This window comes from Panthera leo, chromosome A1 (assembly GCF_018350215.1).
Source record: "Panthera leo isolate Ple1 chromosome A1, P.leo_Ple1_pat1.1, whole genome shotgun sequence".
In the NCBI taxonomy this organism is placed as follows: Eukaryota; Metazoa; Chordata; class Mammalia; order Carnivora; family Felidae; genus Panthera; species Panthera leo.
Window position 1 is genome coordinate 36,214,420 of NC_056679.1, and position 288,358 is coordinate 36,502,777.

General features: G+C 37.7%; 1 protein-coding gene and 2 long non-coding RNA genes across 11 annotated transcripts; 2 read left to right on the forward strand and 1 right to left on the reverse strand.

The window, feature by feature from the left end:
- Positions 1-874: 874 nt before the first annotated feature.
- LOC122199139 lies at positions 875-6,842 on the reverse strand. The gene is made up of 3 exons (XR_006193364.1): positions 6,543-6,842; positions 6,158-6,260; positions 875-1,231 (listed from the first exon to the last, which is right to left on the reverse strand). It is a non-coding gene; the product is annotated as an uncharacterized LOC122199139 (long non-coding RNA).
- A 935-nt stretch (positions 6,843-7,777) lies between these two features.
- TDRD3 (tudor domain containing 3) lies at positions 7,778-166,618 on the forward strand. Of its 9 annotated transcripts, none has more exons than XM_042927466.1 (16): positions 7,778-7,849; positions 64,768-64,852; positions 70,128-70,193; positions 82,680-82,840; positions 87,276-87,417; positions 93,685-93,756; positions 96,337-96,486; positions 101,930-102,070; positions 104,842-104,998; positions 105,675-105,800; positions 125,236-126,086; positions 131,136-131,261; positions 142,117-142,202; positions 161,202-161,327; positions 164,266-164,305; positions 166,357-166,618. In XM_042927466.1, exons 1-15 carry the CDS (start codon positions 7,809-7,811, stop codon positions 164,279-164,281), a joined length of 2,346 nt encoding a protein of 781 aa, XP_042783400.1. In that variant the 5' UTR covers positions 7,778-7,808; the 3' UTR covers positions 164,282-164,305; positions 166,357-166,618. The 9 variants fall into 9 exon arrangements, with proteins under 9 accessions (XP_042783400.1, XP_042783392.1, XP_042783406.1 ...); XM_042927519.1 differs by lacking the exon at positions 164,266-164,305 and adding an exon at positions 60,731-60,856 and having other exon boundaries at positions 7,827-7,849; positions 70,132-70,193; XM_042927458.1 differs by lacking the exon at positions 164,266-164,305.
- An 88,125-nt stretch (positions 166,619-254,743) lies between these two features.
- LOC122199141 lies at positions 254,744-272,716 on the forward strand. Its single transcript, XR_006193376.1, has 4 exons — positions 254,744-255,205; positions 270,485-270,636; positions 271,499-271,725; positions 272,486-272,716. It is a non-coding gene; the product is annotated as an uncharacterized LOC122199141 (long non-coding RNA).
- The last annotated feature ends 15,642 nt before the right edge of the window (positions 272,717-288,358 follow it).

Genomic DNA, 288,358 nt, shown 5'->3' on the forward strand with positions numbered 1-288,358 from the left:
TCTTGAGGCACCATGGAGAGCCACTAGGGTTCCTTAGAAAATCCTTTGATAAGCCACTGAACCCATCTAACCACTTGGATTCCTTTTTGTAACATTCATCTAATGGAGACTTAGCACCTCCATCACCGGGGAACTCCCACTGTTCTGAGGTTGCCTGTTTTCCTTGTTGGACTGCCTCTAGGTTAAGATTTTTTTATTATATTAAGATGAAGTCTTCTCTATAGTCCTTAGAACTACCCTCTGAGACTGACAACAAGTCTAAATGTTCTTGTACATGTGTCTTTCAAATTTCTGAGGGTCACTATTACAGTCTGGTGGGGTTTTTTTGTTTGTTTTTTTGCCCTCCTCTCCTTTTTTTTTTCTTCCTTATTTTTTCTCATACTACTTATATTTTGATTATGTTGATGATATAACAGAACAGTATACTAAAATAAAAGTATATTAATGTTATTGTTATAAAGTATCATGTAATAAAAGTGTTGCAACTTGCCTTTTTGAGGTATTTAAAATGTAGCAATAAGTATAAGTAATAATATAAAACCATCCATATTCTTACTACTCAAGGAACAGTAACTAATAGATTGTCATAATTGCTCCTATTCTTTTTTTAAAGAAATAAACTTAACCAATGAAGAAAAAAATCCTCTTTGGCAACTACCCTTATACCCCACCAGTATTCTGAGTTTGTCGTATGTCCTCAAATCAGTTTTCATTCTTCTACATACATGTGTATGCATCTACACATCCAGACATAAATAAATCTGTGCTGTCCAGTATGTAGCCACTGATTTAAATTTATTAAAATAAAGTGTAAAAAATCAGTTTCACCATTGGCACTAGCCATATTCTTTTTTTTAATAAATAGTTCACAAAATGAACAAAAAGACTTTATTTTTTAAAAAGCAGATTAACACCAAAGTACTATGTAGTATCCATATCCATTGCAAAGATAATTACTGGAACTTTCAAAACATCATGAATAAGCCGAATCAATGGTTACAACTATAATTGTCAGCCAATATACCAATTTTTGTTCAAGGTCTAGTTTGATTCTACATAATGTTATTCATGTGCATTCCCTGTGCCTATTTAGTATCAAAATGGGGACTTTTGAAAGTCAAGCCCAGCTTATCTTGATTTTGAAGATGAAATACAAGCTAATCGAGAACTCTGGATTGCTGATTGAGTCATAGAAATCATGTCTTCTGATGTTCTGCAACAAACTGTATTTCTGAAAAATAAAATCAGAAATGAGATTCCTTTGAAACAGTCAGGTCTCCAAGCTTTCCAGCACCATGGACCAGGATGTGCTCAAACTGTGCTTTCCTTTGTCTTTCTAAACTCACCACTGGGAACCCAAAAGGGAGTCTCACTTTAACAGTTCCATTATAGAGATTTAAAAAATAATTTTTTTTAAAAATGCTTGTTTATTTCTGAGAGAGAGAGAGAGAGAGAGAGAGAGAGACAGAGAGACAGAGACAGAGTGTGAGCAGGGGAGGGGCAGAGAGAGAGAGGGAGACACAGAATCAGAAGCAGGCTCCGGGCTCTGAACTGTCAGCACGGAGCCAGCCGTGGGGCTTGAACCCACGAACTGTGAGATCATGACTTGAGCCAAAGTAGGACCCTTAACCGACTGAGCCACTCAGGCACCCCTCATTATAGGGACTTTTAAGAACCACACAGAACCCACACAGAGGCAGTGGATAAGATTATCCATTACTTTTTCTGTTAACAACAACAACAAAAAGAGAGCGCACTGGCAAATGGGAAAATGATAGCAGTCATATGGTCAAGAAAAATGGTTCTATAAATGTCTCCTTTCAAAATTATGTTCGAAGGTGTTTAAGACCAAAAGGGGGTTATAAAATGGTTAATTCAAACAATTCCTCTATAAGAAAAAGGCTCTTCATGTAAAGTGGCTGAGGATCTGGTAAAAAGAGCTGAGGGAAGGCAGATCCATGACAAGATCCAGCCCTACACTTGTATCCAGCATGCATTTATGACCTCATGCGTGTGTGTCTTGTGGGTGTGGATAGCTCCTCCTTGTACTTAAAAAGGAATGAAGAAATTAAAGTGAATTTGTGTGCTAATGAAAGCACACAGTTACAGACTCTGAGAGCCAAGCCCTTAGTTTATAAGGCAAGATTTCTATCATCGGAAGTGGGAACAGATGAACATGATGGCAGGCACTAAAAGCTGGGCCTGCTGTATTCGGGCCAGAGCAGTCTCAAAATTAAGGCAAACTGTGGCCTCTCAGCTTGAGACGGCCCCCAGAAAGGCCCACGGAGGCAAGAAAAGAAGCCGGCCAATGGCAAATTACTAGAAGATATTCAGACGGGGCAATGGTCACAGTTAGATGGGGTGACTTGGGGTCACGGTAGGTGGGAAACCCTTGAACCAACACTCAAGGTGACTGTCTTTGCATGTCCTGTGCACAACTCCAAGCAGCAATCTCTGGGCTTTTAGAGGTGTGTTACTTTTGCGATATTTTTGCCCCAAAAGAAGACATGAAGGTGAAGCCCTTAGAGCGATGAGGCCCCCAAGATGAAACCCCCATCCCTGGGGCTGGACTGGGTAAGAGTTGGAGAGCACTTCCTGCAGCACGTGGCTCCCTTCAGGTCTGGCAGCCTGCTACGTAAATGCTTTTAGTAGGTGCCTAGAAGAGCTTTGCAGTTGGGACAGTCATGGTCCACAAGTGCATCCAGACAAAAAGGGATGAAGCAGCAAGCAGCCAGCTATGCACCCCAGCAGGCACAGGCTCCCCAAACAGCTGGGTGAGGGCGCCGGCATGATAGGACAGCTGAGTCTTAATCATCTTGTTGCAGGAAGGACAACACATCTGGACTGGACGGTTGAAAAAGGAGGCCGGCTACTGCACTTAGTCTGCACAGCAGTTGCACTGGGGACAGGCAGTGTGGCTGGGTGTAGTAGCAGGAGAATTTATGCCCTTCCCATCCGGGCTCTTCACCAGCCCCATGGTCGGCACTGGCAGCGGGGCAGGAGGCACGGGGAAGTAACTGTTGCCGGCTGGCACCGAGAAAGACCGGGAGGGCTGCCTGGTAAGATTCTGGAACAGTCATTTTACTGCCACTGGCGCTGCCTGTCCACACTAGCCTTATTCCAAGTGCACATGTAGCCACATGTGGCGAATGGCTCCCATTCCCATATTGGACAGTGGAGATATAGAATATTTCCATCATTGTGGAGACCTCTGTTGGTATATATATTTTAGTATGTGCTTTTAAAATTTCACATAATGTAATACTGTTTATGTTTATAAAGTTGCTAAACTGCTTTGTTTTGTTTTTTAACCTGGTTTTATGTCGTTGAGATCTACCCAAATTTACATAGAGGTCTAGGGTATTCCTTTAAACTGGCATAGAGCATTTTATTTTATGAGCATACCACCTTTTTTTTTTTTTAACCCATTTATCCTCAATTGAACATTGGCGTTGTTTTCATTCTTCTATTTGAAAGCAATGTGTCAGCGAATATCTTTCTCTGGAATAAGTACGTAAAAGTGAAAATGTGCAACCATAAGGTATGCACATTTTTCAGTTTTGTTAGATATTGCCAAATCACTCTCCAAAGTGGTTGTATCAACTTTACTCTTATGAGGAGTGTATTAGGAATCATTTCCCTGTATCGTTGTCAACATTTGATATTCTTTACTAGTTTTGTTACTGGGTCAGATGAAAAGTGGAATTTTATTGATAGCCCATTGCTTTAATCACTATGTTGCACACCTGAAACTAATATTGTGGTTATTGATATGGTTAAACTTTTCACATATTTATTGATCACTTAGATTTTATTTTTGCATATTGCCTATTCATACACTTTGCACAGTTTTCTAATGGGATTTTTACCTGTTTCTTTTTATTGTTATTTTTAAAATCTTTTTTAAACCTTTTTCTTAATGACTTGCAGTACTTATATTCTTACTCTACATACATATCTGACTAATATATCTTAGTACATAGTGATCTACTTCATTTTTTGGTAAAGTCTACATGGTCCCTATTATAACTTATTTAAATATTCCCTCATTGTTGGACATTTTAGTTACCTTCAGGGTTTTGTTATTACAAATAATACTGGTACCTTATTGGCTCCCATAAGCATTAATCGTGCTCATTGAATATTTATGGTTCTCTACCTTCTGGCACCTGGTGATTGACTTTCTGTGTTGTCGTATGTCCAGTCCTGGCAGGGCATTAATTTCCAGTGTGAGGTTCTCCAGAGTCTTTTTTACCCTCTACTGCTTTGACCAGCAATGTTACTGGTTAATGCTCTTTCAAGATTCTGGAGTGAGGGGGCACCTGGTTGACTCAGCCGGTTGAGGTACTGACTTCGGCTCAAGTCATGATCTCATGGTTCTGTGGGTTTGAGCTCCGCACTGGGCTCTCTGCTGTCAGGGTGGAGCCTGCTTCCCCCCTTCTTCCTACATCTCCCTCAGTCACGCTGTATCTCTCAAAATGAAACGTTTTTTTAAAAAAGGAGTGTGGATGACCATGATGATCAGAGGCCTTCCTCCCCACCCTCCAAACACCCACTTTGGACAGAAATTTTTTTTCTTGTCTTTCTTTATAAAAATAAACACTTTGAATTAAAAGCCACTAACATTCTGTGGTTGTCTGTTGTCATGGCATGACTCCATTTGTCCTGATGGCCACACCCTATTGCTTGTATTTACTAGTTAAGAAACTTTAAAACAAATGGGGTTCATCTGCATGGTTTAGAATCACAGAATTCTAGAAGTTAATTTCTAGAGGTCAACTATTTTACTCTTCCTCTTAAAAATTCATCTCCTAAATCGTATCTCCTAGAATAATGCCTAATGGGGTAACAGCAAATTCCCTTTTCTTTAGTTTGTGGAATCCCAGTCCTTTTGTTTGTCTATTCATCAGTTCATGGACATTTTGGATTGTTTCCAAACATCATTGGCTATAATGAATGATGCTAATATGAACATCAAGTACAAGTTTTTGTGTGGACATTAGTTTTTATTTCTCTTGGATATATATATACCTAGGAGTAGAAATGCAGACTCATATGGAAACTCTATGTTTAACTTTTTTAAAAACTGACAGTTTCCAAAATAGTTGCACAATTTCACATTCCTACCAACCATGTATGAAGATTCCAATTTCTTCACATCCTCATCAACACTTGTTATCATCCATCTTTTCAAGTATAGCCATCCTAGTGGGTGTGAAGCATCTCAATTGTACTTTTTTCCCCTTAAAGTTTATTTATTTTTGAGAGAGAGAGAGAGCAGAGGAGGGGCAGAGAGAGAGGGAGAGAGACAATCCCAAGCAGGCTCTGTGATGTCAGCACAGAGCCCTACTAGGGGCTTGAACTCACGAGCAGTGAGATCATGACCCTTGCTGGAATCAAGAGTGGGATGTTTAACCAACTGAGCCACCCAGGTACCCCCTTTTCAAAAAAAAAAAAAAGTTTATTTATTTATTTAGAGAGATAAAGAGTGAGAGAGAGCACAGGGGAGGAGCAGAGAGGGGAGAGGGGGAATCCCAAGCAGGCTCCCCACTGTCAGTGCAGAGCCTGTTATACGGGGTTTAAACTTCATGAACTGTGAGATCATGACCAGATCCAAAATCAAGAGTTGGACACTTAATTGACTGAGCCACCCAGATACCCCCAGAATGATGTTTTTAAAGAAAAGTGGAATCCCCCCCCCCAATCATTATAGACTTTTGCTGTAATATTCATATGAAACCGAGCCAGGCAGTTGCTGTTTGTTATTTTTAGTGCCACTCTGAAAGCATGCATTTTACTTATTTTTTTTAATTCAATAAATTATTGTCATTGTTTTTGATGCTAATATTGTCCCAAATTTTTCTAGTGGTTATCCTCAACTCATTCTTTAAAATATGTCTTAAAGTAAGGGAATACAGTGTTTCGTGGAGCATATTATTAAAGTTATTGTAAGTGCTTTGCAATGGTAAATTCACTGTACCATGAAAACAAATGTATAAAGGACTCACAGTTAAGAAGTGAGTAATTCTGATACTAGGACAGCATATCATTTTCATAGTTAACAAGTTAAACTAATTGCAAAATGTAAATAATCGGTAAGAGTGGATTCTATTTAACAACCAATAAAAAATATTAGCAATTTGAGCCATCTATTTACCTTCAGAATGGTAAATCTTTTCCTGACTCCTGTATATGATGACTGGTGCTAATAAACTGAAATATACTTGTAGCCAAGTGTATGGCCTAAACACCGTATGCTACTGTAAATTGCAGAGAATAGGATGAAATTATTTCTGATTCTAAATACTTGGAAATATGTTTCATTAAAATTAGTTTCTAAGCAATGTGCTTGAAAACATATTTCGATAGCATTAGAGTTAAGAAAGGCATCGAGATTTTAAAACTATGAGTTGGGAAGCCCAGAGTATGTATCCCAATTAGAAGGAGAAAAATTTGTATTGAGTTTTAGCTCCGCCCACAGCAATTATTTCCTTCCTTCTGTAACTGTCAATTTCCTCCCCAGTCCCAGGAGCTTCTCTGACCAGTTCCGCAGTCTGTCTTTGTGATGATGGTTTCAAATGAGGCAGCCGCGATGATACGGCTTAAGTTCTCGGTTTCTCCCCGAGACTTGACAGTTGGGGCTGGAACCACACAGAAGCGTCTTTATCTCGAGTACTCACAGAGGTGGAAAACCAGAGAGGGCGGAGCAAACTTTTAGGGAGCGTCTCCCCTGCCCGCGGCCTCTTCCACCTGCTCCTCCCCGATTGGCTGTCGTAAGTCTCAGCCGTCCAATCGCGCTGGCGCGCCCAGCGCGCCGTTCCGCCACGCCGCCGCGCATGCTTACTCGGGGACCCGCCCCTGTGCTTCATCGCTCCTGAAAGCCGGAGAAGGACACCGGCGAAGCTGTGGGAGCCGGGCCTGGCTGTCTTCGTGCTAACGTCACAGGGCTGCGCTGGGACTTTGGACGGGTCCAGTGGCAGAGCGACAGAGAAAACAAACACACAACTGCCCGATTTACTCATGTCCCTTAAGTGGAGGTTTTCCTGGGTTGACCGCTTTCATTGTGGTACAATCTCTACAAACTGATTTGCCTGTGGGGACTCGAAAAAATGCGACTTCATTCTTTGCGTCGGGGCAGATGGAAAAGCGGGGTGAATGGACCGAGTACTTAAAAAAAAAAAGTAAACTTTTCTCTTGTGCAGGGTGACTGGGGTTACCATTCCTTTGAGTTTTACTACCCCGAAACTAAACACTTCCTCGCAACCGACCCATCCCTCAACCCTAGCATATCCTGGTTTCTGTGAAATGACCGCCTGTAGGCGCTAGAAATGCGGACGTTACTTTCTGCTCTAGAAAAAACGTCCCCATTAGTTTCCAAGGTGTACAACTCAGAAAAGTGACCCAAAACAAAAAATGATCAGCTTTCGGTGGAGAGGCAAAGTCTCGTGGTCCTTCTTCACAAATTGGCCAGCGAACTCCAGGCCCCAGACGGTCCGTAGCGGGGGGTGGCGGGGCGGGGCGGGGGGGGGGGTGGGGAACAAGGCCTCCGGCGGGCTGCAACTACCAAGCTCCACGCCAGGCCTGCCCCTGCGGCCGCTCGGAAAACGCGGCGAGTGGAACCCGCACGCGGAAGCGCCGGCCGCACTGAGCATGCCCAGTTGCAGAGCCGACCAGAGGAGTTTTTTTTTTTCTTTTCTTTTCTTTCGTTTTTTTTTTTTTTTTTTTTTTTTTTGGTCTCAAGTAGGAGGCCTACCCCCCCCACCCCCACCCCCAGCCCCCCACCCCCACCCCCGACCTAAGCAGCTACCATGTCTGAGGTCCCCGGCGCGGCGTTGTCCCAAGCGGGTTGGTAAGTGGCAAGTCCCGCCGGCCGCCCGGCCGCGGGCGCGGGCCGGGGCCCCGAGGAGGGTTGGGGTTGGGGGCGGTGGGTACGTGTCGGGGTAGGCGGAGGCCGCCGCCTGCCCCCGGCCTCTCTCCGGCCCTCCGGGCCGGCTCCGCCCCCGGCGCCACGCGGAGCCGAGCGAGTCCCCCAGCTCCCCTCGGGGCGGCGGCGGCGGCGGCGCGGCCTGGGCCCCGGGCGGCGGGCGGCGGGCCGGGGAGAGGCCGGGGGGCCGCTGGCAGAGCAGGCAGGGCGGCTGGCGGCCCAGGCCCGAGCGGATCCGCCCGATAGGACCTGCCGCGCCGTGCGCGCCGCTCCGGGCGGTGTTGCTGCGGCGGGACGAGGGGAGGCGAGGGCTGGAGAACCGTGTGCGGCGGAGAGGGGCGAGCGCGGCCGGAGCCCGCGGGCCCGCGGGCCCGCGGGAAGTTGAGGGTCGACCCAAGCAAAGCCTGTGCGGCTGCCTGGGCCGCCGCTTCTTTTCCGTAATTTCGGAGTAGTGTACGGACCGGTGTGAAGCTGCCCTCCGTGGCACACTCACAACTTCTGAAGCTAGGAATGACCTCATTGTCAACTCGTGTGGGTGCTCCGTAGAACTTTTCTTGAAGCGATGGCAGTGTTCTGATTTTTAAACACGTTTCACGTCAAGATTTTAACATCTGAGAGCAAGAAAAAATTATGCGAAATTAAGCCGTTTCTGAAACTGAGGTCATTGCAGTTGTTAACATTGTTTAATTTAGTAACGCTTTTCCAGGCCTTCATAGGCACAGAGAGGAGGGGTAGGAAGGATGAAAAAGATTTGCCCCTGCTCTCTGGCAGTTCACTATCTTAGGGAAAAGAGCAGAGAGGGAGGCATCCAAAGAACGAACACAAAAACGGAGACAGTGGCAAACTGTACAGAGGGGCAGGCAAATGTGCTATGGAATTGGAGGGGAAGGAGAGCTCACTAGGTTCCTAGAGAAGTGGGTTTTGAAAGTCGGCGAGGAAAGGGCTTTCTAGGCAGAGCCACTGGAGACGCAACACAGAAGTAGGGAAGCGCTTATTGGTTTGCAGAACTGACACTAGATCCTTGTGGTTCGTGGAAGTAGGAGGGTGTGCAGTGAGGCTTAAGACCCGAAAGGTTGGGCCAGATTTAACACCTGTATTTTGAAGAGAGGGGGCTCCTGGCTGTTCAAGTTAGAAGACTAGCACAGAACTGTTAAAAGTAACTTTACGTATCTAGAAAGTGGTGGAGCTGAAAGGTGAGCACAGGGGGCCTGGTCCTTCCCACTGTTAATGCCTTGTTCCTATAGTTTTTCCGTGAACACCATTAGCATAACAGACTGTGGAGTTAAAAGCTAACCTTACCCAGTTTTACTTTTGTTCTGGAATTTCTGCCTTCAGTTTCTTTACCTCAAAGGACGTATTGAAGATTCTTGGGTCACTCTTCGTTTTATTATTATTATTATTATTATTGTTATTATTATTAAAGTTTCTTTATTCAGAGAGAGAGCAAGCACGTAAGCACGGGAGGGGCAGAGAGAGAGAATCCCAAGCAGGCTCCAAGCTGTCCGCACAGGGCTGAATTTAGGGCCCAATCTCAGGAATCATGAGCTGAGGTGAAGTTGGATGCTTAATTGCCAGAGCCACTGAGGCGCCTCCTTGGATCACTCTTCTATTTCAGTTTTTTCCCATGCTTCGTTAGATTGAGCCTTAGTTCTTCAACCTAGTGATACAACTTCAGGTAGAAACTTGGTCTTTTACTTCTTTCCAACATGACCCCACCTCCTTTAGAAAGGCTAGTCTCATATTTTGGTTCCAAACACATACTAAATTGTTCTTTTTTGGTTTTGGACCCTAAACTCCTTAAGGGTGGGGAACTATAACTGATTTTTCTGTGTATTTTTGGTGCCAGGGAGCCACTACAGTGTAGGTTTTCAGTAAAGTCTCATACAATTGACCTTGGGATGCCCCTGCCAATTAGAATTCAGACCCTGCCAATCAGACTGCTAGCAGGGGTTTCCACCCAATCTTAGAGTGCCTCCCTTTGTTATAAAGCTAAAGGAATGTTATATTGTAACATTTGTTACTTTATATCACAAATTATCTGTTTAACATGTTTCTTTTTCCACCAGATTTCTGTTGCTTTTGTAAGGCAGTGACTAATGAAGGCAATAGTAAGCCATGGGTCTAATAAGGCTGTTTTTCTAGGAATTTTGGAGTTACATGTAATTCCTAATGGGTCTTGAATGGGTTAGATTTGTGCCAAACAAAAGGATCTCCTAGGCGTTCAGGTGGCCTGTATAGATCTTACATTTAAGTACAGACTTACTGTGTTAAAATACAGAATTTCAAATGTTTAGGCAGAGAAGAGTACTAGAAGGAGAATTGATGACCAAAGAGTACCTCTGACCAGTTCATTTCAGTTCTGATATTCTCAGTTTCCTCTAACTCTTGAGATTCTCTATTATTGTCACTGACAAAACCATTTTTCTTAGTACTTAATCTATTCACTTAATGACTTGTAGGACTTAAAAAGAAATAGATGCTAACCTAAACTATTAAATCCTTTCTATTATCTTCACCTAAAACAATAGGTTAGGGTAATATCTTATGCCAAAAAAGCTTAGGTTTCTAATCTATTATTCCAGTTTGTTATTTTCTGAGTATTTTTCCCCCTCCTAAGTCCTTAATCTTCATTAGAACCCCCACAAAATCAATATTTTAAAATATAACTCCAACAGTAGCCACCCTGGCAGACTTTACAATAATTTTTTTCTTTAGTGATGAGTAGCATAGAAAACATCAGGTTTTGCTGATTTGAACTTTAAAACTTTCAGGGACTTACACAGTATGGTGATTATGTTTAAATAATGCACTAAATAGTACATTGATCTTTTGTGGTACTTAGTTATGTGTGGAATAGACTTCAGTATGAGAGGAGATTTTACTTAATTTGTCTAGATAACAGATTTACTTAATACCTTTTTGGTTTTTCTCCTTGGAGAATCCCTTAAGGGGGATTTGTATATTTCTACTAACCATTTGAATCTTTAAAATTTTTATAGAAATGTGAATCTTTTGAAATTTTTATTTATTTTAAAGTTTATTTATTTTGAGAGAGCGAGCGGGCGTGGGAGAGAGTATCCCAAGTAGGCTCCACAGTGTCAGGAAGGAGCCCATTTTGGGGCTCCAACTCAGGAACCCAGGAGATCATGACCTGAACTGAAATCAAGAGTCAGATGCCCTACTGACTTTCAAAAGGTGCCCCAACCTTTTGAAACTTTAAAAAAATAGAAACATGTTAGAACACAATTAGTTGTGATTGTGTTTTTGAAAAGGTGGAGCGCCTGGGTAGCTCAGTCAGTTAAGCCTGGGTAGCTCAGTCAGTTAAGCGTTTGACTTTGGCTTCAGGTCATGATCTCATGGCCCCTGGGTTTGTGCTGACAGCTCAGAGCCTGGGGCCTGCTTCTGATTTTTGTGTCTCCCTCTCTCTCTGCCCCTCCCCTGCTTGTGCTGTCTCTATCTCTGTCTGTGTCTCTCTCAAAAATAAATAAACATTTAAAAAAATGAACGAAAAAAAAAGAGAAGGTATTTTCCATAGAATTAGTGATGGTATAGCTTAATGTCTTCAGGTGTGGATGAAGAAACTGAAGCACCATGGGAATCAAAAATTTCCTCAGTTACAAGTAGCAGAACCAAGAATAGAGCCCAAACGGGCGGAATAAAGATTCAAAACTCATTTCCATCAAGCCATGGTGACCACTTCTAATTTAAATTGTTGATAAAAAAAAATGATACATTTTAAAATAGAAAATTGGATTTAAGCATTTTATAGTGTGTAAATTTACTTTTTTCTTTGGGAAAGATAAAGTGCTTATGCTGAGGAATGGTGATTTTGGAAACAAAGAAACCTTTATCTTGCGGTGGCTCACCTAAGGGCTGATTAGGGTTATCTGAAAATCTGGTTAATTGTGTATTTTTCTAAGTCTGAGAATAAGGTCTGAAAAAGTAAGACACCATATTGTATGTCTTTGCCTTACTCGGCAGTTTGGAGTTGAAGACACCATAAGGTAGCATTAGAAATAGTGTGTTTCCATTTGTATTATGAACATAATTTCTGAGAAACTCCAGGTTTCTAACATAACAAGGCTTAACCAGGTTGTGCTCTGGGATTTTTGTTTTTGTGTTTTGGTGAGGAGGGCAGGGTTAGAGGGAAAATAAAAGGATGAACACAAAGGTCTTCTTACCTTGTTCGCCTTGAATTTCACCTTTCCTTTTGGATTCTCTCTCTTTGATGACTGTTGCTACGACCACACTGACCATCCTCTGGCCCAAGTGTATACTCCTCTCCCTTTCTTTCACCTTGAGACACCTAAGAAAGATGATAGCTTGTAACAGTCTTTATCAAAATTTAGTGCTGAAGAAGAACAACTTTGATATATATTTAGATGGATATAGTCCATCTACAAGTTCTGTCCATTTATTATTTAGGAAGCACAGTGGCAGTATGGGTACAAAGTGAATGCTGTCTTGTCTTGAAGGGGGCCTGCCCTATTCCACATGTTGCCTTGAGAATGATATTTCAAAGTGGTACTTCAGGACATTTTGCTGGAATTTGTAATTCCTGACTTTTAGCCTGGCCACAGAGGGAGAGCTACTTTTCCCATTCCATCACGTGGAAGCTTCCTTCCAAATACATTAATGGTCATGACCAAGAAAGTCAGATTCCTGTCCTGTAGTCCACCCTGCACCTTTCTTGTATGGTTTCTGTTTTCTGAGAGACACAACACTTCCTCAGGAGACTGCTGGTCATTGATCCCAGTCTTTAAATGAAAAGCAACCTGGGGCACCAGGTTCTGCAGTTGGTTCAGCGTCCTACTTCCGCTCGGGTCATGATCTCGTGGCTTGTGGGTCTGAGCCCCATGTCAGGCTCTGCGCTGACAGCTCGAAGCCCGGAGCCTGCCTCAGATTCTGTGTCTCCCTCTCTCTGCCCCTCCCCCGCTCACATCTGTCTCTCTCTCTCTCAAAAATAAACATAAAAAAATGAAAGAAAAAAAAAAAAGAAAAGCAACCTTTGCAGTACCATCAATATAACTATACCTTTATGTACTACACTGTTGGTAATAGACAATAAGAGTTTATACAAAGAGTATGTGAAATTTTGCTCCCTTATATTCCAACATAATTCTTAGGCATAAGTATATTTGTAAAGGATATTAGTAGTTCTTTATAAGGTTGTACATTAAGTGCAGGATATTTTATTATCTAAAATTATAATATATTCTATCATTACCACTTTGATATAAACATACTCTTGGTATACTCTTTTGGAAAGGATAAGAACCATGAACACACTTTTTAGCTGAAACAATAATAGATCATGTTCAAGAACATTAGAAGAAACCAGTTGATTTATATTTTGGTTTCAGGGGACTTATCAGAGACCTCCTATTTTGAAACATTTCCCATTTCTTTAATGAGCATTTGTAACTATCTCTTTGGTTTACCTTGTTTGTGAAATTATAGTTCAACAGTAATAAGCCTTGTTGACCTTCTGTCTCAAAATATGTTACACACTGCCTGGCAGCTTCTGATACTATAAAGTGCTAAAAAAAAATGACTGGATATTCTGTTAAACTGTGCAAGTTTTCAGGTTTCAAGGTGCTGTTTGCAGTGATTTTTTTTTTTTTTTTTTTTGGTGAATAACCTATAAATCTAGTTTCAACTGCCTGTAGACTTGACTGCCTCAAGCATAAAAGGGGTATAAAAAGAAACTTGCTACCTCAGCAAGTTGAAAATAATTTTCTCCTCTCACACAGCAGCATTTGCTAAATCAAGTAAAAATTACATAGTAACATTTCAAGAACCATAAAAATATAACTATATCAACTTTTTTGGTTTATGTTTTCTCCTTTTGACAAAAGAAGAATATTGGCATTTTGACTTACCATGTTGCAGTTAAGTCCCAACTATTTAGAAACTGTGATTTTTTGTAAGATGTAGGCTCTGGAAGTAGCTGAAGAAGACTTTGCCTCCAGATGGTCTTTAGAAGAAGTAGACTGCACTCCCAACAATGCAAAAATTTTTGTGTAAAAATTGAGAAACATTTTTATGAGGTCATAGAATGAAAACAAAGAAAAGCAGAGAAGAGGGGGCAAGAAATATGTGGTGATAACATAAAATGTTAACAAGGGTGTCAAATCAAGGATACTGAGAGCAGAAAGGAAGCACACTAGTGATATAGAGAAGGAGGAAAGAACCACATCATGCTCCAGGACTGGACAGAGCCTGCCTGTACCTTATTACTATAACCCCTATAGGTTTCACACCCTGACTTGATAGGTGTAAGTCTGTGTGCATGCATGAGCAGTTTTTATACTTATTACAGTTTCACAGCCTTTAAAGTGGAGACAGATAGCTACCCTCATCTTAGGATGGTGCTGCTGAAGATATGGTATCTTTACAACAATAAGTAAGCCTCTGCAATAATGCAGAGAAATATGTAACCCCATATAGTAATGTGTGTACTGAAATACACATAGTAAATGTTTATGCATCTTGTACACAAGGCACTGTTTGTTTTGGTGATGATATACTAGTTGGTCAGAATTTAAACATGTCATATACTGGTATTTTGCTTGAGAAGTCTGGGAAGCTTTCCAGAACTAGTGCTGTATAAGCAGGGCATGTTATATATGCCATCTCACATGGTGTCTAGTCTTTGTCTAGGGAAAAAACAAGGCAGATTCACTAACACATTCATTCAACAAATAATTATTAAACATCTTGCTGTGGCAGAGTCTTTAGTTCAATCAGATGTAGTCTTAAGGGGAGAAAGCCATTAATTACATATTCAAACATTGCATCTGTAAAGTACACAGAAACGAAAAGGGACATGGTTCTAGATGAGCTTATAGAAGGGAAATTTGGTGTCTTTGTGGTGGTCAGAGAATGCTTCCCTGAGATCTGGAGGATGAGTGGGAATTAAATAGACTAAGTAAGGGTAAAGCAGCATATGCAGAGTTTATAGGGCAGTAAGGAACATGGTGAGTACAAAGGTCTGAAGGACCAGGATGAGTGGAGGGCAAGACAGAGGTGGTATAGTGAGGCGGAACTGGGAGACACTTAGGGTCTGGGTCATGTAGCTCAGGCCTTGCTTTCATTCTGGAGGCAGTAGAAATCAGTTGGAAAGTTTTATCAGGGGTTGGGACGGTTGAAGTAGGGATGACATCATAGTTAGATGTTGAGAAATGCTTGCATTGAAGAAAATGGCTCGGAGCTTGGCTTGAGTAGAGTGGTAGAATGGTGGTGATGATTGCGATGGAGAACAGAGATTGATTTGATTGGTATTTGAGAGGTAAAATGGACAGAACTTTTAGATGGACTATATCCATCTAAATATACGCATCTATATATGGGAAAGAGAGAGAAGGAGGTGTCAAGGGGTTGATTTCTGGGTTTCTGGCTTGTATACCTAAACTGATTACAGTATGGCTAGATAGGGAGTCTTAGAAAAGGAGTACATTTTTGAGGGGTGGATCATGAATTGAAGTTGGACATTATTTGAGTACGAGGTGCCTTTGAGTCATCTAAAGTAAGATGTCAGTTAGATATTAGGAAATACTAATCTTGCACTAGGAAGAAGACTGGATTAGAGATATAAATATGGAGTCATTTGGGTATAGCTGATGACTGAAGTAGTGCATGGATGAGATCATCTAAGGCTGCACTGTCCAGTATGGTAGACATTAGCCACATGTGGTTACTGAATACTTGAAATATGTCTAACCCAAATTTGCATGTGATGTAAATGTAAAATACACACCAGGTTTGGAAGACTTAGTACCAAAAAAGGATATAAATATCTCTCATTCATTTTCATATTGTTTGCATATTGAAATAATGCCATCACTATATTGTGTTAAAATATGTTATTAAATTAATTGCACATGTTTCTCTTTACTTTTTAAAATGTGATTACCAGAAAATTTAAAATTACATATGTGGCTTGCATTACATTTCTATTAGCACCTATCAGTGATCTAAAAATCAAACTTTAAATAAGAAGAGGCTAGGTGAAAGCACTGAGGAATTTCAGCATTTAAAATTTTTTTAATGTATTTTTTATTTTTTTACATGCATTTATTTTTGAGAGACAGAGCATGAGCAGGGGAGGGGCAGAGAGAGAGGGAGACACAGAATCCGAAGCAGGCTCCAGGCTCCGAGCTGTCAGCACAGAGCCTGACGCGGGGGGCTCAAACCCACAAACCAGGAGATCATGACCTGAGCCAAAGACGCTCAACCGAGTAAGCCACTCAGGCACCTGGGAATTTCAGCATTTTAAAGGAGACTTAGCTTTTTAGGAGCTGCAGGGCAGGGCGGGGGAGCATTGGAATATGAAATCAGTGACTTTTCTGAAAAGAGAAAATGGATATGTCTTTAAGAGTTCTGTGATAAGGTTATTTGCTTAGGTCAGTATTGGATTACTGGATTGGATTATTAGAGACTCAGAGCAGTTTTTAAAAACATTTTTTAAAACTTCAGATATTTGAACGTTTCTTTTTTTAATTCCCCCCCCCCCCAAATCCCCTTAAAACTCCTCTAAATATAAAATGCTCATAAAATTCAGCTGCAACTTTTCAGAAGACAGTCAGTCTATAATGGATATTAAGTGAAGAAAGATATTAAGAAAAAAAATTTTTTATTCTATTAAATTCCTAGGCAGGACCTTGAGAAGTTTGAAAATTAATAAATTTTTAAAAATACAGAATATGAAACATTAAGCATAAATATTAATGGGGAAAAAACTTAAATAAATTAAGCCAACAGTTTATAATGGATTTAAGAATAATTCAGTTTAAGTTTTGTTTTGGAAGAGAAATAGGGATGTATTTAAGCTTAAGTGTCTGGAAAGTTGGTAGATGATCATGATAAAGTTAGTGAAATAATTTTTCCTTTTGCCATTAATATATTCTAATATTGTTAGATCAAAAGAAATAAGTAAATATTTGGTTTTTCCAAATAGTTAAAATAGTTTGATTGATGTCTTATTTCGTAAGCTCCTGTAGGACGAGGATGAAGTCATATCTCTGAGGTGTTCTGGCATTTAGCGGGGTGCAAGGTCCACAGTAGGCATGTACATGCTTGTGGAATGAATGTTCCACAAATTCCATTGTAATTTAGTCTCAGTATGTTTCATCATACTGTTTTTGTGTTCTCCAGGAATATAAAACTTTTTCAAGCCTTGCGTAGAGGAGAAAATTGTTACTTGTGAAATGAATGTTGTGAAATTTTAAAAACTAGTTTTATGAAAAAATGTAATTTTTACAGTAATGTAGGAAATAACCTGTTATACAAGCTTTCCCTATTTTTTAAAAATGTTTATTGTTTTAGGGGCGCCTGGGTGGCTCAGTCAATTGAACGTCTGACTTCAGCTCATGTCAGGATCTCACAGTCCACGGGTTTGAGCCCCACGTCGGGCTGTCAGTTCAGAGCCTGGACTCTGCTTCGGATTCTGTGTCTCCCTCTCACTGTGTTCCTCCCCCACTCACGCTCTCTCTCTATCAAAAAATGAATAAACCTTAAAAAAAAATTTTAAAAATGTTTATTCTTTTATTTTGAGAGAGAGAGAGAGCACGTGTGTGTGTGTGTGCAAGCACAGGAGCAGCAGAGGGGCAGAGAGAGGGAGAGAGAGAGAATCCCAAGCAGGCTCTGCACTGTCAGCTCAGAGCCCCCAAGCAGGGCTCAATCCCCCAAGCAGGGCTCAATCCCACAGACCAAGAGATCATGACCTGAGCCGAAATCAAGAGTCTGATGCTTAACCGACTGAGCCACTAGCACCCCAAAGCTTTCTCTATTTATTGATATTTGCTTCTAACTGAATACAAACATACACACTTACAGATATGTTGGTAACATTTCTTGCATGGGACAACCAACTGTTTTGGGAGGGGTTTGAAATGTTCTTTCTCAAACCAATGTTAATAGAAACTATTTTCAGAAGTTTGTTTTTAGTATAAATTTGTCCTAGGTCCTAATTATTTCTTTACACTTTTGATATTTTATGGGATACTACAAATTTTTACTTTTCCTTTTGATGTTTCATAATTGCTTGTTATGTCGGGGTCCCTGGTTAGAAAGGCATTAGGAGAGGAGGTTATCATTCATTCTGTGGCCTTTGATGAGGCAAAGAAGTGGACACTGGGACACTTCCCAGTTTATTAAGCTGGCATAAGGTTCCAGCCCACTGGATTTTACATGAGGACCCTGCCAAGCACAGGTTGCTCTTTTGTTAACTTTCAATTATGAACAACAGAAAAGGTCATCTATATGTTACTAGTTAGGGGAAGGCCTTCTTCTCAGTGGCCTTCCTCAGTTTACCAAACTCAGAATGGCACATACCATTGACCCTTTTTGCTTGCGCTGAGAGCCTAGGTTGGTATGCAGAGGCTTCTGTTCCTGGGAGTTTGCCATGATCTTTTGTCCAGGCTGCTTGCTGAATCTCTCAGTGTGTTTCACTCTACATTGTAACAGTGAGATTTCTCCAGGATTGTGTTAATTTGACTTCTTTCCTTAGTTATGCTTCTTGGTACAGGTTAGTACCCAGGCTCTGTCAGATTCCTCTTTGGACATTCTGAAGTTCTACAAGATCAGGATGTTGTTTTTCCTTATTTTGGTTGCTGCTGATAAATTTTTTGACCACTTTTTCTGGTTGTGGTTATGTGCTTTGTTTTTACTTTTTTTTCCTTTATTTAGTTAATTACACATTTGTCAGAAGTCTTTATAAGCATATGTTAATTAGGTGTTTCATTTCATTAAAAAATGAAACTATTTCATATACATATATTAAAAATATGATTGCTGCAACAATACCATGAAATTGTGTCTGTGTTTTACATCGTTACTGGTGCAAAATAACGATCCCAAATAATATTAACTTTGTCGGTAGACATATCTAGCTATTCTTTGTTATACAGAGACACCTGCCATTTTACTCAATAAATTTTCTACCAGTTATAAGGAAAAGATTTCTTTTGTAGGGATAATTCCCAATTGAAAGATGTCTTCATGTAATTAGATGTAGCTTCTTAACAATGAGAGGTTAACATTCAGATTTTGTTTTGACATCATGAAAAAGTTAGTCCAGTGTAATGGTGTAAATGTTAATGGGTACAGAGTAATAATATTTAAATGATACACGACAGAAATCATAGCATGCTTTCTAGAGTCGGATTGTCTTGAAAGGGCAGTAAGGCCTTGAACTTTTTTCCAATTTATACTTATGTGAATAAGCATTTATGTTGATATTATTTTAATTAAAATGTAAAACTGGCCTGAGGTATACCCTTCTTAATATTTACAAAACTGCTTTCTATTAGTTAGGTTGAAAGTTAGGCTGATATACAGAGACCCCACATTACAAAGGTCTAAAGAACATAGCCTTTTTTTTTTTTTTTTCCTCATCACAGAAAAACCCACAGTGTTGGGGAATCTGCTTTGTGCTGTCATTTATGGACCCAAGTTCTTTCCATCTAACTTTAGTTGTCCCCTAACTCCTGCTACTCGAAGTGTGGTCCTAAGACCAGCATCATTAGCATTACCTGATACCTTGTTAGCAATGTAGAGTCTCAGTCTCTACCACAGACCTACTGAATCAGCATCTGTATTTTAACAGGGTTCTCCTAGTGACTTTTTTGTACATTTGAGTTTGAGAAGCACTAGTTAGGTAGGGTACGTATTGTCATTGTTTTCATGCACATAGGGTAGCTGCGACATCAGGGTTTTAGTTAGCAGAAGGGAAAGGACAGCTGAGAGCCATAGAATGAGTTCCCTGATGGGAAAGGTGGCACACATCACTTCCTTGGTTTCCAAGAACTTAATCTCACCTACCTAAAAGGGATTCTGGGAAATGTGGCCTAGCTCAGTGATTCTCAAGCTGTCTTCCAATTTTTAAAATTTCCAGTTTTTCACACATCACTACCTTTGTGAAGTATAACATCTTGCAGCAATGTCAGATTGCTTTTAGAGTTTCTAAATGGTTTGCCTCAGTTTCTGTACTTATTCCATCATGAAGCAGTAACAAAGAGTTTGAAGATTGGTACTAATCAGTGGACCACACTTGAAGTAGTTCCCTTCTACCTGGACACATTTTGAATTTTTCACTTACTGATACTGTTCAAATTATGGTAAAGTTGTATGAATTTGGTATGAATGAATGAAGTGAAGCACTTTTTATTTTGTACTTTTGATTTGATTTAATTACTTGCTAATATTCTACTTTATTTTTTTTTTATTTTTAGTGATGATCTAATGTGTGGAAAGGACTTTGCGGTTTGCAAAGCCCTCTTTCTCTAATTATATATCATTCTATAATAATGAGTAGGTTGTATGTATGTATTATATTTGCTTATAAAAGGCGATTGCAAGCCTTCTTGGTTTAGTCATGTGGCTGATACCTAGTATGACACATTAAAGAGTGATCATGTTTGTTATGAGAAAGTACCTTTCCACTGCATTTTGTTAACTTTCTTATACTTTTGGTTATGAAGTAATATTAGTTTATAGTTGGTGTTATGAGACTTATCTGTATGGCTGTTATATTGGCTGACATTGCTTGACATGGTTTGAATTATTCCTGCCTAAACATGTTTTCATGAAAAATAAAATTGAATTGGACTGTTGGTGGTCTTTTAAAATGTTTTACTTTATCACAATAACTTTCATGTGTAAATTGAATTGTTTATCGTTACTGGTAATGCTATCCTGCCTTAAGCAAAAGTGTATTTAAAAGATGTATGATTATAGATTTCTATGTATCTAAGACATGTATTTTCAAAGTGGAAAAATAGGCTGTTTGACTGAATGTTTTGTTATATTCAGCTTGCTTTTTGCTGTTATGGCTTGCCTGGTATTGCCCTGCAGCACCATTTTTTTTTTTCTTTTTTGCCTAAGTACCCGCTATGAGTGAACTAAGAAATCAGCAGGATGTCAGCATTGTGAAAGAGGAATAGGCTTGCAAGCTTGAATTGATTTGTGTTTGAAACTGAGATTAGTAAACTACATGATTTAAATTTTTTTTAACTTTTATTTATTTTTGAGAGAGACAGAGACAGAGTGCGAGTTGGGGAGAACAGAGAGAGAGAGGGAGACACAGAATCCGAAGCAGGCTCCAGGCTCTGAGCTGTCAGCACAGGGCCTGGTGCAGGACTCAAACACACGAACTGTGAGATCCTGACCTGAGCCGAAGTCGGCTGCTTAGCCCACTGAGCCACCCAGGTGCCCCCGTAAATTACATGATTTTACATAGTTAATTCATATTAGAATTAGTAGTTAATTAGAATTATATCACAAAACTGGGTTGTCATGAGTGATTACTTTGAAAAGAGAGTGGTTGTGAAAACAAAACTCTGTATTCTTGATTTTCAGTTAAATTTATACCTACTTGTTTTTTTTGTATTAATTTTAAGTGTTAATTGAAGTATAGTTGGCACACAAATATACCTGATATGGCTTGTGTTAAAAGCATGGGCACTGAAGTCCAACTCTCTAGAACCAGGGTCAGTCCTGGTTCTGCCACTGATTAAATAACCTTGAGTACATTATTCAACTGCTTGCTCCCTCAGTTTATTCATCTCTTAAATGGTGCCAATTGTAGCACCTAATCCATAGTATACTTATGAGGATTAATGAGTTAATACACACAAAGTGTTTCAGAACACTGCTTGTCGTATGCCGAGTGCCCAATAAATACTTGCACTGTTTCTATTGCGTGTTAAGCCTGGACTCTCATAACTTACTGTAGCCAGTAAATAAATTCATGTAATTTGCACATGTATGGATTTCTGAAATTGTGTTACTTTTGAAAAAAATGTGTTCTTTATTTTAGAATATATAGTCTCTTAAAGGGTTACCTTGATAAAGACAAAATCCTTATATCTTACGGGTTTCAGTGTGGGTTTTGAATCTCATTATAAAGTATGTTTTAGCATTTGGTAGTCTTATAAATGTTGGTGCCTCAAATTAAAGATAAATAATACAGGTTGAATATTTCATATATTATTTTACTTGTACAGGAAGAATAGACATTTGAGAGAGAAAAACGTCAATATGCAATCTATTATTTTTGGATATGAATTTAGTTAAGTCTCAGAAGCTGAAGGCAGGTAATTTAACATTCTTATTGAAATGTTGCATTGTTATTAAGTATTTACCTTTTAGTGTTATAAATAAGGATTTTATTTAAGGAGCAATGGGATATCCTCCTTAAAAATTAAATGTTTGGAGCCAGTTATGTAATATGTAAATTTATGGAACAATATACCTTTAAAAAATTTTTTTTTTATGTTTTTATTTTATTTTTGAGACCGAGAGCATGAGCAGCGGAGGAGCAGAGAGAGAGGGAGACACAGAATCCGAAGCAGGTTCCAGGCTCTGATCTGTCAGCGCAGAGTCCGACGCGGGGCTTGAACTCACAGACTGTGATATCATGACCTGAGCCGAAGTCGGATGCTTAACCGACTGAGCCACCCAGGCGCCCCGGAACAATATACTTTTTTAAAGATTAAATACATTTTTAAAGTACATTTTAAATACATTTTGAGTCTGGCTTAAAAAGGTTTTTTTTGGGGGCGCCTGGGTGGCTCAGTCGGTTAAGCGTCCGACTTCAGCTCAGGTCACGATCTCGCGGTCCGTGAGTTCGAGCCCCGCGTCGGGCTCTGGGCTGACGGCTCAGAGCCTGGAGCCTGCTTCCAACTCTGTGTCTCCCTCTCTCTCTGCCCCTCCCCCGTTCATGCTCTGTCTCTCTCTGTCTCAAAAATAAATAAACGTTAATTAAAAAAAAAAGTTTTTTTAACGTTTATTTTTGAGAGACGGAGACAGAGCGTGAGTGGGGGAGGGGCAGAGAGAGAGAGAGAGGGAGACACAGAATCTGAAGCAGGATCCAGGTTCAGGGCTGTCAGCCCAGAGCCCGACGCGGGGTTCGAACTCAGGAACTGTGAGATCATGACCTGGGCTAAGTAGGACACTTAACTAACTGAGTCACCCAGGTGCCCTGAGTATGGTTTTTAAAGAAAAAGGATTATATAGCTCTATCCTAAGTACAGAGTTGGCAGACTGTGGCCCAATTAGACCTTATGCTTACTTTTGTAAATAAAGTTGTACTCATACACAGTTAGACCAGGCTTTTGTGCTGTGGACAGAGATGAGTAGTTGTGATAGAGATCCTATGGCCTGCAAAAATACCTACAATTTTTACTATCTAGCCCTTTACAGAATAAGTTTACTTAGCTTTACCCTAAGTAATTAGTGAGGTAGATTTATTAGTCCATTATTAGTTAGAAGAAGTTGGAATAAGTAGTACATGCTACTTATCCAGTATTTATCAAAAATAATTTTCTAAAACAACCACAATCCTTGTTTATATCCTTATTTGTAATGACTGGTATGAATGGAGCTGCCTCACAGATTAGTAAATCCTAACTATTTGATAGGAATGTGGTGGTACTTGTAGTGGGGCTTTCTATCAAATACAGAATTGTTAGGTGTTTTTGAAATGGTCTACTGATTTTAATAGAACTTTTCCATTATGTCCTAGAGCAGATAGAAATCCTTCATTGGTTTCAATTGAGAATTTCTGTCACACCTGGACAACTTTTGGATTTTATAGAAAACCTAGACTACAGATAGTTTTTATCAAATCAGTATACTGCTTAAGGAGAGGAAACAGTGGATGTGAAGTTGAAAAACTTGTTAAAACATATCAATCCTGTGTAAAATATAGAAGTCAGTCATTAACACATTGGGTAACCAGTCATACTTAAATTAACCTAATTTATTTGTAAGAAGCTGTTTTAGATTAGAAATGGAATTCATGACAAAAAAATTCATGCCTTGATAGGACAAAGATTGAAGATAAAGTTTTTAACAGTGTTCAGGGGATTAGGCACAAAGGGTCTAATAAGATCCAGTTTTTCAATATCCATTCTTATACTCATTCATATTTTTCCTTTTTTGGAATGTGTCCTCAAACTTGTAGAGTTGCCGGTCCCACCATGTGGAGATTCATATTCACTGGGATCTATACACGGTTTCCGTTTTTGACATTATTCTGATCATAGAAATTACATTGCTGTTTCATCAGAACTTTTACACTTCATCTAGCCACGTTGGTATCCTGGGGTATAACTAGCACAGTGATAACAAGCAAATGTGCCATTTAACAAATGTAACCAATAATAGGCAAATGCCATTACTGAGAAAACCAGGCCCTGAATTTTAGCTAAATTAAATAGACTACTGCAATCTTGGTGGCTCATCCACACACTTGAAAAATATCATAGTTTGGAAGAGTACATTAGTTTTTCTGTAAAAATCATGATTATTTTTACATATCATATTGTAAGATATGCAAATTGAATTGCTTTCTTTTCTCAAATGGCCAAGTTTTGTATGAATGACTTAATGGATTCCCTGTACCACCTTGGTGCAGAGATCTATTGAGAGTTTTAAATCAGGACCATGAAAAAATCAGATTTGCTGAGTTTACAAATATCACTCTGGCTTTTATTGCAAAGATGGGTTGAGGGATTAATATTCTGGCAGGGACAATTTAAAGAAAAACAATCTTTAGAGATAAACTTCATCAATGAATTTTTTCTTAAGGGAAGTTGAAGAAATGGAGAATTCTGGTTCTCTCTCAGTGCCCCTGACTTGTTTCTTTCCTCCCCAGCAATTTAAAAGTAAAATCAGCTAATACAACTTATTCTATTGGTGTTAGTGCTGACAGCTTTTTGATGTTTTTTGCTTTAGAGTACTTAAATTTGTTGGATGCCTCAAAACTAAGGTATTTATTGGTTTTAAACACTATATAAAAATATAATACATATTTTTGTAAATAATGTATACTTATATGAGATGTATGTTTATATTTATGTAAAAATGCTTTAGAAGATAGGTATTTTGAAGTGTAAAGATTTTTTTATTATTTAAAAATTTTTTTTAAATGTTTATGTATTTTTGAGAAAGAGAGAGATAAGAGAACACGAGTAGGAGAGGGGCAGAGAAAGAGGGAGACACAGAATCTGAAGCAGGCTCCAGGCTCTGAGCTGTCAGCACAGAGCCTGATGTGGGGCTCGAACTCACGAACCATGAGATCATGATCTAAGCCAAAGTCGGACGCTGAACTGACTGAGCCACCCAGGCACCCCTGAGGGGTAAGGATTTTTAAAGGAAGATCAGGAAGACCTCATAATGTATTTCTTAGATCTAGATTTCTGAAGAAGAGCAGGAATGTTATTTTTTTTTTTTTAACTAATGATGTTTTAGGAGCATATTAATGAAAAAGCAGTCAGATGGGAATACTTGCTCTCACTTTTCTCATGACTGAGCTGATACAGTCAACTATGGAGTCCCTTCTTATTTTAGTGCTGTTTCCAAGCCAGTAGGTGAAGCTATATTTAAAACATTCATTTAATAAGTAAATATTCATTAAGCAAGACATTTTTCTTCAAGATCTGCATTTCCTTTTTAAGAGACTATTTTATGTATTCCTTTTCTGGTATTTTTCTTTGTTTTGAAAGTCGCTTTAATGCTGAGCGCATGTATGACTGTGTTCATATGTAGAATTCTATCACCTACCCCTACCATTGCTTCTCCTTCCTGCTGTAGTCTGACATGTGCTTCTTCCACATTACTGAGATGCTTTTGTTGAAGTTACCAGTGACCTCCCAATGAGGTACATTTCAGGCCTTTCCTAACTGACCTCTTTGCTGCATTGGAGAGTATTGGTCAACCCACTCCTTGAAATTCACTGTTGTCTCCCTTAACACTGCAGAATTCTTGTTCTCTTTCTCCTTCTTGATTCTTCATTTGCTGTCTTTTTATGGTATTCTTATCCCACCCTTCCTTGCCTTTTCTTACTCTCCCTGTTGGTACTACCAAAGTTCGGTTTTTATTCTACATTCTCATTCTTCTTACTTTAACTGATGAATCTCATTTGATTTCATATTTAGACTAGTTTCTACATGCTGATGATTCCTAAATCTGCCTAAACCTGTATTTTAAAATGTGACACATTTTGAAATACACAATTTGTATTATCTTGCTGTACAATTTGAACTAAGTATCATAAAGGCACCTCAGACTTCAGTGTTTCTAACTGTGCTTCTCTTTCTCAGAAGAATGTTTCCAAATTCTCTTTCTATTCTGGCTTAGTCGGTGGTGCACTCATCTCACCAGTTACCTAAGAGTCTGTTTTACCATATTCTCTTATATTTAAATGATGAATCAGTCCTGCCTGTTTTACCTTTTGAGTATTTTTCCACTTTAGGCCTTCATTCTTGGGAGCACGTTAGTAGCTTCCTGATTGGTCTTCTTCCTCTCTCAAATCCATCTTTTTCAGGGCTGTTAGAATAAGTTATTTAAAATAGCTGTTTAACCTTTAGATTTCTCTTCACCTACAGGATGAAGTCTGTTTTCTTTACAAAGATTTGTGCAGCCTCTTGTTTCTCTCTGGCTTCCTTTCTTGCTCCTTCCTCTCCATAGTTTCCATTCTAACAACATCAACCTGCTCGTTGGTCTCTTATGTACATGGTATACTGGTTCCAATTATTGTGTCATGTCTCATCTTGCTGTTTCTGTCTTTAATGCTCCATTTAAGTTAGTTGATTCTTTCCTTTCATTTGATTTATTTTTTAAATGTTTATTTTGAGAGGGAGAGAGAGAGGCAGACAGAGAGAGGGAAGAGAGAGAATCCCAAGCAGGCTTTGCACTATCAGCACAGAGCCCCAGGTGGGACTCAGTCCCATGAACGCGTGAGATCATGACCTGATCAAGAGTTGATGCTCAACCAACTGAGCTACCCAGGCTACCTTGCCTTTCATTTTAAAACATAACCGTCATCTTTTATGGGAAGTCTCTAACAGGAATAAGGTGTCATTTCTCTGAGTTCCTATAATATTGTATCTCTAGCTAATTGTGCTATCTCTACAACTCAGCTAAGCTTCACTGAAACTGAATTTATTTCAGGTCAATGTCCATGTTCTTTTTATCTTTGAATTCCCAGGACTACAGACTCAAATGTTTACTGAATAAAGAAAGTGATGGGACTTTTCTTTTTTAATTGTAGCATACTTAACATACATTAAAATGTGTAGGCTGTGTTTAGTGGTGATTAAGTTTTGATAGTTGTGTGCACAGAATGTAATCACCATTCCAAACAAAATACAAAATGCCACTGTCACACAAGAAAGTGTTCTCCTGTTTTGTCTCTTCCACTGGCCTGTTCCCTCCTGGTCATCTTTTTCTGACATTTGTCACCATGAATTAATTTTCCTGTAATTAGACATCATAAAAATGGAATTATTTTTGTCTGACTTCTTAGAAGCCTAACATGTTTTTGAGTTTCATTCATGCCCTTGCCTGTGTCAGTTAGTTTATTCTTAATATTATATAGAATTTCATGTTTACATATGCCATAATTTGTGTAATTACTTTCCTGTTGATAGCCATTTTGGGTTGTTTTTCGTGTCTGGTTATTAGGAATAAGACTGTGAACATCTTGTACAAGTATTTTTGTGGGCGTATGTTTTCATTTCTTTTGGATAAATATCTAAGAGTAGAATTGGTGGATCCTAGGGCAGCTTTATGTTTATCTTTATAAGAAATAGGCACTTCATTTTCACAATGCAGGTGACATTTTCCATTCCAGCCAACAATGTGTGAGACATTTGGTTTCTCTACTCCCTCACCAAAATTCAGTGTTTTTAGTCCTTTTAATTTTAGCCATTCATACTTACATGACATGGCATCTCATTGTGGTTTTAATGTGCTTTTTCTTGATGACTAAAGATAGTAAGATATTGAACCCTTTTTCATGTGCTTATCATTTTATGAAGTACCTATCTGACTCTTTTGCCCATTTAAAAAAATTGGATGTTTGACTTTTAAATATTGATTTGTAGGAATTGTTTATATGTTATAGATAAAAGTCTTTTGACAGTTACATATGCTCTGAATGTCTTTTTCCATCTTTTATTGGTTTATTTCATTAATAGTATCTTTTGATACTAAGAGTGTTTGATTTTGGTAAAGATCAATTTTTTCATTTTTTTTTTCTTTCATGATTAGTGCATTTCATGTTCTCTTTAAAAATTGTTCCCCTACTTCAAGTTTGTGAAAATATTCTTTTATGATCGCTTTCAGAAGCTTTAGGCTTATATTTAGATATATGAACTAATTAATTTTGATGTATGGCGTGGGAAAAAGGCTGTTTTATTTATTTATTTTTTTGTACAAATATTCAGTTGTTTCAGTAACATGTGTTGAAAAGATTTTTCTTTCCCTGGATTGACTTGACATTTTGGTTGAAGATCTATTGACCATATCCTGTGGGCCTATATTTAGACACTATTCCATTTCATAGTTCCAGTTGACTTTCTCCATGCCCGTATCATACTGTCTTGATTAATACAACTTAATAGAAGAACTGATATCAATTAGTGCGAGTCCTCATGTTTTCTTCGGAGTAATTTGACTATCCTTGATTTTTTGCATTTACATTAAACAAATTTTTTTAATGTTCATTTATTTTTGAGAGACAGAGATAGAATGTGCATGAGGAAGGGGCAGAGTGAGAGGGAGACACAGAATTGGAGGCAGGTTCCAGGCTCCGAGCTGTCACCATGGAGCCTGATGTGGGGGCTCAAACTCACAAGCCATGAGATCATGACCTGAGCCAAAGTCGGATGCTTAACCAACTGAGCCACCCAGGCGCCCCTTTACATATAAATTTTAGAATCACCTTATGTATGTGTTGAACAAAACGCATTCAGACTTCTGATAGCTAGAAGATGGTAATAGTGTAGTAAACAACCTCTCCAAATCTCCTTAAACTATGTAAGTGATGAATCACAGGAATCTACCCCCAAAACCAAGAGCACACTGTATATACACTGTATGTTAGCTAACTTGACAATAAATTATATTAAAAAATTAATAAATAAATAATACATAAAAATTCAGATTTTACAATACACATTTTCTTTTTTTATATAGGTGTTTTTTTTTTTAATGTTTTTATTTATTTTTGAGACAGAGAGAGACAGAGCATGAGCAGGGGAGGGGCAGAGAGAGAGGGAGACCCAGAATCTGAAGCAGGCTCCGGGCTCTGAGCTGTCAGCACAGAGCCTGACATGGGGCTCGAACTCACGAACTGTGAGATCATGACCTGAGCCGAAGTCAGACACTTAACTGACTGAGCCACCCAGGCGCCCCAATACACATTTTCTTAAACTACAAAAAAAGCCCCCAGTCTCCTTAAACTATACAAATAACTGCACACATATAAAAATTCTGTGTAAAAACCACACTCTCAACGTTATGTAAAGGCAGAGAATGCTGAAACCATCAAACAGCTGAGGGTAAAAAGAAAACGTTAACAGAAATCAGCACCATGTTTCCACACACTACCACTCCAACCTTGTCTTGCTGTAGGGTTTGGTGATTCAAGGCAGACTTTGTAAAACTTTTAGAAAAGAAGAAGAGAGATGCAAATGAAATGGCTTGAGAGTGAATAGGAATGACTACCAGAAAGATGAAATCTACCCTAAATCTGAAAATACTAAAGTCACTTGATACACCAGAAGAGTATTTTAAAGTATGCATATCTTAAAGGTACCAGGTTCCAATTAAGGCCCCCAGGTGGGAGATTTAAGGAGATCGATACTGTAGAGTTTGCCAGGCATACGACTTAAAGAGTTTTAGATGCCATATATGCATGTGCTTTGGGGCTCTCTATTCCATTTCTTTGATCTAGGTGTCTGTTTTAATTACTACTGTTTTGTGGTATATCTTAAAATCTGGGATTGTGATACTTCCACCTTTGTTCTTTCTCAAGATTGCTGTGGCCATTTGAGGTCTTTTGTGGTGCCATACAAATTTTAGCATTATTTGTTCTAGTTCTGTGAAAAATGCTATTGGTGTTTTGGTAGGGATTGCATTAAATCTGTAGATTGCTTTGAGTTAGTATGGGCATTTTAACAATATTAGTTCTCCCAATCCATGAGCATGGAGTATCTTTGCATTTGTTTGTGTCATCTTCAGTTTCTTTCATCAGTGTTTAATAGTTTTTAGGGTACAGGTCTTTCACCACACTGGTGAAGTTTATTCCTAGTTACTTTATCCTTTTTGGTGCAGTTGTAAGTGGCATAGTCTTCTTAATTTCTCTTTCTGCTACTTCAGAAAGTGTATAGAAATGCAACAGATTTCTGTATATTGATTTTGTATGCTGCAATTTTCTGTATTTTTTAGTTCTCATAGGTTTTTTTTGGTGGCTTCTTTAGGGTTTTCTATGTATAGTATCATGTCATCTGTAAATAGTGAAAGTTTTACTTCTTCCTTACCAATTTGGATGCCTTTTATTTCTTTTTGTTGTCTGATTGCTGTGGCCAGAACTTCCAGTATTCTGTTGAATAGAAGTAGTGACAGTAGACATCCTTATCTTCTGATCTAAGGAAATGTTCTGTTTTCCCCCACTAAATATGATGTTGTGGCTTTTTCACAGATGGTCTTTATTATGTAGCGATATGTTTCCTTTAATCCCATTTTGTTGAGAGTTTTTATCATGGATGGATATTGAGTTCCATCAAATGCTTTCTGCATCTATTAAGATGATACTATTTTTATCCTTTGTTTTAGTTATTGTGATGTGTCACATTGACTGATATGCAAATATTGAACTACCCTTGCATCCCAGGAATAAATACCACTTGATCGTGGTGAATAACCTTTTTAATATATTGTTGTATGCAGTTTGCTGATATTATGTTGAGGATTTTTGCATCTATGTTAATCAGAGACATTGGCCTATAGTTCTCTCTCTTTTTTTAGTGTCTTTATCTAGTTTTGGTATCAGGGTAATGCTGGCCTTGTACAATAAATAAATAGTAGAATAGAAAAAGCCTTTCTTCCTCTTCTATTTTTTAGAATAGTTTGAGAAGAATAGGTATTAACTCTTCTTTAAATGTTTAGTAGAATTCACCTGTGAAGCCATCTGGTCTTTTCTTCAGAATTTTTTGATTACTGATTCAATTTCACTGCTAATAATTGGTCTTTTCAAATTTTCTGTTTCTTCCTGATTCAGTCTTGGAAGGTTATGTATTTCTAGGAATTTATCCAGTTCTACGTTTTCCATCTGCTGGTGTACAATTTTTTTACATTATTTTCTTACCATCTTTTTTATTTCTTTGGTCAGTGGTTGATTCTTTTTTATTTCTGATTCTGTTTACTTGAATCACCCCCCCTCCCCTTTTTTTATGAGTCTGGCTAAGTACTTACCAATTTTGTTTATCTTTTCACAGAACCAGCTTCTGGTTTCATTGGTGTGTTTTATTGTTCTTTTTTAAAGTCTCTATTTCATTTACTTCTGTTCTAATCCTCATTTTTTCCTTCCTTCTACTGGCTTTGAGCTTCGTTGTTCTTTTTCTAGTTCCTTTAGGTGTAAGGTTAGGGTGTTTATTTGAGATTTTTCTTGCTTCTTGAGGTAGGCCTGTATTGCTGTAAACTTCCCTCTTAGAACAGCTTTTGCTGCGTCCCAAAGTTTCGGACCGTTTTGTTTTCGTTTTCATGTACTTTTTGATTTCTTCTTTGATTCCTTGGTTGACCCATTCATTGTTTAGCAGCATGTTATTTGGCCTCCATGTATTTGTGTTCTTTCCAGATTTTTTTTCAGGTGGTTGATTTTTAGTTTCATACCAGTGTGGTCTGAAAAGATACATAATATTATTTCAGTCTTTTTGAATTTATTGAGACTTGTTTTGTGATCTAACATGTGACCTGCTTTGGAGAATGTTCTATGTATGCTTGAAGGTATCTTTTAAATATTAAAGTCATATAAAAATAATTTTCAATATATCATAACTTAGGGAATTCTGTACTTCTCATGCCTTTTTGAGAAGTCTAGAAGATGAGTTTCATTCAACCAAATGATGTTTGGGAAACTTCGTCAAAAGGTTTGATGGTGAGCCTCTTAAAACATATATAAATATATGCATAAGGTTAAAAGAAAGATGGGGATGAGGATGGAATACTAATGTAAAAATGTTGTATATTGTGACAACATAAATAATGAAACTAGAAAGCAGGAGGAGAGGGGAGAGGGAAAGAGGAAAATAGTCAGTGCGTGCCAAAAGCACCTGATAAGCCAGATTTTAAAAAGTTAAATGAGGAAACTGGACCCAAGTGAATTAAAAAAGATAACGTACAAAGGCACTACTAAAACAAGAATATAGAACTTTGTAAAAACAACAACAAAAAATTAACAAAGTTAGCAAATTATACATATCTTGTGGACAAAGAACCATGCTAAAAATATCAAAATACATGGTTTATAAAATATTGGGATAAAATGTCTCATATAACAAGACCCAACTATATTCTATTTATAAGAGGAATACTTTAAAATAAACTGATTCAGCTCTGTGCCTTCCCCGCTCATGCTCTCTGTCTCTCTCAAAATAAATAAACATTAAAAAATTAAAGTGATTCAGAGTGGTTAAAGGTAAAAAGGATGGACAAAAGTAGGATGGACAAAAGGACCAGATATATGGAACAATATGAGAACAGGGATAGTGATCTTGGCATCAGATATGGTAGAATTCGAGCCCAAAAGCATTAAATGTGACAAAGAAGGTTAATGGTAAAACCCATCCTGGACAATTAAAGTATTACACTTATGACTATTTATGCATCAAAGAACATAGCAACTACCTTTCTGAAACAAAACCCACAGGAGATGTAAGGACACAAAGATAGAAGCGTAGTGCACTGCACTGCTTTCGCTACTTAAGTAAATCAAGAGGACAAATAAGGAGGTAGAAGATCTAAATACTGTAATCAATGTGGTTGATCTTATGGGTGCATAGTAAATGCTACACCTTGATAATAGAGAATATACATTCCTATTGGGTACCTATGGCACATTAATCAAATTCATGATATATTAGATTACAAAGAAAGCCTTAGTAACTTCCATAAAGTAGAAGTATTACAACATTTTGATTACACTGTGATAAAACTAGAGTTTACTAACATAAGTAAAATAGTCTCTTCCATCTGGAAATTTAAAAAAAATAATCAAACAGTTCCTTGGTAAAAGGGAAAATACGATTAAAATCATGGAGTTAAACATAGCAGCAGTGAAGACACTGCATATCATAATTTATGCGATGCATTTAAAGCAATGATCAGAGAAAAATTCTTTGCACTAACCATTGTTATCAATAAAAATGAAAAAATAAAAGTAAATGAATTAAATTTTTAGTTTCAGAAAAAACTAGAGGAAGAACAACAAAGCAAGCCAAAAGAAAGCAGAAGGAAGAAAAATAATAAAGATAAAAAGCAAAAATTGATGAGGAAGAAAATAGAAAAACAATAACTCTAATAAATAAACCAAATTCCTGGTGTGTTTTTCTCTCTGGCTATATAGTAGCTTTTTAAAAATTACCAGCTTTATTGATCTCATAAAATTCACCCTTTTAAAGTGTACAATTCAGTAACTTTTAGCATATTCACAGTGTTGTGCAGTTGTCACCACTATCTAATTCTATAACGTTTTTATTACCCAAAAAGAAGGCTTATACCCATTAATCATTCCCTCCCCTCACCCCTTTATCTTCAAGCACCTGGCAACCCCTAATCTGCTTTCTGTCTTAATGGATTTGCCTATGGATATTTCATATAAATGGAATCATACAATATGTGGCATTACGTATTTGGTTTCTTTCATTTAGCATAATGTTTTTATGGTTTGCTCATGTTGTAGCATGTATCAGCCCTTCACTCCTTTTTATGACTGAACAGTATTCCACTTATGGAAATAACCACATTTTCTTTATATGCATTCATCACTTGATGAAAAGTCCTGTTGTTTTTGAAAAACTTAACAAAATAGGGAAATCATTACCTAACTTACTCAAGGGAAAACAGAAAATACAAATATATAAAATAAGAAATAACAAGGAGAATTAGCAATTGAAGCCAAATAATTAAAAATATCATGAGACCACACTGCCAATACTTTTGAAAATAATAGAATGTGAAATAACTAATTTTCTAGGGGAATACAAATGACTGATATTGACTCTACTGGAGTTAGAAAGCTTAAGCAAACCAATGACCATAGAAATAATAAAGTTATCAAGGAATAACTCCCAAAAGCGTTCAAGCTCAGATACTTTTCCTGGGGAATTCTACCAAATCTTCATATAATGTATAATCTAAATATTTTGTAAGTTATTTCAGAAAAAAAGAAAGGAAAACTTCCTGATTTCTTTTATAAAGGAAGTGTAACACTGAAACCTAAACCATATGGACAGTACAGTGAAGGAAAACTACAGACAAATACAACTCATTAATGTTGACACAATATTTCTAAACAAATAATGGCAAACATAATTCAGTACTACATTAAGAAAGAAATATATGAGCTTGATTGAATATTAAGAAATCTATTAGTATCATGGACCATATTAATAAATATAAGGAAAAAATCATATTATCTCCATTGATGCTGATTTTGAAAGCCTTTGAGAAAATTTAGCATCCATTCATGATAAAAACACTCAAGAAAATAGGAATGAAGTGATACTTTTTAAACTGGATACAATGCTATATCATTTAGTCTTAAAGCCCTTGTCTTACATAATGGAGAAACACAGAAAATCATTAACAAAGCAAGGATGCCCAGTACTCTTAACTATTCAACACTGTACCAGAGATATTAGTCAGGGTTTTAACCAAGATAAATCAGGATAAAGAAGTTATAAAACTGTCTCAGTCTGCAGATGATATGATATACCTGAAACCCCAGAGAATCAATGAAAAAACTAAATCCGACAATAAAATAATTTAGAGAAGTAGCAGGATGTAAAATTAACACACAAAAATCAATTTTTTCATACACATGAATAATAAACAGGGAACAAAATTGATAGCAGATGTTTACCATAGAAACAAAGAAGATTAAATATTTAGGAATAAATTTAACAAACGTGGAAAAGCCTGTATGAAGAAAAATTTAAAGCACTCATTAAAAATACAAAAGTAAAATTGGAAAGACATCTTTGTTCTTGGATAGAACAACTCAACATTATAAGGATGTCAGCTCTCCCTAAGTTACTTTATACATTGAATAAAATCACAATAGAAATATCAACAAGTTACTTTATAGAATTAGGCAAATTGATACTAAAATTTATAATAAAAAACATGAGAATATCCAGGAAACCACTTAAAAATGAAAAAAAAAACTATATATGAGTAGGGGGAATAGCCCTATCAAACATTAAATTATAAAGTCTGTATAATTATGGCAGTGTGGTATTGTTGCATGAATAGAAAAGCAGAAAGTCCTGAATTAGACTGAAGTACAAATGGAAACTTAGTATGTGGCAAAGGTCATGTCTCATTCTGGTTCCAATGAGGAGAGAGAAACCCACACAGTAATCTGAACAGAGACAATTTAGAATAAAAATTATGAAGTGTAACCGGATATTGGAAAAATGAGGCCGTATCTAGTAAGAAGCAAAGACAATTCCAAAGAATATAGGAATAACAGATATAAGGAGCAGCTATTACCCCTTACGAGGAAGAACTTCCTCTATCCTAAGGGGCTGAGATTCACACCACATTGAAGAAGACAGTAAATGGGAATGGAACTGCTCGTGGTCCTGCGCTGGAAGTCACTTCAGTAGCTTCTTAAAATTTACCTTTAAGATGTAAGGAAAAACTGTTCACAAGGGACAAATCTTCCTGGAGTCACTCCACTATGCAACCACCTGAGAGATGGTGTGCCCTGATGGTATTGGCCAGGCTGCCCTGTAGGAGCCTATTGTACAAGAACACTGGAATCACGAAGCAAAACCCTTTTATCCTGCAGTCCCCAGTGCTCTCTGCTACAAAGGTTAACATCATTCCAGCTGGCAAAGAAAAAATATGTAAAGGGCTCAGATTTATTTTCACAGTTCAAACAACATTTGGGGCTGAAAAACAGATTTCTGGCATAAGCAACATCTCAAGGCAGTACAATGAAGGCTCATTTTGAAAGTACTCGGACCACTTGGTAGCCATTCAAAGAAAGTAAAATTCCATCCGTGTCTTTATACCATACACAGAATAAACTCCACATTGATTACAGTCTACTTAAAACCATACATGTAGTAGAAGAAAATGTGGAAAGGGCAATTCATATACAAAAAGAGACAAAAATGGTTCTCAAACATATGAGAAATTGTTCATACTTACGGAGACCTGCAAATTAAAGTGACCCTGGGATATCCTAGAACACCCATAGGATGGCAAGTTTAAAAAAAAAAAAAAAATATGACATATTGTGTTGGCAAGGTTGTGATGAAACAGACACTCTCCTAGGATGCTGTTGTGAATGCAAATTGGTATAACTATGGCAGAGTGAAATCTGGCCCTGCTTCCTCTCTTCAACTGTCTTGAAGACTTGGAATGCCTTGGAGTGCTTTCCCCTACTTCTGAGAGCCTTAAGCCTCTGGTAGCTGACTAAGCATCTCAGGGGACTTCTCTCAATTCTTTTGCCCCACTTCCTGCTTTTAGTAGTTGAAAGTCTGGAGTGTTTAATTCATTACTTAATATAAATATTAATATGGCTTATTTTAGACTCCCATTTCATTGTTTTCTTATCTCCATTGATCTTTGTGTCTCTTTTTTCTACCTTTTTTTTTGGTATAGCATTTATTTAAAAAAAATTTTTTTTTAACATTTATTCATTTTTGAGAGACAGAGAGAGACATGTTGTGAGTGGGAGAGGGGCAGAGAGAGGGAGGCACAGAATTCAAAGCAGGCTCCAGGCTCTGAACTGTCAGCACAGAGCCTAATGTGGGGCTCGAACCCACAAACCATGAGATCATGACCTGACCCGAAGTCGGACGCTCAACCGACTGAGCCACTCAGGCGCCCCAGCATTTATTTTTTAGTATACTGTTTTGCCTCCTATATTGACCTTCATTATACCTTTTAGTGTCATTTTAAAAATGGCTGCTCTTCAAGAGATTTCAGTATGAATCTTTACGTTATCATAGTTTACCTTCAAATAATAATAACTTCATGAACACTGTAAGAATTTTATAGCAGTGTAATTTTGTTTATCCCAGCCTGCCCGTTGTTCTTCTGTTTTTTTTTCATGTATGTATCCTTCACAGTATTTTTATTATTTCACTTTAAACAATCTGTAGAGTTAAAGAAATTTACATATGTATGTAAAGGTATTTTAAAAGATTTTCTGTATTTACATACATATTTACCATTTCAGATGCTTTTAATTCTTTCCTGTGGTTTCATCTTGTATTATTTTGCTTATGACTAATAACTTCTATTAGTATTTCTTATATTTTGTCTCTGCTAGTGGTAAATTCTCTCAGCTGTTGCCTTTTTGAAAGATATTTTTTCTGGATATAGATTTATAGGTTGACTTTTTTCCTATTTCAGTACTTTTAAGATGTGGCTTTATTTTCTTCTGGAATGAATTGTTTCTGAAGACAAGTTAGTGGAAATTCTTACATTTTTCCTCAATACGTAATGTGTCTTTATTCTCTCACTGCTATTAAAATTTTTTTTTTTTTTTTACTGTTTTTCACTATCAGTTTGAATGTGATGTGCCTTGCTGTGGTTTTCTTTATATTTAGTCTGTGTGGGGTTTGTTGAGCTTTTTCATCTGTGGTTTGGTATCTTTGATCCATTTTAGAAATTATGTAGACACTATTTTTTTATATATTCTCCTTCATTTTCTCTTTTATTTCTTTTTAGAGCACTACTGACACTCCATATTATTAGCTTCTGTTATCTTGGATTTTCCATTCTGTTAACTCTTCACTTTTTTTTTTTTTAATAATTTAGCTACTTCCTTTTTATCTAATGTTCAATTTCACCAATCCTTTACTCTTTTATGTCTGCTCTAAAGCCTATTTATTGAATTTATTTCTGATCCTGTATTTTTCATTTTTAGCATTTCTTTTTTTTATTGTTTACATATCCTTTGAAATTCCTCATCTCTTCCTGCTTATTGTTCAGTTTTTCCATACCTTTTTATTTATAGTGCCTACCAGTTTTGACATTTGACTCACCTCTATTTTGTTTTTTTTTTTATTTCATCTTTAAAAATTTTTTTTTTAATTTATTTATTTTTGAGAGAGAGAGACAGAGTGTGAGCAGGGGAAGGGCAGAGAGAGGGAGACACAGAATCCAAGGCAGGCTGCAGGCTCGGAGCTGTCAGCACAGATCCTGACGCGGGGCTCGAACCCACAAACCGTGAGATAGTGACCTGAGCTGAAGTAGGACGTTTAACCGACTGAGTCACCCAGGTGCCCAAACTATTTTATCTTTTGATTGTTACAATCTATTTTTGCTTTATGGTATGCCATCTAATTTTTTATTGCATTGTTTTTGTATAAAACAGCTGTAGAGAATGAAACAAATAATACTCATTCCCATGCCCTTCTTCTAGATATGCAGTGAGGAGGGATGAGTTAATCAAATTTGTGGTTATTGTGGCTTTTTTTTTTTTTTTCTTCAGTTTTAATTTGTGGCAAATCACCATTGGTTCAGTTGCTTCTGAGGATAGGGTCACAACTTTCTCTTTGATAGGACCTGGGATCTGAACACTGGCAGATTCCAAGGATCTGCTCTTGCTTCACAGTTAAGCTGCCATCTTTAAAACTGTGGGAGATCTGTTTCTCTCCCTTTTGCTGCCTTATCAGACTCATGATTCACGTTCTGCTTGTTGTGCCTCTTTCAGCCCTGTTGCATGTTTCTTCTATTAAAGCCTGGAGTGCCTTGGAATGGTTTCTTTCAGCTTCTACCTTACTCCCTATAGTTGAAAACTTGGCGTACCTGGAGATTCAGGAGTGAGGAGAGGTGGGGGGAGATGAGAAGTTCTTTCTTCTCTCCTGCCCTGCCATAGTCATTTGTAGCTGAAAGCCTGATGTGTTCAGAGGTTACCTCTCCGATTTCCTGCTCTAGAATTATTCTTCTGTAGCTAGAAGTCCATTGTGCCTCCGACAGACTTCTCTCCCTCGTTCCCTTTCTCTCTCTCTCTGTCTCTTTTTTCTGGTCCCAGCTTTTGGCCTACAATACCCGAGCACTTGTGTGTGCTGGTGTGAGATGGCACAGATGGTTCTTGGGTGTCTAATCTGTGAGACCAGACTACATGTGGCTATAAAGTTTGTTACAAGTCTAGCTGATTTCTCCTTGCTCAAAGGGTTAAATTCCTTTTACTTCACCAGGGATGGAATCACTGTGGATCTCTTCTCTCCTGTGAAGGACTAGTCACTTTCTGGAGTTTAATCCCCAGAAGTTTCTTTGTGGCTTCAGTTCTCTAATGGGTTTAAAAACCTAGGAATTCGTTGTTTTACCAGTTTGTTTTGGTTGAACGGTTGAGAGTAATGGTCTCTTGCCACTTTGTGGAGCTGCTTCTCTTCTTGATATTTCTAATTTCATAAAACTTCCTCTCTTCATAGTGAGGAAAATGTGGAATTAATAACCAATGAATCATTCTTCTCTTGATTTTGGGTACCTTTATAACTTCATTCAGTATAACAAGTTTGGTACACTTGAGGTAGAATTTTGACTGTCTACTCTTAATTTAAAATAACAGAAGCTAGCTCGTTACCCTAGACTGTTACTGAGCAAAGAAAGGTTCCTTTGAGTGCACCTTGATGATCGTGACATGGAACTTCTGAATTGGAAACTACATGGCCTTGTAGCCCGGCTCCTTTATTTCCCCCACGGGAAAATATCGCTGTGTTCTAGCTGGCCATAATGAGGTTGCGTGTAATTCCTGGTAGCCTAGCTAGTATACTTTCATTTGTCTTTAGTGCAATGTTTTTATTCTTTACATTTCCACTTTGTAATCTTCAGTCTGCTCTGGCTATCCTTATTTTTCTTTTTTTCCCCCAGACATTAATTTGAATTTTAAAATGTTTACAAAGACAGATTATTTCTCTGGGGTTCTAATTATTTGTATTTGTTTCTCCTGTAACATAAATGGGATCATACATATAAATGGATTTAAAGTGTGTTACGGTGACATTAACTAAAACTCTTGATATTACTGTGTATGTAGTTCATTATTTAATTAAAATATAGATTAGTAGTCATGAATAATGCCTTTCTTTGAATTATTTTATGCAACAGAATATACTTCTTCATAAAAATTGGACTTGGATATTAATTTTTGAGATAGGGGATTCCAATACAAATAATTTCAGTTTATTTTAATTATAAAAATGAAAAGCTAACCATTTCAAATATGTAATAAACAGTTAGCAATGAATGACTACTTGTTGAATCAGAGAAAGATAAAAATATAAAATGCGGTCTTCCAGGAATAGGTGCCAGCACAAGTTTTGTTTGATATTTTTATGAATGACAGATAAATGGAGATAAAATAATATGGGGGGTTATTATGACAATTAAATGACATTATGTATCAAATAATTAGGTTGATATCTGGCATTTAAAGGTACAGTATTTGCTTGTCATTGTCATAATAATTGTTATTACCATCATATCATCATCATTTTTATCCCCGCCCCATCTTTGTTTTTTTCTGCCTGTTCTGACGATTACTATCATATTCTACACACACTTTCTTACTACTTTGCACTTAAACTTGTGTGATAGAATTTATTTATACTTTTTAGACTAGTCTACCTAAAGCAGAACTTTTAATCAGGACACTGCCTAATTCAAGAATATCTTTTCATTGCTCATATGGTCAAACCTTTCTTTTATTTAACTTATTATTACTCACTTAACTTACTCAAAATTTGTAGTAGGTTTTTTTAAATTAAATATTTGTTGAATAAATTGAATCAATGGTTCTATTATAGCATTTATAAGATTAGATTACAGTTAAAATTCAGTATATGAACGGTTGATGATACTGTTTTGTTTTTATTTATGTAAATAATATTTCTTATAAAAGATACTCATTGATTTTAAAAAAAATTAACGTTTATTTTTGAGAGAAAGAGAGCATGAGCGGGAGAGGGGCAGAGGGAGAGGGAGACACAGAATGTGAAGCAGGCTCCAGGCTCTGAGCTGTCAGCACAGAGCGCAACATGAGGATCGAACTCAACCAGTTGTAAGATCATGACTTGAGCTGAAGTCAAACGCCCAACTGACTGAGCCACCCAGGTGCCCCAGATACTCATTGATTTTTTTTTTAACTTTTTTTTAATGTTTGTTTATTTCTGAGACCGAGAGACAGAACATGAGTGGGGGAGGGACAGAGAGAGAGGGAGACACAGAATCCCAAGCAGGCTCCAGGCTCTGAGCTGTCAGCACAGAGCCCCACGCGGGGCTCGAACTCACAAACCGTGAGATCATGACCTGAGCTGAAGTCGGTTGCTCAACCGACTGAGCCACCCAGTCACCCCTATACTCATTGATTTTTATCAATTGCCTATGATTTCTATCAAAGTATTATATGCTTATAGCTAAAAAAAAACACCAAAGGATACTGAAGGACTTAACAATGAAAACTGTAGTTCCTGCTCCTCTGTCTCTCCCCTTCTCCCATCCTACTTTAATTCTTAAATATTTCTGATGGTTATTTTCCTCCTTGAGAATAATAAGCCTTTATCAAGCTGTTTTGACTTTATAAATTTTAAATTTATATTTTTCTTATATTTATCTGTTGATTCATGGGATAGATGAATATTTAGCCTGTCCTACTACTTGTCTACCCTCCCTAATAAATTTAATGTTATTTTTTAGAAGCCTATCGCTTGCCCCACTTCTTATCTGTATTTTTCCAGTGTCAAGATAGATGATATGTACATTTTGTCATGTAACCATAATTAAGTCTTCCATAGCTATTATACTGGCTGACACTGTGGCCACAATTAAATTCATAGTGTTTCTATTATTGTGACTGTAAATTTTCTTTACAGAAAATCATGTAAATAGCTCTGATATTTTCTTTCTTATATAGTTTTTTGTACTTCCTGGAGTTTCTATTTGCCATTATTACTTATTTACTTTTTTTTACATTGCTTGCTTTATCTATTTTTCGTTCTTTTAGATAGTGGTTCTCAATGGCAGTTTTCCCAACACCCCCACCCCCATGACATTTGGTAATGTCTGGAGACATTTTTGGTTGTCACAACTCAAGGAGTATCACTGGCATCTAGAGCCTAGGAATGCTGTTAAACATCCTACACTGCACAGGACAGCCCTCTACAACAAAGAATTACCCACCCCCAAGTGTTAATATGTAAGGTTGAGAAACGAAAATAATCACATGTGAGGAATGCCTTCTTCTCCTTGTTTTTCCCACCTTGGGCAGCTCCTTCTGAAGTGCTCCCTCCTTTTTCTAGTCTGAAGTGAATTTTTTTTTTTTTTTTTTTTTTTTTTTAGTTCTGCTGTGCATCTCTCTTTTGAGATTTCAACTTATCATTTTCTTGTATTGGGTTCACTTTCTGGCTCCATTTTCTTTCTTAGTTTTTTTCCATTTCTTTATTAGGCCATACCCTTATGTAATTTAATTTGCTATGAATGGATGGATAAAAGTAAATTTTCTTAGGCATTCCATGTCTGAAACTATATTTATTTTGCCCTCACACCTGAATGATATTTTGGATAGGTGTAGAACTATAAGTAGAAATCGTTTTCTTGAAGGCATTAATCACAAAAAGTCTGATGCCAGGCTCATTCACATTTCTTCTTCCTTTTTCCTTCTTCCTTTTTATTTGCTGACTGTAAGTTTGTTAGAATCCTCTTTTTATATCCCTGGTATCTTGAAAATTTACAATTAAGTACTTTCCCCCCTCCCCCATTTATTGTATTGGGAACTTTTTTACTAGGTTATTTCATTATTTATATCTTTAGCTTTGGGAAATTCTCTTATATTTTTTCCGTACCAGTTTCCTCAATACTCTTCTCTTTCTACAACCTTTATTTAGATATGTGTATGACCCTCTGGATTTTTTTCTTTAAGTTCTCTTTTTGGCAGTAAATAAAGCAATTTAAAAAAATTTAAAAATTTTCCTGATAAAGAAGGTGTCTCAGGTAGAAGTTCCCTTTGACTCATATCTTAGTCATATCTCCTTCTTTCCTTTTTCAGAAGCAACCGTACTATGATTTTGGCACATAATTCTTTTTTTAAAATTTTTTTGAATGCTTATTATTTATTTTTGAGAAAGAGAGAGAACATGAGTGCGAGTGGGGGACGAGCAGAGAGAGAGGGAAACACAGAATCCAAAACTGGCTCCAGGCTCTGAGCTGTCAGCACAGAGCCCAACGCGGGGCTCGGACCCATGAACTGCGAGATCATGACCTGAGCCGAAGTCAGACACTTAACCGATTGAGCCACCCAGGCGTCCCTGCATATATTCTTTAAGGTCATTAAAGAATACATTGACCTTTATGTGTACATAAATAATATGTAGGATTTCTTAGTGAATAATTTAAGAATTTATGTAGTTATTGTTTCACATCTTACTCTGTCCTCTGTCCATGCTGGTATACAAACATCTATTTGTAAGCTCCCCGAAGGCAAAGACTTTGTCTTGCTCATTGTGGAATCCCCAGCACCTAGAACAGTATCTGGCATATGGCTGGGCCTCAATACACATTTCTTAAGTGAGTCAATATAGTTTGTTTTTAATTGCTATGTAGTAGTAAACTGTGTGAATGTACTGCATATCATGGTTTTTTTATTCCTTCCCATACAGATTGACAATTTAGGTCATTTCTGATTTTCATGCTTCTTCTTATAAAAGTGTTGTGAAGCACCCTTATATGCTGCATCTCTTTGTACTTGTGTTTCAGATTTTTATCAAGATTGCTTACCTAGAGTGGGATGGTTGGGTTGTGGGAAATATATTTAAAATTTTTAACTTTTAAAATCATGGTTTTGAAACAAGTGCTCTCTCTCTATTTTTCCTTTTTTTGTTTGTTTTTTTTTGTTGTTGTTTTTTTTTTTCTTTGAGTGCTCTGCATCCTGGAGCTTTAGTTTTACATTATTCTTTCTTGGAAACTGTCAGCTTTTCAGAATGGTAATCTACAGCCCACCATCCAGTCATGCCTGACACTTGAAAGAGTTAACCTTTGACTTTAAGTTATGTTAGCTAATTATTTCTCCTTTTAAAAAAATAATTTTTCTCGAGGTACACTTTACAAAGCTTAAAATTAACTGTTTGAAAGTGAACAAGTCAGTAGTTCTTTTACTTTTTTCTCTTGTATTTTTTTGTTTTACTTCCTGAGAGACTTCCTAGACATTTTCCAAACTTGCTTTTGGGTTTTTAATTTTGATAAATATTTTAATTTCTAGGAATTCCCCTTTTTAAAATATTTTTTTATAACACTCTGCTCTTTTATGGAGTCTTCTTTTATGGATGCTTTAATATGTTTCATGGTGTTTTGTTCTTCTTTGATCTTTTGACTCTAAGGGAAGTAATCAGAGATCCTTTCGTCTTCTGAATTATTTCTGTTTCCTCTAGTGCCATTTTTTTCTGTTCGTAGTTCTTGGTCTCTGTTTCATGTTATAGACTTTTCCCATTTATCTTTGGTATGTGGTTATTAGTTCTTACTTTAAAATGAGCCAGGAGAAAAACTGTATACCTGGGAGGAACTCTTTCTGAAAGGCTTTGCTCTGGAGTGACAAAGTGGATTACTTAATAACTCAGTTTAGGACCTATAAATGCTAAAATGGGATGAACTTGTTTATTCCCTGGTACTCAGTGTCTGTACTTGCTATCTTAGTTCTTCCCAAAGAGACTCTGGCTTCTTTAAAGAAAAACCTTCTATTATATGTTTCTTTCCCTTTCCTTTCCTTTCCTTTCCTTTCCTTTCCTTTCCTTTCCTTTCCTTTCCTTTCCTTTCTTTTGTCTTGTCTTGTCTTGTCTTGTCTTGTCTTGTCTTTTTACTTGTTTGTTTGTTTGTTTTATATGGCAAACACCTGGCTGCCACAGTTCGAGTGTATGCCATCCAGTACGGACAGAGGGAGTAAGAAAATGTCAGCCAGTTTTCTCCTCTACCATTTCCCCCTTCCTCTTATTCTTCTGTTTATCTGCAGCTCAGACAACTCTTTTAACATCTGCTGCCCTCAAGGCATGTCCATTTGGCTGTCTGGCAGACACATCAGAGCCAACCTGCCCCAAACTGAATTCATCATCTTTCCCCCAAAACTGCTTCTCACTCTTAACTCTCACCATCCATCCTCACTTTCCTTATTTCCCCTGACTCACCAGCTACTACTATAGAATTTCATCTCTAAATGCCTCTTGCCTCTTTCTGGTTATCTATACCCTCCTTGTCACTGCCCTGTTCTACGCTATCTTCATCTCTGATTTGGATTGATGTAGTAGCTTCCTAGTCAGTGTCTCAGACTTTAATATTGTTCCCCCAGTCTGATTTTCTATTGTATGCAGTCAAAAACATTCCTAGCTGATCCACATGAGAGTTAGAAAAAGAAGAGGTCTGAGGAAAGTACCTTTTTTTTTTTTTTTTTTTTTGCAAAAGCAAGGCTTCTCACAATATTATCCTGAACGTGAAAATTCAAGTTTTGCTGTGGCATGATGAGGTCCTTTCAGAGAGATGGTGGAAGAACCAGAGGGAAAGGAGCAGCAGGCCTGGAAAGGTGGAACTATAGTTGTCGGAAGCTGAAGAAGGTATATTTTGGCTTTAGAAGTCTTTAATGACTCAGACCTAGATGGAACATTAAAGATGACCTCTTCTAATTCTCTTAGTTTATATGTGATTAACCTGAGGCACAGCAGTGTGGGTTCCTTATCTCAGGTCACACAGGTTTTGAACTTTGACATTTTTTTACTCTGGGTTTAGTGTGGGTACTCAGAGTATAAACTGGGGCCAGACTCCTGGGATTAGTATGCCAGCTCTATTTGTAAGCTATGTGTCCATGAGCAAGTTTCACCAAGCTCTTTGTATTTGAGGTTCCTTATCTGTAAAATGAATAATGCTAGTATATACCTCATAGAATTGTTGTGGGGCCTCAATAAGTTCATATACACAAAGCACTTAGAACGGTGTAAGCACATAACACATACTAAATAGTGTTAGCTGCTGTTAGATATTAATGTAAAGCATCCCGAGTTTCATTGGCCTAACTTATACACTGTGTTACTTAATATTTTCATTTTATAATACGAGAAAATAGCTATGGTGCTATAATATGTTCTCCATGTGTTACAAGGATTACAGTGTACTCCTGGTATTGGTGAAGGATATGGCCTGATTCCTTGTGAATACCACTGTAGAGTACTGAAAAGTTGCCCTCAGACGTGGATATGTGGTGGTTGGCAGAATTCTTCTGTGACTCATTCCTGTAAAGCAGCCATTCAGCAGATGTGCTTCAAATTTGTGACTGAGCAGAACTACACGTTACTATGTTGAGACTTTTAGGGTTACTTACAAATAGTGTTAAATCCTCATACTAATATGTTAATATAAAGTATGTTCTGGGGCACCTTGGTGGCTCAGTTGGTTAAGCGTCTGACTCTTGATCTCAGCTTAGGTCTTGGTTTCAGGGTCGTGAATTCATTGGGCTCTACGCTGGGCATGAAGTCTACTCAAAAAAAAAAAAAACATTCATGTGTGTGTGTGTGTGTGTGTGTGTGTGTGTGTGTGTGTGTGTGTATGGATGTTCTGAGGATGTTAAATGGCAAAGTTAGGTTCCCTCATCTAATTAATTCTGTATTTAAAAAAAATAGAAAAGCAAACAGGTTGTTGATTGCAGGACTTTTCAAATCGTTTACTATTTTAGGTTAGCTTCTCTTGTGACTTTCTTAAAAGGCAATATGGTAAATAGCCAGACTTATTTGGTCTTGAGATTGGTTGTTTTGGCAAATGGTGATCCACTGGATTTTGTAGAACAATAATCAATTGCCTTAGAATTGTATTAACATGGCTCAATTATAAGTGAGATCTTTTTTTTTTTAATTTTTTTTTTTTTTTTTACATTTATTTATTTTTGAGAGGCAGAGAGAGATAGACTGTGAGTGGGGAGGGACAGAGAAAGAAGGAGACACAGAATCCAAAGCAGGCTCCAGGCTCTGAGCAAGCTGTGAGCCCAGAGCCTGATGCAGGGCTTGAACCCATGAACCATGAGATCATGACCTGAGCTGAAGTCAGATGCCTAACCGACTGAACCACCCAGGTGCCCTGAGATCTTCTTTTATTAAGGTAGATGATGTAAGAAATTTCATCTTTGTCAAATAAGAAAACTGTGAGTTGAGAAAGGCATAAAATTAACAAATAATATCTTATTTACTTATCACAGACTTTATGATGCTGTATGCCAGTTTAACCTCACGATTGTGGAATGTATTACTGATGCTACAGTTTGCATATAGAACATACTTTTGACTACTATAATTTGCCTATCTTATCTTTTCTGCAAGATAGGCAGAAACTCTGATCTTTTTTGCACTCATGCAAGGTTTACCATTCACAGAAATGACTGATAATTAGTTGTGTTCTTTCTAATCTCAGTTGATGATACCACTTTCTCCTAAGAGCCTACGCTGATCTTTCCATGCAAACTTAACTTCCTCATTCATCTTACTCACACCAGGTACATTGGAACAGTTTTGTTTCTTTTTATTATAGCTTTTTGTTTTCATGTCTACCAGTTCACTGGACCATGGACTGTTCTTTTTTTTTTTTTTTTTGAGAGAGAGAGAAGGAGAAAATGAGTGGGGGAGAGGCAGAGAGAGAGAGAGAGAGAGAGAGAGAGAGAGAGAGAGAGAGAATCTCAAGCAGGCTCTGCGCTGTCAGTGCAGAAGAGCCCAATATGGGGCTGGAACTCACAAACTGTGAGATCATGACCTAAGCCAAAATCAAGAGTCAGATGCTTAACTGACTAAGCCACCCACGCTTCCCTGGACCATAGACTTATTCAAGATGGGTCTGAGCTTTTACCTTTGTATTATTTGTAGTGCCAAATAAGTCCCAAATAAAAATTTTGCTGAGGGAAGGAAAAAAATAATTCAGGAGACTGAATTAGCTCTAAAGAAACTTTAAAAAAGTTTTGTTAGTGTTTTTGGTCCTGTAAAAGTCCAAATTCTTGTAACCTAATTTCTGTAACCTGATTTACATGAGTGCTGTTACACACACTAGAAACTATATTTGTGTCTATATTCATTGGCAATGAAGTTTCAGGCTTTTTGACAGATAAAATAACAAGTTTTGAGTCTTTATTTAACATTACCTGCAGGATGAATGTACTGCCAAAATATGGGTTTCATATTTTCTAAATTAGGGAAGTTAAAAAAATAGATTCACAAAATACAATTTTGTCAATGTACAGTTTTTTGTATAGGCATGTTTTTAAAATAATACTTCCCCAAATACCCTTACCTGTTGCCAGTTTGACTTTTATTCATTTTAGGATTATTATTAACATGTGTTTAATAGAAATGTACATATTTAGTTATTTGTTACTATTATATGATTAAATATCATCTTTTTCATGTGCACATCTTTAAAGTGGGAAGCATGTTTTTACTGGAAAAGATGATGGCCTTGTCTTATAAATGTTCAGATTTTATAATCTGTAGTAGTTCCTGATTTTTATATGTCAGATATTATAAAAAATGCTTTACTGCCCTTTTAAAATTAAGAGTCATATCAAGGCTTTTTTCGTGATGAAATTAATGAAGATGTAACTATTACATGACACGTGCTGTTTCGGGACAATCCACACACATGAGAATGAATACATTGATATATAAGTATAAAATCATGAGTTTATCCTGAAACTTCTATTTCTAGTACAACACCAGAGGTTTATTTCTAGCCGTCTACCATCTATATTTGTATCTCCCTTCTCCAACAGTGAGAACCCTGACTTCCTAACATCATCAGTATATTTTCTCATTTGTTCAGAGTAGTTTTAGAGTTGCTACATCACTGGAAAAAGGAACCTACTAGAATTCAAGATTTGTTTAGAGTTTCTAATGTTTAATTTAAATGTTTAATTTCTTGTTTACTTGGTTAGTTTATTTTGGTGTGGTTACAGTATTAATTAACATATAGGTCATTTATTTCTGTTTGTATTTAATTTTAGGCTCATATCTTGCTAAGTTTTATATTTTGAATGTATTTATCATTATTTTCAATAACAAAAAAGCTGTGAGGCAGCTCTGGTTATTGTAAAGACTGGACTAAGGATTCAAAGGCTTTTGTTTTGCTAGTGTTGCTACTTTCTGTGTATCATTAATAAATTAGCAAACTTATCTGAAATTCTGGTTCCTCTCTTCTATGTCTTTCCTTTTTTATGTTTACTAAGATATTGTTTACATGCAATTAAACTTGCCAATTTTAAGAGTGCAGTTTGATGGAATTTTAATATATGCAGTTGTGTAAATGGATTTTTCACCTTTCAGCTCCTTTGTATTTGATACCCTCCCTCACCCCAACTCTGAGCACACTCTGATCTGCTTTCTGTCAATAATTTTGCTTTTTCTAAAATTTCATCTAAATGGAATCACACCGTGTAGTCTTTTGTATGTTGCCTTCTTTCACTTGAGATCATGTTTTTGAGATTCAGTCATGCCATTATGTGTATTTTTATTTTGTTTATTTTCATAGTGGTATAAGTATGTTACAATTTTAATAAAGTCCATTCATCAGTTGATGGACTTTTGGGATCCTATAGTTTTTGCTGTTATAAATAATGATGCTTTAAACAGTCACGTACACACTTTTGTGTACTATCATTTCCCTTTTGCATTATTTTTATAGTGGTTTTCCTAAGGAGTATAGTATATGATATCCTTAACTTTTCATACTGCATTTATTGTTAATAATGTACTACTTTATGTAAAATCTAGACATGTTGCAGCATCTGTCTTATAATTCACTTAACTTTTTCCACTGTGCTTATCGTGCTGTTAATTCCATTTTATTTCACAAATAGTTTTCCATTCTAGAACTTTAACTTGATTCTTTAATTGTTTCTGTCTCTGCTGAAACATCATCTCTCTGCATTGAAAGCATTTTTTCTTAATTGAGAATAGTTATAACATTTATTTTAATGTTCTTATATTTTAGTTCCAACATTTGGTTCATCTTGGGATCAAATTTGATAAATTTTATTTTTTTCTAGAGAATGTGTTTTATTTTTTCGTTCCTTGGTTCTTTGTATGTTGGGTAATTTTGGATTGTTTTCTGGGTATTATGGGTTGTTAAGTGGTGGAGATTTTGGTTCCGTTGCTTTTTACTGATGATATGGTTTCCTAAGTTGTAGATGGCATTTTTTTTTTTTTTTTTTTTTTGGCTGGGCATGAACTGAAGACTCTTCATATGTGCAGCAATTCCATTTGTCGTTCAAATCTTTTGTCTTGAGCTGGTTTGCCATGAGTCTTTTCTGCACATTGGTTGTTCAGAGGTTGTCAGAGAGGTGGGTAGACAGAGCCTACAGATCCCCTCTCTGGGTTTGTCTCTTGCCTGATTCCCCCACACCCTTCAGTGCTCCTGGTTTCCTTACTTCCTTTTTCTGTTCCCCAGAGCAGAAAGATTGTTGATATGTCCTTGTGCACACTTGCTTCTGGACTGCCAATGAACTGCACTCTGACCTGGGCTTAAAGCACCAAAGACCATAAGGTGCTTGTAGCTCCCTGTCTTCCACATCCAAGTGAGCATGCATTTCCCAGTATTTTCTGCTCACTTTGTAGTAGCTTTAGTTGATTTTTGTATTTTTTTTTTCAGCTTTTTCTTGCAGGGGGCTGAGGGTGTCATACTGCCAATAGGTTCTTACTCCATCATACCTAGAACTGGTACTTTAGAGATCATATATTGATCCCTGTCTTTTTTTTCTTTTTAAGTTCATTTTGTGAGATAGCGCTTGAGCAGGGGAGGGGCAGAGAGAGATGAGAGAGAGAGACAGAGAGAGAGACAGAGAGAGAGAGAGAAAGAGAGAGAGAGTCCTAAGCAGGCTCCACACTGTCAGCACCGAGCCCGATGCATGACCTGGGCCAAAATCAAGAGTTGGACGCTTAACCGACTGAGCCACAGATGCCCCTGATTCCTGTCTTTTTAAATGGCACTAACAGCACACACAAGCGCGCGCGCACGCGCACACACACACACACACACACACACCCCTAATAGGTATGGAAATCCCAGGAGTCAAATATGTCAACTTGAACTCAAGAGTCTGAGAGAGCATAGGGAGGGATCATGTCATTTATCTAAATTCTTATTCAGTCATTGAAAGTGCCTTGTTAATTGTAAAGCTCTCTGGGGATATTTGTTCATCAAGTAAGATTTCTTAAAATTAGAAATTATTTATAAATAATCATTTTTATTGAAACATTTAAGTATTTCCAAAAGCACAATCATAATTTTAGAGCTTAAAGTTCTTTTCTTCTGTTCTAATACATATGACACAGCAGCACCACTTTTAGAAATATCTTGAGTAAAATATTAATATTTGTCCTCTGTTGCATGTCTACAAAGATACTCAAGGAAGTGTTGTGGTTTTTTTTAATTTTTTTTTTTAACGTTTACTTATATTTGAGAGTGACAGAGCATGAGAGGGGGAGGGGCAGAGAGAGAGGGAGACAGAGAATCCAAAACAGGTTCCAGGCTCTGAGCTATCAGCACAGAGCCTGATGTGGGGCTTGAACTCATCATGACCTGAGCTGAAGTCAGACACTTAACCGACTGAGCCACCCAGGAGCCCCAAGGAAGTATTGTTAATATAAAGTTAGTAACAGCCTGAATAGTTAAAGTATGGTATAGCCCCTATGTGGAAGGGACTAGTTTGGTCTATTGAAAAAGATGAAATGGGGAAATCCATATGCTTAAAATGGAAGTTGGCCATGATATATTCTTAAATACAAAGATTTACTGCCAAAACTTTTGTATAAAATGATTCTGTTTTTATAAGCAAACAAATATTTTCTTCTAAATTCCACTCTTATTTATGTGTATGTATATTACAGGGATATATATACCTAAGATTGTTAATAGTGTTTATTTTTTAGAAGAATTAGGGGAGGACAACTTTTAACTTTTTATTATACCTCTCTACAGTTTGTATTTTATTATTTTTATAGACTTAAAAAGTCAATCAAGTTTACACAAGGAATTAATCAGGAATAGCTAATGAAGGCATTTAATTTGAATAGAATACATGCTTCTTTGTAGATTCTAATCTAAAGGATTATTTTTCAAAAATGTATTCTTACTGAATTTAACTAGTACTTCCCACATAATTACTTAAATTTATAATAAGTGTATTAGTTTGCTGTGGCTGCTGTAACAAATTGCCACAAACTGTGTGGCTTAAAACAGCAGAATTATGCTCTCAAGCAGTTCTGGAGGCCAAATCAGTTCTTTGACTCTCCTTGCTTATGGGGATTATTGGCAATCCTTGGTTTAAGACCTCCTCACTCCAGTGTCTGCCTCCATTGTCTCACGGCCTTCTCCTCCTCTTTGTGTCTCTTCCCTCTGTGTATCTGCTTCTGAACTCCCTCTGCCTTTCTCCTCTAAGTTTTCTTGTCATTGGATTTAGGGCCCTCGTAGATAATCATCTCAAGATCCTTCACTTATCCGTTAAGACCATTTTTCCAATAAAGGCACATATTTACAGGTCTGAGAGATTAGGACATTTGGGCACCACCATTTAGCCCACTACAAAGAGATATGAGAATATATTTAAATGATGTCTTCCAAGCTAAAAATTAACACTTTGTATTACAGCTTTTCAGTTTCAAAAATTTGATCAACACAAGGCATTTTGTGTGTAAGATACATTAAAAAAATGAAAATTAGAATGCATATTTATTGACATATATATATATATATATATATATATATATATATATATACACACATACACACACATACATACATACACACATATATTTGTGTGTGTGTTTGTGTGTATGGGGGCTGTTTCACTGTTTGGGCAAATAAGTCACTTACTTGTTTAATATTTAATTAAGTTGGTTGCATATTTAAGTGAACACTCTTTTACTTTAGACCTCTTTCATTGTCATTTCACTTTAATTTATGGAGAAATGTTATACTAAAAGATGGTAAAAATATGATTACATATATTACAAATAGGTATTTGTCATAATTGCCTACGACAATTGAAGTAGATTTTTGTTTAAAGTTTTAAGTAAATGGTATTAGTTTAAATAAATTATAAGCAAATGATAAAGTGTCTAATTTTAAGATTAGTTATTATAATTATAACTCTCTGTACAATAGAATTTTAAGTTTATTACTCACCAGATATTTCTTGACATCATTGTTTTATATTTTGACGTAAATGGCAGATTGGGCAAAAATGATGGCAATGTATTTATTTTGCATTGGAAATTCTGTTTGGGGCAGAAACAAGTTGCACAGTCTCATGGAGTGAGTTATTTTTTTGTTACAAACTATATATATTTATTCATATATGCAAAATTGGAAGATATCAACAAATTAAATAATAAAATTTTTCCATCTTCCTAACAGTTTCCTTCTATTCTCAATGAACTCTTTGTCAGTAATATGTTAGAAATATGGAGTTCAGGCTTCCTATAAAGAAACATACACACCTTGACTATTAGTTGTAGCCTTTGAGGAAATTCCCTTTATTGTTTAGCAATTCTCATTCTTTTTCTTCTAAGAACCCAGAGGGCATCTTTGAATATCATGTTTTGAAAATATTTTCCAGAACAAACACCAAGAGTATAGTGTTTAAGAAGGAAAAAGAAGTATTATTTACTTAGCATCTACTTTATACCAAGCATTTGCTAGTTCTTTCTCTTATTCTTGAAAACAACTCTGTAAATCAACATTTTCAGCATTATCTCCATTTTCATTTATTCCTTGGGGGTAGAAACTGAGGTGCAGAAAGATTCAATTGGCCGGGATTCCACATGTATTACAGGGTGAGGCTGAGATGTACGTGTAGTTCTGCCTTACTAAACAGCACAGATCGGATGGCAGTCTCTCCAGGCTTTTCATAAAAATGCCTGCTAGTTTTTGCTGTGGTATCTTACATTTTTAAACAACCTTTCTTATACAGACTTAACCGAGTGTGCAGTCTCCTGGAGTTAATCCTGGGAGGTCCTCGGCATGAACTCCACAGATACTGATGCTCTATTGTAGCAGTCCACGCACAGGGCATCGGGCCTAAAGCAAGGCTTTCCACCTGATATGTAGTTTTATAGCTGTCACCTTTGGGCTGAGGAAAAGATGACAGAAATATCAAATGCTCTTACATTTTAAAATATGAGTTACTGAAACATAACTTCAGTTCTGCTTCTGAATTAAAATATGAAAATGTTGAATTAGATGAAGGATATAAATTATAACCTCCGATGAAAGTAAAAATATCCAGGATTCATTTTATACTTTTAAATTTATGTGAAGGTCTGGTTAGCAAAAATGAATAATAACATGGTGAGGTTCCCATTGCCACTATTCTTTGTAATATATCAATTATGGGATTTCACAAGAATTACTTATAAAATTTACTTGCTCAGCTGTTATAACTTTTTTATACCAAATAAGCATTCCAGGGTTAATCATCATCATAGGTTGGTTTATGTATGGGGAAAATATTTTAATATCTAAAAATGGGTTTTAAAAAATAGAAGTTTATAATTTATTGTCAACTATCTTCTTATGGTTATTATCTTAAAATTGCCGTGCTTATTTATTTTAATGTCGGAGAAAAGCAACTATCGAAATAACATAGTTATTCTTTGTAACTACTCCACAGCAAAAAAGCATTATTCTCTAATAATTTATGTATATTTTTCATAAGTCTCTATTTCCAAAGAATGAACATAGGATAAATTATCTTTTGATACTCTTTAATTTTTTTTCTTATGAGATCTCTCTCAAATACTAATAAATAAGTTTGTTTTTAAATCCTGAGTGATCTTTAGAGCAAACACAAATTCTAAAATTATAATAGTCTATTTTATTTTCTTTGATATCTCTCCTACCCCTTACAAGCCAGCAAATGCCAGGGTGCCCAGGTAGGCTCAGTCAGTTAAGTGTCCGACTTTGACTCAGGTCATGATCTCATGGATCATGAGTTCAAGCCCTGCATCATGCTCTGTGCTGGCAGCTCAGAGCCTGGAGCCTGCTTCGGATTCTGTGTCTCCCTCTCTTTCTGCCCCTCCCTACTCTGTCTCTCTCTGTCTCTCAAAAATGAATAAACATTAAAAAAAAAAAACCAAAAACCTGCAAATGCCAAAACTTTTATTTTAAAGGTAGTACATCTTTGGAGTCATACCTTTCAGCAATAGGATGATATTTTCCTTTGTGAAGCAAGGTTGTCATCTAGTGGTGTTTTCAAGTAGTACATCTTCAGAATTCACTAATAAATCTTCAGTATTTTAAAGGGAGTGCTTCGCAAAAACAAATGTAGGTTTCAGAACTTAAACACTTTCAAATCTTTTAAATTAGGTATAATAACTTTACAAAAGATTTTCCTTTATAACTTTTTCTAATTTCTATTGTCCAATGTTTAATGTTGGGTCAAAAAATTTTTGTCTGGCCACTGAAATGCTTGAGTAGTATGGGTATTAATCATGATGTATATCAAGGCTTTTTGTAATGCTTCACGTATCTATTTTTTTCTTAGTTTTTGCATATTCATCCTGTTTATGCAGGTTAATTTTCTGAAATGGTTACATTTAAAATGGTAAGGTTTTTATGATGATCTCTGCTTTGGTGTTTCTATTTGAATAATATAAAAATTTGAAAAGTTAGTGTGAAAGAAATTAAATAGATTTTCTGAGGTGTAGTGAGTGTGTGTAAGCATGTACTTGTGGAAAAAAATTAATGTCATAGGTTAGCTTAATGGAAATGGTGTACATTTGTGTTTGTAAAGAAATCATAAAACTAAACACTTTTAAAAAAATAGTTTACTTCTGAATAAAATAAGTTTTATATTAAAAATAGTTTACTATATTAAGATCAAAAGTAAGTGATTGTACTTTAGTGGTACTTTAAGTAATACATAACTTTTTTCATCTGATCCATTCATACATAAACCATAGAGAAAATTAAATTTCGAGCTAGTGTTGATTCAGGTCCTTATTTTAATTGTTGGAATAAAGATTCCAAGAATTCGCTGGTATTTATTTTGACATAGTAGGTGTACATGTTACCTAAAGAAGGAAAGGAAATTATAGTGATAGAAGAGATACTTGGTTGTTAATGGAAATGAAATAGAAGACCTCTTTTTTCATTTTTATCTTTTGTGTGTCATAGTACGTTCTCTTCTGAATTATCTTTACTAGTGTTTTGCTCCTCTTATTCTCTGTGCTTAATAGCGATTTGGGCATAGAATCCCATGGGTTCATTCAGCTTAACTGCTGGCATATCAATTTGTATTGTTTTCAGTGATTTTTTTACCCATAATGTATCTATAAACTGTAATGAATATATTGATTCCATCTGTACCAAGGGATCTAAAGCAAATTTTGTACCAATTTTTGTTAGCCCTTGGTATTTTACTAATCTTGCTACTCAGTGTGGTTAAACACAGGCATACCTCAGAGATATTGTGCGTTTGGTTTCATATCACTGCAGGAAGAGGAATACCGCCACAAAGCCAGTCAAACTAATGTTTTGGTTTCCCAGTGCATATAGAAGTTATGTCTTCCCTATAGTCTATTAAATGTACAGTAACATTATGTCCAAAACAATGTGCATAACTTAAAAATACTTTATTGCTAACAAATGCTGTCACCTGACCTTCAGCAAGTTGTGATCTTTTTGCTGGTGGAGGGTCTTGCCTAGATGTTGATGGCTGCTGACTGATCAAGCTGTGGTTGGTGAAGATTGGGGTGGCTATGGCAATTGTTAAAAATGAGACATCAATGAAATTTTCCTCATCACTTGACTTCCTATCATGAACAATTTCTCTGTAGCACGTGATGCTGTTTGATAGCATTTTACCCACAGCAGAACTCCCTTCAAAATTGGAGTCAGTACTCTTAAGCCTGCGGCTGCTTTATCAACTAAGTTTATGTAATATTCTAAGTCCTTTATTTTAATAATCTTCACAGTATCTTCACCAGGAACAAATTCCATCTCAAGAAACCACTTGTTTGCTCATCCATAAGAACCAACTCCTGATCTGTTTAAGTTTTTATCATGAGATGGCAGCGGTTCAGTCCCATCTTCAGGCTCCACTTCTAATTGTAGCTCTCTTGTTATTTCTACCACATGTACAATTACTTCTTCCACTGAAACCTTGAACCCCTCAAAGTCACCGATGAGCGTTGGAATCAACCTCTTCCAAATGCTTGTGAATGTTGCTATTGTGACTTGTCCTATGAATCAGGAATATTCTTGGGGCACCTGGGTAGCTCAGTCAGTTAAGTGTCCGACTTCAGCTCAGGTCATGATCTCACAGTCCGTGAGTTTGAGCCCCGCCTCGGGCTCTGTGCTGACAGCTCAGAGCCTGGAGCCTGCTTTGGATTCTGTGTCTCCCTCTCTCTCTGCCCCTCCCCTGCTCATGCTCTGTCTCTCTCTGTCTCAAAAATAAATAAAAACAATTAAAAAATTTAAAAAAAAGAATATTCTTAACGGCATCTGGAATGGTGAATTCTTTCCAGAAGGTCTTTAGTTTAGTTTGCCCAGATCCATCAGAGGAATCACTATCTATGGCAGCTATAGCTTTTCAAAATGTATTTCTTTTCCTTTTTTTAAAAATGTATTTCTTAAATAACAAACTTCAAAATCTAAATTACTCCTTGACTGCAGAATGGACACAGAATGGATGTTGTGTTAGCAGGCATGAAAACAACATTAATCTTGTACATCTCCATCAGAGATCTTGGGTGACCTGGTGCATTGTCAATGAGCAATAATTAATTTGAAAGGAAGCTTTGTAACTGAGCAGTAAGTTTCAATGTTGGACTTAAAATATTCAGTAAACCATGTTGTAAAGAGATGTGCTGTAGTCCAGGCTTTATTGTTTTATTTATAGAACACAGGTAGAATAGATTTAATGTAATTCTTTTTTTCTTAATTTTTAATGTAATTCTTTTTTTCTTAATTTTTAATATTTATTTATTTTTGAGAGAGACAGAGAACAAGCAGGGAAGGGGCAGAGAGAGAGACACAATCTGAAGCGGGCTTCAGGCTCACTGTCCAAGCTGACAGCACAGAGCCTGACGCAGGGCTCGAACTCACAAACTGCAATATCATGACCTGAGCTGAAGTCGATGCTTAACCGACTGAGCCACTCAGGTGCCCCGATTTAATGCAATTCTTAAGGGTGCCTAGGTTTTGCAAAATGGTAAATGATTGTTGGCTTCAGCTTAAAATCACCAGCTACATTAGGCAGTAAAAAAAGGGTCAACCTGTCCTTTCAACCTTTGAAGCTAGGCATTGACTTCTCCTCTCTAGCTATGAAAGTCCTAGATGGCATCTTCTTCTAATAGAAAGGTGTTTCATCTGCATTGAAAATCTGTTGTTTAGTGTAGCCACTGGCATTAATGATCTCAGCTAGGTCTTCTGGAGAACTTGTGGCAGCTTCTACTTGCCCACTCGCTGCTTCATCTTGCACTTTTATGTTACGGAGGTGGCTTCTTCCCTTAAACCTCATGAACCAATCCCTGCCAGCTTCAAACTAACTCTGTGACTTCCTTACTTCTCTCAGCCTTCATAGGACTGAAGAGAGTTGGGGCCTTGTTTTGGACTGGATTAGGGTTTGGCTTAAGGGAATGTCGTGCCTGGTTTGGTCTTCTATCAAAACCATTAAAACTTTCTCCGTGTTGGCAATAAGGCTGTGTCACTTTCTTATCATTTGTGTGTTCCCCGGAATAGCCCATTTAATTTCCTTTAAGAACTGTTTCCTTGCATTTACAACTTGGCAACTGGTGCAGTGGCCCAGCTTTCAGCCTGTCTCTGCTTTTGACATGCCTTCCTCACTAAGCTTAATCATTTTAACTTTTGATTTAAAGTGAGAGATGTGTGACTCTTCCTTTCACTTAACACTTAGAGGTCAACGTGGGGTTATCAATTGGCTTGATTTCAAGGGAATAGGAAGGCCTGAGAAGGGAGAGATGAGAGAGCAGTGGTGGGTGGAACAGTCAGAACACACACAGTTATCGATTAAGCTTACTGTCTTACATGGATGTGGTTCATGGCACCCCAAAACAATTACAATAGCAACGTTAGAGATCACGGGTCACAGATCACCATAACAAAATAAGATAACAGTGAAAAAGTTGAAATATTGTGAGAATTCCCAAAGTGTGACACACAGGTAGGAAGTGCACAAATGCTGTTGGAAAAACGACACCGATAGACTTGCTTGACACAGGGTGGCCACAGACCTTCCATTTGTAAAAAATACAATATCTGCAAAGCACAGTATAGCAAAGTACAATAAAACAAGGTATGCCCGCATTATATTTTCCCAAATTGTATTCATAAATAGGAACTTGTAAGCCATTTTCTCCTTCCTAGAGGAGGGAATTAGCAAGTTATTTCAGTGTCTCTGGGATATAATAGCAAAAACTGAATTTTTTGGCAAGCGTGTTACAATCCACTTACACTATGGGGATGGAAACAGGATAGGCAGAGAGGATAGAGAGACGTTTATTTGGACAGTTTTTAAAAGTATTTTTAAATGTTTTGACAGAGTGCCTGCCTGGCTCAGTTGGTAGAACATGTGACTCTTGATCTTAGGGTCATGATTTCAAGCCCCATCCATGTTGGGTGAAGAGCTTACAAATGTGTGTGTGTATGTGTGTGTGTGTGTGTGTGTGTGTGTATACACATATATATATTAAATGTTTTGAAGGTTTACAGTAGGTTATTAACTTCCATATTTGATAGGACTGAAGATACCTTTTAATATAAGTGATTTTTAAAATTATTTCATGTTTTATTCCCTTCTTTCCACATATAGGCTTAGCTAATTGGAAGTTAGTTATCTTTATTTTTATTGTGTCTAAGCAGGAATTCATTTGTTAAAATTCCCATTTTGATATTTAGACAAATATTTGGGCCAGTAATCTCAGTGTGGTAGTAAATAATCATGTATAGATCAAAGACCATAAAAACCACACAAGGCCATTTGACTTGGGTTTTATTGCGAGACAGTTAAGACTGCTGTATACCATTCAGTGTTCAGATATGTCCATTTTTTTTTAAGTTTATTCATTTACTTTGAGAGATAGAGAAAGAGCATGAGTGGGTAGGGGAAGAGAGAGAGGGAGAGAGAATCCCAAGAAAGTCCTGTACTCTCAGCACAGAGCCCAACGTGGGGCTTGATCCCACAAACTGTGAGATCATGACCAGAGCTGAAATCAAGAGCCAGACTCTTAACCAACTGAGCCACCCAGGTGCCCCCCGTTATTTTTTGATTGAGTTCTTATCCATTTGGGAAGAATGTTTTCATTCTTAGTTTTCTCATTGGCATTTGAAAGAATTTTCTTGTGTCATCAGCCTAATTTGTATGTGCAGTAATTGATTCTGTCTTTGATTACTTTAGGAATTCAGGTCTCAGTTCAAACTTGAATGGGCATTCATTGCTTCAGTGGATGAAGATGGGTGGAAGGGAAGAAAACTTTAGTGTTTGCTTGTTAGTATTTCTGGCTAATTAATTAGAACATTCCTCTTCCCTAAAAAAATATATGGAGTCTGGAAATCTGAAGTAAGGATGAGTTCCATATGTCTAGTTAGTAAAATGTTTAGGCCAAGCTAAATGATTTGACACTTTTTTATTTTGATGTAGACAACTCTGGTAAGAATATTTATTACATGTATAATTATATGCATTGCTTTCCAAGAATGCTACAAAGTGATCTGAATGAAAGTTCTTTTATTCTTCTGCTTGAACAGGAAGTCAGCCATGAATATTACATCATTTGAGAGACACTTGTGGTACAAACTTGCATGTGGAAGACAGACAACTTGAAACTATACAGGAGCAAATAAGCAGATAATTTTAATAAACTAATATGATTAGTAAGTACAAAGTATGTGTTCCACCTGCAGGCTGAACTATGTTTTGTTTGGCTTATATATTGCTTTACAAAAAAAACTAAAAGCTAAAAATGAGAAGATCTGACAATAATTGCTTTACCTGTCCTCCTACAGACAGTCACCTGGTTGCGAATTAAGGCTATCCCCTTTAGATGGGTCATGTAGTCTTCGGCTTGTCCCAGTCCTCCTCATTAGATTTTCAGTGTAGCCAGTGAATAAGTTAGACTCAAGGATTTTACCTGCTTTCAGAGGAATGAATCAAAGGGTAATTGACTGTCTTTTGTCTCACTGGTAGTAAGAGGTATTGATGGTGATCCACTATCTCAATCAGATAAATGAGATTAAAATGATAATATTTGTCTTATCAAAGTTTTCTATCAATTGAGATTCTTGAACTATAGTTTGGGCACATTTGTTTTATATGCCCAAGTGGGTTCTGAACATGAAATGAAGATGGTTCTGGCAGTAGTACTTACGCTGTGTGACCCTTCTTATTGAATATATATTCAATATTTGGAATAGGAAATCCCCTCTTCCCCAAATTGGTGGATAACAATTAATTTTGGAGCTTTTACTTCTAAAGTGAAAAGAGTTGCTCAGGATTACAAATTAAGTGACTCTGAGTAAGATGGGATGTTAATGTCTTCTATTTGTGAATGAAGGAAGCAGTTTCTAAAATCTTTCTTTTTAAATGAGCACATATTAAACTGTGACTTAAAATGACATTATTTGAAGTTAAAATTCGTGAGAAATGTTAGTCTATTCTGTGAGGATCATGAAGAAATTTAGCCCTCTAGTGCCTTGCTTGTCAATAAAATGTATTTCAATGTGTTTTTAGTACAGAGCAGCAATGAGTGATTCTATAATGTTACTGTTCCAAAATCTCCACTAGAATGGAAAAAAATGTATGTGTTTGCTGTTTTAGTAAACAAGAACTCTCTGGGGTTTGTTTCTTCTTTAAGGTCTATGCCTTTGGGTTTTGCCAGCTCAAAGATGGTACATGGGAACTGATTACAATTCTCTTCCCTCCAGGTCCGTCTTGCAGATGTGCACAGGGATCAGATCTGGCACACCTGCTCCGGTTTTCCCTTCCTTTCTTTCCCAGTGACCACATTAAGGCTGGTGAATGTTGTGTTTTGTTCTTTCAGTTAACTGCGTTACTGTGGTGCATCTTGAAGCCAGTTTGGGCATTTGACTTTTATCATTTGCTTCATCCTTTTTATTTGTTTTATTCATGGATAATGTTGGAGTATTAAATGTTTACAAAAACAAAAGGATTAATTTGTAAATCTCAGGTTACTGTTAATTTAGATTCAGTCCTTCAGTGAAAATGGTACAGTATTTATACAAGGATCACCAAGGTGTTACTGGGAAGACCTGTGAATGGGTCTCTTGTTTCTTGATAGGAGTATAGTGGTAAGGCTCAAATCCTTTGATTTTTCAAAATATGAAGGATGAGTAAGGGAGACTTGTAAGACATGGAAACTGAGACGCAGCCACATTTTAGAATTTGTTACGTTCAGGAGGCCTTTTAAAGGCATTATTTGAAAGAAATCACATGATATTTGACTTCCACATGTATCAAGTCAAATTTTCACCTCCTTATGGCTTTGGCCTTGACAATTTTTCTTAGACTTTCCCTTTTTTATATATGTAGAATTAGATATTTTTGTTGTGATAACAGTTTTTGAATCTTTAATTATTAGTATTAGTTCTCTGATCTTTTATGATGAAACTAGGCATATTTTTATTTAATATATTATTTTGGAGTTCACTGACTGAATTTGCCTGGTTGTGCTTTTTGTGTGTGTATTGGTGAAATTGCCTAGTTGTTCAGGAAATTGATTTGTATAGGTATTGGCTTATGTTAGTGAGCGTATAGTATTTCTAATATTAGTGATTGTAGTTGATAAATAAAAATGGTGTGTTGGAACGAAAAGACTGATGAACTGGGACTCAGGAGGCATTGTTTTTTTAACTTTGTGTCACTGAAGTTTGTGTTTTCGGGAAGGTCTGTTAACATCTTTGGGCCTTCTTTCCCTCATCTGTAGAATTGAAGAGGTGAATTTTGATTATTTTTAAAGATTTATTCCAGTTTATCTGTCACCCTATGATCGTTTAAATCTTAAAGTCTTGCCTTTCTAAAAGCAAAGTATTAGTCATTGTATACTATTTCCACATTGTATAGGAATTTTGAAAATTGTGTTTTTTGTTATCACTTATTCAGGATTTAAGATACCACCAATATCTCTCTGTGTTCCATTGCTTTCTATAATTGGTCTCAACCTATATTCATCTCTCATTTCTTCCCCATTTTCTAGCCAGGATATTCTAGGTTTTTGCCTGTAGAAGTTACTTTACACATTTTTACTTTCATGTCGTTCTTCATACTATTCCCTTTTTTGCACTCTTTCCCATCCCCCAGCCACTTTGAGGCACTATAACATTTTGTTTATAATTATTTTGGCCTTGCATGTTAACTGTATATTTATTGTGTGGTGTTGTATATAAGACAGTGAACTCCTTGAAGGCAGGTGTTTAATTTTCATCATTTTACTAAGCTTATTAGTGATGCACATAATACTTTTCACATATTAAAGAGGGACTTAATATTTCTAGAAGTGAATTTATAAAATGATTAATGACATGTACTCAGCTCTTTGGTTGCTGTCTCCAGGTAGTTTACATTGACAAGTGTCTTAGAATCGGTCTGATGTTGGGAATTGATGGTGGAATTGCTGGCCATCAGGAATGACCTCGAGTTAGTTCTGTCAGACTAACACTCCTGTCTCTTTTTAGTGGAAGAATATCTGTAGGGGCGATGCTGGCACCGGCCCTTTGGTTAAAGGTCTTAATACTGTTTATGAAAGTTGTGAGATGTTAATGGTCATTTGTATAGGTGGACTTTTGGGAGATGATACCTGAATTCTAGAATTTATCAAAGAAAATAAAATGCTTGAGTTGGGCACGTATGAATGGGTATAGATGACCCCCCACCCCCTTGGATTCAATCATCTTTTTACTCTTGAATTAATTATTGTGTGCAATAGATGTGTGGTTGGTTTGGACTGGATAAAAGATCAAAAGGCAATAAGGCAATGAGTTAAAAAGCTGGAAAGAGAATAGGAAAGTAAAAGGCATAAGATAAAAAGTTGCCTCTCTTTCTGCCACTTTAAGTTGATAATACATATTAAAGCATTCTGGTGAATATTATGTCCAAGAAAGGGGACCTGAGAAGATAAAATGAGAAAGTAGCGGAGAAGCAAATTATCAGGGATTAAATTTAAATCTATGTTATTTTTAGTTCTATTTTATAGCACATTTCAAATCTCTAAGAACTTCTGTATTAACAAATATTTAAGTCAAATATTATATTTGCTTAACAGTAAGAATAGCTCATACGTTCATTAAGAAGTATTTATTTAATGTTTATTCATTTATATTTTTGAGAGAGAGAGAGAGAGAGAGAACGGGAGAGGGGCAGAGAGTGAGGGAGGCAGAGGATCCAAAGCAGGCTCCACATTGTCAGTGCAGAACCCAGTGTGGGGCTCAAACTCACAAAACTGTGAGATCATGACCTGGGCTGAAGTCAGATGCTTAACTGACTAAGCCACCCAGGCACCCCAAAAAGTATTTTGATACTTAAATTTCTCAGAAAGCATTTGGATAATTTTTAATGCAACATCCTTTTAAGGATACAAAAGATAGAAAACATGCATTGCCCATTCTTGTTCTATCAGAGATTGTAAATAGGGAATATCTAAGGCCCTTTCCCTAGTATTTGTAGTAGAAGCATTTTATAGTACAGAACTAAACTGCATGTTGACTTAAGAAAATAATCTTGGTTAATTTTTATTTTAGAAAATATTAAGCCATTTATTTTATTTTAACAGGTATCTTTCAGATGAAGGCATTGAAGCTTGTACAAGTTCTCCTGACAAAGTCAATATAAATGACATCATCCTGATTGCTCTCAATGTAGGTTTTGTTTATTATCTTATATAAACATTTTAAATCTGGAAGCTATGTTCATGAGAAACCTCTTATAGAATAAATTGGATATTAAGATAAGTAATGTGGAGGACATCTTTTATTTTTATTGTACATTTTAAGTTGCAGTGATGTTTGTTGAATTTGGTAATCTCATATCAGCCCAATTTTTAGAAATATATGTTTCTTGTAACATCTATTATACAGAATCCAGTGAAAAGAAAAAAAATGCAATTAAAACTCTCATTTCCTCCCATTGATCAGTTATAAAATTTCATAACATTTACAGTAGATACATATTAGCAGAAAAAACTGATCATATTTATTAAAACAAATTACCAGTTAACATAGGAACTGTAGGTAGGTTATAGCTTTTTGACAGCTGTATTTATTGTTTCAAAATAACTTTTCCTGTTAACAAAAGTAATATATATTGTAGAACACTTTAGAATACAAAAGTAAAATAAGAAAATTAGGGCTATTTATAATTACTGTTAATGTTGTGTATTTATTTCTTTCCAATCTCTCTCCCTCCACCTGTCTGTAATAGCTGTATCTTTTTCATGATTGGGATTGGCTTTTGGATTTTTTTTGAAGTTATAAAAATTATTTGAAATTTAGATGTAAGTTAAATGAATATTCTTTTTTCAGTTTTGTAGTTACCCCAGTGAGAGTTTTTTCATATTGCTTTTATAATAACAACCTATTAAATTATAATTTAATCTACTCAGTTAAATTTATACATTATGATACATAGTCAACTAAATTTATAAGAGAATTACTGCCTGATGAATCCGTCATATCACTGCAAAAGAGGTATAACATGAAGCAGAAATGGTAGCAACTGATAAGAACATTTAAGATAAAATAAATGTATAACTGTGTATAACTTTTTCTTTTCAAATTACTTAAATTTATATATAATTAAATGGACTTAAACAGATAAAAATTATGTTTCAATTCTGTCATTTATTTTCAACTTCTTTAAATTTTATTCAATAAAACTAACAAGATCATTTTTTGTTCTAAGCTGAGAATGTAGGTTTTTAATAATAGACTATAAAATTTTTTAAAGTAAGCTTTAGAAGTTATACATGTTATCTATGACTCCAAAGGGAAATATTCCCTATACACTTTTTTTTTGACCTGTACCCTAATAAGTGAATTCTACTTTCAAAAAATAGTGAAAGACCTCTATTCATTGAAAAAAATTTCTAAAGATGATGAGGAAGAGATTTCGTGACAATCTCTGCTTTTCTTATTTTTCTTATATATTTAGATAAATAGCAATGAGCTATCTATAATTGGGTGTGAAGCTTTATTATTTTTTAAAAGCTTATTTATATATTTTGAGAGAGAGCGAGCCCACAGACACGTGAGCATGAGTGGGAGAGGGGCAGAGAGAGTGGGAGAGAGAGAATCCTAAGGAGGCTCCCACGTGGGGCTCAATCTCATGAGCTCTGAGGTCATGACCTCAAGAGATCAAGAGTCCGACATTTAACCGACTGAGTCACCCAGGCTCAGTTGTAAAACTTTAAAATAAATCAAGATGAAGTATTTGTCCTATGCACATAAGAGGTAATGATAACCATTATTTTATGAATTAATTTTTTTATAATTTTCTCTGAAATATATGGTTGAAAATTCCAGCCTAAGCTATCATGCCACATAATAGGAAAAAAAAAAATACTTTTAATTAGGATGAGGTCTACACCAGACAGATAATCTACTTTGAACCTTACTTATCATCTTTAAATAAAATCAGGCATTTCTATTGAATTTTTTCATCTTTTGAGTGATCAGTAGCTGAAAAAGGCTTGTATTATTGATTCTTATTACATATAACTTATTACATATTGGGAGAATAATCCATGCATCAGCTTTCTTATGTCCCCCTCCTCCTGTGTGGGGGCACACTGAGCTTGTTCCTTTGTCCAGCAGTGAAAATGCAGTAATATATGTGCAGGTTTTCCCTGCTATCCAAAAGTAGAGCATTCCTATGAAAATTTTATAAGCCAAAATGGTGTAAAGTGAAGAAGCAATTACCATTAATTTATGTAGAAAGATTTTAGAGCGTTCCCAGACCTAAAAAGTAACCTCTCTTAGGTTTTTCTGACACCATAGGGCATATCTTGCTAAAGGATGCACAAAATAAATCAAGATAAAACACAGATGCATACAACACAGTTCAAACCTACTGTGGCTTGATGCTGAGATGCTGAGTGTGGTTCCTGGGGAAGGAGCTTAGCTGTGGCCCTCTCACTGCGGTGTGTTCTGTGTTCTATGAAGGCTTACTATAAAACAGCCCTATTTTTGTTTTTCTTTTTCTGTAAAATGAAAATCTTCAAATTTCTTTCAGTTAGTGAAAACTCACGTAGGTCTTTTGTGACAGCAAAGTGGCATAATGCTAACTTTTGCAAAGCAAGGATAACTGGACAGTGTTTCTGCTCAGGGAAGTCCACTGGAGACCAGCACCCAAGGCATTGATTGGACTGCTTACGAAAGTACTCTGTGCCTAAATGAAACAATTCTAGACTCCTCCTTTCAAAAAGCAGCTATTCACCATAAATCACATTGTTTATACAAATATATATAGTCTAGGCAGTGAACCACATTTTCAGTTAGGAGATGGTTCAAGTACATAGTTCCCAGATGTTAGCCTAGGGCCAACCTTGTGAAAGCAGGCCCTTCTAAAAAGAGCAGCTACATAACTCATTTCTGTATAGATTTTTATGTTGAAAAGGAAGATTCTTAAGTTTTTACTCTACAGAATGGGGAGTAGGAATATTAAGAAATGACATTGAAATCCAACATGCAGTTTGGGGATCAAATACCTGAATTATTCAGAAGTAAATTAAGTGATAGCTCAGTCTTAAATTACTGAATACCATGTATTGGTAAAAATTTAAAAATAGATTTTTAAAAATTTCTTTTAAGATTCTATACAATATAAAATGATTTGCCAGATAGATATTCCATTGAACTCACTCAATAAATAGTCAAGAATCTTTTGTATGTGTGCACACATGCATGTCTATTTATAGGCTAAATATTTCTCCTGCATAAATTTTTATGTACAATATCAATGAATTTTTGGACCCATTTGTCCTACTGATCCTGATATAATGGCATCTGAATCAGAAAATTGCCTTTGCAGTATTTATAAATTGACTTTGATTTTAGGATGCCTAAAGATTTGGTAGGTCATTTTCATCTTGCTAAAAGAATAATGAAATAATATTCATTATGTGTGTACAGCACTTTAAAAGTTAGGCAAACTTTGAATATATTGTCTCCTTTTAGCCTGATAACAACTTTGTGAGATAGGATTCATGATATTTTTTCCACTTCATAAAAAAGTAAATTACCTGAATTTAGAGAATTTGTGGCAGTGTCCACAGTCCTATTAGTTAATTACAGTTTGTAGTGAATCAAAGTTTAGGATTTTAGTGTCATGCTTATTTCTACTTCTCATGTTAGTTTATGTTACATTTCGTAATTACTGCTAAAAGCCAGAAATGAGGGACCATGATGTATCATAAAATTTGTATATATTCTGTTTCTTATACACATTTAAATATTTTAGCCTTTGAATGACTTCAAAATAATGCCTATATTTTTATGAACTGTTAGTTGTATTACTGGCTTAATGATTATTCATATTCAGATGATAGCAAAATGTACATGTCTTATATTCACTAAAATTAACATGATAGCTAATATTCATTAAGTGCTTACTCTTTGCAGTTTATTGACTAAGTGCTTTGCGTATATTGACATTTAATCTTCAAAACAATCCTAACATAGGGAAGGCTAATGTAAATAGTTTTTGCCCATCTGTTACTCAGTATTTTCAAGATGAAAAAGCTTGCAACTCGAGGTATGCTTTATAATTTTTTCACTCCGTTATTGGTTAGAGGCTACAAACATGATAAAGCTGATGCATTGTTTCACAAGTGTTTTGATTTGGGGCTTAGTTTGCCTGGCAGTTCCATTTGGTGAGTTTGTAGCTTGGGAGTAACCCTTGCATTACATTGGGAAACAAAATATGAATTATGGTGGTAAAAGACTGGCCGATTGTGTAATTTTATGCTCGTTTCTTAAGCAGATCACATACTGATATTTCAATAAGAGGATGTTCTATTATTGTAGGTGGTCAAAGGAGACTACCCTACTTCTCTCTATGTATTCATTTTATATTACAGTAATTTTAATCATCTAGTGTTTTCCCCTTGAGTCTAACATGAATTTTTGCCTTAACAATTTATGTGATTAAATGCACTGTTTTCTTTTATTTTGCTCTTAAGGAGATGATGACCTACTGTTATTATATTTTAAGGAATAGCAAAACAATATAAATTTGGTTAGCAATCTAACCGCACACTCCCAGTCACCAAGATAATTTCTTAGCTTAAATAATTAGGCCTCCTTCATGAGTATTGACAGTTTTCCTCGGAGCAAACTTCTTACCATTCCTTTAGTTTGCACTTCCTAAAGAGGACAGTATCCTTTGTGGTTCTGCTTTTTATGTGAATTGTACAGTTGAAGTTTTGTTTTTATATCAGAAATGCTATAACTTTGTTTATGTCAGTCCTTATGTTTTCCTTTCAATGTTTTGCTTTGGTTTGCTGAGAAATATGTACTTCTGCACTTTCATAGAGTTAGTCATTTCTTCACTAATTTAGATTTCTATAATTTATTTAAGCAAATGAAATATACTTTTACTACAGTAATATCTTACTGTTCTTGCTGTTGCAGTTGTGTTGTTTCCTAGGATATTTGTATGTTATGTAGCTTTGTTTTGGGTATCACAGCTTGTAGAATAATGTGTTTTCATGGCTCTGCATAGCAAGGTCACATAGGATTCAGTTATCAAGAATATATTCTGTTTATGTATTTAAAAGTAGTCATTTGGTTTGGGCTTGGGCATTAAGTTTTTTAGTAAGACTACAGTTTACATAAAAGCAAGTGTTAGGTTTTAATAGAGAAAATTTAGTAAGTTAAAAAGGTATCAAAAGGAATACGACCAGAATTAAGTCCTTAAACATTACTAGTCAACTTACCAGTGTACTTTAAACAACATATGTATGGGACTATGTTATTTGAAAAGATTGATTATATGTCTAGATCTCATAATCAGCTAAAAGATACTTAAATTTCATTCTATAAACCTTAAGTAACTTCATCTTTGTTTATGAGTAAGATTAGATTTAGATTTACTTTTCTCTACAATTATATTTTAATAATAATATTTTTATTTTAGACAGACTTAAGAACAATTGGCAAGAAATTCCTCCCCAGTGACATCAATGGTGGAAAGGTAGAAAAGGTAAAGAAAAATGTTAACTTCCTAAATTATGCTAACTACAATAAATATGAACATTTACTAAATTATTGCAATTATTTTTTGTCAGTAAAGACTGCAACTGCAAAATATTTTAGAAGTGAATAGATTATAGAGTCATCCTCATAGTAATTTTCTATACAAATGGAAATCAATTGACTTGAACTTTTAAACTTTTGGTGACTTTTTCAACATTTAAAAAAAACTTCTGTTTCAGGAATTATAATTATGGCACACTTACATGTGAGACTTACCAGATATTGCTGGAGTTCAGGACAAGGACCCTTTTGTACCTTTTAATTTTAGTTACCTATTTCCATATTTATTTAATGAATTTATTTATATAAAATTATAAGATTGCGAGAGGATATCAGAAGCAGTTTGTCAAAGCTATGCATTTGGTTATTGCTGTCATTTTGCACCACACACACACATACACACACATACACACATATATATAAATGCATAATATATATAATAGAATATAATATATGTTATATATCATATAATTAGATATTTTAGAATATATATACATATATATTCATGTTATGAATTTTTTCAGTGATCTTTTTAAAATCCGGGGTACAGTTTTTAGGTACCAGCTACTCAGTCTTCTACTTCTTATTTATTTATATTCAATTTCTTCTTTTTATTTGAAAATACATGTAAATTGTGTCAGCCAAGAATTTTATGTGCTGTTGGTCACTTTTTGAACTTTTAAAGAACATCATTATCTATAATTTAAATAAATACTTTCAGTGTTTATGTTTAGAGTTTGAATAAATAGTCTTATAGTTTTAACATTTAGATATTTAATATAGTTATCAGATGTTTTAAATTTTAGATAATTGTAAAAGATCTATGATGTAACAACTTCTCTCATGTTTCTCACATTTTCTAAATATTAATCCATTTATGTAAATAATGGTCATCGTTTAGGTGGAAAGAACCATAAGAGTTTCTAATCTTATCTAGTTTTTCTAAATTTTTTTTCTTAATGTTTGTTTATTTTTGAGAGAGACAGAGAGTGAGCAGGTGGGGGAGGGACAGAGAGAGAGAGCAGGAGTCACTGAATCCAAAGCTGCACTGACAGCTCAGAGCCTGACATGGGGCTTGAACGCACGAACCGTGAGATCGTGACCTGAGCCGAAGTCAGATGCGCAGCCAACTGAGCCACTCAGTTCCCTCATAATCTTATCTAGTTTTGACACAAATACTCAGAGAAGAAGTTCCTTAAACTCTCAGCAATTCATTTTAATGTTAAACAACACTCTGTGTCAGCAGACTTTAATTATATTTTGATCTAAAGTTCTTATGCTACAACTTAAAGTTCATGTCTTCTTTATCTTCCCTTGGAAATGGAGAACATCTGCTTACCTTCTCTTGGGAGTAATTCTTCATATAGAGGACTTGTAAATGTCATTGCCACAGGTTTATTTTTGCTAAAGCTAGTTTATCTTGATTCCTCTGTTATTCTGTCGCAAACTTTTCATTGAACTTCATTGTTCTCAGAGTTCTCTCTGGTTTCTGTACATCTCTTCTTTTTGGTTGTAGTAGTTCTCAGACTTCAATGTACACCAGAATCACGGTGAGGCCTGCATAAAACATAGATTGCCAACCCCCCCCTTCCCCCTCCCCCCACACTTTCTGATTCCGTTGAACTGGGATAGTTCAATGAGAATTTGTATTTTGGACAAGTTTCCATAGGATATCGATTCTGCTGGTCTGGGAAGCATATTTAGCAAGCTTCTGGATTATAGAACCCCAGATTAGGCAGCAATCTTAGGTAGGTCTGATGAGTGTAACAGTTCTTTACCAGTAAAGTAACTAACATGAAAGCAGTCTGTGCATACCTTACATTAGTTTATTTAAGAACATTTCAAAGCTTTCTAGGTTATTGTTTTCCATGTTCTTGATGTGTCTTCAGGGATTCTGAGAGCCCATCTCTGCTGTAAGCTTGTGGGGATGTTGCTGACGAGGCCTGTGTCTGCTTATTCTACCTTCTCAGAGCATCCTTGCTTCAAAGAGTTTTTGCCCAGTGATCTCTTTAGGATTTCTTTTGAATGCAGCTAACAACAATGAAAAACACCTTAAAATCTTTAAATGTAGAATTTTCTGTACCAAATTTTATCTTTTAAAATATTCTTAATACTAATGTGACTTTAGGTTATGCATAAAATGAGAAGATTTAAAATAAACCCTTTACACATGAAACAGGAATTGTGTTGGATATCCCTTTCTGTCCTTTGGTTATATTTTTTTCCTTTAATTACCTATTTTTAGCACTAAAAATATCTCTCTTCATAGTACCTGTATTAATATGTCAAGGTGTTTTGAAAAATAATTTTAATAGAAATTTTAGAAGTTGACCCACAGGGAATTGCTCATTTTATTTGCCTTTTGTTCAAAACTCCATATGTTGTATAAGTATGTAACTATTTTTAGGCTAAGTAAATGTTTAAGGAATATTTTTTTGACATGAATTTGTGCTTTTTTCTAAGATAGTACTAACTCAGTATAAACTACTTTATTTGTGCCTTTATTGAAATGCTTTATTAACCAGCATTTTACCATGTTAATGATGACTGAATCCTTATAAAGATATGGCTCCAGTCACTAAATTATGTCTGTCATAGTTCATGTTTAAAATAAATTTTAAAAAGATTCAAAATAAATTATTTTAATCTGTGCATAAGGTAGGCAATAGTTAGTAAGCAGAGTATTTGTAAATTGTCTTAATCTGTGCATAAGATGTAGGCAATATTTAGTAAACAGAGTATTTGAATAAATAATCTGTTTTTTGGACATGTTGGATTTTGTTATAATACTATTTTTTAGTCATCTTTTATATTAAAAAAGGAATGAATGAATACAAGAGCTGGGTTGTCCAGTGATCATCCAAATAGATCATGTATTTGCATAGTTATAAGCATATGCTTAACTTCCCATAAACAGTTCATGTTTGAGCTTTAGGCCATAAAGATTGTGAGAGTAGAGGGAACTGTGGTGGAGAAACCACCTTTTGCAACTTCTTTACTGAGTGGTTCATGGTAGGCTTTGCATTTCTCAGATATAAAGTCTTGAACCATCAGTTGCATTCTTATACACTAACAATGAAGCAACAGAAAGACAAATAAAGAAACTGATAAAAAAATAAAGTCTTGAACCTAGTGTTACAGTCTAAAAAATCATGGAACAAAGTTAAAAAAAAAGAAAAAGCAAAACCATTCTTTCTACAAAACTGTTTCGTATTTTTAATATTTTTTAAGCTTAATGTTTTACAGTAGTCATTTTCATAGTTTACGCCTCTGAACCAAAGTATATAAATAGAATTATAAAATATAGGTTAATGTAAAAATGCTTTGTTACCAGTCCAGCTATGTGATGACATTATGCATTATTGTGGAACCCTAAAAAGGAAAGGCTTTCAGGTCTGCGTTTATTTTTTTCTTCTAAGTTTTAGAAACGACTGGTTGTACATGCCTTTTTAAACATGAAACTGTGGGTAAAGACCTGATTTTACAAATGGATGGACTGTCTCAAAGCTTCAGCAATACCAACATCAACCACAAGATGGCTTCACTGCCTTAAAATTCAAAGTGAATGCACTCTTACCAGTAGCCTAGAAAATTAGATGTTTTTAAAAAGAAAAATAATTGAAAAAAGTTTTTAAGTTTTAATTTAAATAAAATTGTATCATGTTTTATGTATGTTAATTTATTCTGTGCTAATAATACAGTTTGTCAGTGTTCCTTCTAATGAGTTATTAAAATTAAGCATACACGTTTTTTTTTTCAGAACAGTGGATTACTCTGAAACATTGATTTTACTATGCAATAAAGCATAGTAAATAAATAAAATAAATAAATACAAGTGCTCATTGGCAATTATTAATAGAACTGTGGAGTTTAAAAACAACTGCATAAAACAATATATATTAGCCACGTACTCTGTTCACTTTACTTTTTTTTTTTCCTAATTCTCCCAGAGAACAAAAAGCTAACCAGGTGAAGGATAGACGTGTGGAAATAGGGAAATGATACACTAGTAGAAGGGTTACTTTGGACTGGGAGTCCTGCAATGTTTTCCTCATGTTTCATTTGCTGTAATTGCTCTGAATGTAAGAGAAATCATGTTCTGTGCTGTACTTTGATGTATAAATTGATGCTTTTTGCAGGGGATCTCAAGTTTGGGAAAACCTATTCAAGATTATGTCTATTTCTCACTTAACAGGCTTTTATAATATCCTGTTTTTAAAATTTCTAAGAGGTAGAAACTTTTAGATCTTCTAGTAAATATCACCATATTTATGATTCAGAAAGGGGTTTTTTTTTTTGCTCATTATTAATATTTCTTACATTTACACTCTTGCTGTATGTGAATATCACTTGAAAATTTTGAGATAAGGATGAGGGACTACCTTCGCAAAGCTATTTTTATTTTCATCATCCCTAGTGCTTTTGACTTGTTTTCCTCTTGTTTTTTGGGTTTTGTGTGTGTGTGTGTGTGAGCTCCTTTCCTATCTAGGAGAACCCTGATTTTCAGCAAACTCTTCTTTTCCTCCACCTTCTCCTCTTTACTGAAAATCTACTCTGTCCCAGATACTATGTTAAGTAATTTACATCCAATATCTATGTAGTCTTCAGAAGAACACTGAAAACAGAAAAGATTTTTTACTGCAGAGATGCAGTAACTGGAACTTTCTTAAAATGTGTCTTTTGTTGCTACAGCACCTTCATATTGCCATGTAAACACAATGTCTTCCCCTCACCGGCCAGCCAAACTGCTGTTTATTCTTCAAATCCTCACTCAGATGCCACGTATCTCCTAATTTTCTTGACTCCTTTTGAGCAGAATTCATTTTTAAGCATTAACATTTCCGTTGGCCTTTATACCTATATATGCTTCTCTATGTAACAAATGTTGTAGTTTTGGAACATGTAATAGAAAGATGACAGACTTTGGTGTAAGACAGATCCACATTTGAATTCTAATTCTGCCTCTTACTAGCTGAGTGACCTCTGGCAGAGTACATTACCCTCTGCTCTCAGTTTTCTCATTTAAGATACACAGTGATCCTAACATACTTTATAGATCTGGAGGTAAATTATTGTAAAAACACAAGGAAATACTTTATTTATCAAGGAGTTTTGAATATTGTGTTTGTGCTAATAAGTTCAAGGGATGCAGAGATTAACAGGACAGCCCATGCCTTGTTGGAGCAAACAGCCTAATGAGAGATGAAGAAACCTCAGTGTTAATGTAGTGAAACACATGCTAGGTCAGAAGTACCCGTGATGAAGAGGCAGCTGTCTCAGCTTGGTGAGGCGGAGAGGTTGCTTTTCTTGCTAGACTATTAGGTCTTAGATGTGATTTTCAATGAGGTAATAGTGAGAAGATCCTCATTTGGGGACATATTTAAAATCTTAGGGTAGGGTGTATACACACAAACACACATGTATATGTATATATATATATGTATATATACATGTATATACATATGTATATTCAGTATTATTCAGTATTATTTCTGTATATTCAGTATTATTTCTATTTGGAAATTTTTGAACAATTAAAAACCTATTTTATTGTACAAACTGTAAAAAATAGAGCTTGACAAAATCTTGACTGGTAAGATAAGTGTAGTGGACGTTTATGACTCCTAGAACCTGAGTTCTTTTCCTGTGTTGGGGGGGGAGGAATTTCCCATCTTTAGAGTCTTGGTGGTGGAGAAGAAGAAAATTGGAAATAGTTTTTCCCCAGCCTCCCTTGCAACTATGCTATGCATACATACCTCAGCTCTACTCGTCAGGTGAGCTGCTCTGGTCTTGGGCTAATTAATCACACAACTACTCGGGAACTGTGGCAAATGCTCTCTGCCGGGAGAAGCTACAGCAAGGCTGAGTCTCTGGGGTAACAGCGGCAGAAGTGCTGAGGTAAGCGTCCAGGGCGGGTGAGACTGAAGGGACGAGGCATGTAGGGTGATGCTTGCAATGTGCAGGGTCCAGCTCCTTAACAGCTCCTAAACGCCGATTATCAGCTTGTCTTCCCAGTTTAGAGTTCATTGACATATAGTTGGTACTTGAAATCAGTCACTGGCAAATGCCACCATCACTAAGGCTTCTCATCTCCCCCCCACCCGTCCCAGAACTCTTTTACTGACACACCCCTGCCCCCAGACCAGTTCTGTGGTTTGACTGTGAGTGGTTTTTTCCGCTGGGTAGGCGGCAGACCTAGTTCTTTCATTCTCCTGACATTTCTGTGGACTACACAGTGTCTTAATTTCAGAATATCATGTACATTATTTAACTATTTTAAGGTAATATTTGATATGTACAAACATATATGTTTTAAAGCTTAATAATGATGTGAGTACCTGTGAAGCCTCAGCCTGATGTAGGAGCTAGAACATTAAAGTGCCACCCTGCCTCCTTTATGTGCCTGGTGCTTCCTCCCTCCCACACCAAGAAATGGAGTTCAGTTTTACGTGACTTTTAAAAATATTCCTAAACAATTTGTGGTTTTGTTTTTAGGCTTTATAAAATGATAACATATTGTCTGCTTTCATCATTCAGTGTTGTATTTCTAATAGGTGTCCGTGTTGCACATGGCTATTATTCATTTGTTTTCTCTTCTGTGTAACATAAACTGTGTAAATATACCTCAGTTTACTTATTCATTCTTCTATTGATGGATATTTAGGTGCTTTTCTTCTTCTTTTGATAATAGATGAACTACTTCTAGGAACAAATTTATATATTTTTCCTGATGCATGTATGTGAGTTTCTTTGGGACACATAACCAGGGATTGAATTATTATGTGCTAGAGCTAAGCAAATGTCTGACTTTATAAGATTATGCCAAATAATTTTTCAGAATGGTTGTGCCAGATTTATCTTAACTTCAGTAGTATATGGGAGATACCATTAATCTGCATCATTTGTGACTCTTGAAATTATCAATTTTTTTCTAATCTTGTGATTTTAAAATATGTTATTCTGTGTAAATTTTCTAGACAGGCTTATTATTTTATAGTCTGTTTTTGATTAATTCCAAATTCTCCAGGCCTTAGAAACTTAAATTTGTTTCTTTATTATTATTATTTTTTTATGATTCTCATGCTTTGTGGCTTGTTTCTTTGTGAGTCTCTTGATATTTTCTTGTGACTTCATGTTTCTTGATCTTTTTATATGGGAATCCTGGGCGCCTGAGTCAGCAGTGCTTTCTTCTAGAAGGGACATGTGGAGCTAGTGGGGGTACTACTAATTTACAGTGAGTTGAGGTTTTGGCTAAGGTTAATTTTGCTACGTTTTCACTAGCCTGGAGTTGAGGCTCTCTCAGCTGCAATGTCATTACTACCAGAAGCAAACATAGATATTCTCTGGAGGAAAATGCCCTCCAAATTGAGACTTACCGTACATGCCTGAATGGATGGTGTGAGGAATGTTCTAAAATTTCTAACATTATAAAAAGTTGTCTTTCACTCTAGTTTCTTGAGTCTGATATTATCCTTATAATGGTACAGAGTGTGATAAATCATACTTTTATCCCCTGTGCTCTTTTCCTGCCCTACCCTTGTGTTTATTAAAATAAAATTTGTTGAAATGGTATTAAGATATTAATGATTTTAAGGCAAAGAAGTAGGTTAAGAAAGAGAGCATCGTAAATGCTATTTAAAGCCTGTCCTTCAGGCTTTTAAAGAAGGTAAAGCAGAACCACTATTTCTTCTTTCAAGGCAGCTTTCTGGGATCATTTGCCCAGTTGCTTGGACCCTAAGGTAGAGATGTGAGTAGTCTAGCCAAAAACTTCTCTAGATAAAAGTGAAGGGGGAAAAAAATGACCCCTAGAAAATCTTATTGAAACTTTGGAAGTAGTGATAAAAAATGAAATGAATTATGATTTTAAGTACTTAAAAGGACTCTGGAGGATGGAACTGTCTTTATTCTGTTAATTTTAACTCACTTTGCAATAATGCGATGCTAACATTGTTAGGTTTTGATGGAGCAAATTTATTTCTCAAGGAAATTGATATGATTATACAAAGAAATGGCTACCAGATATTTCACAGTAAGTAAAATAAACTGTCCAAACTTAAATGGTTTCTAGAGTCCTAAAAAATTACAGTTTCAGCAGTTTTTCCAGGTGTGATCAGACTTAGATAACTCGTTCCATGTCATCCAGCCTTTAGAGAGACTGATAAACAAGAGTGCTATTGACTATGATCAGTAAACTGATGGAGTCATTTAAATCTGGTATTCCGTATCAGTTTAAATGACTGGTTAGGAGTTCAGATTACAGAGGTGTCCATCTTTAAAGAGAAAGGAATGAAGCCTGGGTGAATTTTGGGGGGCCTCAGATAATATTTCTGGCAGATACTTGATATCATTTATTATGATTAGAAATCTTTACCTAGAGAGACAATGATGAATTCTTCTTACCTATTTAAACTTTTCACAGTCATTTCTTTTACTTGTTCCTTATTACTTAGGCAAAAGAGAAAACCGGACATTAAAGGAATCTTGGGCAAAGATTAATCTTTGTTTTTTATTGCTTTCGTTTGAAATTTGTATGTTTTTTTTCTTTTTTCACTTTAGAGTTGCCCTTGACACTAGTTGGACACAGATTCTGAGGCTAAATCTCATTCAGTTTTGTGGATGCCTTTAGATGATTTCAGTTTCAGGGTTTAAAGTTAGGAACTATATATAGCATTTTATTCTCCTATTTGTGTTTTATTTAGATCCCATACTTCTGTATTTTATCTGCTACTGAGTATAGTAAACTGAATATTGTGAACATAATAATGAAAAAGAATCTTTACCTGCTGGCTTCCTTATAGAATCTTTCTGAATTACGTAATCACTGATATTAAGGCTTGATGATTCATATTGAGAAGTGATTATCACAAGACTGTGTAATTTAGGAGATTCTAAGAGGAGTCTGATAAATAGTACCTCCTTTTCCACTTAGCTTTTGAATCAGTCGAGAAGTAAAGAGTGAGAGATGTGGGTCAAAATATCAACTTTATAATTGATAAAAATTACTTCGAAAGTTGTGGTTTTAGTGGAAGACCCGAACGGGCCTATTAACTGAACCACAAACCAGGAGGACTTAAATACTCCTTTATGATAGTGCCAATCCAGTGAAGATGCTGAGTAAATACCTCCCACCTCAGGACTCCTAACTAGATCCCAAGAAAAAGAAAGTTGACGATGAGCCCAGTATATACAGTATCTTCTTCCCCGTCAGATAAGTCAGTCATTCTATAAGGGGTGTATTAGTTTTCTAAGGTTCCTATAAAAATTACCACAAACCTGGTGACCTGAAACACAGACATGTATTCTCTCATGGTTCTGTTGGCCAGAAGTCTAAAATCAGAGTGTCAGCAACTTTGGTCCCTTTGGAAGCTCCAAGGGAAAATCTGTTTCACGCCTCTCTCCTAGCTACTGGTAGCTGTGGGCAGTCTTTGGCATTCCTTGCCTTATAGATGTGAACCTCCAATTTTTCCTTCCATCTCCACATGGCCTTTACACCACGTATCTTTCTGTGTGTATTTATACTGTGTGTATTTATACTGTGTGTTTATTTCCTCTTATCTTGTAAGGACACTCATCACTGGATTTCTAGCCCATCCTAATTCTGGATGGTCTGACCTTTAAATTTTTTTTTTTTAATGTTTATTTTTGAGAGAGAAAGAGCACGAGTGGGGGAGGGGCAGAGAGAGAGGGAGACACACAATCCGAAGCAGGTTCCAGGTTCTGAGCTGTCAGCACAGAGCCTGACATGGGGCTCGAACTCACGAACCGTGACATCATGACCTGAGCCGAAGTCGGACACTTAACCGACTGAGACACCCAGGCACCCCTGGATGGTCTCATCTTTAGATCCTGACCTCAGTTATGCTTGCAAAGGCCTTTTTCCCAAATAAGGTTACATTTACAAGTTCTGGTAGATTTATGTTTTGGAGGGGCCACTATTCAATCCACTGAAAGGGCCAGAGAGGCCAGGAATTGGAGTAATTAAATAAGTAAACTTGCGGCGCCTGGGTGGCTCAGTCGGTTAAGCGTCCAACTTGGGGTCAGGTCGTAATCTCATGGCTCATGCGTTCGAGCTGGGTGTCGGGCTCTTTGCTGAGAGTTCAGAGCCTGAGGCTCACTTCTGATTCTGTGTCTCCGGCTCTCACTGCCCTTCCCACTGATGTTCTGTCTCTCTCTCTCTCAAAAATAAACAAACATAAAATTTTTTTTTACAAATAAGTAAGCTTGTTGCTTGCTAGGAAATATTAGGAGTTGGGGACACGTGTTACTTCCGATTATTCCCCAGCTTTTTGTTCCCATGGTCAGCTAGGATGTATGAGATCAACAAAATGGTCATTTTCCCACCCAATTTTTGTGTCATTGGCATTATCTTCAATTTTTGTTTCTTTGGTAGAATCTTAAAGCTACTTGTCTGGGGGCGCCTGGGTGGCGCAGTCGGTTGGGCGTCCGACTTCAGCCAGGTCACGATCTCGCGGTCCGTGAGTTCGAGCCCCGCGTCAGGCTCTGGGCTGATGGCTCAGAGCCTGGAGCCTGTTTCCGATTCTGTGTCTCCCTCTCTCTCTGCCCCTCCCCCGTTCATGCTCTGTCTCTCTCTGTCCCAAAAATAAATAAAAAACGTTGAAAAAAAAAATTAAAAAAAAAAAAAAAGCTACTTGTCTGTTTTGTATTAGAGGTTAAAAGTGAGCAATATAAGCTATATATCCATTTAACTGCATACAAATAAGAGGCAATTTATTACAACACATTGAAAACAAACAAAATAAGCAAAGGTGTTCTCTCAACCCTCATGGGATGTAGAACTGCCCAGTTCCATAAAGATGCATTGTGATCTGTATGTCCTATGGACCGAGTCAGGGTGCCCTTGTCAGGCTGGATAACAAATACTAGGAAAGTTCCATTTCTTTCTTACTAAGAATTATATAGAAGCAAATGTTTTACTCTCACAGTTCAACGGATATGCTCTCCCTTGGATGCATAAGTCTCACTTTGGAACACCTAAATCTAGATCATCTCTGATCGTCCAACAGAACTTTTTGTAGTGATATGGATACTTTATGTCTGTGTTGTCCATGTGCAGAACATTTGAAATATAGCTAATGTGACTCAAGAATTAATTTTAAATTTATTTTAATTTTCATTAATTTAAATATAAATTTAAATAGCTGCATGTGGTTGGTGGACCATATTGGACAGCACAAGCTACATATATGTCAATGTCTAAGCAAAAAATACTGAGAGTAGTAAAATAAAGAGAATGATGAACGTTATAATAACAATAATCTGCCTATGGCTTAATTTAAATGTCCTTATTTTAATGGCATTAACAAAGCAGAAGAAAAAGTTCATCCTGAATTAGCAGCTTATCTGTACTTGTTAAGGGTTTTGGACTTGTTTTAACTTGGAATTTTTTATAACTGAAAATTGGATGAAATTTTAGTCTCTTGTCTCTAATTATATTCTTTAGGACTAAATTTATATCAAAATTATTCCTCTGTAGGCAAAATACTGGTAAATATGAAGCAGAAATTTGTTAACTTGGGACATGCTTACTTGAGAAATTAAGTGTAAATGTCAATCATTTCACATTTTCTTTGCAGAAAATATAAATTAAATTAATGTGCACAGAAAGATTTTACTTAAAAGACTATGTAACAAAAAAGTAGCCTTTTTTTTCCCCATTTGTAGGTATGATACTGCTTGAAGGTATAATATTTTATAATGTGGAAAATAACACTTTATGGTAAAGTTATTTTTCTGGCATGTAAGCAGATTTTACCATCATTTCCCAATTATTTCATAAGTATTTTATTATATAAAATTTTCAATAGCAGTTAGTCCATCAATTTTATTTTTGTGTTTGAAATGTGGCCAGGCATTAGATTTAAATATACTTTAAAAGGCAATGCAAAAATAAGTCAGGTATAGTCTACACTTCTTGAACTTTATATGGTTTAAATTTTGGAATTTTGTATTCTTCATTAATGCCAGAAGAGGGTATACTTTAAACTTGATGTTTTTAAACAGTAAACATTCCTTCCAACTGGTGCTGTAAAGTCGTTGTCCCTTAAAAAATTACCAAGTGCTTTAATTTCAGATTGTCCCTTAATGTACATGGGAGGAGATGGGGAAGGTGTATGTGAATAATTTAGAGTACATAACACTAAGAATACCTATTAACACTAAACACCTTTAATCCAGAAACACAACTTTGTTTTCCTAAAGTTTTCTCATTACTTTCCAAAAATGAATTCAGAATTAGTGAATTCAGGAGACCCTTCTGAAGGGTCTCCCCCAAACTCTGATGTATGTAATATAATTTCACTTTTGACCTTATTTAATTGAAATTATTATAAATGATAAAGGAAAAGAGAAACACAATAAATGAAAAATAAAGCCATAGCTAGAAAGTGATATTTATTCCTTTGTGTTTTGACAGCTTGAAGGTCCATGTGTTTTGCAAATTCAAAAAATTCGCAATGTTTCTGCACCAAAGGACAACGAGGAATCTCAGGCTGCACCAAGAATGCTGCGTTTGCAGATGACTGATGGTCATATAAGTTGCACTGCTGTTGAATTTAGTTTTATGTCCAAAATAAGGTGAAACTTTATTTTGTATATTTCTCACAGTGTTTGAAGGAGCTATTCAAAATGGATTTTGTTTTACACATTTTGGAAAGAAGAAATGAACTCTTAAGTTCATGTTACAATTTTTCAGAAGATATTAACGAGTGTTTGTATTTCTGCTTTATCCGTATAGGAAAATAGGAATGGATTTACTTCCTCCTTCCTTAAATGTTAATTATAAAAACAAATTAAGTTGTTTTGTATGGAGAGTTTTTTTCAGTAAATTTTAGGTCATTCAAAAATCTCTAAGAACGAACAGAATTTCTTTGAATGTATTACTGCTGCTTCTTTGACAGCTGTGTCCATCACCCTAGTTTTATAGATGAATGAACTTTCTTAAGAAATGATTGAAGCTAGAGAGATGTGCCACTCCACTATCTGAGAGGAGAAGTAACTTCATAAGGAACAATTTTCCAAATCCCTCTTTTGGCTATTTTTATGAGAAGTTTTTATTTTTATTTGAATAACGTTGATGTATAACATTGTGTAAGTTTAATTGTACAGCATGTTACTTTGATACACTTATATATTATGATTACTAACATAACAGAATTTATTACAATACATAATTATAGTATAATACTATTGTCTGTGTTCATTATACTGTATATCAGATTTCTGTGGCTCATATACTACTCATTACAAGTTTGTGCCCTTAAATACCATTAATCTTATCCCTCTCTGCCATTCCCTGGTGGCCACTATTTTATTCTCTTCTTACAGGTATAACTTACTTGGGTTCTACATGTAAATGATACACAGTCTTTCTCTGTCTGAATTATCTTGCTTAGCATAATATGTCCAAGGTCCACTCATGTTGTTGCAAATAGCAGAATATTCTCCTTTCTCATGCTGAATAATATTTATTGTGTATATGTACCACATCTTTATTATCCATTCATTTTAGTTGTTTCCAGATTGTGAATAATGTTGCAATAGACATGGGAGTACATATTTGTGGTCGAAATCCTGTTTTCATTCCCTTCGGGTGTATACCCAAAGGTGGGATGGCTGGATTGTATGGTAGATCTAATTTAATTTTTGAGGAATCTCCATATTGTTTTCCATAGTGGTTGGACCAATTTACATTTCTACCAACAATGTATAAAAGTTTGCTTTTCACCACATCCTCACTAATATCTGTTGTCTTTTGTGTTCTTGATGATAACCATTTTAAGAGGTGTGAGGTGATACCTCTTTGTGGTTTTGATTGGCATTTCCCTGACGAATAGTAATGTTGAGCATGTTTTACATGACTGTTGGTCATTTTGATGTCTTCTTTGGAAAAATGTCTGTTCTCATTTTTTAACCAGATTGTTTTTTATTATGTTGACAGAGTTCTTCATATATTTTGGATATTAACCCCTCATCCAATATATAGTTAGCAAAAATTATCTCTGATTCTGTATGTTGTCTTTTCATTTTGTTGTTTTTTTGCTGTGTAGAAGCTTTTGAGTTATCAAACCCATTTGTTGCTTTTTGCTTTTGCTTTTGTGCTTTGGGTGTCCTCTCCAAAAAAATCATTGCCAACACCATTACTGATAAGCTTCTCCCCTGCGTTTTCTTCTAGGAGCTTTATGGTAGCAGGTTTCATGTTTAAGTCTTTGGTGCATTTCAAGTTAATTTTTGTGAGGGTTGTGAGTTGGGAGTCCAGTTTCACTGTTCTGCTCATGTTTCTATGAAAGGCTTTTAGAGTCATACTTGTTGGAATGGATAAAAGCACTGAGAAGGACTTTATCTTCAGTGTCCCCATTAGTTCAATTTGAGCAATTTTATGAGGTGGCAGTTTTCATTGGGCATTTACTATGTCATTTTATATGCTCATGTTTGCTGTTCTGGGTCTTGTGAGCTTTTTCACTTAATGTAAACTCCTAGACCATACTCCTCTCCTAAATGAGTGGAGGTACAAAGGTAAAAAAAAAAAAAAAAAAGTTTAGATTTTGCCTCCAGTAGCTCCTCTGCTAAAGAGGTAGGCACATAGGCAGGCAAGTTATAATAAGTATATATCAACTGAAAGGTAGGAGTCTAGAAATTTAACTCTACTTGGGGGAGCCAGAAATGAGATTTAAAATATGAATAGGTGTTTTGAGACAGGTGAGAGGAGGAATGGCACATGTAGAGACATGGTGTCCTGAAAACAAATGAGTGAAAAGTTCCATTTGTAAGAGCTTACGTGATTTGAGATGGTAGTATGTAGGCAGAAATGTGGTAGGTGGAGGCCTTCTATGCCATGCTCATTAATTTCTCTTCTTTTTTCCCCCCTTCAATCTGTATCTGCCTCTGGTAAAGGAAGTTCCTTCCTTAGGAGATCTATGTTTGTCTGAAATATTGATTTTCATATATAAATTGGGTTTTATTGATTTTGTGATTATGTTGTCATTTTGAAGAGTAGGGGGTTTCCTGTTTCTCTGGAGAAAGACAGCCTCTCTTCTTTTGACAAATTCAGTCAAACTCCCTACAAGGGAGTTCACAGATGACTCAGGAAGACTTGCCATGTAATGGCTCCTTCTCTGATTTTACTGCTGTGTATTTCTCTGAGGTAAATGAAAACACAAGATTATCCAGAGAGAAGGGTCCCTTATGTTGCCCTCTGTCTTTTGTTGAATTTATTGCAGTTTGACAATTGAAAATAAATACTACCACTTGCTCATTGACCCATCATTAAAGTAGTATGTCTACTTTTGTGGCTGTAAAAGCAACAGTCTTCAGAACTGTTCTTACGTGTGAACATTTGAAGACATTTTTCAAAGTAAGTGTGGTTAGTGGTTATCTCAAAAAGAGAATAACTCACTAGAGAAGATACACTGGGATCTGGTACCGACTGGGTTCCTCCAGTGGACATTGCATTTCTCTGGGGTGCTTTTTTTTTTTTTTTTCCAATTTTTTTATCCTACCTCCTGAATGGCTTGTACTTTTAAACACATGCTTCTCACTGTTTTTGTTTTTTATCTTGTTTTGCTTTTTTAAAAATTGCATTGAAAAGAGAGTAAAAGCACTTTGGGGTGCCAATAAAAATAGTAATTAAACCGAAATGTACTCTCTGAATAAGAGTTACTTAGGGCCTTAAAGGTGATGTAGTAAAAATTATATTAAAATTTTAGCACCTATTTATCCTTTTTGGGACTAGAGCTATCATTTAATGTGGTGAATGGGACTTTTTATCATTTATCCTAATGAAATTGTAAGTCCATCTTCAAATAATTTGACAGTTTTTCCCTCTTAACCTATTAAGGAAAGTTTAAGAAAGGTACAGTCATTTTATACAAAAATTAGTTTATCATTTGTTTTAAAATTAGCTTTTAGTTTTAAATTATTGTACCACAACTTAAATGTCCCTGTAATTTGCATCCAGTTGTTTTTTAAGTTCTTATGTAGTTTTTTTTCTGCTAATTTATGTTTCTACATTTTCATTACATTTTCTAATTTTACCAATTTGTAACAAATTATTGGCTAAAAATGGTTTTGAAAATAAGTGTTTTTTGTTTTTTTTTTTAATGTTTATTTTTGAGAGAGAGAGAGAGAGAGAGAAAGAGACAGAGCATGAGCAGGGAAGGTGCATAGAAAGAGAGGGAGACACAGAATCCAAAGCAGGCTCCAGGCCCTGAGCTGTCAGCACAGAGCCCGGTGAACTGTGAGATCATGACCTGAGCCAAAGTCAGACGCTTAACCGACTGAGCCACCCAGGCACCCTGAAAAATAAGTTTTATGTAAATGATATAATTCAGTAATTATAGTAGTTTCTTTAAAGAGTACAGTACCCTGTACTTAGAACTTTGTTTTTAATCCCTAAATGATGATACAGAATTATGAAAATCTGGATCTGTCGTTTACCTGAAGTTGGGAAAAACGTCTTCACTTAGTGTCACTGTATTCAGTTGTGCTGATAAATATTGTCTTTAGTTTACTATACTTACTACCACAGAACTCTCTACTTAAGGGTTAGGTTAGGCAAGGCTATTCATGACTCTTTGTTCTGTAAGTTACGTGGGATGACAGAGTGACAGAGCTTGGGATCCTCAGAATAATTTTTATCAGATAATATCTCACTCTGTATAGGATCTTTGAGGCTTTAAAAACAGACATATTGTATTCCTTCTTGTTAATAGCTGTTCTAACAACCATCTTTCTTCAAAACAGACCAATGATATCAACACTTTCACTGATTTTGCTGTTGCATCTATCAGCACATGGTGAATATCCTGAACTTTAAAAAATGTGAATAATGTTAAGCCATTTCAGTCTGGTTTTCTGATTCATCCTAAGTGCTTGAGACTATGTAGCCAGTCTCCTGAAAAAAAGTTTCTCTATGAGTGTGTTTTGAAGAACTTGACCAGGTTCAGGACTGAATTCCAGTTTGGGGAAGGAGCGCCAATGTATTTTAACTCTTTTTCTTTTTTCCTTGATTTAGCCTGAACACACCACCTGGAACTAAAGTGAAGCTCTCAGGCATCGTGGATATAAAAAATGGATTCCTGCTCTTGAATGACTCAAACACCACAGTTCTTGGCGGTGAAGTAGAACACCTTATTGAGAAGTGGGAGTTACAGAGAGTAAGTGTAAACTAAGAAAAATGGCTAGAACTTTAAAAAACTCTACTCTTTTTAATGTATTCTGGGTTTTAAGATCTTCCCACAGTAAAAAGTAAAATTAGTCTTTTGTGTCAGAGTTGAATAGAACGGAAAACAGTGATCTTTACAGAAAACTACCTTTGATTAGCATAGTTTGTCTTCAGAAGATGTCATTTTTCAGTATTTGCTACATTTTATTACATATTTTTAAAAGTAATTCTTTACTGACAATTTTTCAAAATTCCCAAGATACCTGTTATAAACTATGTGTAATGTATTTGTGTGTAATTCTGCAAAAACCAAATATTTGTGAATATATATGAATATAACATATGTCTATTTGTCTCAGCTACAAACACGCGTATGTACAACTGAAAGCAAGTTGTTTGTATAAAGTGTTGCAATAACGGAGAGATTCTTACTGTATTTGTTTTCCTAGGCACATTAGTTGGTGTTTTTCCCATTTATGTTAACGATATCTTCTTTCCCATTTATGTTAACGATATCTTCATCCTTCTAGTCATAGGTTATCTAAGGGTTGTGTCTCTAGTTTGCTTCCAGCAACCAATTCTGTTGATCCACTGCTGACAGATCTCCTATCCTTCCCTTTGCTCTCCAGTTCCATCGCTTTTGCAATAGTTTGTCTTTTTATTTTCAGTTTATTTCTTAATTTTTAAAACATTCACAACTTGATTATTTTAGTTTATGTCTTTTGCATCTCACACCTGGACTACTGCAGTAGCCTTTTCAATGGTATCTCCACATACCCTTCCTCCATCTTCTAATTTATTTTATTTACTTCTGCAAGACTATTTTCCTTCAGTATCACTCAGAGCATGTCATACCCTGCTTTTATTTCAAATGTCTTAATTTGGTATTCAAGGCTATTTATAGTCTAGCCCTAGTTCCAGTTTACCTTTTTAACTTCTTGTATTATTTTACATGGATTTTGTTCTAACCAAATGGAACCACTTACTCTTTCTTTGCTTCTCTATGCTTTCCTTAGTTATACTTTCGGGGGTAAAATCTTTTTCCACATTTATATCATTCATCTTGTTCTCTTTCTCCTGATCCCTGAATGGCCAAATTGTCCCATGCTTTTAGACCCAGATCAAATGCTTGCTTCTTTGCCAAATGAAGTAGTTGGTCCTTTATTGAATTCTTAGAACATTTTATTTGTGTTAAGTATATTACTTTTTACCTAGCACTAGAATTATGTTTACTTATCTCCTTTAATAGATTATAAGCTTCTTGAGGTAAGAATTGTTTGTGCCTTTGTTTAATTCCATGAATATTTGTTGAACAGTCTGTAGATACTGTGCTGGACCCTTGCATCAGGAAACCATGTAATCCTCCTAACAGTCTTATAAGGGAGTATTATGTTCATATAGATCGGGAAATGGACTTAAAGAACTGTTAAATAATTTATTTTATGATTACAGATCTAATAGGTGACAGATCTGAGCCTCCTCTAACACAGAAGCTCAGGATGTGTACATGCAAAAACATTATAACAAACGATTGTGGAATGAATGAATTATAAAGCACATAAATCTAATTACTCTTTGATCTAAAATTGATGTTCTTGTGTTGCCCCAAATCTTGCCTGTTACCTGGAATGAGCCAAGGAACCTAGTAACATTTGAAGATTTTCCTATTTTATGATACATTATTCTTTTCTATTTTCTTGCTTTGAAAGTGCCTCTGTTTGGGAGGTAAATAGATAAAGAAATTTAGGCACATATTTTATTCCTTAGTACTAATTACTTACAATACTGATGTGCTACCTTTAGGTCTGCTGTACTATGTAGTATAAGATAATGTTCCCTACCTGCATTGTTTAATTAAAATGTTACAAAAGCAGAAGTGGCTTGATAGTTTTACATAAATAGCCAAGATTATGAACCTTGAATTTCCCAGAGAAATCCCACCCATTTCATGTAACTCTTTCCTTTCACAAGTTGATAAATTATATTTTTATTATTAGACATTTTTTAGAGTGTGGTAAGATGCCATTAAGTCAGACCAACATCTTACATTATTTTCCTAATGCCAGCCAAAACTACTTCACTAACTGTAAAATCAATTAAACATGCCTAGAAACTTCCTCACTCCTAAAACACACCCCCCCCCCACACACACAACGATTATTAGTAGTTTGATAGTTATCTTTGTAATATTTTATTATATTATGTTTACACTTTGTTTCCTGAAAACTGTGTTAATATTTCTTTTTAGGGGGCAATAAAAATTTATATTAAAAAGTGTTTAAAACATCTTGCAATGATTATAGTTCTCTTGATTTATAGTTGTTGCTGCTGTTTTAATTTGGTAACCATAGCCATGTAGAAACCATGGAGAGTTTAATTACTGAAGCATCTGGCAGGTGGTACACATAGAAATCAGATGTACGCATAGAAACCATAGACCATAAAGTTAATTTTCAAAAAGGGCCCTAACCATTTTGTAAAATAAATGGGTTAAGGGGACATGGGCAGTATTTAAACTATGTGCATGTTTTGTAGCTATAACAAATTGTAATAGACAGGTGAAGAGAAGAAGAAAAACTCAAACCTCAAAATGTTTTGTACATTTGGCAAAGACCAGTTCTAGAGAGTTCTGTGCCAGATGTAATTTGCAAAGTAATGTAGTTTCTGTAACATTTTAGTGCCCCCCAGCCTGTTGCCATGACAGATCTGGGTTTGTTTGTTTTTTCTTTGTGTGTGTGTGTGTTTAGTAATGTATACATAACATAAAATTTACCATTTTAACCATTTTAAATGTAAAATTCAGTGGCATTAAGTACCTTTATATTGTTAAACAACCATTACATCATCCATCTCTAGAATTTTTATCTTCCCAAACTTAAACTCTGTACCCATAAAACAACTTCCCATCCCCCTATACCCACCTCCAGTCTCTGGTAATCGCCATTCTACTTTCTGTCTCTATGAATTCAACTACTCTAGGTACTTCATATAAGTGAAATCCTATGATATTTGTCCTTTAGTGTCTGGTGTATTTTACTTAGCATAATGTCTTCAGGGTTCATCCATGTTGTAGCATGTGTCAGAATTGCTGGACTTTTTTAGGCTGAGTACTATTCCATTGTATATTCCATATACACGCACACACACATACAGCATTTCAGTGTTTTCCTCATTCATCGATTGGTGGACATTAGGGTTGTTCCTACCTTTTGGCTAATTGTGAACAGTTCTGTTATGAACAAGGTTGGACAAATATCTGTTCAGGTTTCTGCTTTCAGCTCTTTTGGACATACAACTAGAGTAGAATTGCTGAGTCATATGGCAGGTAATTCTATGTTTAATTTTTTGAGTAACTGCCATATTGTTTTCTACAGTAATTGCACCATTTTATATTCCCGCCAGCAATGCACAAGGGATCTAATTTCTCCACATCCTCGCCAATCCTTGGTATTTCATTTTTTATAATAACCATTCTAATAGGTGTGAAGTGGAATCTCATTGTGGCTTTGATTTGCATTTCGCTATGCTTAGTGATATTTAGTGCCTTCCACAGGCCATTTGTATGTCTTCTTTGGAGAAATGTTTATGTCCTTTGTCCATTTTTTAACTGGTTTGTTTAGCTTTTGTCCTATTCTTGATATTTTCTGGGTATCAGTTCTTTGAGATGTATGAAATACAAATATTATTTCACATTCTGTGGGTTGTCCTTTTACTCTGTTGATAGTATCCTTTGATGCACAAAAGGTTTTAATTTTGATGAAGTTTGATTTCATGTTTTTTTTCTTTTGTTGCTTGTGCTTTTGATGTCATATCCAAGAAATCATTACCAAATCCAGTGTCCTGAAACTTTGCTTCTGTCTTTTTTTCTAAGAGTTTTATGGGTTTAAATTTAGATATTTGATCCATTTTAAATTAATGTTTGTATATGATACAAGTTAAGGGTCCAACTTCATTGTTTTGCCTATGGATATCCAGTTTTCCCAGCACTATTTCTCTCTTTCCCCAATGAACGGTCTTGCCCACACTCTTCAAAAATGATTTGACCACATATGCAAGCAAGGGTTTATTTCTGGGTTCTTTATTCTTTTGTTCCCTATGTCTGTCTTCATGCCAGTACCACTCTGTTTCGATTATAGTAAGTTGTAGTAAGTTGTATAACTGAGAAACATGAGGACTTTTCAGGATAGTTATGGTATTCAGGGTCCCTTGAGATTCCATATGAATTGTAGGATGACTTTTTCTGTATCTGCAAAAAATTTCTTTTGATTTTGATAGGAATTGTATTGAATCTTAATAATATTGATCTCTTAATAATATTAATTCTTTCAATCCTTGACCATGGGATATCTTTGCATTTATTGATATCATCTTTAATTTCTTTTAGCAGTCTTTTATAGTTTTCAGTGTACAAGTCTCTTAAGTTTATCTCCCAAGTGTTTTATTCTTTTTGATGCTATTGTAAAGGGAAGCTTACAATCTACAGTGGTTTTTTGCTCAGTCTAGTTCTCAGCAATGACTTTAGGGAATTCATATGCTGGTTTCTGGAGCCTCTTTTCTCCACATGTCCCTCTTTTACAAAACTCTGCCCCAGCACTTCCAGTTGCTTCAGCCTGCCTGAAGTTGATTCTCTCAGGTTGGCTCTCTGCGCTGACTGAATCATGCCTCTGAGCAGAAATGCAGAGCTCATCTGGTTCGATTTTGTTTATTTCTCTTTCTTTCAGGGACTATAGTCCTGCACTACTTATTGTCCTATGTCTTAAAACAGTTTTTTCTTACAAGTTGTCCAGATTCCTGCTTGTTTGTAAAGGGAGGTGAAGTCTGACTTCTGTACATTCATGAGGATGAGAAGTATCAACCGTGTAATATGTTTTAAATTATATAATCTGTATTGACAGATGGCATTATTAGCAGTTTGTGTGAGTTTTTAGAGGAAGTTACAGTATAAATTGAAATGATTGATGCTTGAATGTCTTGATTATTCAAGATAGGTCTTTCCTATCTGAGGAAAGACCCCTAGATAATTGAATTCGCTGCTGGTTTTTAAAAAGTAGGTTAACATCTTATGTACAGCTTGTAAAGAAATATGACAGTCCTATAAAGTTTATATTATTCTTTGCTTAATCAGCTGAATAGTCTTGTTCAGACCCTGCCTCTCAAGGACTCGGTCTCACAAGACTACTTCCCCACTTCAGATGCCAGTTGCAAATAGCGGGTCCCTGGGTTACCCACATGTCAGTACGTTGTGGGTACAAATTGGTGGTTCCTGTGACCTCCTTCTTGGGTTTGATAATTTGCTATAATGGCTCACAAAAATCAGGGAAACACTTTACTTACTATTAACAGGTTTACTATAAATTTAGGATATTGTAAAAGACGCAAATGAACACCCAAATGAAGCTACAAGATCTAGAAGAGTCCTGAACACAGGAGCCTCCGTCCCTGTGGAATTTGGTGTGTTCTACCCTTCCAGCACATGGATGTGTTCACCAAACTGGAAGCTCTCAGAACCCTGTTGTATAGGGGGTTTCACGGAGGCTCATTATATAGGCATGATTGACTAAACCACTGAACATTGGCGACTAACTCATTCTCCAACCTTCCAATCATATTATCGGTGCCTCTGGCAGCCTGCCCCCATCCTGGAGCTATTTAGGGGCCCATCAATAGTCACCTCATTAGCATAAACTCAGGTATCCTCAAAGAAGCTTATTATGAATAACAGAAGATGCTCCTCTGACCCCAATCACTCAGGAAATTCCAAAAGTTTTAGGAGCTCTGTTCCAAGAACTGGGGAAGAAGCCCAAATATATATATTTTTATTACATTGCAGTATCTCAAATATTTGCTAGTAGATTTTATGTATAAAAATTTATTTTGAAGATAATTTTCAGGTAATATTTGTCTGTCGGATTATAGTTTTAGTGCGCTTTTAAAACTTTTGTTACCATTGTTTGTTGTCTTGAATTAACTCCTTGTCGAAGAGGGTATTTTTTTTACTGTGTTTTCTTTTTATGGGAGCAGGTTGGTAAGTACTTCTGAAAATTCTATGTGAATGTGTAGTTTAGTATGGGAGATGAGGAGAGAACCTTTACCTAATTATTGCCTAATTACACAAAATGTTTTTATGTAGTTTAAAATTATTTATACAAGGCTTTTTTTTTTTTTTTTCCTATTCTATATAAGAATCTACTAACATAAGTGGATTCCTGGCACATTGTAAATGGTATAATTTCTGTCTTATGACTCACTTTTCTCACAGAGCTTGTCAAAACACAATAGAAGTAATATTGGAACTGAAGGTGGACCACCTCCTTTTGTGCCTTTTGGACAGGTAATGACTTCCATGTTGGCAGATGAATTTAATCAGCAAAAAAAGTGTTTTTCATTTGTATTCAAGCTGTGTTTAGTTTTGTGTGGAACTATTCATTTAGAGGTCATGGAGTTATGTGGAAATCTATTAAATACAGAAATTTAATAATTGTGGTTTTTTTCTTTAACTAAATTGTTGGTGTAGATTCTTTTCTCAAGAGCTGTTAACCGAAAGATTGAAGCAGTTAAGAGGCATACTTGAACAGCAACTTATAACTAATTAAGATAGCCTGGTGGTAGAGGCTTTGTTTTTTTGTTCTTGTTGTTATTTTTTGTTTTTTTGAGAGAATGAGAGAGAAATTCAAAAGTAAGGCAGATGTATGCTGTAATTTCCCACTTTTTTCGGTAGACACAAAAGAGGGAGAGGAAAAAATGAAAATGTCAACAGAGAGATGAGACATAAAGGTGCGAACCCAGAGACAGGGAAGGGCATCACTGCACTTTAGTGGGGTTTCTGTCCCAGTTGTTCTTTCCTGGATTCTAATCTTCGGCCTTGATCCAAATTACCTGTCTCAATCAAGAACTTAATTTTATTTCCATTTGATATTTTTCTTTTTAACCACAGCAGCCCTGATCCTTCTCTTACAGAAGCTAAAAGTTTCCTCCTCACTATTTTTCAACCCACCCTCTGCAAAATGTTACAGTGAGGTAACTCCTTAGCTGCCTGGAATCTTGGGCCTTCCTGATTTTACTCAGCATTCCACTGTTATTCACAACAGTCTCCTGCAGCCTTTTCCTGTTTTATCCCTGATGAGTCTGAGATTAATCCCTGTGGCAGCTTGCTCTTTGCTTCATGATGGCACCAACATTTAGCTGTTGGTAATCTGCCTTGAGTTTGCTCTTCATTTGCTTCATTCCACCCAGATAAATGGGTGGAATCCGTTGACTGGCATCCTTTGCAAACACATTTTTGTAAGGTCAATTTAAAATTGAATTAAAGTCATTCTCTCATCATGGCTATTTTGAAAATAATTTAAAAATATGTTGACTCTACTGTGCTTTGGAGCAAGGCACAGTCAAGATGAGAGGAGGCATGATGCCCTGTGATCTGATCCATGTTGCTGATATTCTTTCTCCCACCAATGTCACAAAAACCTTCAGAATGCAAACAGAGTGTAAACAGTCGAATGATTTATATTTTAATAATACAAATACATGTTTGCAAGAATTTGCTTTCCTCTTAAACATTTTAGTGATAATATTTCTTTTATGAATTACTCAGAGAAACGTAATTTTGAGAGAGAGCGCAGGGAAGAGGCAGAGAGGGAGGGAGAGAATCACAAGCAGGCTCCACACTATCAGCTCAGAGGCCCATGTGGGGCTCAATCCTACGAATCATGAGATCATGACCTGAGCTGAAATCAAGAGTCAGACGCTTAACCAACTGAACCACCCAGGTACCCCTTATGGTTTTTTAAATTAGGAATATATTAAAAGGTATAGTTTCACTAATATTTCTTATCAAGTCCATTCTAAAATATTCTTGTTCAGTTTATTTTAGTCTTGTACATGGGTTAAAGATAGATAATGCTGGATGTGTGCCAATAGCAACAGGATATATTAATATTGCTGAAAACCTGTATTTGTACAACACATTTGTGTGAGTGTATGTTTTTCTTTTTTTATTAGTGAGTTGAGTAAAGGCTCATTTTATAGGATTTTTACTGCTAGGATTGGAAGGGAGAACAGAATTCAGGGCTTATTTTTAAGCAGTGTTGGCTTTTTAAAATTATCCTAAGAAATTAAAAATCAAAAACTTTGGGGGCAGTTGGGTGGCTCAGTTGGTTAAGTGTCCAACTTCGGCTCAGGTCATGATCTCGCGGTTCGTGAGTTCGAGCCCCGCATCAGGCTCTGTGCTGACAGCTCAGAGCCTGGAGCCTGCTTCGGATTCTGTGTCTCCCTCTCTCTCTCTACCCCTCCCCCACTCTCATTCTGTCTCTCTCTCTCTCTCTCTCTCTCTCTGTCTCTCTCTCTCTCTCTCTCTCTCTCTCAAAAATAAACATTAAAAAAAATTTTTTTTTTTAAATCAAAAACTTTGTAGCCTGATTGAGAGAGCAGTTATGTTTTTAGTTTTTAGTTTGTAAGTTCAGAGACAGCTCTTTATATTTAAAATAACCATACTATACTACTTAACCATCATATGCATATTGTGTCATAATATGGAAATCAAACTCTTAATAAAACACTGAACTTGTCTCTTCTTGTACAGTAGTATAGACTGTGTTAAGTTTAAAATTATTTCAAGTTATTATTCTAAAATGCTACATAAATCTCTTGGTTCAATGTGTGTTTTAAATATGTGCCCTATTTTAGATGGCCATTATGTAGCTTTACAATTTTATTTACCAATTACATTTATTTACAAGTGACTTTAATCAATTTTCTACCTTTATTTTTAAATCTATGGGAAAGAATTAAACTTTTATGAGCTCTCAATTGTTAAAGCAACATAAACCTTTCTTTTGAGGTGTTACTTTCTTATGAAAAACTTGGATCTCTTTTGGAACTACTGAAGTGTTTTATTTTTCTCTATTATTACCAGAAGTGCACATCTCATGTCCAAGTGGATAGTAGAGAACTTGACCGAAGAAAGACATTACAAGTCACAATGCCTGTCAAACCTACAAATGACAATGATGAATTTGAAAAACAAAGGACTGCTGCTATTGCAGAAGTTGCAAAGAGCAAAGAAGTAAGAAACTAGATCTTTATAAACTCTTATTCTTTATCATTATGTTCTGTTTAAGTCGCTCAGAATCATTATTGTCTTTCCATATAAGGTAACTAATTCAACAAACTTTCGACATTCTTCTTGCATATTTCAACAGTAGAAATGCCCTGGGCCTTTATGGAGCCTTAAGCTCACACATTTTGCTCACAAGTTCTTGCTAGCAAACCACTCTTCTTTCCTCCCTTTTCCTTTTCTTCGTAATAGAGTAACAGCGAAACACAACACTTTTCATGATGGCAGAGGATTTTCTGTTGTTAGTTGGGCTAGATACCACCTGTGAGGAATGCAAGTAAAGAGATCAGAAGAGGGGCGCCTGGGGGGCTCAGTGGGTTAATCTGACTTTGACTCAGGTCATGATCTCACGGTTTGCAGGTTCAAGCCCCGTGTCGGGGCTCTGCGCTGCAGCTCAGAGCCTGGAGTCTGCTTCAGATTCTGTGTCTTCCTCTCTCTCTCCCTCCCCTGCTCATGTGCATGCATGAATTTCTTACTTCTCTCTCTCTCAAAAATAAATAAACATTTAAAAAAAAAAGATGTGGGGCTCCTGGGTAGCTCAGTCAGTTGGGCGTCCGACTTCGGCTCAGGTCATGATCTCGCGGTCCGTGAGTTTGAGCCCCGCGTCGGGCTCTGGGCTGACAGCTCGGAGCCTGGAACCTGTTTTGGATTCTGTGTCTCGCTCTCTCTCTGACCCTCCCCTGCTCATGCTCTGTCTCTCTCTGTCTCAAAAATAAATAAAACGTTAAAAAAAATAAATAAATAAAATAAAAAAAAAGATTGATCAGAGGATAAATCATGGCTTAGTATTAACATTTTTGTTAGTTTTCATTCTTCAATCCACTTAGTAAAAAATAATTTTTTTCTTTGGATCCTGTACATTTATGCCCGCCCCCCCCTCCCCCCCCCACACACAATCCATCATGTTCTCTTAACAGCCAAATGGTTTTCTTTTAATTATTTAAAATTTCTTGCTTATTTGAAATAGGTGTTTTCTCTAGTTAGTTATTCATTTTAGACTTTGAGAAGAAATTTAAGTTCATGAATTAGTTGCTTAGACAGACTCTCCTTCTCTTAACCAGTGAGATTAGAATACTTTCCTTTATTTAAAACCAGTAATAAAGCTTAGCTAACAACTGCTTTCCTATTTAATTTTGAAGTATAAGTAAGAGATTTATTGAATTTTGATTGTTCTTCCTGCAGTGTCTTTCCGTCATCAGTCTGATCCAAGAGCACAAGCTCTGGAGTCAGGCAGCCTGGAAGCGTATCCTGCTGACAGCCTTCGATAAGTTACTTAGTTTTTCGTACCTGATTTTTCTTCATCTTTGCAAAGGGGATAATAACGGCACCCACTTCATATGGTTGCTGTTTGAATTAAACTGATAATCTTTAAAACATTAATACGCTGCATGTGGCACAGTTCAAAATTTCCTTCACTGAAAGCTCTCCGTAAATGTGACTATTGCCATTCCTTAGTGTCTTTTATGTTCTAAGGTACATGCTTTTAAAAATCGTTTTTCATGCTTCTGAAATTAATGCATTTTGCGTAGTTTACATAAAATATATTTCTTTTTTCCTAAAAGGCTGTTAAAATTATGGAATTTAAAAAGAGTATATGGAATATATATCAATTTCTTAATGATTATAGGAAAGTTGTTCTTTTGATGCACATTTTTCTCACACAAACTTTCCTTCCAAAACTTTGATGCAGGGTATGGCTATTTTCTAGAATATAGTTAAACTGTAATATGCTTCATTTTTTAAAGCCATAATTGATCACATTGTATTTTGTATAAATATTTGGTAAATAAAGAATCCTAGCTTTCCAAAGCAAACTTAAAACTACTCAGTTTATATATGAGAGAACTGATGGTGGTTCAAAACTACCCGAACTTGCCCAGTGTTACCCAATGGCAAATTTAGGACTAAACCTATGTGTATTATAGATTATCCTTATATCTATAGATCTGTCTCTATAGGTAAGTACACACACACACACACACACACACACACACACACACACACACAAGCACAGATTTATATTTAATCTAAATGCCTGAACAGTGGAGCACCTGGGTGGCTCAGTCAGTTAAGCATCTGACTCTTGACTTTGGCTCAGGTCATGATCTCACAGTTTGTGAGTTTGAGTCCAACATCGGCCTCTGTGCTGACAGCACAGAGCCTGCTTGAGATTCTCTCTCTCTCTGTCTCTCTTCTCTCCCCCCACTTGCTCTTGTGCTCTCTCTCTCTCAAAATAAATAAACTTAAAAAAATAAATGTCTGAAGAGCAAAATCATAAGAGCGCAATTGTTTTAGAAAGATGTTTTATGATCATCCATTCAAACAATTATGTGGATTTGGTGGAATTTAGTGCACATGATGAAGCCATGATTTTCATATATTTTTTCCGTTATTTGTTTATTCAGCAATCTTATGAAAATCTGTATGCGAAGAAGTGTTCTAAATGCTTAGATTAAGAGTCCCTGGGTGGCTCAGGTGGTTAAGCATCTGACTCTTGATCTCAGCTCAGGTCATGATCTCTTGATTCGTGAAGTCAAGCCCCACATCAGGCTGATAGTGCAGAGCCTGTTTGGGATTCTCGCTCTCTGCCCCTCCCCTGCTCATGCTCTTTCTTTCTGGATCTCTCTCTTTCTCAAAATAAATCAATAAACTTTTAAAAAATGTAAAAACTAGGGGCACCTGAGTGGCTCAGTCGGCTAAGCACCGACTTCAGCTGAGGTCATGATCTCATAGTTCATGAGTACAAGCCCCACGTCGGGCTCTGTGCTGACAGTTTGGAGCCTGGAGCCTGCTTCAGAATCTGTGTCTCCCTCTCTCTCAGCCCCTCCCCTGCTTGCATGTGCGCTCCCCACCCCCTCTCTAAAAAATAAATAAACACAGACAAAAAAATTGTTTTTTTTAAATTAAAAAAATAAATGCTTATGTTAAGTCAATGAACAAAATAGACAAAAGATCCCTGCCCTTATCAAGCTTATATTTTAGTAAAGGAGAAGACTATTTATATGTAAGTTGTATGGGAAGTTAGAAATCAATAAGCTCTATAGGAAGAAAAAGAATAAAGTAGGTTAGGGAGTTGGGAGTACTGGTTGGGGATGGGGTGCACTTTAACATAGGATGGTCAGAAATTAAGAATTCTTTTTGTGTAGTTTACATTCTAGTAAGGACACTAAATAATATAAACATGCTAAATAAGTAAGTTTCAGATTTCAGTTTTAAATAGAGTGATTTGATTAGGTCCCAAGATGATGAGATTTGAGCTAAGACTTGAAGGAGGTAAGAGAATTAGCTATGTGGTTACCTGAGAAAGAAAAGTCTTTACAAAGGCTCTAAAGCAGGAGTATGTGTTCAAAGAAAAGGAAGGTAGCCGGAGGAAGCAGAGAGAACAAAGAAACAAGAAGTAGACCATAAAGTCAATGGTGATAATGTAGGTCAGCTTATATATGGCTCTGTGAGCCATGTTTAAAAAACTGGTCTTTATTCAGAGAGAAATGAGAGCCTTTAGAGGTGTTCAGCACAACAGAAACATCAACTGACCTACATTTAAAAAAGCTAATTGGGGGGGGCGCCTGGGTGGCTCAGCCGGTTAAGTCACGGTTCGTGAGATTGAGCCCTGTGTCAGTCTTTGCCCTGGCAGCGCAGAGCCTGCTTGGGGTTCTCTCTCCCTCTCTCTTTGCTCCTCCCCCTCTTGTGCACACTCTCACTCTCTCAAAATAAATAAATAAATAAACATTAAAAAAAATAAATAAAAAGCTAATTCTGGCTGCTATGTCCAGAGTAGATTGTAGAGAAGAAGATTGAACCAAACAAGTTAGGAAATTATTGAATGATCCAGGGAGGGGAAAAATGATGGTAGCTTGGATGAAGATGGCAGCTGCATAGGTGGTGTGAAGTGGTCAGATTCCGGAATTTTGAAAGTAGAACTATCACAGTTTCTGAGATATTGAATGTGGTACATGAGGGAGGTATCATGAATGATTCCAAGGGTTTTGCCCTAAGAAATGGGCAGGTTAGAGTTTCTTACTTTGAATTAGAGAAGACTATAGTGGAACAGGTTTGAGGATAAAGATTTGGTATTCTGTTTTGAACATAGTAATGTTGAAATGTGCCTGTCAGACATCATGTGGCTTCATAGGCAGTGAGACAGAAGAGTATAATTGGAAAAGTGAGCTTTGGAAGAGATGCATTTGGAAGTTGTAAGCATATATGGATGCCTATTTAAAATCATGAGGTTATTTAAGTGATGACCTTCCAAACTTCCAAATCTATTGCATAAACCAAAAATTGAATGAATCTAGTTAATGCACCTTTGGTCTTTGAAGGTGTGGTTTTAATTTTGGTTTAAATAAAATTTAAATATTGTGGTGGTGTATCAACTACATAATAGATATTTTATACGTTGTCTGGTTAATGCTTATCTACTATCATTTTTCTGTTTCTCAGGTTCTGTTTCTTTATATTTTCATCAGATTGAAAATAATTTCCCAGTATCTCATAAATTTATATCTAGGATGTTTTCTTACTGTAATAATTTTAAAACACATGTAAAAATATTTATTATTATCACTAATAAAAATCAAGTCTTGACTTCTTCCTCTTTTATTGGATCTATTAGAGCTCTAAAGATGCTGTATGACCACATATTTAATTTGATACTGTACAAGTAACAGCAGTGGGTTACTTTTCAATCATGAATTTGTATCTTTATGACTAATGTCCTTTACATTCTTGTCTTTTTATAATAGTTTTGATGAAAATGAGATCAGAGCAGATTTTCAAATGTGATATATGTGACATAATTATTGAAATAATTCAAACAAAATAAGAAATAAAGGCTTTAAAGTTTTCTATACATAATTAGTAAGATAGCATATTATGTAATTAATGTAAATAGTAAGTTAGCGATGAGAATTTTAATCCAGTGTTAAAATTCACATTATTTGTTTACTTTTTAAGTTTGTATAAATAATCATATTATTGGATCATGGACGTAATGTAACTGACTCCTAGACATGTTGAGTGCCTTGCTAAAAATAGACTTGCTACGTATCTGGGTTTATAACCCAGCTCTCGTGATTTATCAGTCGCGTATCGTGCCGTAGAATTATTTTAACACCTGAACTCCATAATGCTAATATTATTGTATTTTCTTCTATGTTGTTGTCTACTTCAGTTTATTCTGATGACTTGCCTTGAAGACTTAACGATGCTAATTTTGTAAATTTTTTATTGCTTCACCCAGACTTGTGGAAAGACGAGATGATGGCCAGTAGTTAGCATAACTGAGAAGCGTTTCGTTACTTGTTTTGCCAGATGTTTTTGGTTGCAGACTAGTCTTGAGAACTATCTTTCCATGTTACTTACCTACATCTCTTTGTCTTTCACTTGCTTAAAGACCAAGACATTTGGAGGTGGTGGTGGTGGTGCTAGAAGTAACCTCAACATGAGTGCTGCTGGGAACCGAACTAGAGAAATCTTACAAAAAGAAAAGTCAGCCAAGCCGGAGGGGAAACATGAGGGTGTCTACAGAGAACTGGTAAGGCCAAAGAATCAACCACAGAGTTAATGTGTTCTGCCTTACCTGGATGATTTTTCTGTCCTTTCTCACAACCACTCCTGGCTTTATTCAGTGCGTTATGAATGAACTTTACAACTCTTAAGAAGGTTTTCATTAAGGATTGTCGCTAATCGTGGAGCATCTGGATCGTTTGAAAGATAATTTACTTAAAACCTCCATCGTACTTAAATTTCTAATGTCTGAATTATGTCTTTTGGAATAGCTTGATGAAAAGCCATCACATTTAATAGAGGACATTTAATGGAGATTATTTTGTATAAGATGATGCCTCAGGAACATCCTTTCCCTTCCCTTCTCCATATCCTTCTCAAATTTTCTGTAAAGTGATTTTGTTTTGTTTTGTTTCGCTCTTTGGGAAAAATGTATTAGAACAAGTAAATGTGTATTCTGGTCTCATTTGCAAAATATACTTGGATTTTTAAGATAAATGATAGGAGTCAAAGTTATTTCTGGTATGCTGCAGTGTTCTCATACATGAGAGAACTGACAAGAATTCTTTTTCCTCTGCCTTTAGAAGTTGAATGACTTTAGGTGCTTTTATCTGTAGAGTAGGGGATACTAAGACTGACTTAAATAATAGGGATTTATTATTTCACATAACTAGAAATTCAGAAGTAGATGGTTACAAAGGTTGATAAATCCAGCAGTATAACAATGTTGGAGCTCTGGTGAGCATCTCTGTGATTTTTTGGCTTTCTTCTCAGGGTTACAGGACTCTTTGTGTATTAAGTCTTCACACAAAAAGTTCAAAGGCAGGAAGGAAAGGGTGTAGGTCTATTTTATCAGACTAGAAAATATTTTCTGAAATCTCCAGAAAGTTCCATTTATGTCTTAATGACTAGAGATAGGTCACATTTCCACTTCTAAATCAGTCATTGGCCAAGGAGAACTATGGGCCAGGCTGTCTCTTCCTTGAACATAGTACCATTTCATGGACTTTTAAAAAAGTCAGTTTCAGGTTAGAGTAGATACAGCGAACTGAAAAAATATGGTCCCTAACTCAAGAAGCTTTCAAACTTCAGTAAATTGAGAATACTTCTCTGGGGATGTCTTGCCATAGAACATCAGAGACCAGCAGTTTGGGGTTGTGGCAAGGATTAAACATATGAAGGGAGTGACATTGCAAAGATGGTGGAGTCGAGAGCTCCAGGAATTGGCCTCTCCACCCAAACAACTGTTTAGGTGACAAGTACTCTCTGAAACAACGGTTTTAGAATTCTGAAGGCTGGTAGTCAAATACTTGAGGATCCAGAATAGTGAGTAATGAAGAAAGAGGATAACGGAACAGAGACTTCAGTGATCACATATCACAAGGAATATAATCCTTGCAAAGAAAGTTTGGAAAAGTCACTACACAAACTTACAACAGCAGCTTTCATCAAGTAACAATAGCAATCCCTGAGGAGGAGGGAGAATCTGATTTTCAAAATTACTGCCATTATAGTATTCAAAATGTCCAGTTCTCAACAAAAAAAAATTACAAAGCCTACCAAAAAACAGCAAAGTACAACCCACTTAGGGAAAAAAAAAGAAATTGACAGGAACTTTCCCTGAAGAAGCGCAGGCATTGGACTGACTAAACAAAGACTTTAAATGCACTATCTTAAATATGCTCAAACGTCTGAAGGGAACTGTTGACAAAGAACAAAGAGAAATCAAGAGAACAATATATGAACAAGTGGGGAATATCAGTAAAGAGAGATTATAAAAAAAAAGAAACCAAATAGAATTTCTGGAGCAGAAAAGTACAGTAACTGAAATGAAAAATTAGCAGATTCAACATCAGACTGGAACAGGCAGAGAAAAAAATCGGTGAACTTTGATACTGGGCAATTGAAATTACCCAGTGTAAGATGCGGAAAGAGAAAAGAGTGAAGAAAAAAAGAGGATAAGGGACCTATGGGGTACCATCAAGAAATTTCTTTATGGGATATGTTTATGTTACTTAAAAAGTTCTTGAATTCTACTCAGCTCTAGATTTTTCAAGGAGATTTTGGTTTATGGCATTTTAAGGTAGATTTTCCTATTTGAGGTACAGGCTATCACAGCATCATAGATAGTATTGCTAATGAGTATAGAAAGAATACTGGAACAGAGAGTAAAAAAAATAAAACTACTGAGATAGCACCTTTTTGTTAGCTTCATTTTATACTTTGCAGTTTTGGAGAAGTGAAATATTAAGCAAGAAAAGTTTTCATTAGATAGTTTTCACTGTATTATTTTCAGAAGCTTCTTTCTGACATATATGATTTTCTTTCTTTTCCTTTCTTTCATTCATTCATTCATTCACTCTTTTGTAATGATAGTTGTTAAGTCAGAGAGTACTTGAGGTACAACCCCACATATCATACAGAATTTTCCTCGACTATTGGTATGAACAAACAGCAAGTGGATGTTGTATTAGTATGGCATTTTTTCTATAACCATGAATGTAATTTTTAATTTAAAAACAGTATACATAGGGGTACCTGGGTGGCTCAGTCAGTTAAGTGTCCGACTCTTGGATCAGATAATGATCTCACAGTTTGTGAGTTTGAGCCCCGCATTGGGCTCCAATCCCTGCCTGGGATTCTCTCTCTCCCTCTCTCTCTGCCCGTCTTCCACTTACTCTGTCTCTCAAAATAAATAAACTTAAAAAAAAAAAAAAAAGAAACTATACATATACTTAAAAACGTATACCTTGCTTATTTATTGGCCATTAGCGTAGCTTTGCTCTTAATTTCTTACAGGTTGATGAGAAGGCTCTGAAACACATAACGGAAATGGGCTTCAGTAAAGAAGCATCAAGGCAAGCTCTTATGGATAATGGCAACAACTTAGAAGCAGCGCTGAATGTACTTCTTAACAGCAATAAACACAAACCTGTTACAGGTCCACCTCTGAGAGGTAGAGTTCATTAAGCCATGTGACAGATAGTATTGTTTGCGTTTCTGGCTGAGGTTTTGTTGCTGGGCGGGGGGACAGTATAACTTCATTTACTCTTTGTGGTAAGAGGAAGGAGCACCAGTTAGGGCATCACAGAGACTTGTGCAAGTTCCTCCAAGTCTCTCTGTCTTCATCTTTATGTAAAGTAGGTCTAATAATACCTTACTTAACAGGGTTGTTATAAGTAATAGAGAAAATATAATATGAAATGAGTTGTTCTGTTAATTATTTTTAGAACTATGCCCCTTGTATAAGTGACTAGTCTGCAGACTTTTAAAAATTATCAAGAACGTGACTTTTATTTAGTGTTATTCTTTGGTCATTCAAGTCTTAATCCTATATTCTTTTAAAGGATTAGTGGTTAAAGAAAAATTTTATAAGAATGATTTTTTTTCTCTTAAAAGATAATTTACATGAACAAATTCAAATTTCCAGATAGATCATTTAGAGGACTAAAGGTACTAGTTGATATAATCATTTTAAAAACTTATTCATTTAAAAGATGCAGAATATACAGAAAAATATGAAAAGAAAGACATACAAAATCATACTTGAGGTGACTGATGATTCTGTTTTGGTGTATTTTCTCCTTTTGTTTTTGCACGTACAATAAACATGTCTTGCTTTACTTCTTCAGGTAAGGGAAAAGGCAGGGGGAGAATAAGATCTGAAGAAGAGGAGGAGCTGGGAAATGCAAGGCCGTCAGCTCCAAGCACGTTATTTGATTTCCTGGAGTCTAAAATGGGGACTTTGAGTGTGGAAGGTAGGCTACCTTAAAGTAGATTGCCTTTTTTTTGTTTGTTCTTGTAATGTTTATTAATTTTGAGAGAGAGAGAGAGAGAGAGAGAGACAGTGAGTGACTACTGGGGAGGGGCAGAGAGAGAATCCCAAGCAGGGTCTGCACCGTCAGCACAGAGCCCAACACGGTGCTCAAACTCACGAACTGTGAGATCATGACCTGAGCCAAAATCAAGAGTTGGACGCTTAACAGACTGAGCCACTCAGGCGCCCCTAACGTAGATTTCTTTTAAAAAGACCAAACTTTGGAATTGCACCAAAAAAAGTTTAATAAAAGAACTGACAATACAAACTTCTATCTGGGTGTTAAAAATTAAAATTTTTAAATTACAAATTTACTGTTTAACAGAAGTACAGAACAAAATTTTTGATTGTTACAGTCTGAAAATACAAAAGGCAGCTTATTTTGCCCTCTAACGCTGTAATAGGTAGTATTGCCAAGATCTTTCCCCCAACTTCACTAGATAACAGATTTAGCTATGAAAACTGATTGTTATGTTGGAGAATTTATTATTATATAATTTTATATAACACTTTGTGAAATTGGCCTATCTATTCTTTCTCCACATATTACACATTTTATGGAAATATTCACACAATGAGTGAATATGCTCCCATAATATGATGTATTCCTTAATAGGACATATTTTAGTGATTAACATAAATACTGAAAAGATAAAGAATGTTAAATGTGTATCTTTTTTCTAAGCATGGGATAAGTATTTTCTAAAATAGTATATTTTTAAAAATATGAGTCTAAAACATTAGGAAAATACCCTTTTTCCTTTAAATTTATTATTTATTTAAGAGAGCGAGCATGAGCACAAGCAGGGGAAGGACAGAAAAAGGGAGAGAGAGAGAGTGAGAGAGAATCCCAAGCAGGCTTAGTACTCTGTGCTGAGCCCAGTGCAGGGCTAGATCCACAACTGTGAGATCATGACCTGAGCTGAAATCAGAGTTGGATGCTTAACCAAGTGAGTCACCCAGGTGCCCCAGGGAGATATACTTTTAAATTCAGTTTTCTCTTTCAGATATATTTTTAATTAAAAAAAAAAAAAAAAAAGGTTGGAGATAAAATGCTATGATAACAAATTTGAAATGTCCAGATTTCATGAAAATGGAAGCTCATTGCTAGATTATATAGAAAAGGCAATGTATTTTGAAAAAGTGTTTGATATAGGTGAGATTTGTAAGCACACATTTAACAGCAATGTTTTCTGGGTTGTAAAACATAATGTATTGGTTTTCCATTGCTGTTTAATAGATTACCACAAATTTGGTGGCTTAAAACAATGCAAATTTATCTCATGGTTTCTGTGGGTCAGGAGTCCAGGCAAACTTAGTTGGGACCTTTGCTGAAGATCTCACATCCTGAAATCAAGATTTCAGTTGGGGCTATGACCTTGGCTGAGGCTTGAGGTTCTCTCCTAAGCTCACTGGTTGTTAGCAAAATTCAGTTCCTTGTAGATTAAGACCAAAGTCCCATTTTCTTGCTTGATGTTGCCTGGGGAGTGCTTTTAGCTCCTGGAAGCTCTCGAGTTCTTGCCACCTGATCGCCTCTGTAGGCAGTTCACATCATGTTTGTTTCCTTCTGTAAAGCCAGCAAGAGAATCTCTACTGCTTCTTCAAATCTCTGCCTTTCTGATATTTTTGTCCCAACTTCCTTTATACTCTCCCAATCAGAACTTTGGTGATTTTCTTTTACCTTTCTGTCTCCCTACATTTGCTTTTGACTCCTGCAGTATCTCCTAAATCATAATGAGGTTGAGACTGAGATACTAATTTTGCTGTGACCTATGTGCCTATAATGCTTCAGTTCTCACAGAACATATTCTATACCAACAAAATGAAATGATATTAGCATTCCATTTGGAAAAAGGTATGAAAGTTAATTAAGATACATGACCTGGATACTACACTCACAAACAAACGTCAGTGTCTTCTGAGGAGACAGAAGTTTATGAAGACTTCTGGTAATATAGGGTATTGTTTTAGTAGATGTGTTTTATTTATGACACTGCTATTAATATGACACAGAATCTGTTAGCATGTGAGAAAAAATATGGACTTTATAATAATAATATTCCAGATCCTTGGCTTTTACAAGGTATATAATCTGACCTTCAGACACGTGTGCAGAGGAATATTGGATCAAGGACAGGCCAAGTAGAGGAAGCTCTGGGCATCCAGGCTTGGAGGCATCAGATCACCAGTTCCCTATCTTTGGGACAGTGTGGGAGAGGTGAGGCCAGAGGGCCAGAGATAGAAGTGGTAAGCTGGGGATGGATCAAGAACATTTTGTCCTAAGGAGTTTTTATTTCATGTAGATAGCAGTGCAAAACTGTGATGGCTGTGAAACTTTACTATGAGAACAATGGAGTTTGTTCGGTGCTTTCAGGCAAAAAAATTTTTTTGTGTCTGCAAGGGGGAACATGGGATTGAGACTGAAGTGAGACTGCATTATATGGGCTCCGAGGAATTCTTCATTCTGTAGATGTATTTTATGTAGTATTTATTTGTATCAGGTCTATGGTAAGTGGTGGGGATACAGAATATAATAAACTAGCTCTTTCAAAACATTTGGGGGAAATACAGGGATCTCGTAGCTCTTACCCCAAAGAAGCTTACTGTCTACTTTGTGAGACAGAAGAAACCGCAAACTAAAGAGACACAGAAATACTTATTAAAAAGGACTTTATCATTTACTTAGTATAAACCACACTGAACAGCATATAAAGGCTTAGCAGAGGCTGTTTCGAATACAGTAATCAGACATGATTTATATTTGTACAGGCACACCTTGGAGACATTAGAGGCTCAGTTCCAGACCACCAGAATAAAGCATATATTGTAATAAAGTAAATATCGCAATAAAGTGGGTCAAATGATTTTTAAAATTTTTCAACGCATATAGAAGTTATGTTTACTTTATACTGTAGACTATTAAATATGTTTTATGCCTATAAAACAATGTACATACCTTGATTAAAAAACACTTTAGTGCTAAAAAGTGCTAACCATCATCTGAGCTTTCAGAAAGTCATAATCACTGATGATAGATCACCATAACAATATTTGAAATATTAAATAATAATATTACCAAAATGTGACAGACATGAAGTGAGTGGTGCTGTTGGAAAAAAATGACACCAATAGACTTGTTGGACACAGGGTTGCCCCAGACCTTCAATTTATAAAAAATGTAGTATCTGTGAAGCACAATAAAATGAGGTATGCTTGTAATCTATAATATTTAATGCTTTCTTTCAAAGTTTTAGTGCCAAAATAAGACCAACTAGTTATTTTGAATGACTAGAATATACTTTAATCAGGCAGACTTGAAAATACCGTTTGGTTTAATATTTCATTGTTTTAAATGTTTGACCAGAACCTGATTCTGTCAGTAGCAGCTCTTCTGACCCTAAACTTTTTCTTTGATGATGTTGACAACATTCGTAACAGATTGATTATAACACATGACCACAAACAGCTGGACAATAAAATGATACATATATATCCTGAAGATTATTGTGCTTGTAGATGTTTCTCATATTGTCCTGTCTCTGCCCTCATGTAATCCTATTACAATGAAGGTGATGGAATAGATGTGAGTGCTCTGTATGTGGTTGCCCTCACCATTATTCTTTCTCTCGCTAACCCACTCTATACTACTACAGTTTTCTTAGGTGAGCCGGGGTTCATAGTAAAATAAATGGATAAGGCAAACAACTGAATTGTTTTTCTGCTCATTTTATGGTTTTATGGGTTTTTTTAAATTGAAAATAAAACCTGAAATAACTTTTTACTGTCATAAAATTGAGTCTCTGTGTTGGTCTTCTCTTAGAATTTGGTCATTGTTCCATAAATCCTATGTTCTAAAATTAACACTTCATTGATGGGAGAAAATGTCCATTTTCCGAAGGAAAACCTAGAAGGCTTTTCAGGATGGAGTCTCCATAATGTTTAATGGTTGAATGCCTTATGGATAGCTAATGAAAAACATTAGCATCTTATAATTTTAATGTTCAAAACATTGGTGTCATCATGTGGGTCTGTTATAGTCCCAGATTGATTATAAAGAAATAATCATTATTCAGTGATACATATATTTGGGGTTTTTAAATTTTTGTTTCTAGTTTAGCTGAATAATCAAATCTTTCTTGCTTCTATGTTTTGTATCATATGATCTGTCTGAGGATTTTGTTTAATGTTAATACCCTAGAAATCATCTTTTGGCTGGGTAAACAAATGTAGGCCTGGATGGACTTGTTATTATCATATCAGATCCTGTGTAATGTGTCAGGCTTCTGGAAAAAAAAAAATGCATCCTTTAAGAATGAGCTTCTGACAAATTTAAGGCATGTTAGTAACACTTTTACTTCCACATTATATCATACATTTTTGTCTAAAAGCGGGCTATCATTTTTTATTCTAATTTTTTAAAACTTCCATCAGAGGTCATTGATCATCACATGTACTTTTTTTAGAGAGATTTTCTCTTAACATTAACTTTTTGTTGTATCTTTAAATTGGAATCAAACATAATTCTAGTTGACATTTTTATCAGTATTCTGAAAAAAATGAAGCTGCATTACATTGTTTTCTGAGAGTAATCACTAATTAAAGTGTTTCTCTGTGATATGTGATGACTTGGTGTCAACTTGGGAACATTTAACTGACCACCTTGTGATAGGATTGTGTCCAAAAGGTTCTTATATAGAGATTTTTTTAAATTTCATTTTACAGACTAGGTATTATAATTGGTGACTAGATTATCAAGCCAACTTTCAAAAATCATATACTTTGTGCCATCATATACTTTATCAATATATCACCTTGTTATACATAACCACCACTTAAATCAATGTCCATTGGGAATATGTGTTTTAAATTTCAACTTGAGATGGAAAGGATAGGTTTGATTCGTTCAATTATTTGGAAGTTTAGGTTGGCCAGAGATGGGAGTAGGAATACCCTGAGACAATAACTTTACTGTTTTAACTTTCTACATCTAAATAAGACCAGGAAAACCTTAATTTGTTCTGAATGGGGAACAAAAGACATGGTGAGAAGAGTGGACAGAGTAACTGTCTTACATTTGTATTTATCTATTATTCCCTCTTTTGTATAGCCTATCCTGTAATTGTTATCGATTTTATTTATGTTTCTTCATATCTTGCATCAGAATTGTAGAAAGCAGAATAAAGAATATAATTTACTCATATGTTGAGTAAATACTTGGAAGAATATGAAGAACATATTCCACCGAATAGAGATATTTTTATGAAAAGGATAAGATTTAAATTAAACAAATATAGGAACTATATTTGAACATATTCCTATATGAATGTTATAAATGTTCATGGAGTTCTGTAATTCCTCAAGAAGCACAATTATCTATTTCTGCCTTTTTGGCTTATTGGTAATAATTGAGAAAAGCACCTCTTACCTAGTTATATCTGTGCCCCTTCTGCTTTCGAACTTGTCAGCTTGTGTCTTTCTTGTAGGGCATACTGAAGGAACTAGGAAGTACCCAACATCTTCTTTGGCTACTTTCTTTAAGAGCATCAGCTTCCTTCATTAGTTGGTCTCAGTTTCAAGACCATAGACTACAATTTTACTGCACAGTGAGGAGTTCAAACTTCCTGTTAGGGGATGCGGAGACTCTCATGATCCAGCACTCTTTTTTTTGCTAAACAAGTTTTACATTTGAGGTTCTGTCACTTGTATCACCCTATTTTCTGGCACCAACTTATAAATTAGTTTGCTTTAAGATGTAAGCCAGAGAAATACAAAGAAAGATTTTTTTTGCCTCAATAACTGGAAAATTGTTCTGCCTCTGAAGTCTGCTTTTTTTGTATACTGGCAGACTGTCTCCATGTGGTAACAATAATTGATCCAGGTAGCTCCAGGTGTAGCATAAGGCCAACATATAAGGGGGCATAATGACGTATAAAGATACGCAGGTAGAAAGACTCCATTTTGCAAGTAAATATTTGGCGGGGAAAGATAAGTATCTATCATTGCATAATTATTGGTTACCCAAGTTCAACTGAGTTCCACCAATGATATTGGCATTGTTGTATGTGGAGTGGCTAGGACAGAAACCCAGAAGACTTGCACAACCATTGGTGTCAGATATGAGATAAAAGGTAATAAAAAAAAATGTTTGTCAGAAACAGGGAAATGGTCCTCATATCTAGGAGGTCAGATAGAAAAAGGCCTTCTGTCCCCTTAGTCGGAAAAACACAGGACATCTTAATTGATTAACTGATATAATTGATTTCATCAGTATTATATATAATGAGGAAGGAGTAGTTCCCACCACTACCTTCCCCTGGAAAGCAGGATTCTATTCCCAAAAGAAGGAGAGAATTGACAAGATGCTGGAATAGAGGAGTACAACTGATTCTACTACTAAGTTAAATTACAACTTCTGTATTTATTAGTTGTATGTCTTTGGGAAGGTTACATAACCTCTTAAACCTTAACGTCTTTATTGGGAAATGGGGGAATAGTAACAGCACCTAGCTGTCGGGTTGTTGAGAATATCAAAGTAGATATGGCGCATAAAATGCTAAGCACAGTGCTTGACACTTAAGCCTCCACATAGCGGTAGTTCTTCCACCAGCACCACTACCATCATCTCCATGATTAGCAACAGTAGCAACAGCCTCCTTCACTCATCACCTCCTCATCTCCACCCCCACTGCTCTACTCCAGGCCTTCACCATCCCGCCCCTGACTCCTTGCAGAACTTTATCATCCCATTCTCCATATTGTCAGCGATCTTTCAAAACACAAACTTAATCCCACTACCCCCTTGCTTAAAATACTCTATTATCTCTTCTCATTGTCAGAATAATATTCAGACTCTGCTATGCATACTGTTTTTGTGGTGTTCTATTACTCTATTTCCTGTGGGTTATGTGAGAAGTAGTATTTACGTGGTTAACATTACTGCCTAATTTCAAATTCTGCGTAATATTCAGTTGTAAATAATGTATTTAGATTTTGGCATATATAATATTGGTGGTTGATGGGTAATTGACATGAAGTTGCATGCTTTTGATAGTTGTTAGGTGTCTTTTTTGGTCTTGTTTTATTTTCTTTTAATCAGGTTTCAAGTCAGCTTAAATAGTTTGGCTTATAGATTTATAGCTCAAATTTTAAAGACTGAAGAATAGGAGGTGTAGGAAGGATATGTGATATAATGGTAATAGTTCAATTAGGAAAGCAGGAAACTAAGTCAAGAAAAGAGACTGTGTATGTGTTAGGCTACATGTTCTTGAGAAGGGTTTCCTCAAGAAAGGATTGCCCAAGTAGAGATCTTCCTTGACTTAAGATAATGTTACTTACTAGTAAACCCATCGTAAGTTGAAAATATCGCAAGTCAAAACACATTTAATACACCTAGCCTAAGGTATATACACTGAACATCATAGTTTAGCCTAGCCTAAGTTAAGCATGTTCAGAAAATGTACATCAGCCTACAATTGGACAAAATCATCTAATACAAAACCTATTCTGTAACAAAGTGTTGAATGTCTCATGTAATCTGGAATTCTCAAATGAAAATACTGTGAAAATATTCTGCAGTGCTGCACATGTAATGTCCTGATTATAAATGTGAATTTAGTAGTTATTTGAATTTGATAATTATATACAAAAATTGTATGTGGATTTAGGGATAATTTTAGTGAAAATTTTTAAAGGAAATATATAGAAAGTTGGTTAAAATCAGTTTACCAAAAATTCGAAATGCACTTTTTAAAACATGTCTTAGAAGGGCATTTTAAAAATAGGAGCTAAGAATTGAGGTTAATAAATTCTTTGATCACGTACCACAGAAGTGTATTATTTCCTGTTGTATCTGTGTTACCTGATAAATTTAGAAAAAATTAAAAATATAGTTAACAAAAGAAAAGGAAAATGGCCCAGAAAAACCATATTCTGTTTTTGTTTCTGTTTGAGATCATACTTAAATAACCTGCGTTTTGTCCCAACAATAAAATATAACTCTATTTCTATGTAATTATATATTTGTGTCAGCATGATTTTTAATGGCTGCATAGTAATCGATTATAATTCCATTAATGCTGTTAGTAATTTGAAAGCTTCCAAATTTTGCTTATAACAATAACCTTCCAAAATAGTCTTTTAGTTAAATTTGGTTAAATTTACATATTGATGATTATTTTTTCAGACAAATGTACAGAAATCAAATTATGTGGCATACATATTTTTTAAATATGTTAACCATGCTATCAGTTATGACATATAATTAATTTTCTTTGGTGCTTAGATCTATAGAAGAGATACAGCTTTGCTCAGAATACTAGGACAAGTGAGCCTCTTTTTCATTTTTGCCATTCTTCTGTTTTCCTCCTCCTCAATTAATGGTCCATTCATTTAAGCATTTAATGACCATAAAATAAAATATGTGCCTTTATTGAACATCTACTATATGCTGGGAACTGTTCTAGGTGCTTTGCATACTATTAATTCACAAATCGTTTAATCATCTGCAAATGCAAAAGATACATTGTTATTTCCATTTGACAGGTAAGTTATAGGCTTGGAGATAAAACATATTACCCATAAGAACTAAAGATCTGGAATTTGGACCTCTGTCTGTCTGATTCCCAACTCAGAACTCTTTCTACCATGCCCCATTTCTTAACATCTGTTGGGTTTTTGGGGGAAAGAGCAACCGACAGTTTAATTTTAAGATACGCCAATTTTTAAAAACCAAGGAGAGACATCAAGCAAGCAGTTGTGTTTAGAGATCAAGTAGAGGTGGAGGAGCCAGCAAAGGAAACTGAGAAAAGAGCTGAAAGAAGTAGGAGGAGTATGAGAGTGAGTGAGAGACAAGATGAAAAGTGTCCATTGAGTTTACATAGCACACAGGTGAATGTTAACAGCAGGCTGTGGGAGAAGAGGCGGGGGTGAGGGAATGCCCTGTTTTTTAGCTTTTCCTCATTTCTGTGGTGTAAATATTTCCACTGTGGCTGATCTCAGACAATCAATAGTTTAACAATCAGCTTCCAGATTTTCTGAAAATTTAACGTTAGGTCTTATACAATGTTCACATTGGGTCCAGCACACCACTGATTGAAGACCTTGACAAAAATAGTGCTAGTGAAGTGGTAGGATTGAAAGATAAGCTGAAGGATATCCAGCAGATAATTGTTATATGGATATTAAAATGATGATTTTGAAGAGAGTGATAAGAGAGAACACATTTGGGGCGCCTGGGTGGCGCAGTCGGTTAAGCGTCCGACTTCAGCCAGGTCACGATCTCGCGGTCCGTGAGTTCGAGCCCCGCGTCAGGCTCTGGGCTGACAGCTCGGAGCCTGGAGCCTCTTTCCGATTCTGTGTCTCCTTCTCTCTCTGCCCCTCCCCCGTTCATGCTCTGTCTCTCTCTGTCCCAAAAATAAATAAAAAAACGTTGAAAAAAAAAAAAAAAAGAGAGAACACATTTAATGTCGCATGAAAAAGTGAAGCTAAATGCTTGAGATGATGGGTGATTTCTCTTCCTGCCTATCACATAATATTTTTTAAAGTTTACATTTTATTTTTACAGTATTTGGAAAACATAATCATTTAATAAGTACTTGTATTTGTATGTACCTACAAGGCATAAGATATAGTCCCTGTTCTTATATTTTGTAATCTAAATCAGAACTCATTCAGAATAAATTTGTAGAGGAAAGGTTTTTGTTTTGTTTTTGTTTTTGTTTTTATTGAGGAAACAAAGTATACAGATTTTGAGCTGATAGACTAATTTTCAGAGCCGAAGAGTTTTGTGGTTATTGCAGAATATATACAACATCTAAAGACATTTTACACAAATAGCCCTGATTTGTATCATTGAGAAAATTAGTTGACAATTATGTATAAAATGGCTGAAATATAGATCTAGGAATATTAGAAGGTGTTATGCTTCATTTATGGTGTGAGTTCATGTACTAATCAGTTGAGACCATATTTTTGTAGCAAATACCTTTAATGACTTATGTTTATTTTGTTTCACTTGTTGGAGGATTACTCTCAGTTTCAGCTATTCTACCAGAATCATTTTCTGTATCAGTAGGTAACCTGTTGCAGTGGGGTACTGTGGCTTTTTAAAAATAGTATTCTAGCCCATAAATGGACATTCCTTTGCTTCTTCTCTCTAAAAATTCTCCTTATTTTCATTTTTTGCCCCTAAAAATAAAGTACCTTTAAATGTCACTAGCATATTTTGGCTTCAAATTGTGAAAGTTCTCATTTTTGTTTTGCTATAGTTTTCTGTGAAATTTGCAAGAAATGTGTTACAAAGATAATGTGGAGTCTAAAATTACCATAGTCATGATCCTGGAAAATACTAATCAGCTTGGAAGAAAAGATCACACAAGTTAAGTTTAGTTTCTTACGCTTGACAGATATTTCCTGTATGAGAGTTTTAGTTGTTCTGACACACCATCCTTTGAGTTTTTACAAGTTTGATAATAAGTGACATTTTAGTCGACGTTTCCAGTGTGTTTTTGCAGTACACATTGATATTTGAGTTAAAGCAGAAAGATACACATTGCATTTCTAAGTGGTTTGTGACTCACAAGTTTAGCATCTCTTGTATAAACTCCCAGTTTATCAACAAGGGGGACATTACCTGACTCACCTGAGTCGACCAATGAACAGCTGAACGAAAGGCATCAATGGCAGTGAGTAGTATGGGGATGACAGTAAGGCTGCAGTGCCACGTTGGATTAAAAAAATTCTTGTGTTATTATGTGTCCACAATATGCTAGGAAGATGAAATAATCCAGCTTGAGTTTTGCAAGAAACACAGAAGTATGACTGACAGTGCTCACTTGGTATTAGAGTTGGTTGCTGTCTGTGGGGTTGAAGGAGAAAAAGTGAAATCTAAGTTGAGATCTGAAGAGAAGCCAGAAGGACGACTCCTGGGACACCTTCAGGCACTGTGCAGGCCTGCAGGGATGTGTCATCAAAATATACTGAAAACACTCAGGGGCCCCTGGGTGGCTCAGTCAGTTAAGTGTCTAACTCTCGATTTTGGCTCAGGTCGTGATCTCATGGGTTCATGAGTTCAAGCCCCGTGTCTGGCTCCACACTGACAGTGCAGAGCCTGCCTCTCCCCTCTCTCTCTGCTCCTCAACTGCTTGTTCTCTCTCTCTCTCTCTCTCTCTCTCTCTCTCTCTCTCTCTCTCTCTCAAAACAAATAAATAAACTTAAAAAAAAAAAAAAGAAAACAGTCAGAACAAGACTTTTCTCATTTACCAGGAAAAAAACTCTGTTTTAGAGTGTCTATTAGTTACGGATGAAGAAAAGGCCAAACTGGCTAGAAAAGCCCTCTAAAGAGGACATTATGCGTTTAATGTGTTTAGAGGTAGAAGAAAAATTAAATGAATCCAGTGGCATGTTTTGCATATGAGATGTGTGATGAAGCTATACTCCTGCAATTTGTTTATAAGGAAGAAAAAGGAGGAAAATCAGCTGAATTAAATATATGTATTTTCATTTAATGAATTGACCTGTATAGCAAATGCTTTTTTTTTTTTTTTTAACCCTGGCAAAAATATTTTTATGGTAATGCTAACCTGTGTTCTGTGAGGAAGTACTGAAAATGACTCCTGGTTATTAATGACTTAATGTTACCAGCACAATGGTATTGTTGTTGAGGATGTATAGCAGGGAGGTTAATACTGGAGTCTGGAACCTGAGTGCTCGGTTAATCCCAGTTCTACCCCAGTTCATTGTATGCCCTTGGTTAAGCTTCTCCCCCTTCCATATTTGCAAGGTGAGGGTGTTATAGTTGTACCCTGAGCTAAGCTCATTTGGTCATTTACCTGTGTGAGCAATCCTAGTGTACTCCCCGAACTATAAACCTTTTGTTTTCTCTCGCACCTGTAAGCACTGGCTCGGACTCTGCCTGCCTTTTGAGCAGGACTGGAGAACGGGCAGCAGCTGTACTGTGGGTGCACATTGTGTTTCCTCAGCGTTCTTCTATCCGTTCGTTTATAGCAGCGGTGATTTTAGGCGCCACGCCCACCCTTTTTTTTCATGGACTTTTTTCTCTCTGTTTTTGAACAGGATTTGCAATACTAAAGGATTAATTCTGTGAACACTGAGTATCACACATGTTTATTTGTGAGCTTAGCCTTAAGCTTAACGTTCATCACAATTAAGAGAGAGTATCATGAAAATTAAAAAAAGAAAAATTACGCCTTTGAGTAACGAAAGAAAACGCCACGTCCAATTACTAATGTTCATTTTTGTGTCTTTTTTTCTGGAATTTGCTGTTTTTATTTGGCATAAAGGACATCAATTTTGGGGTATTGCTATTTGTAACTGTTCCTCCCTTGAAATTAATAATTACCAGTGATTGTGTTTTTACCTAAAATTGGGCCTGCCAAGATTTTTTTAGGAACACATTAACTCCACGAAGCAAGTTTCCAGGCCAGGACTTTTGCACGTGCTGTTCCTGCTCCTTGGACCACTCTTCTCGACTTCATTGCATTGCTTCTCATTCTTTAGAGCACAACCGAAGCACGGCTTCTTCAGAGAAATGCTCCCCCTGAGTTGGTATATAGCCACTCCTCCCAGTTTTATATAAAAGTCTATATATTTCCCTCTTTGTCTTTTTCACAATTTTAAGCTGTGTTATTAGTTGGTTTACTTATTTGTTGTTTACTTCTTCCCATTATACCTAAAGCAGCACCGGAGAGAGCACTTAGGAGCCTTACTACTGCTTTGTATACAATGACTAGAACGGTGTTGATGCTTGTCCATAGTCAGTGCTCACTAACTATAGTACAGAGTAACTTAATGAAGGAAATAGGTAGGTAGCATTATTCCAGTTTTAAAAGGTAACACAGCTGCTCAATGGTAGGACTGGGACTTACTTTCAATTGTCAGTCTAATTCCAAAGGCCCTATATGGGCCATAAGAAAAGCAATTTCACAAATATTTTCTAATTGATTCTTCACCATAATCTTGTAATAAATATAATTATCCACACTTTCCAGATGAAGAAACTGGGGCTCTTTGGGACTTTATTAACGGCGCATCACTCGGAAGTGGGAGAATTAATTTATTTTGCTTGAGCTCAGTGTTTATATGTTGTGCAGTCTTTGTCTGTAATCACTTGAACTCAATCTAACTCTGTCCCAATGCTTTCATGCAAACCTTTCATACAGAAAATAATACAGGGAAGTGTATTTTCTATTTCAGTATTGCCCTCTTAGCTGAGCCCAGGTGACAGTGTTAAACAGGTAATGGTTTTGAACTTGGAAACTTGTTCCATGCCCATTGCTTTTAGTAACTGTATCTTTCTTTGAGCAAATACTTACTGAATACCATCTGTTTGCCTGACTGTTGTAGCCAGGCACTGGAAAAAAAAATGCCAAGTAAGCCGTACACTCCACCCTTAATTTGGTTAATACTTAATAATATTTAAAGTACCCTCCTTTAAGAAAAAAAAAAAAAAAAACATGCAATATCAAAAAGAATGAGATAACTCTGGGTACTGACTTGGAAAGATATGGCGGCCGGGGAGCCGGGATGGCTCAGTTGGTTAATTTTACAACTTTGACTCGGGTCATGATCTCGCATTTTGTGGGTTCGAGCCCCACATCGGGCTCTGAGTTAACAGCTCAGAGCCTGGAGCCTGCTTCGGATTCTGTGCCTCCCTCTCTCTCTGCCCCTTCCCCACTCATGCTCTGTTGTGTGCGCACGCGGTCTCTCTCTCTCTCTCTCTCAAAAATAAACATTAAAAAAAAAAGTATACTACAGCCTATGAGATATGGGTGAGTCTGCCTTTTTTCTGTTGTTTAAAATTTAAAAATATGTATAGATATATCTATATGGCTTAAATAAAAAGGAAGAATAACCTCTGAAATGTTAATAGTGGCCATCCCTAGAGGTGGAATTGGTTAGGCAGAAGGTAGTACTTTTATTTTGTATGTATTTTTTATGATAGGATTATTAGTAATTTTTACTTTTTAAAATATTTATTAGTATTTTCTAAGATAGAAACATTTTAAAGGGTATATAAAAGAAATTTTATCTAGAGAATGTTTATAATATTTTAAGTAGAAAACAGTATTAGAGTAAGATTTTGATTTTCTGATCTAAATTTTCTCTATAATATGACTTACATAATTTGACAGTAAAGTTTTTACTAAAGCATTCTTTCTGCCCTATTTGCAACAACAAGCACAACAAAAAACCAAACGCAAACAAAAAATAAATACAGTGAGGTAAGGATCCTAACTAAAGTTAGGGATTGTGGTAGGGGAGCCGTGTAAATAGGGAAGTGCCTTACCATCCAAGTGTTGTTTAAATTGGCTTGCATAATTATAATGCTAATAGTAATCATAATAATAACAGTGACCGCTCACATTTACTGAGTGCTTATTAAAGCCAGATACTGTTCTAAGTACTTTGCATGTATTAAACTTAGTCAATCCTTTGAGGTAGGCTCTACTGTTATCCCATACCTTAAAGATGAGGCTCAGAAAAGCTTATGTTACCTAAGGTTACAAAACTATTAATTGGCAGAGCTGTGGTGTAACCTATGCAGCCCTTCTGCAGAGGTTGTACCCACAGACTTGCTACCTCTGGGTGTCAGTTTGTGAGATTCTAAGTTCAGCCAACTGTTAATAGGGGTTTCAGGTTGTTTGTTTGTTTGTTTGTTTGTTTTTGCATTAATGGAAAGAGATTATTAATTTTAGCTCAGGATTCTGGTAATATCCAAAGTTTCCTGGTATCCAAATTTATTTTTCAGCCCAACAGGGATTAGGAAAGAGTCTTTGTGATTTCTGCATCTCACCAGAAATGAACAGATGTAGGTGACAAAATTGTAACTAACATGTTGTTGGTTGCATTCTGTTTTGTTTCTCTAGGCAAGCAGCTTGGCATAGTGGAAAGTAGTGGTTTCAGTTAGATTTGAGTTTAAATTCTGGCACCAACATTTTCTAGCTTCTAGGCTTGTTTCTTTTTGTAAAATAAAGATAATACTGCCCTTCGGAGTGGTTATGAGAATTACATGAAATAATGTAAGCAAAAGACCTTCTAAGTAGAGTTGTCAGGCACATAGTAAAATCTAAATAAATATTAAGTCACTTCTTCTTCTGGTAGATGTCTCAGAATAAATTGAAGAGTCATCTTGGGAAACAAAACGTACTTGATTTTCTACTACAAAATGTAGGTACAACTGTGACTGCAAAATGAATATTCAGCAAAGAAATATTAATAGTTTCAGATGCCTGATTAATTCAGCACATTCTTATATATAAACCCAAATAATTTGTGGCAATTAATAAAAATTTTTAATGATCCTTGCATTTCAACTCATGGGAATGTAAAACATTATAATCAGTTATCTTATAAACATACATTTGAAACTCGTGATCTAGTGTAATAGGAACATTTTATCATAAGTCAGACTGAACTCATACAGCAATCTTTTATTAGTTTTTTCATATGAACTTTTTTTTTAAATTTAATTTAATTAATTTTTTATTTGAGAGAGAGAGAAAGAAGAACTTACTGGGGGTAGGGCAGAGAGAGGGAGAGAAAGAGAATCCCAAGCAGACTCCACACTGTCAGCACAGAGCCTGATGTAGGGCTTGATCCCGCCAACTGTGAGATTATGACGTGAGCCACAATCAAGGGTCGGACTCTTAACCAACTGAGCTGTCCAGACACCCCTCATAAAAGCTCTTTGTTTGTTTTTTTTTTTTTTTACTTGACCGGGCTCAGTCAGTGGAGCATGAGACTCTCAATCTCAGAATCATGAGTTTAAGCCCCATGTTGGGTGTGAAGCCTACTTAAAAAAAAAAAAAAAAACAGAAAAAAAGAAGAAGAAGAAGATGAGGGTATCACTTTGATCTTTAGATGTCACAGTTTCGTCTATTTTGTGATGAATTTTTCCATTATTTTTGCTAATATCCCTTTTTTTCTCCCATTAAATACTAAATGTTACCTATTTCTATTTATGTTTTTGTTTCATGTTTCTTCTTCAGGTCTTCAAAAAAAAACCCTACATTTTATTCCACTGCCTATAGAGAAAAGTATCTCGGTATATTTATTATTAGAGTGACTGTAGACCTGGCTGGTAGTCTTGAGTAGTATTTTGGGTGGTTTGAAATCATCATGCCTTTGGAAGAATGTGGCAGAGAGCAAGTAGATTCTGAGTGGAGAACTGAGTAACTTTCTGTTTGATTTTGGGGTATTTCTTAATTTATTTAAAATCACATTTTCCACAATTTAGTAATTAAGCATATTCTGCTATTTATTTAATATGTTAGCTCAGTTTCAAAATACCTACTCTGTATCTGACTTCCTTGCGTAGCAATGTAGGACAAAAGATCTCAGGGTTAAGGAAGTTCAAGAATGATGAAACATTTAAGAACCTTCCTTTCTTGACTTACTTTTATTTATTTTTGAAAAAAAAATGGATGTATATGAAAACTATATTCTTTCAAAAGCGCAGTTGTATTTTCTGCCTTATTTAGTTTATTTCTAAGAGCTATTTTATTTAATTTTTTTTTTAATGTTTGTTTATTTTGAGATAGAGCATGCACACACATGCTCACGCAGGTGTGAGAGCAGGGAGGGACAGAGAGAGAATCCCAACCAGGGTCCCTGCTGTCAATGTGGAGCCTGATGCAGGGCTCAATCTCAGGAACCATGAGATTGTGACCTGAGCCAAAATCAAGAGTCGTACGTTTAATTGACTGAGCCACCCAGGCACCCCACTTAGTTAAAAGACTAATTTTTTTAATGGATTTTTCCCTGACAGTATTATCTTAACATAATAATAGAGATAAAGTATATTCATATATAATGTATATTATAATATACAATGAATGTGTATTAGTGAATTACTCATTTTATTTTTTACTCTAATGTACATCAATTAAATAAATATAGCAATCTTTTTTTTTTCCTTTTAGAGGAATTGAAGTCAAGTTCTCCCATATTGTGTATACATGGTTATCCAGATCCCTGTCTGTAGTGCAGAATACTTAGTTACTCTCATGATGACCTAAGTTATTTGTGCTTCCTGACCATCATAGATATTGGTGGCCCTTAATGGAATAATTTAAGAAAAAAATCTATTCCTAATCATAGTACATCCAAAATGCTTACTTCTGAAATATCTATTCAAACCTAATTGACGACAAATAAAATACCTTCATATTTGACTTATTTTGGAAGCTGAAAATTGTCTTCAACTCACTGTACATGGGACCTCTCTCTGTTAAATAAATCTCATAACACCTGTATCTGAAGATGACTGTGGGGCCTATTGATAATGTGTGTGAAATGCTAGCGTGTCATGCTTAATACATAGCAGATAGTCAGCAAGAGGCAGCTGCTGTTTTTATCCTCCAATAATGAGTGGAACAAATGCCAGTACATGCTTTATGCTGAAAATGCTCATTTGTGTCCTGCTTATGTTCGCTATTCTTGCTTTCCTAAATCTTCACTCCTGGATAATAATGCCAGCAGAAACCAAAGGTGACCATTTTTCTTCTCTCTAAAGAAGGATTTAATATTGACTACAGTTGTTAAAAATAGGATAGTTGTGTTATATTTATAAAGAAAATCTTGGGAAAAGTGATTTTTAACATTTTTTTTTTTTTTTTTTTTTGGGACAGAGAGAGACAGAGCATGAACGGGGTAGGGGCAGAGAGAGAGAGAGAGGGAGACACAGAATCAGAAACAGGCTCCAGGCTCCGAGCCATCAGCCCAGAGCCTGACGTGGGGCTCGAACTCACGGACCGCGAGATCGTGACCTGACTGAAGTCGGAGGCTTAACCGACTGCGCCACCCAGGCGCCCCAAGTGATTTTTAAAAAACATCCCTGTAAACAGTCTTGGCTACTATTTGAGATCTTGCATATTGGAAACATGTATTCTTTGTCGAAATTAATGGGTGATTTGGCTGGATGTAGAATTGTACTTAGGAAATAATTTTCCTTTAATTTCAAAGACGTTTAAAGCCTATTAGACTGGCTTTAGCTTCCAGTGGTTCTGTTGAGAGGTTTCTTGCCAGTTCGAGTCTTGATTTTTACTGTGACTTGTTTTGTCACTCACGAACTTTTAAAGGTCTTCTCTTTATCCCTGTTTGAGACATTTTACCTGGCACCTTTTGCCTCTGGTGGGTGTTTGAAGATGTATGGAGACAGTTTTGTTCGTCACAGTAACTACGGAGGATGCTTTGATTCTTTAGCATTTAGTAACTGGAGGTCAGAAAGGTTAATTTTCTTGCATTGCAGGAAACAGTCTCACCCAAAATGTCATTAGTGCCACTGTTGAGAAATATTGTGACCTTGTGTATGACAAGAGAAACAAGACATGCACATCAAAGACCACTCAATATGGTTTGGTAATAAGGTTACAGACATGCTGTGTGAAACAGTGAAGGAAGAAAGTATAAATGGCATGTTACTAATCGAAATAGAATAAAAACCACTACATGAAATACAGCCATTAAATTATCTATGAGTATATGTTTACCATGTTACTGCTTTGGGTTTCTAGTTTGACATTATCTGTGCTATTATGCTTAATCATATTTTTGACACTTTTTTCCATATTTCCAAGTAGTAGTTACTCTTAATTACTAAGTCAAAGAAATTACTCTTTTCTGTAAGTAGGGTATCTGTTTTGTAATCTTTTTTAAAAAAATTTTTTAACCTTTATTTTTGAGAGGGAGAGACAGACAGACAGACAGAATCAGAAGCAGGCTCCAGACTCTGAGCTATCATCAGCACAGAGCCCAATATGGGGCTCGAACTCATGCACCATGAGATCATAACCTGAGCTGAAGTAGGACACTTAACCAACTGAGCCACCCAGGTGCCCCTGTAATCTAAACACTTAGCAATTCTAGATGCAGAAAGATTTGAGGAATAACATTTTTTGCAAAGGCTAGAACCTGACTGCCAATGATAGCTGTACATATTTAAATTGAAGTGGGATTCAGGAAAGGGTTGAGCACGGTTGTACTTGTGTTCTTTCATAGCAGCTTCTGGGTCAGCAGTTTGCAATTCTGTTTCATTACTGTTTTTGGGAAGTGAATTACCAGAACAGCACATATAGATAGCTATGTTATAAGAGTACAAACATTCAAGGACAAAGACGAATTCCTTTTGAATTATTCTTTACTTCATTAACGCAGCTGACCAGGAAAACTACATTAGAAATATAGAACTATAAGGAAGCAGAGAGGGATTAAGATAATGAGGTGGGAAGGTAGTGGAAAATGTTAAAATAGAAGTTTGATAATTTGTATTAATATAATAATTTGTTGATATTTTAAATAATTCAGTATTAATTCAAAGTCTTCATTTTAATATACATATAATAACTTTTACTTTTCAGAACCTAAACCACAGCCACAGCAGCTTCATCAGGGACAACACCGATTGTCAAATACTGAGCAAAATGGAGTCAAAGATAGTAATCAACCACGGTATCTGCCTCGAAATGATACCAGACAGCCAAGAAATGAAAAGCCTCCTCGTTTTCAAAGAGACCCCCAAAATTCAAAGTCAGTTTTAGAAGGCAGTGGATTACCTAGAAACAGAGGTTCTGAAAGACCAAGTACTTCTTCAGGATCCGAAGCATGGGCTGAAGAGAGAATCAAGTGTGATAGACCCTATTCTAGATATGACAGAACTAAAGATGCTTCCTACCTTTTAAGCTCTCAGCACAATGATGGTGCTTTTAAAAAAAGGGATAACTCTATGCAAAGCAGATCAGGAAAAGGTCCGTCCTATGCAGAGGTAAAAGAAAACCCACTTCCTCAAGAATCCATTGACTATAATAATCAAAAACGTGGGAAAAGAGAAAACCAAACAACAAATCCTGATCATTTTTATGACAGGAAACCACGAACAATAAATAACGAAAATTTCAGTGGTGTAAAAATTGAAAAACATTTTAATGTAAATACTGATTTCCAGAATCCCGTCCGAACTAATAGTTTCGTTGGTGTTCCAAATGGAGAGACAGAAATGCCACTGAAGGGCAGGCGAGTAGGACCTATTAAGCCAGCAGGACCTATCACAGCTATACCCTATGATGATAAAGTATTTTACAATAGTGGGCCCAAAAGAAGATCTGGGCCAATTAAACCAGAAAAAGTACTAGAATCATCTATTCCTATGGAGTATGCAAAATTGTGGAAACCTGGAGATGAATGTTTTGCACTTTATTGGGAAGACAACAAGGTATGCATGCTGTAACGTTTCATATTCTAATGTTATTAAATGTCACCCCCTAGTGAGACTGTAGAAGGCCATTGCTTTGGGACTATGAGTTTTGTTCTATGGCTGTATCTGTTTAGAGTCTTTGAACAGATCTATAGATATGTAATTTATAAAAGAGGAAAAATAAAATATTTAATATTTTTTATGGATCCTTATAGAGAATCAGTCTCGTAAGATTTGGTTAAGTAAGGTTTGATTTTAGATTGCCTATCGGAATAGTATTTAAAAGCGATTAAGTAGAGTTGATCAGTTATTTCACTTACCGACTGAACTGTCAATGTTTGCTTTTCTTTCTAGTAAAGTTATACTGATTCACAAGGAAGAAAATGAATTGAGTGGCACAGAGTTAAATTCTGCAGATTACATCTAAATTAAAGAAAATATACAATCAGCCTACTTAAAGAAATAACAGAAAGGTTAATTATTTAGCTAATAATAAATGATAATTATTAAGCCAATAATTTAAACACTCTAGTTCTACATTATATGCTGACTATAGTGGAAAGAGGGAAATCATGGAGAAAAGGTAAGGGAAAGACAGAAGATGTGGTCAAGAAGGAATACGGTGGATCAGTTAAAAGAGCCTGGGTGAGAGGGAGAAGACCAATAGAGAACAGGAAAGGAAAGAGGAAGAAGGAACCCTCAGAGAGAAGGACCTTTGCACATATTTTCCCTTCTGCCCAACATACTCTTCTACCAACTATTCTCATCATTGAGAGCTTGGTTATTTTTGGTTTTGGTTCTTGGATTGATAACTCCTTCCCCTACCATAATTTTGAGTTTCTTGAAGGCAGGGCTATGTCTGTCTAGTTTTCCTCTGCAGCTCTGCTTCTCCTCTAATATAGGGATTTCATAATTATTTATGGACTCTGTTAATTAGTTAATTCTGAATAGGGCACTTATGTAGGAAAAAAGTAGAGTGGTAGGGGACTGGAGATACCAGCAAGATAGGAATAAACAGACTCATAGTATAGATCTGGGTGGATGTGAGGATCGAGTCCAGCAAAAAAAAAAAAAAAAAAAAAAAAAAAAAAGTATTATTTCATGGGTAGAATAGTTTTCAGTTCATAAAGTAAGGCTGTGCCCATGAGAGTGTATCTTTGGCTAAACAGAGAGGTGGAGGCAAAGTTAACTACAGTTTTCAAGGAACTGAAATTCAGACTAGGGAATGTGGTTGGATCTTTTAAAAGGATGCTATCGGTCCTGGGATCAGGAAATGGGCCCTACTGTGTTCAGTGAATGATGAAGTATAAGCAAGATGTTAGATGTTTCCTAATGAGAGCAGCAAGGAGAGGGGTACCGGCTGATATAGCTAGATGGCACAGTCCTGTAAGGTTTTTGTATGATGGTGGAATAGCATCTATCTACAAGCAGCATCCCGACTGTCAAGTTTTCATTCAAGGTTAGAAGGAGGGGGAGACAGCGGTTTTTGTTTTGGTTTTGGTTTTGTGTTTTTTTTAGTTCCAGAAAAGCAACAGCCCTTCCAGAAATCTCAACAATCTCACTGGTTGGAACTATTTCGCACGGCTCTTCCCCGGCTGTTAGGAAGGCTTAGGAAGCAAGTGTTCTTCACTACTCAGACTCTGACTGTTAACAACTCAGACCACTTTCCAACATACAGGAACTATTTGATTTGGGTAGTGAGGGATTACTTATGTTTAGCTGTTTCTCCCTCATGATAAAGGCAAGAAAAGGTGAAGTAGTTGGAAATCAGTGCAGGTTTATAGAGCTAACAGTGTCTATCTTAGGATGAGTGGCCACTTGTGTCAGATGCTTCTGTGAAAGTTTGATTAAGATGATAATGGAAAAGTATTTTTTTTATTGGACAATCTGAGATTTTTGGTGATCTTGATGAGCAGAGAAAGTACATGATTCGAGTTGAAAGCCCAATAATTTTCAAAAGTCTTAGTAGATAAGTCAGGATTTCCATTGAAATCCCACAAGGATCATGCCCTAATAGTAAGTGCAAAACTCATACAAATAAGCCATTACACAGCTAAAACCAACGATTTACAGGCTCAGAGATACCTGTTTGTACTCTGTCTGCCAAAGGAAAATATAATCCCCTTTTTTGGGAAAAATAACATTTTCTAAGACCTCTTCAATATTTCATCTGCAATGTCTGCAATCCTATAAAAAAATTAGAGGGCATGGTTAAAAATGGAGAGAGAGAGAGAGAGGAAGAGAAAATGAATGACTAGGAACAAATAAAGCAACAGAAAATATTAACAGAGCTACATATATTTAGATATTGGATTTAACAGACAAGTTCTTCAACAAATATTGACTAAACCGTAATTGAGTAGCTGCTAAGAGTCAGGTGCTTGGGATATATCAGATAGTTCTGGTTATGCTATTATCCTAATTTCTTCAAACACCTGATGGAATTATTAATCAAGTTTACTTTTAACTGTAATTATCTCAAAAAAATCAATAACAATGAGTTTATCTGTTGCCTTTCCTGAATATATTTAATATAATGTCATATAGTTTGTGAAAGACAGTACTTAACAATTCCCAAAGTGTTTTGAGCTTTTGTTCTTAGAATAATTGCATGATCTTCTGAGGTGACTAATTTGATTTTAATTGGATATGCACTCTCAGTTTAGAGTGAGGGACTGTAGGCTCTCTCTGTATTACACCATTAAACAAATAAACAGTATTTACCCTCTGAAAAAGATGAGATTAGTTATCTTCTGAAAACACCTAATTTAAGAGATAGCTTTTAAATGTTTTGTCAAGAATAAGCAACTTCCCAATTTTCTAACCAGAGACCAACCAAGATAAAGATTTAAGAAAAACGTGAGTTGTAACGGTCCTTAGGAAACTCTAGCCATAATAGCATTATAGTGATGTAATGCAGATGATTAACCAGTTGGTATAATCTATCATTTAAAAAATTCTTTACACTACCTTGCCTTCTTTCAGCCTTTATTTCCATAGAAGGATTGGGAATTTGGACCAATTCTCCTCCTTCTAGACTGCTATAATTAGTTCAGCTCTTTCTGCTCTCTCTACTGGAATGCTGTAACAACCTCCAAAATGGTTTCCTTGCCTTAAACCTTATTCCTCTTAAATTTGTCATTGGAATTACCATCACTGATCCTGGTCTTAGACGTTGTCATTCTTCCTAGTTAAAATCTTTTACCTGTGGAATAAATAGAGCCTGCAGCATGCATACAGAGCCTCTTTCAGCTGGTCCTTACCTTCTTGTCCTGTCTTATTTCCTATTAGTTGACCCTCCTCACATCACGCCATAATTAATTTTAAACTGTTTGTAGTTTCCTGCACTCATCTCCATGTTTTAGGTCTCTGTAACTTCCCGTGGTGCACCCTCCTCAGTTGTTTGCTTGGCTAAACCTTCTTCATCCTTGAAGAATGTATCCATTGCTATCTGCCACAGGAAGTTCGTCCCCAACTCCTCAGCCCTATTAAGTGCTGTGTCACTGCACCATTATTACGGTACTCTCCACTCTCCATGTAATATAGAAGTCATTTTTCACACAGTTGTTTTTGTTAGACTCTAAGCTCCTAAAAGGATGTCAACTTATTATGAGTCTTGTTTGTTGAACTTACCAGAACTGACATAATTATCTGAGAAGCTTACAAACTCACAGCAATTCATAGATCACAGAAGTGTGAAACTAAGAAATAAAGGAGAAAAGGATAGACGTGAATGTATGTCAGGAACTCTAATATAAGAAAAAGAATTCCAGCATGGTGTTTTTAAACTTGCTAGCATCTAGAACTGGGAAGGAAACACCATGGATTAACTTAATAACCTTTGTGATGTAAAGTATACTATTTAATCAGTAAAAACAGATTTTTTTTCCCCCTGGTGTACTCAGGATAACATATTTTAGAAGGAGGTAGAGAATAAGAATTTTTGTTGCCTTTAACATTTTCTGATTCTGGTGGGCTTATTAAGAGATACTGTTAGAGTGTTATAGTAGAGCATCCAATTGCCCTAATTTGAAGGAAATATTTCTTAAGAGTAAATAGTTTTTACTTTTCATTTTGTCTTCACTAAGCACCATTCAGACCTATAATTTGGGTCCTGAATGGGTTGACCTGTAGCAGAGAAGTACTCCGATTAGTTGACCTACTTGTGGTTACATTAACAGAAAAAAATTAAGATTGTTGTTGTTATGTAAATCAGCTCCTTCTGAGTTTATTAATGTGAATTAATTCCCAGAGCCAAATTATACTAGGTAAACTGATAAAATAAAAGTATTTGGTCTTTCAGTGTCTCAAATCTGATAAATCCTGGATATAAGTAATGTGTTTACTCCTTATCTGACATCCCTACTTCACCCCATTAGCCTGTGATGACTATGGCGGGGAGCCTTTTTCTCTGAGATTTATTTTTGTCATATATTTATGCTCCATAGTTATATTTTCTTTTCTTTTTTTTTTTTTATATATGAAATTTATTGTCAAATTGGTTTCATAGTTATATTTTCTGATTAGTACATAAGAATAATCTTACTAATATTGGTTAAGGGCTTCAGTGGCTTGTAACAAAACAGAACACTAGTTTTGTGGGGTGTTTTTTTTTTTTTTATTCCCATTAACATGTGAATATTCTTCTCTACTGACCCTTCTTAGTTCTGTCCTGAAATCTTACTACTGCCCTGTGTATGTCAGAACTCACATGGATGAGAGAATTTATCTCTTTTTTTAGCCAATTTATGATTATCTGCAGGTAAGTTTTCTTTCTTAAAAATATTATTCTCTTAAAATTTTTCTTTCAAATATTGTGTAATTGAAAGTTGCTAAGAGAGTAGATCTTAAAAGTTGTCAGCACAAGAAGAAAATTTGTAACTTTGTGTGGTGATGGACATTAAACTTGTTGTGGTGACCCTTTCACAATATATACATAGCTCAATAAAAAGTAATTTTAAAAAATGAGCTTTCAAAAAATATACATTGTATTTATATTTCCATCAAACATCGCCCTTTGTAGACAATGTGGATTGTCACATTCCCAACTCCTTTTTGTCTCCTCAGTTCTACCGAGCAGAAGTTGAAGCTCTCCATTCTTCTGGCATGACAGCGGTTGTTAAATTCATTGATTATGGAAACTATGAAGAGGTGCTACTAAGCAACATGAGGCCCATTCAGACAGAGGCATGGGTACGTGATTCAAATTCTGTACGAAGGCATAGGCTGTTTTGAAGAAAATACATAGCTCTAAAAGTTTAGTCATAGCAATACAAAATCTGCCAGTGGAACAAATATTTTGAATTTACTTAAAACTGGCTACTCCTAAAGTAAGATTCTAGTTTAATAATTACATTGAACTACAATAAAAATGAATGCATTGGAATTCACTTTCCTTGTGTAATGCTTTGTTATATTATGCTTTGGAAATGGGTGCCCTTATTTACAGTTGCAAGCCTTTATGCATATTTTGTTCTTTCCCAGTTTGTTACCTTAAATTTGACTAGATTATGTCCAGCAGTTATCAAATTTAAATCTCTGATGAATACGCGTATGTTCTTTATTATTTTCGTTACATATGAAATCAAGAAAAACACTTTAAATTATATATGAAGTCATGCTGCATTTACTACATATATGTTTATATATGTATACATACAGACTAACTATAATATCTGTTTAGTAATTACTTGATTTTGTTGCCAAATGTATGTCAATGTTCTGTGGTAATTTTGATGATGTAATTGAGAACAGTTGACTTCATGGAGTCCATTATATATAAGGGCTTATGTGACTTTATATAGATTCTCAGCTACATTTAGGCAAAAACGGAGGACAAGGCACATTAAAATTGGTTTCATAAAGTTTTTTTTTAACTTCGTTTTTCCACTTTATGGGTAGCTGTTAATAAACTTATCATTAGATGTCTAACTCGTTTCTGTTTCTCTAAAGTATCAAAATATACTATAAAATGGTATTATCCAGGCATTAGTCTTATCTTTGAAGTATACAGGTTTCTCTCAGTTGCTCCCTTTTAGTTTAGTTTAGTTTAGTTTTGGTCTCCTTACATTTTTCTGTCACCACCTCAGTGTCACCCACTCCCCTCACACACACAGCCCACCGTCCACTCTCCCCAAGATAAAGAAAACAACAACCAAAAGCCTAGTACCAGTAATTGTGCTTTGGGCCATGGAAATTTCTAGAAAATTTATCATTTTATATTTTATAGTATATTACTAATGACTCATAAGTTTAATTAATAGATCTTTTCCCTCACTCTCATTGTCTAAAGTTTAGCCACTTTTTCTCTAAAGGACTGAAATACCATCAATATCTAATCTACGCCTTTCTTTTAATGGAGAAACTTGATGTAACCATATGTTTGCCCTTTTGATTCTCCTATGACTGCTACTTTCATTCTCTTTTTCCATTAATACATCTTAATCTGGTTTTGATGGTAAAATTAATTATTTATTTATAGGTTATGTATTCCCAGAAGTTGAGTCCTTGTTTGCTATTTGTAATGTGCTCCCAAATGTGTTTAACCATTACAGTCAAAGTCAAACTAGAATTTTTACGTTCAGGTTTTTGTTTTTTTTTTAAGAGGATTTGATAAGAGATTGATTTTATTCTTTTCTCCCTAGAGAAAAATTTAGTTTCCTTACTTCACTTCTTTTCTACTTCCTTTTTCTGTTTCAGGGTGGCCATAACTGATGAGCACATTGTCATTCCTCACTGTAGCTCTTCCATTCAAAGGTGTTTGCTACTGAGTGATCATTTTCTTTCTAGTCAGTGATTTTTCCTTTCCCCCTTTAATACCCCTCTTTCTGTTATCATTAATTTTTAAGTCAACGTAAACTTAGCTGGACAATAAATTTCACAGATGTCACAGTCCATGTAGTGTTTCTGAGCCAAGCAGTACTTTTCTACTTTCTACCCATTTGTGAATACTCATCTATTCTCTTTTCTAATTTTTTTTTTTTACTTATTTACTTTATTTTGCAGTCAACCTAAAAATCTTTTATAAGATGCTTGAAATATTTTACAGTGAGAAGCACGAGAGAATCACTAAATCTTTTGGAGATTCTGGTATTACTTTTCTGCTGTGATTGTTGATATTTTATGATTTTGCATAAGTTAATATGACAAATAAGTTGGATCATGAACATCGTTATTGGGGATAAGATCATTCTTCATTCTTTCTCTGCATGAGTAATTGACTTAGTTTGTAGAATCATCTCCTTGATATTCAGAAGCCACTAGCTTAACATATCTTCATCCATCTCCATTTTTTAAAAGTACATATGTGCATATATACATAAAAAGGCCCTGAAGAAAAGCTGTTTATGCGGTTGTCAATACATTTAGTGTAGAGTTGGTCTGGAGTTCTCTTGGCCTCTGAGAGTATTAATGTTGGGGTCTATGAGCACTTTTTCTTATTGTAACTGGAATTGTGGCAAGTTTTAAATTAAAGCAAAATATCCACTATATCAATAAGAGGATGATTCTAATTGGTAAACATACTAGAAAAATTAAAGGGCTGCAAAGGTACAGTGTTCATTCACCCCATGGATTGTGTAATTTTTAATTTTTAACTCTTGGTCTCTTTTTAATTGTGAAATTATATTTTATCTCTTAGAAGGTGTTTGTTTCTTATTGGTATAAGATTTGGGAAAAACCTCCTTTTCCTAAATGTAGCAGTGGTCATTCATTGAAGATGTTTCTAATAGTTTGCAGGAAAAACAGCCCAAAAGCCTGCATATAAACCAAAAGCTTTTATAGAAATCAGTTGCCTGTATTATCTATTAAAGGTGTAAGGATAAATCATTAAATAAAAAGCATGAAATATTAAGAGACTCAATGACTAAGTTAATAGTCTCTCATATGGAAAATTAAAATAAAAATCTACCTATTACTTTAAGGGTTAGTATTTTTCTCACGAAGTTTAGGAATTATTTGCCTTTGCTCTCTACACTAAATACCTACTTTTCCCTTTCCATATGGATACGTATTTTTCCTTCCAGAACATATTCAGTGATGATATTTCAGATGGTGAAAATATATGTTCTGATTATGATTAAGTACTTTATTTCCTCCAAAATGATTTAGTAAACTTTTTAATAAGTCATCCTTGATTTTTTTTTGTTCTAGCTAGATTTCACCTGGTTCTTTTAGATGTCGTTAAATATTCTCTCTTAACTTTAGCATATTTATTATAGTGAACTCTCTAACTATCACACATAATGTGAGGTTCATAACTTATTCTTAACTGGATAAATGCTCTCGCTTTTTTCCCCCAATGTTCTTTGAACATCATACGATTTTCCTTGTTTTTCCAAAGTAAGTGAAGCGTTAGGGAGTCTCATATTATTTATAAAATTATATAGGAAGAAAAGTATACATATATTATTTTATATTTCTGATTACTGTATGAGAAAACATTAGGGGCGAAGAAAACTGCTGTTTGTGTTTCCTGCAGGCCCTTTCCAAATTGGTTCCTTTTAACTCTAAAACTAATACCAGGAAACCAGTAAAAAGATGCCTCAGGCAATTTGGAATTATTGTAAAATACCCTGGTGCTGCTGCTCAGACAAACCTTTTGTGTTTTTAGAGTGTGGTTTCTTCTGAATTGCCTTCCTAAGCTTGTAGAGACACTTGTCAAGTCTTGATTTTCCAAGTATTTTTATGACCTGGATTCTATTGAGACTTTTATATCCCAAGAAATGTTTTAGAACTTGCTAGTTTCTAAACTTTCTTTTTATAAATTCATCGTATTTGCTTCTTAGTATCAGGAAATAATTATTGTTCAGCTATTGTTCCAAATAAAACCATTATGATTACATAGGTAATGCTTAGTTCCAAGGCCTTAACATACACATCATCTTGGTCATTAATTCTGGACAGATGGGTTGTTACTGCGTTTTAGATGATCATCCTGTTTTAAATGTTTTTCTGTATTCATATATTCAGAAATATTCTTTGCATATCTATTAGGTACTATGTAGGCTCTATTCTAAGTGAAGGATATATGTTAGTGCACAAAGCACACAAAAATCCCTGCCCACTGCACAAAGTTAGAAGAAAGTTATAGTTCCACTTATGTGAATCAAACTTAAATATCTCATGGGGGTCTTCATTCTTTCTTCTTGAAGTTTTAAAACAAAATGCGAGTGGAAAAAATCTTGTTTACTAAAGTTTTAATTAAGTAATGTTTAGGTCTTTATTTTATTCCACCGTAGTTTGAAGATAAAATTAACGTGGAAGAAAAAAGCATGACTTAATGAATTTTACTTGATTCAAAAATTCGTATCTATTTAAAAAGTAAAATTTGTTTTTAGGAGGATTTGGGTTTTGCTTTTTTAAATAATTATATGTATATATATTTCAGTTTTACTGTACTTTACAAAAGGAACTGTCGATCTGAACTTTTACTTTTGAAGTACGTTTGCACAAAATTTTATAATGACATCCTGGAATGCACATTTGAAAGTTATCTTTTCAAATTCAAATGACACTCACAAAAAGCTATAAATTATTCTACCACTAATAAAAATATTAAAAAGAAACATATTACCAAAAAACCCCTAACCTATTTAATGACAGAGATTGAAAGTTATGATACATAAATTAATGAGTTAAAATGGATCCTAAATGTATTAGAACAAGGTCATGTTAGTAATTTTAATGATGTAGTGATAAAGTTAGGCTATATCTGGGTTGTGTTTGATATTAAAAGATCATAATAGATATTAAAAAGAGGACAATTGTTACCGAAATCATTAACTTCAAAGGAATATTAGAATTATGTAACAGTGAAGTTCTGCCAATTAGTAGCCAATAAAAAGTACAAGCACATATTTGATCATAGTCCAAAGGTTTTTCATTTTTGCTGATAAATTCTTAAATAAATTAGTGGGTATAATTTACCACACTTAAATTTCTGCATTAAAAGCATAAGTTGATTAAGGTCACTAAAATACTGAAATACATTTTCTTCCACCATACATATTTCGGGAAACTTTCCTTTCAAACTTTGTCCTACAGGCCATGCCGATTTTGTTTTGTCTTGTTTTGTTGCAGTATAAACAGAGTTAGAATGAAACTGTACTGATAGCTTAGCCCAATTTAAGAACATATGGGTGATGGAATTTGGGGATTCCATGCAGTGTCTTCAAGCTTTGATTTCATAAAGTTTGGTTGTACTTGATATTCTTTATTTCTTCATCAATTGCTCAGCCTTTCACAATTCCCACCAGAGGTTGTGGATTACACAGAAGGACTTTACTGGAGATATGAAAGCTGCTGATGAAGAGGGAGAGATTATTCATTCATAAATGTGTACCATATACATAGAGATGTCAACTTCATACTGTTGGTATCTACCCCCTGAAGCCCAAATTTTGTTTGTGATAGCCAAACCTAACAGTTGATTATGAAAATGTTGGCATCTACGTTTGACCCTGCTATATTATTTAACAGAGACATTTTATTTCACCATTTAAATTAATCCTAAGAGAATAATAAACTAGATAATAATTTAAAAAACCTATACAAAAAATACTGTTTGAATTTTGCTATTTGATAACTTCGTATATTGTAATCTACCCAAAGGAGCTATATATAAAGACATGTTTAAAACGTTTCTGGGTAATCTGAGGTTTTCTTTATTGAGCACTGAATGTACAGGTTATTTGCTTATGTCATGTTCCTTTTTTCTGAAGGTGAAATAACTTCCAAAGTGAAATAACATGGCAGGGTATTACCCAAGATGTGCCGTCTTTTTAAAATTATTATAGTCATACTAGTCAGTTTGTTTCTAACTTTAACTATAATTCATAAGACAATTTGAGCCTTACATTATTTGGTTATCAATATTAAGAATCAAGCTAGCATAACTGTTTGAAAAATCCACAGCAATTATTTTTGCATAAATGAATACCAGCAGATATGATGTTAATCTTTTATCCTCTAAGTCTCACCTTTATTAATAGCAACCTAAAGTGTGGTGCCCTGAATTATGATGTTTGTTAGTTAAAGTTAAAATATGTTGCTTTTAGATTTATGCCAAATATCCTCTGATTTACATTTCCCTTCAAAGTAGTCTTTAAGGAAGCATCATGGGGGAGAGCTGCAGCCAAAGGGTGCTGGGATTGTCAGGTGAACTGATTTTTTCCTTTGGCGTTTTTGATTTAGTAGGCTCAAGCCTTGTTCTCTTCGAAGTGTAAATTTTTGTTTTTTCGTTTATTTTACATACCAGGGCTTTTAAAATTGCCGTTTCAAACTGCACTGAATTTTACCATTCCTTTGCATATAATACAAAAGACTTGCTAATATACTTATTGCACAGAAAATAAAATAGTAAAATAAATGAATCTGAGGAATATTTTTGTTTTGTTTTATTTCTCTGTCCCAACGGTGTTACTCTTATACTGGGCATGTGCCTTGACTAGACACTTATGTCAGTATATTTTAAAGATTATTTTCAATCCGAAGAGGCATCCTTGAATTAAAAAAATACACACAGTTCTATTTCAGTTTCTAGTGAATTTCTGAGCCTCTTCCATCTGCACCTAAAGAAGCTGAAAAATAGTGTTGCGTTGTTGGACCACAGCACTTTCAGATGGAGCCCCTGCAATACATCTTTCCTCCCCTAAAGTCTGGGGTTGACCACACATATTGGATTGCATACCATAGGGGGTTGTCAACTGTCCTTTCATCTTGTGTCTCCGCTTAATACTGTTTTTGTGTATTCTTTGGTCATCTTGTTTGTTAGTCATCTCTCTCTGTTTTCATTTTTATTTCCAAAACATTCTTGTATCCTCTTGGCTTTTTTTTTTTTTTTTTTTAACTGTTCTTTCTTTCCTTTCTTTCTTTATTTCACCTTTGGTAGGTGGTATCTCTTGATATATATGGACTACTTTTCCTATTGATCTTAATTTTCTGAACTTTACTGGATCTATGCTATTTACTCTAGAATCCTGTGTGATAGGCTTCACTAGGAAAGAGTGGAGTTTGATCTGTCTCCTTGTGAGAAATACTCTAATGTTATAGAGCTTCCAATTCCATTAAACTTGGGAACTACTAGCAAGAGTTTTACACCTTGGCTTGAAATAACTCCCTTAGCAACCTGTCATTGACTGAGAGCACCATTCAGAAGGGAAAGGAAGTACTACAACAGTGAGTACATTTTATTTGCCTAAAAAAGAAAACCCATATGGTTTATTAAGAGTAAACATAGTTGAAGAGGCTCTATTTAAGCAACTTAGACCACTGTAAGAATACAAAAGTCATTAGTTTTTTGTGCAGATGGTTTTATGCCTAATCCATCTAGAAGGTGTGTTCTGAGAATATTAGTTCTGCTATTTAGTTAAATACATTTGGAAAATGCTGGGTTAAAAAAATTAAGCATGCTTTTTTTTTTTTTTTTTATGGGACCTCTTTGAGCCAATAACAGACTAATATGTATTTTATTGTATCTTGTTTTTCTCCATTTATTTAGGTCTTCTGTAATTTCCTTCATCAGTGCTTTGTAGTTAACATGCAACCTTGCTAATATCACTTATTGGATCTATGAGCTTATGTTCATTTGCTTTGAGTGCTTTTGTTTTTTATTTTTTTTATTTAGAAAATACTGTTGAACATTCACATCAGTTGATACATATTTTAATCTCTGAGAGAGAGAGATACTATGTATTGCTTCACAAATTTATTTGTTCATGGAACTTTTTTTTTAACCTGTTATAGAACCTGTTACAGAAAATCTATAGGACATATTTTGGAAAACGTCTTAGCTGTCTTGTTACCTTCTTTCTAGTTTTCAAATTTTCCCAGCTTTAAGATAGGGTGAAGATTTAGCTTTAAATATATTGTTTTAGATATTCCAAACTTCTTAAGAGGAACATAATATTATATTTTTATGTTATAAATAGAGACTAAATATATAGTAAAAGGCAGTTTGTCCTCAAACATGTTCTCTCATCTTATAACTCACTGGTCTTTTAATTTTATTTTAACTTAATTCTAATTCTAAAAACTTCTATTTATTAACATTTAGAAATTGTCATTTGTGGAGACTACCATTAGAGTTTTTATAATATTGCTGTCCTTCTCTGTAATTCTCACCCAATAACCTACATGATGTTTACATGTTCCAGCAGTAAGGCATTTTCATCATCTATTTGGGTTTTGAATTTGTTATTCCCCAATAAACTAGTCTAAGACAAAATCTGAAATCCCTTTTTTTGTTGTTTTTAAGATGACATTTCAAAAAGAAAGTGTCAAAGCAAGTTAATTCCAGTGGGCAAGTGAACATTGTTAAGCGAAGGAGATTCCTAAAAGACCAAAAATTCTGTTTTGTTTCAACATTTATATTGCTCTTTTACTAATAGGCTTGTATGTTCTAAAGCTTTTGAATAATATTGTTTTAATTAGTTGAAAGCTTGTTAAAAGCCTCCTGGAAAATAAGCAAGCTCTTATACTTAACTGCTCTTGATCTCCCTTTCTTCTTTTCCTGGTTACAACAGTTAAGTGAGGTGAATTGATAATCTTGGATAGAATTCCACAGCTCACTTGAGTGAACTAGAGGGGGAAATATTCTTATTTTAAGAAACCTGCCTTTTCCAGGCACTTATAATTATAAACAAGGGCAGAATTTATGGTTGGATAATAGCTAGTGAGAGTGCAAAAGAACTCTTTAAATAAGTGGTAGATATATACTGTAAGTACCAGCTCTTTTAGAGCTTGAAGGGATTAGAATTTTAAGTAAGCACATGAACGGGCTTGATAACTAAAACAGTAGAAGGAGGTCAGAAATTATGTGTTGATTTATGATTTATGGATGATTTATGTAGTCTTGGTGGGCACCTTTATTAGTGAAGAGTCCTTTGTCAGACATCAGGCCTAAGCGTAATAGTCTAATATGATAGTTTTCCAATACATAGTCTTTGAATGCTTTTTGTAGCAAAGCTACTTCAGAAAATAGATTGCCCTATATACCCAAAGGATTAAAAGGATATAAGAGAAGTAGAAGATAGATTTCCTTCCTTCCAGAAACCACCTAATAAATATTAATAAGGCCTCCATCAGACCTAGATGGTTCCAGTCTGGGAACCATTGTTGGAATGGTTCTTGATTACAATTTTGTTATGCATGTTAAACGAATAGGATAGCATGAAGGAGGGAAGTGGGAAAGGCTAACATTGACTTTTCAAAACTAGAATAACTTTAAAGACCTTTTATTGACACTTTTATCTTGCCTGAAGTATGCTCATTTTTTCCCAGATCATGTGATTAAAAAATTAGGGTAAGCCTTTTTGGTCATGCTTAACCAACAACTTACTATATAAAGTAAGATATTAGAAGTCAGTTTAATTCTGTTTCTTTCTGGTTCAAATTTTAAAATGTATGGGCTTGTGTTCTTCTTTTTTTTTTTTTTTTTTTAATGTTGGAAACCATTTTTGGTACTATTTAATGAATGATTTTAGGAGAATATAATGATCATTTTATCTTGAAGAGACTAATGTAAATAAAGCTTAAAATAATGTGGAGAAAATATACTAATTTTTTTCTTACCTCATAAAATCATTAGATAATATAAATATTATTATTATTAGGAATTCCTGAATTTGACCATCAGTATTCAAAAGAATGTTAGACTTAATTAGATTTTTCAAATATGTAATTGAAGTCTTAAAGCAAAGGGAAAAGGGAGGCATATCAAAAGCTTGAAAGTATTAGTACTTACTCGAATTTTTTTGTTTATTCTAGGTAAACTTTTTTTCTTCTTCTTCTATTTTGTTCATTTTCTGTCCTTTTCCTCTTCCCCCTTACCCAGACTCTTCTTCCTTGTCCTCTTCCTCTTTGGTTTTGTGTCTGAGTATTTGCCTTTTTATTCATCTTAAAGGTTTCACGTGGCTTTTAACTATTAGATTGGGTATGTTCCATCTCAGACAAGACTGATCCTCAAATGAAGTCTGGTTAAATAGAGCATTTTTCAAGTTCAGAAAACCTTTGAAAGCTTTGGGAACAAATGAATTGATATCCTTGGTTGATCTTTTATAAGCCCTGATTATAATTGATGCTTACTTAGCACCTAGACCTAACTGACACAAGTTCTCATAAATGCAAAGACTGTTAGAGACAGATGTACTGGAGCTGAGTACAAAAAGATCTAGAAGTGATAAAAAGTTGGTTAAATGCCAAGTTGATTTAAATTGTACCCTTGTATTCTTAGGAAATAAGAAAAGAAAAAAATTCTCATTGAATATATTTAAAACTTATTTGAAATGTAAGCAATCAAGATGAGAAATTAAAATACATAATTCTTTAAGAAAAATTAAGGAACTATTCAAGAAACTAGGTACTGAAAACTCTAAACTTTGTCATAGAAAGTTAATTATAAAAGGCTACATTAAAGACCTTTTAGATATAATTTAGAAATATGAGATTTACATCTCATTTATAAGAAGATGATACATTTTCCTATTAATTTGTTGAAAATACTTGGCTATAAAAAGTCTGAATATTCTGTCCATTCTAATGATTATAATTGCTTTAATGACAATAATCACTGAGGGAAGATGATTAAAATAGAAAAAAATGGCCATAGAGTAGGGTTAAATATATATTTGGTATCTGGGTTCTTAGGTATTTTTCAAAATAATTTTTATAATGGTATAATTTAAAAAGGTTTGACTCAAACTGCTAAACAAAACATTTCAAACAAACTGCTTTGAATAATTTCAATTATAAAAAAATTTTTTTTACTTTCTGAAGTGAGAATTACTATACTTTGAGATTCCAGTAAATTTCACATCAGTGGCAAAGTACTGCCAAAATTACTTCTGACATCATTTACTACTTAGTGCTATTCTTGAGCCCGAGCCTGAGAAACATTTTCAGATTCTGTGTGCTGTATCCTGAGAGAATTTGATGCAAAGAGGCCACTGCAAGAGTTACATGTCTGTTCTGCTTGGCCTTTAAAAGAAGGGGAGAGGGCAAGGCTGGTCTTGAGCATATTACTTCCACCTCCCTTTTGCCCCTGCTTCAGCTCCAGGGGAGCTGGAAATGCACAGGAAGAATCAGAAGACCTGGGTCGAGTCCCGGCTCTGCCACTTACTACCTAAGTGACTTTGGGTAAGTTACTTAATATCTCTGGGTCTCAGTTTCAGTACAGGGTTGTCGTGAGGATTAAGTAATACGATCAATGGAAATGTGCTTTGTAAACTCCCAAGGTATATAGAAACATACATTTCTATCATTGTAACCTTGGCCTTCTTCCCTGTTGTTCCATAGTATAGTGTCCTCAGCTATGTTATTTTTAAAGCAACCCAAAATGACTTAATTCCTTTTGCTTCTCCCTATGTCCTCTCCATGTTGGAATTCTTATTCCTATCTTCTGCATGCTTCAGAGTTAAATATTCTAAGAATACAAAACCAGTCTAGTTAAATTAATTTCACCATGAAGTGTAGATGACTGTTACCGCTTCTTACCTTTCACACTCCTACCTTTCTCCTTTATTCTTCTCAGAATTATGTGCTTAGAAACGTGAAGAATCTACTGCATGAATATTCAGACAGTGTTGGGGAGCAATGTTTTGGCAGAGGGAAATCCTATTACCTTAAATCCTATGACCATGAATTAGTAAGGTTGACTGGGAAAATGGGAATATGATTGTGCCTCTAGTCCTTTCTCTGCGGGAAAAGAGATGCAAGGAGTTTGGGATTTAAAAGCTCTTGAGAAGTCTCACTGAAAACCTAGACTTGAGGTGTAATCATAGTTGGGAAAAGGGATTGAATGACCATAACTCTCAAAGAGTTATATCTGACTGGGCCTCATCTTTGCTTCTCAGTAAAGTAAGTTCTAGCCCACCCTCAGCCAAACTATGCTCATAATGCCTAGGATCTTTTCTGGGTGCTCGGTGTATAGAGGCTATGTGGAGCTAAGGAAGGAAAGAGAACTTGCCTTCTGGATCACATCTGGTTCCAGATCAAGGGATCTTTATGAGGGCGTAAAAGAGCTTAAATCTCTACCTGGTCCAGCCCTCCCCGTAATCTAAGAATGCTTGATCTGGCTATGTGTAAATAATAACAATAATAGCCACTTGCCGTGAACTGCTTGCCATTAATGCCTAATTATCATGGATCACAATAACAGTTAATCATGCCATGATTAGATTAACTTTCTTAAAGATTTTATTTATTTTCTTTTGTTTTTACAGCCTTGACCTTTTGACTTATGCTCAATATGGTTTCTTGCTGAAGTAGCAGTGTCATCTTTCATAACTAAGAATTAGAAATATTGAACTCTAGGAGTATTCAAATGCAATTGAAACAATTACATGCAGGGTTAAATGTATGAGTTGGTGGGGAAAAATTAGGTAAAGCTCATGCTGGCAAGGATGCAGTGATGTGAATACTCTTAAACATGGCCAACGGCAGTGTAAATTGATGTAATCCTTCTGATTTTTTCCAAGCCTAAAGAGTGTTTAAAACCAATAATCCCACAGTTGTTAATCTCTCCTAGGGAAAGAGCAAAGGAAATAAGCTAATTGCTGAGAGATGATCATTGCAGCATTGTGATAAAAACTAGAAGTTACCTAAATGCCTAACAATAATAAGGGAATGGTAAAATAAGTGATCTTCCAACTAATGGATGAAATATGATAGAGCTGTCATAAAAGATCATTATGAAGTCTGTAATGTCATGGGAAATATTTATGATGAGTGAATAAAGCCAATTTATAGATTTGGATGAGAATACATTCAAGGTAATGGCTTAGTGTAGTAGAATTATGTGTGTCTACATACACTTTTTTCAATTTTATAAACTTTCTGTCATTTTGTATTATGATTTTTTATTTGAAAAAGGAAAAGCAAGCAAAATAAAATTAGCAGGAAGGAAGTTGATCATAATTAGGGAATTTTAGTCTTAAAAATCCCTAAAATTTGCAAAAAGGATCTGAAAATATGAGAGTTTAAAAAAGTATGAGAAACAAAACATCACCTTTTAATTTTTAATTTTGCCTTTGCCTTCAGTGAGGTTAATGGCAATGCAGTTATGGTTTTTTCATGATAAAATACCATGGTCTTTAAACTTGTTCCTGTCTGTAATTAGTAAATGAAAACAACTGAACAAATAGAGTTACTTCTGCAAAGTCTTATCACCTATTTTCATTCTGTCCATACAGCCTACTCCCCAATTCCTTGCAAAATTCTCCCTTAATTATACTGTTCCCAAGATGCTTACACACCTTCAGAATTCAGGCTCTCCCAAGTGCTTTCAAATACAGAGCAAAATACATTTCTCCTATGAAATGTTTCTTTAATCTGTACTTACCTACCATTCATAATTTTAGGAATATGTTACTATGTAGTTATAATATTTTGTTTGACTCTTTGTCCCTGGTTAGCATTTGATATGTTATTAAAATATTAAGTAAAAAGTGAAGTTTTTATTTTGAGGTTTTCTTATAATTTCAAATATGTATCAGTCTATTCCACCAGCCTGTTTCTTGAGCACTTGTTATGTGGCTTTACCTCTCCACCCAGAACAGTGGTGAGCACATTTCCGTAGAATGATTATGTGCTAGACAGTGGAAACACACAGATGAGCAGTCTCTGCCCTCAAGGAGTCACAGACTAGCAGAGGAGCCCAGCAAGTAAGCCAACACCTGTTCATCCTGAGCAGAGCACAGAATACCTAACTGAGTCAGGAACCAATTCATGGAAGAATCAAGGCCTTCCCTGACTATTCCTGTTATAAAAACAGCAGTGTGCCATCACACAAATTCTCTTTCCCCTTTGCCCTGCTTTATTTTCTGCACATCTTGGTCCTGCCTCCAACCCCCGAAGTGAAGTCAGTGTGAGAACACTTTGTCTCAGCTAATTCTTCAGCATTCAGAACAGTACCTGAAACATAAGGGGCTCTCAATAAATATTTGTTAACTCTGGATGAATGAAGTTTGATGTGAATCTCGAAAGTCGTGAGAGGAACTTAGAACTTAGTTTGGGAAAAAAAGGGAGGAAAGTAAGAAAACAGAGTAACCAGGGAAATTCTAGAGGGCATGGTAGGGTGAGGTATGTTGGCAACAGTACAGGTGGGTGTAGTAAATGTCAGTAGACGAGGCTGCCAAGGCAGGTGGGGTCAAAGCGTGAAGAGTAAGGTGGGTTATGGTGAGGAGTTTGAATTTTATCCCTCAGAATAGGAACTATGGAAGGATTTTAGGCAGGAGAGTGTCATATACATTTCTCCTATGAAATGTTTCTTTAATCTGTACTTACCTACCATTCATGTGATCTTTGATTTAACAGATTGTTGCCTGGTATGGAAAATGGGTTTCAGTGAAAGCAGAGAGCCTGGAGACCAGTGATTGCAATAGTTAAGGCAAGAGGTGAGACCCTGGAGTTATCAAAATTTAGGCAAAATTAAAGAGTATGGGTAAGACTGCCTAGAGAAAGTGTGCAAAGAGAAAAACAAGGACTGGAGTCAGACTTCTGGGGAATTCGTTAAGGGGTGGGGAGAGGCATTAGGAAAGTCTGGCCAGGGAGGACAGGGGTTTGGCCAACAGGAATGACTGCTGAATCCATAAAATATAATGCTGGAAACATCAAGGAAGATAAGAACTAAAAAGTACCTAGTGGATTTGGCAATCGATAGGTGACTGGTAACTGTAGAATGCATTTCCAGTGGAATTGGTGCAGGAGGATCGCAACTTAGCGTTTCTTGAGAATGGGCAAAAAGAAAATGAAGTGTAGGCTACTTTTAAGACCTTGGTTGTGAAGATAAAGAGCATAGAGGATGAGAATAAAGAGTAAAGGAGCTCAAGGGAAATGCCCAAGCGTGTTTACATCAAAGGCACAGTGAAGCAAAGAAGGAAGGAGAAGTTGTAAAAATGGGAATAAAGATTTTTAAGATCCCAGGCCATGGTAAGAAAGTGGGGCACAATAACGTGATTTCGCGTATGTTGAGGAACACTAGAGAAAGGAGGAGAAAGAAGTAAATAAAGATGTGGGCAAGGTTAAGTTGTTGGGTTTCAGGGAAGGAAGCTGAATAACTGTAATGAACTCTCTTCTCTATGAAGTAAAATCAGGTCATCAGTTGAAAGTAATGAGATCAAGAAGAGGCGATGAATTTTGAAGAGCGAGGTAAAGATTCAGAGACTGCCCAGGAATATGACAGAGGGAGTTAACCAAGAATGTATTTTCACAGCAGAAGTTTTCAACCCTTAGTAAAAGTCATGTGTAAAGCCTACTGTGACAGTTCATTCTCAGTTTCTAGTCTTTTAGTACAAGAAAAGTATAAGTGGATATACAAATGAGAAGAACTTTCCATGTTTATTAAACAGAAACTAACAGTTAACTCCTAGCCAATTTTCGCTAGAGGTTTTTACTAGGAACCTGATATTTGAAAGTCTGCACAAACATAATGACTATATTATTGCTCTATGACCTCAGCAAAGTTTAGTATTGGAAAATGCCCTGTGAAGGTGGATTTAAGCATACCATTAACATTAATACAATCCTAGGAATGTTAACAAAGTTTCAGGGCTTCTTTTTTTTTTTAATTTTTTTAATCTTTATTTATTTTTTATTTTTGAGAGACAGAGAGAGACAGAGAGAGACAGAGTATGGGTGGGGGAGGGGCAGAGAAAGAGAGAAAGACACAGAATCTGAAGAGGCTCCAGGCTCTGAGCCATCAGCACAGAGCCCAATGCGGGGCTCGAACTCACAAGCCGTGAGATCATGACCTGAGCCGAAGTCGGACGCTCAACTGACTGAGCCACCCAAGTGCCCCAAAGTTTCAGGGCTTCTTGAGCTCATCTTGATGCCAGGCAGTGATATATAAAATAGATAAAAATGTTAATTAGGTACTTGAACATTCTAAGACACAGTGTGTGTGTGTGTGTGTGTGTGTGTGTGTGTGTGTGTGTGTACACATGGGAGCACACGAAAGATATTAGTGTTTTAAAAGCTGTGATAGTTACTACATTGTTCATTTAGAGAACAAAATAAGGTAAGAAAATTTTTTAAAAACTGCTGTTTAATCTGGTGAGACCTCATCTGTCTATTGACCTGTCCACCTGTTACTGACTGATTCATGGAGAAAGATTTTCCTTACATGGACATGGTTTTAAATAAGGAATTTTTGTTAATGTTCATCACGGTTTTTGCATGACAGTTGTAAAGAGTTGACACTTACTAGCTATGGAAGTATAAAACAGAATCCAAATAAGAAACTAAGTAATCCTGTTAAGAACATATACTCTTCACAGTTTTGGAGTTAATTTATAAACTACCATGGGATACTCTTGTTCTGTCACCAAAGGGGATGGCTCATCATGGACATACCACACCACAAAATTGATAGAGTTTCTAAAAAGAGCCTAAATAACTTATAGTCTCTCGCTAAGACCAGAGAGAGCTTAGAAAAATAGTCTGTCTCAAGTTTATGCTGCTGAATGTGATAAACACTCAAACAGAGAAGCATAATACTACTACTACGTGAGGCATCAAATTCTGAAATTAAGGAACATCCCTTATTTAAAAAAAATTAAAGTTCTTAGGTAAAGTTAAGACCTTGATAATTAAGTATACAACAGAATTATTTGTGTTAATCCAAGCCCCTGAGGATAAATATCTTGGAACATGTAATAGTTTGTATTGGTACACTTTACTGCTTTATTATATTCTCCTTCTCATAGTCATGTTCTCGGGAGTGCTAATGCTCCCGTCTGTAGATACCTAGGTGGGGAACATTAACTTGGATGAATTTTATAAAGACAATTTCTATATTTGGTAGGCTGATAGGATTTGCCCTGGTAAAGAAGTTTGCCTCTGGGTTCCTTTCTTCACTGGAAGAAAAATGAGTATGTTGCTAATTGACCAGATTCTCAGCCTCTCTTTTATATTTGACATTGGTTATTAACACCGATAATTGTAAGAATCACTTTGGAAATGTAAAGTGCCACCTGGAGGCTCATTTAGCATTGCGTGTTAGGTTTTTAACTTCTATAATTCACTAAGATAATATAGTCAAATTGCTTGACTCGAACCACTGAAAGAAAAACTGTTTATGTTTTATGTGGCATTATAAAGAATAGAACTTTACATTTGTGAAGCATTAATAATAGCACACTTTATCGAACACTTAATTTTGTACCAGACATGATTCTAAGCTCTTTATTTACTTTAATTCATGTAAAGTATAGTTGCTGCTTATGAAGAGTGTAACCACCTCACTGTCTTTTGTTCTCTCAATTGAGTCCTTCAGAGTAGATAGCATTATGGATAATTGGTGCTTTACAGGAGGAACTGTGGCACCTAAGTGTTATTATATCTACTTTATTTTATTAATTTCACGATGTGCTTAAAATGCAACTTAGATGGAAAGCACCTGATTTTTATCTTTTTGTATAAACTTCGAAGAGTTTAACATGAACAATCTAATTCTCTTGTTCAGCCTCTGCATCCACTGGGATGTGTGAAAAGAGCAGCATAACCTGGGCAAGATATATCCTCTTTTTTAGCCTGAGGTTTGTTTTCTCTTCTGAAAAATAGCAATAAAAATATGCAATTTGATAGGGTTGTTGTAAGGATCATAGTAGCTGTTCAATAAGCGTTTTGTTCAGTCATTGAATGATTGAAACGCCTCACACATAGGTTTTTAATTACTGTTGGTTCCATTTCTTTAGTTTTCTTTCTAGGCTGTGGAAAGAGCAGCTTTCCTTCACTGCCCATCTCTTTAAAGTGACGTTTGTTGATCCTGGATTGCAACATCAGCAGCTACTAATTGGAACTTTCAAATCAGGAGTTGGGTGTCCATCCCAAATTATCCCTCTTCAAAGGAAAACCAGACTGCTTCCCTGTCCCATCTTTTTCTTCAAATGAATTCCTTTTTCTTTTATACTTCTTTTTAAAATGTTCTTTTCTATTAGGATGTTACTAGTATAATGAACTTCTGTATTAGGACTTTTAAAATGCAATCCTAATATAAAAATCCACAAATCTTTTAAAAGTAAACTAGTTTTTCCCACAAACTAAAAGAACTGTGTTCTTTTAAGCTAATAGTATTGCCTGCAAAGCTATAAAATTTCCATCATTTTCCTAATGCAAAACCATTTTCCTTCACACTTTTGAAGTCCTATGTTTGCAACAGCCTTCATAAATTGGCGACCCCTATCCTGACTCTGACACAAACCTGCTCAGCCCATCCTGCTGTCGGTGTACCTGCTGCTTGCCATTGACAGGATTCTTGTCAAAACCGGGGATTGCATAAATTAGTGTTTAACCCTGGACAGGCTTTTTCTCATTTCAGTTCAGCTTTTAAAAGACTGTCGTGTCCTTATTCATATGTAATGAAAGTGAAATTTGACTACCATCATACACTTTATACTTTCAGAGTTTGTAAACTCTGAAGAGCATCATAAACATTCCTAGTCTTACTGATTTTTTTTTTTGTTAAGCCTTAATTAGTAATCCTCAGTTTTACAAATTCCTGTACAAAAATGACATCATCACTAATTGTCTACTGGCCTTTCCTTCTAGTCCAGAGGACCTACTTGCCTTACTTTTTACTTTAATAAGCAGCTTACATCATGTGTGTGTGGTGGGGGGGCGGGGGTGGTGGTGGGAGAGAGAAGAGAGGAGTATTAAGTTGTGTAAAGGAATATACGTTAAATAATCTTACGGATGAATTTAGAATTATTAAAAAGTGGATTGTTTTACCTTGATTCTTTTCAGAAGGGCACATATTAAGTGTTTGAAAAACCTAAGAAAATCTTTTGACTCCGTAATACTTCCTAACTTGTCCTTGGTGTCATTGTTCCACTGTGACTCTATGGACAAGGAGAAATAGCTTCATTCTCGAACAAGGAGAACAAAACACATATTTAATAAGAACAAATATGTATTATGTTCTTCTTTTGTACAAGATGATGAGCAAATTACCCTCAAGAGTATACTATCAGTTCTCCCAGCCTGTGTTGAACATCTAAAACAGAGTTCCTGAATTTCAGTAAACTGGAAATAGTATTATTACAGGAAAATATAATATGTTTAATAGCCTTGATTAAATCAGGTGATATATGCTGTCTAATTTTCCTTTACCTGAGTTGACAGAGATAAGTTTCTCTCCCTTATTATTCTTAGAGAAAATCTTTGTGATACCTTTCTCTTTCTTCAACTATCTAACCGTCAAAAATGATTGAGAAGGTCTCCTAAACTTGGAAAGAGAATGATTTTTTTTTAAAAGCTAATTCCTCATATACTGAACATTTTGAAATCTCAATGGGAGGAAAAGAAATCCATAAATTTAAGCATACTGAAATCCACAAATTTAAGCATAGTTAACACCAAGATGAAATGTTATTTCTCTACTAACTTAGGGAAAACGGAATAAATAGTTGAGAACGTGAAGGTTAGAGTCCTTACGTTCAAGACTTCACTATAATTGGAACACTCATACACCAGACCACCATGTATAACTCTTGAACTGCATTAACCAATTTAATATCTTCAGGAACCCTATGAAATAATTATTAGCATTCCCATTTTACATACACGGGAAACTACAAATACGGGTTCAGAGTCATGAAGTAACTTGCCTAAAATCTTTGAGCTAGTAAGTTACAAAGCTGATATTCAAGTTTTGGATTCACTGACACCATCACACATGATCCTACGTTTTACCTGTAAATGAACGTAGATGGTACCAAACTATTTGAGGATTTTTGTGGGAGTTTAATGAAATAGTATATATAAAAATATTCAGCATTGTAAGTAAATGTGTACTTCAATATGTGATACATTGTTTTGATTAAGGTATCTTTCAAACAGTTTATTCAACCTTAATTCTCATGAATTTAGAGAATTTTGAATGGAAAAGTGAAGACATATGTGGGTAGAAGTATCAGCTGGAAAGTATCTTACATAGGGCAGAAAAAAAATCAACTTGTTCCTTTCACTTACTATTGTGTTGCTAAGAGAATTTAATCTCAAACCGAGACTCTCTTTTTATCCTCTAAATTTCCCTGGAATCTAGTTTTAGGATTATACTACATTTTAGCCATCTGTTTAGGTCTTACCCTTTTAGATAGTAGTCCTAATTTTCACTATTCGAAAGAAAGAGAGAGGAAGGAAGGAAGGAAGGAAGGAAAGAAAGAAGGATCACCAAATCACCATTTGTCGGAAAAACTGACTTAATATTATATATTCAGAATACACCAATGATAATACTGTGCCAAAATAATATCTTTCATTAGTGTATGGATTTCAATTGCGATGAAATTTAAGACCTTAGATTGGGGAAATAATTATTTTCAAATACAGAATGATATAGACCTACGAGTAGGTTATAGGGACTCTGCTTGATGACAAGTACAATATGAACAAGTAGTGATTGAGCAGCTGCTGAAAACATTAAAGCAAGGCTAGATTGCACTAATAGATTTATATAGAGTTTGTTCACTATGGGAAATAATAGTATTATGTTCCAAGCAGACTTTACATGGAATATTATCTGAAAACTAGGTTCTAAAGAATAGTAACTATTAAAGTGAAATAAAAGAAAAGACATTGAAGATGTTGGAAGATTCTAGAAATAATAGTATTTGACAAGTGATTCCAAGAGCTGAGTCTTTCCTTCTAGAAAGTAGAAGACTGAAGAGAGATATAATACTTGTTTTAAAATAGCTTAAAATCTTTCATATGGCAAAGGAAACAGACTCAACTAGAAATGTAGGTGGGACTTCTAGAAATGCAGATTTGTACTTTGTTGTGCAGAACAGAGAGCCTAAAAGAGCCTGAGTACCCCTCACCAGAGTTACCTGAAGGTGGTAGGTGGATCTTGTACTGAGATCAGATCACTGACTCCTGTAGTCCTTCTACAGGACTTTGTTAACTGGCCTGTTAACGGATAAGGGTTTCTAAACATCTGTTATTATGGTTCACTAAAGAGAAATATTTTCAGTTCATTATGCAGACTTTGTTAGTATGGGTTTTTAGGTATGAATGGGATTTAAATGTATAATGATGTTTGTCACATTGGGCCGCTATCTGCTTGAAGATTTAAGTGTTTAACTTTTTTCCTGTCAGTCTTCCTTTATGTTCATTAGGGGGTGAACACATCAGCAATGATTTCATTTCTTTGTTATTAGGCATGGTGACTTTTTTCTTATAGTTAAATAAAGCATGTCAAGTCACGTGTCCCCTCCCTCCTCCAAACTTCCATACTTTTTAATGGCAAAGATCTGGCCTATATTTCCTCAATTTGACATGGAGATTTTTTTTTTCTATTTCTGTTTCCTAAATCTGTATTACACGTCACTGTAGCATACCATAAGTGTTTGTCTCAGGTGGTCAGTTACATAATATGCATCGGGCTGACTTTTAGAGTAAGAAGTGCTCTGGCATTATGGTGCAGAAATCATTACTTTCAGAGAAAGAATTGGTTAACCCATCTTAAATTGTGTTATATTAGCCTGCCCATTTAAGATGTAAAAATGATATAAATTATGAGAGCGAAATGATTAACCACTTGTGATTAGTGCTCATATGTCTTGACCATAAGATATTCTAAAACATTGGTTGCTTTTGCATAAATAATTTGTAGGCATTGACCTAAAAACAGATCAACATAGATAGGCATTGTCTATTATGAATTTACATGGCTGTACAACTTTTTAAATAGTGTTTCTAACTGGTTCCTTTTTATAGCATTTACCAAAATTTAAAGGGTATGATCTAAAGGCAAGATATTCAAAGAGACTGATCACATCAACTTATTTTTGGCTTCCTCTTAAAATGTTCAGATTTTATGCAAATCGTGTCTATAACTTTTGACTGATTTTCAAGAGTGCTTCTTTGCCAGTTTCCTCCCCTTTTTTGTTCTATTTTCCTTTTTTCTCTATAATAAATTAAAAAAAAATACCTCCCAAAGAAACAAAACCAGTGGTAACAATAGAATTAAACTATTAACAATTAAACAAACTATTCGTTTTAATGTGTAGATCATTTTTTTTTAATTTCAGTAGATAAAAATGGCAAGTGTGTGGCAAGAATCTTCCTCCTTGCATTGGCTCTTTCATTTTTTTTTTTTCCAGTGACTCTTCCACTTTCCTTATCTGCCCAAAACAACCTGAGGAATAGCAGCAAACTTCCTAAATTTTAGCAAAGTCTGTGAGTCTAGATAGTTTAATTGAAGTGGGCACATATATTGTATTGTCAAAGGGTTACTTACTTCACAACAGTAGAGAACATAGAAGGCTTATTTGATAAACCCTTCCTAAGTATTAAAACGTCATACAGTTCTCCATGTAAACCTATGAGTTCATTATTATTTTCTGTGTGAGAAAACTGAGACCAAGAGAAGTTGAGTAACATGCCTCAAAGTGGTAGAGGCTAAACTGAGACTCAGATCTGACTTAAGAGACTGAGGTCTCAAATACCCATGTCATGAAGTATCTCTCAAGGAAATCTTTGAGTACATCGGCATATCTGGGAGCAGGATATGCTCCGTACCTTGATTTCTGGGCAAGCTTTTGGAATCTTTTTAATCTTAAGCTAAAGCAGCCAATGAGTTTTAGAGAGGTGCACATTTTTATAAAACATATATTCATTCTTTGGACCTCACTGTAGTATTTCAGCAAAGATTATGACCAGTAAATGATGTTTGTGCTAGGACAGAGACCTCGGGACAGAGGCCATCCATTTACTTAAAAGTGATCTTAAGCTAGCTATTAGAAAAAAGTAAGCCAAACTGTCTGAAGCAAGATATGTAAATATGCACTATGTGATGCAATGGAAAAGACTTTGGAGCAGACAGCCCGGAGTCTTATTCAAGCATGGCCACTTAAATAGCTTTGGGTAAATTACTTTGTTTCTTCATCTGTAGAGAGGTGAGATTAGGTAACTCAAAGCACTGTTACAAGGATTAAATGAGATAGAATGCAAAATGCCAGGCACACAATGGAATAAACATCCATTTCCTTTTTCTCTGTTCCAAGTTGTAAATAAACTCAGGTGTGTTTTTGAATGTAGGAGTGTCTGTACTTTCGCAATTTGGTAAGGGTGACATGTTTACTAGTCTCTTTTTCATATCCTCGTAGTTAAAATATGGATGGAACATTTTGAAGTTCAGCTCAATTTCCTTAAGTGCCTAAACTGCCAAAAATGGCTTGTCTACTTTATATTAAAGGGTCGGTGATCTTAATGAAATTAGAGGAGGGACTGTGATGAAGAGTACGGTGTTTGCTTTTACTGTCATTTAAACATCTAGTTTTCTTCTGTGTTAAGTTAGTTGTCTTATGTAGGTTGTGCTCTAGCTGGCAGGGCATGGAGTAAAATCCTTGAACTAAGATTTCTGATAACTTCCTAATATAGCATCATCAACAATTTCAATTTTTGTATAAATCTAAAAAAATATACTCTTTTCTGAAAAGATCAGAACCACAGTGAAATGTCTCATTTTTCTCCTGAAATCCTGTGTGATACAGGAATGAAAGCATTGGGTTCTGTCGGCCATGCATTTTGGAACAGCTGTTTAGTAATTAGATCAGATTGAATCAGATTATTATTATTTTTTTTTTTTTGGTCTTGAATCAGTATTTTTCTTTTCTGCTATAAAATATCTGGTTTAAATAAAATATTCTTGGACGTGGTACGTATTAAAGGGATGATCTTAGATCTGCTCTGAGGGAAGGGGAGACTCTAATTCTAAGTGGTATAATTCTAAAATGGTATCTTCTTTTACCCAAAGTTTCAAACATAGAGAAATTAGTCTATTACAAAATTACTTATTTTGGTTATATATGACACTCTCATATGTTAGTGAAACTTGAGATTTTTTTTTCCTCACCTAGGTGCAGAAGGTTTTATTACCAAATGAGGCATTTAATTCATTGAAGTCAAAAGAAGTGTTTAGATTTTCTCTGTGATAGAAGGCAAAGGCAAAAGGGTTCCGAACTCGGAGTCAGAGGCCTACTTTTTGGTTCCTCTTCTTCCACCAGCTCACTTTCTTTTTTTTTTTTTTTTTTTTACGTTTATTTATTTTTGAGACAGAGAGAGACAGAGCATGAACGGGGGAGGGGCAGAGAGAGAGGGAGACACAGAATCGGAAGCAGGCTCCAGGCTCCGAGCCATCAGCCCAGAGCCTGACGCGGGGCTCAAACTCACGGACCGCGAGATCGTGACCTGAGCTGAAGTCGGACACTCAACCGACTGAGCCACCCAGGCGCCCCACACTTTCTTATATTCATCAAGTCAGTCGACCCAGCTAGTTCCCCGTGTTCAGCAGAGGCTGAACTAGATGGGGCTAGTTTTTGTGCCATAGGGAGTTACAGAGCTTGGAGGGGCTGAGGAAGAGAAAGCCAAGGGGATACTGCTTGCTAACACATGTAAAATACTCACTGTAACCTGGGCCCATCTACTTTAGGGTGAAATTCTATATAAAATTTCATATGAAGCCAGAGTGCCACATTTACCCAAAATATAAACGATAATTCTGATATATATATTTTTTAATGTAATCTGCTCCGTTCGAGTATCTCCGATTCCTCTTCCAATTCTGGCATTCATTATAACTATATTCCTCACCCTCATTCTTTGGGAGCAGAGTGAAAGACAGGACTGTGAGTCAGAAGACTTGTGTTCTAGCTCAGGTTACGGTACTAATTCCTTGAGCAAATAATAGTTTTTAGGTATTTGGATTACTGTTCTTTACAGAAACTTTCTGTTTTATAGAAAACAGTTTGTGGTTCCAGGCTACCACAAGCCTGGTTTGTTTTGTGATACGGCTGTAAATATTCAATTGGAACATATTTCTTAAACAAGAATAATTGGTAAATTAAGTTCAGCGTTGATCATAATACATGATTCTAGTGGGCACAGATGTTATAACCTTCACAGAAAATAAAAAACCAATCCAGCTTTTACTTTCAATTTTAAGTCACTCTAATATACTGGAATGTTAGTTTAATTGATTTAAAATAGGTTACTTAAAAATATTTTAAATTCTTCTTTATATGATTTTTTGTTCTTGTTTTTGAATGGGGCAGAGATACTTTATTTCACCTGTTTGGACTGTAACATAAAATCAAAGGTCAGAGTTTCAGTGGGGATGAAGAGGAAATGTTATAAATATCCAAGGTATAATCAAAATTGAGCACAACCTAAAAATCAATTCAGAAAGCTCCATAAACTTCAAAGTAGCTTTCACACATTAATTCATTCTCCTGGCATCCCAAGGATGAAAGCAGTTTAATTGTCATATTCTAGTTACTGATAACCACAGGAAGAATCTGAATGGATTGAAATGTGCCATTTTATTAATAAGGCATGTCAAGAAACATTTTATCAAATATTAAGGATCCACGACATCATCAGCACTATTCAAGGCACAAAGTATCCCACTGACATGGCCTATTTTACAGCCTATTTTTTTTAATATACTTCATTTTTTTAGAACAGTTTTAGATTCTTCAGAAAGGAAGATACAGAGACTTCCCATATGCTCCCTGCCCCCCACCCCTACACACAGCCTCCCCCATTATCAACATCTCCCACTAGAGTAATGCATTTGCTCAGAGTCCGTGGTTTACATTGGGCTTCATTGTTGGTGTGTACATTCAGTGGGTTTGGACAAATGTATAATAACATGTATCTACCATAATAGTATCATAACACAATGGTTTCACTACCCTAAAAATCCCCTGTGCTCTGCCATTCATCCCTCTGTTCTCCCTTACCCTGGACAACCTCTAATCTTTTCACTGTCTCCATAGTTTTGCCTTTATTACATGATGTTTTGGGAAAGCAAGTTTGTCTTTAACTTTTGTTTAGGTTTTGTATTAAAATGAATTTATATTTCTATAAACTGGCTACAGAAGCTCACCAGGCAGGCAAAAGGTGGCCTGGAAATTCACAGGGTGAGTGACTCATATGTGAATCACTGATAGAGATATGTACTCATTAATATTTCATTATTCAAAGTATCCTAAATTTCAAGGCTTGTTGTTGAGAGTACATGGTGTTCATTTCATATGCTGGATTATGTTTTTGTGACTACTATACAAATTCTGTGAGAAGGAACTGACTAGAAGAAATTTTATTAAATTACACACAAAATACCTATTAAAAGATGTGTGACAGTAGTAATAAGTTTTTCTAAGTTTTTTTATGAAGAGAATTGCCATCCCTGCTCCCCACTCTCACCAACCAAATAATCTCTGATTGTCTCCTCACAGAGTCATGGTTGTGGGAAAATGCCGAAGGAATGGTAATTTAAGAAGATATATGAATATGTCAGTGAAGCAGAGGAAAATGTGGCATTGTTGGCAAATAGAGCCCCCTCCCCCCCGCCCCACAACAAAATTTCCATAGAGATTTGGGTTAGCGTTTCAGCCTTAGAGACAGACAAGAAAGGTGGCAAACCCAAGCTTCCTGAATTTCAGAATTATTTTCCAGGCTGGCACTTAGGAGTAGGAAGTTTCCTCCTCCTCCCTTGGCCTAGCCCAGGGTTTCTCAATTCTGGCACTGATGGCATTAGAACTGGGTAATTCTTTGTTGTGTAGGCTGCCCTGTGCCTTTTAGAATATTTAGCAACATCGTTGGCCTCCACCCGTTAGATGTAGTAACAACTCGCCTACACCTTACCCTCTCACTTTGTAACAACCAGAAATATCTTCAAACCCACTAGATGCCAGTAGCATCCCTCAGTTGTAGCAACCAAAAATGTCTCCAGACAGTGGTTAAGGTCCCCTGGGGGGCAAAAAATCACTTTCAGTTGAGAACCACTGATCCAGCACCTTCCTTAAAATACTCATTTGTATGGTTCACCTTGTTTTTTCATTTTTTTAATTTTTGTTTTGGGGTTTTTTTGGGTTTTTTTGTTTGTTTGTTTTTTGATTTGTTATTTTTGCACTTTACCTTGTAGAACAGAGAACCCTACCTCTATTTAAATGTTGCATACCTTTTACTGAGGTATGATTCAGGTTCCAAGTGACTGATTTCCAATGAGCTTTTGTACCAGGGCTCATTTATAAATGAGGGAAGATGTATTTGTCTGTGTTCTCACTCCAGATACAGTGTATGCTGAAGATCATACTCAAGAAAGATGTGACCTGTCAAACATGTTTCATAGGTGAAGTTGTCATCTCCTTTTTGCACTGGTCCTGGGACTTTTTATTTTCTTCAAACTGTCATTCCGTTCATGCTTGATGACACAGTGATTATTGTATTTTATATCTTCTTAATAAAAGGAGCAATAAACTAGTAAATATTGGCATGAAAAGAGGATGCATTTTGAATCTTAGTTATATAGTATTTTTAAACCAGGTTTAATCTGAAAACATGGTTTAGGGGGGCAAAAATCTGAGTCCCAATAAAATAGTTCTGAATCTCAAAGTTTAGGTGAAGATGACATTGGTCACTTTCATTTTATGAAAGTTATCGCAGAATTTGTAAAGAATCTTGCCTGAGAGTCAGAAACAGAATGGTGCTGGTCTGGACCCTTCCTTGAATAAGCTCTGTGACATGGAAAACTGAGTTCGCTTCTCAGGGTTTAGAGATTCCTTGTCTGTCAGATCTAAGGGGAGGGACAAGACTATATGGCTTTCCAGAACAGTGCCAGCTCAAACATAGTGTCAGATTTTTAAAAATATGTTTTGAACTATCATATTATTTAATTTTTTTGAGTTTTAAATCTATTACAGAGTAGCAAAACCTAAAAGAGGAAGAAAAGTTAGGAGCAAGAACTAGGTATAAATGTCATTCAAGGATGACTCCAAGTAAACTCACCTATTAAGTTTAGCTGTGTATTATATAAAATGGAAAGAGGTATTCCTTCGGTGCTAAAAATGACTAGCTATGGAATATACGAAGTAGTTTCTGTGGGTGACCAGGTTTGCCCTCAAGTACTCTGCAAGAGGAATATTTAAAAGTTAAAAAGGCAAGATTGTGCCTTTGACGATCACTGAAAACCAAGCTGTCAGAATCATTTTTATTTTTTGCTTCTATCTTGCATAAAAAGATGGTGAAGACATCAAATAACGTGAAAGAAATCTCATGGTCGGTCATCTTTATAAAACCATCTAATTGGCTCTGGCTAGTATAGTCTGTGAATCTTTTAAACACAGTAGAGACAGCTTTTCAAATAGCAATGCCATATTATATAGATCCAGCTCCCTCACTCAACAAATGTAGCTTCCTACCTTTAGCAGTGTTTTCTATTGATAAATTATAGATTTTTAGATGTCCTCTCAGCCAGTTCCGCAGTGGGGTGTGGAGAAAAAGCAGCATTCCATTCTAATTCTTGAAATAATTACTTCATCTACTACAGTAACAAATATATGTTCATTCTTCTCAGTTAATATGCAAAGCTTCAAATGTTGCCCTATGTCATAAAATTAAATAGCCTTTTTTCAAGTTTAGCCATAATATTTGACCATCATCATTCAAAACAGTGACCAGAGTAATTAAAAATAATTCTTTCCTTTCCTAAACACTTTGTGATTTTTCTTATTGCATTTAATTGATATTCTAAATTATAGACCTAGTATCTGACACTTCTAACCATTTTGAGATTGATTGTCAATGAAAGGGACACAGGAAAGGAGAGCTAACCTGAAAGTTTGTCTCTAAGAGGCAGTTACTGAGTTATGCCGATACATTGTCGCATTTCTCCATTCTCTTATTTAGGTGATGATGACCCCTTAAGGATGATCATTAATTTTTGGCTATTGGTTTATTTCTTTTTACATGCAGGCTGAGATGTAAACGTTTAAGCAGTTCAGTTGCACTTGAATCAAAACCCAGGTTTGCCTTAGAAGTATTAGGGCAAAGTCACAAAGTTTTCCTGGGCTTCAGTGTCCTTTGTATAAAATGGAAATAATTGTTCTTTAAGAATACCGTGGAGGATGCCTAAGAATAAGAGTTACGTCCGTGCCATATATTAAGTAATCATTTCTAAATGATAGGATTTGATCAAATTATCTTAGCATATTTCTGCTTCTCTCAGGTAAAATTGTAATAGTTGGATCCGTAAAATTTGAAGAATAGAACTCAGTCTCTCATATAACTTCTTATGTTATTAATAGGGTCAAAAGAAAGCAATCTTTTGGGAAAGATGATTCAGAGATAAAGTGAGGAGGAGGAAGATGTGGGATACATTTCCAAAATCATGCAAATTATTATGTTCTGATAATTCAGTTGGAATTTAAACTCTACTTTTGAAATAGATGCTGTTCCTTTCATAAACAAAACTGAGAGCCAATATTTTTCTGTCTTTAAGAGGGAGCATACTTCATAGCTGCATTCATTTAAAAATACTAAAATTACAGGGTGGCAGCACTCAGTAAGAAACCAGTGTGGCTTTGGCTACATTTCTGTTGCTTCTAAGTTCTTTTCAAATATTACAATTAACTGTATTCTTTCTGCTGTTTAATCTGCTTATCCTAATTTTTCCATGCTATTCCTTGAGCTGATAGATGTATCCCCTCAATAAGAAAGAAAATGAGAAGAAAGTAGTTTGTGTCTTACTGTGGTGATTGCTATGTCTTGCATGAAGCTTTCTTTATATGTAAACTGTATTTCCCTCCTCATTCCAATCCATTATTTTTTCCTGTCTCTAGATGTAAGGTTCTTAACGATGTTGGAGATCTCATCAGATGAGGACAGACAGCTGGTGAATGTTCTCTGGCTCTTCACCCCTCTTCCATATCTTACAAAATCCCCTTCCATGACAAATACCTACAAATATTTAGAAGCCCAAATATTCAGGAAAATTTTTATTATAATGCTTGTTTTTCTGTGTTTTCACGCCCTTGTGTCAAGTCATTTGGTGAGATAATCATGCTATTATTATGTGGAAATAGTTTCCTTTTCTGAAATTAAATTTGATTCTAATCTTACCACTGTCAAGTTCATTCTTCTGTTATCAAGGACCAAAAGATTTTTAACAATGTCCCTGCTTTTTTTTTTTTTTTTTTTCCTTTCCCCTTGCCTCCCTCTGTTATAAAAGTTGACAGATGTGAATCCCAAGGCAGCTTAAGAGGGCATATCAAAATCGGCACCATAGAGTTATTAACTTAGGAAACTTGGAGCTATTTTGAACATGTTTAAATCACTATTCTTTGCAAATAGGAGGAAGAAGGCACCTATGACCAAACGCTTGAGTTCCGCAGAGGAGGTGATGGTCAGCCAAGAAGATCCACTAGGCCCACACAGCAGTTTTACCAACCTCCCCGGGCGCGGAACTAATATGAGAAGGTAAACTTGACATTGTGAGGTGGTTTCCATATAAAGAAAGATGCTATTTATGCTAAACGTGTAAGTGCAATTATTGATGTTTTATAACATCATAGAAAAAACTGATATTTCAGACCTTTCAATTATAAAGTATGTAAGATTATACCATAGTCACAAGCTACTTTTGCACCAAATCTTTCCTCACACGTATAACCCCTAACCCCCTCTTTTCTCTATACTTACTCTCTTCTGTCGGAGGTGATGCCAATCAGTAAAATGTCAGTAAGTTTGAAAGCAGGAAGAAAATAAAAGGAAAACAAAGGACCAGATAACCACCAACTTGGATAATTGAGGTTTTTTATTATTTAACTAATTTCAGTCCTTTTTAAAAAAGAGGAAATGTTTCATTGTATATCTTCAGAAATTGGATGAAGGTAACATGATTGCTTACTGAGACGTGATGTGGCGGCTGTGTGCTATTGATCCAGAAACTTTCATCTTAGAGTTTCAGAGAGTTGCTATCTGAAAATCATCTTCAATAGGAAGGATGAGAAATATAACAGAAAAGTCAGGAAATTATGGGAGCAATCGAAGGCATCTCATTTTGATCAACAAAGACCTTAGTTTTTAATGTGTTATTAGAAGGTGATACTTTTGCTGTCTTTGGTAACATCTCTGTTTTTTCATTATGCCAGGATTTTTGAATATATTCAGAGTTTTCCCATTACAGCTTTTGTTATATATCACTGTAAAGACTATGAGACTATTTTAGACTTAACTTTATCTTTTTCTCAGTCTCTTCTTCTCAGTAACAAGACCATTGAGAATTTAAAGAAATTGTTCTCCATTTCTCATTTCAGCTATTCATTTTGTTGAGGTTGTTATCCACATTGTATTTCCCCCCCCTCCTAAGTGACTCTCAATTTTTCAAACCAGCTGTGACTTTTTAGCACTTGAAATTGCAGCTAGTCTGAATTGAGATGTGCTGTAAATGAAAAATGCACATCAAATTTTAAAGACTTAGTTTAAAAAAGTAAAAGATTGGTAATTTGCAGTATTTATGTATTGAAATGAGAGTATTTTTGATAGATTGGATTAAATCAAATATGTCATTAACTTTACTTCCCCCTATTTGTGCTTTTTTTAATGAGACTAGAGGGAAATTTGAAATTACATGTGTGTCTCACATCGTGCCTGTGCTGGGCAGCACTGTCCCGGAGTCTTAGATCCCCTTCAGCTCTTCCAGAGCTCCTTCTCTGGTTACAAATTAGTTCTGTCATCCTAAGTGAAGGAACGTTTTCTTCTGTTTTCTGGTCCTTAGCCCCTTGTGCAGTAGTCTGCCTGGAGTGGAAGTCTGGTGCTACCTGACTTCTGATTTACCTGAGCAGGCCAGAGTACCAACTTTTTCTCTTATCACGGGCTTTTCTTTGTGCTTAATACAAGGCCATCGAGTAAACAGACGTGACCTACCATCCATAGTTATCACAGAAGGACTGATTCTCGACTTTGGGCATTTTTCTATAGCGAGAACTGACCAAAGCAGAGTCAAAGTATAGATAATGACTTCCGCAGCTTCACACCGTACAAGATTGAACATCCACTTTTGACATAAGTTCAGTTGCTTACAATGAAGTCACATGTAAGGTGAATGAAAACTGAGAATTCCCTCATAGCTTTCTGAGGGCTTCGCATTGTTTAAACCAAGTGGGTTTAAAACCAAGTGGGACGCCCAGGTGGCTCGGTCAGTTAAGCCCCTGACTTGGGCCCAGGCCATGATCCCACAGTTTGTGGGTTCACGTCCGCATCGGGCTCTGTGCAGACAGCTCAGAGCCTGGAGCCTGCTTCGGATTCTGTGTCTCCCTCTCTCTGCCCCTCCCCCACTTGCAGTCTGTGTCTCTCTCTCTCTCTCAAAAATGAATAAAACGTTCAGAATATTTTTTTTAGTAAATAAAATAAAGCCGAAGGTTCTCAACTTCCTGATTGCTCTAGGGTAGTGGTTCCCTAGCAGCGGATGCAGGACTGGGACTCCTCAAGGGTGTCCTGAGGCCGCAGAATAGAAGGGGGGTAGGGCCTGGCAGGGCTACCAGTGGAAAGGAGGAAAGGAGATGGTGAGAGTGAGTAAGGCTGCAGCCAGAAGCCTGGAACAACATCCTCTTGGCCCTTCTTTAGTTTCTTTCATATGTTTTCTAGGTTAGGCTTCCATGGAAAACTACCTCTGAAAAAGAACATACTGCCTAAATCAGGAACCATAGCCCCACAGTAATTGTGGCTCATTGATACCAAACAGTACAATGCAGACTGTTCCCAATCAGCTGAAACATCACAGTGTTAGTGGTTTTCTGCTCCCTGGCTTAAAATGCCCATTTTTCCCAGATGCTTGCTTTGGATTGTACTGTTGATGTGGGAAATGTGTGACACAGAGATTCTGGATTCCTGACATCAGTGAGAATAACTTTGCTGGTGGGGGGCAGTTTCATGATAGCATCACTAAAAAAAACCTCTCACTACAAAATTTACTCCAAAAAATAAATAGTCAAGACACGTGATCTTGGTTGAAACAATTATTATTTTTTTATTTGAGTTCAAACATGGAAAGATTATGAAGTAGAATTATCTTTTTGATATACTGTCTGTGAATGGGAGGTTCAACAATAGTAAGAATTATACTTTTTGTTCTTGTCACGCAACCCAGTATATTATTTTCTTCTTGAGAGGAAAGGTATTTTTATTTCCTCATTCCTGGTTTCCATTAACCTAAGCATTTAAAAAGAAGATATGCATTGTAGCTGGCCATTTGACTTCCAGCAGATATAAGTATGAATTCTAATATGTGCTGAAATTTTTCTCAGATTTTGTTATCTAAAATTATTCAAGATAGTAAGAAACACTTCAGGCACTTTCTACTGTCACTTTTAAAAAATCTATAATTTCATAGTAATACTTTTTTTTAATGTTTCAGGTACTTTGTTAGGTGATGAATGACACATAGTAGCTGTTCAGTAAGTGTTTATTAAATAAGTGTATTTTGATAAAGTTTTTGGTAAGATTTTGTAAATTACATAATTTACACATTCTTTGGTTGTCCTGGAGAGTTTTTCCTATAAGCCCTCTCTCCCACCACCACCACCTCGTCACCTGCACATACACTTCCCCTAGAGGTGCAGAGGGAGTTGGATTCAACTTGGTCTTGGTCCCAAACACACCGTCAGTGACTCGCAAAAGCAGGAGCTCCCTGGGGGTCTGGGCAAGGTGGGAGAAGGAGGTCTCAGGGAGCAACGTGGGCAGATAGGCCCAAGTCTGAGACAACGTGGTGGAGAGTCAGATCTGGGCCTTGAGGGGGGAGAGGGCCCAAACACCAAACTTCTCGTTCCTGGACTTGTTATAATTGTCACAGACAACTCAGAAATATGAGTAGCTATGGATGGAGAAATTATACCCAATTCTTTTATCAGTGAAACCGACCATAACTGTGTGCATCTGAAGAGGTTTCTGATGTGACTGGAGTCCTGGGAACTAGGTACCAATTAGCAGGGGCAGGAGAATGCTCAGAAATAGTTTGAAGCTTCATTTTTTTTCTTGGTCGGGGAGAGCCCTCTGAAGACACTCTGAAGGCCGAGGAGGACTGAAGGGGGAGAGGCAGAGTTCACAGGAAGTGGCTCCAGTGGCAAGAGTAGAACGTGTGAACCCAAACAGTGCATGTTAAACGTATGGATTGGTGGTGACTCAAGAATGTAGCTTTAGACGCATTAAGAGTTTGATGTGTGTGGTGATAATGAACTTCTGAATAAGAGTAATGTGATGAAAATTAAGCTTAGGAAATATTGCTGTTGGATATGGGGTGCGTTACAGCCCTATAACCCATGGGAAAGACTGTAAGAAGCTATCGCAGCATTCCAGTAGAAGAGTGCACATCCCGTTGTGAAAAGAGAGGAGTGGCAGACCTGGGTGGGAAGACTTTGTAAGACACATCAGCATGAAGTCCCCCTACCCACCACCAGGCCACCAAGGCTAATGCTCGGCGCAGGAAGCCGCTTAATAAACGTTGACTCACGTTGAGTATTCACTTCCAGTTTCTTATTTGTGTGACGAAAGAATGGTCTTCAGGCTTTCACGTATCAGCCAGAAACCACAAACCCAAGAGCCATGCATAGACTTATTACCTAAATGCTGTGACTTAGTTTTTTCCGAAATCCAGGTTTAGCTTTCAGCTGGTAAAAGATACATTTTTAAACGTCAATTTTTTTTTTTTTTTTTTAATCTGATCCAGCATCCTTTTGCAACACTTTGCAAATCAAGGTCAGGGAAATTATTGCTCTAAAGATAGCCGCTGCAGAGCCCTCTGGTGCCAGCAGGCTAGACGTCATGTGAGGATAGCAATACCCGAAGCTCTTCATTTCTGAGCAGGACACTGTTACTTCGGAAGACTTGTGAGCTGTTTGTATGCAGCAAGGGCACTCTGCCGCCCCTGTCCGAGTGTTCTTTAGTGCATGAGGCTGAAATACGACCAGGGCAAACAGCTTCTCTCTCCGCTTCTCTCAGCTCTGTCTGTCATCACCACCCAAAGAGGTTCACCTAGAGCAGTGCCTGGTAAAGACTGGGAGCGGGCGACAGACCCCCATCAATTACCTGTGTGGACTGAACCAATCCAGAGGTGTTCAAAGGGGAAATGGAGGGAGGTGGGATGCGGGTAGAAGTGGTTCACTGGGAGTGTGCATATCTTTTTTAGGCCATCCTCTGTTAAATACTATTCAGTTAATCCAAATTCCTAAAATCAGCATGCCAGCAATAATAGGGCTCACGATGACAGACATGTGCTCTAAGAATTTCTAGAAGAAAAATTATTTTGGAAGATTTCTATTTTTGTTTATATATTGATTTATAGAAGTTATGTTTATAAATTAGATAGCAGTGCCCAATGTATTCTGCTTGAGATCTATTAATGTTTATACAAGCGCTCCACATTTAGGTATGTTTCAGCAGAAGTGTATCTTGAGTACGGAAAAGTCAACTTGAGGATCCAATCTCACCTTCCCCCTCTCTTTTTAAATAGAGTCTTTGTGAAGAAAGGAGCCACTGACTGAAACATCCTGGTCAAAACCTGTTGATAGACCGCCTACTTTCCCTTCAGAATAAATAAGGTGCAGCCATGATGGATATTATTATTGGAGAATGGAACAACAGATTTTAGAGGGAAAAAACCCCAGCCCACATGGAGAATGGGAAAAATACTAAGTTAACTAAAGCAAGTACCTTTTACAAGTGAAAGAGAATCTTTTCTTCTGCCATCAATAAAACCAGTGCACTGTTATATACATTGTTTTACTGTATGTTTTATTTGCTGAATATTATCTTTCTTGTTCGTCTGGTATTCACCCCATATTATAGCATCACAGCATACTGAAGACCCTCCCCATAATTACAGAATAACCTGACTGACACAGCTTGCCACATGTCATACAAAAACAATGTGTAGCCAATTAGCAGTTCTTGGTAAGGTAAAAGTTGCTAAATGTGATAGCCAAAAGTATTGAAAACTTGAATATGTTGTGTTTAACACTCTGCTAGCTTTTTCAAATGTAATTCAATTAAAAGCCAGGCATTCCCTTCCTTTTAAAATTTGCAGCAGATCTTTCAAGATGTGTCTGGTTGTAGACAATGGAAAACCCAACTCAAACCGGCTTAGACACTAAATGGAATCCACTCGCTCACTGAAACAGTAGGTTTCAGTTGGTTTAATTCAGGGACTCAGAGTTGTCAACAAAGACCCTGATTCTTTGCATCTTTCATTTCTGCTTTCTCTGGCATCAGTTTCATTCTACAGCAGGCTGCCCCATGGGACCATGAGGTGGCTTCAACTCCCAGAGCTGTGAAGTCCAGGGATGGGGTTGGGGTCACTTCCAGAAGTACTCTCAAAAGAGAAAAGAAGCCTTTCTCCTGATACTGCATTTACCTATATTGTGCTCTTTTCTGCCTGGGAAGCAGTGACTTCAGCAAGGGTCTGTGGATTAGTTTAGGCCTTCGATCCAAGTGCTTTGATATTATAAGTGGAGGTGGAAGCACATTTTGAGGCAGAAATATGTGTCTGAAAGCCAACATACTTGCCAAAAGGAGAAGGAGACCAGAATGTCCATTACAGAGAACAAACATGTCTAAACTATAAATTTTGTGTAATAGGACGAAGACAATCTTCCCATAGTCTCAATCCTGTGAGGCCAGAAGAGAACAGTTAAAAAGAAAGAATAAGAAGAAAGGAGGGAGGGAGGGGGGAAAGGAGGGAGGGAGGGAGGAAGGAAGGAAGGAAGGAAGGATTTTGTTTTCAAAATCCTCTGGTCAAAGTAATTGACAACATGTCATACTTTGCTTTGAAGGAGAGGGCTTTAGGATGGTGCTCAAGGCCTATTAATTCTACATTTTCTTTATTAACCCACAGTTTATTGTTTCTACAACATCATAATAAGTGAACGGGTGCAGGTGAAAATGACATGGCTAACAGTGTTGAGTTTTCTCTTTTCTGTCTTTTGTTCGTTACCATTGCTGTGCATCATAATCAACTAGGAATGGGATGACGTAGGCATGGTATTTTAAAAAAGATCTCCAAGGAATCTAAAGTGTCTCATGGGTTGAGAACCAGGGGAGGAACCATGGTAGTTTTGATTAATTTGACGGCTGATAGGTCAGTAAGGGAAGAGGCAGAAGAGCTTAAACTTGAGGTAAGTGGTTGTCCACGTTTTCTCGTTTAACAGAACAATCATACCGAGTGCAGTGTTACCTAGAATAGACTCTCGATGGCTGGCACTAGAAATGGCTAGTGGTTGGTAACTTGGCAGTCCCTAAGAACAGCTGTGTATGAAAGATGTGATGTATATGATTTGACCTGAAAGTTTAAGTACAGCCAGGGGGCCAGCCTCACTGTGGCTGCTGGAACACAGAAGGGCAGGAGTCCGTTCCTGACAGAGCAAGATGTACTGGGCTAAGTATACCAAAAGACAAGCTTCTCTGTGTCTTTCTGTAAGTAGGGCCGCTGCGGGCCTGCATGTGCAAGTGGTATGTGATAATAATCGTTACGATTGGCCAAGGTTTTCCTGGGTGCCAGCACTGCGTTAAACACCTTGCACTTGTTGTCTTTTGTAACCTTCACAGCAACTCTTGACATACGCACTTCTATCACGACTCTGCAGCTGAAGCAGCTCCTTCAGAGAGGTTAAGTCACTTGCCCAGGACACAAAGTGCAAGGGTTAGAGCCTGGATTCAAAGCGGACAGTGGACAAGCACGCTCAAGGAAGATGGTTAGAAACCCGCATGAGCGGAGTGCCTTTTCTCTTCCCTCTTTTCCCCTCTTACTGTTTGTTTTGGTTTGCGTTGTGGATATATTCTGTCATGTGAATTAGCCCCTTAGGTTTGCTCCACAATTTGTCATTGCCGTACCAGGTGATGTTCACAGTTGACCGTTCCTCCTAGTTCTGTGGCGGATCCTTGTCTCCCCGACTCACCGTCCCTCTCCTTTCTTCCGGCTCTCCCTCACCTTTCAAACCCTACTTGTCCTTTGACTTCCATATCCATATTCTTGGCTCAGTTTCTCGTTTCTCCTTTCAAAGAAAAAAAATGATTTTAATTACAGTTCAAAAATGGATGTTTCTGTGGGTTCAGTCACTACTTCACGAGTACTAACGGGGTCCTGGGCACTGTGCTGTCACCAAGCCCGGCTTGCTCTCCCGTCTGCTAGTGCTCGTGGTCTGGCTCCCTTAGCTGGCTTTGCTTTCGGCATATTATCCTTTTCACGTTCCTTTTATTTATTATAACTTCCTCCCTTAACAGTTTTTTGTGCACTTTTAGTTTTGCTAAACTGCTAAAAACTATCCATTTTTTTAGTTTTAATATTTTACCTTCTGTTCTCTATTATGTTTTTGGTGTTTTTAATTTTAAAGTATTTTCCCCCTCTGGGCCATGGGTATTAGTTTTCTGAAGGAAGTCTTCACAGTTTGGGGAAAGCACCCGAGGCTGCCTCCAAACCTTCTGCCACCTTCCCCGGGTGGCTGACACCATGTGGGATGGTTAGTACTGCCAACCACATCTTTCCCACCCTTTCACTTATTAAGACACTGGAGGGGGCACCTGGGTGGCTCAGTCGGTTAAGCGTCCGACTTCGGCTCGAGTCATGATCTCATAGTTCGTGGGATCAAGCCCACATCAGGCTCTGTGCAGACAGCATAGAGCCTGCTTGGGATTCTCTCTATCCCTGTCTCTCTGCCCCTTCTCTGCTTGTGCCATCTCTCTCTCTTTTTCTCTCTCTCAAAAATAAATAGACTTTAAAAAATATACTATAGAAACAACTATCAGTTAATAAATGAAGAAGACTAAGAGTTGGTAGGCTCTAAGAGAATTCCTAAGCCCTCTTCTTCAAAGCAGAGTACTAGATTTTGTCACTTATTTTGGCCAGAAGAAGATTCCCTTGAGCTCCCTCCCCTCTTCTTTTCCCTCCCTCCTTGTCTCTCCCTATTTTCTTCCTCCCTCCCTCTTTCTCTGCTTCCCTCTTTCTCTCTCTCTAATTACTCACTTCGAGCTTTTTAGGATTATGAGACTGTCTTTGTCCTATTAAAGAGTTTGTACTATATTTGACCTTCCAGGCTCGAGCCATAATGGCAACAACCCCAGCCTCGTATAGTCTCCTAGTGTCTCTGTAGTCAACTTGTCTTGTGGGCCTGCCTCTGTGACTCTTAGCCAACACTCGTTGATAAAGAGACACATTTGGCGAACATTTATTTTCCTCCCATTTATTTTGTCTCCTTTGAGAACATAGGCGTGAAACACACCAATAGCACAGTGCCTGCTACAAAAGACTTGGGATCCCTCTGGTCTATAAGAAATAACAAGGAAAGCTGGGTTTGCTACCTGGAGATTATGGGGCTCAAAAAGGCTTAGAGATTCTGCTCACAAGAGGATGAAACCGTTTCCCTTGACGAAGACTAGTAGGTACGAGGAACACAGTGGTCAGAGGGGAAGTGGAAGGTCAAAATAAGCGAATTGAACAAAGGAAAGAGCTCTTAGGGAAATACCTGAAAAGGAAGAGCAGACTCTTTAGGCTCTCATTCTCCAAGAGAGCAAGCCATCTGCATAAAGGAGAATTCCCCCGCCCACCCAGAATGTAAAAACCCTAGCCTTATTACCCCTTATGTTAAGAGTTTTCTGCTAAATGATCTCAGGTTGGTCTCTGGCAGTGGATGGGTTTTCTGGCACATGGTAACTCCTTTCTCTTTTCTTTGCTAATTTTTCCATCTCTCTTCTTTTCAGATAACAAGGTTTATTTTATGACCATGGTTAGATCGCTAATGTAGGTTAAAATCTCAAGTCCTTGCTTGCTAGTATTGTCAGGTGCACATTATAATACAATCCTGGATAGTGAACATTATAACATGAGGGAACTCTAATGGCATCATATTTTGTTTCACATTAGGATAGCCTTAACTGAAGTAATATAATGATTCAATTCAGAGACTGCTGGGGTACCCTCAATAAGTCTTATAGATGACTTTGAGAGACTAGCTGCCTGTATTGCAGGGTCTAGGTAGGGTGTTTTTATTTTATTTAAATAATAATTTTAGAGTAACTGTTGTTAGGAAAAGTACCCCTAGGAAAGGGCAAACAGGATTTTTTTTTTTTTTTTGATACCTATTTTTATGTTGATGGTTTGAGGAGTACAGAAATATTCATAATTATCACAGGCTAAGTGCTTTGGGGTTTTATAGGAAAAGAACAAAACTTAGAAGAATGTGGTGACCTATACTAATTATGAGTGGCGAACTCTTGCCTTTTCATCATTAAAGAAAGGCAATTTTGTTGAAGTTCAAGGGTTTGTAGGGCTTCTGCTTATGGTCAGGATAAAGCAACAGAGGATGGATTTGCCTTCCTGCCTGAAACCCTTAAAGAACTAGACAAAATATATGAGACACTGGAACTCAAGACATTGGCCACAAGGCAACGAGGTACTGTGAGTCTTGACGGATGGGAAGCAACTAGGTGAGTCCTGCAATCGCTCCAGACTACTGCCTAGAGAAAGTTTGGAGACTGTTGGGGGGGGGGGGGGGGGCTTGGAACCCAGCCAGTGTGTTTTGTTCTCTGTGAGTTGAGAGATGGAGGAGGGAATTTAGGGAAGACAGAGTAGGAAGATTTTGCAGGGCAGAATACCAGGAAATGGCGTGTAGACCTAGGTATAATACCTAAAGCTGGGAGAAAACACAGGAAATTTTTATGACTTTGCATGTAGACAGAGTTCTAAACTCTATAACACCAAAAACATGATCCATAAAAGAACCAATTGATAAATATAGCACTTAATCAAATTAAGAATTTCTGCTTTTCAAAGATACTGTTAAAAAACTAGAAAGACAAGACACAGAGTTGGAAAAATATATTTGCAAATCACATATCTGATAAAGGACTTCTATACAGAATATATAAGGAATTCTCAAAACCCAGTAAGAAAACAACCCAATAAAAAATAGGCAAAAGATTCGAACATACATTTGACCAAAGAAGATACACAGATGGCAATTAAGCACATGAAAAGATGCTCAACATTAAGTAAATACAAATTAAAACCATAATGAGATAACAATTGTACATATATTAATATGACCAAAATTGAAAAGTCCCACCCTACCAAGATGTGGAGGAACTGGAACTCTCATACACTGCTGGCGAGATGTGAAATGGTACAAACTGTTTGGGAAATAGTTTGGCAGATTCTTAAAATGTTAAATATATACTTATTGAATGATCCAGTCATTTTACTCCTGTTTACTCATGATAATGAAAGCATATGTTCATACTTAGATTTGTACATGAATGTTCATAGTGTCTTTATTTGTGATAGCCCAAACTGGAAACAACTCAAAATCTGTTAACATGTAGGGGAGCAAAATTTGTCACCCCAAAATATGTGTCTTTGGCAATGGCTGATAATTTTGAAGAAACAGAAGGCTCAGGAAGAACTTTTGATCTTCCCCCTCACTGCTTAAAAGAATTGAGATAGAGGGGGCACCTGGGTGGCTCAGTCGGTTGAGTGTCCGACTCTTGGTTTTGGCTCCTGTCATGATCTCCCAGTTCATGGGATTGAGTCCTGCCTCAGGCTCCACACTGATAGCAGGGAACTTGCTTGGAATTCTCTCCCTTTCTCTCTGGCCCTCTCTCTCTCGTGCTTTCTGTCTCTTTCTCAAAATAAAATAAATGAACATTAAAAAAAAAAAAAAAACTGTTTGAAGGAATTTAGAGGACTGACTCCAGGAAAGGAGCTGTCACCATAGATAATTATGAACTAGGAGTGGTAGACAGGGAGGAACTTGGCAAAGTCTGTTAAAATTCCTATGTCCCATTGTTTCTGTATGGCTCAGCAAACATTTGTTTACCAAACATTTACTCTTTTTCATTTTTTTGTAAATTGTTTCCCTTCTCTTTGACATCCCAGGCCCCAACCCCCTTCTCTTAGCTCTGCATGGCATAAAAGCCTCACTTGCCTGACTACCTGTGATTCTCGTATTCTTATGGAGCCCTGTACATATGTAATTAGATTAGATTTTCTCCTATTAATCTGTCTCATATCAATTTAATCCTTAGGCCAGTCAAAAGAATCTTGAAGCATAGAGAAAAACTTCTCCTCCCCAACAAACATGTAAGGAGATAAACAAATTGTAGTATATCTATAAATGAAATACAACTTAGTAATGAAAAGCAACTACAAGTATAAATGTCAAAATAATTATGCTGAGTGAAAGAGGCTAGCACCCCACCAACCCCACTTCCTGAGAGAAAAAGAATGAGAGAGCAAACACACTGGAGGATTACATTTGTAGAAAACTATAGAAAATGCAGAGTAATCCCTAGTGGCAAAAAGCCGATCAATGAGTGCTTGCCAAGGCTGGGGAGGAGTGGAGTGGGAAGAAGGAATCATCAAAGGGCATGAGGAAACTTTCTGGGGCAATGGATGTGTTCATTCTCTTGACTGTAGTGATGGTTTCATATATATACATAAATATATATATATATATTTATGTATATATATGCCAAAATGTATCAAATGGGACCATTAAATATATGCACTTTGCTGTATGCCAGTTACACCTCAATAAAAACAATTGTGAACCCAATGTGAGTATTTTCTTGCTCCTTACTAACTCACTGGAATAATAGTGGGCATTATGGCTGCATTCAATGAAACACTCATAACTTTCCACTCTTCATTGGGTTATGCTAACGATATGTTGACAGTTACAATTGTCTTTGTTAGGAAATATTTAACATAAAAATATTAATAATTCTTTATGATCATTTTAGACACTTTAAATTATTGCTGTTATTTGTAAAGCTCTTGATTCTCAGAGGACAGAGAGGTTGTTATAATTGTTGATACATTTGTTGTGTTACTGCTACTTGGACTAACTCTTCTTGTGGCCTGAGGTTTTATGTATATGTATGTGTGTCTAAATTTTCTATTGTTAAAGTTTAATCTGTCAGAAAACTCAGGCACTTCCTTAGAAGGACTAGGGTTTTTTACAAACATTTGTCTGTATGAGCCCTCTCAATTTTTTTCTTTGTATTTACTATACAGTTTTCAAGTGCTGACAGAAGTAACTCTAGTACATGAGGCTTAATTTGCTGCTTAATAGGTACTTGTTTTAATTTTATACATCTTTTACATCTCTTGGGAAAATACAGCTCATAGGTGAATAACTTTGGCATTTTTACAGTGCTTTGAATTCTTCTAAGTTTTCCATGGCATCTTTTTCAAACATGCAGTAATTTCTCCCCCACCAATTTAATATTAGATCTGCATGACATATATACCCTAAAATAAATACAGTTACAGAGTATTTACGTACTATTGTAACTCTCCTGTTTCTTGTAGTCAGGTTTATGCACACTGAATAAATAACTGGCACATTTTGCCTTAACCTGTTGCTTTGGATTTATAACATGCTAAAACTCATAAGCTCAATAGAGGAATCCAGATACATGTGATAATCACAAGGTTGAAGATTTTCATAGCCATTGTATAGGAAACATTCCATTTTGAGATGAAACAGTAATTTTTCCATGTCTTCATGGTATGCACACAACACAACCCCCTTTATATATAATGGTTTCCATCTAAATTTTTCTTTGTAGCTCTCAAAAAAGCTTTGAGAAGTCTTTTTTTTTTTTTTTTTTTTTTTTTTTTGGTCCTGCTGAGGAACATGGCCCAAGGAATTCAGGCCATTTGCTACTTCCTCGTTCATGGAAAATACAAGTAGAAACATTTCTGGCCTGGTCAGGTTACAGTTTAGTTATCTCCCAAAATAATTTCTTCCATGAATTAATTTAATCACCTTAGTAGAAAATTGTGTCGTATGCTGTATGTAAACTGCTTAAGTAAAATCAGCAGAATTGTCCCTTCCAAGTTCCATTCATACCACTTCTTGGAATTTAAATCTTAGATCCATCATGGCAAATAGTTCCTACTTAGCAAGGCCATGTCCAGTACCAAGGTGGGATTTCTGGGTTCAAATGTTCCTACTTTAAACCCTGAATCTGATTCTTTACTTAGATTTAAGACACCAATAAATGAAAGCTACTAATATTATCAGAGTCATACTACAATGCACCAATGGAATTACTTGTTAATTCACTTAAACACTTTTGCAGAGGAGTGGACATCGTTTTTGTTGTCTATCCAGACCCTCTTCTCTCAGCATTGCTTCTCCCCACTGTCTTCAGCACATGGTTTCAGAGAGAACCACTATGTTTTTTTATTTAAATTTTTTTTAATGTTTTATTTATTCTTGAGAGTAAGAGAGACAGAGCATGAGTGAGGGAGGGGCACAGAGAGGGACACAGAATCCGAAGCAGACTCCAGGCTCTGAGCTGTCAGCACAGAGCCCGACGTGGGGCTTGAACTCACGAGCCGTGAGATCATGACCTGAGCTGACGTCAGACGCTCAACCGAGTGAGCCACCCAGGCGGCCCAAAATACTATGTTTGCATAGTATTTAGCATAGAGAGAAAGTAGAATCATGAAATAGCGGGAAACAAAGGTTCTATGGCTTCTTGACTTTGTGACATTGGTGACTTTGTGACTTAGGAAGCTTAACCCTTCCTAAGTTTGTTTCCCCATCTGGGAACTGGGATTAATAGTAGTAAACTTGACCCTTGAACAACATGAGTTTGAATTGCACAGCTCCATTTACACGCAGATTTTTTTCTTCAGTAAGCACAGTACAATGTTGTAAATATATTTTTCTCTTCCTTATGATTTACTTAATAGCATTCTCTTTTTTCTAACTTATTTTGTTGTAAGAGTACTGCATATCATACATATAATATACAAAATATGTGTTAATCAACTGTTTATAGCAGCAGTTAAGTTTTGGGGGTGTCAAAAGTTATACATGGGTTTTTGACTACACATGGAGGTCAGTGCCCCAACCCCTGCTTTGTTCAATGGTCAACTGTACTTATAGGATTATTGTGAGAGAGAGAGAGAGAGACACAGCCTCTGGCCTTCAGAGAAGGCCGGGCCTGGCACTCAACTCTCTTGTTGCCCATAAGCAATTTCACAGGATTCCGACAGCAGACAAGGTCACTGTGACCATGCTGAGGCAAGAAACAACAAAAGCGCTCCATAATCATGTCTGAATATCAAAAATCAACAACAGACATAAGAAAAAAAATCAAAACCGTAAGAAGAATATTGTTCAAACCAGAAAAACGACCGAATGTCCCCTTTTTCTGGCGATTACTGGAATGACCATAATTCCACAGCTGCTTTGCCAGGTACAGCTTTTGTTCTACTTCACTTGTCCCACCATCTGGATAAAAATGATCGTGATGTCCAATCACAAAATGTTCTTGCTTCCTGACAGCATCCAGTGCCGAGCGAAGCCCACTTTTCTTGCACCATCCGGAGTCCCCTAACACCAGGTCAGACCCTACTGTATTAACAGACATCAGTTTCTGTATCTGATGTTTTGCCTTCTGGGGCATTGCTGCCTTGATCCACGCTTTCACATGGAAACTAACCACTCCAGAGCCTATTTACACTCCTGAGACACTAACCCCTTGTCCTAATCTCCCCGCACCAGGCAGTGACAACTAAGGGCAGCCCCACAACCCAGTGAAATCGTTCCACCTCTCCTAAACCTAGTAAGCCCATTCCTTCCTGGGAGGCCACAATAAAGGCGGTCCCCTTTCCCCTAGCTCTCTGCCTGCCACCAGCCTCAGTGTTCTTTCCTGTGGCGTATCCCCTACTCTGGGGAACTGTACAAAAAAATATATCTTTTCGATGGCAATTGTCTTGTGTCGTTCTCACCGAACTGGAATGAAAGCAAAATCTCATGTACATTTTTAAATGCCTGTAAGTTCTTTCCAACATCCTCTTACTAACACATTCCACAGTTCTCCATGCCATGCGGTCTCTTGCATTTCGGTGAGCCAATAAGCCAAGTTCATTTTACGGCACGTATGTTTTTTGTGGTCTTTGGCTGGAGAACGTTAATATGAGGTCATGTGAAGTAATGCCTGTAAAGGTCAATCACTGAAAACCGTAAACACTTTAATGATATCATTAAAAATGTCATCTAGTTCCCTTGCCCATGAGTCATTGGCTCAGGAGATGACCTTGGGGGACCAATGAGATTTCTCTTGAGACAAATGGACCTGCAACAAGTGAACTTCAGAAGTTACTGAACCTGTTTTGTTGTTTTCTCTATCTAGGAAATAGAACCTGATGAGGGTTTGGAGTGATGGGGGGGGCGGGTCCGGAGCCAACGACCAAGAAACAATTCTCAAAGACGTCTTTGGTGAAAAAGGTGGTTTTATTAAAGTGCGGGGACAGGACCTGTGGGCAGAAAGCACTGTCATGGACCCCGTGGAGAGACAGGTAATATATCCGGGAGTTGGGGGAGGTAAAGTCAAGGGGAAGTTTTCAATGAGATTTTCATATGCTAAAGATTCACAGGATACTGGAGGCCTGGCTATTGTCAAGCTGAGGTTGTTTTTCCCTCTAGCAAAACATTAGTTAGCTTTAAGACAGTAGGGAGTTCCAGGAGAAATATTTAACTCTGCCAGCCTCTACTATCTGTCAGTGGGCTCCAGGTTATAAGGAAATTTAATTTTATCTGTCATTCATTTCCTTCTGCCTTTGTTTCCCATATCATTATGGAGGGGTGATGTTGGGGATCCAGGAAACCAAGTCTATAGGTTTCTGGAGATCGCTACTGATAAGATTGCCTTTTTCCTGCAATTTACTAAAATATTTGAAAACTTGTGGAGACCCATGTCCTGTAGGAGTGTGATCTCTATCACTTGGCCATTTGTTTTCTTTCCTTTCCTTTGTCCTTGGGCAGCCAGGAGTGGCCGAGGAATATCACACACATCCCACCTGGGATGGCGGGGAGGCTAGCTTGCACTTTGTCCTCAACCTGTCCCACGCTCCTTCATCAGAACCCATCTACTATGATAGAGTAGAAAGCATTTAATGCTCACAGAGAAGCGGGGGGTGGGGGTGGGGTGGGGGTGATAAGAGAATTAACTGAGTTCCTCACCAGTATCTTGTTTATGCCCATTCCCTGAGTCTGGTTCGGTCTCTTCCCTTGGATCCTGTGAGATACCCCAGGATCCTAATTAATCCCAATACAGTTTGCTTAAGGGAGACTAAGTATGTTACTTTCAGCCAAAACAAATCCTCACAGATGTAATTAACATAACAATTAATTATAATAAATTAATTAGGGGTGTCTGGGTGGCTCAGTCGGTTAAGTGTCTGACTCTTGATTTCAGCTCAGGTCATGATCTCACGGTTTGTGAGATCAAGCTCCCAGTTCAGCTCTATGCTGACAGTGTGGAGCCTGCTTGGGATTCTCTCTCTCTCTCTCTCTCTCTCTCTCTCTCTCTGTCTGCCCCCACCCTGCTTGTACACACTTTCTCATTCTCTCTCTCTCTCTCTCCCTCCAAAATAAATAAACTTTAAAAAATTAATTAATAAATAATATATTAAATAGGTAAGTTCATAAGCACCTTCCATATTACAAGGAATTGGTAATATTTTCTAGCTATGAGAGAATTTCCTTCGACATTTCTTTTTCTAAATTCTATACCCTTCCACTTTTGTGGAAGCATCATATGGGCTCAGCATCCCATGGGCTTCCTAACAGTAAGTTTTTTATTAGGGCCCTTCACAATCTTGTTACACTTACCACAAATATAAGAGCTGCCACGGCTGGTGGGGTAGGGGTGTGAGTGGGTGAGGTGGGGGGTGGGGGGCAATGCTTCCTTCTTTTGGTCTCTGCTTGTTCTGGGCTGGGTAGCACTGAATGGGGTGTCTGTCTAAGGTCGTAAGCATCCCAGGCTTTTAAGGCTGTGCTTTTTGAATATTTTCCCCACATGATCCCTAAACATTAAAATACAAAACAAAATCAGCCAAATGACTTCTGGCATAATTTTAAGGCGATGTAAAAAAATCATATGAGGATTTTATAAGTTGCAAAGATACAGTTCCTCCCATGGTGTATATGGTGTGCTTTTAACGTATTTATGTATTTTCTTCAAAACCTTGGAGCTGCACATTTAACTATTTCAGCTTTTGGACCTTGTTCTCCATTTTCCATAGATTAGCCAAGGCCAGTGCTCAGGCCAGACCAGTCAGCCAAATCAAAGCATGGGGGCTTGGGGCTCAGAAAATGTTTTAATTTTCTTTTCCCTCCCAAATCAACAAATATGGCATAATACCTTTCTTTGAAACATTCATCTCAGTCCTGAATTCTAAGGTAGATGGAGCCTGGCTGTGTGTTTGTCACAATGAAAGATGACTCAGGGTGTCTTGGCCACCTTCTCTTCACAGCAGCTCTGGGACTCTCCCTCAGGGGATAGTTCTTCTTGAGTCTTCTCCACTGCCACCCCTTCTCCCCAACAAGGAAGAAAGCAGCATTTTAAGATCCATGGAAGTGAAGAGCTATGCCTTTCTCCTCTTCCTTCCCCTTCTTCTTCTTGTTCTAAATGTATCTATTTTTTATCAGAAGCATATTGGTTTCAGATAGGGGTATTGTTGCAGGATTTTTCACCGCAATGCCCGGGATTCGTTGTCTCCCCGTTTCGATGAATGAAAGAGGTGGACGCAAAATAAGCGGCAGGCAAAAGTTGATTAGAATATAAGATTAGAAAGGAAGAATAGGAGGAAAGCTCTCTTCACAGAGAGGGGACACTGCAAAGTGAATGCCCGAGGACTGTAGGCAAGGGTCCTTGTTTTTTTGTAAGGTTCTGGTCAGCCCTCCCCCTGCCCTACCTCCTGTTCCTCCTCAGCTTCTACCCTTATTGGCTTCACAGCTCTAGGCACTGGGTTGTCCATTCCTGATTGGCTCGTTTCCATTGTATGAGGGGTGGTCTATGGTCATACTTTGGTCTTTTGTCAAATTCCTGAGGGGAACCTGAGGGGGAGTAGATGGGGTCTGTTACATTCTTAAGAGGAACCTTGGGTTTAATGTGGTCAGACAGTCCCAGCATTGTTCGAACATAGATGTTTTTCCCCACCCTGGGACCTCAGGCCCTAAGCTTTCCCTGTCTGCCTACTGAACCCTATCTTCTCCTATCATAGTATCAGACAATCATAAATGCACAGGCCCCTTTTTATGCCTTTTCTTTGTTGTAAGAGAGAGAAAGATGACCCTGAACAGCCAGGAGGAAGAGGAAGAAGTGGCAGAGGAGACATAAGCATCACATTTTGAAAGATCAGTTTTTGGAAGAATAAAAATGAAAATTTCAGGGTTTAGAAAATGTTTCCTTCAAACTACTCAAGTCTGTGTGGCCTATGGAAATCGTTAGGTCTCCCCAGATGTAGGTATCCCCTTGTGAAATATCAGTGCTGTTGCCTAAGGCAGCAATGCCCCATGTTTAGAGACCAGCAGAATTTTCCAGAAGGCTGGCTTACAGGCAGCTGCCGGCTCCGCCCCCAAGATTCTGATTCTGTGGCTCTCAGCTCCACCCTGGGAATATGCATGTGAGCCAGTCTCCTGAGCTGATGCTTTTGGCCAGCTGCAACTCTCAGAAACACCCTTCGGAAAGGATAAGCAGAATCTCCCGCAGCTTTAGAAATGCAGGTCACGGCCTCAGAATCAGAAGGCTTAGGGGTGGCGTGTGTAATAAGGAAAAGTAAAACTTAAAAATAAGAGGTGTAATTCTCCCTGTTGAAAATAAGGGAAGAGATTCCTCTCCCTCCTTTTTCTCAGAACCTTACTTTAGAAAACTTGTAATTGTTGGTAGTTTCTTCTCTCTTTGAAATGTATATAAATCCTTTGAAAACCAGATAGGCCTTTGTCAGCTTGATGACCCATGAATGCCGTTCTCAGGGACCTGGGAGGCATCTCTTTGAAATGTAAACACAAGGAATGTACTCCCTCCTCCTAGTTTCTGTGGGAGGCAGGGTGCTCTGCAGAAGGTGCAAAGTGCCAGTCGCAAAGGTATGAGAATTTGTTTCTCCACTAGATAAAGCCGATAAACTAATACAGACCTGTAGGCAGAATCCCCAGAAAAAGAAAGACAACAACACATAGCTTTCTTGACATAAGAGAAGTCATTTTAGGCCCGCAGCCATCTTGTGAAAGAAGGTAAGAGCAAAGAGCCAGTAGCAGGCCGGGAGATAGCCTAATCGTACTCAGAAGAGAAGACTGACCCACACATCCCCTGGAGTTATCCTTGCAGGATAAACCCCTTTGAGCACTCAGATACCAGACCAACCGGAGCCAGAGAAGTAATGATGTGGATTCCAGCAGGTCCTCATGACTTTGACCTGGACGCAGTCACCTTAAGGTGAGTTTTGCCCCAGGTCTATGTTGTATTCCCCTTTACACAAGCCTCTTCATGAATATATACACACCCTTAGCTTAAAATTTCCCCAGTTTTGTTATTGGGGAGACACTACTTTGGGAACCATCCCCATGTCTTCTTTTATTTATTGCAGGTAAAACCCTTGCTTTTCCTATTCTCGGCTCTGTCTTTTAGCTTGACATCCACCAAGAGGCAAGCCCAGTTCCGGGTAACCACCCCACTTGGTATGTGAGTCAAGGATAAACTATGTATAACAAATGATGCTGTCCCCTTACTTGCGGACTAGTTATTGTTTATCTTGAGAACCTGTCTGTAACGGGTTCTATCTGCTTGGCTATATGAGGGGGTGAGATTTCTTTCTGTCATTGCCATCTAATCTCTTAGCAGACTGCCTGTGATATGTGTCACATTCAGGCTTAATGCTCATTCACTAATTGTGAGAAGCAAGGGAGATGATTCATTTTTAGAAACACCAAACAAAAGCTGTGCTGTCTAGTTAACAGTAGGTTTTACAACCTACTGGAAATATGTATGAACCCACCTCCCCCAACAATGGAGTCCCAAACCCTTGGACACTTCACTTCCTGGTTCTGCTTCCCCTCTCCATTTCTCGGGCTTTGCAATGAGCATGTGCCAAAGAACAAAGGGGGGGACTGAAAGTTTCTGTGTCACCTTAGGAATTGGACATTTGTTCCAATCAGACTACTTTTGGCCTTACATGGGCATAGGCGACAGCCAGGTGAGGCTGTAACTTATGTAGTACTTAGCCAATGAAGAACCAGGGGAGGGGCTTCACACTAGGAGATAAATTGCCTGCTGTAACTGTCCTGAGTGTGCCTGTCCCTCAGACACTGCTCTTGCAAGAATGTTGATTAAAGCCTCGCTTCACTCTGCTCTGAGTCTCAGCATCCCTCCTTTGATTGGGTCAGCGGGCTTATTTCCCAACTAATGATACCCCCAGGCTGGGTCCAAGGATCAAGAGGGGGTCCCATAATTCCAGCCAAGAGGGCCCTTGGCTTTGCACAGGATAGAAATTAAATGTAAGCCGGGAGGAAGTGAGAGCAGAGTTTATTGAAGACATAAAAAGAGAGCAGATATAGACAGAGTGTCTGGGAGACTCAGAAAGGAAAGAAGAGAGAGTCTTGTCTTTGCCTAGGGTCTGGACTTTTTCCTGAGGATTGTGGATCTGTGTACAAGTCTTCTCAGCATCTAGGAACAAAGACAAGTAGTTAAGTGTCCTCCATAAGTTATGCATGCCCGGAGCCGGGGGGCCTTGGTGAGTCAGTTGTCTTGGAAACCTGGTAACTCCTTCGATGTTACCTACTGTGCTGGGGGCCACCAAAAGATCATTAAATCCTTGACCTTTACAAAGAGGACGTACATTATCTGTTCTTTAAGGTGTGTGTAAGGCAGGGATATAGGTCCTAGCAAAAATAACTGCAGAAAAAGGAGTGAAAAAAGCAGTTTTTCTTGGGGTCCCTTTAGTCTCCCTGTCTCAGTAATACAACTGTTTCCTGTTCCTCCTGTCTTTGTGGCGAGGTTTTTCTGGATTGAGAGAAGATTTTGTTTTTTAATGCTATTCCTCCAACACGGGCAAGTTGTCTTTATTATAGGTTCCTCAGGGTAAATAGTGAGACTGACCCTAGGGTAGAACCCACAGCTCTGGCGAAGCAATTTTGCAAAACATCAGAAGCAATTTCTTTCACGTGCTCTGTTGCCATATGAGATACAGATATACTATCCATCAAATGTTTCAAGGTTCACAATTGCTGGGCAATAATTGCTGTACTCAAGTATTAAAGAAAGAACACAAGAAAGGTTGAATGAATATGGATTGTGTATGAGTGGATAGATCTTTATCCCAGGACCTTTGGCATCACCTCCCTTCCTAACCCGGTGAACTCTCTGGACCACCCAGAGGAAACCCCCGTGTTCAGTAGTAGAGTGGATCTTTGTAGATACACCTTAGGGTTAGAGCGCAGCTTTGCAAATGTCGGTTGGAGGTTTGAACCTCACACCCACCACTCCCTGGTGAGATGTTAGTCATTTGATTTAAGTTTGAGCTTCAGTTCACAGAACATAGCAATTATAGTATGGTAGTGTTGCAGGAATTTTTACCTCAATACATGGGGTTTGTTGCCTCGCCGCTTCGAAGAATGAAGAGGTGGACACAACAAAATGAGCAGCAGGCGGGGGCGCCTGGGTGGCCAGTCCATTGGGCGTCCGACTTCGGCCCATGTCATGATCTCCCAGTTTGTGAGTTCGAGCCCCGCGTCAGGCTCTGTGCTCACAGCTCAGAGCCTGGAGCCTGCTTCAGATTCTGTGTCTCCCTCTCTCTCTGCCCCTCCCCAACTCATGCTCTGTCTCTCTCTGTCTTAAAAATAAATAAAACATAAAAAAAATTTTTTTAATGAGCAGCAGGCAAATGTTTATTAGAGTATAAGATCAGAAAGGAAGAATAGTATGAAAGCTCTCTTTATAGAGAGGGTGCATTTGAAATGCCCCAAGTAGAGGTAAGGGTCTTTGTTTTCTAAGGTTCTGGTCACCCCCCTCCCCTTCCCTTCCCTCTTTTTCCTTCTCAGGTTCTATTCTTATTGGCTTGATAACTGTAAGCGCTGGGATGTCATTCCTGATTAGTTCAACAACATTGTGTGAGGGGTCAGACTATGGTCATACTGTCCCTCATATGACATAAGTTTTATGGTTTACTTATTTTAGTCAGGTATTTTGATTGTCACATTCCTGAGGGAACCTGATGGGGAGTAGGTGGGGTCGGTTACATTCGTAAGAGGAACCTTACGCGTGAGGGGGTTTGCTGTGGTCAGACGCTCCCAACATTGTTCCCAAATATGTGTTTTTTCCCACCCAGGGACTCCAGGCCCTAACCTTTCCCTCTCTGCCTATTTTATCCTATCTTTTCCCATCATAGTAGGAGAGGGAAACTTTTCCATTCTTCCCTTCTATGTTCTTTGGCCTAATAATTAAATTGCCATAAGACAGATTAACAGGATAAAAACAAATTTAACTAGTACATACAGGAGCCCCACATGAGAGGCTCCCTGGCAGTCAGGCAGTTGAGGCTTATATACCATTGTGAGCTAAGGAGATGGGGGTAGAAGGGTGGGAAGAGAGAATGTTTGATAAACATGTTCGTCACACCAGGCAGAGACAATGAGACACAGAGAAGAATTGGAACACACAGGCCCTGCTGAGCTCCCCCTACTCACCACACCTGCCCTTCACTCTGTTGTTCTTGCTGGTGATTGCTCTCCTCCTGGACCAGGTCCTCTATCTAAATGTTTAGGAGTTAAGGAGGAGGTAAAAAGCTCATCCGGAGTCTTTTGGGCCTTGACTGCCCTCAGCTCAGAATACTCCACATGCCAAAGTGGCCCGCTATGAAGAGGCTCATTCTGAACCCCTTCAGTCCCCATCCAAGAGGGCAGCTGTGAGGTTTGGATGAGCCAGACACATACGAGACAGTGGCTGTTCTGGCAAAGAGCCAAGACTGATCAGCCAGTGCCCACCAGCATCTTTTTTCTTTTTATAAATTGATGCATAACTGACATATAACATATATTAGTCCTAAATGTACATCATAATGAATCTATATTTGTATACATTGTGGAATGATCACCATATCCATCACCATATATTATTAAGAATTATGTTTTTTTGTGATGAGGGCTGTTAAGATCTACTCTCTCAGCAACCTTCAAGTATATAATACAGTATTGTTAACTGTAGTCACGATATTGTACATTATATCCCCAGAACTTATTCATCTTATAACTAGAAGTTTGTACTTTTGATCCCCTCACTCATTTTGCCTGCCACTACCCCCTACTCCTGGCAACCATCGGTTTTCTGTATCTGTGAGCTTGGGATTTTAAATCAGAGCATACACAGTCAGTGCCTGGCATTCCTGGCTTGAAACTGGACCCTTTCACATGTTCAATATCAATGGTGTTCTGTATGGGACAGCCATCCCATACTCATGGACCCCAGGGTTCTCTGCCCACCCCTTAAGCCCACTGTCAGTTGTACTTCCTAATCCAAAGAATCACATGTTGCCACTTACTCCCATTCCTTTGCTGTCTGAACGATCTTGTTTTTGATTGTCAGTGTCTATTCTGATTCTGTGTCTTCACCCACTGAGGGCTCTTTATCTTCTCCCTAATGAGGGGTAGAGAAAGTGTAAGGGTTAAATTGTAGTGTAGGGTAACGCTTACCTTGAAAAATAACAGCTTTGTTCTGACACCAAAAGTCAAAAGATAACAGCCTTGCCTTTACTCTTGTAAATCATGCTTCATACTCTTGTGAATCAGGCTTTACCAATGAAGGAAACAAAAGCTCAAAAAAAGAGCATCAGTGACAAGGTCAAGGAGATCCACTGGTTGCAACTTAGCGGCAGAAAGTCTAAAATAATCACCTCATTCGATAACTGTTTCTGACTCATCTGGCAACTGTTTCTAATTCATCTGGGAACTGTTTCTCTGTTCTGTTCCCAGATAATGATAAAACGATGTGATCGGCTTTAAAAACTCTGTACCCCGGCTGTTCGGGGCTGCACTCTTATCAAGAGTGTTGGTCCCGATCGGTCGGCCTTGCCTCTGTTGTAATAAACTTTGTTGTGACTGTCACTGGTGCCCGTAGCATTCTGTTTTAGGAGTCGTGTGGATGCAACAAAAGACCTATAGAATTTACTGAACAGGGGTGCCTGGGTGGCTCAGTAAGTTAGGAGTCCGACTTCGGCTCAGGTCATGATCTCATGGTTCATGAGTTCAAGCCCCGCATCGGGCTCTGTGCTGACGGCTCAGAGCCTAGAGCCTACATCGGATTCTGTGACTCTCTCTCTCTCTGCCCCTCCCCTGCTCACGCTCTGTTTCTGTCTCTCAAAAATAAATAAATAAATAAATAAATGCTAAAAAATTTGTTTTAAAGTAATAAATAAATAAAAGAATTAAATGAACAAATTTCAGGATAAAAATCTTAACACTGCTTTACAAGCCAAAACTAAAATTCTCAAAGTGTAATGTATATTCTGAGGTACAATTTTAATGAATAGCAGGGCAGAAGAAGTCACCAGGATTTTTGAGTACTAAATAGCAATTTCCTGTCTTTTGAGAATACATTTAACATAGTGCTTTCTAACACAATATGTGAAGAATTGGGTTTTATTATTAAGCTCAGTTGCAATTTCATTTTAAATTATAATATTTTACACGTACTGTTTAAAGTGGCTAAATGTGCAATTTTATTTCTCATAAACTCTAATTACATTTTAAGGAGTATACAGGCAAAAATAAAGTTTAACTTCCATACTTACTATAAAATCAATTAAAGAAATTCAAAAACACTGATGAAAATTTTGCAGATATTACACTTGTGCAAATAGAGACCAAAATCCTCTGTTAGCAAAATGTTTCATCTTTAGTTTTCCCATAACAGTTGTATTTGTAAGGATAAGACAGGTGTTAATGAACCATGCATCCATCCATCCATCCATCAGGTTATTCATTCAGTAAATCAGTCACTAACTGAAACTTAACATCACCTGCTTTTGAGATTCTAAAAGGATTAACATTATGAGACTGTCCACGCAAAGTTTAAGAGAGAAGATAAGACATGATGCAACAGAGGAAGAATAGATTTCTTTAATCTTGGAGGTAACATTTGAGAAGATAGAGATCATCCTTAAAGGAGATAGAAGGACAGACAGAAAAATCATGGGCTTTGAAAGCGAAAGACCTGGGTAAATTTCTAGTGCCACTCTTTACTAGCTGTGTGACCCAGGGCAGCCTGCTTAAATACTCTAAGCTTTAATTACCTTGTCTATAAAACAGGAGATGTTATAGCATTACCACACAACCTTGTTCGGAGGATTAATTGAGTTAAAATCAGCAAATCACACTACTTTGCGTATAGTAGGTCTCAATAAATTCCAGTTCCACCCCATTCATCCGATTTCTCTTAGTTTGGATTTTTTTTTTTTTTTTAAAATATTTAAACCTCTTGGGGTGCCAGGGTGGCTCAGTCGGTTGAGCGTCCAGCTCCAGCTCAGGTCATGATCTCACAGTCTGTGAGGTCGAGCCCTGCATCGGGCTCTACGCTGACAGCTCAGAACCTGGAGCCTGCTTCGTATTCTGTCTCTCCCTCCTGTCTCACCCCTGTTTGCGCTCTGTCTCTCTCTCTCTCTCTCTTTCAAAAATGAATAAATGTTAAAAAAATTTTAAATACTTAAACCTCTGGATTTAATCCATTTATTCAGTCATTTAAACATTCATTGAACACATACAATATGCCTGGCACTGTGATAGGTGCTGGGGGTCCAAAGATGAATAATTCAAAATTCCTGCTGGGTGTAATCATTTACTAGAGGAGAAAGACCCATAAATAAATCGACACACTAGAGAATACAAGAGGAGTAGAATGGCTCCAGGGGTCCAGAAGAGAACGCATTGCCTCTGCCTTAAAAGGTGGGAGAGGAGGGTTCAGATTTATGGCTACCTTGGCAACTGGTAGTCCATAAATGTATCCAAATGGAGACTTTTTCCAAGCAAGTAGTCCTAGCAGTTCTTTAAAAAATCCTCCCATTTATTAGACACTAATGAAAAGTGATAAAGAAGGCAAAATGGTTGCCAACGGGGGAGGCAGATTTGCAAAGTCCAAGTGCCTGGGTCCGTATCTGTGCTCTATCCCGTATTAACTGTCTGCATTTTATTATTTATTTATTTATTTTTGGTGGGGCGGGGGGGGGGGGGGGGGGCGGAGGGGAGTGCAAGTCGGGGAAGGGGCAAAAGGGAGACAGAGGTTATGAAGGGAGCTCTGCCCTAACAGGTTGACAGCAGTGAGCCCGATGTGGGGCTCAAACTCACAAATCCCGAGATCAAGACCTGAGCCACAATCAGATGCTCAAACAACTGAGCCACCCAGGCGCCCCTGTCTGCAGGTTATTTAGCTTCTCTCAGCCTCCAGTTCCTCGTGTGAGGATAGTAACTGCATCTATATCATTGACTCTTCAATGAAAACAAAAAATTACGTAAAACGTGCATTCTGTGGCTGGAGCATGTTAAATGTTTGATATTAGCTGCTATCATTACTTGCCTAAGCCTTCTTGCAATCATTAACATAGGTGTTTTTCTTTTTAAAAGGACATGCTCCAATTATAATGGCAGAAATAAAAAGGGCCCTTCCATCCTGGGATTTAGGAGTTCTCCCGGTTACCCATTCTCCCTCTCATATTGCTGCCTTGGGGTATCTGGTGTGGCACCAAGAAGAACGGGCAGGAAAGCGCTGCTGTTCCATCGCATCATAATTCCACACATGTAGAAACAGTTCCCTCTGCAGAAAGTGGGGAAACTGCCTGTCCTCGGGGATGTCTCAAGGCCAGAGGGGATGATCTCTATGAAAGTGCCTTTGAAGGAAATAATTGAGTTCATTCAAAGTTTAATTATGATCATTTTGAACACAAAATGATTTCCCAGCATCCTGTATAACATAAGCTTTTTTGAGCTTAAATATATTTACCTTTTACCCTCTCCTACCACCATGTTTGATACATAAAAGATGCCCTCAAATGATGGTTAAGTTGTTAAATAAAATCCTATGTACCAAAGGCTACCTGTACTGAAGCCGTGTTCGGGAATAATTTATTTTTAAAAAATGTTTTTTAAATCACTTTTTAAGTTGAAGTATGTGAATGCAAACATTTCAGTCTTCGGCGCCAGCTGGGTATTCGATTTCACGGCTTTGTTTTCACATTCCCAGTTACCTGGACGTGCGCACAGACCACAGACGCACACATATTTGTTCTTTGTTATTCTAACAGCACCTGGCGCTCCTGCTTGAGGTTTGGCTTTGCTTTTTGATGTCGGAAGTCGGCTTGGGGATTGCAGTGGGACGCTGCGAGCTCGGAGGCAATGGGGGAAAGGCGCCAACGTCTGAACTGGTGCCTAATCCTCCGCTTCCTCCTCTTGGGAGCGCACCTAATTCAAGGATTTAGAGAGGCCTGCCACACCTTTCGGCTGTATTGGGCTGCAATTCATCTTTGGAGCAAAGGGATTCCAAATGTAAAGGTCAAACCACTCGGCAGCCGCCTTGGCATCTAACAGAATGCTTCTGTGTCCCAGGGGCATCTACCGCCGACCAGAGCCCTCTCAGCGCAGGATCCAGGTCGGTCCCTGACTGCACAGGCTTTTCTTGGCACGCACAGCAAAGGCTTCGGGGCGTTTCCATCTGCCACTTGCCAAAAGGCTGCAGCCGTGTGCGGTCCAAGTGCCTGGCTTGAAAGCGTTCCAGCGCTGTGTTCTGTGGCTTTGAGGTTTGCCCTCGCTCGCGCTCGCAGTGTGTGGGAAGGTCCCCTGGGGACCGAGGCGGCGGCTCTGCGCGCAGGGCTTATCAAAGGTCTTCCGCTGTGCGGCAAATGGAAAGCAGCCAGGCTCTTGGAGGAGGCTTACAACTTGCCAATTATTTTCCGGGGCACTTCGGTGTGTTACCTTCTTCCTGTTCTCAAGTCTGCACGTAGCAAGGTGCTTTCCTTTTCCTTTTCCTCTTCCTTTTTTTTTTTTTCCTTTCCTTTTCCTTCCTGTTTTTATGCCACACCGTTGTTAAGTCCCAATTTTGTATTGCCCGATTGCGTTCCTTTGTAAAATTTGCGATATAACCTCTCGAATCTGGCAGCCTACATATTTGCTAACTTACTCCATTACCCACCCCCCTCCGTGTTCAGGGTTTTATTTCTACTTAGCATCTAGTTTATAATGTCTTTTATTAAGACTGGAAACTTAATTATGTACGTATTTGAAACCTGAACCCGTTAAGTCGATAGATCCCTTGAAAACGTTGTTTGCCAGGTGTGCAATCACAGTGAATGTGCAAAAATGTTGCCCAATTAGTTTTTAAAGCTTAACTGAAAACAGGCTGAGGGACTAGCTTTTTAAGTGGAGAAAAATGGCTCCCTAAATGTTAGAAGAAATAAGGAAAATGCATGAAATGAATGAGAAATAAAATTATGAGGATTATATCCACAGGAAAGATATCAGGGGAGAGACACTGAAAGGAAAGAAGAAAATGAAGATTTTACAATGTAAACAGTAGCAGGTTCTCCTCCTGGAGGAAGTCGGAGGCTGTTCAGCTCACCCCCCTGCCCTTGGGTCTCTCTGGGTTCTCTCCATCCTGAGTCAGTCACCACCTCTGCTGTGTGTCTGCACACGACCACCTCCTCCTTGTGTGTCTATAGACACATGGGGGTGATCGGATGCTTCACATTGTCATCATGACTTATTCACCGTCTCTCCCATCAGACTATAAGCATCTCAGGGGCAGGAATCATGACAAGTGTCCAGGACAGTAAAGGTTAGTCGTTGGAAGGAGTAGTAGTGTCTGATGGGCCTGACCCCCTTCAAGGGGGTCAGGGATGTGCTACTCTGGCAGCTGGAAGGCTGTCAGTTGAGAGCCCTTCAACTTGCAGCCTTTGGAGGATGCCCTCAGCTGCGGACAGCTGCCTTGGCCCAGGTCACACCCTTCCAGGGGTCATACATCTCCAATGACTGGTGCCCCCCATCCCAGCCTGGCTTGGGACAACTCTGAAATGTTGCTCTAGCTTCAGAGCTTCTCCGTGGGCTTGGCCAGGCTGTCAGAGGCCTGCATTGCCAGTGGCCTTCTCTCTCTGTCCACTCCTAGTTTGCCCCTTGTTTACACAGGTGTTTGGCCCAAGGGCACTGGCTAATGAACACTCTATACACAAAATCCCATCTGAGTCTGCCTGTTGGAGAACCCTACCTGCAACCCCGTTTAGCTGAGGATGGTAAATAATTAGGGCAAGGGGTAGAGAATCTAGGAGGAAGTATTAAGGGGTAGTATTAAGGATGGTAAATAATTAGGGCAAGGGGTAGAGAATCTAGGAGGAAGTATTAAGGGGTAGTATTAAGGATGGTAAATAATTAGGGCAAGGGGTAGAGAATCTAGGAGGAAGTATTAAGGGGAAGTATTAAGGATGGTAAATAATTAGGACAAGGGGTAGAGAATCTAGGAGGAAGATATTAAGATTTTAATATCTTAAATGATGTGGGGTTCTAAAGGAGAATGAAGAGATATAAAACAAAAAAAAAAAAAATGTAGTCTGGTGGAAAGAATAATTGCTGGGGAGTTCCCAGACCTGGTGCTTATGTGGGCTCTCCTAAGAGCTGAATGCGTGACCTTGGGACAGTCCCAGCAACCCATGGGCCTCCCTCCTCTTCTACAAAGGGAAGAGAGTTGGAAAAGCATATTCCCAAAGTACCTCCCTCCTCTGCCCTTCCATCAGTCTGGATTAGAAACTCTAAGAACATTTAGCAAAATTTGACTGCAATCACGAGATTTCCAAAGATGACCTTGAAACTGTAAATCCAGGAGACAAAGCTGAAGGAAAAGAAAATGTGCCATTCAGTGTTCGAGGCGGTGATCTAACATCCCTCGAAGTCTGTCATTTTGACAACTCACAGACGTGTGAGGAAGGCATCCCTTTGATGGCTGCTTGTCTAGAGATAACTGTGCTTTTCAAAGGAATGAGGTGAGGGAACAAGGAGGGCATGGGCTTGGCAGACAGTGGAAATTGGAATGGAAACACCATGGGGAGTAAGTCAGACAGAAAAAACACAATTATTGACAGTGGAGATGAAGAGACTGACAAAGAGGAACATTTTATAGTCACAGAAGTAAAGCTTCTTGCAAATCAAGAAGTTTGGCCGGAAATGAGAAGTTGGAATCTTACTTAGTTTCATTTTGTTTGGTTCCATTTTGTTTGCCTTTAGTTAAAACAATAGTCATTCATCAAATAATCAAATGCCTATTTTTATCAGGTAGGCTTCTTCGATGCAGTCAAAAAAGGGAACAAAATAATAAAATAAGAATTTGTGGTCAGAGTAGGAAGTGGCTAACAGAATAGAAGGAAAAGTCAAACAAGCCAGCTCCCAGGATAGGACCCAGGGAGCCTCCAGGGATCTAACAGCAGGCACAAGAGAGAGGCTTTCCAGGATCCAGGCTTCCCAACCTTTTCATCCTGTGAAGCCTTAACTTTCCAGGAGAGAAGGTTACTAAAGAGTACTAAAGAGACTAACTTGCGTTATCCTTGGCTGGAAGGAAAGGAAGGACCCTCTTGCCTGATGATTGGGGAGGAGCCATTCCCCAGAGGAAATCAAGTTTCTGTCGCCAAAAGAAAGGACAAAGGATGCATGCAGGCCAGCAAAACTTTCAGAAAGTTCCCCCCACCCCCTAAGCATTGCTATAGCCATGGCTTATGTTGGTGAGAGGCACAGAGATGAGCCCTACTCACCGGGAGCATGGAGCCTAGTAAGAAAGTGTAACAAGGTATGACAAATCCTGCTGGCTAGTGACCTTATAGCCATTCCCGCCTTGTTTTTTCTTGCCTAGCTCTACCTCATAGTTTGACAAAGTGAAGTACTCGCTTTCCCAGACTCCCTTGCAGCTAGAAATGGCTAAGTGACATGGTTTTAGCCTGTATGTATAAGCAGAAGCCTGCTAGAGGACTGAGGGAAAACCCTTTGCTTTCTGTGATAAAAGAGACAGATGCATCTGTACAGTCCTTTCCCTCCTTTTCCTGCTTGACACATGATGTCTGGTGCTACATCCATGAGGATAAAACACCAATTGAAATAGTGGAGGAGAAGAATGAACAAGGCTCGGGGCTTCCTTGTTATTTGTAAGCCCCTTTGCTATTTGTAGATGGATGCATTTCTTTTTTATTTTTTAAATTGTTTTACATGCTTATTTTATTTATTTTGAGAGAGAGAGCGCGCACATGCACATGAGTGGGGGAGGGGCAGAGACAGAATGAGAGAGCGAATCCCAAGCAGGCTCCATGCTGTCTGTGCAGAGCCTGACTCAGGGCTCAAACTCAAAAACTGTGAGATCATGACCTGAATCGAAACCAAGAGTCGGTCGCCTGAGCTTCTCAGGTACCCCTTGCTGAATGCATTTCTAACTGATATATAGGAGTCTGAACTATGGAGTCTGGGGTGGAATCTCTGAGGCAGTGAATACGATATGAAAAGGGGTTATCCAGATGTGGATTGCAGGGAAGGACGAGCACTCCGGGTGGTCTAGGAGTAAGAACATCTGTGCCCACTTCCTACATGATGCATATAACCTGGGCCAGCCTAACTTTTCTGAGCCCAGTTTCATCCCACAGAATCCACCTTCACCTGCCTTCCTCAACTTGGGAAAACATGGTCTTTGTTTTATTCAAGGAAAATCCCTCTACTGTGGTCTGATGCAATTGTCTCCCAGGAATTTATTGATTGTTATTCTTTCTGTTTTATAATCTCTCCCTCTCTATTGGCTCCTTACCCAAAGACTGCCTCCGTTCTCAAGTCTCTCATATTTAAAAAAAAAACAAAGCCTCTTTCAGCTACTGTATTGTTTGTCTTTTTTCCCTTGAACATTTTATTCTTTTTGTATTTACTTCCTCACTTCTCTGTAACTCCCTCCCTTAGTGCTGTGAGACAGCCACACTCTACCGCTATGTGGAACTGTTCTGAGAAAAGTCACAGAGTCACTAGAAGGTAATTTCTATGCAGGCAGGATCGTCTCTCTTTTGTTCCCCACAGGATGTCCTGTCTCCAGAGTAGGGCCCGGAACATAATAGTTGCTCAAGAAATAAATAAATGTCTCCCTAATCATCAAAGCAAATGAATCCTGCCTGTTTTGCCTCACTTGACTTCTCAGGAGCTTTGTCATTTTTGAGCACTTCTGTCGTGAGACCCACGCATCTTAGTTTTTGTAACATAATTGTTTCTACTTCTCTTTGAAATTTTTATTATGGAAAAATTTCATAAATGGATATGAAGGAAAAATAAAATAACAAAGGTCCCAGTACCCAATGCCCAGCTTCAACTCATGGCCAATCTTGTTTCATCTGAACCTTCACTCCTCTCTCATGTTAATTTGAAACAACCCTAGACACCATTCTATTTCACCCATAAATATTTCAGATTCCATTGCCAAAAGAAATGAAATCTTTTAAGCAGCATAATCTCAACACTGTCATTACACATAAAAAAAATAACAAATCCTTGAGGTGCCTGGGCGGCTCAGTTGGTTAAGCGTCCGACTCTTGGTTTCAGCTTAGGTCATGATCTCACGGTTTCGTGACTTAAAGCCCCATGTGGGGCTCTGTGCTGACAGTGCAGAGCCTGCTTGGGATTCTCTCTAGAGAGAGAATCTCTCTCTGTCCCTCCCCCACTTGCACTGTCTCTGTCTCTCTCAAAATAAATAAATAAACTTAAAGATAACAATTCCTTAATGTCATCAGCTTCATTCTTGATTTTATTTTGAGCTGTCTTGATTATTATTTTGGAGGCTGGAATACCTTTCTGTTTCTGTTTCTTCTACCTCGACTTTATCTTATTGGTAAATTGGGAAATTGGAGTGAGGCCTGGTCAGGTTTTTCTGAGCTCTTTCTAGAAGCAACCCAGTTGTGGGAGTCCTGTACCTCTGCCCTTGCTGAAGCGTAGCTCCCAGGGTCATATTCGGCCTGCAGTTTGTCTACCTCTGCCATGCCTGGGCAGGTAAGTTAAATTAACAGTGAACCCTTAGGAAGCCCATCTGCTTTGGTCAATAATCAGGCTGATATTTTATGTTCAGCCACCTGACTTCCATACCGGTCTCCCAGTCAGTTCTGAAATCAGGAGGAAAAAACTATGTGAAGCCCTATCAACAAAATGAGAATATTATTCAGAAACATTGAGGTAAACACCAGAAGAAAGAGCTAATCAGTTGAAAGTGATTGTTTCTGGGGAGGGAAGAAGACATAGGAGGTGGTGGACAGTGAGCTTTTTGATTTAAGCCTCTTCACAATATATGACTCCTGAAGGTCTAGACATAGGATATATTGATAGGTATAAAAATGATGGGGCACTGGGTGGCTCATTCAGTTAATGTCTAACTCTTGGTTTTGGGTCAGGTCATGATCTCATAGTTTGTGACTTCAAGCCCTGGTCAGGCTCTGCAATGCCAGTGTGGACCCTGCTTGGGATTCTCTCTCTCTTCCTCTCTCTGCTCCTCCCTCTCTCTCTCTCTCTCTCTCTCTCTGTGTCTCTCAAAATAAATAAATAAAATTTTTTAAAAAATTTAAAAATCAATGAAAACATGTCATATCAAAACCTAGAGGAGCTTAACTCAAAATCCCCTCATCTTACCTGGCCCCTCCTCTTTCAGGGAACACTACCATCTATCAGAAATCTTGGAGTCCTCCTGCTTCTTCTTGCTCTTTCTTGCCAGATCTTGGTGGTGAGCAGGACTTCTATAATGTGTCCTGTTCCCATCACAACTTCTGTGTTCCCACTGCTCTTGTCTTGGTTCATGTCCTTCACCATCCTTTGCTGGACAATTACAGCAGCCCCTGCCTGGTCCATCTGATATGGGCTGAATTGTGTCTACCTTAAATTCCTATGTTGAAGTTCTAACCCCAGTCAGAATGCAACTGTATTTGTATATGGGGCCTTTAAGAGGTAATTAAGGTAAAATAAGTCCATATTTATGGGCTTTATATGACTGAGTCCTTTTAGGAAGAGGAGATTAGGACAGAGAAAGGCATAAAAGAAAGCTCTTGTGCAAACAGAGAAGACGACCACCTACAAGCCATGGAGAGAGGCTTTAAAAGACACGATCCTACTAATACTTTGATCTTGGACTTTCAGCTTCCAGAACTGTGAGAAAATAAACTTCTGTTGTTTAAGCTGCTGAGGCAGTGGTGCTTTGTCATGGCAGCCCTGATGAACCAATACACCAGCCCCCCTGCCCTTCTTGGCCATGATCTGATTCAACTTCCAAAACAGTGTCAGAGGAAGCTCTCAATAATGCACATCTAATCAAGTTATTCTCCTGCTTAAAATCCTTAAATGACTCTTCTACATGCTAGATAAAACCTGTCTCTTTAGCCTGACACGGGAAGCCTTCCCTTATCTTCCCTCCTTACACCGAAGCACCAACTTTAGTGAAGTATCTGCACATCCAAGGAGGCCACCCTAATTCAGGCTTTACTGTCTCTGCAGGTGTATTTTCCTTGCTCAGAAGACCTTTACCCTCCTCAGCATTTTCGAGTCTCAGGTCAAACCCCATTTCCCCTGGGAAACCTTTCTTACCCCTTCAGATAGAATCAATATTCTTTCCTTATGTTCACTTTGGACCCTATATAGACTTCTACCTGACACAGTATTTTTATTGCCATTGCTTTTATCTTATTTATCTAATCCTTAAAAGCAGAGACTATGCTGTAACTTTGCAGACACAGGACCTAACATAATACCACGCACATAATGGGTGCTCAAAAGGTGTTGACCAACCACCTGATTAAATGAATGAATCTGGAAAACTGGAATAATTATGTTAGTTTAGAATACCTCAAAGAGCTATTTTCCAATAATACATGTGGACATTTTAAACAATGCCTAGAAATAAGTAATTTTTGAATTTTTAAAGACGAATTGAAATTGCAACTTACTACTTGATCTTGAGTTCGAATGTACTCGAATAGTGGGTCATTTCCAACCCTTAACATGGTGTTGCTTTTTCTTTAAAACATGGGATCATGAAAATGTATTTTTGGAGAAGGTAGAGATGATCTGATCCAACCATTCTATTTCATCAACAAGGAAGCTAAGAAACAGCAACTGTGCCCATGAGCACACGGGCCCACTGTTACCAGAGCCGGGATGCTTGATTCCATGTCTGATACACTGATTCTGCCTCCGATGAAGACAGAAACACCGCAGTTAGATTGGTTTGAGGAAAACGGATCTGAAATGTAATTCAACCAAGAAAAAAGCCACCAAATTTACATTTATAAAAGTAAGAGAAAGACTCTGATTCTTAAATTGTTTCTAAATAAAATATTGTGAATGAACTTCATCCAATATTGATATGTCCTTTGGCACTGGGGCATTTTAGAGTATTTATTTGTTATTGTGAAAAATTGCATTTGAATAATGTATAACAAGATGCGTATTCAAATTGCCTCTGAATAATGTATAACAAGAACATTTATTCATTTGGCACCTTTCTTTCAAGGAAGTACAAATACCTGGTGTACTTTAAATTAGGTATGGCTTGCTGGGTACTTGCTTTTTCACTTAACTAACATTTTGGATACCACAGTAATGGTTTGAACCTAAAGCAGCAGCACTCCACAACCTGAGAACATCTTGACAAAGGAAAAAATTTACATAGTCTACCTCATCTATTAGCACAACTTGCAAGCACTGTCTTGGAATGAAGAACTTGAAGTTGTGTCTGTTGGTGGAATTTCAGACATTTCTGACCCTTTGGAGGAGGCTGCAGGACCAGTCACCCACAGGCTTCTGTATGCAAGCCTGTTGTGGTGCCTCAATGACAATGCGTGACCGCAGATGAGAAAGATGAGCATTCTCTCCACTACTTCCAGAACACAATGTTCAGCTCAGCAAGAGCTGCAGGAAATCCAGCACAGCTTTGCTGCTTTGAAACTTCGAGAGGCTTTGTTCCTGACACAGGTATGGGCTGGCTATGGTGGTTGTGGGACTGGCAGTAGGAGTGGGGGGAGGTTCCCTCAAGAATCATACTGAACAGCAGCCATCAGCAGGGCAAAGAGCATACATGAACTTACTGGAGACACTCCTGGAGACTCCCCCAAATTACTGGACAAGACTTTGAGGGGGTGCAGAAGGTCCTATATTGGCACGGTGGGATAGATAGACCTCATTCAGTCATTAGCAAACCTATGTGAGACAGTCTTCTTGGGGCTGGAGATGTAGCAGTGAAGAAAACAAAGATTCCATTCTTGTGAAGTTTACACAAAGTGAGGAGGAGGGGATGATACAGGCTATGAACTGAATCGTTTCCCCTAAAAATTTGTACATTGAAGCCTTAACCCCCCAAGTGATGATTTTTGGAGATGGGGCCTTTGGGAGGTAATTAGGTACATATGAGGGTATGAAGGTGGAGCCCTCATGATGGTGGTTGTGTCCTTGAAGAAGAGACATCAGAGAGCTTTCTCTCTCTCTTTCTACCATGTGAGGACACAGTAAAAACATGACTGTCTGCAAGTCAGGAAGAAAACCCTCACCAGGGAATCAAATTGGCTACCACTTTGATCTTGGAATTCCCATCCTCTGGAACTGTGAGAAATCAATTCCTGTTGCTTAGGTCACCCAATCTATGGTATATTTTGTTATGGCAGCCCGAGCTGACTAATACAATAAAGAATGTAAATAACACATAGATAAATTACCTAGTATGTTAGGAAGTGATACGTGCTATAGAATTTTATTTATTTTTATTTAGAGAGAGAGAGAGAGTGGGGGAGAGGAGCAGAGGGAGGGAGGGAGGCGGAGAGAGAGAGAGAGAGAGAGAGAGAGAGAGAGAGAGAGAGAGAATCTCAAGCAGGCTCCACACTTAGCGCAGAGCCCAGTGCAGGGCTCGATCCCACAACCCTGGGATCATGACCTGCGCTGAAATCAAGCTGGATGCTGAACTGACCGAGCCACCCAGGCACCCTGCTATAGAACTTTTTTTTTTTTTTAAAGAAGCAGGATAAATGAGATCAAGAGTATAGGTGTGGGGAACAAAGTTGGTCAGACTAGGACTCGTTAAGAAGGTGATATCTAAACAAAGAATTGAAGGAGATAAAGCAGGTAACTGATGGAAATGTGTTTCAGATGGCAGGTATAGCTAGGGCAATGGTCCTAATGTGGGAAGGTGGTTGGGATGTTCTTGCAATGCCAATGAGGCCAGCATGGCTGGAGGGGGGTAAACAAGGGGGAGAAAATAAGCATAAGGTCAGAACAATGATCTGGGTCTAGATCACAAGGGCCTTGTGGGCCTTTGTAAGGATTTACTCTGAGTGAAATGGGGAGATACTATGGAGTTTTGAATAGGGAATGACATGATTACATTTAAGTTTAAAAAGGTCTCTTGAGCTGCTGTGTTGAGGTCAGCATAGAATCTGGAAAGCCAGCCAAGACAGCATTGCAGTAATGTAGATGAAAGCTTAGACCAGCTGGTCGTAGTGAAAGTGATAAGAAATGGTCAGATTCTGGATAAGTTTTGCAAGTAAAGCTAACAAGATTTGTTGTGTTAGAGACAGGGAGGCATCAAGGATGGCTGACTTGATTAATGGGAAGAATGCAGCTGCTATCAAATGAGATAGGAAGGTATTGCTAGTGCAGATTTGGGGCTTTCAGGAGTTTGGTTTTGGCCATATTGAGTTTGAGATGTCTATTGGTCATTCAAGTGGGGATGTCAAGGCTTGAATTATTTCAGTTATTGTGAACTCATGAGCACCTCAAGTGATGAATCCTGGGGAAATATGGATTACATCCACAACATGACCTTAAGTTGGCAGGGTTTGAAGGGATATTTGTTGAAGTCGTGAGTGTGAGTTGTTAGAAGTTGGATGTATCCATGGCATAGTTGGAGAAGTGGCTCAATTTTCAGCGCTGGTCATTGTCATCTCTTTGTAAAAGGATCTGAATGCTTCCAGGCAAAACTACTTTGGATCCTCCTATTTTTTTAAATGAAAGTAATTATTTCCTTATGTGCTTGATTCTCCCACTTAATCACGAGCTCCTTGAAGGCAGCGCTGCGCTGTCTTTATCCCTGTATTTCAAGCAATTGACAAGCTAGTGTCCAGATGCAATAAATGCTTATTTAGTGAATAAATACAGGTTTGTCTATGTGAGAGTCAGTTACGGATTTTGTTTCAGCAAACTATTTTTAGACATTTGAAGTAATCTATCTCCCACTTAATGCCCTAAATTTGATTTTATAAAACAAGGCATAAGATAAAAAGAAAAAAAAATAAGCAAAGTGTTATTACTGTAATGCAAATGTATTATGGGTAAACATAAGGTACTTTTTGTCCCCTAAAGAGGTCTGTCTCATGACTCTTTCATCTCTGTATTATGTGGCTGATGGAAGTTCGGTCTTTCTACTGAGAGTGTTGTCCTCAGACCAGCAGCAATGGTATCACTTGAAAGATAGTTAGATGCACACCTCCTGAATCAAACGATGCTTTTCAGCTAAAACCCCAGGTGATTCATGAGCACATTAAAGTTTTAAGAAACACTGTTCTGCAGCCGGGTTGGCAAACTACTACTTGTTTTTGTAAATAAAGTTTTATTGGAACATAGCCATACATATTTACACATTGCCTGTGGATTGTTGTGCTACAACAGCAGAGCTGAGGAGCTATCATAGAGACTGGCTTGCAAGGCCTGAAATACTTCCCATATATTTTTTAATGTTTGTTTATTTTTGAGAGACAGAGTGCAAATGGCGAGGGGCAGAAAGAGAGAGAGACACAGAATCCAAAGCAGGTTCCAGGCTCTGAGCCGTCAGCACGGAACCCAATGCGGGGCTCGAACTCGTGAACCGTGAGATCATGACCCCAGCCAAAGACGGACACTTAACCGACTGAGTCACCCAGGCGCCCTCCCCATCTGACCCTTTAAGAATCAGTTTGCAGTCTCTCTTCCTGGGTTCCAGTGTTATTCTGGACAGACCTTCCGAGAGGCCGCATGCCGTATGTGAATGTTGTGGCCTGGACACTAATGTAAATATTTATTTGTTTTCTATTCTTTTTTATTGGGAAAAAGTGTTCAAGATTTTGAATGCAAATATAAATCCTTCTAAAGTAGTACTATAAAATTGGGTAACATGAATACCATTCATATTCCAAAAAATTTTTTTAAGTTTATCTTTTTCTGTTTATAAAAACAATATGTGCTCTTTACTGGAATTTTGAAAAGTACAGAAAGAATGAACAAGAAAAAGAAAATACTATCTAGATTTTAATATGTATTTTTATATACTTAGACTGATCCCATATTTGTATTTTATATTCTGATTTTTCACTTATCCTACAGCAAATCTTTCCCCAAGATATAAAAAATTCTGTGTAAGCCTCATGCTTAGCGGTGGCTAATCTTCCATCACTGGGAATTGTTTCATTTTCTTAATGATTCTTCTATGGTTGGCTCTTTAGATCAATAACTATTTAAGAGTGAAAATTAGTGCTTATTATATAAGTGACTAGCAAATGATGTGCTCCAGCCCTTTTACTAAAAAGGACAGGAAAACAACACAGGATGAAAGTCCAAATTAATTAGCCTTTTAGTATTGATGTGCCTTTGTATATACAGGAGAAAGAAATTATTCGGGAGACTTATAACTGATTGAACATGATGGGAAATAAAGATACAAATTATAATCCCCTAATGAAAAAGTATGTGATCTGTGAAAACTAGAGAAAGCAGTGAGGGCAGTTTTGACACGATGCAAATGAAAAGGCAGTAAGCCCTGAATTGTGAGATAAAAAGCAGGGCCAGACTACCAACAGGCGATTAAAACATCATCTTCCCAAACAACATGGCCTCTATAGGCCTAACGTGCTATTTCTTACTATCATGTTTTAGCGAATCCCTAGGTGGTGGTTTAGGTACTTGACTCAAATAGATATTCTCATCTCACTTTGATTGCGGTGATGTCCACAAACACTGAGAAAAGGTACCACGGGCCAGAAGACCCCCTGTAGACGTGCTGTCTTGGGCCTCCACATTGCTGCCTGGCCTTGCCAGACCATACCTGCTCTCAGCCTAGACCTACTAGTTCCATTCCCACGGAGAACAGCTCATCTCTGTCCTAGAATAAGTCATCATCATCCATTCTGCTCCTTGTGAGGATTTTCTTACTTATTCTGAGCCCAAGACTACACTCCCATCCCTGCTTTATGGAATGATTTTTGGCTCATGCCCTTCTGTTTGGATTGTAACCCCAACTGGCTTACCTGGGATTTGCTCCCTCCTACCTGCTCAGATCTCTTACTTTTGACCTTAACTTGCCCTTGTGATATGTAGTGCTCACATGGGCATCCTGGGAGAACCCAGTTTTCTAATGGGATTGCAGCTTCTACTGCACTTGACAGTCTAGAAAATCTGCAGCCCTATGCCCGTCTGAACTAACTGGTAATGAGTTGTTCGTGACCTGCTGAGTGATGCTATCAGACTCAGAATAATTTCTGCCGTCTGCTGTGTCATCATTAAATATGTGATTAAAGAAGGAAGGCTTTATTCAAAGACACAAATGCAGGCCTTGAGTAAGGAGTTTTGTGGTGACCTATGCCATCTCTCTTACTCAGAAATGTTCTGAATTGGAAGCTGGACCGTTTGGTTCCACGGGGGTTAGGAGATTTCCTAGGGGGGTTGTAACAAAGCACCACGGTCTGGTGTGTTTAAATTTCTAAACAAAAGGAATTTATTCTCCCACAGTTCTAGAGGCTCAAAGTGTAAAATCAAGGTGTTGCCAGGACCTGTTGTCTCTGAAGCCTCTGGAGGAGAATCCTTCCCAGCCCCTTTCAGCTTCCGGAAGCCCTAGGCATTCAATGGTTTGTGGTGGTATGAAGTTTCTGCCTCTATGATCACATGACATTCTCTCTTTGGTTGTCCTCTTCTCTTAAGGAGACCAGTCCTACTGGATTAAGCACCCACCCTACTCCAAGATTATCTCATCTTAACTAACCACATCTGCAAAGACCTTATTTCCAGCTAAGGTCACATCCTGAGGTATAAGGGGTTAGGACTTCAACATATGTATTGGGGGGACACAGTGTAAACCACAACAAGAAGGTAAAGCAAATGAGTGTGCAAGAAAGTATATTCTGTTTGCATACCCTAAATTGGTAGGTGCATTCTTCACTTCTGTGATGAAATATGATGTTTATTCCATTTTCCTTGAAACATTCAGTTATCTTGTTCTACATTTCTTGTTGCTTCATGGGTGTCGGGAGATGTTTTATTTTATTTTTACATCTGCTCTTAAAAATACTATACTCTAGGGGCACCTGGATGGCTCAGGCGATTAAGCATCTGACTTCGGCTGAGGTCATGATCACGCTGCCCCTGGGTTTGAGCCCTGTGTCGGGCTCTGTACTGACAGCTCAGAGCCTGGAGCCTGCTTCAGATTCTGTGTCACCCTCTCTCTCTCCCCGTCCCCCACTCACGCTCTGTCTCTGTCTCAAAAGTAAACAAACATTAAAACAAAATTTAAAAATGCTATACTCTAAAAAATTGCAAAAAATTGCAAATACTATACTATAAAAATGCAATCATGCATGGCAACTAATAGTGGTCTCAGTTTAAGAGACGTTAGGATGTAGTGAAAATTGTAGCAAATTTGAGTGTGCATGCACATCAAAAGGAATCATTGCTACTTGACTCCTGCAGATTTCTGCTAAAAATAAATGTGGGCCCAGTGGTGTTCCTTCCTGTGAGTGGATTCTATGATCCAGCTCTGATGTACTAAGGCATATATGTGTTTGTATCTTCTCTTCTGCCTTCCTTTCAAATCATGGGAACATGTGTTGGGATAGAGACTCCATCAGATTTCTCTCGAAGGTTACTAAAGGGCCTCAGGCTCAAGTCCAGTACGTGTGAGAGGGTTTCCCCACACCATCAAGCCATGTTTGGACACCAGCTGGGTATTCAACAATTCAACTCAATTCTGACACCATCTAACGAGAAGTAGAGTCAGATTCCACAGCTTCCTGGTTCCGTCCCAGAAGACTGCCCTCCCCCTCAGACGCTGGTGGCAAATCCAGATTGTTACCTGTACCTCTGACTGACTGTAAATCAGAGGTTCCCATGCCCCCCTCCTGGAATGGGAGTTTCCTGTACTAACTCCTTGATAGCAATCTCCCCTCTGTTTTATGTTGTTTCTGGAATGTATGTTGATTGCATGTGCAATCCCCAGGACTGATTCTCTGATTTTCTTACCGTTTCTTTTCTGTTGTCCACCTCCGTGTTTTTTTGTTCGTCTTTCACACAGAAATCCTGGCTTTATTTTCTGTCTCTTCTATAGATTAAAAAAAAGCAGGTGTTCTATTTAAACATTTTTTTTTAATCTCTTTCTTGATCTTGGAATCTTCTTTTTCTTTTTCTTTTTTTTGAGTCATATATCTCATCTTTCTCTGTTTCTTTAGTTCTCTCCTGCTCCTTAATTGACTTCGGTTTTGGAGTTCTTTATTTATTTTATATTTTTGTTCTGGTTTCTTGAATGTTGGGGAATTTCCTCAATTACTTGGTGCTCCTTTTAATACTTAAAGCAAAGTACTAAGACGCTGTTTGGAAGCTCTATATGCAAGGGCAGGGCTGACTGGCGGGTGGGGTTTGCCAGGGGGTTGTTGGGCACATCTGAGTTTTGCTTTGGAGCTTCCAAATATCAATACCTGTAGGTCTTTATTTTGGAGTTCAGGGTTTCATGGGAGACTCCTAGGTGAATGAGTCTGCCTGCTGGAGCTCTAGGCCTGGGCAGGAGAAGAGAAGAAGGCCTTGGACTTCTCAGTAACTCTGTATGGAGACTTCCAATTAATCGCCCTGCCTCAGCCCTCCACTGTATGAGGTGTCCTTGAGTCTAGGGTGGTTCAGATTCATTTCCTCTGAAGAGTAAGCATTTGGTCTCCTCAGGAGTGAGCATAAGGAGAATGCCTAACCACACAGACTGGGAAATGGGGACTTGAAGGTCCACCTGCTCCCTAAAGAAGCTTTCCACCCATCCCAGTATTTAGCTTTCAAGTGCACTCTGAATTATGTGTTACTTCTGATTTCTGTGACTTTTCAGGCTTCCAAAGGGTGGATTGCATGGCTCCTTGTTATCGTTGCCCTCTGAAGGCACTTGAGTTTCAGCCTTTTCTATGCTAGGAGTCAGATCCTACAGCAATAGATGCTGTTATGTTGAAAATCTCCGTACACCTAAGTGATTAACAAGGCTTAGCTAATACCCATCTTGTTTCTGTGTTGGTGGAAGTTCACAGTAATGGGATCTGACCAGTTTAACGTTAATGAATCACACTCTGTGGCGAGGTGGCTGCCTTTCATCTTAAATACTAAAGTCAGACTTAGAGCCATGCACATCGTTAAGCAGATGCTTTGCCTCACCACTTGTCTTTCAGTTGCAGAAAATATCGGTTTCATTGCAAAATTAAATTGGTATGCTTGTCTAATTAACTGTGAGTATTGGGACAAATTCTTTCCCCCTCTTCTCCTTTTATTCCATAATCCTATTCAAAACCAGATCCCAGAAGGAGAAACAGCATGTCCTCACCAGCTCAGAAAGTTTCTTATGAAGCAATGCTTCTTCCATTCAGACTCTGCTGCCTTAACAGAGGCAAGAATGTGAGTGATGACTCTTCAGTGGCCTCGAGAGTCCCATCAGCTCTCACACCCCAATGTGTAAGCCCCAGGGATCCCCCTTGATGAGAATTTTGTCTGAGGATAGGTCTTTGAACACAATGTGTTGTGTAATATGACCAACCATCTAACTAGAGACGCCAAACTAAGGGGTCTCAGGCCAGCTGTCTCAGGCCAGGGATCGCGTGAAACCTCGTATGCTGAAGACTTATCTGAGCTGTCCACACTCGATGGAGAAATGCTGGTCAACGAGTAGAAAGACTGGCATAGGGAAGCCAGAGACCAAGCCACCACTATCCAGTTTACCATCTGGATTATTGGGTAACTAAATAAAAAAGTAAAGAGACAGAGACACAGAGATTGATTTAAGGAATCATAAACAACAGAAAAGATGATTGCTGGAGTAGTCAGGGTTCTCCAGAGAAACAGATCAAATAGTGAAGCAGGACCCAGTCATTCCCCGAATGACTCCATTTTGCCTTCAACCTGTTCCACTTAATGGCTGTTTTCCCCTCTATCTACTCAGGTAACTCCAGCAGGGGGCGTGGTGGGCAAAACCACCCGTGATGGGAATCAAAATTGCCCCTTTAAGCAGTAACGACTGCCCTGATGTCAGTAAGACCCCATATGGTCGATCCCAAGATAATGATCAACCTGACTTTTGTTGCTTAGCTGCACATACCCACCAGTCTTTGTTCTGCATTTTCCCTATATAAACTGAGAAGTATTCTCAGCAGTTCTTGGGACACTAGTCTGCTGTCTTCCTGGTGTTGGCCTCATTGAAGTAAAATCCTTTCTTGTTTCACCACCATTGGCCTCTCTGCCTTCACATTTTGTCAGCAGTGAGTGGCACAACCTGGTCCCTTTGGGACCCTGGGACCAGGTGTAAGATCTTGCACCCTGGAGCTCTGGTAACAATAGGATGTTATATATATCTAATATTTCTCTTTTTCTGATTGACACTTTTTCTATGTGGTATTCAAAGGCAAACTCCCCAGCTTGATTTGAATCTTATCTAAACCATGGATATTCATGTTCAAATTCCTTTGTGTGTGTTTAATCCTTCCTCTTGCATATCTTGAGTTTTCAGATTTGCTCACTTTCCTCTGTGTTGGGCTACCAGTCAGTACAGGGAGTCTTAGCTTTACCTAGAAAACCCGAGAAACTAACTCTCTGGCCCCTCCTCATTTTTTTTTTTTTTTTTTTTTTGGTATACAAATCAACTAGTATTTTAATTTTGTTACTTCATTTGACAGTGAATTCTGCCCAGACTCACATTTAAGACCACCCTCTTCTGACACAGGACCCTATTAATGCATCCTGTTTTGATCATGGGGTCCTTTTCAATGTTTTTTGTTTTTGTTTTTGTTTTTTTCTGGGTCCCTGGATTTAAAATTAGCATATGGTTACCTTTCATATTTTATTTATTTTATTTTATTTTTTATTTTTTAAGTAGGCTCCAGATCCAATGTGGGGCTTTCACTTACAACCCTGAGAGAGAGTCTCATGATCTACTGACTGAGCCAGCCAGGTACCCCTACCCTTTCATATTTAAAATTTTTACCTAATTTAGTGTTTGTTACTATGCAGTTTTCATTTCAGTATTTTCTCTTTTTTAGTGTGTGCTTATTCCCTAAGTATATTAATTTTTAAACTTGAGATTTGGATGTTATTTTATTATTTGGATCCATATTACTGCCATTTGTAATTTTTCTTCTTCTTTTTTTTTTTTTTTTTGAGGCATTTGCATATTCTCCCAGTTTAGCATCATCTAACATCTAAACATTTCACCAGGTGTGTTCTATTTTCCTTTTCTGTTATTAGTGTTCAATGTTTATGGATCTTTGAGAGGCACAGGCCAGGAAAATCCCAGGGAGAGACATAATGCATGTGCTCAGTTGGACTTGTTGAAAATGATTTCACGTTAGCAGGATAATCTTAAAAAGAGTTACCACTTCCTTGTGTGATCTCTCTCCCTTAACCCTGTTGTCAAGGAAACATATCAAGACTTACTTATCCCTTTTATGATTTTTGGCCAATTCTCAGTACATATGTGACAATGTCAAAGTCTCCAACTCTAAGGGGCAGCTTCCTCAATATATTAGGAAAAGAAGTTATTTATCATGTATTTGTCAGGGAGTTAACTACTTGGCAGCTAATTCTTTGAATTGCAGGTTTTCTGCAGTGAACCCCACTCTTTGCTGCTGGTTACTGCCTAGGTTTCTTGGACTACATCCTGCTCAGTGCAGTGCCGCCACCATGGTCTAGTTCTGTGAGGGCAGGGCTGAGTTCCTGTCTTCTAATCATCAAATTCTAGGCACTCAGCACAATGTCTGTCCATAGAAGTTTGTGAGAGATATGTTTTGGGTGGATGAGTTTGTTAATTGTCTGCTATATGTAAAGCAAAATGACACTAAGCACTGGGAATCCAATGGTGATTCAGAAGTCCCTGCTTCTTATAGGCTATAGTTTCACAAAGAAGATAAAGTATTAAATAGGCAATCAGAATAGTATATGATAAGTGATGTGCCAGGTTGGTGAGGCTGATGGGAAATAGAGTAAGGGAAGACACTGATGAGGGTTGAAATAAGGATCTAAGGATTGTAGCTGGGTAGGGAAACACATGAAGATAGAGTGTGGTGATAGGGAATAGAGGGATCAACTATCTGGAGGAAGCACTGAGTGAAAGAATTGGGAAAATTGAAATTGTGCTCAGAGAGTGGGGTGTTTGGCTGATTTTTTCAAAGGTACAGAAGTTCCAGGTAAAATTGCAGTTCATGATGTGCTATGTCAAAGGATGGTCTGGTGGAGAAAATCACTATCTGGGAACGGGTCAAAGAAGTGAGAGGTCAGAGGCTGGGAGGACTCATCCACATGCTGATATTATTTACAATAATCAGAGTCTCCACAGATCTCAAACTCTTCTTCCTCTAGAACACAGATCATCTCTTTTGAGTTAGGTTGCTGTTCTGGGTGCACCCCATGCAGCTTTGTCATGACTCAGCATTTATCACACTGCTTGGTCATCGCCTTTTACATGTCATGGAAATCAGGAACCACACTGTCTCTCTGGCTCTAGCAGGGAGTAAGGTACACAGAAGGGCTTGATAAATATTTTTCAATGAAAACATGAATGAAGAATTCAGTTATTGTAAGTAGGCTTGGTTTCAGCTTTATGTTGATGAAGGGACTCAATATCACTAGAATCTTTTTTTTTCCCCTCCCCTCTATTTCTGGACTCTGCTTCTTTTCTTTTGTCCCTATTCTTAGACATTTCTCTCTTTGTGCTAGAGAAATGGAACCAGACCTCATACTGCTCAGTCCATTGTCTCCACAGTTGGGTACATGTAGTCCACAGCATGCAAAATGTTATCCAAAGCGGATGGCCTGAGAAGAGGGAAAGCATGGTTACTTGGAGGGAAATCAAGGCACTACACACACACACACACACACACACACACACACACACACACACACTTACGTATCTCAAGAAGAGTAACTGGATTCAGGCAGCAGAAACAATAGATAGACAACAATAACAACAATATTTTTTCTTGTGACACCAACAATAACTTCAAAAAGCACAGAAGTTGAATCTCGTTTGCTCTTCAGGGCACAGAGTCCTCACCTAGATGTTTCTGAGTGAAGGTCATTTGCCTTTGTTCATGATGAGGTGCTCACTTTAATTTCTTGGAATCCCAGGACCACTGAACCACAGAGTTTGGAGGTTGCTGGCTGTGGGTCACGATCCTCACATTCCAGAAACCTTTTTGAGCCATGTGGACAGTAGCACTGTGGTTGCCATAGAAAGACTCCTTTTGGGGAATCTCCTCGAGATACACTGATGGAAGCTAGACAGTGACTTCCAATTGTAGTTAGAGCCACAAGACTTCCAGTAAATAGCCTCACTGCTGAAAACAACTGTCTTGAAGAAGGGAGGATAAAGGCATAGGGAGTTGGAGAGGAGTGTGTGTGCAAGAGTTAAATGAGAACCACTGAAAGCTATAGGTGTAACTGAAAGTCCACAATAGCTTTCAAGATGACAGGAAAAAGAGGCTTCCATGGTCAGTGTTACATCTTGGAAGCCAGAGGCTAAGTCTGCCAGTGGCATTTAGCCATGCATAGTGATCTAATAATCAGAATCTTTTACAAAATATAAAAAGCCTTAGGAGAAGGAAAAGTAACAAAATCCATTTTAGAAGAACTTAAGCAAATCTTTGGAAGGGAAAAAACCAAAGTGATAGACAAGTTATTGTATGGAATAGACATGAGAACATTATCTTAATCTCCTGGCCAGTATTCTCCCAGGCTTTGGTCCATTTTAATTCCCTTCCGATTTACAAATTACTTTAACATTTATAAGGGACACAGATGTGTCTTAAATTGATAAGTAGAGTGTCAAGCATCACTTCCAATAACAGGAAAAGAATCCACAGTCTTTAATTATTACGTCTAATTGACTTCAGTTGAGGTGTAGTCAAATGTATATTATTTCTTAATTTGACACCTTCTATTTAAGAGGTCTTATTTTATGTGTATCAGAGTCACAGGTGTGAAATTAGTCACTGGGAAGGCTAACTGTTCCAGATTCTTTTGACCTTATGGCTGGAAGGAATTTAATTGTAACCTCATAAAAAGAAAGGAATTCTGGTCACTAGGGAAGATGATTACATGGTCATTGACAATGTGAACTTGAATGGCTACATTAGCTCTTTAATTATAATGAATCAAGAAGAAACGTTCAAGGTTGGAAAGGAGGCTCCTGATAGGGGATAATGACAGGTACTTATGCAAATGGTATCAACACTGACAGAATGAAGAGGCTGGAGCCAGAAGGGAGATGTGCAACACCTACCAAAGATTCAGCATCTGTCATTAAAACTACTGCATAAAGTGACACGGTTCTATTCACTAAATCTCAAGGTGGAGATTTTCTTTGTTAGGTTAGTACTTCTGTTGTCTTTTCCCTTCTGAAATTTTGGTGCCAATTTAGTGTGAATTTCCTTAAATGTGAATTGAGGAAGAAGGAAATAAATAGCAGAGACCAACATGTTCTTTACATAGGTTCTTATTAGTAAAAAAACCAAAAACAACAACAAAAAAACATTATTGTTTATCTTTTAATTCCCAGCTCTGGCTTCAATATCTATCATTTCAAAGTACCCAGGGCAATTCTGAATGCATAGAACATACTTATTAAGACTTGATAAATAAATTAATGATTGAATGAACGGATGATTATGGGGACATGAATGTTGTAAAGGAGAAAGAAAAGAAACTAAAAACCCAACTGAGGGACAGAGCTTCAATATTAGATCTCAATTATGAAACTGAACAAAGTAAACCTCATTCAAACTGGAGTCTGAAGCGTGCCTGGGTGGCTCAGCTAGGTGAGCATTGGACTCTTGATCTCGGCTCAGGTCATGGTCTCATGGTCATGGGATCGAGCCCTGAGCTCGATGCTCTGAGCTCCATGCTCAACATGGAGCCTGCTTGGGATTCTCTCCCTCTCTTTCTGCCCCTTCCCCACTTGCACACTCTCTTTGTCTAAACAAACGAACAAACATTGAAGAAAAGGTATTTAAAATGGAGTCTGAAGGGGAAAAAAAATGGAGTCAGGAGGCCAGGAGGGGTAGTTCTCACAGACCTACAACTGGTTGAAACTCTTTGCAGATCCTAAGGGGAAGAAGCCTACTTTACTACCTAACAGGAGGAAGATTTTCTCCTCCCCCAGCAACAGCCCAGCCAATGAGGACTGTCACAAATCAGCCAATGAAAAGACACTACATTTCCAACTCCCAGTTTACTCCAATGGACTTTTTGCTTATAAAAGCCCTTCCCAGCTCCCCCCTTTCCTTTATAAAAGAGCCTCTCCCTTATTCTTCAGGCTTGCCCATGGTTCACCATAGCTTACTTGTCCTGAACTGCAATTTCTCTGCTACTCAGAAATAAACCCATTTTGCTATTAAAATAACTGGCTGTTTTATTATCCAGGCTGATTTACACAGCTTTTACAACACTGAAAATAGATGTATTTCTTGGAATTCTTTAAAGAAAGTCTGTTGAGAACACTTATGAGATAATCAGTTTTAGTCAGAGATTACTTAATTAAGGTAAGTATATATAAACAGCTTGTACCACCCACAGGCAAAGTACTGATGTTTGTCTGGGTAATGAAACTGGTTTCTGCTTATAGAAAACTAGGCAGCCCTCCTTGGAGCTTTTTCTTCTGAACAAGCACAACAATGACAAAAATCCATACAGAAAATATGTTTTTTTAGGACATAGAGTCATCATCTTAGGGAGAAAACAGTTATTCCTTAGTCCTAATATTTGGTCCTTGTGGATAGAACTTTTATTACAATAATCTTCCCCTTTCCTTTTTACTTGTCTTCAGGAAAAGAGACTTTATTTGGTATGCCAACTTGGGAGAAGAAGCTGAACCTCACCCTTTTTTTTTTTTTAATTTTTTTTTTAATGTTTATTTATTTTTGAGACAGAGAGACAGAGCATGAACGGGGGAGGGTCAGAGAGAGGGAGACACAGAATCTGAAACAGGCTCCAAGCTCTGAGCTGTCAGCACAGAGCCCGACGCGGGTCTTGAACTCACGGAGTGCGAGATCACGACCTGAGCTGAAGTCGGACGCCTAACCGACTGAACCACCCAGGTGCCCCAACCTCACCCTCTTTTTTAGAGCCACTCTGCTCACAAGAAGCCTGCATTATTTTTCCTCTGGTCAGTTGTTCTCAAAAGTGTTCTTTTGAGTTGTTCTCAGACCAAAGGCCTCAAGATTCTCTGGAGACTTGTGAGAATTTGTTATCTGAATGAGCCACCCCCCCCCCCCAAAAATATTAAAAAATTAAAAACAAGGGGTACCTGGGTGGCTCAGGCAGTTAAGCATCTAACTTCCTCTCATGTCATGATCTTGCGGTTCATGGGTTCAGGCCTCATGTTGAGCTCTGTGCTGACAGCTCAGAGTCTGGAGCTTGCTTCGGATTCTGTGTCTCCCTTTCTCTGCCCCTTCCCCACTCATGCTCTGTCTGTCTCTCAAAAATAGACAAAGAAACAAACAAAATTTAAATGAGCCAAAGATGGCCTCTGGGTGTTGGCCCAATCTGTTTTCTTCTTCACAGCAGTATGGGACCAGTTAGCTCAATAGCCCACTGGCACCAAACTTAATTTTTTACATATCCATATGTTTTAAGCAGAGCCCTAATAAATTAGCAGATTATTAGCCAAGTAGATCCTACCTGCTTTGCATACCCCATATAATTGCAGCCAGCCTCCACTAACCATAGATAAGAGAAGAGAAGACAAGATAGATAAGATAAGGTAACTTACTGGAGCTGTAAAGAAGACTCCAAGATGCTGCTGCCCTTCAGAGCTCTGTGACCCAGACCCTCCCCGTGGACAGCTGCACAACATCACCCAGACACTTGATCCTCTTGCTGGGTGGTGGTCTCTGCATTATCTCACTCGGTGAGAGACCTGCCCCACATGTGAACGTGTCAAAGTGTCAGCCAAATAAAGCTTGTTGTATGTTATTGCAGTGTTCACATCTATCACATCTGTTCCTTGATCAACTCCCAAATCTTTGGAACTCACTACAGAATTACAGAATTCAGGTCCTGCCTCAGACCTACTAAGTCTCTACTCTTGGGTGGGGACCAGTAGTCTATACTTTAATAAATGCTTCAGGTGATTGTGTTGAATGCTGAAGTTTGAGAACCACTGTCTTTCATAAGGCAGGACACCCATTGGGGAAGCCTGTAGTTCTTTCACATGTGTGTTATGACCTGGTAAGTTTCTGTATTATTAATCTGTGGCTGTGTAACAAATTCCCCTCAACAGTTAGTAGCTTAAAATGATTCACATTTATTATCTCATTGTTTCTGTGGGTTAAGAATTCAGAATCAGCTTAGCTGGGTGGTTCGGGGTCTGGATTTCTCATGTGGTTACCATCAGGATGTTGGTTGGGACTTCAGTCATCTAGGGGTTTGACTAGGAAGGTCTGTTTCCAAGGTGGCTCACTCTCATGGTTGTTGGCAAGACCTCTGAGTTGCTTACCATGTGAGTACCTCTGTAGGGCTGCCTGAATAATTTAATGGCAAGGAAGTTGGCTTCCCACAGAATAAGAGATCCAAAAGAAAGCAAGAGAGAAGTTATAGTGTCTTTTATAACCTACCCTCAGAAATCACATTTGCCATTTTCACAATGTTCTATTGGTTATGAAATTCAGCCCTAGTATGGGACATGAATGCCATGGGGTAGGGGTCATTGGGGGACATCTTGGAGGCTGACTACCATAGTCTCTCTAAATCAGAAATGCAACAGTGGCAATGTAAGTTTCCCAAATGTCAACCTAAATAAAGAGGTACACGAAGGCCAACACAAATGACCAGAAATTGAGTTTAGTTGGGAATAGCAGAGGAATTGCAATTCGGGAAACCCATGCCAAAACAAGCTACAGGTGAGTCTGTGGAGGGTTTGGAGTAGAATGTATTTATGGTAAGGAATGCAAAGAGGAGGAAGTTGAGCCAGAGTCCAAGAAGTAATTTCATTGGCTTGAGGATGTAGAGAGATTCTTGGCAGATGTTCACAGGTCAGGAGGTAAGTCTTGGTCTTCTGTAAATCATACACTTAATGAAAGTCAGTCTCTTGGTTCTTAAATTCCATTATCCTGAGGGCACATGTGTGAGATTCTACATCTCATATCCTCTGGTTCCATTGAAATCCTTTCACACAAACATGGCATGTATCTATAATCAAAGGTGATATTTTGCTTCTGTCTGCTCATGGCCAGGTTTCATTTGATTGCTAGCTTGGATGGGGAAAAGCAATGTTATCGACTCTCTCATAACCCAACATGTAAAAAATTGCAAATCATGGTAATCCCTCTCATATGCTTTTCTAATTAATTGCCTACTAGACATCTCTCTCAGGATGCCCCCCAGCACCCCAGAATTAAACTCCTGATACACCCTGCTAAACCTGTTTTTCTTTCATTTCCTTCTTATATTCAATAGCACCACCATCCGGCCACCTGCCCAGGTCAGGAATCTTGGAGTCTCTCTTAGTGACTGTCTCTCCTTCATCCCCCAAGGTCTCGTAATCATCCAATCCTGCTGACTTTATCCTCTAAGTAACTCTCAAACTTCTCGTTACCTCCACATTGCTCTTCTCTCAACAGCATTGATGTTACAACCACCAGCTGGTCTCTCTACTTTCCCTGTGGAAAATAGTTTGGAGGCAGGATGGAGGGGAGTCAGGGAGACCAGCTGGGGGTTGTAGTATCAATCCTGTTGAGAGAAAAAAGTGGTGGTGGTGAAGAAGAGAACTCATTTGAGTGATTTTTCTAAAGCGTTCTCTTCTTTAGATCCCTCTCCGTAACTCCCTTTTGTCCTTAAAGTCCAATTCCAAGTATGCCTGAAAGCCTCCATGACCGGGTGTGGTGTAGCTCTTCAGTTTACTCTCTTGCCTATACTCAACCAGTCCGAACTTCCTTCAGACTCACGATTGCCTATTTCTCTTTACCACCAAACCCATTTTATAAATGTTCCCCTCCATCTGAATTTCCCTTTGCTTCATCCTATTCATTTGTGAAGCTTTTATGTGTTCTTCAGGGCTTGGTTTATATGTTCCCTTTCTGGGAAGTCTTTTCTGACTCCCAGATTTGGGATGAAAGCTTCTCTATGGTCTCCTTCAGCACCTCACGGTTAACTAATCATCATATGTACCAATATTGAGACGATGATTTATTTGAGTCTCTCTTCCACTGAATTGCACAGTGCCTGAGGCAGGGACCCTGTCCTCCTAACTATTGTACACCCAGCCCTGTCACAGGTTCAGCACTTGATACAATGTGTTGAATGAATGCTTTTGTATTTATCAGTTAATAGACCATTTGCTTCTACTCTCAGTGGAGGACTGTTTCCTTTGATTGATGGCTCATTATTTCCTTTTATATTCTCTGTCTTCCCTATCTCCCTCTTGCTCCTGTACCCCCACCCCTTTCCCATTTCCTTTCTTCTCTTCCTCCTTTCTAAAATACTTATTGAACCCCTACTGTATTCCAAGAAGTGCTCTTCTAACCTCTTTCTACCATTTCTTCACATCTTCTGCATTAGAGTTCTTCATTTGCTGTTTTTCTATTTTTACCAAGAATGTGGATAATCTTCAGGATCATTCTTATCTATGTCTGACCCTGTAATAAGTATAGGAGAAAACAAGGCTTTGTGTAGAATCAGAGGTATACTGCATTTGGCCCATGGTGATGCCTATGTCTTGCTTTATTTGCTTTCTTCATCATATAAGCACACCTGAGTGAACAGGTCTACTGGGTTCCTTCTAGAGGACTAAACTTGTGAGGAAGAGGATACTAAGGCTTTCTGCAGAGCTTCACAGTGTGTGAGTCCATGTTAACGTGACTGCCTCCAACATCACAAATATGGAGACTTGTGTGATGGTGTGGTGCTCATAAATGGACTTTCTGAAATAAAAGAGATCCCTGATTTATAGCTTTTGCCAGTTTGCGTGGTATAAATATGCCTACCGTGGTTGATTTCAAGCTACCAATATGACATCATTGAACACAGAGTTGGGAAGTGATAGGTAGAATCGGCTCTTGCTAACTGGTACAAGCCGGTCCAGCACATCACTGCTATGTCAGGGGGCACAGGCTTCCAGGAAGGGGGCGCTGGGTAGCTATCATTAGTCTGACCAGCACCCTGCTCTCTTTTCTGAAAGTTGCCTTACAACCCTGCAGAGTTGTCAGCTGGATTATCCTGATGGGATTGGAGGTGCTCAACTCAAGCTGGGCTGAGCAAAGTACTTTCTAATACACCTAGTTTGGGAATCTGGCTGGTTTCATGTACAGAGACATAGATCAGGAGTTAGAGCGGCCATTTCCTTAACATGGAGTTAGAATAGAATAAGCCCACCTGCAGCAAGACAGAAGCAGCAACAGGATATACGAAGAAGGGAATGACTGGGTTTCTATGGCTCTTTAGCATCTGAGGTGAGGAGTACCTCCGTGCATGGATATGAGAGACTGCCTGACCCTACTTACCTTTGTTTTAAAAAAATTTTTTTTAATGTTTATTTATTTTTGAGACAGAGAGAGACAGAGCATGAATGGGGGAGGGTCAGAGAGAGAGGGAGACACAGAATCCGAAGCAGGCTCCAGGCTCTGAGCTGTCAGCACAGAGCCCCACACGGGGCTCGAACTCACATACCATGATATCATGACCTGAGCCGAAGTCGGACGCTTAACCGACTAAGCCACCCAGGCGCCCCCTTACCTTTGTTTAAGTTAGCACTGTGTATTTGAAAACAGGCATGTTAATAGTACAGAGGATAATAGTACAGAGAATCTGGCTGAAAAACAACTATCAAACCTTTCTTTTCTGTGTTCATCCTCCCAACTATCGGTTCAGAAACTAACACCCGCAATCATAAAACTTTGATTATAGGGGTTTTTTTTTGAAATTTAAATATCTATTTTTAAACCTCCCAAAACCCTGGAGTATGCTTCATCTAGAAACAGTTTACAGGACTAATAACAATAATAATTAATAAGCAATACAATTCCTACCCATGACACAGCTGTAAAGTTTCAAATAATCAATTTATAAATTTGTTGAATTTACTTTTACAAAAATATTCATTTCATCCATGAGATGAGTTGCAAAATTATTTCCAGATTTCTATAGATTACAAACTGTAATTCAGTTTCAGTTACATAGCAGGTGAACATTTTAACTGAACTATCACTTCAAAATATAATGTGTTAAAAGTGATTGTTACAGCATAGGCACCACTGAAAAGAAATTTCTTGGTATATGACACAACCACAAGTTATTCAAATGTCTGTATTATTACAGAAAAAGAGGAGGTAATGGCCACTTTGAGTAAAAATTGTATTCTTGGCTTGAAGAAAATTTTTCTTCTAATATTTGGCAATTATTCAGATTTTTAAAACTGACTTCTGTGACAAAACAAAACTGTGCAGATCCAAACATTAACTATCAAAACTAATTAATATCAATAATTCTATAACTAATGAAATACAGCCCCAGTTCAGAACTTAGGCAGGCATAAAATACATACTGGGCTTAAAAATGAAAAGGTATTACCCACGTTACAGTACCATATATATAACTGAAAATTATACCGTCTAACCTAACTTTGGGCAGAGATCAGCCTGTCCTATGGTTATTTTCATATGAACAAATGATACTTATGTACTGGGTAATTATGAAGAACAAAAAAGTATAAATAGTTTATGGGACATTTTACTACCATGAAAAAATATGCTGCTATGAGTATATTCTATACCTGTTGATCAGGTATTTAATCATATGATTATCAGCTTTTATTAAGCTCCCCAAATCCAGGTATATAATATGTAATATGAGTTGAGGTTTTTAAAAATGAAGGCTGACTAATTTCTCCAGTATTGCCAAAACCCCATCCATGGCTAATTAGTATTGCTTTAAATTTCCAACCGTGTTAAATAAGGGTTAATTGCCTCTTCTAAAAGAGAAGGTAAATACCACACACCAAGAGGTAGCTCTGTTGCCTATAAATGCTTCAAACACAGGGCTCTCAAATATGATTGTCATTGAGCTGCCTGGAATATCATACCAACTTTGTAGAAGAGTCAATACTTTTCCGGGTTTCATTTCCAAGAGCTTATGAAAAACCTCTGTTTAAGAAGGTAAGACTTGTTTCCATCTCCCCACCAATAGTCATTTTTAGAATATGCTCATGTTTTTAAAAAAGCATTTTGCAGCTTGATGAGTTACAAAAGTCGAATATTTAGGATGACTTTGAAAGACCTGTGTGCATACAGTTAACTAAAGATCAAAACAGGAAAGGTTTTCATGCCAGACACTTAAGTAATAATGATACCTAAAAGCAAAACTGTCTCTCAACATTTAGTAGAATACAGGGGAAACCATAGTATTAGAAGTTATTCCTTACAAAGTAATCTCTTTAAAATATAAAATGATAAAGTGGCACCTGGGTGGCTCTGTTGGTTAAGCGTCTGCCTTTGGCTCAGGTCACGATCTCACGGTTTGTGAGTTCGAGCCCCACGTCGGGCTCTGTGCTGACAGCTCACAGCCAGGAGCCTGCTTCGGTTTCTGTGTCTCCTCTCTCTACCCCTGGCCTGCTCATGCTCTGTCTCTCTCTCAAAAAATAAATAAACACTGAAAAAAATTTAAAAAATATATAAAATGATAAACACTATCACAAGGTAGTTGAATGGCTTCTCCCAGATCTTTAATGCTGCCAAGATCCAAAAGGCACACAGGGCTCATGAGTTAAGCGTTGTTAAGGCTGACGTAGCTTTGGTGGGTTTCTCTGGGTCTGTATGAAGTAGAAGCCAGTAATAAGGAGTCCCTTCAAGGAATCCATCTGCTGAATGCTTTTGAAATTTTTCAATTAATTTCTTCACCTTTTTATCTGTGATGCCAGGACAGGCGGCTTCTGCCACAGCAATATGTTTCTGGAGTTCTTCAACTGCCTGATTGCTGCTAGCGTTATTCTCATCCTGCTGTTTAAGTTGAGCAAACGCAGGTGTGATTACCATAGACCAATGGCTCAGGGTCTGTGCAAGATCTTGCTTCTTTGGATTGGGCTTCTTTCACATGCTGGTAAAGCTCCATTCAGCAGGAGTATTTTTCTCCCTGCTGGTGGATTCTGAATCAGAGCCCTCAGAATCAGTTTCATCATCACTGTGCCCTTCTGCCTCCCATCTCTAAAACTGATCTATCAGTTAGTTCTGTCAAATAAGACATCTTCTTTGAATTTTTTACAATGAATTTGTGTTTCAGGAGTTCTTTAGCTGTAGGACAAAATCATGGTTCTTTGTTCAGGCAAGCATCAATAAACTCCTTAAAGGACTTAGTAAAGTCTCCAACAAGAGTTGGGGGGTTGTTTTTTGGAATAAGAAACAGAACTCTCATTGGATGCACATCACAGTTAGGTGGCTCTGCCTTGGATGGTTCAATAGCAGTAATTCCCAATGACCAAATGTCAGCTTTTGAGTTATAAGCCCACCGTTGAGGAAGTTCAGGAACCATCCAAAATGGTGTTCCCACAAAGGTATTTCCTTTAATTTGTGTATCTGTCAGCTGGACAGTAACTCCAAAGTCAGCAGGTTTAACATCTCCTTGTTCTGACAGCAAGATGTTGGCAGCTTTTTATGTCTCAGTGAATTTTCTTTTCTGAACGGAGATAGTGCAGACCTTTCAACATTTCCTTTAGCAGGGTAGCGATCGGGCACTCATCAAATGGACCAGCTTGAGGAAGAGCCAGGGATGAACCACCACCACCCGGGTCTTCCATTGTTAATTTTGAACGCTTTAAATATGATCCATAGCATTTTGTTACATATGAGCTGTCACACTGACTCAAAATAGCGATTTCTTGCTGAATGCCTGCAGTTTCTTCTTCCGCTCCCTGGGGGTCTGGGACTTTAACAGCAAGCACCTGCTGGGTGCGGTATCAAATTCCCTTGATAACTTCTCCAAAGGAGCCTTTCCCGATGTGTTTTAGTTTTGTGACTAGTTCTTCTGGATGGGCTGTGTTATTCTGCATCCCGGGAACTTGGACAGTCCCCGGTGAGCAGGCCACGAAAGCGACGCTATTGCACATTGCTCCTGCGGTGGTGGCGCCCTGGGCTCGGAGTGGCTCCTGCTCCGGGGGTCGCTCAGCAGCCCTCCCAGGCTTTTCGACCTGGGCGTGGAAGGACACACAGAAGTGGGGTGACTGGGGTGGTGGCACGTCGCCTCTAGCTCAGGGATAGGCGGTTCGTAGCTCAGCCGCCTGGGACTCAGTTTACCTTTCTGACCCCCGCCGGCTGCTGCTCCCATGGCAACCCCTCCTGAAGGGGGTTGGGGGGGCTGGGCGCTGTGTGTGGTGGGGGCTCGGAACTGCCCTTGAATGGTGCTAGTGGTCTATGCGTCGCCGCTGTGTAATTACAGGTGTAAAGGAAGGAACGGTTCTTACATCAGAGATGATGGCTTTCACTATGTCAACTTCCAACGGGCCGGTGGTTTTCAAAGCATCTTTCCTGGAACCCTAGCACCTTCGGAACTACGCGGGCGACTGGAAGGAAAGGACAGTGGGCAGAGGTCCAGGCTCCAACTGTAACATCAATCAGAGCAGCTCTAGGCTTATCTGTTTCAAATGTTTTTGTTGGTGGTGGTGGTGGTGGTTTTTGTTTTGTTTTGTGTTTTTGTTCTATGTATGATTTCATTAAACAAATGTTTGCCCTGCTGTAGCCTTAGGTAAACTCAGTCTTTAGAGTCATTAGTGCCCCCCTCCTGCTCCTTCTCTCCCCCTGGGCCTTTCTGTCCTCCTACACTCTTCATTCCATCTTTTCACCACTGCAGCTCTTGGGAAAGGGACAGATAAATTTAGATCCCGCTACTACACAAGGTCCGAAGCATTACCTTTTTAATACCACTCTCATCCAAGTGGAGGACAACAACCGGAAACCGACAAAAGCAGCCCTGAAGATAATAGCAATTTCAACCATCATCCAAGAGACGTGCATTTCTGGTAGATATGGCTATGTGATGTGGCTGGGATGAGGATAATTTTCTGGAATTTTTGGAATTTGCCACGCAAGTGACTAACTGCTCTGGAGGGTCATGGGCTCTGTTCTGAAGTCAAGGGCACGATTCCCCATCCTTATTTGGGAATTGAGTTTGAGATGAGCCCTCTCCCGTTTCTATGCTGGTTTCACTCAACGTACTTGCCTTACTAGGGCTAACATTTGCTCTTTTAAGTGTTTCATTTTTCAATAGAAAATATGGGTGACTGTGCTGGTATGTCTCTGACATTTTGCAACAACAGTCCTTACTGATGTTTAGCTAGTACTTCTCTTTCTCAGCTCAAGATTTGAGAATGTTTAAAAATATATATATATTTTTACATTCATTTATTTTTGAGAGACAGAGAGAGACACAGAGCACTGGTGGGGGAGGGGCAGAGAGAGGGAGACACAGAATCCACAAAAGCTGCAGGCTCTAAGCTGTCAGCACAGAGCCCGATGCAGGGGCTGAAACTCACAAACTGTGAGATCATGACCTGAGCCGAAGTCAGACGCTCAACCCACTGAGCCACCCAGGCACCCCGAGAATGTGTTTTAATAGACTCCGCAGGTTTTTAGGTGGTGGTGGCGGCTTATTAAAGTTATAGCATTAGTAAGATAATCAACAGGAATATGGGCATGTGAATTTGAAAAAAAAAACAACAAAAACAAAAACAAAAAGGAAAAGGAAAAGGAAAACAGAAGATATCCCTGAGCATGATCATTTATATAGGTTCTTAAGGAATCACGTCCAACACGCAGGGGAGACAGAGGTATAGAGTACACATTGTCTGAGAAGTTCTAACATGCCTTCGGCTGCAACTGGAATAAAATGCATTCCTCAGAAACCTCCAGGAGAGGAGGTAGTGTGACATGTTCCACACGTGGATCAAATCTGGAAATTACCTTCATTCCCATGGGCTTTCTTTCTGGCCTTAGAAATGTAAATCGCATGTACTAGATTTTGTACTGAGCACACTGACTGAATGTGTTCACTGTAGTCCCTAGATTTTACTGCGTATGATTCAATTAATGAAGTATTGGATAGATTTTCAGCTAGTACTTTAAGGGCAATTGCCTCTTGAATACTTGAGAGTCCCTAAGAGACATAGAAAAGGTGATTTCATTGCTAAATAAATATGTAATGTAAAGTATCTTGCGGTCTTTTCTTGTTTTGTCTTGTGTTGTGTTTTTGGTTTGCCATACAATCATTTAGCTCTGACATCTTGCCACAGGTTTTGTGTGCAGGTACTCTTTATATGACTTTAATAAAAATTTCTCTCTGGTGAAGATATCTTGTTTGTCTATCTTAAGTTTATAGCTTAAATTTTATTCAATTAATAGTCATTATTTCCTTGTTCTCAGTTTTTCCTTAGGTAAGGATTTTTTTCAGATTTTCTTTTATAGTTATTTTAATTTTTTAAGATGTTTATTTATTTTTGAGAGAGAGAGAGACAGAGTGCAAGCAGGGGAGGGGCAGAGAGAGACACACACACAATCAGAAGCAGGCTCCGGGTACTGAGCTGTTAGCACAGAGCCCGACATGTGGCTTGAATTCATGAATCGTGAAATCATAACCTGAGCTGAAGTCCGACGCTTAACCGACTGAGCCACCCAGGCACCCCTCTTTTATAGTTATTTTAATGTCACTGATTTACTAGACTGCCTGTTATCTGGTGCTATGATTTGATCTCTTCTTATGAAGTTTTTTTTTTGTAGTGATGGGACTTTCTATCATCACATTGTTTTTACTATTCCCTCTTTCCTGGCCATAAAATGCAAGTTGATTGTACATGGACAACTATACTTTTTAGAACTTGAAACCTCCTTTCGTAAGATTTTGGAAGGCTACAAGAGCTAAGGTTGCCTAACATATAAACTGTTTGACATGGTCAGAGCTTTCTATATTTTTAAGTTCACCAAACACAGATGTTGACTACGCATTTGCTACCTTCCTTCATGCACATTTGTGATGAAAATTGCTACCCAGATAAGCTGGAATGGAACATTTACTAAATATCTACTAAGTGTTAACTGCCAGGATAAGAAACATACATGCCATTTCCATTACTCTTTGTAACAAACCTATATTTGAAGTAATAATATCCTCAATTCACCCATGTGACAGCTTAAGTGTGTATTAAGTGAATCACACGGATTTTATGGGGCTGGGCATTTCTTATGTTTCTAAATACATTTTTAAGACTGCCATTGGGAGATGTGAGCTCTAGGTGCTATCAAACAGCATTTCTGACATCCTGATGTCCTTGCTAAAGCACTATGTCTGAGATTCCATCAAAAATTGGTGTTGCCTTTGATTTGTTCTTTTCTCCTTGTGAAAAGGGGCTGGAGAAAATCCAATGAAGAGGGATATAAATATCTGAAACTTCTTAATATTTCCACCGCTAATTTTTCTAATAGATTTTCTGGAACTCAATATCGAGGATCCCCTGGGGTTTCCTGGCTTATAGGAAGGCCAGCCATTTATTAATTTAATAAATATTTAGAGAGAACTGACTGTGTGTGTGTGAAATTATTTATTTGCTATGTCTAACTCTCCACTGTCATCTAAAGGATTGGATCCCAGCTGGAAAAGCCAAGAGACCAGCAAATCACTCTGAAAAGGGACATAGAAAGTTGGGGGGTATGGCTGGTAAGATGGAGGTTAGAGGGGTGCATGGGGGGAAATGGTCTAGAGAGACCTGCTGGCTGGGGTTGCTAGGGAGTTTTGAAGGGAGGTATGTGTCTAACCTTCATAGAAACCTAGAAAGAATTATTAGTTCCCTTTTATAGCTGAGGAAACTGAGGCTGCCTGAGGCATACAGTTATATCCATGTAAAGCACTGTTCCATAATAGCAGGATGTGTGTTTGTGCGTTGGGGGTGGGAAGGCACAGAAGTGAATGTCAGAAAGATGTCCTTTTCCAAACCGTGATAAGGTATATTTAAGGATTTATAATGTTTTATTGTATGAACTACAACATAAAGCCTTTTTATGTGTTGGACCACAAAATCAATATTGAAATACTTCATTTTTTGAATGAGAAAAGCTCTTCTATGGAGTGTATGAACATATTTCTCGTTAATGATTTGAACTTGGGACTATTTTGGGGATAGTCAGTTACAAGTCTTGCTTTGGGGTGGTACTGGACAAGAAATGAGCTTTGAAAAGTAAAAAAGTTAGCAAGGGCTTGAACTCGGGTCTACTGACCCTGAAGCTGATGTTCTTAATGACTGGTCTCACTCAGAGTACAGTTAGACTTACCTCCAGCTTTCCTATCAGAAGCAACCTAATTACCATGCTGTCCCCAAGGATGTCACGGCCCCACAGGAGGGGGTCCTGAGCTAATAGGAGCAATGACGAGAGGGGTGTATTACCATCCTTATTTGTTTTAAACCATTGATTAACCAGCTAATGTTTCTTTGCGTTATTCGTAAAAAATGCAACAGTAATTTGTAGGTGTTTTCTTTTCATGTTGCGATGTCCTACCTATCAGCAAATCAATCTGCAAAGATTCACTGAGTGGGAAAGGAACGATTGTAGACAGTCTCATTAGGATAATGAGACAACTTTTTTGAAGAAGTAAAATATGTGGTGAAATAATTTACTAAACTACACCCACTACTGCTTGTTTCAAAATTATAGTTAAAAAACCCACTTATTTGGAATAATGAGTTCCTTGCTGCTCAGTGTGTGATCCTCTCCCCCGTAGCACTGGTATCCCTGGCGGTATCCCCGTTAGAAATACAGAGTCTCAGGCCCACCCAGACAGTCTGTTAGAATCTGCTTTCTAACAAGGTTTATAGGTGATTCGTAAGTACAATACAGTTACAGGAGCTCTGCTCTAAGGCAAATTTAGGCTCTCAGGTGGATTAAAAATATCAAGAATCGTCTTTGCCCTGCCTGAGCTTGCTTGTAACGGCAATGAGCTGAAAGCACATGAACTGGCAATTAACAAAAGGCGGCAAGAGTTAAGTGCTAAGCCAGTGGTACCAACAGAAAAGGCTCTAAGGGTTCAGAGGAAAGAGCAATCACAGCCAATTACGTCCACCAGGGGATTTCAAGCTTCCAGCCTTCAGGCATTTCAGGTTTTTTTAACGGCCCCTGCTTGCCATTGACGCCTGCAGCCCTAGGGGGCAGTGTGGTATAGTAAAAAATCGAATGGATCTCCTCCCCGGTGTTCCTCTCAGTAGCCCCGTGACCTTGAGAAATCACTTAATCCCGCTGAACTTCAGTTTCCTCATTGGAGAACCAAAATAAAAAATACCTTCCTCAGACGGTTGTTGTAAGGATTAAAAGCAAAATATACAAAACGTCCAACACATACTAGGTACTCTATGTCTCTACTTGGTGCCTTCTCCTTGTCTAATCTATACTTAGCAAATTCATACTTACAATGAAGAAGACTATAGTGTTTATTGATGCTCAGAGTGTTAACATGTTATATTGAAGCAAATAAATCTGAAGGAAGTTGTCAGCAGGGGCTAGCTTGATGGCCAGCTGAGCTCCCCAGAGGGCGTTGTTGGTAAGCAGTTCCTCCAAAGGCCAGCTCAGGAAGGGGAGGGAGAGGTCTAACCACAGTGTTTGCTCCTCGTGGCTGTATTAATTCAGAAGATGCCTTTAGCTTCTTGCTGATTTTCTTACCTTCTGGGGCAGTGATAAACCCAAGAGCACGGCTCTGTTGTCGCCAAGAGAATGCCCACAGGCTTGGGTCCAAAGCAGTGGTTCTCAAGCTTTGGTGGTACATTAGAATCTCCTAGGGATTTGTAAAAGCTACTGGTTCCCAGGGCCAACCTGAGAACGGCCAAAAAAAAAAAAAAAAATCTCTGGGGATAGTATTTTAAGAAAGCACCCCAGGTGATTTTAATGTGTAGCTGAGGTTGAGAACCACCATAAACTGCGCGTTACAGACTTAGGATGACTCTAAACCATTCATTACGGGCTTAGTACTTAAATGCAAGCGAGAGACTTCCACCCCAGAGGCTGTGTCTCCTCTAGCTGTCAACACACGTGGATTTTACAGCTCCTGAGAAAGATTTCAGTGTTAGCTGTTTTAGAGTGTGACAGCTGAGAAAAAAACAAAACAAAACAAAACTGAAATAAAAGCTAAGTTTTATACATCCAGATGTTAGATTCTTTTTCCCCCCATTTGAAGGGGGATCTTTGGATCCTGTCTAGTTTCATTCTATATACTCTGTAACATTTGGAATACCTTGGTAATAAAGAGTTTATTTCCTTGAAATTTGCTTGCATCTTTTTCTCTCCTTGTGACAGAGAAACACTTATTTTCGGTCTTTTTTTGGGCGAGAGATTGATTCGTTTTCCCAATATTTGTATGTTTCCTAAATTTTTGATTGGCTCTTTTCACCACAATTAATCAGCAAAGACATTTAAGATTCTTCAAGTGCAATTTGAGCAGCTTAAAACACACTCTTTGGTGTCAGTCAGAAGGAGCTGCCTTCTAAAGCCTAACGCTTCAGAAACAGTAAACATGTTTGAATTCATGTACAGTAAATGGGAATAATAAGAGTAACTTTCTCTCGGGCTGAAGTGAGGATTTCACTTGTTGACATTTACAAGTGTTATGAGCAGTGCCTGCTGCCTAGTAAGCTCTCAGGAAGCATTAGCTTATTTTATTATTCCAGGAGTTGGGGGTCAGGGTATCACACCTGTGTTTGGAAATGGGGGGCACAGATGAGTTGGCTGTGTAGTGAAAGGCTTCAAATCGTCCACCTTCATGAAAATTTGAGACTGGAGAATAAACACAATAATGAGATGTTATTTATATAGACAGAGTTTTATATACATTTACAGATGATTGAAAGAGTTGGTGACATACTGACATGTTTGTGATCGTTCCACCTGTTTCCCCTGGGAGAATGTGTGTGCCAGAGTGTGGCTTGGGCAGTGCGGTCAAATGCTATGAGTAATCAGGAGGTTTTTTTTTTTTTTTTTAATTTTCTTTAATGTTTATTTATTTTCAAGAGAGAGAGAGAGACCGAGTGTGATCGTGGGAGGGGCAGAGAGAACCTGAAGCAGGCTCCGGGCTCTCAGCTGCCAGCGCAGAGCCTGATGCAGGGCTCCAACCCACAAACCATGAGATCATGACCTGAGCCGAAGTTGGCACTTAACCCACTGAGCCACCCAGGTGCCCCAGGAGGTTTTTGCTTTTATGATTTCTAACTTCTGTCAAAGAAGACAGAAATCAGTTGAAATAACCAAAACAACTGTGCATCCTTAGCAAATGAGAACGATGTACATTTTTGACATACAAGTTTTATATCATTTTCCCCCACAACTGATTTCACAGCACATCTTATTAATTTCATGTGTAAAATGTAGCTTGAATCTGTTCGCTTGATTTCTGCTAACACTGCTACAACCCTAGTTCTACCCCGTCCTTCTCTTCCAATGTACAATGACTACAGTAACCGTCTCCCTGTTTCTACTATTCACTAATTAGCAGTCAGAGCAATCTCTGAAAGCGGAAATTCAATCATGCGGCTTCTACACTGTAACCATTTCCATTTCTTTCTAGTGATGTTTGAAAAAAGAATCAGACCTCCTTGGCATGGCCTTCAAGGCCCTGTGTGATCTGGTCCCAGTCCGCTTTTGCAGTCCCACTCTTGACTTTCTCAACATTTTACCTTTCAGCCCCTATGTTCTCAGAGACCAAAATCTCCTCTCCAGCCTTGGTAGGTGTACTTCCTGTACCTTGGAATCCTGCCTCCTCTTGGGGCCAATTCTCTCCCTGTCATATTCTTTAAATGGGTCCCTTTCCCTTCCCTCAGGTCATCTCTTCTATGCCATCTCTTCAGAGAGGCTCCTCTTGGTCAGCCTGGTAGGATCGAATCCTTTCCACACACCTGTTTATTATTATTTTCTATTACAAAACCCTGTTCATTTTATTAACAGTACTCTTCACAATTCATTGGCTCATTTCCTTGTTTATGATCTGTTCCACTCCATAGACTGAAAGTTCATCCAGGGCAGACAATGCCTCTATCACAAGGAGATAACGTGACCATTCATGATCATCAAATATCATGGAATTCTTTCCATATTTGGTGGTGCTAATTGTCTGCCACCTGCTATGAGGGGGCTGTCTGCAGTGAAAGAACTCCTACCAACTTATTTTACCCTAGCAGTAAAGGGTCCCTAATGCAAGCTGTTGGACAAAGTACTGAAATGATCATAATAATTCTTTAAATGTGTTGGGTGTTTTCCAAAGGGTAAATTTTTCCCACATTATTTTATCATTTTATTTTAATTTTTATGGTTTGTATTGAAATCCGAACTAGATGTATTAAGTCATAGGTGATACTCACGGAAAGTATTGTCAAAGTACATGTTTTCAGATGGTCTGTATTTTTTATTTTGGAGAAATAGGTCATAAACACAGAGGAATATTTAAGATATTTGTACATCTTAAAAAGCAACAAAATGAACAAGAAGGTACATTAATAAATGGAGCAAAACAGCAACTTTGAGTGTCCTTACATGTCTCTCAATGATCTCATCTTCTTTCTCTCCTCTCCAGAAAGGAATTAGAATTCAAATTTTTGTTATTATTGGCTTGCTTTTTAAAATGCTTTTACCACATAGTATATTTCCCTAAGAAATAAATTATAGAATTTTACTTTTGACCTTTATATAAATGGGATTATACTATATGTTTTTATGTGTCTAGCTTTCTTCTCTCGGTATAACTCTTGAGATGCATCTGAATTGATGAATGTAGGTATAGTTCATCTATTTTTCCTGCTGTATAGTATTCCATTGTGAGGTGTATGACACATGATTTTTTCCCCACTCTATTTTACTTGGATGATTGGGTTATTTTTCAGTTTTTTGATATTATAAATAATACTCCTATGAACAGTTTTAGATATATCTGTTGGTGGAAATATATAAATTTCCCAAAGATGTAGACTCATATAGAATCACAAGGTCATGAGGAATGCTTATGTTCAACTTTACAAGAGAATGCCTAATTATTTTCCAAATTGCACCAATTTAAACTCATTATTGTCTCAGAATTTCTTTTGGTTTATATCTTAGTCAATACTTTCAGATTTTTATCAATTTCATGAGAATAAAATGGCATATCACTGTGTTTTCATTTTGCTTTCTCTTGATTAACACTGAGTTTGAATTATCTTTTAATGGCAACTTGTGTTTCCTTATCTGTTAATGGCCACTTGTGTTTCCTTATCTGTGAAATGTCTATTGATGTACTTTGACCACTTTTATAAAGGATTGTCGTTTTCTTATTGTTTTGTTGGAGTTTCTTATATATTCTGGACACTAGCCTTTTAGCAGTTACACATGTTGCAAATATAGTCTCATAGAATGTAACTTATCTTTTATCACCTTTATTGTCCATCTGTGTGTGTGTGTGTGTGTGTGTGTGTGTGTGTTTTCCTGAATAGAAGTCCTTACTTTAAGTGTAGTTGAATTCATTTTTCTTTTCTTTATAGTTTGGGCTTTTTGAGTTGTATAAAAGAAATTCTTTCTTATGCTGAAGCCATAAAGGTATTCCCTGATATTTTTTCCCTAAAAGTTGTACCTTTGATATTTAAGTCTTTTATCCACCTGGGATAGATTTTTATCATTGACAAAGTGAGTATTTGAATCCATTTTTCCCCATATGAGTAACAATTGTTTCAGCTTGACTTTTCAGTCCTTTTTCTTATTTGTTTGTCTATTTAGCTGTGTGATAGCTCTAATTTATATTTGGCTTTTATATATACATGGACTATTTCTGGGCTCTCTTTCCCGTTTCATTGGTTTATTTGCCTACCCCTATGTCAGGATGTTGGTGCCTAAATTGCTCTAGCTTTATAATAAGCCAGTATCCATAAGAAAAAAATGCCTCCAGTCTTATTTTTTCCTTCAGGAGTGGTTTAGTTATCCCGAGACCATTGATCTTCAGATCTACATTTCAGAATCAGTTTGGGAAGTTCCACAAAATATACTGATAGGGGCGACTGGATGGTTTAGTCAGTTAAGCATCTGACTTCAGCCCAGGTCATGAGCTTGCAGTTTGAGTTCAAGCCCCACGTTGGGCTCTGTGCTGACAGCTCAGAGCCTGGAGTCTGCTTTGGATTCTGTGTCTCCCTCTCTCTCTGCCCCTCCCCCTCACGATCTGCCTCTCTCTCTAAAAAATAAACATTAAAAAAAATTTAAAAATACTGTTCGAATTTTTATGGCAATTGCACTGAATCTATAAAACATTTTGAAAAGATTAATATCTTTTAATACTGCTTGTTTCTGTCCATGAATATGGTATATCTCTTTATTTAGGTCGTTAATATTTAAACATTAAAAAATTATTTTCTAAATAAAGTCCTTGCACAAATTTTGTTAGATTCACTACTGAGCATCTTACTTTTGGTTGCTATTTTAAATGATTGTTTTAAAAGTATGCTTTCTTAACTTCTCTTGGTTTATTGAAATAAAATGGGATTTTATATATTGATATTATATCCATCAATTTTGCTAAACACTCAATATTTCTCGCATGTTATCTGCAAATGTTTGGGGGTTAACTATGTAGACAATTGTCATCTGAGACAGTTTTGTTTCTTCCTTTATAACCTTTGTTTTAAAATTTCTGTTTCTATTTTGCTTGCTGGGAAAGTATAGTGTGGTGGTTAAGAGCATGGATTTTGGAGTCCATCTTTCTGGGTCAACCCACCTCTGCTACTAACTTGCTGTGTAACCATGGACAAGCTATATAACCTGCGTTTTCTCACTGGAAAAATGGGTAAAAATGGCAAAAATGTACACCTCATAGGACTGTGTGTGGATTAAATAAATTAATTCATGTAAAGTTCCTGGTACATGTATGCCTAATAAGTGTTAAATGTTATTATTAGACACTCCAGTATGATGTTGAAATGGCATATACTGCGCTATGTTTTTATTTAATCCGGTTTGAAAATACTTCTCTTTTAGTATCTGAATACTTTGTTTGTTTGTTTATTCCTGTGTCAATACCTTGGCACCTAACTCAATATCCAGAAGGACAGATACTTCCAATCTTTTTTTTTTTTTCCTTCAGGAGTATTTTAGCTATTGTTAGACCATTGATCCTAATACAAATTTCTTTGCATTTTCTAAGTGAAATAAGTCATACAGAGAAGGACAGATTCCATATGTTTTCACTCCTATGTGGATCCTGAGAAACTTAACAGAAGACCATGGGGGAGGGGAAGGAAAAAAAATGGTTAGAGAGGGAGGGAGCCAAAACATAAGAGACTCCTAAAACCTGAGAAGAAACTGAGGGTTGATGGGGGGTGGGAGGGAGAGGTGGGTGGGTGATGGGTATTGAGGGCGGCACCTGTTGGGATGAGCACTGGGTGTTGTATGGAAACCAATTTGACAATAAATTTCACAAGCAAAAACAAAAACAAAAACAAATTTCTTTGCATTTAAAAGAAACTCCATGAAGTAAGGAAGTTATATATTACATTTCTTTTCATTTAGTGGTTTCACTAAAAATTCTTAAGTTCCTTTTTTAATTTAGCAAAGTGTAACGTTAACATCATTACTTTTGTCCTAAAAAGCACTCATGTCAATAATGTGTGAGTGTTATACCATTGCAGTATTTTAGTTTTACTTTGCTTTTTTTTAAAGCCTTAAAATGCAGACATTTTTCCTGATTATTAAATTATAAGGTTGCTGTTTGTTTACATTTACCCCCATGTTCATCATTTTTGAAGCTCAGAATTTCTTCTTGCATCTTAGACCTCCCTTCTGAGATGATTTTTCTTTTTACTCGTGTTCCTCCTTTGGAAAATTTTTTGTAGTTTTTGTTGGTAGTAAATACTCTCAGGTTTTTTTTTCTCATCTGATTTTTTTGAAATAAAGTTATGTTGTTTTTGTAATTTTTTGCTATTTTCTTTTAGCATTTTGAAAACATAAATCCATTCTCCTCTGGCTTCCATTGTGGCTGTTGAAGTTATCTTTCATTGTTTTTATAATTTTTTTTATGCCATTGACCTTTTTTTTTCCTATCTGTTTTTCGGGTAGTCTCTTTTGGTGTTCAGCAGTTACAACATAATGTGGGTTTATCTCCATTTGTTTTTGCATCAGACACTTTGCTACTGAATCTGAGGACCAGTCTTGCCAATTCTGGAAAGTTTTCCGTCTTTTTTCCCTTTGAATATTTCCTCTATCCTATTCTTTTTATTCTTTCCATATGATAGTCGATATTTTCTACCACTTTGATTGTCTATAGTAAATTCTGGATAATTTCTTCAGATCTATATCCCAGTTCACGCTGTGTCCTATCTGGCTATTTAATCTATCATTGAATTTTTAATGTAATTTTATTTTTTTACTTCTAGAGGTCAAAATTTGGCCTTCTAAAGTGTCTTATTCCATTGCCATACTGTTACTATTTTTCTTAATATATCAAACTCATCTTAAACTCATAGTTTTGTGAATCACATTCTGTAGTCTGTTGTTAAGGTCGACCTTTGCTCATGTTACCTTGGTCTTCATGTGCCATGAATTTTGATCATGAATTCATGTCTCTGGGTTATTCTGTTTGGGAATTCTTTGAAGTGTGGGCTTAAAGTAACTTCTCTCACATAGGATTGTGTTTGTTTCCACAGGTGCTAGAAGGTACTACCGACGTGAATAGATTTTCAAGTAAAATTTAGCTTGTGGTTTTGGACTACCCAGGGATAGAGCTTCTATTTCTAAATGCATGTGAGTGTGGGCTCCATTCAGAACTAAGCAAGTAACTTCCCCATCTCACTTTGTCCATCAGGGCTTTTCTGAAGACCACTTACTGCTGCTGTTGCCTTATGGAAGTCCTAACTTCATTCACTTGTCTCTGACATAAAATTTTGCATTTTGCAAGCCCTAGGCTTTGCCTCCTGTGATGGGCTGTGATGGGTGACTGATTATATACTTTTAAGTTTGTGGGGGGCAGGGGATAGAGATAAAGTAAGTTTCTAAGGAATTTGGGAAGCAAGGCTTTCAGGACTTTGAGGGGCTAGCTGCTGTTAAGATAAGGTTACTTTCAGTTTTAATGAACCGTGAACATTTAGGCGCTAAGGCAGCCATGAGTTCCTTGAGGAAGGTCATGCTCTGCATGTTCCAGGTGTCTATCAGTGGGCAGCAAGCTGTAAGGAGATTTACTTTAAGCTCTGTGTCTCTTGCCTTTGTTTCCCTCATTAATGGGACCATTAAAACTCAGCATCAAAACCACCAGAGGTTAGCATATCCCCCCAGAGCAGCGCTCACTCTAGAGCTTGCTTACCTCTCCGGAAACACCCTTTCTACTTTTTTTCTGACATCAGCAGATTTCCTTTAACTTGCTATTAGCTCAGCCATGTGGTTAAAATGTTGGGGAAAGACTTTTAAACATATTTTTTAGAAGGACTTTCTGGATCTCTAGTCTGTTCTATTTATTCTTTTTTGTACTTTCTTTTTGTTTCTGGCTTCTACATTTTAATGATTACACCGTTTCACAAAAGTATTACTTTAAAATTAAATCATAGTAGCTAATATTTATTTTACTTAAGTGTCAGCATTCGGAGGAGGGCTCGATGTAATACAATTTAATGTTCATAACGACCCATCCTGATAGGTACAAAGATGATTTTCATTTCAAGATGGGGAAACTGAGGTCCAGAAAGGTTAATAATTTCCCCCAGTTCATACTGCCAGACTGTTTCGAAGCTGTACCTCAACTCATGGTGATCCGACTCCATTGTAGGTTTTGTTCTTATCAGCTCCCACGTTTTATTGAAATATTTTGAACATATAGAAAAGTTGAAATAATAGTATTGTGAACTTATACTCTCAATATTCAACTGTTTTAAACATTTTGTCATAGTTGCATTCTCTCTCTGTGTACACATGTATTTTTTGCTGCAATATTTGAAGGCAAGTTTCAGATATGACACTACACCTCTCGATATTGAGACTTCATTTCAAAGTGAGCTTTTAGCTATCTTCAAAGCGGTCCGTTTGGTAAGTTCTTATTGCTTTTCCTGGCAATGGGGGAAAATTCTTTACTTGAGAGGAGGGATTCCGTTTTCTTTGAAATTCAGGGTTTAGCAAAGCACCTGGTACGGTGCATCAATGAATGGTCTGCCAAAAGAGGACCTAGGTAAATACAAGAGGAAAAAAGTTACCTAAGATTAAGACATTTGTTCCAGGAAATGGCAGGAAAAAGAACTACTTTGAAGGGGCTAGCCATCTTTCCCTGAGGTTCATGGTATAGCATCTCACCCTGAGAAGGAAAACAGACAACATCCTTGTATATCTTTGTGTACGAGTAGTTATCTCCCTGGCATGCACAACTTTGTCCTCCAGCTAGATGGTGACTCCCTGGGTAAAGACTCTGTATCTAGCCAATTGTATGGTTCTTGGTACAATCAAATGAATGAATGAATTTATTCCAATGTACTGTTTATACAGCAAATGTAATTTCTACCTTCGTATTGTCACTCTTCTTGCTACTGACGCTAATTCTTTTGATACTATTACTGCTTCTGGAACTATTACTATTTCTGCCGTCAGTATCCCTCCGAGGAAAGCAGGGACAAGCGGGAGGTATTATTCCCATATTATAGCTGAGGAACATTTGTAGTGAATCGGTCTAAACTTGAATCTAGATATTCTAGCTCCAAGTCCGGTATTTCCTCTAGGCCATTCCTTCTGATTTAATATTTGCTGAGCTGTCACTATGTACCAGGAACGACTCTACAGGTTAAAGTAGTTAAGAAACTAAGAGCAGAAGCAGGATGTTTACAGAACTTCTGATTTCACTAACACCTGACATCCGTAATAGGACATAACCGGTATTAGTTGCTTTTTGAAACCTAAGCTATTACAAATAATTATGCACATACTAATAGAATACCAAATATACTTTTATATGAGCATAGATTAAGATATTTATAGGTATCACTTATGAAAATAAGTATTATTTATAAAAATGTACTTTGTACGTAGATATATATAAAATGTGTGTGTGTGTGTGTGTGTGTGTGTGTGTGTGTTTGTGTATAGACTGCAGTGACCTGTGCCTAGCTCTGCCTGCCCTCAAGGATGGGGAAGCAAGAGGTAAGGAAACTGATGGGTCAGGGAAGGTCTAAGGCTCCTTGGGGCTGAGATGGGAGATGAGGGCTGAGAAGGAGTGAAGGGATTGCCTTGAGTATCAGCTGGAGTCAGGCTCTCCGTTTTGGGGCTAGTAGGTGCCTGATGTGGGAGTTGGTTGTCAGAATACAGATACGGGGATTGTTTGCACACCTGTTACCTCAACACACCAGCTACTGGGGTTCTGTGCATATAGAGGCATGTGTGGAACATTTGCTGAAGACGGCCCATGAAATGGCAGAGGAGACAGTGAGCATTGTATTGAATGGTTTCAACCAACTGCTGTGTTCTAATCCTGAATCTATCCCTAGATGTATATTATCTTTCCTTTCTGAGAGCCTCCTGCCAATGGACAAACTGCTACGAGATTATTCTCCTCTGACCTCTAAATTGATGTTTGTGGTTTTTTCTTTTTTTTATTCAATTTTTTTCTTTAACGTTTATTTATTTTTGAGAGAGAGGGAGAGAGAGAGAGAGAGAGAGAGAGAGAGAGAGAGAGAGAGAATAAGCGGGGGAGGGGCAGAGAGAGGGAGACACAGAATCTGAAGCAGGCGCCAGGCTCTGAGTGGTCAGCACAGAGCCCGACGCGGGGCTCGAACTCACAAACCGCGAGATCATGACCCGAGCCGAAGTCGGACACTCAACCAACTGAGCCACCCAGGCTCCCCTGATGTTCGTGTTTGTTTTGTTTTTTTTTTTTGTTTGTTTTGTTTAAATTTTTTTTTCAACGTTTTTTATTTATTTTTGGGACAGAGAGAGACAGAGCATGAACGGGGGAGGGGCAGAGAGAGAGGGAGACACAGAATCGGAAACAGACTCCAGGCTCCGAGCCATCATCCCAGAGCCTGACGCGGGGCTCGAACTCACGGACCGCGAGATCGTGACCTGGCTGAAGTCGGATGCTTAACCAACTGCGCCACCCAGGCGCCCCCTGATGTTCGTGTTTTTAAAGGAAGGCAAACATGATGAAGTTCAGAATCCATGTGACAAATCAATGCTTAATGGTGATGATCTGGAATACTGGTTCAACATACTCCCTTGAAGATGGAAGATTTGTTCTGTTCTTGGATCTTTAAGCTCACACTTGGATATGAATCCGTTACCTCTGGTATTCAGTAATTCTTTGTCTGATGTTTACCTCCCTTATCATCATCATCATCTACACAGCTATTACACAGTTGCAAAGGAACACATATTTAGTATCAGGAAGTAAGTATAGGAACACTACATAACTGCTGAAAATCAACTGTAAATTGGCAGTTTTATTTCATGCAACATTCAGTCTTTTGGCAGTAACTATCTCTGTGTAATCTCTAGACTTTCCTCATCATAAGGAACTTTCCTGGCAAAAATATTATGAATAATACACATGAAATCTTTGAAAAAAAACCCTTGGTAATGTCTGTAATTCTTTCTATTCTAGACTTCAAACTTCTTAGAGGAATATCAAATATGGTTGCAGCAACAAGTGTATTCTTAGTGGCATCCTTATTTCATTTTCAAGCAAAATGGAAGGAAACCAAAACACTGGCTCAAGTTCAGACCTTAAATGTATTAATGTAGAAATCACCCAGGGCATTCTAGATACTTTGCAAACAAATCAAACAGTAACCATCATCAAACAGTGAGGAAACAAATGCATTGAGAAATCTTTTATTTAGGCTTTATCCATTTAGGAACATATAAGCTTGATGTTAGGCATACTCCATGCAAGGTAAGAGTAATTGCATGCTATTTTAGGGGAGCGATCAGGTAGCCCTCTGGTGAAAAGTGGCGTCTTGAGACCCCAGGTTATTATTTAGTAGGGTCAGACCAGCCAATGTGCTCATCTGCCTGCTACTCTTTATAACCATCTCCCCTGGGAAGGGAGTTAAGACGGAGGGTGGACTCACACCAAGCCTTGACTCTCACTGACTACAGAGTAGAGATGAGAGGATGCTGGAGAGTGAGGGAGAGAAAATAGAAACACACCACTGATTTTTAGATTTTGAATGTTTGAAGTATGTTGAAAGGTGAGAGAGGCTAGGAATGTGGGCCTTCATAAAAGAACTTCATACGATTCTGTTACTTCTTTCTCAAGAACTTGCAGACTATTTCACACTATGGAGTTGAAGGCAGGAAGCTCAATTTTGAATATTTACTCTGCCACTGAGTTCTGGGCTCTAGCTGAAAACTCCTCTCCATCTCCTACATTCGTTGTCTTCCCAGGTATGTGGAGAGAGCTCATCCACGTGGACCACTTCCCAAAGGAAATCAGCTCATGAGAAAAGACAGACTCTCTGGCCCCCTGACTGCCAACAGCATGAATCTCAGGGTGGAAACAAGCTTCGAACAAAGCTTCTTCTGAGCCCAGTAGTATTCTTACTTAGAACATCTATTCTCCTTTATTGTTCAATCCTTGATTCAAAATGGCCTCATTTGTTAGTTTATTGTTTGTTTTCTGTCTGTGTACCTAGGATGTAAGCACCTGAGGGCAAAGACCATGGGGTGTTTGTTTGTTTTCTGGTTTTGTTTATATATATATATATTGTTTTCATATATATATTTATATATCCACATATATTCATATATATTTCATATGTGTATATATATATGTATGTGTGTGTGTGTGTGTGTGCATAGCCTCTGATGTATCAAAGTTTGGGTGAACAAAGGAACAGATTTTTTTTTCTGTTATCTGTGCTTCACTTGGGCATCTTCCTTCAGTATTGTCACTTCCCTTTTCAATCCAGAAGAGCCGTGCTCTTTGCAGAGCTGGGGCCCTGTCACAGTTACCCTGGCCACCCCCCACCCCAGCTCTGATGAATCTCCCCCCACCTGTGCTTTTATGAGTCGTGCGAGCTGCTCTGGAAGACGTGTGAGGGCTTGGAGGCTGAGCTGGGCTGAGGTGAGCCGGGCAGTGCCTGTGACTGACACCCTAGTGTGGCCTGGAATGCTCTTCCCTTCCTGTGAACCGAGGAGCTAGTGTGCTGTAGGAGGCGTCTCTCATCTTGGCCAGGCAGTGGAGTCAGCTATTTCCTGGGTCAATTCTAGCTCCATTTTCAATGTTTGTATTAAAAGGTTAATTGCTTTACACCTGCACATCCCCAGCCTGGCTTCTCCAAGAAAGCAAAACAGTGCAATGAAAGTTGTATTTCTACTCTAATATCATTTCACTGCATCAAGTGCACAGAATCTCTTTATTGGAGGCCAAATGCACAATCCGTTTGAGAGACAGTTGCTCTTGGCAGCGAGTAGCAACTGCTTGTTCGGAAACCCTTGAAGACATTGCTCAGTCTTTGTGTTTACTGTGGGCTGGTAGAGGACGATTTCTTATTTTCTCAGGGCAGTCTTTAATGAGCACCGGGTGGCTTTTTGATGCTGCCCTCCCCCAGACCATGGGTAAAGGAGGTGCTAGGAATCATACATTTTCAATTGTAGAAGTATTTTGTATCGAACCCTGTCAAAAATAACACTGCCTTTGGGACACAGAAAATCCAATTTGATAGCAATGTTTCTGCTCTTTTCTCTTGGACACATTGTATCAGTTAGCTTATAGTGTTGGACCTCAGCTATTTTTCACCTGGAAAGTGATTTGGGATGGGGTTCTGGGCTGTTGTTGGTGATGGCTTGCAAAACTATATTTATAAGCAGTCTTATCCTAAAATGACCCAACTTAACACCTAGCAGTTTAAAGGGTAGGGAGAAGAAAGGAGGAAAGTAATTAGTCCATATGCTTTTCTTGAAAACTTTCCGTGTGCATAAAGTACTCAGGAATTTCATGAGGATGCTCCTCCATCAACTGTTCTGTACCCCAAACATCCTTGGAAAAAGAAAAAGAGGGATTTGGGAGGCTGCAGGGGAGGTTCTTGTACCTGGAATTTCTACTCTCTAAACTGGAGACAGATGATAGATGAGAGATTGTTTTCCCAGATAGAGATCTCATCGTGAGTTTGTAAATAGTCACTCGTGATTTGTTCATTAATGTATGAGGAAATTGGTTCATTAATGTATTCAACATGTATTTAAGTGTCTACTGTGTGTTGAGCAGGACTAAACAGAATAAGACCTGGGTCTTGTCCTCAAGATCTTATAATCTAGTGGGGGATAGAGACAATAAAACATTATAAAGACTAATTCAGATATGTACAGATACAATGTCATCTTGGGGCAATGTTTCTTAGCCTTTTTTACTATTATTGTTATTATTATCCTCTGTCCCAAAAGAGCCTTTCTAGACATTTTTTATCGCAAAACCTCCTTCCCACATTAAATTTTAATACATATGTCGTGTATCTGTTTAAGTACTAATGTTTTATCTGTGTCTTATATAAAAAAGGGCAAGATTTTTTGCCCATTTGGGTGTGATGTCACCTCCATTGAGAATGTATGTCCTAAAGAAAGGAGAAGTCTTTTCTCACTCAGGAAAATCCAGTAGGAGCTTATAGAAGAGGGACGTGTTACCTAACGTGTTAAAAGATGAGTAGGCATGCTTTTAGGTAGAAAAAAGGATAGCAGTGTAAAAATGAAAGCAACATGTGCCAAGGTGCAGAGGCGTGAAAAGGGATCATTTAGCATGCAGCATGCATGGGCAGAAATAAACCTCTTTTAAGCTGCATTCTGTTCAAGGTGCTGCTTACCTGACTTGCCTATCATGTGCACCAAGATATTGATTATAATTGGCAGGTTATGCCCAGTCCAGTTAAGTATCTTAACAGTATCTCAAAATATTCTTACTCATGTGAATTTTTTTGGACAAAAAAGAATTGATCGAGAATGTTTGTGTTTGAAATCTGGCATAAAAACTATGTTTATTACATAAAAATCCATGAAAAGTGTGTGTAGGGGGAGAGAGGTAGAGCACAGAGGATTTTTCAGGCTGTGACACTATTCTACATGGATACATATCATCACATATTTGTCCAAACCTATAGAATATTCACTCTCAAGAGTGGACCCTAATGTAAGTTATAGACTCTGGATGATAATTATTTGTCAATGTAGGCTCATCAATTGAAACAAATGCTTTAGTGGGGATGGTGATAATGGGGGGAGGCTATACATGTGTGGGAGCAGGGAGTTCATCGGCATTCCCTGTACCTTCTACTCAATTTTCTGTAAACCTAAAACTATTCTAAAAATAAATTAAGTCTACTTTAAAAAAAATCCTTAAAAGCTGTAACTAGAGTAAACTTGTACTTTGTGTGGCTAAGGGTCTAATTATAAGAAGCATGAATTTGGGGTCAAATAGAGTTAGGGTTCAAATTCCAAATACATCAATTAAATTGGAAATTGAATAACCTTGAATAAACAGCATCCCTCAATTTCCACATCTGTAAAATGGGGGGGAAATCTCTATCATAGATGTATTATGAATACATGCTTACACACTCTTTAAAAATGCCACCTGGGAGAGAGTGGTGCAGAAAGCCTCCCATTTAGCAGGACATTAAGAATACTTAGTGAGAGGTGAACTGACATCTTTGGAGAGTTCTGTGCATAATTTTCTGTAGGTCAGAAAGGAGAATGGGAAATTCTGCCATTGAAATAAACTTCCTGAATTTAGCAGGGATAATAGGAATTCAAGAAGTCCATTTAGAAGTCAAGGGGGATAATGGGGATTTAATGGCGATAATGAAGAAGGGGTCAGATAGTGGTCTGGTAGTCAGATGAGACAAAGTGGACGTGGTTACTGTAATAAACAGCAGAGGTAAAATAGTAACAGTGTGGTTTGATCTATTTTGGCATTGGCTAATCAATCATGGTGTCCTTTGGACTGAAATCAATGGGCAGTCTACTAAAATTGTACTTGATTAAAATAAGTGAAGATCTCTGTATCTTGCAAACAGTAGTCTTGACTTCAGTCACCATGGAAGGGTTTTCAGTCCTTCAATTGTTTCCTGGATGGAGCCAGTTCACAGATCAAGAGCCCCTTATATGAAGGGGAGACTAAGTCCCTTTGAGGAAAATCCTGCTATGATGCCAAAAATTATACTGTAAATCTTTCTTTTTAGATTTCCTTGAAGTGACCATGGCACTTACCTGGTGTCTGTGCACTGGGGAAGGAGAACTAACTAGACTTTATGGTTTTGAACTGACCCTAAATCTTGGAGACTCAAAACATCTCCATGGTCCACCTATAAGATTAAGGGCTTGAGGAGTTCAGATAATTAATGGAATCTTGGCTTGTGCCCATCTCAAAGTGGGCCAGTTGGTTCCCAAGTCTATCTTGTGGTTATTTTTTCAAGTCTGGAATTTATAGTTATAGGAGACATACTTAGCCACTAGGAGAATTCCCACACTAATTTTCTGACCCATGAATAAAGGACTGTTTTGGTAGGAAAGATTGCATGGAAGCCACTAGGAAGGCCTGTACCTCCAACTAAAAGTATATTGCATTCTTGCAAGGAATGCTGAAATTTGTGCCTTGATCAAAAAGTTGAAGGATGCAAGCATGGTCATTCCTACTACATCCTGATTCAATTCACCTATTTCGTTTTTGCAGAGGACAGATGGATCTTGGATCTTAGAGAATGACGATGGGATTTTTGTAAACTTAAGGAAGTGGTGAATCAGATTCCAACTGCTGTTCCAGATGTTTCCCTTGCTGGAGAAAGTCAATACCTCTGGCACCTGGTATGCAACTTGGGTAAGCTGTGGGCCCTAGTGATCCCCAAACTCTAATGTAGGTGTTGCGGTGATTATTTTGAGGATGTGATTAGATAGCCAGTTGACTTTCAGAAAGAGAGATTATTCTAGATAACCTGGGTAGGCCTGATTCAATCAGTTGGAAGCTTTCAAGAATAGAACTGAGGCTTCCTTAATGAAAAAAAAAAGTTCTTCCTACAGATAGCAGTATCAGTCCATGCCAGTTATGCTATGGATTTGCAACTTGCCTAGCTAGCCTTCCTAAGCATAGAAGCCAATTGCTTGCCATCAATCTCTTAATATATATCTCCTACTGGTTCTGTTTTTCTGGTTTAACCCTGACTGATATAGCAACTGATGTAATGAATGCTTTTTCATTGTATGTTTTAATAAATATTATCAGAAGCAGTTTGCTTTCAATACACGAAGTCATCAATACTCCTTCAGTGTACTACCTCTGGATTAAAAATCTTCAATTTTCTAGTATAATCTTGTCCATGGGGACCTTGATTGCTTCATTATTCCATAAGACACCATGCTGCTCCACTAATTTGATGATATCATGTTAATTGGACTAGTGAGCAAAAAGTAGCAACACCTCTAGACATCTTGGTAAAACACATGTAAAACATAGGGTAGGAAATAACTGCCCCCAAATTTAGACGGCCTTCTCCTTTGTGAGAGTTCTAGGCATCTCATGGTACGTTGACATATCCCTTCTAAATTGAAGGATAAGTTGCTGCTTGTAACCCCTTCCTACAACAATGATAGTGGCATAGCACCGAATGCATCCCTTTGGATTTTTGAAGGCAACACACACTCATTTGGGCCTGATGCTCAGACCCATTGATCAAATAACTTGAAGAGCTGTCAGTTTTGAGGAGCTTCAGACAAGAGAAACTCGGCAGCTCGTTGAAAGTGCCAAACTGCTCTGCCACTTAGGCTCTATGACCCAGTAGGTCCCTTTGATGGTACATGAAGTGAATGTGGCAGAGAGGGATGTTTTGTGGAGCCTTTGACGGGACACCATACGTGACTGACAAAACAGACCTTTCGAATTTTAGATGAAAGCAATGCCACCTTCTGCAGATAACTATTCTTCTTTTGAGAAACAACTTCTGGCTTCCTGCCGGGCTCTACACTTGAAAATGGACCACGAAGTAACCATCATAAACTGCTTGTTACCTGACTCAATAAGATATAATGTTTAGCCGCATTCCATCATCAAGTATAGGTGATATATGTGAGATCAGGCTTGAGCATATCTTGAAGGCTCAAGAAAGTTGCATGGGTGAGTGGCCCAGTTGCCCATGGTCTTCACTCCTGACACATTGCTGCATCCCCCTCATGGGAAGCTCCCCATTAACTGATGACTGAGGAAGAAAAATCAAGGTCTAATTTACAGATGGTTCTGCACAGTATGATGGTATCATGTGGAAGTAGACAGTGACAGCACTAGAAATCTTCTCTGGGATGTCTTTGAAGAATAGTGGTGAAGGGAACCCCCCCTCACCCTGCCACCAAGGCAGAATTTTGAGTACAACCCCTGTCTTTTTTTCCTTTTTCTTGGGAGATGAGATGGTCAGAGGTAGGTAGTGATCTACATTATTTCAGGGTAAGTGGTTAACAATTTGGCTTGGTGGTCAGAGACTTGGAAGGAACATGATTAGAAAGTAGGTAGCTAGGAGATCTGGGAAGAGATTTGTGGAAATACTCTCTCCAAAACAGTACAAGGAGTTTTATGTTCCATATGAGTGCTCATTAAGGAAAAACCTGAGTAGAGAAGGATTTTATTTGTCAGGTGGAAAAATGGCCTGTTTTGTGGATGTTAGACCATTTTCCCAGACACCCCCATTCTTTCTCATGAGCTCATGAACAAATGGCTATGGTGGCTGGGATGGAGGTTATGCATGGGCTCAGCAACATGGACTTCTACTTACTAAGACTTATTTGTCTACAGCCACTGCTAAATGTCCAATATGCCAACAGAAAACATCAACCCTGAGCCACTGATTTGTCACCAGTTTCTTGGGGGAACCAGGCAGCCACTTGGTGACAGGTTGATTATACTGGACCACATCCATCTTGGAAAAGACAGCATTTTGTTCTCATCGAAATAGACACTCTGCATGTGGATTTGCCTTCTCTGCTTATAATGCATCTGACAAATCTACCATCCATGGATTTGCAGAATGCCTTATTCATGTCAGGATATTCTACAAACCATTGCTTCTGACAAAGCAACTCATTTTAAAGGAAATGGGGGGCACCTGGGTGGCTCAGTCCGTTAAGCGTCTGATGTTGGCTCAGGTCATGATCTCACAGTTTGTGAGTTTGAGCCCCGCATCGGGCTCTGTGCCGACAGCTCAGAGCCTGGAGCCCGCTTTGAATTCTATGTCTCCCTCTCTCTCTCTTCCCCTCCCCTACTGGTGCTCTGTGTCTCTCTCTCAAGAAAATAAATAAACATCAAAAAAAATTAAAAAAAAATAAATAAAGGAAATGGGCTTGTGCTCATGGAATTCGCTGGTCTTACCACCATCTCTCTCACCCTATAGGAGCTTATATGATGGGATGGTGAAATGTCCTTTTGAAGACTCAATTATACCACTCTGAGGGTAATAAAACTTTGTGAGTATGGGGTTATGTTCTCCAGAATATGGAGTATTCTCTGAATTACTGACCTACATATAGTGCTGCTTCTCTTATTTAACATTAAAAGAAAGTTTGTTCATCAGCAGTCACCTGGCAACTTAGTGTTTCTCACACTAGTGAAACAATAGGCAATAAATGAATACATACATACATAAAGAGAAAAAGAAAAGAAAGAAAAGAAAAAAAGAAAAAAAGAAGTGGTTCCTATATTGGGGTAATTTATATCATCCAGAAAATAACTATTACACAATTGGCCATAGAAGTGTACATATGGAATGCTGAAGATTCACAGTGCCACCTTTTAGTACTCCCATGTTCTGTGATAGAAACCATGAAAAACTGCCCCAAAATGACAGAACCTCTTGAAATGAAAGTCTCTGTCACTCCACAGGCAAGGAACCATGACCAGCAGACATTCTTGGGGAGACAAAATCAACATAGAATAGGTAGTAGAAGGACAGCAAATACCAGTATGACTATGGGACCAGTTACAGAATTTGTAGAGGTATGTGTTTTTCTTACTTGCTTTTATATAAATATATTTGTATATGCAATTAACCAATGAAAACATTTCTTTTTCCCTCTTCCCTTCTCTTTCTTGGTGACAGGTTGATTACTGCAACAACTTCTTCTTCCACTAACTAATATACGGTTAACAGTGGTTAATTTTATATCTCAGGATTTCAGTTATAAGATATCAAAGTGAGCATGTGACTCAGGTAGAAGAGGAATAAATTTACCTAGAGATGGATTAAATATATGTATTCTCTTTTGGAGAGAGGGTTAGCAGTTTTTGTGTGACATTTGCATTATATTAAGTAGAAACATATTTTTGCCTTTGCCATCTTTATCTGAAAGTTAAGTATGCCTGAAAGAGTTGTATGTGGATGCTAAGTTGAAAGGGTTAAAAGTCCTGGATTGTGCTATTATCAATTTAGGAACTATGTTTTCTAGAATCCCTTGAATGGCTAGATTAGAAGTGCCCCAAAGGGGAACTTGCACAAGATTTAGGAGGTAGAAGTGAATCAGTGGTCATTGCTTTTGGAAGGTTGTAGTGCTCAGATACTGTGACCATCAGATGTGAAGGTGTCTAGTGGGTCTCAGCTGGTCTTCACTCTGTTCCATGTCTAGCTCATCTTCCTAACTGTTGGCCTTGCTGACCACCAGTGGCCCCAGGCCAACCACCAGATGCTTGGATGTGAACCCACACAGGTGGTAGCTGCACAGAAACAACAACTTCCATAGATCCCTCCGTGAGCTCCTCCTTTGTGGTCCTAATTTGGCAGCTAGAAATGTTGGTTTTTTAGATTTTTCCACAAGCTCCAAACTACCAACCCACACTACCTAGGCAGGCTGACTAGTAACTCCTGCTCTGACCCTACAAATTTTACTTCCTCAGCATCTCTTACGTAAGCATAAATTCTAATTTCCATAATATATTTCTTTTAAACATTTTTTTCTTTACTTATTTTGAGAGAGAGAGAGAGAGAGAGAGAACCAGGGGGGGAGGGACAGAAAGAGAAAGGGAGAGAGAATCCCAAGCAAGCTCTGCTGACAGCACGGAGCTTGACATGGGGCTTGATCCCACAAACTGTGAGATCATGACCTGAGCCTAAATCAAGAGTTGATGCCTAACCAACTGAGCCACACAGGCGCCCCTCTATAATACATTTCTTCTTCCCATATTAGTCATCATGTCTCTTCTTGGAAGAGTGACTGATTTCTGAATGATTATTTTCCTCAAGGACATTGATATTACAATTGTCTCCTCTCTCTTCTGCATCATAAATGATCTCCTCTTGAGTAGATCACTCCCACAGGCAAACAAATATAGTTTTATTCCATTTCAACAACAAACAATTACCCTTAATTCTACATCCGTTTTCAGCCACCACCATATTTATTTGCTTCCAGTTATAGCAAAGTTCTTTAAGACATTTATCTATCAATGTGTCCAACTCCTATCCTTTGTTTTCTCTTCCGAAATTCATTTCAATTGGGTTTCCCTCAGCACTTTCTACTGAAATTGATTTCTCAAGTTCCCCAGTGGCTCTCCCAATGCTAATTTCTGGTTTTTTTTTTAATGTTTATTTATTTTGAGAGACAGAGAGAAAGAGATAGAGAGTGAGCAAGATGAACAGGGGAGGGGCAGAGAGAGAGGGAGACACAGAATCCAAAGCAGGCTCCAGCCTCTGAGCTGTCAGCATGGAGCCTGACTCGGGGCTCGAACACATGAACTGTGAGACCATGACCTGAGCCAAAGTCAGATAACAACTGACTACGCCACCAGGCGCCCCTCCCAACACTAATTTCAACAGGCCATTCTAATCCCTCACATTACTTCACCTGTCAATTGATCATTTTTTCCTTCTTGCAACCCTTTCTTCACTTGGCCAAGGTCTCTGTCTCTGTCTCTGTCTTTCTCTTTCTGTAGAACAGATTGTTTCTTTTCAATCTCTTCTTCTGTTTATTCCTTACTTTTCCAAACTTTATTGGTGGAGTGTCCCAGAGGTCAATTGTTGAACTTTTTCTTCTTTTTTCACTCTCACCTCTTAGGTGAGTACATTTACTCCCATGGCCTTATTTAATTTCCTGTGTGCTGATGATGCCAAAATTTAAACAGGCCTCAATCCTGGTCTTCAGAATTCTATCTTCATTTGGATGTCTACCAAGAACTTAATATCCAAAACCAAATTCCTAACCTTCTTAACCATCCCCAGTTCTGTTCCTTCCACAGTTTTCCCTCTTCAGTAAATGACCACTTCAGACTTTCAGATGCTTAGACAAAAAACCTGGAGCCATCTTGACTTCTCTGTTTCACAGCCCATCTTAGAGGCATCAGCAAATCCTGCCAGCTCTGCCTTCAGAATACATCTAGAATCCAATCTCTTCTCACCACTGCTGCTACGGTGGTCTAAAGTGCCATCATATCTTGCCCGAATAATTGCCATCAACTCATAATTATTCTTCCTGGTTCTGCCTTTTCTCTCCTCCTGATCTATTCTCAGGGTAGCAGTTAGAGCCTGTTAACATGAAAGAATCATCATGCCATTCTGCTGTGGAGTTTTCAGTGGCTTCTCATCTCATTTAGAGTAAGATCTCAAATCCTTACAAAATCCTTTAATTACTGGAACAATCTACTTTTATCTACTTCTCTGTCCTAAAATCTCTGGCTCATTCCATTCTAGTAACACTGGACTTTGTGACATTTTTGAACATGTTAACATACTTTTGCCTCAGAGACTTCATACTTAGGTCCTTCTTGGAATGCTATTTCCCAGGTATCAACAGTGCTTGGGTTTCTGTCCAAATGTCCCTTAATCAATGAGGCCTTTCATAATCACTTTATTTAATGACCACCTTATTTATTTATTTATTTCTGTTTTTTTTTTAACGTTTATTTATTTTTGAGACAGAGAGAGACAGAGCATGAACAGGGGAGGGGCAGAGAGAGAGGGAGACACAGAATCTGAAACAGGCTCCAGGCTCTGAGCTGTCAGCACAGAGCCCGACGCGGGGCTCGAACTCACAGACTGTGAGATCATGACCTGAGCCGAAGTTGGACGCTTAACCGACCGAGCCACCCAGGCGCCCCTATTTCTGTTTATTTTTGAAAGAGAGAGCATGCGCTTGCACACCTGAGCAGAGGAGGGGCAGAGAGAGAGGGGAACAAAGGATCTGAAGTGGGCTCTGTGCTGACAGCAGAGAGCCCAAAGAGAGGCTCAAATTCATGAACCATGAGATCATGACCCAGCTGAAGTCTGACACTTAATCAACTGAGCCACCCAGGTGTCCCCAATGACCACCTTTTTCAAAGAACAAGCTCATACTCTGTGCATTTCCTACCCCTGTCTGACTGTATTTTTCCTCCATAGAATGTGTGTGTGTGTGTGTGTGTGTGTGTGTGTGTGTGTGTGTAAAATGTCCAATATATACAAAGGAAATCATATACCCAATATTATCCAATATCCGATAATATATCCAATATTGTATCCATTATTTTTAATCCTAGAACATGGGAGTAAAATGTGCATTCTGAAGATCTCCTGCATTCCACACATACTCTTCTCTGACCCAATTGTGTAATATTTATTCTCTTGATAGTCCAGTACAGAAACAACTTCCTCTCCTCTCCTTCTTTTTGCCTTTCAGTTCACTGGCAGTCAGATGATTTGTCTTTGTTTATAATTTGTTTTTCTTTTGGAATGTGAGTCCCCCCACCCCAGAATGTATGCAGCTCCCCTTTTCTCCCAAAGGACATAGATTTTACAAAATAGACTTTATTTTTTAGAGCAGTTTTATGTTCACAGCAACGTTGTGAGGGAGATCCGAAGATTTCCCATATACCCCATGCCCCCACACATGCAGAGCCTCCTCCATTATCAACATCCCCCACGAGAGTGGACATTTGTTATACATGATGAACCCATATTGACACATCATTATCATCCAAAGTCCATAGTTTACATTAGGCTTCACTCTTGGTGTTTTATGGTCTATAGGTTTTGACAAATGTATGATGACATATAACGACCACTGTAGTATCATAGACAGTAGTGTCACTGCCCTAAAAATCCTGTGCACTCCATGTATTTGTCCCTCCTTCCCTCCAAACTCCTGGCAACCACTGGTCTTTTTACTGTCTCCATATTTTGCCCTTTTCAGAATGTTATATAATTGGAATTATACAGCATGTAGCCATTTCAGATTGGCCTTTTTCACTTATTAACATATATTTAAGGTTCTTCCATGTCTCTTCATAGCTTGATAGCTCATTTTTTAAAAACTATTTTTTTAATGTTTATTTTTGAGAGAGCGAGAGCGAGAGAGAGAGAGCGCTCGCAAGTGGGGGAGGGGCAGGGAGAGGGAAACACAGAATCCAAAGCAGGCTCCAGGCTCTGAGCTGTCAGCACAGAGTCCAATGCGAGGCTCAAACTCACAAACCATGAGATTGTGACTGGAACCTAAATCAGATGCTTAACCGACGGAGCCACCCAGGTGCCCCAGTAGCTCATTTCTTTTTAGCGCTGAATAATATTACATTGTCTGGATATACCAGTTTATCATTTGCCCACTGAAGGAGAAGTGTTGTTCAGCCTAGTGATGCTAGCTCCTAAAACACCACCTGGCACGTGGTAGGTGTTCAGTACATATTCCTTATCCTCATCATGCAATTATTCTCTCCGTGAATAGCATCACCCTCTGGTAGGTTGTCCAATCTCAGAAGATAAATGCGTACCGAATTTCCAGGGATTTGAGATTCTCCCACCTGTTCTTTGACTTCCACCTCTTGAGTGTCTCTTGAATTCATCCTTTCCTCTTCATCCCCAATGTCAATGATAAACTCACTCTTCATCAACTTCTCCCAAAATAGCACATTAGCCTTTTGAATTTTCTTTCTGAATTTTATGCATAACATGTGCTCCTAAAGCTCATACCTTATTATGGTGATCTCTTGCTCAAAGTATCCAGCAGATTAAAGTTTAAGCTCATTTGCATATGTTCCCAGTTTCTCAAGATCTGATCCTTACAATGGGCGGAGACTTTTGTCCGGCTTCTCTTTTCCTAAACTTCCACCATCTACTCCATGTATTCTGCATTACTTGGAGAACTCAAAGCAACCTGTGGCTGTTTTTGAAATAATCAGTTTAATCCATTATCAATTCCATATTTAGGAAATGAATTCCATAGGAATCGTGGAGGAAAATGGGGTGCTTTTGAAACCAGGGATTGATGGTGTTGGCTTTTGTACTTCTGCGGAGAGCAGCTGAATGGTTATTTCATTAGGTCATATGCTAGAACATAAAATCTCTATGAACTCATGGAAGCTTTGTGGTCATACAGAACTGTGCACAGAAGGATTCTAGAGTCTGCAGTGGAATAGCAGCAAACATGTAGAAACTGGGCTAAACAGTCCTTTAAGGGTCTCTGCTTTAAAGTGTACGTATTGTTCATCTTCCATTTTTACAATACCCATTATCCTTATGTCAGATTTTTATTTTTGTTTGAGTGAAGCAGAAAAAAAAGATTTTTGAAAAAAGTATTTAAAATGGCAGGAGGTAAAAAGAAGAGTGAGTAAAAAGAACAGTTATATGTCTTCTTTCTGTAAAAAGAAGAGTGAGTTTTTCAGATTCTGTGAGCACCCACTTTGCTTTGAATATTGTGCATATTCTCTCTCTCCCTTTCTCTCTCTCTCTCTCTCTCTCTCTCACACACACACACACAAACACACACACACACACACACACACACACATATGCACATGCACACACATCTATCATTAAATCTAAGAAGGTGTGGGATAATGTTACGAACCAAGTGTACGAGGTAATGCACAGTGAACGGAAGAATGTCAGTCTACCTTCTGAACAGACAGGGAATTTTTTTTTTTTTAATAATAGTTGCAAAGACTAGTAACTAAAGGATCTGATGTAATGAGATACAGCTGGGCTTTGGGAAATTTCATCAACCATTTGATTTCAAGTGATTTCATTCTGTCCTTAACTCGCAGCATTGGGCTTTGATATTGAAATAGGAATAGAACATTGAATCAGATAGTTTTCCTTCTAGTACTTGCCATTTCAAAGAACTTTGCATTATTATTGCATCCCCAGGAAGCAGGTAGGATTAATATCCTTATAAAGTGCTTTGGTTTTCTATTGTTAGAGTATGAGAAATCCTAAAATGATAAATGACTTGGACGTTAGCATAGAGCAAATCCGGGCCAGAACAGTGTTTAACAGTCAGATTTATTAGTTTCCAGGATTATAGTCACCCAACTGATCTATTTTCCTCTTCAGTTTCCTAGGGTATTACACTTTGGGTTCTGTATGGTTGAAGTTAAAGTCTGCTGAGGCTATTTTACCCAGAGTGAGAAATTTCAAGTTCTAATCCCCATTGTAACTCTTTATAATAACACTAACATTTCCGGAATTCACTTCGTAATCTGTAAAATGAAATAATTAAAATTAATTTGACTAAAGTTAGGGGACTGTTTCAGATGACTTCTCAACCTTAGGTTAAAAAAATTTTTTTTAATGTTTATTTTTTAGAGCAGAATGTGAGTGGGAGATGGGCAGAGAGAGAGAGAGAGAGGGAGACACAGAATCCTAAGCAGGCTCCAGGCTCTGAGCTGTCAGCACAGTGTCCAACATACGGCTCGAACTCACACACAGTGAGACCATGACCCGAACTGAAGTCGGATGCTTCACTGACTGAGCCACCCAGCGCCCCTAACCTTAGGGTTTTTTAATCAATGTTGCTTATTCAGGTAGAAAAGAACATGCTCCAGATATGGCGCCTCCCAGAGACGTGAAATTGACAAAGTGTTGATGTTCATATTCTTCTCAACAGCACCTTTTTACTTAAATAGGCAAAGCAATGAATCCCTTTTACAAACAGGACACAAAGCCACTGAATGAATCCCCTATTCCTATATTCCTACTCCTCTGGTACCATAGCTCCTTAATTCCCTTCCTAATTCCTTCCTTCATGAAAATGCTGGGACACTATTCATTTTTTAGTTTATTAATAGTATTTCTCAAGCATTTAACTTTGTTATTTTTATGCCTTACATACAAGACTATGTATCTAATTTTAGATTGGAACTATAAATTCCAAATGAAAACATCTTTATAGAGTTAATGACAACAACAAAACAGCCATACTCACAATATTAACTAATTCATCAAACACTTAGTGCTGTAGGTGGAACTTGTATCAGCTTATTTAATCCTCCTAACAGCTTCATGAGGTAGAATCCACAATAATCTCCTCTCCTTGGGCAAAGCAACAAAAGTACACTGATTTTAGTAACTTGCCTATAGTCACAAAACTAGTTATGGTCAGAGCTAGGATATGAAATATTTATTTATTTATTTATTTATTTAAAAGAGAGAGAGAGAGAGAGAGAGAGAGAGCATGAGCAGAGGGGGGGGGGGGGGGGGAGGGAGAATGAATCTTGAACAGGCTCCACGCTCTCAGTACGGGGCCCAGCACAGGGCTCCATCCTATGACTCTGGGATCATGACGTGAGCAGAAATCAAGAGTTGGATGCTCAACCAACTAAGCTACCCAGGCACTCCTGGAAAACTGGTTTTAAAACCCACATTCTTGGTCACTATACTAAATTGTCAAGCTATACATCCTAAATACCACAAACATTCTAAGCCATGTTCATATGGACATATAACTTACACAAAGGAATAGAAATACAGGATATAGGCATATGCTTTAGAAGCATATTTTATAAATGTGCAGAAGGAAATTATATTTAGGGCAAATGCATATCGAGGGTGGGATTTCCTATGGTTTGGGCTTCACAGTGAGAGTTGATAAGAGTTTTATGTTCTTTCCTGATTGATTAAAGAAGGTTGAAATTCCAAGAATTGTACAGTCAGAATTTTGCCCCATTTTCTTCAAGAGCCAACTGCTTTACATACATCAAATTCCAACTGAATAGAAAAGCAACATCTACTTTTGATAGCTGTCCTCTGTGAAAAGCAAAGTAGAATCAATCCAACTATAGCTTTTTTTTTTTTTTTTTTTTTTTTTTTTTTTTTGAGGAGGGAGGAGGAGGGGGAGAGAGAGAGAGAGAGAGAGAGAGAAGAGAATCTTAAGCAGGCTCCACACTCAGCAGCATGGAGCCCAGTGTGGGGCTAGATCTCATGACTGAGATCATGACCTGAGCTGAAATCAAGAGTTGGACACTTAATTGACTGGGCCACGCAGGTACCCCAACTATTGTTCTTTAGGAATCATATCCTTGGGAAAGCCTTCCAGGATTCTTCTAGTCTGAGGTAGATGTCCCTCCCATGGCCTCATATGCTGACTTCTGCTGGACTCAGAACACTGTTCAGTAATTGTCTGTGAGCTTGTCTGTTTCCTTCACTGGTCTGACAGACCTTTGAGAGCAGGAGTTGTGTCTTCATGTTTGCAGCCATCTGCTTTGCAGATGCTTTGTCCATAACAGGCATTTAATAAATGTTTATTAAAATGAGATAAAGGTGTGTTGAAATTCGTTTGGAAACTCCTGGAGTTCCAAGAACTCCTGTTATTTCTGTATTCTAGCCATGTCTAATTTTCTTTTTTTTTTTTTTTTTTAATTTTTTTTTTTCAACATTTTTTATTTATTTTTGGGACAGAGACAGAGCATGAACGGGGGAGGGGCAGAGAGAGAGGGAGACACAGAATCGGAAACAGGCTCCAGGCTCCGAGCCATCAGCCCAGAGCCTGACGCGGGGCTCGAACTCACGGACCGCGAGATCGTGACCTGGCTGAAGTCGGACGCTTAACCGACTGCGCCACCCAGGCGCCCCGCCATGTCTAATTTTCAATGTTTCTATGGAGTATCTACTTTATGCAGGATAGTATCTGATATCTATCTACCTAGCATATTTGTATATTGTAGATATTTAATATGTGTTGTCAATTGAATTATATTGGAATAGGTTTTTCAAATGTATTGGAGAATTGGAAATAGTTCAGTTATTTTAGGCTAGGCTATGTTGTAGTAACAAACATGCCTTTCAATGTTAGTGACTTATCACATAAAAATTTATTTCTCAGTCATGCATAATGCACCACAGATCTGGTAATTCTACAGAGCAGCTCCTTTTCAAATGGTGACTCCAAGGTCCAGGCCTATAATATCCCGTAGCTCTGCCATCTAAAACAGGAGGCTTCCAAGTCCCTATAGTACGAAAAGAGAGCCATTCACTGGTTCCCAAATACTTTGGTTTAGAACTGACACACCTTACTTCTGCTCACAGCCCTTTGGCCAAATCTAGTGATTTGCAAGAGGACAGGGAAATGTGGAAGAGAACAGCAGGAAATGACTCTGCCATAGAGGGAGAAAGAGCAAAGTAGGATCCAATGATCGATATTTACATTTAGTTTTCCGTCTGATGTGTTCATTAAAAAAACGGGAATTCGTGACCTAAAGACCTTGAATACCTGCCCCCACCTCCCCGCCCTCTTTTTTTTTTTTTTCAGGAAGGCAAACAGGGTGCAGTTGGGTCCCACAGAGTGGGCTATGGAACTTAGGAGGTGTAGGGGGAGTAAGTGCAGGTCCCCATGGAAGGGCAATGTACTGGAGCAGGCTGATCATTAGCGGCCGTTCAGACATAGGCAGAATCAGGCTGGAGGTAAACTGACCTGGCCGGGGGTACACGTCCTAACCTATTCTCGCGGTATCTCAGGAGTTCCCACCGGAAATTAGCAGGAGAGAGCCGGGATGAGAAAAACCTGGGCGCTCAGGGGACTGGCGGGCTCTCCTCCGAGACTCAATCCAAAGGAATCTGGCTCATTCCATTTCTAACACAAAACCCAATCCTCATGGCCTCGCTCCCTCACCCAGAGTCACAGTGAATGGTGCCTCGCCTCAGAGCCCCGGAAAGGTGCATTCGAGCGGGGTGTGGCCCAAAAGCGAGGAACGGGGGGATGACTGAGGCCTGAACTGGGGAGTGAACTGCGCATGCCTGGGCTGCAAAGCCTTGCGAATCCGGAAAGGCCCTGGCAGCTCTGTGGGCGCCGGTTGCCGGGTCTTGGGCAGCAGCAGCCCCGAAGTGCCGCTCCATCGCACATCCCTGGTGCCAGTTATTCCACCAGGCAGCTGCGAGGTGTCTAAAATTCATCCCAGGAAACCATTGCTGCCTGTTCCTTGAAGCTTTCCCCTGAATAACATGCCTCAGAGCATTCCTCTCTCTTTCTGACCCAGCACATCTATCAGCACACTGTGATGGGGAAGATGGCTTTTTCACCCATCCCCTTCATGAGGGGATTGAACAATGCAGTTGTCAGTGAGAGGCGGCCCTCTGCAGTATAAAAACGGGTATGGCTTATTCATTTTATAACTGGAAATTCGGAAAGTCATGGGTATGTAACGTACAGCATGGTGGCTGAAGTTAATAATACTGTATTGCATATTTGAAAGTACCTAGGGGAGTGGGTCTTGAAAGTTTTCATCACAAGGAAAAAGAAATTGTAACTATGTATGGCGATGGATGTTAACTGGACTTGCTGTGCTCATTTAGCAATATATACAAATAGGGAATCATTGCATTATACCCCTGAAACTAATGTTATGTCAGTTGTACCTCATTAAAAAGGGTATTGTATGTTATAATTGACAAATATCTAATTCATTAATTGTCAGTTAATCATTAATTAATACTCCTTTAATCGATAGCATCCAAATTAATAGATTTTTGAATGAGTTAGCAAATGAAAGAGACAAATACCAGTTAGAAGGATTTTCAGCTCAAAAGCTGTTCTTTAATGATAAATACCAGGAAATCAGTAGCTGTTACTCTTACTAGTTCTGAGCCCCTGATGAGGTCTCCGTCCAAGCAGCGATGTGCGACCTCTCTTCTGTTTTCGAAGTCTGGGGAGATTTGGGCAAAAAGAGGCTGGTGATGGACAAGTGTGGTGATGGACCATAGCTTGGTCACTGCTTCTCATCTCAAGAAAAGTGACCTGCCTTCCTTTTATGTACTCGAGAATATTGCTAGCGAAAGCATCTGATCACAGATTTAACTTTCTCATTTGGAGTGCTGAGAGGTGAACTTCTGCAGTTCTTGGGTAGAGATATTAAAACAGAAAGCACACAACAAAGCTCTTATGATAGAGTGTAAGATACAAGAACACCTAAGCTCTAGTTATTTTTATTTGTTGTATCTTATATCAGTTATCTGATAGACCTGGAATAGCCTAGGCCTTCATACATCATGCTTTTGTAGAGACAGTTTCCTCAATCTGTATGTTCACAGCTAAAGGAAACATTGTAGCATAGCAAATGGCCAAGAAAGTAACCTTATCCTGTGTCTTTTGTATTGTCAGAGTTTCCCCAGAGGTCATGGGGAAGTAAGGGCATTCATCAAGACATGTAATTACCAAGCACACAGGGCTGAGCTCCATTTCTCAGGTTCTCAGTGGGGTCGTGCCACTGAAATGGGAGCAGTGGTGGCAGTTAGCAAAGGGTGTGCCTGTTTCTCCCTTCGGTGCTGCGGTAAGGGAAGGGGTTGGCAGATGAGACAGTCTGGATTCTTGAGTTACCTTGTGGAGGAGCTGCAGGCAGTTGAACCTCCAGGTCTCTGTCAGACTCTGGTGTTGATGAGAAATAAACTTCCGCTGTGTTAAGACTCCGAGGTTTCAGGGCTAATTGATCACAGCATAGTACAGGCTAGCCTGCTGATTCAGACATGATCTATGCATATCGGACATGCAGATGCACAAAGTTTAAGAGATGTAAGAGGCCTGACAGTCTCCTTTGCCAGAGGCAACCACTGTTCCTGGTTTCTTACCTACCTTTCAGAGATAAGTTATGTGCTAATAACAAAAAAAGTAATAACTGTGGTAATGGCAGCAAACATTTAGTAAGAGCTTGCTGTGACAATTGACCCTAAAAGTTATTCTTCAACCCCAATGGAAAGTAATCTAGGTGAGCAGTATGTGTGTGTGGTGAAGGGAGTCTTTGTTCCAGTGAGTCATTAAAGGACCCCAACTAAAAGAGGCTTTGCAGTCTTTCATATGTGTCATTGAGACTGACCTGGCCATTAATATCTGCCTGGCAAAAGGGCAAAGAGCATAAAGGATAGCATGTGAGAGGCTTTTATCGGCCAGGTCTGCCAATCATTGACTAGAGTTCAGTCGTGTCCCCACACCTTAGTGCAAAAGAGGCTGGCAGATATGGTTTATTGTGCCCACAGATGAAGAGGAACTGTGTTTGGCCATCAGCGAGCCGTCTTTGCCTTACTAATGTGTTCATCCAACAGTTCTATGAACTAGGGGCTACTATTATGCCCACTTTACAGATTCACAAACTATTATGCCTACGGCTAGTAAGTGGCAGAGCCTAGAAATGTCTGACACTAGAGCTGGGCTTAGCCACTGTACTTATCCTTTCTTTATACAGAGTAGTATATTATGCACACAGTTTTCTATTTGTAACTGTTTTTTCCCCTTAAGGATATTTAGTTGAGATTATTTAATGCTAGTATATATAAGGCTGTTTATTTATTTATTTTTTGATAGCTCTATACTGTATACATAAATGAGTCATGATTTAAGTACAGTTATGATGAAGATTGTTTCCATTTTTCCCCATTTCAAGCAGTGTTGCAGTAAATATGTCAAAAGTTTATGTTTGCACACATGTGCATGTATATGGAGAAGAATACTTCCTAGAAGTAAAATTGCTCATCTAGAATGGTATATGTATATTTACTTTTACAGATGTTTTCAAATTTCCCTATGGTTGGAATATCTTTTATGTAAAAGGAATACAGTTTACATTTCCATCAACAAAGTATGAAAATATATATTTCTCCATAGTTATACTGCATGAATTTTTCTGCTTTTTGCTATTTGCTAAATTATAAGTAAAAATGGTATTTGATACTAGCTTTTCTTCTATCTCATAACTTTTATTGCTTTGTAATATTTAAGAATACAATGGAAGAAAATGAACAGATTCTTTAGATTGAGGATCCACAGAATACTCTTCTAGGAAAAAAATAGATATTATTAAGTGTTATCATTTAACCAACTCTCATTTATTTTGCAGTAATTGTAACAACATCTCATTTTTCAAGAAAACAATCTTAAGAGAAATGTCAGTAATTTTTCTATGAAAATGGTAAAACCAAACCATAATTTAAAATTGTCTGTCACTTTGGGGATGGCAGCATCCCCTAGTGCCGTAAGAACTTTTCAGAAGGCAGATTGCTCTAAGCACATTTCCATTATGCACAAAATGCACTTCTTCTTTGCTGTGTTGCCTGAGCTGAACACAGGTAGAATTCTATTTCCAATGTGCAGTGAGTTATACTGAAGCCACCGCTTCAGTATAGGAAATGCCTTCCTCTTCCTTCGGAAGAGGAGTGCCTCTTCCTGTTCCAGTACTTTTTAATTTTTTTTTAATTTTTTAATGAAAAGCAGTATTTATTGAGCTTTACCGTGTGAAAGAAGCTTGTGCTTGGTTCTTAGCCATGCAACACAGTGTGATAAATACCACAAAAAAATGCAAAGATGTATAAGCAGCATATAAATTAGCAACATTTCTTTGTTATGAGTATATTTTTCTGATTATTTGTCATTTGTTTGCTTTTGAAGGAATCCCAGCATTAAAAAGCCTTTTGTAGTAGTACAAAAAAAATTCAATAGTAATTTTTGGCAAAGAGATCATTGGAATTTCACTTTAGAATGGAAATAATGACATCTGAAAACCTTAAGTTTTTAATGATGTTTTGATTTCTTAATCAGATATCAAAAAAGGATCATTTAATTAGATCATCTTTAGATTTTATATATGCATATATTTAATTTTTTATTGAAGTAGCATTGACATGCAACGTCCTATTAGTTTCAGATGTACATCATGGCAATTTGATATTTTTATAGATATGAAATGATCCCCCAATAAGTGTAGTTACTGTATGTCACTATACAAAGTTATGACAATATTATTGACTATATTCCCTATGCTGTATATTACATCTCCATGAATTATATTTTATACCTGAAAGTTTGTGCCTCTTAATCCTCTTCTCCTATTTTTCTCATTCCCATGAGTGCTTCTAGCTCTGGTAACCAGCAGTTTGTTTCCTGTATCTATGAGCCTCTTTCTGTTTTGTTTGTTCATTTGTTTTTTAGAGTCTACATGTGAGTGAAATCATGATATTTGTCTTTGTCTGTCTGACTTATTTCACCTAGCATAATACCCTCTAGGCCCATCTACGTTGCTAAATGGGAAGATTTCATTGTTTTTTTTTTTTTTTACAGCTGAATAATATTCCATTGTATGTATGTATGTGTTTATAAATATACATATATGTATATATATTGTTTATCCATTTATGTATGGATGGATACATGGACACTTAGGTTGCTTCCATATCTTGACTGTGTATATAATACTGTGATGAACATAGGGGTGTATATATCTTTGTTTTTTGTTTTATACATGTTTATTTGTTTTGAGAGGGAGAGTGTGTGTATGCGCATGTGCACGAGCAGGGCAGGAGCAGAGAGAGGGAGAGAGAGGATCCAAAGCAGGGTCTGCACCATCAGCACAGAGCCCTAGGTGGGCCTCGACCTCCTGTGAGATCATGACCTGAGTGGAAACCAAGAGTGAAATGCTTAACTGACTGAGCTAGCCAGGTGCCCCTTGAGTAGTTCTTAATAAATAAGCCTATTGTTATTGTTGTAGAGATCACGTATTAATACAGAATTAATATCTATCCACCCAAGAATAGGTTATATCTTTTAATTTATTAAGTGTCTCTAGTTTCTTCAGTTGCATTTTATTTTATTAAAATTTTTTTTTAATGTTTATTATTTTGTTTTTGAGAGAGAGAGAGAGAGAGAGGGAGGGGCAGAGAGAGAGGGAGACAGAGATCAGAGGCAGGCTCCAGGCTCTGAGCTGTTAGAACAGAGCCTGACATGGGGCTCAAACTCAGGAACTGCGAGATCATGACCTGAGCCGAAGTCGGATGCTTAACCGACTGAGCCACCCAGGTGCCCCTACATTTTATTTTATTTTTCTAGTGTTTATTTATTCTTGAGAGAGAGAGAGCACGAACAGGGGAGGGGGAGAGAGAGCAGAGACACAGAATCTGAAGCAGGCTTCAGGTTCTGAACTGTCAGCACAAAGCCCACCGGAGGGCTCGAACCCACAAACTATGAGATCATGACCTGAGCCACAGTCGGATGCTGAACCAATTGAGCTACCCAGGCACCCCTCTTTAGTTGCATTTTAATGTTTTCTTCATCTAAACTTCTTTTGAAGCATGTTAGATATCTTTTCTCTTTGTTTTGTTATTTTTCCATTATATTTTTGATTGGTTATTATTTTTACACAGAAAACTACTTACTTTTGTATATAAGTTTTGTCCCAGCCATGTAAGAATGATTATTATTAAGAGGCTGTGAGTGTAATGTAAGATTACATGGGTCAGTGCCAGATGAATCCCAGCTCTATCACTTACTGGCTGTTATTGTGAGGATTGCAGATAATCTATGAAAAATGCTTAGAATAGTGCTTCATCAGTTTAACCACTTTTCTTAATCAGATATTGGTATAGAAGTTAGCTTGCTTCTCGCTTGCTTTGGATGCTTTCTTGTTTCTATACTTGGGAAAAGTTTTAAGATGAATAGGACACATTTTCTTCCATGGTGGGGAACTCTACTTTCATTGGTCAATTCGTTTGGTATTCCAAATCTCCTTTGATAGAATAATGATTATACTAATTTCATAAATGTTATATTCTACTCAGAGTGGTTAAAAAGGTATCTGAACCAAAATTTAAATCCAGATTTCCCTACTCTAAAGCCAAAGTCAAGATTTAAACATGGCAATATAGTAAAAGATTTATTTGAAGATATATGCCTTTTTAATCACAAAATTTATTCTTACACTTCCACATTCATTTACCTGTGGAATGTTTTTCTATAACATGCTTTAATATAAAATGTGCTTTAATTACACAAGTTCGGTTTATGGGAAGGTCTTAACTGTGGCTCCAAAGGGAGAAAAAAATGAGTAAAAATAGGACTACTGATTTTGACACTTCAAAAAAAATCTTTTCCTCTTTTGTATCTTTCCCATCCTCTATCCCTATTACTATTCATTTTAGCCCATATAATAATACCTGACCTGGGTTACTACTACAACAGCCTATAAAATGGTCTCTTCATCTCTAATCTTATCTTCCTTAAAGCATTCTCTGCACTGTCGCTGCAGCCATATATTACCAGTATTAACCACATTTCCCCCTTTAGCCAAGTTAGAGCTCATTAGGGCAGCTTCAAGGCTCTCCTCACCTATGTCTCTTACCTTTCCAGCCAAGAATCTCACTAGAATGCTCAAGCAATACCAAATGCTCCAAGTTCTCTTGAGCACACAAAAGTGCTTTTTCATCTTTGTGAATGTGACCCTCATTGCCCTCCTACCTTCTTCTTCCCCAGTAATGAGCACTGTGCTTCATAGACCCGAAGTTCTCAGTAGATGTGTTTCCTGAAAGAATAAACAAATGTTTCTGCTCTTCTTTTTCACAGATCTTTCAGGAAAGAAGTTTTTATTGTGGAAAAGCTTGAGAAGTTTAGTTACACACCAGGAGTCCTGGCCTTTACCAGGATTCTGTCTTTTGACCCACTGTTGGACTCTGGACATGTATCTGTGGGTTTGGGCATATAAGTGTCCAAGCAGATTTTGGGACTGAGACAACTCACTGTTGGGGTAAAATTAGGAGAGCACTGAATAGGCAGGAAAGCTTTACATAATATTTTATTCAAGTCTTACAACCTCCTACAGAGTGGGAATTCATATTTGTATAATACCAATGGAGAACAGTGACACAAATAAATGATATCCAAGGGGAAGGAGAAAAATGCTTCTTATGCAGGGGCCTGAGGAAGGAGGAGGAGAAAAGCCAAAAGTCAGAGTGTCTTCATTCCTGAACCTCTCCCCCACACCCCCTCCACAATCAAATCTTTGGGAAGGAGGCAAAGGGTAGGGAAAGCCAGAGAGATTTGGAGTGTCTGGAACAAGGAAGCTTCCTTGTTTCTCATGGCGTAGCCTGGAGAAACTGCAACTCTCTTAATGAAGTCAAACCTTCAGTATATTCAGCATGCATAGCTGCCGGCTGTGGTTGCTTTGAAATGTCTGAAGAAGAGGTCTAGGCATATCAGCCTGTGCTAGCAGGTTCCTGTGGCTTGTGTGTGTCATCTGGGGAGTGGACCTTTCTCATAGTGCATGTGGGGTATGCATAAATGCTAAGAGGACTGCAAGAGCCATAGAGTCAGGACAAGGAGGCTGCCACATGTGGGGACCGACCGTGTGGCTGGAGTCCGGAGGAGGGCCTATCCCTTTCAACACTGGGTGCAAGTTGGAAATGGACGGGACCAATCTCACATTAGCAGGATGATGAGCCAGTTGGGACAAGCTAGACCAGAGCACATTATTGCCAAAACGTCTCTGCCTCGAGTCTGCAAGAACTTAGAAAGTCCCTGGCTAAGAGGTCATCAGAAGGAAGGAGGAAAAAAGATGTAATTTACTGAGTTTAAATCCTGAAGCGACTGAGATAATAGCTGAAAAGTAGATAATAACTGAAAACTGAGAGAGACTCAGTTCTGATCATTGATGAGTTGAAGATGGTTATTACTGTTCAGTGGGCTCAAAAGCAAGATGAGATTTGTTGTTGAAAGTAGTTCCTTTTTTTTTTTTTTTTTTTTGCACATTTGAATGGTGGCATGTGTCATCAACCACACTATATTTTTTAATCATTCAGTCATTCAACAACTATTTATTGGTCACCTACTACATATAGTCATGCTTTTTAAAAAAAAAAATTATTTTTCAGAGAGAGTGCAAGCAGGGGAGAGCTAGAGAGAGGGTGACAGAGGATCTGAAGTGGGCTCTGTGGTGACAGGCTAACAGCAGTGAGCCCGATGTGGGGCTTGAACTTACAAACAGCGAGATCATGACCTGAGCCACCCAGGTGCCCCAACTATATTCTGTAATTCTGCTCATAACTCTTGCTGATGTTTCAAAGCCCTTTTTGAAACAACTCTTTCTGTGACTGTATGCTTTCTTGGAGACTCACGTAGGCCTCCTAAAGGCCAGCTCCTGAAACCCAGCCCTACTTTTCCTTACATCAGAGGTTTCTTATTCTTTATGATTCCCCATTTAGTGTTGTTTTCCTGGGGATTTCCATTATTATTTTTCAAGTAATGGTCTTGCACATACCACAGAAGATGTGGTATGCCTATGTATGTAAATATCTGTGATATAAATCTGAAATTTTTATTAAGTCATAAACACTGATTCTCCTTGCATTAGCTCTGTGGCAATCCTGCCTTTTTTCCTGGATGTTAAGTTTGATGCAGTGGATGGAGGTTTTTGATAGTATAACTGAAAGCTGGCAAAGGAAAAGCTTCTGCTTCAGCAGAATAAGGTTGAAGAGGTATGCTGGCAGTAGGTTATTTCTCCCGCTACAGGATGGCTTGGTTGTTTTTTGGATATCCTATTTGAAGGTCACACCACCATGGGGAATTCGAAGCATCCTTTATGCCTAAGCAGTGAGAGAGCCAGAGAGAGAAGGGACTGATTGAAATCCCTCTCTGGAGGCCAACTAGAAGAGAACAAAGGGTAGGATTGGGGTGTGGGGGTGTAGGGTTAAAAGGAGGGAATGGCAGTGAGGAGCAGAAGGGAGTTTCTGGAGGGCTCTGACAGAGAGTCTCTTCTGGTCGGAGAGGGCTTGCATGCTATCCTCCAAGAGACCAGCTGGACTATGACTCCTTTGCAGGAAACCTCCTAGATCTCTGCCCCCGCTGTAGACTAAATTGTTTGAACTGACAGTAAATAACTAACTGGACGCTTTTTAAGATTCCAGCTATGGGCACCTGGGTCGCTCAGTTGGTTAAGTATCTGACTTTGGCTCAGGTCACAATCTTGTGGTTCATGAGTTCGAGCCTGGCGTTGGGCTCTGTGCTGACAGCTTAGAGCCTGGAGCTTACTTTGGATTCTGTGTCTCTCTCTCTCTGCCCCTCCCCTGCTCTCTCTCTCTGTCTCTATCTCTCTCTCAAAAAATAAATAAACATTAAAAAAATTTAAAAAATAAAAAGATTCTGCATATGTGCTTCATGGACTAAATAGGTTGTAAGATGGTCTTTCCTTCCCTCTCCCTAGCTGATGCCCTGACTCCTTCAGGGTAGAAGGCAGTATGGTGAAAAATCCTCCGTGGGGCCCCATAACAAGGTAGTAGAAATGACATTTTGTTTGCTGAATGTGCTACTCTTCCCTTCCACAGTAAGGGAGTTTGTATCCAGGTAATGCTGTGGGGAGCAGAAGAGTAACAACCACAGCATGGTTTTAAATTCAGTTCAAGAAATTGGCTTCCTCCTCACCCATCTTCCCCTGTCTTATGTTAAGCATTTGTGGTTGCTTCAGGCTTCAGAATTGTCATTTCATCAAATTATACTTTCATATATTATTATACAATACATAACAATATATTGCCATGCCAAAACTATTTTATTGTTATAGACATTATGGATATAGAAAGAAAAAAAAACAATAGAATAAAATCATCTGAAACATTTCAATTCCAACTTCTTGTTTTTTACATGAGATGATGGAACATTGAGGCAAATTCTTTTCTTGTCAGTATAAAGTATAAGTTTCCTAGGACAGTTTTTCTATTTCTTGATTGTGGGATCTATAGTGAGTGTTGTAACCTAGTCCTGCAAAAATACTGTGACAAAAAAAAATCTGAACACACAGATATTTGGGGGGAAACAGGGTACTTTCTACTAAAGACCTGCTATTGGCCTCTGCTTTAATATTCTTTAAGGTTTCATTGGAGGTGGAAGGTGGGTGTTTGAGAATCTTAATTCAGTCTTTTTCTGATTGCATAGACAGAAATTTATGCATAGCCCCTACCGTCTTCCCACAGCCACAAGTCTCCTGTTGCTTCCCCCCCCCTTTTTTTCCCCTTTCATTTCTCCTTTTATTAATATTTCTTGATAGTGAATTATTTTATTTTATTTTGATATTATTTTAAAATATTTATTTTTGAGAGAGAGACAGAGCACGAGTGGGGGAGGGGCAGAGAGAGAGGGAGACACAGAATCCAAAGCAGGTTCCAGGCTCTGAGCTGTCAGCGCAGAGCCCAATGTGGGGCTCAGACTCATGAACCAGAAAATCATGACCTGAACTGAAGTTGGCCGCTTGACCTACTGAGCCACCCAAGTGCCCCGATAGTGAATTATTTTAAAATAGTCACTGTGGTCACTGTCATCCAAACCAAAAGACAGAACCATGCCTGCCATCCCAGAAACCCTTTGGTGAGGCCCTTCACAGTTACAAACACTCCCTTCTGTCATATTAACTATTATCTTGACTTTTATAGTAATTATGTCCTTGTATATATACATTTTTTACCAACAGTGCATTTTTATACATTGTATCTTAGTCTTTTGCATTAAAAAATGATGTCTTTAGATTCTCTTTTAATCTACAGTTTTTCTCCCCACCCCATCTCATCCCTTTCTTTTCCTTAAAATTTTCTTGTTGAAGGACCTAGATAATCTGAACTGTCAAGTTTCCTATTGTCTAGATTTTGTTAACTATATATACTTGGCTAAGTTAACACGTTCTATTCTCCTCTCTATTTTCTGAAAATGTGCCACAGGATTCAGAGGGTTGGTCATACTCATGTGTAACATTTTAGCAAGTCAGTAGAACATACATATGTCTGTCTCTTTTTGTTGTCAGGCATTGAATGGGGGGTGGTTGCAAATGAAGATAATCCATCATTTAAAAAATTGTAATCTGAAATTTTTTATAAATAGACACTTGCTCTCATCTATTATTTGTTTATCCAGTGGTCTAGTCATGTAGGAAAGACAGAATAAATGCTTCTTTCTTTCTCTTTATTTACATCCTTTGAAGATGATCATTTAATTTTTAATTTAAATATAAATGAATGGATTTATGCATATTTGTTGATTTCAATCCATGGGAATTATTTCCCTTATTGAAGCCAAATTGTCCCATCTTTGACCAGTGGAAACCTCATAAAGGTGTCTACTGAGTCCTTTTAACAGGTCTGGTAGTCTTTGTTTCTTTTTGACAAGGTATTTCAGGATTGTTTTGTACATAGCCTTCCCCGGACATGAAATCAACTATTTGTCCAAGAAGCGTTGGCTCCTCTTCATAGGAAAAGACAACTCAAAACCATAGTCTTACTGTTAATAATGCTTTCCAACTTCGGATTTCTTCTTCCATTACTGTCGAGTAGTGTTCAAAAGCTGGTGGCTTGCTTTCTGAGATTTCCTGCATCTGTTTCCTTTTTCACTTCATCTCTGTCTTCCTTGTTCTGTGAAATTTTGATGCACTTCCCACCCGTTTCTTTTCAGCATGTGGGTCTCTTTGAGAAGAGAAGCCTGTCTGGTCAGTTTTATAGGGTCTAGTCTACTCTGTTTCCTTCAGTCCTTGATGCCATTTCCTTGTACTTTCCCACCGTTAGATTGGGCAAAATCCCTCCAGTTTCAGGTGCATTTCTTGTCCTCAGGATCATCAGATACTGTATTGTTTCTCTTTGTTTTCTTCTGCACAAACACTGATACCTTGCAGATCTTGTGGTTGTTAGTGATTTGTTCTCACTGTCTTGAAATTTAGGGTTTGTGGGGGATGTCTTGTCACTTAGCTTGATAGAAATGCTGTCCCTAAATTGTTTTTCTGCTCTGTGTTTATGTGAAGATTTAAGAAGTTTCAAGAACTATGTGGCCACCGTATTCCTGGAATATTTCTTTTCTTTTTATTCTTTTTTTTTAATTTAAATTTTAGTTAACATACAATGCAATATTGGTTTCAGGGGTAGAATTCGGTGATTTATTTATGAGCACCCAGTGCTCATCACAAAAAGTGCTCTCCTTAGTACCCATCACCCATGTAGCCCCTCTCCCACCTACCTCCCTCAACCCATAGGTTGTTCTCTATCGTTAAGAGTTTCTTGTGGTTTGTTTCCCTCTCTTCTCTTCCCCCTCCTTCCCATATGTTCATCTGTTTTGTTTCTTAAATTCCACATATGAGTGAAATCGTATGGTATTTGCCTTTCTCTGATCAACTGATTTTGCTTAGTATTATACAGTCTAGTTCCATCCACATCATTGCAAATGGCAAGACTCTATTCTTTTTGATGGCCAAGAAACCAGAATATTCTTTTTCTGATGGAGTGAGAATAGTATGAGAAATAGTGCCATTATTTTGCTTCTTTACATCCAGACATTTAGATCTTTTACTTGAGTTCAGTAGTTTTATGACTAGTATAACTAGTGTTCAGTTGGTGTATAATCATAGAATGAATGAAAAGATGATTACTGGAAAATAAAGTTTTAAAATCACGGGATCACCATAAGCCATATTATTGCTATATGTCGTCCTTTTCTGTCATTTTCCCTTTCTATATTCTTTCTCTTTCTCTAGATAATTCCCTCCTGATTTCAGGATGGTATATACATCTTTCAATGCTTTGTAGCTTTCTTGGAGTAGCTTATAAAGAACCAGTGATGTTCTTCTTGTGCTTTGTCTTAATTCAACCCAAACATGTCTTCAGATAGATAGGTTAGATGCCTCATGGAATCAAATAGTGACTTTATTTGATTAGTCTCATCAAAGATAATTAGGCAAAATTAGTTTGGGTTATAAATATAAATAGCAGTTTGTTTTTGTTTCTCCCCCAGTTTAACTTAAGTTTAGCTATTAAATATTCGGGCCCAGGTTGGAGAATTATGGCAAGAGGAAATATCTGAGAAGGCTGTTTCTCTTGGTCCCTGTAAATAACCTGACAAAGAGACTTGTTGCTTAACCAATGCCTAATGTGTTCATTTGGAATGCTCTGATGCTCAATTTTATTAGGCATTTACAAAACAAAGGCTGTTTTTCCCCCTGCATTGTAATTAGCGTAATTAGAGTTTATGTGTGAAGTATCATATATCTACTGTGGAGGTATTTCAGGGTAACAAGGATACTGAATTATCTCACTAAGATTGTTGGTTTAAGTAATTTATTTATGTAGCATATTTAATAATACTTCACATTACAAAATTAAAGTTCCTCCAGTCAAAATAGCATTGAGCTGCGGAATGAATAAATCACGGGAATAAAAGGCACAACATAAGGAATAACAGTCAATGATATTGTAATAGTGATGTAGGGGGGACAGCATCATGTATAAACTTGTTGAATCATTGTGTTGTACACCTGAAACTAAGTAACAATGTGTGTCAATGATACTCAGCCCTTCGCCCAAAGCCCCCAAACCCCAAAATAGCATTGAGTGATTTGGAACAAAAATCTTGCTTGTGCTCTTCCTGCTATTCAGGGCTAACTGAGTCTAATATTTATATGAAATGAGAAACAGACTATAGCAAGATTATAGAATGATTTTTTTTTTCCCTGAGAGGCTAACAAGAATAAGCAAAGTGTCATGCCATGCTAAGGTAGAGAACAAATTGTAAATATAGAGAGTGGAAACAGGTTTCTGATTTATATTGCTGCTATCTTTTGGGGATCAGCTTCCATTGTTACCATAATGAGTTATGTTGAAAAGGGCAGATAAGGTTGCTGAGTGGCTGATTGGAGAGCCCCCAAGAGAATACCCAAGAAACTGAGTTGCAGCACATGTTAGAGCAGCCTCTCAAGTGAAAATAAATCCACAGCATGTGGTTTTCTGCCAGAGAGTACTTGCCATTCACTGCATAGTTCATCTGGATGGGTACAAGTGTATTTCTCTTTCAAATCACAAAATGCAAAATGGGAAATGTTATACATTGTGTAGACCAGCACTGGGTCTGCAGTTTTCTAGATCTCATGTAAAAGTGGAATCTAGGCAGTAGCCAGGCATTATATTGGCCTTTTAAAAAATCACATTTTTTTAAAATGCAGTTGAAGTTCATCCGAAGTGGCTCCTGTTATTTCAGACCAATTTTTAATTGATATGCACAGTCTATTTTCTCTTTACTCCCAAACGCCACTATTGATCAAAAGTTAAATTGGACCAAGTTGCTATGCATAACATATTGTCAGCTCTAACACAATTTTCACCCCTGCCCCGCCCCCCCCCCCCCCCCCCCCCCCCGTCTTGGTGCCCTTAATTATACTTAACCACATCAGTGTTCAATTAAATTCACATCAGAGTTAGAGTTCATATGTAAATTTGTTGCTGTTGTGAATTTCAGAGAGAGAACTACTTTGCAAGGACATGCGTACAATTCAGGGGAATAGGTAGAAAATATTGCAGAGGCAGTTGGTGATGTGTGTTGTATGGAGAAGTGGGAGGTTTCTTGTATCCTTTCATTCTGTCTCAAACGGGTGAGATGTTGTGCAACATGTAAAGAAGGCTCAGTGATTATAACTTTTCACCTCTTTCTAGAAATTTTAAATCTCAGTTATTTTTATCATTTACCATGGCAAATATCTTACCCCTGATTGCCACTCTTGCAAATTACTTTGTTCTCCAATTTTGTTCAGTAGCAGAAAGAGCTGCATAGTATTCATTTTTTTTTTCCAGATGATTTTCATGAGATGTAGACTGAATTATTTATAACTTCTTCTTGGAAGATTATGACCTCTACTCAATTTTTTTTTGATATAGCTCAGGCAATAATGATTTCTAACTAGTGCACTTTCTATGGATTACTAGCCACTTGAAAGAGTTCAATGTTTCATTAGATTTATTCAATCCTCTTAGAATTGCCAGTAAAAAGACGAGGGCCAGAGGCAGAGGTTGATGTCATTAAAAAGTTTCAAAAATACCTTTGCGAAACTCTTCATAGCTGACTGCTAGAACTACAAGTTTCTGCTGAAATTATGGTCAGATTTCCTTTGGTAGAAAATGAATAGGTCATGTTTACAGCATACAACTCTTTTGTATGAGATATATGAGTGTATTAAAGACCATTACAGACTATATTAAAGACCCACTTCTTCACTGATTTAAACTGGAAATGCCATGGATATCACATATTCTACTACTGGAGATAAAAGTTGATTTCTACTACCCTTTCTTAGTTTCCTATGCATCAAAATTAGTAGTTGCATGGAACAGGAAAACTGTATTGAGATATGAATTGTAACACTTGATAGCTTGTGGATGTCACAAATAACATTTATTTTCAAAATCACTTAACACATGAAAAAATCAGTAGTCATCTTGAGTCTCTTCATGCTTTTTTTTTTTTTTTTCTTTACCCCAACATGTATCTCAAAGGTAACTTACAGGTAAACTGAGGTTGACAGTATCAGGCAGCAGCCAACCAGGCTTGGTCCCAAGCTGCCTTAGAGCTCATGTCTCTGATGAGGACACATGTATGATAGAAACATGGAACATGGAACTTTCAAGCAAAATATTTGTGCTGTCCCTCAGCCCTTCAGCTTACATGTTATGGAGCTGTTGGTGAGAAGTGGCTGTTCTGCTGGGGACCACATTTTCCAAGACCCTCTTGTTAGATTTAGCCGCTGATTGGGTTTAGTAAATGGAAAGGGACTGCAAGTGATGCCTGTGACTTTAAAGCCCGACACATACTCTTCTGTCCTACTCTTTTCCAGGCTCTTCTTTCCCTCTAGCCGGTTGGGAAGGTGATAACTCCCAGGATGAATTTACAAGCTTTCTGGTAAAGATGGCAGAATTTATGTAATCCTGAGTTCCTATGGATTCATTGAAGGGCTATTCCTTCTGTTTTCCTGTTCAGTATTATTAGGTGAGAAATCAAGAAATTTTAATTATGTTGGGTCTCTGAAACTTTTGGTTTTATTTGTTACAGCAGCTAGGGCTTCTCTAACTAAAAAAGCATGTGAATTCATCCATGCATATATAGGCAAAACCTAAGAAATGAATTAAAGGCAGGGGAGGGTTGGCAGAGAGGGAGAGAGAAAGAGGTTTTATTTTGGGTCCTAAGTTGTTGAAGATAACCATGGAAGAAAGGTAGGTTTAATCCATTTCAATTTTAAGACAAGAAAAGCTATTATAAACTAGTTTTAGAGTTGGGGGTCAATGTAAGATTCAAGTATAGTCCCTAAAAAAAAAGAGACCAAAAAATTTCAGGCTATCTCCAACCCCCTACTGCTTCTACTCATTAATTCTTGTTTTGTGTTTGGTTAATGAGGGAAATTATAGCATCTTCAGTCACAGGTGTCATATAAGTCAGTCAAATCGCACTGTTGTTTGCTCTTATAATTTCAGTTCTTTATGAATGCAAAGTAGTTTTAGTTAGGGTCCTTCTAAAGGGGAAGTGAGTACTATACATGAGTTTCTTTGGTGCTTTTTCCTGGTCCTAGCTCCTTGGCCCCAGGTTTTGACAGCGGAATAAATGGGCTGTGCATGAGGCTGTGAAATAAGTGCTGTTAAAATGTGCAGTGTTCAACATTGAAAAGGAACTGCATTTCAATACATGATAAAATTTCCAGATTACCTTGAAAATTGGGCCTGCTACTGTCAGTTACATTGAAAGAATTCCAGCACCCTAAATTACCTGACAAGTTGTGGTGTCTTATGTGCTATATTGATATTGGAGTATTTGTTTTGCTTCAATGGGCACTTAATTATTTGTTTCTTTCTGACAGGGTACCAGAATTAATTTGTAGCATTATGAAGCTTCATTAAACATCCCCTTGAGAGCAAGGGCTGGATCTTGTAACCCTGGTGCACCATCTGAATGTTTAGCCCACAGTTTAAATATATTAAATTAGAGTTATGAGTTACTTTTAAAAGAGAAGAAATGACAGCTTTTCCATCCTCATGGAGATTTCAGGGATGCAAGCTGAAAGGACCGCAACTGTAGGAAATGGAGGTAGTTGTCAGAATCCAGGTTATGATGGGCTCATGGGGACATGGCTTTCAGTAGAGCCTGGTACTGCTCAGAGGTACACTTTCTGCCTTTTAGCAATTACAAATTATTTTCTATGCAAACAAAGCACAAGTTTTGGCAAAAGGTCCTTTTTTGAAAAACAAAAGACGGAATGAGTTGATTCAAAGGTTTTGTACATCCTTGGTGTGTCAAGTTTCCATTTGTAATAATCTATGGGATAGATGTGAATTAATATATGAATATATCATATATATATGATATGATATATGATATGATATGATATATTCATATATTAATAATTATGAGCTCTGTAGCAAGAAGAAAAAAAGCCCTAGAAAGTTAAATGTTTTTTATTTAGTGCTGAAATACCAAAATTTTTGGTTTTGCTTCTATCTGAAAGGTAATTGAGAATATCAGAAAGGTAAAATAATTTCCTTTAGATATTCATGAGAGTGCTTTTTTTTCTCTGAAGAAGATGTAGTTGTACATATAGGAAAAACTTACTTTCACTTCCAGAGATACAGTCCTTTACTGGGTAAGCAGTATTTTCTAATCAAAATGACACTAATGGGTCAGATTTAATGGTCAGAAATTTGAAAGCCTAAATGAAGGACTGTTCTTTCATAGAATTGTGTGAGCAATTTTGAAAGATAATGTTGGTGGCATTTCTAATTTATTTTGTGATGAACTTCTAAAATGCATTTAAATGTGATTCTAATAATGATACTCTCCTGTTACTGAGGATCTCCGAAGAAGCTGGTTTTATGGGAAAATGCCTGTATGAATAAGTCATCCTGTGATTTTCTGAAGTGGGTATTCAGGAGACACTTACGGAAAGGAAAGAAAAGGAAAGAAAAAATACTCCTACATTCATATGGGGCGTAAGTGTTTTTTCCCTATTATAATAGCAGAAACAAGCTAGTTATAGATCAAGAAGAATAATGGAGAAAAATGTTACAAAATTGAAGCCAAAATTCAGCCTTTTCTTTGTGCCCTTAGTGGTGCTAGCATGCTATATACTTTATGATGACAACAATAGTCATGACAATAATTATACGTGGAGTTGTGATCCAAGATTCCCCACGTGTGCTCCATTTGTCCAGCTTGTTCATTTTGTGAAGTTGGTTTGGACAAAATATTGACAGTATTGAAACCTATCCCCTGCTGTGTTTAGAGGAAGTAGTTTTATATTAGTTCCATAGTTTTATGTGTATTTGAAAAAGAACGTCTTCTGAAAATGGAGAGCCCATTAAGAATTGTGGTACCTCTATCTGTTCTCCAAGAAGAGCTAACTGATGCCAATTTTGGAAGGAAGAAAAAGGAAGCACATAGTCAGGATATTTGAATCCACACCTCAAATTCATGGTACTTAGATGTTCTTTTCAAAGTTCAGGCATTCTTATTGTGGGAAATAAACAAGAAACTTTGTCAAATAATATTGTATTAAAATACCGAAGAGTAGCACTAAAATGAAACTAATGGGCATTTTAGACAAAGCGAGACCAGTTACATTTTGCTTACAGTGGGTGTTAATTTTTTAAATGTTTGGATAAAAGCTGGAGATTTTTGTTTATTTCTCACTGGTACATTTGAGATGAAAAACAGAAATCTCTTCTAATATTTCGTAGAAATTAGTGAATGGGATTTTAGTAAGTGGAATAAGTAGTTCTTTATGATAAATTTTGAAGAAACTATTTCAGATGTTCTTTCAGTTTCAGATACTGTAGGAAAATGAATAAAATAAATATGGTGTAAAAATAACTATGTGAGTCACTTCTTGTACTGTTTTACCTGACAGTCGTTATAGGACTATTTTCAGAAGAATTGTTAATATACTACAATCATTTGTAATATGCCCCATTTATGTATACTGAGGCTATGTTTAAGAGAAAATAAGAATATGAGATCATTGTTCTCTACATAGTAAGTTCTGCAATACAATCTTTTGTATTAATAAGCAATAGTCTATAACAAGCAGCATTTTACTGTTTTGGAGATTATTTTTTGGAAATTTCTTTTAGTTACGGACCTCTGTAAAGAATATTATTAAATCATAGCAAAGCACCTTTGTTCATTTATGAGGTGGAATTAGGGTGGGTATATGAGTATATTTCTTTTATTACACTTACATTTCTCTAGCATTGCTGTACTTTTTCTGTAGATTATTTTCTTAGGAGCTGTATAAAAAGCTGGACAGTGAAAAATATGTGAGTAATAACATGGGAAGCATTCTTACATAATTCTTGTATCAAAATTGTCTATTGGCAAAAAGGGAGAAGCTTTTTACTATAAGAAGAAGGTTTTATTAAAAGAGTAAAAATCTGTAATAGGCAAATTATTGTACAATCTTAATATCCTGTAATAGCTCTGTTTCTTAACATCCACCAGGAAATTTTCTCCTGTGATAAAGTCTGTGTTGGACAAACTTTTAACACTGAAGGTCTTGACTTACTCTTTAGTGTGATCTGGTCTCTTACTGGTTTCTGTGGCCATTTGTCCTTTTGCCTTGTCTCCACCCGATTACACCGAGCATCAACTCTGATTGGCAGCAAACACACAGAGATGGAATAATCATTTTTTGTCTGAGTTATCTTTCCAAAGTGCATGTTGGATAATGTCACTCTTCAGTTTATAATCATTCAGAGGTTTCCTCATTGTCCTAAGCTTGAATTCTCAAAGCTCTGCTGGGTTTGCTGTCCTATCAAGTCTTCAAATGATCCTCATCGCCTATGGAATAGAATTTGAGTAGGAAATTCAGCTTGGAGCCAGAGTGCCTTGTTGCCAAATCAAAGATTTTATTTCATCCAGCATGTTTTCACATGAGCTCCAGCCAAAATGAATTCATTGTCATTTCCCCCAAAATGTCAGATCTTTTCTGCTTTCATGATTTTGCTCTTGGTAGTCTGTTCCAATGCATTACCTGGGTAAAAAAGATCTGTGCATATTCAAATTAATTAGATATTGTTAAATTACCCTTCAAAGTGATTGTACCAATTTATGCTCAATAATATGAGCCAGTCAAGGCCACCAAGCAGTGTGTTTTGGCACCAATAGTGGGTAAGAGTTCCTATTACTCCATATTCTTCTCAACAGTTGGTAATATTAGATGGGTGTGAAATGTTAACTTGTTTTCGTTTTCTTATGCATTTCCCTGATTTCTTGTGAAGTTGAGCATCTTTTTATATATTTAATGGTCACTTGAATTTTCTCTTTCATGGTTAACTTTAAATAGCATGCTCATGTTTTTCTCTTGGCTTGCTTGTTCCGGATACTGATCCCTTCTAGGTTAAACTGGTTACAGGTGGCTTCCTTCAGCTTGTCTTTTGACATGACATCGTTCCTTTTAATATTGCCATTTGATATGCAGAAATTCCTAATTTTAATATGGTCTAACTTATTAGTCTTTTCCTTTATGATTATTTTTTGGTCTTTTTTTAATGTTTGTTTATTTTTGAGAGAGAAAGAGCACAAGCAGGGGAGGGGCAGAGAGAGAGGGAGACCCAGGATCTGAAGTAGGCTCCAACACAGAGCCCCACATGAGGCTTGAACCCACAAACCATGAGATTATGACCTGAGCCAAAGTCAGAAACTTAACCAGCTGAGCCACACAGCTGCCCCCTTTGTTTGTTTTTTAAAAAAGCAATATTCCTCTCAATGTTCTAAAATTGTGTTGTCTGTATTTAAGTCTTTAACTACTTAGAGTTTATTTTTGTTTATGGGCTGAGTCAGGGAATCCAATTTTTTTTTCCCATGTGTCTACTTGTATGAGCACCATTTATTGAATTGTCCCTATTTTCTTGGCTGATCTGCAGTGATACTTCTCTCCTGTATGAAGTTACCAGATATGCACTGGTCTGTTTCTGGGCTCTTTCATCCCTTCTGTTGGTTTAGTCATCTATCTCTGCTTCAATATTGTACTGTCTTAAATAATATAGTTTATAATAAGACTTGATGTATGGCAGAGTGACTTCCCTATTCTTCTCATACTTCACATAGTTTTTTGCTCTTTTAATACAAATTTTAGAATCAGTTTGTCAGGATCCAAAGTGAGACAAGTCCATTGGGATTCTGTTTGAAATTGTATGGAATTTATAGATTTCTCTTTTCAAACTGCAGAAAAAAATGGGTCTGATTGCACTTTATTTCCTACCTACCATCCTAGAAATACTTTTGCATCTTGCATTCAAAGAGTCCTACATTTACTCTCTGGAGACAGCCTTCAGTACATCAAAGGGTATCTGCTCCATTAGGATGACCAATGGGGACTTTCCAGCACTTCCTCTCTAACTAGCTCAAAGGAGGAAAACCAAGCAAGTTTATTCTCTGGTGAGGCACCCCATTAGGAGATCAAATGAATACTGAGAAAAAGAACAAATCAGCACAAATCAGTGCAGTTGGGACAGAGGTTGAGATTTCATTTACATTCTTTGCAAGCCTCCTTACTTCCTATCTTTGCCACCATGTAATATCCTTTACCATAGGAAAGGGAACATAGAGTTAAGAGAAATGGGGAATCATGTTAAGATGGGGAGGGGTGAAGTATGAAATTGATTTATGGAAGATTATATTTCAGTGTAATTTTAAAGATTGATCTAGTCTATTCATTTTATAATAAATGGTCATACCATTTATAATAAATGGTAAAATGGTGGCTGAGAGAATTTAAGTGGCTTGTTTAAAGTGGCCTAACCAGTAAATAGAAGAGCCTTGATTATCAAATTATCTGGCCCATTGACCAATGCTCTTCAAATTCAAACATTTAAAAGACTATAAAAGTAATTAATTATTATAATTACTATTATTATTGTATTTTAATTAGAAGAATCTCTGCTCATCACCATCCCTACTCATTGTACCATTATTTCTGATACTTTCATGTTTTATGAACTTTGAATCTCTCACAGTATAAAACAATGCATTGATAGCTGGCTGGTGCACCCACTGTCTCTCTCTCCTCTCTCATCATCCATCCAATCTGTCATGGCATAAATAATATAGAAATAACTACTACTTATTTCATGTATGTGGTTATGTACCTGTATATCTTTTTCTGATTAACCTTAAATATGCTGCTGTTAGGAAAGTATTCATAAAAATTCAAAAGCATTTTTATTTATTAAATATAGGTTACCTAATGTGAGGTTTGTTTCCATAAGTGTTTTAGTAAATGATCGTTTCTACCTGCTTGTCTGTTTTCTGGTAAAATCTGAAAAATATCTTCTCTTTTTTATTACCGTTACTAGTTCTTCAGACGTAATATTTAACCTATTTACAACAGAAAAATCATGTTTATCTCAATTTCAAAATGATAATATATTTTCTTTAAGTGTGCTTTAAAAATTATGTTAGGGTAAAATGGAATTATAATGAAGTCATTTGGTCTAGGAAGGTTGAGTAAGATGGGAATTTGGAGCACATGCTCAGTAGAAGAAATGAAATAGGGAAAGAAGTTTCACTTTTGAGAAACAAATGACACAGAGAGGGCAAGACTGCTTTTTTAGGGTAGAATCTTGGGTAAGGTTCCTTTTAAACCACTTTTTTAAGGTTGTGGCAGATCCATTAACTTCTCCAGGTTCATGTATTAATAATCTAGTCCCACTTGTCTAACTTAAAAGTTTCTTCCCAGAGTCAGAAACCTACATAGGGAAGGTGACAGGCATTTTTGTCTTTCCCGACTCACTGCTGTCTGAGGCTTTCCGGGTCAGAGAGAAGGATGAGCCAGAACTGGAGGAGAAGGGCTTATCTGATTGGCAGTGATGTGGTATGTCATGTGTGCTCTCTGTGAGATGATGCCCTATAGCTGAGCCCTTCTCTTCTGGAGCACTTCTGGGTTCTAGGCACTTCTGGGTTCTGGGGCACTTCTGGGTTTTGACTTCTCTCAATGCTGGATACTATAATAACCCAGGAAAACATCTTGGCATGTGTAACAGTATACTAAATGGAACATTTCCTGTTGTCTCAAAGCTTTAGCGAAAGCCGTAAAGGTAAAGACAAACATAGTAAAGTATAATACTCCAAAAAGATATGCCAAAATACCTATATGGAAACACCTATGTATGACTTGCTAAGAACTGGCCCGAAGCTAGTTAGGCAACCTTGAACTCATTCCCCAACAGGAGATAGATGGAAAGGGCCACCAGGAGATGGATGAGCAAAGACTGTTGAGTCAAGAATACCTTACGGTGAGGTATAGAAGTGCTGTATGTTGGAAACTTTCTGCTACTCCCACTGCTACCTCAAGCCAAGTGGTTCCCCCAAGAGAACTGTTTAGAGAGTTTGACATATAACTCTAGTATTTTAAAGGCACAGGGGCTAGTGCCTGAAAAAGTCCAAAATAAGCAGGTAACCAGAGTAGAGTGAAGAGAGAGGGGGATGCACTGGAAATGGTCTGCATTTCCAGCATTTGAAGGAGTTTGGGGGTCGAATTTACCCCATGAGCTAAATGAGTGCTGTAAAGGGTGGCCAGAAATGAGTCATCTTGAATGATTTTGACAAGGAAATCTACCTGGCGGGTGCAAGGTACCCACTGCAAGAGTCTGGGTAGGGTTCACATCAGGAAGTCAGGTTGAGGTAGGTGAATCAGGGAACAATGTAGTGTTATCAGTTCTAAGGTATCAGGAAATGTTCCATTTAGTTTACTGTTAAACATGCTAAGATGTTTTCCTGGGTTATTATAATATCTAGCATTGAAAGAAGTCAAAATTTGTCCCTTGGATCAAAGTAGAGCCACCATTGCATAGACAGCATTTTGATGTTGAGAGTTTGCAGCCCTGGGGTGTGTGGGTTTTTTGTGTGTATGTGTGTTGTGAGGGATGCATGTATGGTGTAGGGAGAACAGTAATATATTTGTCAGGATTCTCCAGAGAATTGGCTTCTTGTAATTGTTAGGGAAGGGGGAAATTGGTTCATGTAACCATGGGAGTTGTTAAGTCCAAAATCCTTAAGGCAAGTCAGTAGGCCGGAAATTCAGGTAAGAGTTGATGTTGTAGTCTTAAGTATGAAATCTGAAGGGAAGGCAAGCAGGCTGGAAACAGGCAGGATTTCTGTGTTGCAGTTTGAGGGCAGAATTTCTTAGTTGGGAGATCCTAGTCTTTACTCCTAAGGCCTTCAACTGATTTCACCCATCTGAGACAATCTGCTTTACTTAAAGTCCACTGATTGTAAATGTTAATCACATGTAAACTTCACAGCAACATCTAGACTAGTGTTTGACCAAACAGCTGGGCACCAAAGCCTACCAAATTGACATAGAGGATTAACCATCACAGGTAGATAACAATATTAGTTCCTCTTTCCTTCTTTATTCTGCTTCTCAATGATTGAGGCCAAGGTGTGTCATAATATCCCAAACACCCATTTCCTCTTTTTTTCATGGACAGAGTGACATCGTATTACAGCCTGAAACTATAAACTTAATGTGGCTCTGTGATTAACATCTGTCTTCCCTACCAGACTATGGGATGCTTAAGAGCAGATAATGGGTCTGCTTTTAGTTGCTGTTGTATCTCCAGTGCCAAAAGTTATTGTTCTTGGAGAATCAATGAGTAGTTGGAATTGTTTACCCATTTCACTGGGGTTGGAAAGCAGATGGAGACCTAGGAAGAGACCAAGAATAGGTATTTGGTATAGAGTTCCCCATGTTTCATTTTCCAACACCAACCAAGCAAAGCAGCTGGAAGTGAGATGGGATCAAGATTTGCATGGTGAGGAGACCTTTAACAAACACCTTGCTCTAGGACATTGTTTTTCTTTGCCTTGTCACTATATTTTAAAAGAAGCAAAGAGAAATTATGATGAACAAGCAAGGGATTATACCCCTATAATTTATAAACTGAGGATTAAAGGCAAAGTGGAGGAATGTTTCAAAGAACTTTTGAAGCTAAGCTGTTTTGAAACTGAGAAGTCAAGGAATTAAGAAACATGGAGAAAGCATTGTATATATACCCTAAAGGGATGATGGAACGATCTGAAGGCTATCATGTGTGTTGTGGTCATCACATGAGGGGAAGTCATGGCATTATAGGAGACAAATCACAGACTTTTCTGCCCTTTTTGTTTTCATATATTAATTTCTTGAGTTCTTTTACATTATTCTCCTTTAAATACCCTCTTGCTGCCACCTACCAGAGAAACAATAATAATCAATGTAGGATAGAACAAAAATGACAAAATAGATGGGGTTGAGTTTTCTGAAATCAGTATTTTAGGGCCATGAACTTAGCCCAGGACACTCTCCTTTCCCTTCCTCCAACTGCCTTCTGGGGGAAGGGTGTGTGCAAGAGGATGGGTGCAGTGTGGATACCATCATGCCCATAGTGGAGTTCAGAGAGAGGTGGTGGAGGGAAGGTCACACTTACGCATTGCCTGTTGGGTGCAGACACTACAGTAGGTGCTCCATTGTGCAGTATCTCACTTAATCCATGGAAATCAGGCATTAGCACTTATTTGAGAAAACAGGTTCAGGAAAGTTTAGTGATTTATGAAGATTCTCAGTTAGAAAGTGGTGGATTCAGCATTGAAACCTATTTGATCTGATTTCAAAGCCTAGTTTTTTCTTGCTCCTCTAACCAGGACACGAGACAATATAGATTCCTTCTTAAATAAGGAATACTGTCGCTCATTCCAAAGGACAAAGTTCCAACTCTCAAATTGCTGTACTGTGTCTCCCAGGACAAGGCAATCGATTCTTTGATATAACAAGAAAGAGCATCAATGCCCAAAGTTACATTTTTCACTTTAATTTATTGCTAGAAGATGAAATTACTCTTAAACATATATATACACCCATGGTACACACTTCCACCCCTGCCATATCATTTATTGAGTGTGCTAAGCACTTTATATACTTTGCATGTATTGTCATCCATAATCTTGCCAGCAGTTCTGTAAGGTAGGTAATATTCCTATTTTTGAAGAAGAAAGGGAGACTTAGAAAGGTTATTTGTCCAAGGTCATACAAGTAGTTGAGCTGAGATGGATACCCACATATTTTTGGCTCTGAAGCTAATGCTCTAAACCACTGTATTGCATTCATTCATTTATTCATTCATTCATACAAGAAATATTTATTGAGTGCCTTCTCTGTGCCTGCACTATGCCAGGTAATGGATACAATAATGAAAATCACCAACTTCAGTCCTAAAGAAGTTCATTCAGGTGAGGGAAACAGACACATAAATAGGCAATGGTGACGACATTTAGTAAGGCACTGATGGATATATATTCACGGGCATCATATGCAGATATGTGTAGGACCTATCCATATTTTCATCATGTTAGCTTAATGAAAAGACATCTAATTTGGCCTTTTTTTTGAGGAGAGCAGATGATAAAAATTACATCAGGTTGGGAGGTATCTGGGAGGAGATGACTCTATATGAATCTTAATCAGTGAGTAAGAGCTTACCAGCTACAGTTAGCTAAAAGAGAGCACTACACATAGGGAGAATTATGTGATGAAAACCACAGAAGAGAGACAAAGTGTAATACATGGGGAAGTGGGGTGGTTGATGGTTGACTTCTTTCAAAGAATAGTTTTTTGTGTGTTAATTTAATGGAGGTTCTTTAGGCATCTCTAATTTTCCTCCACCTATTTTGGAAGCCATTCCGAGTCATGAATTAGTATCTGAGAGAAGAATGAAGAAGGTAGAATGAAAGGCACCGCCATTTTTCTCTGGTGTTACTACCAAGTACTTGTGAAATTTTATCTCCTTGAGTTCTCATAACATATCTTCAAAGCAGAATCCTTCAAAGGAAAGGAAATTGAAGTAAAGCTCAAAGTCTTTGTCTAGTGGGGCGCCTGGGTGGCTCAGTCGGTTCAGCATCTGACATTGGCTCAGGGCATGATCTCAGGGTTTATGGTTCGAGCCCCATGTCAGGCTCTGTGCTAACAGCTTGGAGCCTGGAGGCTGGAGCCTGCTTCAGATTTTGTGTCTCCCTCTCTCTCTGCTCCTCCCTTGCTCATGCTCTGTCTCTTTCTCTATATATATAAAAAATAAATAAACATTAAAAAAAAAACACAAAAACTTGTCCAATTTAGCAAATTGAAGGAAGAGCTGAGGATGTGAACTCAATATAATCTTTTACTGAAGCCCCATATCTTATTCATTCTCTAATGAGAAGGATATGATTGTTTATATGACATTTTCCTCAACTTTTTCTTACCTAAGTAAGGTGCTTGCCAGAGAAAACCTCAGAATCATTACCACTAAATTCCTGGGTAAGAAAACAGTTTTGTACTTTAATTGTCTGTCCTCTGCATTTGGAGTTTTATTTACTGTATAAGTTTTACGTAAGTTCATAAAAGTCAATAAACTCAATATTCCAGAAATCACTTGCAATTTAACATCTAGATAATGAGGGTAACAAAAAGGAAGTTAATTCAGTGTGGGTTTATGATGGTGATTAACTTAGTCCCATTTCTTTCCCTGAAGAGAGGAAGAGTTCAGAAATAAAGCAATGCGAGTCTGCTGCATCCAAGGAGATAGACGCAAGAACAAAAGATTTGTTATGAAACCCTTAAAATCACAGTGCCCTTTTAGCTAATTATGGTAGCTTAATTAAAGTTATTTTTAAGTAATAGTTAATTATGCTTAATTAAGGTAATTATGGAATTAGCCAGGGGAATTTGAATGAACCACAGTGCAGACATGTTTGGCCTCTCAGGATCAAGTATACTAGTTTGCATGGATCCAAAACATCTCCTTGTGTGCATATAGGAGAAAATAGAAATTAAAGCCTAGATTATAGTTTTTACTACACAAAGCCACTACTAACAATACATAAAGTTATACGCATGTTGTTGCAGAGTATACTAGTGTATTTTCAAAAAATGTAATGTGAGATTGTATTGGATTTGATTTCTTTTAATGTAGGTTTACTTTTGGGAGGCAAAGGAGGATTAAATGTCTAACAGTCAATGGTGTTTATGTTTTGAAAGTCTACATAATCCTTCTCTGTCCATACATTATTCAAATTTACCAGATGCTTTTGGGACTGTGGCTGACTTTAGGAAAGATCTAGCACTTTTTACTTGGAGATATAATTTGGACTGAAATATCTAGGTCTGGCATTGTTGCCATTCTGTTCTTGATTCAATAAAGGCACAAGATACAGAGACAAAGGTGTAATCTTCCCTGTGCAGTGGTAATGTTTGTTAAAAATCTCTCCAGTGCCTTCTTGGCTTTGCTGTGGCTGGAATATATGATTCCGTTTCTTGGGAGAATTCCCAGTGAATTTTTTTTAACAGGTCAGTGGTTCTTAAAGTACAGTATTCCAGAATCTTCCAAGTGGTGTGCCTATAGTCTAATTTTAGTCTCTTCAGGGTAATTATTTTTCCCTAGATTAACCTTCCCCATTAGGTTTGTGCTGATTCAAATTTCCACCTAGATTTTCAGGCTCCCTAAACGTCTTACCAGGTTTTCTGCTGAGGAATTATTACTCCTTCCTTTAACAAGGAACATTACAAAAAAGTCAGTGATCTCTGCTTATAACTGAATGTTAAGTAGAGAGTGAAAGCGTACTTTTTATTTATTTTTTCTCTTGAGGGTAGATTACACTGGGATGGAGGAGAGGAACGGAGGCCTCATAGAATCAAGCAATGAGTCTTAATGGGGTGCTCAGGTGTCAGGCTCAGTCACCTCTCAGTGACTGCATTGGAGGTGGCTGCATTGGGAGTTCCCTAGAAGATCACAGCAACAGAGACTCCTAATAGGGTTTCTTACCTCGTCTAAGACCATGAAACGGTTCATGAGATTCTGTGAGCCCCTCTAGATATGAAGTGCGAAGGATTTATGGGCTTTCATAATGAACATTTTTATCATTGAAAATGTAATATTTATTTTATTCAATTGCCACTTAATAAAAACGTATTTTAAGAGTATACATGTTGGGGTGCCTGGGTGGCTCAGTCGGTTAAGCGGCCGACTTCGGCTCAGGTCATGATCTCGCAGTCCGTGAGTTCTAGCCCCGCGTCAGGCTCTGTGCTGACAGCTCAGAGCCTGGAGCCTGCTTCAGATACTATGTCTCCCTCTCTCTGACCCTCCCCTGTTCATGCTCTGTCTCTCCCTGTCTCAAAAATAAATAAACGTTAAAAAAAAGAGTAATACATGTAAAAGATGAGGAAAACACAACAAAGCAGCACAAGTAGAAATAATCTAATAGATCAGACTGTCCCATGGGCTATTGAGATTGGCTCAGTGGTGGTCCTCTGTAGGGTAAGGAGCTGAACAGAATCATTTACTGAATTCCTATATGGGTATTCAGCAATGGAATGCCTTTATCCACAGGGTTGCTAGTTTGACAGGGTATGGCTCGAGAGCTCTTGGTCAGTCTTATTCCAATCCATGTGGACAGAAACTGTACAGAACAAAACACACACAAAGAGAGAAGCAGAGTTGAGAGGAGTGAGAAAGATTTAATGGTGTTATTTGAGCCCAAAGATTTGACAATTTCTGAACAAATCCATGATCGGCCTTCACAGTTATGTGAGCCAATAAATACCTTTTTTACTTAAGCTTGTTTTGGCTGGGTGTATGTAGCTTGTAGTTGAAAGAATTCAGACAGTACTTGCTTGTCTCTGTTTCATTGTGAGGTATCCAAGCCTAACATGAAACCCCACTGACCTGAGAAATGACTGTTGTGAGGTTATAGTTGAGCCTAAGTGTAAAATGTACACGGAAATGCAGGTGAAACAGAGGTAATTTCTAATATGAGAGAGAAAAAAAATAAGGGAGAGTCAAACTAAATATTTATGAAATACAGAAGGGAAAATGATAACTTTTCAGTGGACAAACCTGGGTGACACCATCTTAACCAAGGATCAAGGTTAGCATTACCATTTAGGACCTGTCAATGTCATGTACTTCTCAATATGAGGCACTGAGAAGGGCTTGCCATCTCTGGTGTCATTTCCAGGAGTGCACAGCTGTGACCTAATTATGAGAAAACATCAGACTAACCCAAATTGGGAGGCGTACTATGAAAATAACGGACTAGTACTCTTTAAAAGTGTTAAGGTGATTAAAAAAAAAAGTGTTAAGGTGATGAAACACAAGGAAAGACAAGAAAACTGAGGAGACATGACAACTAAATGTAATATGAATTGCAATGTCAATCATCTAATTTAATGAATTCAGTGCAATATCAATTAGATCCTTAAGCTGAAAGAGGACATTAATAGTAAAACTGGTGAAAAGTAAATAAAGTCTGTAGTGTAGTTAATGATATTGTATCAACATTAATTTCTTAGTTTTGATATTTATATTATGTAAGATACTAATTTAGGGGAAGCTGGTTGGATGTGGAATTCTCTGTCATATGTAACTCTTTGTAGATCTGGAATTATTTGAAGATAAAAAGTTAAGAAACACAGTGCACATTGAGAGAAAAAGAGTGGGGGGTTTGACGAGGGTCCTGGAAGTGGCAGAGAAATGATACTGGCCAACCTAGAAAGCTCCGGCACGGGCATTTCCTTAGGTTTTGCAGAGAGGAGCTTCCCAGTGGGGGTTGCTGAATGGAGTCTGTTCCTCTACCTCTGCCACTTCTTTAGGGTCCTGCTTTCTGCCTCGTGACTTCATCATGGATTTGGCTAATGTCTGGTAGATCACTGGTCAATATTTCAATATTCTTAGTTTTTAGAACTGTTGAAACTCTAAATTTCTCTTTGTCTCTGTGTTAGTATTTAAATGGAAAGTTGTGAGACGGAAGACCAGACATACATATTTTCCCATTTTCTTCATTTGATAAGAATATTTTCTTTTTCTTTTAGTTTTTATTTACATTCCAGTTAGTTAACATACAGTATACTATTAGTTTCAGATGTACAATTTAGCGATTCAACACTTCTCATCACGAGTGGCCTCCTTAATCTCCATTACCAATTTCACCCATTCCCCTGCCCACCTCCCCTCTGGTAACCATTAGTTTGTACTCTGTAGTTAAAGCTCCTGATTCTTGGTTTGTCTTTCTCCCTCTCTTTTTTTCCCTTTGCTCATTTGTTTTGTTTCTTAAATTCCACATATGAGTGAGATCATAGGGTATTTGTCTTTCTGTGACTGACTTATTTCACTTAGCATGGTACTCTCTAGCTCTATCCATGTCATTGCAGATGTCAAGATTTCATTCTTTTTATGGCCTAGTAATATTCCATTACACATACATACCACAGTTTCTTTACCATTCATCAGCGGAAGGACATTTGGGCTCTTTCCATAATTTGGCTATTGCACATAACACTGCTATAAAATCGGGGTGCTTTTGTCCCTTTGAATGGGTATTTTTGTATCCTTTGGGTAAATACCTAGTAGTGCAATTGCTGGATCGTGGGGTAGTTCTATTTTTAACTTTACGAGGAAACTCCAGGCTGTTTTCCAGAGTGGCTGCACCAGTTTGCAGGTAGGAATATTTTAAGTGTACATCAAAAAGCTCTTTATATAGTGATTTCATTGGACGCAAGAAACTTTCATTATTCTTTATAGTTCCCATGATTAAAATAGCACTTGGAGCACAGTACGTTGTCAATAATTGTCTGTGAATGTCACTAAAATATTTTTTGATGTCAGCTGTACATTTTAAATCTGACTAAATAATTATAAAGATGTAGTGAAGTTTATAATGTATATCATTTTATTGAGCATGTAGTATGTGCCAGCCGCTGTGCTAAATGGTTTATATGCATCCTTCCTTAGTCCTCACAACACCAGCAGGGCACATGTTATTTTTATCATTTTGAAGATGAGGAAAATGAGGCCCAAAGAAGTTAAGTGACTTGCATCAGCTCACAAAGTTACTTAATTGCAAGTCTAGGATTCTAACCCTTCTATGTCTGAGGATGACACTCTACTTGGTCTCTGAAATTATGTGATGCATTTTATAAGTTTATAAGTGTTATAGGATTTATATGTTAAACATTATGTATTAAAATGAATAATTGTATGATTTTTGTTTGAAAATATACATGGGAGATTATCACATCATAATTTTTCTAATTATTAGCAATCTATCAATTTGCTCTGCTGCTCTTATATTTGCTTCAAGTTCATTGGGACAAAGTATCCCTTATGTACAATATATTCAGAATAAAGAGACACAGGTAAAGTATATAACTCCTGTTCAGTCTTGGGTATGGTGCTAAGATTCTTAGGTCTACAAACACACATGTATACACACAGCACTAAATCAGGTATAGTCAGGTTTTATGTAATATGCAACTATATTTAAGTCAATTTTTGAATGCTTTTAAACACTATTGGAAAACACAAAGCATAGAATTAAGGAAAATTGGTATAAAACTCAAAAAGCAGATTAAAGTATCTTAGGGCTTTGTCTTGATTGTTTTTTTATTTTGGTATGCCCATTTTTGTATGTCTCATAAATAAGCACTTAAGGAACTATGTAGGGGTCCTTTTCCTTGCAGTACGTTATTTCCTCCCTAATTGGTCAATGTAGGACAAACACATCATTAAACACACAGGAGCCTCACTATAGCATAAAATTTCATGTAAGGCAGATCCATTGCAAGCAGTGAGAGCAGTTTGTTCCTTTAAGTGCCAGAAGGACCTTGTTATAGCTTCCCTTCACTTATAACAGAGCCCTTAGCAAGGGTAGCCTTATGGGACCTTTTCAGGATGCCATTTGGTGAAAATGATGATGAGAATTTCTTCTACTTTTAGTAGTCTTGTGTTACTGCTGAAGAATTAGATTTTCTGTTGCTGCAGTGGGCTAGTGTCCAGTTAAAGGATTCTGTGGTCATTTTGAAATGAGAAATGAATTGTTTTATTCAGGATATCCCCCTTGAGAAGCCAAGGTGCTTTGGTGCCATTGGTGTGATTGGATCTCTGGACTCCTCTTGCTTGATGTAAGGTTACAGCCACCTGAGCAGGGCTCAAAGGCATCTTCTCCTGCTTGGGACCCATCCAGTGAATCAGAATGGCAAACGAGCGGGAATAGCTGAAATGGAAAACAGCCAGCTGCTGGCCCAACACGATGAGGCTCAGAGTTAATTTGCAGAAAGTGAATTATTTCTTTTCAATGTGTGACTCTCTCTGTGAATGGAACATCATGACAGGAAGTGAAAAGGAAATGCTTTATCAGGACTTGGCTGAGTGAGTTATGGGGCAGGTGTGCATGCTTGGAAAACCTGGGACGGATAGATTGGAATAAAATATGATCACTGGTCCAAGCTGGTTCACAGAGCCACAGAGCCATCTGTTAGGGCTCAACCTAGCATGACTGTCAGTCTCCTGTAGGAAGAGACTTGTATAGGAGTGCAAAGTTGTAGGTATATAGAGAGAGTTCGGAAAAAATGCCCACTTTCAATAAAAGAAAAACATTAACCACAAAATTAACCAGGGCTAACCATTGGTTTTTAAAGTTAATAGCAACACATGGTCATCCACAAAAGGACAGGTCAGCAATTTTTCACAACTAGACATTTTTTTTTTCCAAAGAGGAAAATGACTTGGTTAGAATTATGTCTTCTATTATTTTCTGTTACCTTACAGTGTGGATGTTTGTGGAAAGGATGACCAAAGTTTTTTCAGGTCAAATTAGGTGCTCAGATTTATTAAGACCAGACGTTTAACCTGTGTAGGTTGGATCAGAGAGAGCCCGGGGC

Bases quoted from the DNA above. Each gene is read 5' to 3' on its own strand.
- TDRD3 (XM_042927458.1), top strand. From the start codon at position 7,809: ATGTCTGAGGTCCCCGGCGCGGCGTTGTCCCAAGCGGGTTG. The intron at 64,853-70,127 runs GTAGGTTTTGTT...TTTTTATTTTAG, and splicing joins TCATCCTGATTGCTCTCAAT to ACAGACTTAAGAACAATTGG. The intron at 142,203-161,201 runs GTAAGTTACTTA...CTTTGCAAATAG, and splicing joins TACTACCTAAGTGACTTTGG to GAGGAAGAAGGCACCTATGA.